Source organism: Argopecten irradians, chromosome 12 (assembly GCF_041381155.1).
Source record: "Argopecten irradians isolate NY chromosome 12, Ai_NY, whole genome shotgun sequence".
Taxonomy (NCBI): Eukaryota; Metazoa; Mollusca; class Bivalvia; order Pectinida; family Pectinidae; genus Argopecten; species Argopecten irradians.
In genome coordinates, this window is record NC_091145.1 from 22,087,463 (window position 1) to 22,375,820 (window position 288,358).

General features: G+C 34.9%; 11 protein-coding genes across 17 annotated transcripts; 5 read left to right on the forward strand and 6 right to left on the reverse strand.

Moving 5' to 3' along the window:
- Positions 1-38,896: 38,896 nt before the first annotated feature.
- LOC138336214 (cholecystokinin receptor type A-like) lies at positions 38,897-40,944 on the forward strand. The gene has a single exon (XM_069285595.1). The coding sequence runs from the start codon at positions 39,034-39,036 to the stop codon at positions 40,309-40,311; it is 1,278 nt and encodes a 425-aa protein (XP_069141696.1). The 5' UTR covers positions 38,897-39,033; the 3' UTR covers positions 40,312-40,944.
- A 1,562-nt stretch (positions 40,945-42,506) lies between these two features.
- On the reverse strand, positions 42,507-47,414 carry LOC138336215 (intestine-specific homeobox-like). Its single transcript, XM_069285596.1, has 4 exons — positions 47,016-47,414; positions 44,379-44,745; positions 43,748-44,121; positions 42,507-43,309 (listed from the first exon to the last, which is right to left on the reverse strand). Exons 1-4 carry the CDS (start codon positions 47,025-47,027, stop codon positions 42,947-42,949), a joined length of 1,116 nt encoding a protein of 371 aa, XP_069141697.1. The 5' UTR covers positions 47,028-47,414; the 3' UTR covers positions 42,507-42,946.
- A 2,847-nt stretch (positions 47,415-50,261) lies between these two features.
- Positions 50,262-91,657, forward strand: LOC138336216 (deoxyribonuclease-1-like). 4 transcript variants are annotated; one of them, XM_069285598.1, is made up of 10 exons: positions 50,482-50,619; positions 85,766-85,879; positions 86,693-86,842; positions 87,216-87,298; positions 87,697-87,786; positions 88,092-88,192; positions 88,466-88,578; positions 89,917-90,074; positions 90,454-90,547; positions 91,516-91,657. In XM_069285598.1, exons 3-10 carry the CDS (start codon positions 86,693-86,695, stop codon positions 91,564-91,566), a joined length of 840 nt encoding a protein of 279 aa, XP_069141699.1. In that variant the 5' UTR covers positions 50,482-50,619; positions 85,766-85,879; the 3' UTR covers positions 91,567-91,657. The 4 variants fall into 4 exon arrangements, with proteins under 4 accessions (XP_069141701.1, XP_069141698.1, XP_069141700.1 ...); XM_069285599.1 differs by lacking the exons at positions 85,766-85,879; positions 86,693-86,842; positions 87,216-87,298; ... (4 more) ...; positions 90,454-90,547; positions 91,516-91,657 and adding exons at positions 69,696-69,775; positions 70,170-70,370; positions 70,821-70,895; ... (3 more) ...; positions 75,220-75,303; positions 75,767-77,301 and having other exon boundaries at positions 50,478-50,619; XM_069285597.1 differs by lacking the exons at positions 85,766-85,879; positions 86,693-86,842; positions 87,216-87,298; ... (4 more) ...; positions 90,454-90,547; positions 91,516-91,657 and adding exons at positions 70,170-70,370; positions 70,821-70,895; positions 71,035-71,133; ... (2 more) ...; positions 75,220-75,303; positions 75,767-77,301 and having other exon boundaries at positions 50,274-50,619.
- A 12,679-nt stretch (positions 91,658-104,336) lies between these two features.
- LOC138336220 (NKAP family protein CG6066-like) lies at positions 104,337-116,595 on the reverse strand. The gene is made up of 9 exons (XM_069285614.1): positions 116,469-116,595; positions 110,817-111,800; positions 108,667-108,775; positions 107,496-107,561; positions 106,951-106,995; positions 106,467-106,518; positions 105,927-106,061; positions 105,466-105,537; positions 104,337-104,523 (listed from the first exon to the last, which is right to left on the reverse strand). Exons 2-9 carry the CDS (start codon positions 111,779-111,781, stop codon positions 104,465-104,467), a joined length of 1,503 nt encoding a protein of 500 aa, XP_069141715.1. The 5' UTR covers positions 111,782-111,800; positions 116,469-116,595; the 3' UTR covers positions 104,337-104,464.
- A 2,450-nt stretch (positions 116,596-119,045) lies between these two features.
- Positions 119,046-127,712, reverse strand: LOC138336221 (B-cell receptor-associated protein 31-like). The gene is made up of 8 exons (XM_069285615.1): positions 127,608-127,712; positions 124,744-124,851; positions 124,445-124,545; positions 123,975-124,122; positions 123,168-123,306; positions 122,653-122,737; positions 122,088-122,188; positions 119,046-121,712 (listed from the first exon to the last, which is right to left on the reverse strand). Exons 2-8 carry the CDS (start codon positions 124,833-124,835, stop codon positions 121,674-121,676), a joined length of 705 nt encoding a protein of 234 aa, XP_069141716.1. The 5' UTR covers positions 124,836-124,851; positions 127,608-127,712; the 3' UTR covers positions 119,046-121,673.
- LOC138336219 (dynein regulatory complex protein 11-like) lies at positions 127,680-137,973 on the forward strand. The gene is made up of 18 exons (XM_069285613.1): positions 127,680-127,800; positions 129,416-129,506; positions 129,794-130,030; positions 130,375-130,494; positions 130,689-130,880; positions 131,204-131,275; positions 131,573-131,781; positions 132,023-132,131; positions 132,532-132,651; positions 132,965-133,040; positions 133,465-133,613; positions 133,927-134,051; positions 134,412-134,602; positions 134,873-135,072; positions 135,462-135,545; positions 135,765-135,942; positions 136,690-136,928; positions 137,349-137,973. Exons 1-18 carry the CDS (start codon positions 127,790-127,792, stop codon positions 137,490-137,492), a joined length of 2,547 nt encoding a protein of 848 aa, XP_069141714.1. The 5' UTR covers positions 127,680-127,789; the 3' UTR covers positions 137,493-137,973.
- Positions 137,974-143,271: 5,298 nt separating this feature from the next.
- Positions 143,272-165,386, reverse strand: LOC138336229 (transmembrane protein 121B-like). 3 transcript variants are annotated; one of them, XM_069285625.1, is made up of 4 exons: positions 165,281-165,386; positions 157,783-157,859; positions 145,044-145,170; positions 143,272-144,729 (listed from the first exon to the last, which is right to left on the reverse strand). In XM_069285625.1, the coding sequence occupies exon 4, from the start codon at positions 144,710-144,712 to the stop codon at positions 143,774-143,776; it is 939 nt and encodes a 312-aa protein (XP_069141726.1). In that variant the 5' UTR covers positions 144,713-144,729; positions 145,044-145,170; positions 157,783-157,859; positions 165,281-165,386; the 3' UTR covers positions 143,272-143,773. The 3 variants fall into 3 exon arrangements, with proteins under 3 accessions (XP_069141726.1, XP_069141727.1, XP_069141728.1); XM_069285626.1 differs by lacking the exon at positions 165,281-165,386 and adding an exon at positions 162,111-162,199; XM_069285627.1 differs by lacking the exon at positions 165,281-165,386 and adding an exon at positions 159,425-159,610.
- Positions 165,340-180,251, forward strand: LOC138336227 (probable E3 ubiquitin-protein ligase makorin-1). The gene is made up of 7 exons (XM_069285623.1): positions 165,340-165,488; positions 169,250-169,375; positions 169,870-170,111; positions 171,682-171,917; positions 172,494-172,708; positions 176,390-176,500; positions 178,086-180,251. The coding sequence occupies exons 1-7, from the start codon at positions 165,427-165,429 to the stop codon at positions 178,384-178,386; spliced, it is 1,293 nt and encodes a 430-aa protein (XP_069141724.1). The 5' UTR covers positions 165,340-165,426; the 3' UTR covers positions 178,387-180,251.
- A 1,976-nt stretch (positions 180,252-182,227) lies between these two features.
- LOC138336228 (protein SEC13 homolog) lies at positions 182,228-190,995 on the reverse strand. Its single transcript, XM_069285624.1, has 10 exons — positions 190,850-190,995; positions 189,227-189,271; positions 188,599-188,714; positions 188,061-188,212; positions 187,615-187,704; positions 186,527-186,570; positions 185,867-185,994; positions 184,957-185,077; positions 184,446-184,589; positions 182,228-183,969 (listed from the first exon to the last, which is right to left on the reverse strand). The coding sequence occupies exons 1-10, from the start codon at positions 190,850-190,852 to the stop codon at positions 183,865-183,867; spliced, it is 948 nt and encodes a 315-aa protein (XP_069141725.1). The 5' UTR covers positions 190,853-190,995; the 3' UTR covers positions 182,228-183,864.
- Positions 190,996-198,009: 7,014 nt separating this feature from the next.
- LOC138336231 (inactive histone-lysine N-methyltransferase 2E-like) lies at positions 198,010-220,218 on the reverse strand. 2 transcript variants are annotated; one of them, XM_069285629.1, is made up of 29 exons: positions 219,876-220,218; positions 215,094-215,255; positions 214,875-214,956; positions 214,339-214,577; positions 213,754-213,896; positions 213,288-213,517; positions 212,936-212,983; positions 212,613-212,683; positions 212,164-212,254; positions 211,713-211,790; positions 211,468-211,571; positions 211,157-211,274; positions 210,287-210,396; positions 209,826-209,909; positions 209,428-209,626; positions 208,944-209,117; positions 208,496-208,639; positions 207,617-207,771; positions 207,442-207,471; positions 206,872-207,304; positions 206,430-206,642; positions 206,017-206,167; positions 205,557-205,753; positions 203,599-205,200; positions 203,101-203,413; positions 202,311-202,442; positions 201,609-201,767; positions 200,522-201,085; positions 198,010-199,957 (listed from the first exon to the last, which is right to left on the reverse strand). In XM_069285629.1, exons 2-29 carry the CDS (start codon positions 215,159-215,161, stop codon positions 199,452-199,454), a joined length of 6,438 nt encoding a protein of 2,145 aa, XP_069141730.1. In that variant the 5' UTR covers positions 215,162-215,255; positions 219,876-220,218; the 3' UTR covers positions 198,010-199,451. The 2 variants fall into 2 exon arrangements, with proteins under 2 accessions (XP_069141730.1, XP_069141731.1); XM_069285630.1 differs by lacking the exon at positions 201,609-201,767.
- A 219-nt stretch (positions 220,219-220,437) lies between these two features.
- Positions 220,438-285,688, forward strand: LOC138336266 (calcium-dependent secretion activator 1-like). The gene is made up of 16 exons (XM_069285681.1): positions 220,438-221,335; positions 246,304-246,384; positions 250,558-250,715; positions 266,127-266,220; positions 266,573-266,694; positions 267,875-267,986; positions 269,089-269,225; positions 269,678-269,744; positions 270,916-271,029; positions 271,411-271,600; positions 272,818-272,954; positions 276,574-276,761; positions 277,124-277,225; positions 277,523-277,586; positions 277,965-278,088; positions 284,302-285,688. The coding sequence occupies exons 1-16, from the start codon at positions 220,529-220,531 to the stop codon at positions 284,466-284,468; spliced, it is 2,664 nt and encodes an 887-aa protein (XP_069141782.1). The 5' UTR covers positions 220,438-220,528; the 3' UTR covers positions 284,469-285,688.
- The last annotated feature ends 2,670 nt before the right edge of the window (positions 285,689-288,358 follow it).

The following is a 288,358-nucleotide window of genomic DNA, read 5'->3' on the forward strand; positions in this document are numbered from 1 at the left end:
TACTCACACACGTCATTCACACGATGTTATTATATGGACAAATATACAATGCGGACATTCACGAGTAATATTTATGAACACTTTCATACTGATACATACCAGGGCATGAACTGGTTCTATAAAGGGATGGCGTGGTACGGGTGGCTCGACATGTCCGTCCGTACCTGTCAATAGGTGAGGTGAGAGTTCGGTAGGGAGAGACCGGTGGTAGTGTGGACGGATGGTCCATGCGACACATTCACTACACATACATATAAACAAGTGAACGGTGCGATGTTTCAAATGATGGGAACAACACCTGGCTACATATTTATAAATCTAAAAGTGACTTGATTGGCGACAATACACATTTCATCACACATTGAGATAGCTCTCATACATTCGTTTCTCACCCACAGGTTTGGAAGCAACAGACAAAATATGAAAGATAACTCGCCACCAATCGCATCCCATCCACAAGTATAAAGCTTAAAAACAAGTATGAAAGATTATACTCTTACCATCGCTTCACATCCAAAGTTGTATAACTAACTAACGAAACATGAACGATAACTCACCTATCATTGCTTCTCATCAACAAGTGTAGAACTAACATAGCAACGATACTTCCTACTATCACTTCTCATCCACACAAGTATAGAATTAAAACAAAACACGATAGATAACTCGCCTACCATTGCTTCTCCTCCACACAAGTGTTGAACTAACACTAAACATCAGATATACCTCGCTTCTCATTCAAAAGTGTTGAACTAACACTCAAAATATGAAAGATAATTTACCTACAATCGCTTCTCGTCCACAAATGTGGAACCAACACAAAACATGAATGATAACTCTCTTATCATCACTTCTCATCCATGAGTGTAGAACTAATATATAACATGAAAGATAACTCAACTACCATCGCTTCTCATCCACAAGTTTAGAATTAACACAAAACATAAATGATAACTCGCCTACCATCACTTCTCATCCACACAAGTGTTGAACTAACACTAAACATCAGAGATACCTCGCTTCTCATCCAAAAGTGTTGAACTAACACTCAAAATATGAAAGATAATTTACCTACAATCGCTTCTCATCCACAAATGTGGAACCAACACAAAACATGAATGATAACTCTCTTATCATCCCTTCTCATCCATGAGTGTAGAACTAATATATAACATGAAAGATAACTCAACTACCATCGCTTCTCATCCACAAGTTTAGAATTAACACAAAACAACAAAGATAACTCGACTAACATCGCTTCTCATCCACAAGTGTAGAACTAACACAAAACATCAAAGATACTTCCTAACATCACTTCTCATCCACACAAGTATAGCATTAATACAAAACACGATAGATAACTCGCCTACCATTGCTTCTCATTCACACAAATGTAGAACTAACACTCAAATTATGAAAGATAAGTTACGTACAATCGCTTCTAATCCTGAAGTGTAGAACTAACACAAAACAGCAAAGATACTTCCTACCATCACTTCTCATCCACACAAATATAGAACTAACACAAAACATCAGATACTTCCTACCATCACTTCTCATCCACACAAATATAGAATTAACACTAAACATAAAAGATACCTTGACTATCATCACTTTCCATCCACAAGTGTAGAACTAACACTCAAATAATGACGGATAATTTACCTAGAATCGATTCTCATCTACAAGTGTGGAACTAACACAAAACATGAATGATAACTCTCTTATCATCACTTTTCATCCATGAGTGTAAAACTTATATATAACATGAAAAATAACTTGTATATCGCTTCACATCCCAACAAGTGTAAAACTAACACAACACATGAAAGATACCTCGTGTACCAACACTTCTCATTCACAAGTGTAGAACTCTTACTTTCCACTAAACATGCAAACCACAGTACATTAATCTACCTTACATCGCCTTCTATAATCTTTTTTCTGATTGAAACAAAACAAATCGTCAACAACATTTTCTATTATCAATCTAACACTAGTTTTGAATAAAATGGCAAATTGTACACGTAAAATGTACACCAATGGTTTTTTTAATATAATACATATGCATGACATCTCTTCTCATCTACAAGTGTAGAAATAACACAAAACATGAAAGATAACTCACCTACCATCGCTTCTCATCCACAAGTGTAGAACTAACACAAACATCAAAGATAACTCGACTACCATCGCTTCTCATCCACACGAATGTAGAACTCACACAAACAAAGCATCAGAGATACCTAGCTTCTCATCCACACAAGTAAAGAACTAAAACTCAAAATATGAAAGATAATTTACCTACAATCGCTTCCCATCCACCAGTGTAGAACTAACACAAATCATGAAAGATAACTCGACTACCATCGTTTCTCATCAACATCTGTAGAACTAACAAAAACATAAAAGATAATTCGACTACCATCGCTCCTCATCCACAGGTTTCGAACTAACAAAAAATGAAAGATATCTCACCTACCATTGCTTCTCATCCACAAGTGTAGAACTAAAACAAAACATGAAAGATAACTCGAATTCCATCGTTTCTCATCCACACAAGTATAGAATTAACACATAACATGACAGATAACTCAACTACCATCGTTTCTCATCCACATGTGTAGAAATAACTCAAAACATGAAAGACAATTCGCCTACAATCGCTTCCCATCCACCAGTGTAGAACTAACACAAATCATGAAAGATAACTCGACTACCATCGTTTCTCATCAACATCTGTAGAACTAACAAAAACATAAAAGATAATTCGACTACCATCGCTCCTCATCAACAGGTTTCGAACTAACAAAAAAAATGAAAGATATCTCACCTACCATTGCTTCTCATCCACAAGTGTAGAACTAAAACAAAACATGAAAGATAACTCGACTTCCATCGTTTCTCATCCACACAAGTATAGAATTAACACATAACATGACAGATAACTCAACTACCATCGTTTCTCATCCACATGTGTAGAAATAACACAAAACATGAAAGACAATTCGCCTACCATCACTTTCCGTCCACAAGTGTAGAACTAACACTCATAATATGAAAGATAATTTACCTATAATCGCTTCTCATCTACAAGTGTGGAACCAACACAAAACATGAATGATAACTCTCTTATCATCACTTCCCATCATTGAGTGTAGAACTAATAAATAACATGAAAGATAACTCGTATACTATCGCTTCTCATCCACAAATTTAGAACTAACAGAAACATCAAAGATAACTCGTATATTATCGCTTCACATCCACAGTGTAGAACTAACACAAAACATGAAAGATAACTCGTGTACTAACACTTCTCATTAATAAGTGTAGAATTCTTACTCTCCACTACACATGCAAACCAAAGTAGATTAATCCACCTTACATCGCCTCCTATCGTCTTTTTTCCAATTGAACTAAAATAAATAAATTGTGAACAATATTTTCTATTATCAATCTAACACAATGTCAAATCGTACATGTAAAATGTACACCAATGGGTTTTTCTAATACATTAATAATACATATGAAGTGAAGTTGGAGATAGAAAGGAATAAATGAATTAATTAAAATACATATCATTCAGTTGTATATATACATATAAAAAGATGAAAACAATATTTACAAAATTATTTACAGAAACAATACGTGCTAATATAATCAAACTACTTAATAAATCTTTGTTTTACAGTCCGCAATTGATATTCAAAAATTTTCTCGAAGTTATGATTTTAATGAAAAATTTAAAACATCAGTCGTACAGTTGTACGTTCATGAAAACACAAAATGTTTTTGCCATGTCGACCAAACATTTATTTTTATTCATTTATATATTATAAAGATTCAATAGATCTAATATAACTATCCAAACTACTAATAAGATTTAAATAAATAACAATTGAAAATAGCGAAATGCTGAAGATGTTTTAAGTATTATTGCTGAGGCAAAACAGATAAAGAAAAAGAAATAAAATGTTATGTATATATATATATAATGTCAAGGGATGGTTAACATAAACATTACTTCAATAAAAACCCTATCTCTTGAAAGGAAAGCCATAACCATATAACCACGAAGCAAACTTGCAAATTTAACGGCATTAATTGATATCATAGAAATTCCTAGTTGTACAGCTATACAATTATGTATGCTATCTGGGCCGGATTCCCGTAATAAACACACATGCACCAAATAGTAACCTAATACTAATAGTAGATAACTGTCCTTTTAATGAGATCAAATGAATTTTCAGACACAACTATGCAACTGCAATGATAATACATCTAAACAATACTTCCGTTAGTATGTCCAGGTTGAGGCTATTAGACGTAGCTTTTCCAATGTTTATTGTGAATTCGAAGCAACAATTCACATCTAACAGACAGACTAGGGTCCTCAGGAATTTGAATAACCATATACTTACTCTCTTTAGTTCCTTTGTTCGAGCACTTAGCCGTAATGTGTCCAATTCTTTTTTCTCTAGAAGGATTACTATTCTGTTGAATGCTGTTATTATTGTATGTAGAGTTGCCGGTTTACTGAAGGAAGAATATTCAACCATAACGTCTGGTTGTCCCCCTAGCCTCAATAAACTGGTCTATACCAGATAAGAAAGTTCTTTTCTGTATTTCTTTCCTTCAGTAATACAGCAAATTCCTTCTTACACAACAAAAGCAACGTTTCACAAATCAACAAATCCTTTAACACTCGGGAAATGTCCTATACCTACTCTTGCGATTTTTTTCCCGATGTTCCGCAAACTGCTTAAATGGCGCGATAGACAAGAAATTCTCTGGTTTCAGTCTTTAGAGAAATACCAAAGACTTCCCCCTTAAGTAGATGCTTAGCGCCAATCGTAGGTAGGAGTCTAAATCATCTTTTGCTTCATCAAGGGGAGATAATTTGGGCTTAAATAGACCAACCTTTAGCGCCGTCTCTCCACTTTGTTTGGTTTCAGTTTGAAGTTCGGTCTTCTTAATATCTTAACATCTGTCTTCCTGAGTTTAATATCTTTCTCTCCTGAATTTTGCGGAGTTCTTTTCTAAGCAGCCGCTTTGTCATCGCGTTCGCAATTCAGCTGATCAGTGACATCCACTTGGTCCAACCGTTATCAGTCCAACATTGCATTTGTTCCATGTCGTGCTATGAACTTTCACTATAATACTCAATACAACAGTTCATCTAATCATATAAGTAAGAGGACCTAACCAGGACAACAACATAAGTAACTCCCTATAAGAAATTAGGATTAGCGACTAATACTAACTCTATATGAAAGTAGAAAGAAAGGGGTGAAATAATATCATGAGGACGTTTCTTTAAATTATACCCTGAAATAATGAACCAATTTAATTAGATTATAATTAAAATTCACTGAGCAAAATTTAGTTAACATAAATACAGGATCATTGTGCCAAAATGAATTCCACAATCAGCAATCAACAACAGTGGTCTTACATATATTTATATATATATATATATCTGAAATGCCAAATCCCTTTGAACACTAAAACACAAACACATGTCGATCCCACCGCTGTCACCAACTTTAGAGTTGACCGACAATCTGGTGCTAATCAATGTAAGGAATACTAGAACTCAGAAACAAAGTGTAAGCAACAATTCATTTAAGCATTGAACGTCTTTCAGTTGGCATTCATAGCCAATATGAATGCCAACTGGACAGAGACAAATTCCATGAAGCGTGCTAGCGTTTCATGTTGGATTCGCCTCTGTCCAGTTGGCATTCATATTGACTATCAATGCCTACTGAAAGACGTTCAATGCTTATATTTACATTTGGTTACAATTTTTTCGTTGACATACCGAGGGATTTTGCATCTGTAATAAATTAATCATTCGCTATTGTCAAGGATGGAACAGACATTTCAACAGTCGTTTTCCGTGATCGCTGGCACGACAATTGTGACGTTATAATGATAATGACGTCATAATAAGCAATTGAAGTTCATAGTCTCTATGCATATGACTGCCAACTGCGCTTGGTAAGGTTTCATACAAATGAAGTGGGATTGCAGCGAAAATGTATAAAAAATATATACACATAAACAAAGTCCACAGGCCAGATAAGAAAAATAACAATACTAGCTACTGTGGGTTCAGATTATTACCATACATGTACATTTAATACAACTTAATAAATTCTTTGTAAACTTCTTTAGGTTGCAATCTTCTATATTCTATTCGAATATATATAAAGAGCCACAATACACCGTCAATGTAGAGTCGACCGAAATGTAAGGTAATGCACTGTTAATACATTTTTCTGTTGCAAGGTTCAGTTCAGAATATCAGGGCCACTGCAGAGTATTAACGTATCACTGTAACCCAGCTGTATCGCCGTTTGCATCGCTTATGAGCTGCTGGGAAAAGTTCGTCTGGTCAGCAATACCACGGCACCACAGGTCGTCATCCAAGGATAATCACATACTGGCTATATCAGATGTCCTGGTCATTGTTCTACCCACACGTATCGTCATCCTACTGCCTGCCAGAACAAAATTATTCATGTTAATATTGACATATTTATACAAGCTTCTGGTGGCACACGAACTAAAAGGAAACCTCTGTGACCTTTCGTTTTGCATTCGTTATACTGTTTATGTAAATTTACCGTAACGGCTATCTAACGGTATTTACTAGTCTTTCAAGAACTAATTGATTATTTTTTCTTCGTTTTTTATACAAATACTTCGAAAACATTCGAAAATGGTGCAAACCGTCGACGTTATCATTAATTATTAATATTTTATTTTATCAAAGTAGTCTGAAAAAATGCATGGATGTCAGTATGCATTTTATTAAAATAAATTAGAAATTTTGTTTGCAACACGGATTCACACAGTTTGCAACTTACATTTCTTTCATACCCTTATGGAATAAAGATAATGATATCAATGCTTAATTTAACATTATATTACATAGCTAAACACTTGTAGTAAGTCCTTTCACCTTAAAGGATATCACTACGTCCTCAATTAACACTACACATAAACTGCCATACAATTCTTACATTATATATCAATTGAACATAGTGCAGCCTTCATATCCCAAGTATGAATATAACGACAGTGATAGGATCCCGTTAAGTATCGCACATGTTTTTCTGGGTAGGTAACAATAATACCAACTATTCCAACTTTCATTGAACCGGTTTATTTCCAATATACAGTTCCAAATTGACGGAGCGCCGCACGGGACTTTGCATGCTACTATGTTTTCTCCGCCATTGTGTATGTGACATGGAGAGTGCTACATTATGTATTTTGTGACATTGGTTAATATTTTAATTCAGTATTATTTAATTTGATTTCCACAAACTTTCGTAACTTTATTTTCGTCTTGTGGCATGATATAATTTAGAGCTACATTTTGTACATGTATCTATTCACGTCTCTTTCAGTTAATTACTCTATATATGACAGATGGCTATTTGTAATTTATTCATTGTGTTTTTATAACTCATCTACCCTTAGAAGTTAATTATCCAAACTGGTCTTACTAGTACTATGACACTTACGACTCGGAAATTATCTCACCTGTCCGAGTACCATAATAGCCATAATAAAGTCATATATATGCCAGGTGTCATTCATGTATCAATTGTACTGTACTATTTTTCTATATTTTCTATTGTGTTTTTGTACTGTACTATTTTTCTATATTTTCTATTGTGTTTTTCTACATTCTGTAGTATTTGTCTATACATCCTTATTTAGTGCTTTTCTATAGTGCATCTATCTGTTGACAGCTGGTAATTAGATGGGGGACACGCTGGACCCTTAATCCGTGAAGTAATTAATTATCTACGGCCGTGGCACTTATCGTCTGCGGGGCTCCCTCAATTTTATTGCCCCCCTATTTGAGAGGTATTAATCGCCTCCCATCCCCATTATCTATAACAAATGGCTACATCGGTCTGGAAAATCTGCCAGTGTCCACATCTATATTACACACGGTCAACATTTACTTGTGGCTAATCGTTTTTCTAAGTGTTATGTTTTAGTGTTATTGTCAATTTTGGTAACCAGAGCCCACCGCTCCTGCAAAGGAGCGGGTTGCTCCTGCAGCGCTCCTGCGCTCCTGCAGGGCTCCTGCATGTTTGGTATAAAAGGGGCACGAAACTGAAGCTCGAGGAGTTCAGGTGTTAGCTGGGTTAAATGACGGAGTTCAGTTGTTAGCTGGTTTGAATGACGGAGTTCATGTGTTAGCTGGGTTAAATAACGGAGTTCAGGTGTTAGCTGGTTTGAATGACGGAGTTCAGGTGTTAGCTGGGTTAAATGACGGAGTTCAAGTGTTAGCTAGTTTGGATTATTGTTCAAGTGCACGTTTCTATGCTAGAGAGAGCGGAGTGGTTATCCTGTGAACTGTAACTGTATCCTGTAAATGCTATTGTTGTTGAATACACGTGGAACTTTATTACGGCGTTGAATTGTGTTTTACTCGACGACCCACTCTATCTTAATCAAAACTCGGGTATTGTGGCGGGTGCCTGACGTTACCCTAGAAGGCATTTACCGAGGGCTGCGGGCTTGGAATATACGTTTACACGTAACTCCCGCAGTTTTTCGCTACAATTGGTGGCAGCGCTTTGGGATTAGTCTGAGATTATTCACGTCAATTTGTTATGGAGCAGGATAAATCACCTCTAGTGGATTCAGGACTCGACGTATCGCCGTTTAGTCCGCGTGACACCAGCACACCCAGATGTAGGATGGCGGCTAGAACTCCCCTAAACAGGAGCCGTCAAAATGAAAGATTCAACGTCCTTCACAGATCCGATCCAGAAAACGCGACAAGATTATGTTGTTCGCTGTTGATGTGAACATTGTCCTTAATAATTGTGCAATCTGGATTAGCTATTTTGTTGATGTACTGGAGCCATGATAACGTCCCCAGTGACATACAACGATATACAAAGCTAGGACTGATCTGTGGACTCTTTGTTTTATTCCTACTCATCATGACAGTGTGGAATACTTTTAAATTCAACAGGAGTAAGGACCATGCCAATGCAAGTGAGGCAAATGTGTGCCGAAATTGCAATAACTTTCCGTTCCAAACACCAGGTCAGTTTGAATACAAAATACAAAGAACTTTCAGTGGAAAACGCACAGATATATGGCCAGAGTTCATCGATTATTTTGAAAACATTGCTGACCTTAATTTGTGGAACGAGGAAAAGAAAAGACGAGTGTTATTAACCACTCTACGCGGCCAGGCTTCAACATATGTATATGGTCTACAACCGTTATACAAAGGCAGCTTTAATCATTTGCTGCGGAAAATGGACGAACGATTTGGATTCAAAACCATGAGAGAAACCTATGTAAAAGAAGCCAGATTACGACGACGGAACAAAGGAGAGCCACTAAGAGATTTTGCCCAAGCCTTGGATGATTTGTACAGGCGTGCATATCAGGACAAACCTGATTTAGCAAGAGAACATTCCCTTCAGGCATTTCTGAATAAGTGTGGCGATACTGAGGATTTTCGTCTCGCGGTAAAGAGAACGAAACCGAGGAACATTTTAGAGGCAGTGTCCAATGCTATTCATGAAGAATATTTACGCATTGGAGAACGAGAACTACAGAGAGAAAACACGTCAAATATGAGACGGGGTTTTCGAAGTTTTAATGCAGAGAGAAGATATATGAACAAGGTTCAAAGAAGAAACCGTGTGTGTAAGGGAGACACATATAATAACATGTCTCATCAGAGTAATCGGAGCGCTGAAAAGAAACCGACAACAGAAGTGAGCTATCATCGCCCAAGTCATGTAAGTGAACCAACTCAACGTGACAATCGGGCAAACACGACTAAGGGGATAGGGGATAAACGGGTAACCGATTGTACCAGGGAAAATCACCGAGCCTCTTGTCGGGAAACGGGATATGACCTCAGGTACAAAAGGTCGACCAGAACACTCCATAAACACCCAAGTCGTGAAAAACTCGTAGTCAATGACAGGCCCCTTACTTCCGACGATCGGAACCTGTGTCAGAAGCCATATAAGGCTCGGAACAATATTGGAAGTGGTGAACCAGAAGTGTCAACTACAGCCGATAGTGAGCATCAAAAGTCAATAGAAGACTTCACTTCACATTGTATGCAATCATACAAGGAAGTTGACGAAGAAACTTATTCCGCTGGGATAAGTGTAAAACCTGTATCGGAGGATCCAGAGTCAGGAAGTGAAAGTGGTTATGAAACACTGACAAGCGTGAAACGAGAAATGAGAAAGAAACTATCCAAACGTAAAATTACCCACGCGATTAAAAGAGAAAAGGACTGAAACGGTGAACTGTGACATTCTTGTGGATCATTACTAAAGCTGAACTGTGAACTTGTTTTGGATTATTACTAAAGCTGAACTGTGACATTCTTTTTGGATTATTATAAATATCAAGTTGTGGCTATGATTTTGGATTATATATTAACGTGGAACTGTAAATTCTATTTGGATTATTATCACAGTAAGGCAGTGGCATTAATTTTGATCAATTTTAATACTAAACGTTTTGAACGTCCTCCTCGTCAGATTACGTTGCCTCTATTATATAATTATTATATTATGATTGATTATGTAAAATTGAACTTCCGGTCGACGAGTTTACTATTTGTTTCACGAGTTGCTATTTGTTTCATGAGTTTGTTTTATGAGTTTTTACAAGTAGAGTTGATAACTCCCGATTATTCAGGCCGATTAATTAGATGATCATGAGTTAACATTGTTAACGTAGACGGGTAATTCCGGTATAGTATTGGTATTGCTACAGTAGTGTACATGGAACAAATGATCGTAGTTAACATTTGATTTTACTGGTATCAGTAATATCCAAGTGTAATGTTAGTTTAGTAGGGACAAGGTAATGTCTCCGTAGTTTTTGGGAGATCGATGATTATCATGCTTGATAGATGTGAGATGTTGTTAGATGCTATTTAGATGTAGTTTAGTTTTGGTATGTGATGTAAATAATGTTTTCTTTATGTATTCATGCTCATAATCACGTTAACGTCTTTATAGGGATAAGGAGTTTTAAGACGGCGTTTAGCTGAACAGTGGAAGTTCAGTGTTTCAAAGGAGGGGGAAGTGTACTATTTTTCTATATTTTCTATTGTGTTTTTCTACATTCTGTAGTATTTGTCTATACATCCTTATTTAGTGCTTTTCTATAGTGCATCTATCTGTTGACAGCTGGTAATTAGATGGGGGACACGCTGGACCCTTAATCCGTGAAGTAATTAATTATCTACGGCCGTGGCACTTATCGTCTGCGGGGCTCCCTCAATTTTATTGCCCCCCTATTTGAGAGGTATTAATCGCCTCCCATCCCCATTATCTATAACAAATGGCTACATCGGTCTGGAAAATCTGCCAGTGTCCACATCTATATTACACACGGTCAACATTTACTTGTGGCTAATCGTTTTTCTAAGTGTTATGTTTTAGTGTTATTGTCAATTTTGGTAACCAGAGCCCACCGCTCCTGCAAAGGAGCGGGTTGCTCCTGCAGCGCTCCTGCGCTCCTGCAGGGCTCCTGCAGGGCTCCTGCATGTTTGGTATAAAAGGGGCACGAAACTGAAGCTCGAGGAGTTCAGGTGTTAGCTGGGTTAAATGACGGAGTTCAGTTGTTAGCTGGTTTGAATGACGGAGTTCATGTGTTAGCTGGGTTAAATAACGGAGTTCAGGTGTTAGCTGGTTTGAATGACGGAGTTCAGGTGTTAGCTGGGTTAAATGACGGAGTTCAAGTGTTAGCTAGTTTGGATTATTGTTCAAGTGCACGTTTCTATGCTAGAGAGAGCGGAGTGGTTATCCTGTGAACTGTAACTGTATCCTGTAAATGCTATTGTTGTTGAATACACGTGGAACTTTATTACGGCGTTGAATTGTGTTTTACTCGACGACCCACTCTATCTTAATCAAAACTCGGGTATTGTGGCGGGTGCCTGACGTTACCCTAGAAGGCATCTACCGAGGGCTGCGGGCTTGGAATATACGTTTACACGTAACTCCCGCAGTTTTTCGCTACAGTACATTTAATTGCATGTCTCATATTTTGTAGTCAGTTAGGATCTAGAGCTCGGTCTCTACAAGTCGATTTAAGACACTCCGGAAATCGCCTTCAGACTCATAGAAAAGGGATTTAATAAGTTCGTATTTGAACAACTATTCAACGTCTTTGGATTTTATACTGTGACAAGGAAAGTACTACAACTACCGGGAATTCCGTTGTGATATATGCCACACAATGTCGGAGCAAACATTTCATTTCAGAATATTTTTATTGTAGTATTACAATTGGGATTGGGCAACAGGCTATGACTCTATTAGTCATCTCCCGGTAGCTACATGTATAACAGTACAATACATAAAATCCATAAATAGAAAATAGAAATAGTATCTCGTTAACAGAAATGACAAAATAATTTAGGAGAGTCTCATAAGCTCAAAATAAAGCATAAGAAATTATTTCATATAAGTATCACAATTTTAACAATATGTTGAAGATGCTCCACCACCGACAAGAAATAAATGAATCTCATTATTTGAATAATAATTAGCGTTTACTCATGGAAATATTTATCTATTGAAGAAAAAAATAATGATTTAAAGTAATTTACAATAAATTTGGTGAATGTGTTCCATACAGGGCACAGTGGTATGGATTTCTCGGGATGTTATAAATCATTTCATTTTTTTTTAAATTTTGAAGTAGATAAGAAGTTCAGACTTTCTGTAGAAATGATGGAGAGAAAATAACATGTAGAAATGATGGAGAGAAAATAACATTAGTTGGTGGAAAAACATATTTAATAAATGTTCACAATATCTTAATGAATAGAGTTAAAATGCTCTCAGTGTCAATGACATCTCATACAAAACGTCTGGTATCTCTAAAGTATTCATGTACAATTTTCAATAATTTATCATTTGAATTGAAATTAAAATAGTGACGATTATATCCATAGAGGTAAGTGTCGATAGAATGAGAAATACTGATATCTAGTGCAAGAATAGAGTTATACAGGCGAGTTCTTTGATTATTATAGAGAGGACAAGAACGGAAATAATGATAGGAATCTTCAATTGGAAAACCACACAGGGAGGCAGGTCTATCGGTTAAATGAGAGTTAAATAAATGGAAACCACACAGAGAGGCAAGGACTATCGGTTAAATGAGAGTTAAATAAATCAGAGTTTAGATTACTAGCGGAATTTCTTAATTGGCAAACTGTAATATTTGTTTGCCTCTCGCCAAAATATTTAAATGCTTCCGAACATACTGGAAAATTATCGATAATACCAGATTGTAAACATTCCTTTCTTATTGGACGTATGGATGACATAGAGGGATACGGACAGGACGGAGAGTTCCATTCTGACATTAAAGACGGAAAAAAGATATTATTGTATAATTGAGTTCTGGATGTTGGAATATTAAACAATCTAGTATAACGAAAAGTATAGGCAGTACTGGGGTTAATGAATGGTAGTAGTCGGTCTTTTATATGGTTGGGGCAGTTATTGTTGAAAATATTATAAAAAGTGATATTTTGATGTAGATGTCTTCTCTTAATGAGAGGTACAATACCAGTTTCATTATATAATGTATTATGAATAGTCCCCTTTCTTAAACCTGTAATTATACGTATTGCTTCAAGCTGGATTGTCGGAGCAAACATCGTAGCATACTGCTACATACTGTCAGTAACAATATTCCTTTAAGTGGCCATGGACGCGTTAGAATGATAATGATTCTATTCATTCGTTTGGAGTTTGAAAAACTAATTAGAAAAGATATTTTCCGTGGCTTTCGCTCCACGAATCACGTAACCAGTCATTGTTTTTGCATAATCAATAGGAAAGTATTGAGTATCTTAATTGTATTTTAATGAAATTGAAATTGATATCAAAAGAATGCTTACCTCACAAAAATTGAGTGGTATTGTAACCGGATCCTCTCTTATCATTACGTCTGTATGGTAATAACATGTATAAGATCCAGGGCCATTTCTAATGACCGTTGTCTGTTGATTAAATAGAGAGATTAATAGTTAAAATAAAGGTTGTTGATGTCGTACATGTATACATAACGGAAAAGTATAGGAGAAACACCGAAAACTTTAGAATAGTCAAGATAATGAATTGTTCGAGGCCCGTAAGGGCCGAGAACTATTCATGATCTTGACTATTCCACAGTTTGAGGAGTTTCACATACTTAAAACATGGCAGCGAATGTCACTGGTACTCTCCACTATTTTACAGGGTATTGTTTAACTATTCCACAGCTCCAGGTAAACCCTTACTACCTATTCAAACCTAGAGACATATTCATGATTCCATTCATTCCCTCATTCGGAGAACAAGAATCATGATTTGCATGAAACTTTATTAAAGATCCATGCAAAGGTACTATATGGTACTTACTGAAACATTTACTCAGTTTAGTTTTCACTGTTCAACATGGAGGACCATTTATATGTAGCTCTGTATGCAGATTGGAACACAGTTATGATGACTTTTGGATATAAATTTGAAGTTTTTTGGCAAAAGTCTTTTCTCATGCAGCATATGCCTTAGAAGGAGCTATCAACATTTAGAGAGAGAAAACAACAAAATGTTCCCCAATATTTTGGATCATAACCTCATTGTATCACGTGACTGGAGACGTGACGTCACTTATCCTTTTCTATCAAGCTGATGACCTGGCTGGCTGCCGTTCCATTGTTGGAAGGTAAATATATGTTTTATGCCAAGAGGGCAAAAATATTGAGAGTTTTATTACCATGTAATTTCGGTCAAGAGGACCGGTTTTGTATCCCAGGGGGATGTGTTATGTCGGATGATGATGGATTGAATGAGCCAATCGTATGGATGGCAGGAGGCCATGCCGCCATTTTGTAGCCGGGTGCATATTTTTGAAATAAGATGAGGGCGTTTATTCCGTTAAGAGTGTGGAAATAAATTATCAGCTTATCAACTTATGTACCTTTAATTTAATGCTGTCGGTCATCTTAAATTTCAGATTGGCGGCCATTATGAAAACTAGATAAGAATCGAATTATTTTGTATATAAGGCGACAAAATATGAATACTCACCGTATTTGCAGGTGTTTTATTTGCTTAAAGTCGGCTTAGCCAATCATTATATTTTTATATATAGATATAGGCACATGTAGTAAATTCGGCGGCCATATTGGAATGCAAAATGTTGGTCTTTTTACATGAAGTTTCCACACCACAAGAATGGTCCTTAGTATCAATAATAATACGTACCAATAATATGGGTGTAGGCGTTTAAAAATGTTAATTTGATTTTTGCTCGATAATTTACGGAGTGAAATAAGGAAACAACTTTTATTTAAACGGTCATCTTGGATTTCATGTTGAAATTAGAAGAAGAATTAAATTATTTATGTAGCAAACACTACACAAATGTAAGTTCTATCACTATATTTGCTTAAAGTCAGCTTATCCATTTAAATGCATACTACATAAATATAAGTACTATCACTATATTTGCTTAAAGTCAGCTTATCCATTTAAATGCATTATGTATAAAGATATAGCTCGCAAAGTTGGCGGCCGTCTTGAAATACAAAATGGCGGTCCTTCTACATGAAGTTTAGCACTACCAGATTGTTCCTAAGTACATGTATCAATAATATGGGTTTAGAAGTTTAAAGTTTGGATTTAGCTGGTATAGAACGGGGTCCATTTTTTTTCCTGAAACCTTGTGTCCTGAAGAAGCCATATGCTTTCTTCAAACTTTGAACGATTTTCATGCTTAGACGCTCTACTAGTAAATCTGGCGGCAACAAAGCAGACTAGGTAATTAAGTCCTTTGATGTACATCAAAAGAATATGACAGTAAACTGTGGTTGACTGTGTGGCTTTAAAATTAGGCGTCGCTTTCTCTGTAATCTTAAAGAAAGTCTTTGCAGCTTTGTGATTGATCTGATATTTTCTTCTGCACTGCTGCAGTTTCACTATGAAAGGGTTTTGGGTTTAGTTTTTTAGCTTAACATTCAATTAACAGCCAGTGTCATGAAAGGACGTGCTAGGCTTGTTGGTGGAGGAAAGCCGGAATACCCGGAGAAAAACCACCGTCCAGCGGCCATTACCTAGCAACTGTCCCACGTGGGATCCGAACTTGGGACCTAGAACTGGAGGGCTTGTGGTAATATAATGTATCGAGACATCTTAACCACTCGACCACCGAGGCCGGAATGAGATAGTCCAGGGGTGGATATAACATCGTTAATAATAGCCCCTGTAGTATCAACGAAGGAAGGATCAAGGCCAAACCGTCAAATTGTGGACAATATAAATATATGTCTTACCCCCTAAATTGTTTTGTGGAAAATCTCAATCTATGGGCTACCCTTAAGTTGGTTTGCGGACTATTTTAATCTATGGGATACCTCTTAAATTAGTTTACGTACTAAATAAATATATGGGCTACCCCTTAAATTGTTTTGCGGATTATCTAAATCCATGCGACCCCTTAAATTTGATTGCGTACTATCTAAATCTATGGGCCACCTAGTTGGTGGACAATCTAAGTATACGCGCTACCCTTTAAATTGGTATGTGGACAATCTTAATCTATTTGTAAATTGGTTTGTGGACAATCTAAATCTATGCGCAATCCCTTAAATTAATTTGCGTACTATTTAAATATATGGGCTACCCCTTTACTTGATTTGCGGACCTTCTAAATCTATGGCTACCCCTAAAATTCGTTTGCGGATATTTAAATCTAAAGGCTTCCAGTTAAATTGGTTTGTGGACAATCTAAATCTATGCGCAACCCCTGAAATCAGTTTGCGTACTATGTAGATAAATGGGCTTCCCCTTTACTTGATTTGCGGACTATCTAAATCTATGGGATACCTAGTTGGTGAATAATCTAAATCTATGCGCTACCCCTTTAATTGGTTTGTGGACAATCTTGATATATGGGCTACCCTTAAATTGGTTTGCGGACACTCTAAATCTATGGCTACCCCTTTAACTGATTTGGGACTATCTAAATCTATGGCCAATATTTCAAATTGGTTTGTTGACAATCTGAATATATGGGTACCCCTTATATGTGTTGCGGACTATCTAAATATATGGGCTACCTAGTTTGTTGAACCGAAATTTAGCCTCATCTGCGAATCTTGCTGGGTACGTGGCATGTTTATTAAACCTGTTACTTATTTAAAAAATACCCATTAATATTAAACCTGTTACTTATTTAAAAAAAAACCATTAATAACCTCAGAAAATATATACCTATGGCCTAAGATAAGGTTGCAACACCAAACATATGCAGATTCCCTGCTTAATGTACCGTCTGGCGCAGTGATAGTCAACTACCGCGCAGTATTTAGGACGACGGTGGGTAACTCGAGACGACCCGCGTTATGAAAATCAACATTTATTTCATTTTAATCTAATTGTTAAGAAAGTTATATTAAGTGAAGTATTAACGTTTAGTTAATAACTTTTGCCACTCTACAAAATTATCAATCTCGTTTTACTTTCCCTTTTTAAAAATCAAAAACCGTTTCGGAAGGGTAATGGGCCTTTAAGAAATTATTCTATGTACTAATTCAATATATTTTCATTGTCAACTTATCTACTTTTGTGCTGATGTATACGTACAGCATGCAATAGTAAGCCTGGATCCTTTCCGGTGTTGTCATGACCGATAACAACACTTGATATGAAACCGACATCAAGATATCTTCCCTGCGTAGGAAACGTAATGAAGACATGATAACAGAACCATAATCAAAGTTCGAAGTCGACTGTAGTACGTAACAATTAAGATATATCTACCATCCAATAACACGTTTTTTTTTTTACTTAATACATACATGACGTAATGTTTTTACTACAACATTTCTAGAAAACGCAATTTAGCCATAGTTCATTTTTGACAAATTCCTTCATCAATTTAATGATATATTATGAATAGATGATATATTTGACAAACTACCTCGCATTTAGACAACGTTAACGTAACCAGTGGCTGATATAGTACTAGTCAGAACTATTTTTTTCCGGAAAAACAAAACAGTGAAGCAAAGACGACAGCGTCAATTCTTGTTAACAATACTAACTGTTATAGAGATAAGCTTGTTTTCTAGTCCTAATAGAAAATAGGTATACATAAATTCACAGTTTTACTTTACCTGAAATATTATTGAGCTTCCAGGTGTGTCAAAAGTTTGAGAAGATGGAATGTCTATCGATGCACTTCCATCGGGACCGTTTATACGCATGTACACGTTTGCGTCAGTTCCTGAAGTACTGCCCTGGTCGATTCCAATGATAAACGTATATTGTGCAGTAGCTGAGCCTTTAAAGAGAAATAATTCGGTAAGATACTTATATACAAATGCAATTAATGTAAATTATCCTAGCAAAAGTTTTAGCCCGTTTTCAACAAAGTCCACCTGACCATTTTGGTCCCAGAACACAGGTTACAGTGTGTACCGATCCTCCCGTGTTGATGAAGTATGCATTACAATAATATGTAGCTATCCCTCCCACCTCAAGTGAAATAACACTAGCGTGTCCACAGGGAATTGGCGTACCTTGAATGATATTATTTACATATATATAAGTACACCGTATTAAAATATAAAAAGTACGTAAGTCGATCAACCTAGAATTTTCAAAAACCATGCGCAATTCACTAATGTTTTACCGGAGAAAACTCACGTGATCGGGTAGGTGACCCCTGACCTTTTCACGTCCGTACATTCCTTTTACAATATATAAACAAACTGTTATTTGCTAAAGATAAGTAATAACAACAATTTAGCTTTAAGAAATTGACTCTCAAACTAATTTACTAATGAAGCATTCGATAGAACCAAATGTTAACATAAATCATGAAATTTCTGTAGTAGATCAACATAAAGCACAAACATATATTACCGACAAGAAAGGCCAAGTTACTTTTAAAGGAGTTAAGAAAAAGTGGAGAAAACTAATACACATTTTTGGTTAAGACATAACTATTTATTGTATTATTTATTTTCCGCAATCATCTGTTTAGTAATTGTTTTTCAATACGTTTTTTTTTAGTTTAAACATATTTTATTGTCAATACAGAAGACAAAATGATCAGACGAAAGTTATAACACCTTATAAATGCCTTCACCTAATATACAATGACGAGACAAAAGACAATAGACCGAAACAATATTAATAACATTAAATACAAAATTTACATTTCTATAAATTTTAAATCTTTTGCTGGACATTATAAATTGATGCACATGTCTGAAAAACATACGAATTTACATAATCAATTCAAGTTTCTTCAGTTAATTTAAAATGAATTCCGTCATTCACATCCTTATTACATTGGAAGAAAAAATGATAGGCACTCTCACACTTGTGACCACAGACACAATTTGGACTGGTGGTGAGTATGTATACATAGACCTGTAGTTTTGGTTTACTATATTGACATGAGGTATATATACTATATATTGACATGAGGTGTGTATACATAGACAAATAGTTTGTATACTATATATTGACATGAGGTGTGTATACATAGACAAATAGTTTGTATACTATATATTGACATGAGGTATGTATACATAGACAAATAGTTTGTATACTATATATTGACATGAGGTGTGTATACATAGACAAATAGTTTGTATACTATATATTGACATGAGGTGTGTATACATAGACAAATAGTTTGTATACTATATATTGACATGAGGTGTGTATACATAGACAAATAGTTTGTATACTATATATTGACATGAGGTGTGTATACATAGACATATAGTTTGTATACTATATATTGACATGAGGTATGTATACATAGACAAATAGTTTGTATACTATATATTGACATGAGGTGTGTATACATAGACAAATAGTTTGTATACTATATATTGACATGAGGTGTGTTATACATAGACAAATAGTTTGTATACTCTATATTGACATGAGGTGTGTATACATAGACAAATAGTTTGTATACTATATATTGACATGAGGTGTGTATACATAGACAAATAGTTTGTATACTATATATTGACATGAGGTGTGTATACATAGACAAATAGTTTGTATACTATATATTGACATGAGGTGTGTATACATAGACAGGTAGTTTGTATACTATATATTGACATGAGGTATGTATACATAGACAAATAGTTTGTATACTCTATATTGACATGAGGTGTGTATACATAGACAAATAGTTTGTATACTATATATTGACATGAGGTGTGTATACATAGACAAATAGTTTGTATACTATATATTGACATGAGGTGTGTATACATAGACAAATAGTTTGTATACTATATATTGACATGAGGTGTGTATACATAGACAAATAGTTTGTATACTATATATTGACATGAGGTGTGTATACATAGACAAATAGTTTGTATACTATATATTGACATGAGGTGTGTATACATAGACAAATAGTTTGTATACTATATATATAGACATGAAGTGTGTATACGTAGACAAATAGTTTGTATACTATATATTGACATGAGGTGTGTATACATAGACAGGTAGTTTGTATACTATATATTGACATGAGGTGTGTATACATAGACAAATAGTTTGTATACTATATATTGACATGAGGTGTGTATACATAGACAAATAGTTTGTATACTATATATTGACATGAGGTGTGTATACATAGACAAATAGTTTGTATACTATATATTGACATGAGGTGTGTATACATAGACAAATAGTTTGTATACTATATATTGACATGAGGTGTGTATACATATAGTTTGTATACTATATATTGACATGAGTTGTATACATAGAATAGTTTGTATACTATATATTGACATGAGGTGTGTATACATAGACAGGTAGTTTGTATACTATATATTGACATGAGGTGTGTATACATAGACAAATAGTTTGTATACTATATATTGACATGAGGTGTGTATACATAGACAAATAGTTTGTATACTATATATTGACATGAGGTGTGTATACATAGACAAATAGTTTGTATACTATATATTGACATGAGGTGTGTATACATAGACAAATAGTTTGTATACTATATATTGACATGAGGTGTGTATACATAGACAAATAGTTTGTATACTATATATTGACATGAGGTGTGTATACATAGACAAATAGTTTGTATACTATATATTGACATGAGGTGTGTATACATAGACAAATAGTTTGTATACTATATATTGACATGAGGTGTGTATACATAGACAGGTAGTTTGTATACTATATATTGACATGAGGTATGTATACATAGACAAATAGTTTGTATACTATATATTGACATGAGGTGTGTATACATAGACAGGTAGTTTGTATACTATATATTGACATGAGGTGTGTATACATAGACAAATAGTTTGTATACTATATATTGACATGAGGTGTGTATACATAGACAAATAGTTTGTATACTATATATTGACATGAGGTGTGTATACATAGACAAATAGTTTGTATACTATATATTGACATGAGGTATGTATACATAGACAAATAGTTTGTATACTATATATTGACATGAGGTGTGTATACATAGACAGGTAGTTTGTATACTATATATTGACATGAGGTGTGTATACATAGACAAATAGTTTGTATACTATATATTGACATGAGGTGTGTATACATAGACAAATAGTTTGTATACTATATATTGACATGAGGTATGTATACATAGACAAATAGTTTGTATACTATATATTGACATGAGGTGTGTATACATAGACAAATAGTTTGTATACTATATATTGACATGAGGTGTGTATACATAGACAGGTAGTTTGTATACTATATATTGACATGAGGTGTGTATACATAGACAAATAGTTTGTATACTATATATTGACATGAGGTGTGTATACATAGACAAATAGTTTGTATACTATATATTGACATGAGGTATGTATACATAGACAGGTAGTTTGTATACTATATATTGACATGAGGTGTGTATACATAGACAGGTAGTTTGTATACTATATATTGACATGAGGTGTGTATACATAGACAGGTAGTTTGTATACTATATATTGACATGAGGTGTGTATACATAGACAAATAGTTTGTATACTATATATTGACATGAGGTGTGTATACATAGACAGGTAGTTTGTATACTCTATATTGACATGAGGTATGTATACATAGACAAATAGTTTGTATACTATATATTGACATGAGGTGTGTATACATAGACAGGTAGTTTGTATACTATATATTGACATGAGGTGTGTATACATAGACAGGTAGTTTGTATACTATATATTGACATGAGGTGTGTATACATAGACAGGTAGTTTGTATACTATATATTGACATGAGGTATGTATACATAGACAAATAGTTTGTATACTATATATTGACATGAGTGTGTATATACATAGACAGGTAGTTTGTATACTATATATTGACATGAGGTGTGTATACATAGACAAATAGTTTGTATACTATATATTGACATGAGGTTGTATACATAGACAAATAGTTTTGTATACTATATATTGACATGAGGTGTGTATACATAGACAGGTAGTTTGTATACTATATATTGACATGAGGTGTGTATACATAGACAAATAGTTTGTATACTCTATATTGACATGAGGTATGTATACATAGACAATAGTTTGTATACTATATATTGACATGAGGTGTGTATACATAGACAGTAGTTTGTATACTATATATTGACATGAGGTGTGTATACATAGACAAATAGTTTGTATACTATATATTGACATGAGGTGTGTATACATAGACAAATAGTTTGTATACTATATATTGACATGAGGTGTGTATACATAGACAATAGTTTGTATATATTATATTGACATGAGGTATGTATACATAGACAAATAGTTTGTATACTATATATTGACATGAGGTGTGTATACATAGACAAATAGTTTGTATACTATATATTGACATGAGGTGTGTATACATAGACAAATAGTTTGTATACTATATATTGACATGAGGTGTGTATACATAGACAGGTAGTTTGTATACTATATATTGACATGAGGTGTGTATACATAGACAAATAGTTTGTATACTATATATTGACATGAGGTGTGTATACATAGACAAATAGTTTGTATACTATATATTGACATGAGGTGTGTATACATAGACAAATAGTTTGTATACTATATATTGACATGAGGTGTGTATACATAGACAAATAGTTTGTATACTATATATTGACATGAGGTGTGTGTATACATAGACAAATAGTTTGTATACTATATATTGACATGAGGTGTGTATACATAGACAAATAGTTTGTATACTATATATTGACATGAGGTGTGTATACATAGACAAATAGTTTGTATACTACTATATATTGACATGAGGTGTGTATACATAGACAGTAGTTTGTATACTATATATTGACATGAGGTGTGTATACATAGACAAATAGTTTGTATATACTATATATTGACATGAGGTGTGTATACATAGACAAATAGTTTGTATACTATATATTGACAGAGGTGTGTATACATAGACAAATAGTTTGTATACTATATATTGACATGAGGTGTGTATACATAGACAAATAGTTTGTATATACTATATATTGACATGAGGTGTGTATACATAGACAGGTAGTTTGTATACTATATATTGACATGAGGTGTGTATACATAGACAAATAGTTTGTATACTATATATTGACATGAGGTGTGTATACATAGACAAATAGTTTGTATACTATATATTGACATGAGGTGTGTATACATAGACAGGTAGTTTGTATACTATATATTGACATGAGGTGTGTATACATAGACAAATAGTTTGTATACTATATATTGACATGAGGTGTGTATACATAGACAAATAGTTTGTATACTATATATTGACATGAGGTGTGTATACATAGACAAATAGTTTGTATACTATATATTGACATGAGGTGTGTATACATAGACAGGTAGTGTGTATACTATATATTGACATGAGGTGTGTATACATAGACAAATAGTTTGTATACTATATATTGACATGAGGTGTGTATACATAGACAAATAGTTTGTATACTATATATTGACATGAGGTGTGTATACATAGACAAATAGTTTGTATACTATATATTGACATGAGGTGTGTATACATAGACAGGTAGTTTGTATATACTATATATTGACATGAGGTGTGTATACATAGACAAATAGTTTGTATACTATATATTGACATGAGGTGTGTATACATAGACAAATAGTTTGTATACTATATATTGACATGAGGTGTGTATACATAGACAGGTAGTTTGTATACTATATATTGACATGAGGTGTGTATACATAGACAAATAGTTTGTATACTATATATTGACATGAGGTGTGTATACATAGACAAATAGTTTGTATACTATATATTGACATGAGGTGTGTATACATAGACAGGTAGTTTGTATACTATATATTGACATGAGGTGTGTATACATAGACAAATAGTTTGTATACTATATATTGACATGAGGTGTGTATACATAGACAAATAGTTTGTATACTCTATATTGACATGAGGTATGTATACATAGACAATAGTTTGTATACTATATATTGACATGAGGTGTGTATACATAGACAAATAGTTTGTATACTATATATTGACATGAGGTGTGTATACATAGACAGGTAGTTTGTATACTATATATTGACATGAGGTGTGTATACATAGACAAATAGTTTGTATACTATATATTGACATGAGGTGTGTATACATAGACAAATAGTTTGTATACTATATATTGACATGAGGTGTGTATACATAGACAAATAGTTTGTATACTATATATTGACATGAGGTGTGTATACATAGACAAATAGTTTGTATACTATATATTGACATGAGGTGTGTATACATAGACAAATAGTTTGTATACTATATATTGACATGAGGTGTGTATACATAGACAAATAGTTTGTATACTATATATTGACATGAGGTATGTATACATAGACAAATAGTTTGTATACTATATATTGACATGAGGTGTGTATACATAGACAAATAGTTTGTATATACTATATATTGACATGAGGTGTGTATACATAGACAAATAGTTTGTGTACTACTATATATTGACATGAGGTGTGTATACATAGACAAATAGTTTGTATACTATATATTGACATGAGGTGTGTATACATAGACAGGTAGTTTGTATACTATATATTGACATGAGGTGTGTATACATAGACAAATAGTTTGTATACTATATATTGACATGAGGTGTGTATACATAGACAAATAGTTTGTATACTATATATTGACATGAGGTGTGTATACATAGACAAATAGTTTGTATACTATATATTGACATGAGGTGTGTATACATAGACAGGTAGTTTGGTATACTATAGTTTGTATACTATATATTGACATGAGGTGTGTATACATAGACAGGTAGTTTGTATACTATATATTGACATGAGGTGTGTATACATAGACAAATAGTTTGTATACTATATATTGACATGAGGTATGTATACATAGACAGGTAGTTTGTATACTATATATTGACATGAGGTGTGTATACATAGACAAATAGTTTGTATACTATATATTGACATGAGGTGTGTATACATAGACAAATAGTTTGTATACTATATATTGACATGAGGTGTGTATACATAGACAAATAGTTTGTATACTATATATTGACATGAGGTGTGTATACATAGACAGGTAGTTTGTATACTATATATTGACATGAGGTGTGTATACATAGACAAATAGTTTGTATACTATATATTGACATTGAGGGTGTGTATACATAGACAGTAGTTTGTATATACTATATATTGACATGAGGTGTGTATACATAGACAAAGGTAGTTTGTATACTATATATTGACATGAGGTGTGTATACATAGACAGGTAGTTTGTATACTATATATTGACATGAGGTGTGTATACATAGACAAATAGTTTGTATACTATATATTGACATGAGGTGTGTATACATAGACAAATAGTTTGTATACTATATATTGACATGAGGTGTGTATACATAGACAGGTAGTTTGTATACTATATATTGACATGAGGTGTGTATACATAGACAGGTAGTTTGTATACTATATATTGACATGAGGTGTGTATACATAGACAAATAGTTTGTATACTATATATTGACATGAGGTGTGTATACATAGACAGGTAGTTTGTATACTATATATTGACATGAGGTGTGTATACATAGACAAATAGTTTGTATACTATATATTGACATGAGGTGTGTATACATAGACAAATAGTTTGTATACTATATATTGACATGAGGTGTGTATACATAGACAGGTAGTTTGTATACTATATATTGACATGAGGTGTGTATACATAGACAAATAGTTTGTATACTATATATTGACATGAGGTGTGTATACATAGACAAATAGTTTGTATACTATATATTGACATGAGGTGTGTATACATAGACAAATAGTTTGTATACTATATATTGACATGAGGTGTGTATACATAGACAAATAGTTTGTATACTATATATTGACATGAGGTGTGTATACATAGACAGGTAGTTTGTATACTATATATTGACATGAGGTGTGTATACATAGACCTGTAGTTTGTATACTATATATTGACATGAGGTGTGTATACATAGACAAATAGTTTGTATACTATATATTGACATGAGGTGTGTATACATAGACCTGTAGTTTGTATACTATATATTGACATGAGGTGTGTATACATAGACAAATAGTTTGTATACTATATATTGACATGAGGTGTGTATACATAGACAAATAGTTTGTATACTATATATTGACATGAGGTGTGTATACATAGACAGGTAGTTTGTATACTATATATTGACATGAGGTGTGTATACATAGACAAATAGTTTGTATACTATATATTGACATGAGGTGTGTATACATAGACAAATAGTTTGTATACTATATATTGACATGAGGTGTGTATACATAGACAAATAGTTTGTATACTATATATTGACATGAGGTGTGTATACATAGACAAATAGTTTGTATACTATATATTGACATGAGGTGTGTATACATAGACAAATAGTTTGTATACTCTATATTGACATGAGGTGTGTATACATAGACAAATAGTTTGTATACTATATATTGACATGAGGTGTGTATACATAGACAAATAGTTTGTATACTATATATTGACATGAGGTGTGTATACATAGACAAATAGTTTGTATACTATATATTGACATGAGGTGTGTATACATAGACAAATAGTTTGTATACTATATATTGACATGAGGTGTGTATACATAGACAAATAGTTTGTATACTATATTATTGACATGAGGTGTGTATACATAGACAAATAGTTTGTATACTATATATTGACATGAGGTGTGTATACATAGACAGGTAGTTTGTATACTATATATTGACATGAGGTGTGTATACATAGACAAATAGTTTGTATACTATATATTGACATGAGGTGTGTATACATAGACAAATAGTTTGTATACTATATATTGACATGAGGTGTGTATACATAGACAAATAGTTTGTATACTATATATTGACATGAGGTGTGTATACATAGACAAATAGTTTGTATACTATATATTGACATGAGGTGTGTATACATAGACAGGTAGTTTGTATACTATATATTGACATGAGGTGTGTATACATAGACAAATAGTTTGTATACTATATATTGACATGAGGTGTGTATACATAGACAAATAGTTTGTATACTATATATTGACATGAGGTGTGTATACATAGACAAATAGTTTGTATACTATATATTGACATGAGGTGTGTATACATAGACAAATAGTTTGTATACTATATATTGACATGAGGTGTGTATACATAGACAAATAGTTTGTATACTATATATTGACATGAGGTGTGTATACATAGACAGGTAGTTTTGTATACTATATATTGACATGAGGTGTGTATACATAGACAAATAGTTTGTATAACTAATATTGACATGAGGTGTGTATACATAGACAATAGTTTGTATACTATATATTGACATGAGGTGTGTATACATAGACAAATAGTTTGTATACTATATATTGACATGAGGTGTGTATACATAGACAATAGTTTGTATACTATATATTGACATGAGGTGTGTATACATAGACAAATAGTTTGTATACTATATATTGACATGAGGTGTGTATACATAGACAAATAGTTTGTATACTATATATTGACATGAGTGTGTATGTGATACATAGAAATAGTTTGTATACTATATATTGACATGAGGTGTGTATACATAGACAAATAGTTTGTATACTATATATTGACATGAGGTTGTTGTATACATAGACAGGTAGTTTGTATATCTATATATTGACATGAGGTGTGTATACATAGACAAATAGTTTGTATACTATATATTGACATGAGGTGTGTATACATAGACAAATAGTTTGTATACTATATATTGACATGAGGTGTGTATACATAGACAAATAGTTTGTATACTATATATTGACATGAGGTATGTATACATAGACAGGTAGTTTGTATACTATATATTGACATGAGGTGTGTATACATAGACAAATAGTTTGTATACTATATATTGACATGAGGTGTGTATACATAGACAAATAGTTTGTATACTATATATTGACATGAGGTGTGTATACATAGACAGGTAGTTTGTATACTATATATTGACATGAGGTGTGTATACATAGACAAATAGTTTGTATACTATATATTGACATGAGGTATGTATACATAGACAAATAGTTTGTATACTATATATTGACATGAGGTGTGTATACATAGACAGGTAGTTTGTATACTATATATTGACATGAGGTGTGTATACATAGACAAATAGTTTGTATACTATATATTGACATGAGGTGTGTATACATAGACAAATAGTTTGTATACTATATATTGACATGAGGTGTGTATACATAGACAAATAGTTTGTATACTATATATTGACATGAGGTATGTATACATAGACAAATAGTTTGTATACTCTATATTGACATGAGGTGTGTATACATAGACAAATAGTTTGTATACTATATATTGACATGAGGTATGTATACATAGACAGGTAGTTTGTATACTATATATTGACATGAGGTGTGTATACATAGACAAATAGTTTGTATACTATATATTGACATGAGGTGTGTATACATAGACAAATAGTTTGTATACTATATATTGACATGAGGTATGTATACATAGACAAGGTAGTTTGTATACTATATATTGACATGAGGTGTGTATACATAGACAAATAGTTTGTATACTATATATTGACATGAGGTGTGTATACATAGACAAATAGTTTGTATACTATATATTGACATGAGGTATGTATACATAGACAAATAGTTTGTATACTATATATTGACATGAGGTGTGTATACATAGACAAATAGTTTGTATACTATATATTGACATGAGGTATGTATACATAGACAGGTAGTTTGTATACTATATATTGACATGAGGTATGTATACATAGACAAATAGTTTGTATACTATATATTGACATGAGGTGTGTATACATAGACAAATAGTTTGTATACTATATATTGACATGAGGTGTGTATACATAGACAAATAGTTTGTATACTATATATTGACATGAGGTGTGTATACATAGACAGGTAGTTTGTATACTATATATTGACATGAGGTGTGTATACATAGACAAAATAGTTTGTATACTATATATTGACATGAGGTGTGTATACATAGACAAATAGTTTGTATACTATATATTGACATGATGTGTGTGTATACATAGACAAATAGTTTGTATATACTATATATTGACATGAGGTGTGTATACATAGACAAATAGTTATGTATACTCTATTGACATGAGGTGTGTATACATAGACAAATAGTTTGTATACTATATATTGACATGAGGTATGTATACATAGACAAATAGTTTGTATACTATATATTGACATGAGGTGTGTATACATAGACAAATAGTTTGTATACTATATATTGACATGAGGTGTGTATACATAGACAAATAGTTTGTATACTATATATTGACATGAGGTATGTATACATAGGTTTGTATACTATACATAGACAAATAGTTTGTATACTATATATTGACATGAGGTGTTGTATACATAGACAAATAGTTTGTATATACTATATATTGACATGAGGTGTGTATACATAGACAAATAGTTTGTATACTATATATTGACATGAGGTGTGTATACATAGACAGGTAGTTTGTATACTATATATTGACATGAGGTATGTATACATAGACAAATAGTTTGTATACTATATATTGACATGAGGTGTGTATACATAGACAAATAGTTTGTATACTATATATTGACATGAGGTGTGTATACATAGACAGGTAGTTTGTATACTATATATTGACATGAGGTATGTATACATAGACAAATAGTTTGTATACTATATATTGACATGAGGTGTGTATACATAGACAGGTAGTTTGTATACTACATATTGACATGAAGTGTGTATACATAGACAAATAGTTTGTATACTATATATTGACATGAGGTATGTATACATAGACAAATAGTTTGTATACTATATATTGACATGAGGTGATGTGTATACATAGACAAATAGTTTGTATACTATATATTGACATGAGGTGTGTATACATAGACAAATAGTTTGTATACTATATATTGACATGAGGTGTGTATACATAGACAAATAGTTTGTATACTATATATTGACATGAGGTGTGTATACATAGACAAATAGTTTGTATACTATATATTGACATGAGGTGTGTATACATAGACAAATAGTTTGTATACTATATATTGACATGAGGTGTGTATACATAGACAAATAGTTTGTATACTATATATTGACATGAGGTGTGTATACATAGACAAATAGTTTGTATACTATATTATTGACATGAGGTGTGTATATACATAGACAAATAGTTTGTATACTATATATTGACATGAGGTGTGTATACATAGACAAATAGTTTGTATACTATATATTGACATGAGGTGTGTATACATAGAAATCACTCTATTTGGAAGTAAAACACACACTCATGTGATCACTAGTTACCCACTAATACAATTCCATATTTATTTCGGCCAATGGCATGAATGAGGTATAATCACGTGACTTGTTTTACTACGTGTTACTACAAAGAACGCGTGTTTTGTACAATTACGGGGAAAATCCTCCGCGGATCGTGGTTTCATTTCCACCATTTGAAATTGTTAGCAATACTATCATATCATAGTTTATTTTCCATATTATTTCCAAACAAATAGTTATAAGCTTAGTTATATAAGCATAGTTTATATAGGAGACACATTTATTTGTTTGTTTAAAAGCAAAACATTATTCATAACTGTGCATATCGGAATTCAGGTGACTGTTAGACATTCTCAACTCTCATCCATTTGTAAAAAATTCAAATTTTAACAAACTTCTTCTCCACAACACGGTTTTTTCTCATTTTACAGCAAGTACAAAAACAACAACAAATTTCAAATTACAATCATGAATATTTTGTATTGATATTATTTTTTTTTTTTGCAAATTTTCAGCAAAACAAACATGTTTCAAATTAAATTAATACACATATTTGATTAATATATTTGATCTGCATTCATTATTGAATTTAAAAAAAAAAATAAAAAAAAAATTATAACATAGCAAAGGTACATGGTTTGTCATTTTAATCAAGGGAGATAAATCCGATTTGAAGGATTTTCCACAAAGTGGAAAAGTTAAAGCCGCATAATCCGTATCTTTCAAGGTCCGTAAATCAACAAAAGAAAATTAGGGTACATATATTATAAAAAGTTATCAACTTTCCCCTAATTACACACCCAAAAAGTCCGAGTTCAAAAGAAATTAATGATTAAAAATTCGATATCCAGAGTGTTTGAATAATTCACTTTCCATGCATTATTCAACCAAAATTTAGACTGGTACATTTCCTGGTCAACATCAATTATAATTTCAACACAAATTTATTAGATGATGTTTCAAGTAATTGTCGAGTATATATACATGAACTTTGACATCTGCCATGGCACAACATGTAATCTTCAATTTATCAATGTTTCACAATCAAAGTCTACTCTAAGCCTTCTGTTTCAAATGGTGGAAATGAAACCACGATCCGCGGGGGATTTTCCCAATAATGGCACAAAACACGCGTTCTTTGTAGTCAAACGTAGTAAAACAAGTCACGTGATTATACCTCATTCATGCCATTGGCCGAAATAAATATGGAATTGTATTAGTGGGTAACTAGTGGTCACATGAGTGTGTGTTTACTTCCAAATAGAGTGATTTCTCTGACCTGGTATTTATACATAATTAGGCCTTTTGAAGAAGATCTTATTTTCTCTGTGTTTATATGTATATGTATATGTTCTGAAACCTAAAGCAGGTAATAATATATATAAATATAAATTTAGAATTCTACGAATTTAGCCGGGAGTAGCCGATCTTCGCTGATCCTAGATTAGACGGTTAGACCTATTGAATTGGTCAATTCGCATTATATCATTTATTTACAAAACGTGAAAATGACAGTTTTATAACACATTTCAGATCATTATTTATAGTAAAATAATACATATGTGCAAGTCAAAATGATATGCATGCAATATTAATAAGATTTTGGAGTCTAAATATTTTCAAATAAATCAATTTCTCCGAAGAAATGGCAAGCAAACTATCACCATATTTGGAAGTAAACACACAATCACGTGATTACTAGTTACCCATAATACAATTGTATATTCCGGCCAATGGCATGAATGAGGTATAAGCACGTGACATTTTTTACTACGTTTTTACTACAAAAAATAGATGCAGATATATCCCGAGTTTGGAGCTAAAACCGCGTCCCGCGGGAGGATTTTTAGCCCAAAGGTTGAATCTGGCCATTAAGACCGTAACAAAAATTCGTTGTGACTTTATATAAGTGTATCGAGGGATGTAAATATTTATGTGTATATATGGACAGGGCAAGCCAATTAAGTAAAGCTGGTTTCCAAATGGGTATTGCGTATCTTATGGTGGCATATTTCTGCCACCGTGTTATTTTAGGTTGAGTTACGTAACGTAACTTTGTCGAGATAATTGACTTGTTGAGATATCTATGTCGGCAAGTCGACTTACATCACGGAAAGTCGACTTACTTCCTGGAAAATTGACTTGCCTTATTACAACAAGATCCACGATAGTCAGTCGCGATAGAATAACTCGACTTTCCAATATGATTATGTGGATTTGTCGTGTTAAAGCTCATCTTACCGACATACATATCTCAACAAGTCATGTTATAACTCGACTGGCTGACAAAACTATCTGGTAAAAGTCGAGTTACCATAAGTCGACCTGAATTAACTCGATGGCAGAAATATGCCACCATACATATGTTACCTTTTACGATGCTTGTAACTTCGAACATACCAAATACCTTCAGACTCAGCCAGGGTTCTTCGAACATACCAAATACCTTCGTCTTCATTATTAGCTTGTGTAAGCTACGGAAAGGTAAAAGTTATTATACGAGCAAAAACTAGCAATTCAAAAGGTTAAAAATCGAATTTGACGAAAACGTCCCTTGATGAGGCACTGAGATAACTTTGACAAATTCTAGTAATATGTATGACGTGTGTACATCCACTTGTAACTCCTGATATTATGATACTTGTTATTTACATTATCTGATACAGTTTGATATTATGATTGTGGTTTATACAGTCTGGTATCGTGATGTTTTTTTACATCCACTGATTAATTCCTGTACCACAGTAGTGGTTTAATGATAGATATCCACCTGTGTTACATTATGCATGAGATACTAATATACTGTGCGTGATAATCATTGACAATCGGTCGCTGTCACTTCACTGTGTACAGTTTGTTACATTAGTATTGATAAATAGTTGATGCTGTCTCATTTAGAACAAAATACACAAAGATTGTTTTATGATTTCATATACTTTTTCCTTGCTTAGCAATCATTATAAATTTTAATGTACGGATATCTCACAAGCCAATTACCATAACTGACCAGAGACCATTGAATTAAAGTCCCTTGTGTGTCTGTGACCTATAAGAAACCCTGCTTGTATTCCACTAAACTACAATACGCCTGTGACCTACGTTATCAGCCATGGGGCATGGCCTTTGGTTTTTAAAAGCAAAAAGAGCCGACATTTCGAAAGTCCCGATTATAAGGTTACCTCCTTATATAATTGATGCCAAAAAACTACTGGCCGTCTGACCTAAGTTAATTTCCAGAAAATTAAGTCTATCTTTGTTATTATTTCACATGCTTTGGCCCTGCCAACAGAGTTACCCAGATCCTAGTCACTGTAAAAACATCCCGGCTTTCTTTTTCTTTACATTTAATTAATTTTATTGAGGAGAAACATTGTCCACTGACAGTGATGGAAACTCTCTGAATGAAAGTAGCAAATGAAGCTAAAGAAATTTACAAAAATGTAGCTCTTGGTGCGATACACCTCAAACACATGCAACCTTGCCAAACGTACACAAATAGCTTCAAACTGTAAACTCGTCATAAGGATATACGTATTCAAAAATAATAAAAACATGTCGTCGGTAGATACCTGTTTAAGACCCCGCATTTATTATAGGGAATAATATTACCACAAGGTATTGAATGGTTCTCTCCTCAGTTACCTCCCTTGCATGCTCGTCACAGAGCAGAGCGAAGCTTGGCGGAGAATAGAGAATTGAGGGAAGGGAACCAGTCTACGACCAGGTACAGATGGTTTCCAATCTATGAAGAATGATAACATGAGGGGTTTTCTTTCCTTTTTTTCAAAAAGCATATCTAGTTAAAAACCTGAAAGTTGTATTATAATTATTTTTAAGTGCTGTCAATTGATTTGCAAGTAACATTATGCAATGTTATAATGTTTTGTATATTTTACTGTTTTAATGCACATCGGAATGTGAAACTCTTGTACAAAATTCTACATTTGATACAGAAGACTTTCGACCTTCTGGTAACATCACCTTCATTTTTTTTTTTTTTTTACGCTATTGTTTCCTTACCGTTTAAATTTAAGAACTCGAAACTCTGGAGTTGTAAATAAGAATAAAGGTTGTTCTCATTAATTTATGTTAAGCATAAATAGCACATTATAAAAGACGACGATGAAACGTCACATTAAAGACGGACGCCGGAGACGATGATCATGGTCTCGTCACATTATAATAGACGACAAAGACGCCGGAGACGATGATCATGGTCTCGTCACATTATAATAGACGACAAAGACGCCGGAGACGATGATCATGGTCTCGTCACATTATGATAGACGACAAAGACGCCGGAGACGATGATCATGGTCTCGTCACATTATAATAGACGACAAAGACGCCGGAGACGATGATCATGGTCTCGTCACATTATGATAGACGACAAAGACGCCGGAGACGATGATCATTGGTCTCGTCACATTATAATAGACGACAAAGACGCCGGAGACGTCGATCATGGTCTCGTCACATTATGATAGACGACAAAGACGCCGGAGACGATGATCATTGTCTCGTCACATTATGATAGACGACAAAGACGCCGGAGACGACGATCATTGTCTCGTCACATTATGATAGACGACAAAGACGCCGGAGACGACGATCATGGTCTCGTCACATTATAAAAGACGACAAAGACGCCGGAGACGATGATCATGGTCTCGTCACATTATAATAGACGACAAAGACGCCGGAGACGATGATCATGGTCTCGTCACATTATAATAGACGACAAAGACGCCGGAGACGATGATCATGGTCTCGTCACATTATAATAGACGACAAAGACGCCGGAGACGATGATCATGGTCTCGTCACATTATGATAGACGACAAAGACGCCGGAGACGATGATCATGGTCTCGTCACATTATGATAGACGACAAAGACGCCGGAGACGATGATCATGGTCTCGTCACATTATAATAGACGACAAAGACGCCGGAGACGACGATCATGGTCTCGTCACATTATAATAGACGACAAAGACGCCGGAGACGATGATCATGGTCTCGTCACATTATAATAGACGACAAAGACGCCGGAGACGATGATCATGGTCTCGTCACATTATAATAGACGACAAAGACGCCGGAGACGATGATCATGGTCTCGTCACATTATAATAGACGACAAAGACGCCGGAGACGATGATCATGGTCTCGTCACATTATAATAGACGACAAAGACGCCGGAGACGATGATCATGGTCTCGTCACATTATAATAGACGACAAAGACGCCGGAGACGATGATCATGGTCTCGTCACATTTAATAGACGACAAAGACGCCGGAGACGATGATCATGGTCTCGTCACATTATAATAGACGACAAAGACGCCGGAGACGATGATCATGGTCTCGTCACATTATAATAGACGACAAAGACGCCGGAGACGATGATCATGGTCTCGTCACATTATAATAGACGACAAAGACGCCGGAGACGATGATCATGGTCTCGTCACATTATAATAGACGACAAAGACGCCGGAGACGATGATCATGGTCTCGTCACATTATGATAGACGACAAAGACGCCGGAGACGATGATCATGGTCTCGTCACATTATAATAGACGACAAAGACGCCGGAGACGATGACTCATGGTCTCGTCACATTATAATAGACGACAAAGACGCCGGAGACGATGATCATGGTCTCGTCACATTATAATAGACGACAAAGACGCCGGAGACGATGATCATGGTCTCGTCACATTATAATAGACGACAAAGACGCCGGAGACGATGATCATGGTCTCGTCACATTATAATAGACGACAAAGACGCCGGAGACGATGATCATGGTCTCGTCACATTATAATAGACGACAAAGACGCCGGAGACGATGATCATGGTCTCGTCACATTATAATAGACGACAAAGACGCCGGAGACGATGATCATGGTCTCGTCACATTATAATAGACGACGAAGACGCCGGAGACGATGATCATGGTCTCGTTAATCGTATTGCTAGTACTATAGATTTTCAATCTTACCCCTAACACAATACACTAAATAAACCACGACGGTAGCGGTTTGTGACTGCTTATAGTATACTCAAATTTTTGTGCAATATCTTAATATCATAAACAATTCTATTCAAATGAATCCTTATACGTGTAATGCAATCTTCTATAGATAGTCTCTCCAGAATTCAAATTTATTGAGGGACTATGAAATTATTAGGTCATTGTATCTGTCAGACATGAGCGACGTTACAAACGTAACGACATTATCAGTTTGTCCTTTATGGCTGGTAAGTATTTTTTAAACAAATGAAAATTCTCGTAACATGTAAGATTTCGTTACAGTTTCTGTTTTCCAAGGCGTATTTTAATAGACAGCATGTTTTTCAGCAGCATTGCCATCACTTTAGGACAGGGGTTACTATCAATACTGTTACATCAATCACCGGAAATGACATAGAAATACAAAAGACACTTCAGAAGACAAGACCTGGCCAATCACAGGTCTGCAAAGAAAATTGCGCTAAGGAGCGATGTAAAACTTCATAGTAAAAACAAAACTTGATCAGCCGAAGATATGATGTGCATAAAAGGTACCCAGTCTCATATTATACACACGTTATCTTCAGGTTTTCTATGCTAAAATCCAGGGATGACATAACCAATCTAATTAAACTTAGACTTGTAATTCCGCTTTAATGTGATGTTCTATGAAACGGTCCAACACAGATCTAACAACTCTTTGTTCGCTGTCACCTCATCAATATGGTCCCTGCCCAAGATTCGGAACATCTTGGTGTCATAGGCGACACGCTGATTGGCTAATCATAGGGGTCAGAATGAGGTGACCCCGAACAGGAAGACTTGTTCAATTTTTTATCGGAGCTAGCCAAGGACATCGTAGTGAATCGACATTAATTTTAATAAGATTAGAATATAACGAGAGTGATCAGTTGATATTAACCCCAGGAGTTTTGAGGATAAATTATCTATGTCTAAGATGAACTGATGTATGAGGGAAACATTAATGTTAATTGGCTGTGCTATGGTTAAATCCTGTCAATTCTCTTTCCTATTGTGAACATGATTTTATTTCTCTTAATGATTCGTATCGATGTGCTCTAAAAAGCTAAATAAAATATCGTATATGCTGGAAGAATAGGGGAAAATGCCATTGTTAAAATTACCGTATATACGCCTTAATTTTCATACCGACGAATATGCTTTTAAAATTTATTCACCACTAAAAGTAACCAACATTTTAGAATAACAATACTCACAATGCATGGCTTTTTATTTGACACAGATATGTACTGTTGACATTGTATAAATGTTGGCTCTCTGATGTATGTACTGTTGACATTGTATAAATGTTGGCTCTCTGATGTATTTACTGTTGACATTGTATAAATGTTGGCTCTCTGATGTATTTACTGTTGACATTGTATAAATGTCGGCTCTCTGATGTATGTACTGTTGATGGTGTGTAGGGGAGAGGGTGTGTGTGTAATTGAACAGACAGTTATCACCACATAATGTGGTCTATTTCGACGGCTACTGTTATTGTTAACAGAGTCATACCGAGATGGGCGTTTTGATCGAAAGGAAACTTTAGACCAGAGATCCCTTTTAGGTTGTAAACAAACATCTGTGCCTCGCCGTGCCGAATACAATAATAACATGTCATTTGTAATGCATTACATGTGTGGGTTTTTGTTATAGTGTAAACACCTTAGTGCCTAGCTATTGATATTACGTGAACATCCGTATTCATCTCCCGGTTTAATGTTATACATCAGGATATGCTTCCTTTTTAATGGAAGATGACGTAATATGAATCCCCAACACCAGGAAGAAGCGTTCTAAACCACCACAATGCTTGTTAACTCTTGTAACTAATGACGGGACGTACACCTTGGACGATGGCTAATGGTACCAATGCTTCAGTAATGGCGGACCGACTTGACGACTGGAATGACACTTTATCCATACATCTCATCCCAGTCTCCGTCATCTTGATGCTCTATTTGGTCCTCGGCATCTTAGGGAATTCCGTCGTCATCTATATACATATTTTCCGGCTCAAAACCAACTGGAAGGAGCGGTTTTTTATACCGATACTGGCCGTGGTGGATTTGGTGACGTGTGTTGTGAGCACATCATTTAGCTTCTCTATCAACATGCTCCCAGTGAAATACAGTAATGATAGTGGGTGTAAAGTGGTGTACTTCCTCAACATGACCTGCACGTTAATGTCGGCATTCATGCTTGTCGTCATAGCAGCCAACAGGTATATGAAAATTTGTAAGCCATTTAGTAAGCAAATGGACATGTTCTGGAAGAAAATCGCCATTGCCTGCGTCATAGGGGCCGCCTTGGTGATGTCATGGCCATGTTTCTTTTTCTATGGCTCCAGGGAGGTTTATAATGATAATACTCAAATACTTGGATATCGCTGTACTAGTGTGAGAGGTCCATGGTCAGCCGTTCAACCTCTGGTATTCAAGGCGACATTGGTGTTGTTGATGGTCTTCGTTGTAGTGTTACTTGTGGTGTTTTACATATTGATAGGCAGAGTTGTGTTCAGACAAATGCTCCTCAACAAAAAGAAGAGTTCCCATTATGGTCCGTCTGGTGACTGCTCGCAGCAGGGTAAATCGCCCAATTCCAATTCGACACAATCGTCATACACCACGGAAGTTCCTTACATAAACAATGACTCTGTGACCGACAATAAATCTCAGTTCGATTCTGGGATCGTATCACCAATAGAAACAAATGAGGGACCGGCCACAGTCGATTATGTGTGTCATCAAAAGTCGACAACTAACGAACCAAAGCAGGACCAATCGCTGACATATAGCAATGTCATGAAGATGAGTCGAACGAAAACCGGAAATAAGAGTCCAGGGGCACCCGGGACGCGCCTCGCTCTGATCTTTATGCTGATAACGATTGTGTTCATTGTCTGTTATGTACCCAAGGTCGGCATGATGATTTACGAATCTCAAAACGAGAAGTTTTGGATCGAGCTTTCTGCTTCGGAACTATCTGGTTTTCGGTTCATTTATACGGCTTTTATCATCAACAATATTGTCAACCCCATCATATATGGATTCCTGGACCGACGATTCCGTGGCGAGGTTTACCGCGTGTTTCGTTGTGGAAAGAAATAAGTCATTCATTTGAATATCCGTGTCTTTTTATACTTTGACAACACAACTTCAAAGTGGATTGGTAGTGATTGAAATGCTCATTAAGCAAAGTAATTATAACCGTCAAGATGTTAAAACTCTAACATTTGTAACAGTTTTGATTTGATTTGATTGTTTTATGTGATATAGAACGGGAGTGCACGGAGGAAAATCACCACCCTACCACCAAGCGTCTGGCAGACAGGCGCTTGAAATTTAAAAAGTTGATTAAAAATTTATCGAATAGTGGTCTTCCATTCCATTCCTTTTTTACTTTAATGCACATTTAGATCCTTTCATTCATTCTTTACTTCCTCTAAAAGAGATACAATAAATGTTCAATATGTTCAAAAGAGAGTGGAAAAAAAGATCAACACATTACGTTATCGCGAAAAAAAAATAACAATTTACAATCATTTCAGTTAGAACTTGTCCTCAGCCGCCAGGAATGTGTGGGACGCTGCTCTGATGAAGCGTGTGGCCATCAATTCAAAGTCTTTGTTAGGATCTGTGTTTGGGCTGTGTCTTCCGAAGATAATATGGACAAATTTTTCGTCTGAGGCATTATCTGCTGTTAAAAATGTATCAATAGCACAAATATCAAGTACTTGTGTGGTCAACACATTACGTTATCGCGAAAAAATACATACGGTGACGTCACAATGTGTGACGTAATGGCGGATGAGATCTGTGATTTGGTATCATTTGTTTGTTATGAGGACGTTGATAAAAAAGTCACACGTGCAATTTCGACTTTAAGATTTAAGTGTAATCATTAGCAGCATTTTCATAAACTATTGTGTCTTGGTAAGATATCAATACATAATGGGTCTATACATGTTTAAAGTTTCAGGTTTTTGTTGTAAATCACGTTGAATATGTCTATTTCTAATGTACTAACACAATACAAACAAAGTATATACATGTATTTGTTTGACATTTTATCTCCATAACGTACATGTACGTGAATTTAATTATTTCCCTGTAATTGTTGATTAAAATTCTCTATTGTTTGAAAGGTAGCTCGATCAATGTTCAAACCCAGTTTTGTTAAATTATGAGATTCAACTGATTAAATTGGTGATGACAGATATAAATGAAGTAGTTAGGTAATATGCTCGTTATATAAACGACTCGCTAGGCCTAAGGAAAGAACTCGCTAGGCCTGCGTTCTAACTTCACCAACCTTATTAAATTTATCTGTATGTGGCTTTACTATAGAACTACGTCTGAATATAACCACTAAAACCATGGACAGGTGATCTTAATCAGACACTTTCACAAACCTGTTTTCATTTTTAATGCTCTTTTATTTATAGCCTTTAAATGTAAATACAGGTTTACTTACCTGTATAATTAAGTCGTGCAATATATGCGTTTAACTACCTGTTTTGGTTCTACAAAACGCTTTTATGCCGAGTTTGAACGCATTTTTCTGTGAGGCCGTGACATACCTCATAATGTATGTTTCTAATTTCGAAGCGGCTATGAATGGCAGAAGCTACATGTAGGTCTATCGTAATACAAGTGATTTCATGGGATGGGATTGTGACGTGACGCCTGAATTCGAGTACGTCGTTACAAAAATGCAGCATCCGCTTATGTTTTTACTTTGAGATTCATCAAAATGAGAAGGCTGTTGCAGTTATGTGACAAAAGTATTCCTTTGTGTTAATTTCACGTGAGATTATATGAAACGAGTAAAGTTTTTTTTAATTTTTTTTTTTTATATCTTTGAGACGAATTTCATATTATTTCTTATGAAATGAATATAGACTCATCAAGAAATATAACTAGAGTAGTATATTTCGCAAAACCGTATGCATCATACCTGGAATTTGGTTCTGATCATGAGGAAACATGGAAACATAAAATATTTGGAATAAAATACATTGTAGGTCGTATAACGGGTTTTATTGTGTTATGAATACGACACGTGTGTCTAACGTCTTACACTTGTATTCTAAAATATGACAGTTAAAATAGATGTTATGTATCTGTCTCGTCTGGAAAAGCGTGTGATGAAACACCCCTTAGTTCACAATCCGTTAATACTGATCTGACGGAGTGAATCAGAGCTTATTATGTATCCAGCGTGCGAGCAATTGACCAACTTGGTACTTTAAACATCATGAGCATAGCAGTTCTTATACATGTACATGACAAATTACTACTGAGTGTGGAAAGTATGATAATCAGTATGATGATCAATCACCAAAACCAGGTTCAATCCTTCAGTGTGTACCGATGACTGCAACGTGTATTTCATTTCTAAATATTATCAAAATAAACTTCAACCAATTAATTTGAATATTTTTATTGTTTAATTGCCATATATATGGACATACGGCTTAAATACACCATTACACTGTATGTACATGTCTTTTTACAAATTCTTTCATATCATCATCATTGGAGTATTTTCTTATTAACAGTAATACATGTATGTACATTTTGTACAATTTACAGTGGAGATAATAATTTGCACTTGATTCAACGTTTTAACAAACATAACAATTTAACAAAAGTTCTGAGCACACGTCCATTTTTACACAACATCCTTTATCTGGCCTAGTCACACTCACTATATAACAACAGGATGACAAAGTAGTCTCCCCTAACTACAAAAATATGGTGGGTACATTCCGTATGGGAACGAGTAGAAATAAGCTGGCAGCTGTGGGCGTTGTTGGAAAGGTGGCGTCAATGACGATGGTTGTTTTTGATTGGCTAGCGGCGAGTTTGGTGACGTGGATGGTCTCGGGAAAGGCATCATGGGACCGGGCACAACCTGTGAAGGTGAGGAAGGTGATCCGAGAATTGGACTCCCGGGTAGGAATCCGTAAGAAGCGACAGGTGACATGACTGGAGACAGCGGTGACATGAAGGGTGATGGAAAGGCCCGGTGATCGAAAGGCATCATCCTTTTGTCGTCCTGTACCCTCTTACGCCAGCGAGCCCTCTTGTTTTGGAACCATACCTAAAGAAGATCAGAAAACATATGTCAAAATAATAATAAAATCAAGGTCCGCGTTTGTTTACAACAAGAGTAAAAGATTGGGGGACACGAAATCAAAAACTTTATTTTATTGATTCGCTCTTTGAGCAGCTCCGATCATTGTGCGCTTGAGCATCTCGTAGTAATTAAGAAACCAAGAAATTAAAAGAGGTTAAATGCCGAAAGTCATAGAAGAGCAAAGGTCGAAACTCGACATTCAAAAACGACACATTGAAGTAATACTAATTTGTCATTGTATAGGAATTGGTAATGCATCGAGTTTGAAGATACACAAAGTATCAAACCTACCACAATGCTGTCTTGAATCTTGAAACATGATTCATCGGTATGGTATTTTGGAAAAATACGGAATAATATATTGGCTATAATTGATTTCATTTATTTGAAAAAAAAACGTACCTTGATCTTAGATTCCGCGATTCCGAGGTCACGTGACATTTCTTCCATGCGTTCAGAATCAGGATAAGGATTTTCATGGAACACTTTCTCCAACGCCTGGACTTGACTGGGTGAGTAGTTGGTCCTTTTCTTTGTTTTGGCGCTTTGTGTTGACTCCGGGGTCACTACAGCGGGCGGTTCCGGTGATGACGTTGTAAGACTTCCGGCGGATGGAGATTGCTCCGACAATGAACTCTGGGTAGACATTGAAATGTCTTTGCACGAAACGTCAGTAGAACCAGATGCTCCAAGAGAGTCATTTTCTAAGGAAGTTCCGAATGAATCGCTTCCTATAGAAGTTCCGAGTGAGTCATTGACTACATCAATCAGTTCCTCTGTAAAATAAGACAGCATTTTTCACATTTTAAATGAACACGTCTAGAATACGAATACCAATCGTAATGTCGTTAATATAACATGAGATGAAGAGAAAAACACGTTAAAGTTATTGTCAAATCGTAAGTTAACGAAAAATAATTCATTTGAATAATTGTAGTACATAAATGTTGCATTTTTCTGAATACTATTTGCGATTAAAGGGAGCATTTAACATTGCATTAGATATGGATACACCAATGTTATGTATACACACCTTCCTCGCAGGATCTGTCCGACACCCCGTCAGAGGAGACAGAGGGCGGAGTCGTCGTTAGGGGAAGCAACGCAGCAGAGGAGGTCGGGTAAGATGGGATCTTCTCTGGTGTGAAGAAAGTGTTGTCAGCGAAGCTTGTAAGCTGCTTTGTGACGTCATATGTGGAGTCGGCGATGTAGTTGTTGTTGATGGACTCGTGAAGAGGTCCCGTTCCATAGGTCGAACTGCAGTTTGAGACACATGGTTCGAAAGACGACGTCTGTGAATAGATCGGGTGATGGCTCTGTGCTACTTCCGGTTGGTGATTGTGGACTTGTGTCACTTCCGGTGGAAGTTGGCTATCGAGCTGATGATTCAATGAGTTCGCCTGTAATATAATGTTAATTATTAGAGTACTTAAAGTCGCGTATTATTAAATTCCAAAATACACATACATTTTTCATATTTCGATAACTTATTTAACCATTACAGTCAGTGGTTGCTATGACATTTTGGATGGTGCTCTAAAAAATTGGACAGTATTCCACAAATGATTCCCCATACCTCTTGTGAATCATTTTAAATGGGATTTTCATACAAACGGTAAGTCAGAACATTTGTACGTTTAAGAATTTTAAAGTATGCTTGTATTGTATCGAGTATAACGTTATGTTTAAAACAACTAACATTTAGGTTGTAGTGTGTAATTTCATGCAAATAAAGTCATTTATATGGTCTTAAAACTACAGATATCATAACTGCGTCAATAATAGGGGTTATTAATTGGTTTTGTAGATCCAACAAGCGATACATTGTACTCTAGATATATTACACTTGTACAGTTAGAATAACTACATTCTGCGCACGAAAGAAATGTATACCTACAAAATTGAAAATTAAATTATTGACAATGATTTTTCTACTCTGAAATTGGTATTGTTTTTAATTAATATAAATCTTCAAAAAATAAAAACTCTTTAATTTTGGAAAGTTGTTTACTAAAGGTACATTACTCGAGCTACTTATGAAAAATCAGAGTTGTCGCTCTTAGCCTCCAAATTTTGCATGACTTATCGTTACCCTTTTGATATCTTTTGTTCAAAAATAATAAAGTATTTTTCAAATGAGTATTATAAACAAGATATTACGGAAACATACCTCAGCGTATCAGTGTGTACGATATAAAATTAAAAAAAAATGAATAATTAAATCAGAAAATCAGGGATCTAAAGGTATCTTATCGAATTCTTAGAGGCAATGATACAAAATAAACACCAAGTATTTCCGACTACTTTTTGTAGCTCCGTTGATATTAGAAAATAATATATAGAACTTCAAAAAGACATTAAAACTGAAATCACTCGTAACTTGTACATGTGTATACTGCTATCGATAACTGCTAGTCTATGCTAAATTTTTGAAAATAATGTTCGTTTGTATAATTATCAGAATACAGCCAGGAGAGTAAGTTTTATTTTATACATAATAAAACAGGGCCCAGTTTCACAATCATTCCTTATAATTTCTCTACTTCCACATAGGAAACCAATACAGATGCTAAAAAGAAAGTCTTCCTTAAAATGATTTTCTAAGGAGATTTTAAAGATGCTCCATCGCGTACAAATGGTATATTTTCACTATCAAAAAGGAGAGCTGCCGATTTAGTACTTTTCTTCAGTAACAAAAGTTACCTACATTACACCATTATCACCATCGAAATGTTTTAGCTTCTAACTTTACTTCAAGTTAAAAAAATGAAAATAATTAATCGTATCCCGAAAAAAATCCGTGAAAAATATCCTACATGTATATGGAATGAAGTACTGATTGCTCTTGCATCAAAGACAAAATAAATTACTTTTTATCATTTTTTTGTGTTAATTAGACATACATATACACGATTTATTATTGTTCAAATAATGAATATCATTTATGCTCTGTCGGTGGTGGAACATCTTTAGGAAATGTTTGTGAAACTGAGCGCTGGAAACTAATCGGAAAACACAAGTCAATGTCCGTGTCTTTGAATTATCATCATGTTCATATTGGTAAAACTCTGCTATTTGAAATAAAAAGTCAAATTTTCACAACATTATGGTTATTTAACATATCAACATAGTATCTTTGACAGTAAATTGTAGATTGAAAATCGGAATTCGTGACGACTGGACATTTTCGGAAATAAGCAATTTAAGATGAGTTGGAGCTGCCCTTCCGGCACTATCAGTCCACCACGGTAACTGATCTCAGAAATAAGTTAATTATAACAGTGGTTGTAGATTCCAGCTACCGTTATCTCACTTGTGATTACTATAGTTCATCACCATACCACAAGGCAATAGAATTTATATTATGTCATCATCAAAGCAATATCGCGGAATATATATATATATAGAGAGAGAGAGAGAGAGAGAGAGAGGAGGTACAACGGATGCATTATCAACGATTGAAGCACTTAATCTGAAGAATAATTGCCCTGGCATACACCGCATACTCTTTAGATAGTCGTTCTTGTACACAAAACTTTTTTAAAAAAAAGTTCAATAATACTACTACAGATATCAACTAGATAATATGTTATATTCCTGTTAATGTAAGTGTAGTTTATAAATTATACAATTTTTAATAAATAAAGGTTAGTTGTTCAGTAATACTTACCTTGATCTGCATGATGTAAACGCTACTGATATACCGCTGAGTTGTGTGTGGTGGCGATAACGAGTTATCAAAATAGATTAATAATCAGAAAATAAACCCCAATTCTTTTATACACCTGGGGTAGCTAATACCTGGCACTGGAGGTGAGCTATTCATTGGACCAATCAGAGGACAGGATTGTGACGACCCTAAGTGACAACTGCTCACCTTTCCTCGGTCTTACCTATCCAGTCGGCCCTTGACGAAGGTAACACTTTTCTGGGTCGTGAACATAATTAGTTGATTGGTAAACAAAACAAGTTGATTGAGTTAATCCAATTAACAGTTAAATGATCGTCAAAACAAAGTGATTAATCACTCGAGTTGCCACACGTTCTTAGTGACCACCGGTCAAGCACGTGCGGCCAATAATGGTTTGATGGGTTTCACTCCAGCTCATCAAGATAACTCAATATTTCAAAATAAAAAATGACATATTTCCTAATGTGGAAAAATAAACAAATACTTTTTTTTTAAATAATAACTTTATGAAAAATCAATTTTCGGTCTTATTCTTCATTTTCTTCATCATTAGTTGGTCTTCAAATTAGAATAAAAATGATTTAGTTTATTTTTTTATATATTTTATCTCATACTTTCACTAATTTACATAGTCATATCCTACATGTCTCCACCTATCGATGACTAAAGTCTATTTGTTGGACATTTTTTTTTAAATTGGAGACTAATTTTACAATAATTTTTCCTCTCTTATTACAATGTTATTTATTTCTGTAAACCTTACGGTTAATCCGAAAAGGTGCAGAGTTATATACAGTGCAAAGTGCAACAAAACGTATTGTACAATATAATGAATGTTAATTTCTGAAACATTTTTTAAATGAACGCCTAAGGAGAAAAACGCGGTCCGACAACTTATTACTCCAATCAAAAATGAATATAAGTACGGAGTCAATGTGACCGACTTTACAATTACAAATGCGTGTATTTCTCACTTTAGATTCAGTTTAATTCAATTTAAAGTTGCACTTCATGTAATTTTCACTCTAAAAACTGTTGTGAAACATACAATGTGTGAATATGGATGCATATATACTGTATGACGTTTCAGATTTATAAAAGCATCAATATACGATTCAGATAGAGGGAAGGAATGTCATGCATTTTAAAAGCGTCCACAGATCAACGACATACGTAAAAGTTTCGGAAAGTATCGGACATAGGTAATAACCAGTTGGTGTTAGCATTAAAATTCAAATACTGGAAATGTTTCGCCAAAATGCACCATAAACGGTGTAAAATTATGACATGCCTTCTATGTTATTATTAAGATGTTCAATAATCTATTCCAAAACTCAAGTAAGTGTAAAACTTTAGTGAAAATATTACAATTTTATTAACAAGATCTTTTCAAAACAACTATAACTTCTGTAACAAAACTGTTGGCCATAATTTTGTAGTTGAGACAGACAGATATAGAAACGTTGTATGTGTAGAAATGGTGAACTCTCAATATTGGAAGATGAATACAATTTTTGATTATTTTGTCTAATATTTTCAGATATCATGAAAAAAACTATTTTGGATAAAGCTATGTGTTTTCAATGTTATTAAACTGCTAATTACACATCTTTAATGAGACAAACAAAAAGAGTCGTACACCAAAGTATATTTTAAATGTACGTAAGGGTCGGAGGCTTATATATGTGAGATCCCCATTTAAGTTTAAAGTATTGTACTGAATCTTGATGATGTTTTCATGTTGGTGGCATATAGTTCATTATTCTAATATAAGTAAATAAAGAATTGTGAAAGGTTTATGCAGCAATACCTACAGGAAATATAGTCTCTATATCTTAAAATCTAGGAAATACAGTAACTATCAACTTTGCTAGCCAAGGGTATTCAGTACGATACTCCCCCTGTTTCAGTAACTATGTGTACTCTTTAAATATTATATTTCTGTATTTTACATAATCTGTGTTATGAACGTTTAATACACAGGGTAAATGCAATTATTTTGTGATGGAATTCAGATGTAACACATGTATAGACTACAGTTATTATATAGAGTTCCGCCAATTTATATTTGAAGAAGAAAACCATATATACATATGTATACTTCCATCGACATTTACCATCTTTCAAGTTTCAGCATTTCATTTTAAGTTTCGCAACACAAAAAGTCTGCTACTCTTTTTTTTCAAATTAAGTGAAATTTGAGTGATTATGTCCAAGAATGTCTGTTTCTAATCAACTTGACCCATTAATCGTCTGAAAGTGACATATGGATGCTAGGATAGATTCAAATGAATATAAATTGTAGTTACTTCCTAGCTCCTTGTGGATGTTGCCGTGATTGTATAAAACTTTGGGAAGGGAGATAACCCAACAAACCTTATTCGATTCTATGCCATTTAAGCAAGCCTAAGTTGCTACTTTTTATGTTGATGGGTAAACTAATTATACCTATAACATTACATATGTGGTATATGGTTCGTGAAACGACGACTAACTTACTGGAAATAATTGAAACAAGAACAAAAATGTTTTGCTTTGCAGTAGTAACGAACCACAACTGTTCCGTTCAGGTGTGAAATTGCTCCACTGATTAACCTCTCCGAGTTGTTTTGGAGCAGACATTTATCAGCCCACTTTGTCAGACTGGAAACGTTTATGATTTATCACCGTAGTAGGTTTACCTACAGACGATATAACAACATTCCCACTAACTCCTGTATTTTTCTCTTTGTGTTACTAATATATATTTTGTCATTGAGACAAACAAATTAGATTGATTTTTTGTAGCCCTTATTATATCATTAAATGATACAAGTTTTTTTTTTTTAATTGACAAATTGTGTGAACCTGCCAGAAAAATATATATAATACGCCTAAAAAAACTCAAATGACAAAACGGTTGGGAAGGTGATTGATGCATTAAATTAGAATTTTAAATTGACGATATCGAGATTTTCAGGTTATCTATTTGAAAGAGTTAGTTTCTCCCTGATTTCTTACGAATATGCAAGTCCCTGTGCTACGTAGCTGTCTGCGGGATAAATTACAAAAAATATACAATTATCGAGACCTTTACATTCTCAATGCAGCGAGCCTCTTTAGATAAGGATATTCATATACATAAATAATACACTCACAGTAACAATCCCAGTGTCAAATCTACCAAACGACCGGTGATAAATTACCAAAGCTCGCTCCCTCTAATCAGCGTGATATTTAGCCTGGACCCCACGCCAGCTAAACCTGCCGTATTTCCCTAACAGCTGTACACTGCATCTCTATGGCGCACATCGGCCCAACTTTGTTACATTTGGCGTTGTCATGGTAACTGATGACGATAGTGAAGACTTTTTATCGCTTTTGAGAGTTGGATACATTAAGCCTCCACTTGGGTTCCTATAGCGAACTAGCTACGCTCGCGTGCGGCTGCGGATCGTGGATGAGTGACTTTATCACTCACGTGTGTAGTTTACCACGTGTGTCACACTGTAGGCGACACACATACATCATCCCATTCGGACCTTTGGATATATACCGGGTAGTTGAAAGTGACGACCAGAAAATTTTATACCGTGGACTCTCGGTAAGTATGGTTCAGAGTTAGTATTCTTCGTCCTATTTACAAGTAGATATAATGATGCCTAAAACTATACCACATCTCCACATGTGGTCCCTCAGAAATTTACTTCCGGCAGTATATTTACTTCACTTAGCCCTTACACCTCTTTTAAAAATTGTTACTATAGCTGGTAATGCAATAGAAGGATTTAAATCTCATATATTACAAGGGTCCGTTCTTTTCCGCAGCTTGAGTATATAGCGGGGTCTGGTTCCAACGTTACATAAATGACCTTGTGTTCCCTTATATACTTATCCTTTCATTGTATAATATACACTGTACTTATCCTCGAGCTTTATGAAACCAATAAATGAGACTTATTTTTTTCCAAAGTTACAAAAACACTTTCTTTACAGGTGTTTTACTAACTTTTGAAGTAAAACAAATACGAGAACGAAGTGTAGTATCATAGCTATGCACAGCCTAACTTTACTACAACAAAACGCCATATCAAGAATTAATGTTAGCTCGTGTTTGGATGTGAAAATAAACACCGTGTGTTACAGAAACATAGATGGTACCATACATGTTGTCTATCTGCAGTTTAATTGGTTGTTAATCAATGACGATTACGTCACATTCTTCTCAGCCAATGAAACTGCATATAAATCGCTGTCCTCATATGGAAACCAATCAATGGCGATTGTGTATCGGTTTTGTTTTAGCGAGGTTGCTAACGCCATAAGGACAAACGCTGTGTAGGACGTTGTCAAACTGAGACACGTATGACCTGTTTAACAGCATATAACTATTTCTACATATAGATTGACAGTTTATTTTTATGAAAAAAAAACATGTATAGCATAGTTAGGACGATTGTTTTCATTACGACGAGGTTTTTTTTTACCTTCGTCGTATAAATAACATATCGAGCCAAAACCTGTTTCTAAACGTGATATTCCAGTATGATAACACTTCAATAGTCGACTCTCGAATCAGGAACATGACATGTTCAGAAGAAAACCACAAATAAAGCTTCTAGAAGTGAAATTTTACAGTGCTATTTAAGAGTTGTGACTTTCAACTAGACTACCAACACTCTCTAGAATATTATTCGTCGCTAGACTTTGAAAACAAGGGTTGCATATGTAGTTAAGTACAAAGACACCTTATAGCCACTTGACAGACCTTCCGCCCTGTACAATAATTATAACAATCACGTGACAGTAACTGTACACCCTGGTCGGTAACGTGCGAGACATTTTACTGTGTTATAGATTTCTATCTTTTAATGACAAATGGAATCGTTTATCGGTCACATGGTAAATGTTATGGAGATTTTATATCGGTTTATTCACACAAATCCTCTAGTCGTGATTAGGATGCGAACCAAGTGTTAGATTTATACCACACCACCTTTATAAAGACTACTCCTTTGTCACTGAAATGATTGTTCAGATATGTTCCAACCTAATCACGTCTATGCAATAGATATAACTATGATATCTGGCCATGAATATGGACAGAACTGGGTAACGACGTTAATTGCAAGCTTGGATAAAAGGTAACTAAAAGTGAACGCATATCATCGCCATGGTTTTGTTAGTATCGGAGAATTCACATCTGTTTCTAAAGGGCTCAGTCTATTTGTCCTGCTTATGTCACCATTCTGTGTTATAATTAAGTTGTAAAACATATTGTAAAACTATGCTATAAGTTCATCAAATTCCATCGACTGCACGAAAACTTATAACTTTGTTATAATTTCATACAATCGCTTGAACAAGAAAATATTTAAACTATTCTTTAAATTCATTGAATCCCAAAAACATTTTAAACTATTTTACAAAACTGACTGCTCAATCAGACGCGTGTACAACTATTTCGTCAAATCATCAACATGTAAAGCCATTCGATCAAATCCCACCGACTGCATCAGAACTATGTCGTAATTTCATCAAATCCCACCAACTGCATGAAAACATTGCTGTTATTTCATCAAATCCAACCGACTGCATGAAAACTATGTTGTAATTTCATCAAATCCCACCGACTGCATGAAAACATTGCTGTAATTTCATCAAATCCAACCGACTGCATGAAAACTATGTTGTAACTTCATCAAATCCCACCAACTGCATGAAAATCATGTTTTTACTTCACCAAATCCCAGCAACTGCATGAAAACTATGTTGTAACTTAATCAAAACCCACCGACTGCATGAAAACCATGTTGTAATTTCATCAAATCCCACCAACTGCATGAAAACTATGTTGTAATTTCATCAAATCCCACCGACTGCATGAAAACTATGTTGTAATTTCATCAAATCCCACCGACTGCATGAAAACTATGTTGTAACTTCATAAAATCCCATCGACTGCATGAAAACTATGTTGTAATTTCCTCAAATCCCAACAGCTGTATGAAAACTATATTTTAATTTCATCAAATTCCACCAACTGCATGAAAACTATGTCGTAATTTCATCAAATCCCACCAACTCCATGGGAACTATGGTATCATTTCATTCAATACCACCAACTGCATGAAAACCTATATGGTAATTCTACCAATTTCCACCAACTGCATGAAAACTATGTTGTAATTTCATCAAATCCCAACAGCTGTATGAAGACTTAGCTGTTATTACATCAAACCCCACCAACTGCATGAAAACTATGTTGTAATTTAATCAAATTCCACCGACTGCATTAAAGGGACATGAACCTAAATAAACCATGTAAATTATTTAAGATGTGTCAGATACCTTACTAAGTAATATATATCAGTTATTGTGCAAATCTGTCAAATAAAATAATTATAATGGAAATTCCATCTTTCTGTATTTTGAACCGGCCCGGTCAAATTTTGTAACGATAGTATAGTAGTATTGAACTTTAGTGACCTCCCACAATGCACTGCACAAATTAAATGAATGTTAAACAAAATGGTGTGTCAAAAACATGGGTGAAGCGAACACGAACGAATTCCGATATGAAACAGTGTACGTCAAGAGTCAGTAACGTGCGTGATTGGAAAAGTAGGTGAATATAAATGGATAGCTAAAATGCAAGAGAAGGTAGCAACTCCCCACTTTATACTTGCGTGATGTACATATGTGCAATAAGTCAGGAACCTCCCTTCGCGGTGCCCTGTCGAATGAAAAGTCTCGTTTGACTTTTGACTTACCATACTTACGCTAAATACAAATTGTTTTATAACAAATATGGCTTAAACTTCATTTGTCAACCATCGTAAATTAGGAAATAACCTTAAAATGTGGAAAACTAATATACCTTGTCATGTCATCAAGTTTGTTGTTCATTATAACCTCGCTTTCGGCCAGCTTTCGTTTCGTGTTCCAAATATAGAATATGACTGTCTATTTTTATCATTTGTGAGGTAGGTATTCCCCACGTTTTCCTGTCGTTTAAGATAACCAATCATTGTAATAAAATATTCAATAAACATCTGAAAACCATATCTAAGCATACAGAACAAATTATTTAAGGTTCATGTCCCTTTAAAACTATGTTGTAACTTAATCAAAACCCATCGACTGCATGAAAACTATGTTGTAATTTCATCAAATCCCAACAGCTGTATGAAAACTATATTTTCATTTCATGAAATTCCACCAACTGCATGAAAACTATGTTGTAATTTCATCAAATCCCACCAACTCCATGGGAACTATGGTATCATTTCATTCAATCCCACCAACTGCATGAAAACCTATATGGTAATTCTACCAATTTCCACCAACTGCATGAAAACTATGTTGTAATTTCATCAAATCCCACCAACTCCATGGGAACTATGGTATCATTTCATTCAATCCCACCAACTGCATGAAAACCTATATGGTAATTCTACCAATTTCCACCAACTGCATGAAAACTATGTTGTAATTTCATCAAATCCCACCAACTCCATGGGAACTATGGTATCATTTCATTCAATCCCACCAACTGCATGAAAACCTATATGGTAATTCTACCAATTTCTACCAACTGCATGAAAACTATGTTGTAATTTCATCAAATCCCAACATCTGTATGAAAACTATGTTGTAACTTAATCAAAACCCACCGACTGCATGAAAACTATGTTGTAACTTCATCAAATCCGAACAGCTGTATGAAAACTATTTTTTAATTTCATCAAATCCCACCAACTGCATGAAAACTATATTGTAATTTCATCAAATCCCACCAACTGCATGAAAACTATGTTGTAACCTCATCAAATCCCACCGGCTGCATGGAAACTATGTTGTTATTTCATCAAATCCCAGCAACTGCATGAAAACTATAGTGCCATTTCAATTAATTCCATCAACTGCATGAAATCTATGTTGTAACTTCACCAAATCTCAGCAACTGCATGAACACTATGTTGTAATTTCATCAAATTCCACCAACTCCATGGGAACTATGGTATAATTTCATTCAATCAAACGCATTGCATGAAAACTATATGGTAATTCTACCAATTTCCGCCAACTGCTTGAAAACCTAGGTTATTTATTATAATAATTTCATCAAATGCCATCAACTGCATGAAAAGTTATAAACTTTGTTGTAATTTCATACAACCGCTTGAACAAGAAAATATTTAAACTATTCTTTAAATTCATTGAATCCCAAAAAACATTTTAAACCATTTTACAAAACTGACTGCTCAATCAGACGCGTGTACAACTATTTCGTCAAATCATCAACATGTAAAACCATTCGATCAAATACTAAATCGATAAACGTGTAAAATTATTATTTAATCTAGACTCGGCACATGAAAATCAGCGATACGTGTCTACCAGCCGAAGGTAAAACAATGCTTTCATCTATAACGAAAAACAATACATTCATTCCACGAATTTATTAAACTTACTTTGTCAACTTTTAAGAACTGTATACAACATAATTTCGTAATATCTTTACCGTCGTAAATGATATGGGATGGAGGTATTTGTGTGTGTTAGTTGTTGATAGTTAATTGGGCTTATTGTCCTAATAACATCTAAGATCATTTTAGGTCTCCCCCTGTATACTATATGGTGTGCGTGTGAGTTTGTGTAGTTTGGTACCACTGGGACTCTTTCCCATTTTGTAGTGCTATCACTAAAACATGTTTGTCACACATAGTGAGGCGCACACCCTACACAGTCACATTATACTGACAAAGATACAGAACAGCACACCCCACTGGTCACATTATACTGACAAAGACACTGAACAGCACACCCCACTCAGTCACATTATACTGACAAAGATACAGAACAGCACACCCCACTCAGTCACATTATACTGACAAAGACACTGAACAGCACACCCCACTCAGTCACATTATACTGACAACAGGCCTCCCAAATACATAGGAACAGAACACCCCACTCAGTCACATTATACTAACAACAGGCCTCTCAAATACACAGGAACAGCACACCCCACTCAGTCACATTAGTCTGACAACAGGTCTCCCCAACACATAGGAACAGAACACACCACTCAGTTATATTAGTCTGACAACAGACCTCCCAAATACATAGGAACAGAACACCCACCCAGTCACATTTTACTGACAAAGACACAGAACAGCACTACCCACTCAGTCACACTACACTGATGAAGATACCGAATAGAACACCCCACTCAGTCACATTGCACTGATAAAGATACCGAATAGAACACCCCACTCAGTCACATTTTACTGACAAAGACACAGAACAGCACTACCCACTCAGTCACATTACACTGATAAAGATAATGGAACACCCCATTCATTCACACTATACTGACAAAGATACCGAACAGCACACCCCACTCAGTCACATTATACTGACAACAGGCCTCCCAAATACATAGGAACAGAACACCCCACTCAGTCACATTATACTAACAACAGGCCTCCCAAATACATAGGAACAGAACACCCCACTCAGTCACATTGTACTAACAACAGGCCTCCCAAATACATAAAAACAACACACCCCACTAAGTCACATTATACTTACAAAGATACCGAACAAAACACCCCACTCAGTCACATTATACTGACAAAGATATCGAACAGCACACCCCACTCAGTCACATTATACTGACAACAGGCCGCTCCAACACATAGGAATAGAACAACCCACTCAGTCACATTAGTCGGACAGCAGGCCTCCCAATACAAAGGAATAGCACACCCAACTTAGTCACATTATTCTGAAAACAGGCCTCCCAAACACATAGGAACAGAACACCCCACTCAGTCACATTGCACTGATAAAGATACCGAATAGAACACCCCACTCAGTCACATTGCACTGATAAAGATACCGAATAGAACACCCCACTCAGTCACATTGCACTGATAAAGATACCGAACAGAACACCCCACTCAGCCACATTGCACTGATAAAGATACCGAATAGAACACCCCACTCAGTCACATTGCACTGATAAAGATACCGAATAGAACACCTCACTCAGTCACATTACACTGATAAAGATAATGGAACACCCCATTCATTCACACTATACTGACAAAGATACCGAACAGCACACCCCACTTAGTCACATTATACTGACAACAGGCCTCCCAAATACATAGGAACAGAACAACCCACTCAGTCACATTGCACTGATAAAGATACCGAATAGAACACCCCACTCAGTCACATTGCACTGATAAAGATACCGAACAGAACACCCCACTCAGTCACATTGCACTGATAAAGATACCGAATAGAACACCCCACTTAGTCACATTGCACTGATAAAGATACCGAACAGAACACCCCACTCAGCCACATTGCACTGATAAAGATACCGAATAGAACACCCCCACTCAGTCACATTGCACTGATAAAGATACAGAATAGAACACCCCACTCAGTCACATTACACTGATAAAGATAATGGAACACCCCATTCATTCACACTATACTGACAAAGATACCGAACAGCACACCCCACTCAGTCACATTATACTGACAACAGGCCTCCCAAATACATAGGAACAGAACACCCCCCATCAGTCACATTATACTAACAACAGGCCTCCCAAATACATAGGAACAGAACACCCCACTCAGTCACATTATACTAACAACAGGCCTCCCAAATACATAAAAACAACACCTCCCACTAAGTCACATTATACTTACAAAGATACCGAACAGCACACCCCACTCAGTCACATTAAACTGACAACAGGCCTCCCAAAAATACATAGGAACAGAACACCCCCCCACTCAGTCACATTATACTAACAACAGGCCTCCCAAATACATAGGAACAGAACACCCCACTCAGTCACATTATACTGACAACAGGCCTCCCAAATACATAGGAACAGAACACCCCACTCAGTCACATTATACTAACAACAGGCCTCCCAAATACATAGGAACAGAACACCCCACTCAGTCACATTATACTAACAACAGACCTCCCAAATACATAAAAACAACACACCCCACTAAGTCACATTATACTTACAAAGATACCGAACAAAACACCCCACTCAGTCACATTATACTGACAAAGATATCGAACAGCACACCCCACTCAGTCACATTATACTGACAACAGGCCTCTCCAACACATAGGAATAGAACAACCCACTCAGTCACATTAGTCGGACAGCAGGCCTCCCAATACAAAGGAATAGCACACCCAACTTAGTCACATTATTCTGAAAACAGGCCTCCCAAACACATAGGAACAGAACACCCCACTCAGTCACATTGCACTGATAAAGATACCGAATAGAACACCCCACTCAGTCACATTGCACTGATAAAGATACCGAATAGAACACCCCACTCAGTCACATTGCACTGATAAAGATACCGAACAGAACACCCCACTCAGCCACATTGCACTGATAAAGATACCGAATAGAACACCCCACTCAGTCACATTGCACTGATAAAGATACCGAATAGAACACCTCACTCAGTCACATTACACTGATAAAGATAATGGAACACCCCATTCATTCACACTATACTGACAAAGATACCGAACAGCACACCCCACTTAGTCACATTATACTGACAACAGGCCTCCCAAATACATAGGAACAGAACAACCCACTCAGTCACATTGCACTGATAAAGATACCGAATAGAACACCCCACTCAGTCACATTGCACTGATAAAGATACCGAACAGAACACCCCACTCAGTCACATTGCACTGATAAAGATACCGAATAGAACACCCCACTTAGTCACATTGCACTGATAAAGATACCGAACAGAACACCCCACTCAGCCACATTGCACTGATAAAGATACCGAATAGAACACCCCACTCAGTCACATTGCACTGATAAAGATACAGAATAGAACACCCCACTCAGTCACATTACACTGATAAAGATAATGGAACACCCCATTCATTCACACTATACTGACAAAGATACCGAACAGCACACCCCACTCAGTCACATTATACTGACAACAGGCCTCCCAAATACATAGGAACAGAACACCCCACTCAGTCACATTATACTAACAACAGGCCTCCCAAATACATAGGAACAGAACACCCCACTCAGTCACATTATACTAACAACAGGCCTCCCAAATACATAAAAACAACACCTCCCACTAAGTCACATTATACTTACAAAGATACCGAACAGCACACCCCACTCAGTCACATTAAACTGACAACAGGCCTCCCAAATACATAGGAACAGAACACCCCACTCAGTCACATTATACTAACAACAGGCCTCCCAAATACATAGGAACAGAACACCCCACTCAGTCACATTATACTGACAACAGGCCTCCCAAATACATAGGAACAGAACACCCCACTCAGTCACATTATACTAACAACAGGCCTCCCAAATACATAGGAACAGAACACCCCACTCAGTCACATTATACTAACAACAGACCTCCCAAATACATAAAAACAACACACCCCACTAAGTCACATTATACTTACAAAGATACCGAACAAAACACCCCACTCAGTCACATTATACTGACAAAGATATCGAACAGCACACCCCACTCAGTCACATTATACTGACAACAGGCCTCTCCAACACATAGGAATAGAACAACCCACTCAGTCACATTAGTCGGACAGCAGGCCTCCCAATACAAAGGAATAGCACACCCCACTTAGTCACATTATTCTGACAACAGGCCTCCCAAACACATAGGAACAGAACAACCCACTCAGTCATATTAGTCTGACAACAGGCTTCCCCAACACAAGAACAGCACACCCCACTCAGTCACATTAGTCTGACAACAGGCCTCTCCAATACATAGGAACAGCACATCCCATCCAGTCACATTATACTAGCACTAAGTAAACCAATATATGTAATATATGTGATATTATAACTTGAACGTATAATGGAATTTGACTTAAGTTTTCAACTGATACAAAACCCTCTCCATCTGTACCAATGGTTAAGGCATGTGGTAATCAGAACCCATTGTCCTAATACAAATCATGTAGAATATTTTATACCAAAGCCATCTAAGATACAACCACAATAATTGCTTTACATTATTTAAATTTATTTTCATTCATTTGTTTATATACGATACACAACACAACATGAACAGAAGATACAAGAGAGACAAGTACAAGGATGTTCAACGCGAAAAAATTGTTTTGGTTTTACATGACTTCTAGGTTCATATTATAATCCTATCGTAATTATTTTTCTTTGGTGTCATAAGTTATATAAGTATAAGTATATCAAAACATGTCAAAGCCAGTTGTACATTATATAATTAGTTACACTAGGAAATTTTGCCTGTATAGATCATAGATCGATGTCATCTGTATATTTTTCTTATAGGCATATTTATATGACCTCGTCCCACGATCTAGGCCTAGTTTATAATGACATCACTAACCATTGAATTCTAATTCGAACTTTTACTCCACAACAAAGGTTCTTTTGTCTGTTTTTGCTGATTAGTTTGCCCCGGTTTTTTAAACTGATAATTTACCGTTACACTGTTGTTTTAACTGTCTATTGATCGTGAGCTGCTTATCATACTTGTGGTATTAGTTACCTTCCCCAAACTATCACAAAACTCATAAAAGAAATGCATCCTTCCACATGTTTGTTCCGTAATTACGCCTCTGTAGTTACAACACGTATATCCGAGATTTTAAAACCGCAGTCTGTAATTTGTTAAAACGAATTCGTTTATTGCACCATTTCGGTTTAATCATTTTACGTCGTGTTTTGTTCTTGTAAAATGCAATAATTTCTCCATGGAATTTGTTTTAAGTGGCAACAAGTGTTATCGTCAGTTAAGGCTGTTCCAGCGTGTAATCATTTACACCAAACAAGCGACTTTCTCCCTTCTTTCAGGCTATACTTCATCTTCGCCCTATTTATCAGCGCTGTACACAGGCACATAGGCAAATGTTTGTTTCAGTCATACAGCATGTTACGTAATAATGAAACCTACACAACTGGCAGCAAAAAAGGTCGTGAGAAATTGACATTAAACCATTGAGGAAGCTGAATCGTGACCTGCCGCCTCTTGGCCTCTGACGTACAGAACCAACTGTTGTCAGGAAGCGTTTCTACAATTTAACCGATCACACATTTACTAATACTGAATTATTTAGCAACTGAACTCTTATGGAAGAATGGCATAACCTTGCACAAACGGACAGTGAGTGGTAGAGTTATCAAAAGTCATTGTAGAAACGGAATTCATGCTCTCACAAACATTCAAAATGCATTAAGTCTTTTGAACAAAATCGATTTTGGCCTCCTACGCGATTTCGTTTTGAAATACATATCCATGCCTATGGTTTCAAATATATCATTTCTAGATTGTCAGGGTTTAGAATTGTCTAAGCGCATGATTGATATCAAAATTGTTTGGTGTAATATATCGTGCGCCCAACTACCAACTAAATTGAGAAAAAGTCGCACGATTTTCCGCTTTCACCAAAACGTGTCAAAACTGCAACCAATTTGAATCAATTTTCTTCTGCACTAAGAACTTGGCTTAGTTCAACGAACAATAAACTAAAACATAATTTTCTGTTATTTCCCTGCTGTGACTTGGTCGAAACATATTGTTCATCAGAATTCTATTGGAACCCACATGATTTTTGTGGGTAAAAATCGTCTAAATGCCACCGGCATGCATATATATTGATTCATATATACAATGTATCTATTTAACACAAAAAGAGAGGGTTTAATAAAGTTGGAAAGCTTGTGACCAAACCTATTGTATATAAAATATTACAACAAACTATGTTTAAATTAAATTTAACACAATGTGAAACAACACTAACGATGTCTAATGTATAAGTTCATTCAATTAAGCATTGATGTCACTATTTTTTAATTTCTTCGGGGTATGAAAGAAATTTTGTTTGCAAACTGTGTGAATCCGCGTAGCGGATTCTTACAAAAGTTTGCAAACAAAATTTATTTCATAACCCGATGAAATTAAAAAATAGTGACTTCAACGCTTATAATTAATTTTTCAGGCTACTTTATAAAATGAAATACGTTTACACGTACTATTCCATTTATTTTTTCCGAGGAATTATTTTTTTCCAAATCAATACGCAACGTCAATGTTTCTATTGTGACGTCACGATAACGTCGGGTTTCCGCGCCATTCTCTGAATTTTTTTCCATCGTGGAATGAAAAAAATGAATAGGCCAATCAGAAAGCCAGAAACAAAGAGAAAATTAATTATATGGAAATATGTTTAAGAAGCACTTAAAATTTTGTATAAATTGAGAATGAAGGCTGAATTGGCTGAACTTTACAATAGATGTGTAAACAGACAATGCTGTCAAAATTCATTGTTTGCGATCTTTGTCTTTGTACTTCTTGATTTGTCAGTAACTTTAACTGTTTTCTTAAACTTTGTAACGAGTTCGAATGCATTAAAAGCTAAACCGAATTGGAATATCAATTTTTAGAAAGAAAACTTTGAAAGCATTCATTTTCTTTCATTATGCTTAGTACTTCAACTTCTATATTTCCATGTAGCAGTTGTCTCTCTATTAATGGACATACCCCGTAATACCAAAGAGGTCAGCTGTTTTGAAGACAGAGATTCATTATTTGGCAGAATTGTGATCCCCTGATTACCATAATGCTGTTTATCTTTCGCCATGCATGTGAACCTTAAACCTGTGAAACGAACATGGTCAGTGGCCGCCTTCACGTCGTATTTTGTATTTTACATGTCTTTGGTATACTTTATTATCTGTTGTTTTTTTCAATATCAACTATTATCTTATCAACAAACCCAAACCTCTATATTTATCAATAAAAAACGGAGCATAAAAATCCTACGGACTTCTGTGGTTGTATTGGTTAAAGTAAAATGTGTATGAACAATGAACATAAACTACATTAATATCTTGCTTCTAAAGTCGGGGTGAAAGGTTCTGTCAATCTTCAGATGTCTATACACAGTGTATAAGATGTCCGCTGACAATGTTTCTCTCCAGCAGATATGCTCGATACCGAATATCAACGTATAGAAGTTTTGCCTGGGTAATTACTGTTTCAGACTATCAGTAGATTAACTTGTCTATTGCACTCCAAGCCCTGGACTCCAGCATCGTTAGTGACGAACAAAAGTTCTAACTATAGGGAACAATTAAAGCTTATACCGGAAATGAACGGAAAATACGTCAGCTGACCGACACGAGTTATGTAATGGACGTGTGCCGCCGAAGTTATTGTTGCAATATATTATCGAATGCGTTCTAATTTTAGACTTTGCCCCTGCTGTATAATGGGTGGTTTGTCTGGTGGAGTCATTGCGTTCGAAGGCCCCCAGGTCTACTGATGATGAACGAGTCGTTACCGTAGCGTGATGCGCAGTGAGGCTGTGAAATAATGGAGTGGCTTCTCCATACAAACATTTATGATTGGAGCATTATAGAGATAAACATGAAAGGTCAACAGTCTCAGTTTGGCAGCTTGGCACAGGAGATTAGAGATGATATGATAGGTTAGATTGACGCTTGTTGTACGTTCATCACTAGATATCTAGTTGTATTAGGCAGAAAAAATTAGGCCACTCTCTTTTCGCGGATAATTTTTATTCAACAGTTGATTGATTTGCGCAAATTACAGGATGTCCCATAAATTATGTCACACTTTTCAAAGTTAAAGTTCTTCTTATATTCAAAACATTCCGTGCTAGGATTTTAAAATGCTAGAAATAAAAACAACTGTACTAAACTTTTTCGTAAACTTGGCAACCATATTCCTGTTTTGCAAAATAAGGTCAAATGACCCCATCCTTGCCATGGTAACAGTAATGCTTATAATTAATTTTCCAGACGTCTTGATAAAAAAATACATCGGTATGAAAGAAATGTGTGTAATTTGTGTGAATCCGCTTCGCAGATTCTCACAAAAGTTTGCAAACAAAATGTATTGTGACATCATTGCTTATAAGTAATTTCCAAGCCTACTTGATAACATAAAATACATTTACACGTACGATTCCAAATTGTCCAAGGGAATATTTTTTTCCGAATCATTACGCAACGTTAATGTTTCTATTGTGCCGTCACGATAACGTCGGGTTTTTGTGCTATTCACGGATTTGAAAAAAATAGCCAATCAGAAAGCTAGATTTATTATGAAAACAACGAAAAAATAATTATAACTATAACATGACCAGTATAAAATATTCCATAGAACCTGTTACCTGTATATCAGTGATCCTTACCTACTGTAATTTTCATTTCTTCCTTTTTAAGATTAAATAAATAGAGAAAAAACAGGAATCGAAGAAAGAATTAACAAAATGATGCATATATGAATGGAGAAAAACCTAATATAGGACGGAGTTACATTTCGAGATACACATCTTCATGATACCATATGTCGAGTCTTTACTATATCAGGAATTAAATCACGATGTCTGTCATTATTCTCCATAAAAAGTTGGAATAATCTGACGAGAATCGGTAGTATGATATGGTACATAGTATATGTTTAAGAGTCAAGAAAACGAATTGTTACTAAAATGTTGACATTCCAAAACAATAATCACATACGTTAGGACATGTTTTATGCACAGGTTGAACTTCATCGTGAGGTTAAGGTGACAGGTATTTGATCCATCATCAAAAACTCAAACTGGTTAGGGCATAGATTAGTGAGGGGCTTTCTGACAAGCCCAGTTGACTGTATCATTATTGGAAAGTGATTGTATCTATTTATCTTTCGATCAACTTTAATTCTGTTCTTGTTGTAAACCAATGTTCTGTATAGATATCAGAGTTAACTACTGCTGCTCAACATTGACAAAATCTGCCCTGCAGGTAAGGCGTTCCTAATGCCGCCTAAATATAGAATATTATCTTTTCTCAGTCCTGCAGGTAGGACGTTAGAATTGTACCTGCTCTCCCTATTGCGTGATTGTAAAAAGACACTTAAACTAGAATATTATCTTTTCTCAGTCCTACAGGTAGGACGTTAGAATTGTACCTGCTCTCCCTATTGCGTGATTGTAAAAAGACACTTAAACTAGAATATTATCTTTTCTCAGTCCTACAGGTAGGACGTTAGAATTGTACCTGCTCTCCCTATTGCGTGATTGTAAAAAGACACTTAAATTATAATATTATCTTTTCTCAGTCCTACAGGTAGGACGTTAGAATTGTACCTGCTCTCCCTATTGCGTGATTGTAAAAAGACACTTAAACTAGAATATTATCTTTTCTCAGTCCTACAGGTAGGACGTTAGAATTGTACCTGCTCTCCCTATTGCGTGATTGTAAAAAGACACTTAAATTATAATATTATCTTTTCTCAGTCCTACAGGTAGGACGTTAGAATTGTACCTGCTCTCCCTATTGCGTGATTGTAAAAAGACACTTAAACTAGAATATTATCTTTCCTCTACTTCCTAGCTAAAACTTAACATTAACTTGACACCTCCTCTCTTTTGGCCTTGGGCCTTGAATTGAGCACTCGCCACGGTAAGGAAACCTCTAGGTGCTATACTCGGGTTTGGGACGACTGGTTAGTCCATTAGTAAGAAAGAATAAGAATTCTACTGAATAAAGTGTCTCTTACCGAATCCCATTCGCCATTTAAGTGCCAAACTACATGACAAAATGGTTTCAGATAACCATTACTGTAATATTGATAATAGGCCACCTTTGTCGAACTACTGGTCCGTCTTAGCAAAGTGCTTGTATACAGGTCAATATTGATGAAGATTTGGTCCGTATTGCCGAATTTGAGCCTCGGACTGACTCCCAGGCTTTACATCCTGACCTTGTCTTTAATAACCGTACAATAGTGAATGTAACTAACCACAAACATCTTGGTATCTTCTTTAATTCTATGGCTAATTGGTCGAATCATGTCAATTTCATTCATGAAAAAGCATATAAAAAGATAAATTTACCCAGAATGTTAAAATACAAAATAGATGGAAAGTCTTTAACAACTGTATATACTTCTTTTATCCGACCAATTCTTGAATATGCTAGTATCGTGTGGTCAAATTGTACCCAGGCAGAATGTGACCTCTTGGAGTCAATCCAGCTTGAAGCAATACGTATAATTACAGGTTTAAGAAAGGGGACTAGTCATAATATATTATATAATGAAATTGGTAATGTACCTTAAGAGAAGACATCTTCATCAAAATATCACTTTTTATAATATCTTCAACAATAACTGTCCCAACCATATAAAAGACAGACTACAACCTTTCATTAACACCAGTACTGCCTATACTTTTCGCAATACTAGATTGTTTAATATTCCAACCACCAGAACTCAAATATACAATAATATCTTTTTTCCGTCTTTAATGTCAGAATGGAACTCTCCGTCCTGTCCGTTTCCCTCTATGTCATCCATACGTGCAATAAGAAAGGAATGTTTACAATCTGGTATTATCGATAATTTTCCAATATGTTCGGAAGCATTTAAATATTCTGGCGAGAGGCAAACAAATATTACATTGTGCCAATTAAGAAATTCCGCTAGTAATCTAAACTCTGATTTATTTAACTATCATTTAACCGACAGTCCTGCCTGCCTGTGTGGTTTTCCAATTGAAGATTCCTATCATTATTTCCTTAATTGCCCTCTCTATAATAATCAAAGAACTCACTTGTGTAATTCTATTCTTGCACTAGATATCAACATTCCTCATTCTATCGACACTTACCTCTATGGATATAATCGCCATTATTTTAATTCAAATGATAAACTATTGAAAATTGTACATGAATACAATAGAGATACCAGACGTTTTGTATGAGATGTCATTGACACTGAGAGCATTTAATTTTATTCATTAAGATATTGTGAACATTTATTAAATATGCTTTTTCACCAACGAATGCTATTTTCTCTCCATCAAATACATGAGCAAACGAATTGATGTTTTCTACAGAAAGTCTTAACTTCTTGTCTACTTCTAAATAAAAATATGAAATAGTTTATTACATCCCGAGAAATGTCCATGTCACTGTGCCCTATATGGAACACATTCATTCACCAAATGTATTGTAAATTACTTCAATAGATATATATTAACATGATTAAATGTTAATTATTGCTCAAATAATGAAATTCAAGTATTCCTTGTTGGTGGTGGAGCATCTTTAACATATTGTAAAAAATTGTGATACTTATCTGAGAATAATTTCTTATGCTTTATTTTAAGCTTATGAGATTCTCCTAAATTATTTGTAATTTCTGTTAACGAGATGCTATTTCTATTGATGGATTTTATGTATTGTACTGTTATTCACGTAGCTACCGGGGAGAGGGCTAATATAGTCGTAGCCTGTTGCCCAATCCCAATTGTAATACTACAATAAAAATATTCTGAAATGAAATGAAAATTTGAGCCTCGTATAATCAAACTATTGGATAAAAGACTGATCATCTGAATACTGGCAGCTCGAACTTCTATTGAATTCCGATCAACGTTACCGAACTACTGAATCATTTCGTCCACTAAGGGGCAGCATTTGGAGGAAATGGCCATGTGCATGCATCCTTTATTTACGATAAAAAGGTTATAACAACTAAAGATCTCTGTGGTGACATAGGAGTTCCATAAATTCACATTTATTTACCAATATTAATAATTAAACAACCCATTCTGCTGATCATAACCTCTTTGACCCTGGTCGTAAGCACTACGCATGCCCAAATCTGGTAAATTCGCCGGTTGTTAGGGTAGAAACCTTTACGTTGCTCGGTCACCATCACATGTACTCTCCCTACACAACCCAATGAATGTCAGTTATGCTAGTCGCTTAAAACCCATAAAATAAGTAGTAAACCTTCAGCCATTCTCAGTAAATGGCCATTAAATAGCTCTCAAAGTACGTATGCTATCTTCCTCAGAAATCCACTTGTTTAGAAGTGGATGAGACTGTTGTTGAGTTTCAGAATTCATGAACAACCCTATTTTCAATTTAACTCGAGCAGTTGCCAACTAAATTGCAAGTATAGGTTTGGATAACATACCAAACAAAATCTTGGTATAATGCTGTACACATATTTGTAAATTGCGTTTCCGAGATAGCAAGAATCTCATTCATTTTCTGGCAAGTGGCTGATATATTTTCTACCTCTAAAGAATTTGACATTAATGATTGTTACTGGGATTTAAGGGCAAACCATCTTCATGGCAATGTACAAACACAAATATAATATACTTAATGTGGTATTAACTGTCTGTGATCATTGCACCTGACATAACTTATATATACCTCTGTAACCACTGTCATTAATATCGCAGAATTTATTCATGATCAAAAAAGATTCGTACATAAAGACTTAACCAAAGGAACGATGCAACGTGTACTGGAATGTGATCTAAAACGACACTAACTGTGGCTTTATCTGCTCATTTTACCAACAAGTACTTTCTTTTTATCATTCCATCTCAAAATGCCTCTTTGACTCTATGCCACTTTTTATCAAAGAACAAAGATTGACCTGGTATCCACCAGCACAGAAGTTTGGTGTGGCATTCTGTGTCTTACTTAGCATACTACGGTAAGGCAACTATATATAATTAGGAGAGGGCTTATATAGGCTTAGCCTGCTGTCCAATCCTATTGATTATTATCAATACAATTGGTTCGCTTACGTCTCAATTAAGAAGAAAACCAATCATTTAATCAAGAACAGTAAGGAAGGCATTTGAGAATTAAATCAATAGAAGTAGGTAGGGATGGCTTTAGATACAAAATAAGGTAGATCTTTTACAATCATGTAATTGGGGCAGCAGACACCATTTTACGCCATGTCTGCATGGTAACAGTAATACTGATAGTAAAGTGTAAATACAGCTCGTTTGTGCGAAAATTCGAAACAAAAGATCACTTGGCAGCATGGGTAATACGTAACACTTGTTTCTTGAAAGATAAAGTTTATATTTATTTCGACGCATGCACATGCATTGTTACGCATAGATTTCCATTATACAAAGCATGTATCTCCAGGGCGATACACAAGAATATCCAATGACGGCTTTGTGTTTACATTGTATTTAGCTCGCATGCATCTGCTGAACTCTAAATGCAAACCAGACACATCGTAAACACCTGCAAGTAGGTTTCTATATGTATTGTATTAACAGGCCCTTTACATGTTAGGCCGAGAAAATGGGATTATGATGCTTTCTGATATGAAATGTCGTTTTATTGAGTCAGATATTCTTATGCCTTTGGACCGATAGATGTAAATATAGTACAGAAAATATACCAGCAGTAGGGCAACACGCATAGGCTGGGTTTGACTGAGCACAGGAAACCATGATGTTTAGCTTGCTGTTGTTGATCACTTATAAACATAAGAACTTCATGAAGTAAAATTTATTTTTTAAATACAATGCGGATAACTTAAGCTCCAACTTTGCACAGATTCCTGCCTCCTGAGTAATAGTAAATCATTTTGTTTTGACGAATTTAAAACATGTTGTATTTTGTGATATGATATGTTTTGCCAGGCCCTTCCAAAGTGGATTTTCTAAGTACACTCTTATCAAAGTATGATTGCCTCTTCACAAAGAACAAAATGTTTACATATAATCTGACGTATCTTTCCCAGCGTTCCCTGTAATCATGGCGGTGGACGGTTGTGGGAAGTTCCTAAAGTATTCCATGTTTTTGTTTAACATCGTAATTGTAGTAAGTATAAAATAAACGGTAGTTTTAATTTAAATGACAGATTTTTAACGTACAACAATTCCATTACCTAGTATTGTCATGATTGCATCTTGCTTTGGTCGATTTCTTGAAATGATGAATTGAGCTGCTCTTGAAACAGATTCATTAACTGCGAAGCATTAAAATGAGAAAACCTCACTGTTGACTATTTCTGATAAAAACAACACTTAAAGGTGTCCAAAATATCATTTCTAATGTCCCGTTTGCTTTGTTTTGAAAACGTTCAAAAGGCAATTTATATTTTCATCTGATGTTATACTTCAGTTAAACCAAAATCTACTTGAATATTTGAAACGTTTGTAAACATTGTAAAGGTCAAATGTAGCACGTTACATGTGTGTTTCGTTCCCTACAGATCGCAGGTTGCTGTCTAGTAGGATTTGGTGTATATACAAAGACAAACCATGTGGGGATATCTCAAGTATCGTCAGTTCTCGGCGGAAACTTAATCGTAACACTTTCACTTGTCCTCATTATCGCCGGGGCCATCGTCATCCTCCTCTCCTTTCTCGGCTGTTGTGGTGCTATCAAAGAGGTCCGATGCATGCTTGTTACCGTAAGTATGACGTGAGTGCCTGCAAGTGACAGACTCGTTATTATATAGCGTCTAAATCTTCTTATCTTAGACATGACGTCATCATTGTGGAAGCTAGCATCAGTATCGTTTTAGTTTGTTTAGTGTAGATATGACGTCATTCTTGACAATGAAAACCTTGCTATCATGTCTGAGTATTTGGAGCACTTGAAGGCGTTTCTTTGGCTGGCATTAATGTTACATATACATAGTGTGGGTGCGGGTCATCTGATTTGTGACTAAATATCACTAAATTGGTAGGGTTCATGCTTCGTGCATCTGATGTCATGTAGCATAGGGGAAATCACCTGAGATTAATTCTGAAAGGTTAGAAATCAATCATTTATATAATTACGTATCTAAATTCCAAAATACCTAGATGATTTGCAGGAAATTGCTTGTCTCTGTATACAGACATTTCTTTTTTTTCAGTTTTTCGTACTGCTATTTGTGATGTTCGTCGGTTTCGTGGTTAGCGCAGTATTGGTTTATGCATTCCGGGGAAAGGTACGTGTGAGATTTGTACCATTGAACGCCATTTCTCTTGATTGAAGTGCTAACTCTATATCAATGTGAAGATATATAAAAAATGATATAAAATAAAAATGTACGTCAGCCTTGATCTAGACATATAATGTCGTTTCAGATTGAGGAATATACTCTCAACCACCTTAAAGGTTCATTACAAAACGACTATGGTTTCGAACCCCAGGTCACGGAGGCTTGGGATTCAATGCAGCAAGTCGTAAGTATGGTATACTAAAACATGGAGTCAAGGGTCATACATACTAAAGGTAAAATAATAAACTTGTTTTGCGAGTGAATACTATATATATGGAAGACTCAGGTCTGGCAGAATACGACGTTGCACGCTCTTTATTGAAGTATTGCATTAAAGTCTTGAATGACAAGGATTACGACTTGTGAACGCTATTCCTCAAATTCTGTATTTGCATATAACAGAGTAAGCGTCCTTGTGGATAGGGTTCCATTGTGATGTCATCATTTTGAGTGCGCGATTCACGTCAATTTCTCCGAAAAGTATGACGTTACGCTCGTAAACACATGCCGTCACAATCAATACCTACACGCAAGGGTAGATAAGCCAGCAATATGCAAATACATATTAGTGTAATCGAGTTCTAGGACAAAGATTATAACTTTCATTAACAATTCACGAAATTGATAATTGCAAATTGAGAAAATCGTATGCAATCCTGAACACTCTGGCCACAGGTTTTTATTTGCGTATTGATATTAGATATTACTCGTACAGCACCACACACTATTAAACTTTGTGTAACAAACTACACTGTATAACTATAATGTTCGTGTGTACATTCTCAGTTTGTAGCTGTGACATGTTTCGTACGTAGAAATTTTCATGTGTGTCTTTGAAACTATTAATATATCAAACAGATGTCGTTGCTTTTTATAAAAAAGAATATTTATACAAAGCGAAAACTTCATGTTATACCGCATTTTTGTGTTGGAAACACATGACGTTTAAGGCCGCTCTGCATTCTTTTTAACATAAACACATGGATATTTGTTTTAATAACAGCACACGACGCGATGCCGTTTCTATGTGTATTACGTAACACACACCCTTTTTGTTTACAGTTCAAATGCTGTGGTGTAGAGGGTGACGTCAACTCGTCTAGCTCCTGGGCCTTCTATAAAAGGCATTCAGCGTGGTTCGTAAACCAGACAGGTAAGAACACACTCACAAGATTCCTCTGATACCAAAACACCAGGACAAAATATCATTACTCACTCTCTCGACTTCCTTAATACGAGGAAGATTGGTTTTTGGTTGGTTAATTAAACTTAACGTCCTTTTAACAGTCAATGTCATTTAAGGGCGTCATTCCCTGTATGTAATGTGATGTGTGTGTTTATTTGACAGCGGTAAATTAATGTTGTGTCTCCTTTTATAGTGCTATCTTACTATGCCGTGGCAACAAAGACACCGAACACGCAACGCAGATCGCATTATACTGATAACAGGCAAATGAGTTGTTCCAAACTCTTTATGCCGAGCGCTAAACAAGAGCAAGAAAGACTATTTATAAGCTTCGATGTATCTCGGTATTGAACATAATCCAGAACCTTCTTCAAAGGGGCGAGAGCTCAACTTCAGGCCCAAAGATCTTATGAAGAAGAAAGTTAAGAAGAAAATAAAAGATACTTAATTAAGTCGCCTTTTATTGCAATGTGAACAACAAATACAATTCGCCTTACCTGAATGACAGAACTCGAGAAAGAAATAATAGAAGATATTCCATGATAGAGACTTTATTTTCATTTTCAATTGGTATTTTAGTACAGTATATACTTGCTATCAAAGGTTCGAAGAAATATAAGGACCGATGAAGGTCCTCGCTGTGCTTTTTGTTAGTGAACAAGCTGCAGAAATATGTACTGACTGTATCTGTATAGTATATGTACTGACTGTATCTGTATAGTATATGTACTGACTGTATCTGTATAATATATGTACTGACTGTATCTGTATAATATATGGACTGACTGTATCTGTATAGTATATGTACTGACTATCTGTATAGTATATGTACTGACTGTATCTGTATAGTATATGTACTGACTGTATCTGTATAATATATGTACTGACTGTATCTGTATAGTATATGTACTGACTGTATCTGTATAATATATGTACTGACTGTATCTGTATAATATATGGACTGACTGTATCTGTATAGTATATGTACTGACTATCTGTATAGTATATGTACTGACTGTATCTGTATAGTATATGTACTGACTGTATCTGTATAATATATGTACTGACTGTATCTGTATAATATATGTACTGACTGTATCTGTATAATATATGTACTGACTGTATCTGTAAATTATATGTACTGACTGTATCTGTATAATATATGTACTGACTGTATCTGTATAATATATGTACTGACTGTATCTGTATAGTATATGCACTGACTGTATCTGTATAGTATATGTACTGACTATCTGTATAGTATATGTACTGACTGTATCTGTATAGTATATGTACTGACTATCTGTATAGTATATGTACTGACGGTATCTGTATAGTATATGTACTGACTATCTGTATAGTATATGTACTGAATATCTGTATAGTATATGTACTGACTATCTGTATAGTATATGTACTCACTGTATCTGTATAGTATATGTAATGACCGTATCTGTATAGTATATGTACTGACTGCATCTGTATAGTATATGTACTGACTGTATCTGTATAGTATATGTACTGACTGTATCTGTATAGTATATATGTACTGAAACCTGTATCTGTATCTGTATAGTATATGTACTGACTGTATCTGTATAGTATATGTACTGACTATCTGTATAGTATATGTACTGACTATCTGTATAGTATATGTACTGACTATCTGTATAGTATATGTACTGACTATCTGTATAGTATATGTACTGACTGTATCTGTATAGTATATGTACTGACTATCTGTATAGTATATGTACTGACTATCTGTATAGTATATGTACTGACTGTATCTGTATAGTATATGTAATGACCGTATCTGTATAGTATATGTACTGACTGTATCTGTATAATATATGTACTGACTGTATCTGTAAATTATATGTACTGACTGTATCTGTATAGTATATGTACTGACTGTATCTGTATAGTATATGTACTGACTATCTGTATAGTATATGTAATGACCGTATCTGTATAATATATGTACTGACTGTATCTGTATAGTATATACACTGACTGTATCTGTATAGTATATGTACTGACTGTATCTGTATAGTATATGTACTGAATGTATCTGTATAATATATGTACTGACTGTATCTGTATAGTATATGTAATGACCGTATCTGTATAATATATGTACTGACTGTATCTGTATAATATATGTACTGACTGTATCTGTATAGTATATGTACTGACTATCTGTATAGTATATGTACTGACTATCTGTATAGTATATGTACTGACTGTATCTGTATAGTATATGTAATGACCGTATCTGTATAGTATATGTACTGACTGCATCTGTATATTGAATCATCACAGATACTCAGCTTGTTACGGTTACATAAAGTTTCACAAAGGTCGAATTAATGAAGGCATCACAATTTCAGTTTAAAATAATGTTGATTTATGTATGGATCTCCAAGCTCCTAGCTAATCGTTGTCGTTTTGTGTGATCAAGGTCATATATTGTGCTTCCTAGATACATTAAGTTTTGTCGGCTATTTTGCGAAAATCACTTTTTTTTATCTTGGAATATAATACTTTAAATATCGTTGTCATAAATCATCTTGAATCATTAAAAAATGTTCAACGCCTGTATATTCCATTTCAATATCAACTAATATTATTGCAAAAAGCAAATGGATTTGGCATCAGACAAAGCTTATTAAGCCATCTCTCCATCTATGTGCCTTCCATTACCAGCTCCTATACAGTATGTGCCGGACAGCTGTTGTGCTGACCCTGACAGTACCCCCAACAGGACCATGTGTGTAGGCCAAGCCTTGTCCAATATCGCCCCGAGATTGGGACCACCTGTTCCTCCGGAAAAGACCAATAACCAACTACATGGAAAGGTTATTTTTGTGCTTTTGTACGACTTATCATTTTTTTATTGTTCCGGGTCTAAAACACTTAAAAAATCATTATCTCCATCTTGCAATATTTCTGTTCCCTAATTTGAACTATTATTCAACAGCAAACTATATATTTTATAGACATTTTCGGCAGTAAATTATGATATAAAATAACATCGGTATTTGAACTTTACTGATGCAGATTTACTTTTTTCTGTATTAGGGATGTTACACACAACTGGAACAGTTTTTAACAGGAAATATAAAAATTCTGCTTGGTGTCCTGTCGGGGATAGCCTTTGTTATGGTATGTATTTATACAGTGGAAATGTTATTGAAATATCAAATAGTTTCAAACCAAATAATTGATCAAGCATTGAAAGGTTCCCCAAACACGTTGATTCTTTATCTTATATAACAGTCAGTCGTTGGATACCTTGATTTTATTTTTGATATTTTTTTTCATTGTGAAACGTGCATAGTTATTTTGATTGGAATTCTGGTCCAAAGATTATGTAGCAATCATATTTCTGAAGCATTAATTTAAGAAATATCCATTCCCAGCACAGGTTACGTTACAAAAGCTGACGTCATCTTTTTATTAGATTAAAAACCCGTAAGTCTAGAGAATATTTCATGTTTTGGTACATCTTGCTACCAAGTAATCCCTGAATCATTTTGGACTAGGTCTTCTTCTTATAATTTTTATTTGACTTTAGTAATATATAGTGAATATTTAGAAATATTAAACTTTTCTTTATTGATTTTAGATTCTCGGAATGGTGTTCTCCATTTGTCTATGTAGACGAATACAACCCACGGACTTTTACTGCGACTAAGTGTTGGTCCATTGCATGAACAATGGAAAAACTCAGAAAACATTTAGCCCATTACAACTCATTAAAAGCCGAAATAAGATATAAGCGGCAAAACAGTTTTCGTCCTTCCAACCAAAAAACGGCTTATTTTCACTACGTCGATTGTGGTCGGTTTAGCTCAAACTGAGATGATTTAGACTTTCGTGATCCTAGGATTGTTCGTGGGTATTATGGGTATTGATATCATGTTCTTCATTCTCGTTCCTATGGTCGCGCTATCTTCACCTGGGATGGAGAACGACTGTGGCTTAACGGTCATGATCAATAAAAAACAATCTCGAGTGATTAACAAGCGTGTAAATGGTGGAAACTAGACTTTCTTCAGTCGTACAAAATGTTAAAAGTAGAAATGTACAAAGTATGTGCCTCTAACATTTTATTTAAATGTTGCAAATTCAAGAATACTGTAAATCCGTATAGGTGTTTTACATCCTTTTTACCATTGAAATTAGTGGGGGATAGCAGGGGGTAATCGGACCGGTCTCTCCTGTCGTGGCTATGTGATTAAGCAATGCACTGGACCCCAATTCTCTAATTGGCATGAGATAGAACAACCTTAATGGGTTTTTCTTTCTAACACACATTGTGCATGAAGGGAGACAACTTCATACATTACATAGATGCAACTTATTTTATGTCATCAATGAAAGTATGCAACTTTGAGATTGTGACACTAAGCATGATTTCAGTTTTAACGGAATTCTGTAAATTTCTCTCCAGAAACCACAGCTGATGTATCTAAATAAAGAATGATAAGTGTACGTAAAAACAACAACGAATTGTTCAAAATCAGATATGTTTTCAAAATGAAATTATTGCCGTTCGTCTATAATTAATCATAAGTCAAGGGTAGTGAAGAGAGAATTTGTGGTATTATTTCATCTGCTCTTACGGTTATGGTTTTTACGTCGCCTGAACATCTGAATGTGACGTTATATATTGTGGGGTAGTAATGAAGCCCAGAACGGAGGGGTCTAAGCTGCGATGATGAAAGTTTATAGCAGAATTCCGTTAATGGTTCTATATTGTTCAGCAATATGTAAATTTATACATGCATATTATTATACCTGTAATAAGCGATATTGTTATCTCCCTTTCTCGTTTCTTGCCACAATGATTTCTAGTCGGTTATCTGCTAATCTGTTGCCTTGATAGTTTTAGACTAAGACAATGTAAATGTTTCTATACTGTAGTTATCAAATATTATAAATCTGATTATACATTAGTTTTTTTCCTGATAGAAATGATATTTAGTATATTCAATGCAATGTATCAATTAAAATGTGATATTAATTTATTAATATGATTATATTTGTGTATTGAAAAGCGCGTGTCCTGTATGTAATTGAGTGCCTTTTGATTTGTACAATATCTTGTGGCGAAACAAGTTGTGTGATGTCATTAAAATGGTTGTATTATCATCTAAACATGCGTTTATTCTTTGTCAAAAGTTACCATTTTCATAATCTTAGTAAGCATTATCTAACGCTTCAGTGTTTTTTTTCCAGTAGAGATGCTAAAAAGAAGCACGGCGTTGTAGAGCGACCTATATCTAAGATAATGTACAGCGACCTATATCTAAGATCATGTACAGCGACAAATATCTAAGATAATGTAGAGCGACCTATATCAAAGATAATGTACAGCGACAAATACCTAAGATAATGTACAGCGACATACACCTAAGATAATGTACAGCGACCTATACCTAAGATTATGTACAGCGACCTATATCTAAGATAGTGTAGAACGACCTATAGCTAAAATAATGTATAGCGACCTATACTTAGGATAATGTAGAGCGACCTATATCTAAGATAATGAAGAGCGACCTATATCTAAGATAGTGTAGAACGACCTATATCTAAGTTAGTGTAGAACGACCTATATCTAAAATAATGTAGAGCTACCTATATCCAAGATAGTGTAGAGCAACCTATATCTAAGATAATGTAGTGTGACCTATATCTAAGATAATGCGACCTATATCTAAGATAATGTAATGCTCCATTGTGCTGTAAAGTTTAATATTTGTCTACTTTGTCCCGCATTACTGTTCGTATCCTATTATGTAATCGTGTTCGTATTATTTGTCTTGATAAAGGGGCAGATCGCCTCGAAAATTTGACAATTTTGTTTTGTCCACACGATTGGAATTACTTCCTTGTCACATAAGATTATGTACAGAGACCTATATCTAAGATAATGTACAGCGACCTATACCTAAGATAAATTAAAAAAAGACTTACTTTCGCGCGCGGTTATTGGTTATTTTTTTGTATACAGGTATATCGCGGGTGAAATGAAATAAAGAAAATGAATCTACGTGAAACGTTTCGATCATAAATTAAGTAAAACTTTATTTTTTAGATCGCGAAATAATTTTCCATGAAAAAAATCGGCATGACAACACGAAATTATGTCGCCGCGACAATATGTTGGTTTACCGTTGACTGCTATACTCTTAGTAGCTCGTTACAGTTTACACTCCAATTCTTCATTTTAAAAATGTGATTCGATGATCATAATTGTACGGAAGCCGTGAGGGGACATTCTGACTTTTGATTTCTTACTTCCAACTTCTTACTTCTCACTTACTACTTCTTACTTATTATTGCTGTATTAAATATACGCGGGAAAGAAGCCATTTTTCTTCTAGAGGTGAGAGCAACAGCTAGTGGTGAGAGAAACAGTAAGGTGAGTTTGTTTTAATTCCTTTGTTAATCGTTCTTATACGTTCGCAGCATGTTATTTAACTCAATTTTGACGTCGTTTTAATGACGATAGTAACCATGATCAGTGGCGTAGGAAGATGAAACGTAATGGGGGGGGGGCAAAGGTCCTCAATATTTTGTAACCCCCCCCCCCCCCCCCCCGCCGCCGCACCTACAGGAGGAGATTGATTCAACTCCCAACCATATATGTTTTATGTATATTTTTCATATATCAGTAAATTTAATCCTTGTACACATTTATAGACAGTGGGGTCGCTATAAAAGGATATTAACGAATACGCAAATTGGCCAGATTAGCGTGTGAGCGCCGAAGGTGCGAGATTTTAGTGTTTTAGGTGTCTCAGGGTGACCCCCGGAAAAAAATATAGTAATTTAGAATGGCTGAGATTAGTTTTACAATGTATTTTGATAATTTTGCGAGCGCCCGAAAGCGCGGGATTTTGGTGTTTGTGGGGTCCGGGGCCTCCTCTAGGAAAAATATTTAGAATAGCTTAAATGTGTTTGGGGGGTCCGGGGCATCCTCTAGGAAAAATATTTAGAATAGCTTAAATGAGTTTTGATGAATTTGCGAGCGCCCGAAAGCGCGTGATTTTGGTGTTTGGGGGGTCCGGGTGTCTACCCTGGAAAAAAATTACGGTTTAGAATGGCTGAGATGAGTTTTACGATGTATTTTAATGATTATAAAGCGTTCTTAACATAGTAATTTTTCTATTTAAAGCTGCTTGCATTTAGAAATGATAATTGTGTCGTCAAAACATTATGCAACCCTACTCGATCTGAATACACCGGCTTCACACCATCGGCACATGGTTGTGTAACATAAAAAAAAGAATTAATATTGTCTTGCTAAGACATAAACAAATTGATCTTTTAAGAGAATTTTTTAGGTAGTACATAAAATCCCTTGATGGACATTTTTAGTCTAGTTCTGTGTATTGAATTTTGACTAGGCCTATTTAAGGTTTGACATTATGTGCTTGAACGTTTTAGGAAATACGCCGCGCAGCGGAAAATTTTCTAGAATGAAGTACGAAAAATGTGCAGGAGGACCCTTTTTTCTTTCAAATAAACATTTTTAGAAAATTTCAGTCGGCGAAAATGGGAGGGGGGGCAAAAAGACATGTTTGCCCCAACGTCCTGGCTGCCCCCTTGCCTCCCCCCCCCCGCTTCCTACGCCCCTGATGAAATGGTCACCAGAAAGAACATCAGTAGTCTCCCAACATTCATATTTGCTTTACAATAGACAGGACGAAGATGTAGATGTAGGTCCTCTGAATTATTCAACAAGTAAAGTCTGCAGAACAGTACCAATTACCGTGACTTCTGCTAGTGGTAGTGCTAGTGACATGGAATTTTTTCGGGATGCAATTAATTATTTTTAAAAGTTTAATTTTGAATTAAAATTAGTAGCTCAAATTTTTCAATGGTTGATCGACGTATGAGGTTTATTTAATGACGATAAAACAAAGTAAAGAACTGAAACAAACCGAAAGAATTACTCTACATCATTTTCCCGGAATTTTTTTTATTTTATATCCTTTTTTGTGTTAATTAGGGTTAATATATATTTACACGATTTAACATCAATTATTGTTCAAATAATGAGTATCGTTTATGCTCTGTCGGCGGTGGAACATCTTTAAGGCGTACATTCAAAATATATATTAAAAATGCGCTTTTAAAAACATGCTTATTGCACCAAAACTTAGTATGTGTTTCAATAAAGTGACAAACATCTATTTGATATCTTTTAATGAAATAATATAATCGTAATGTATGGTTAGATTTCAAGCTATCCCCCGCTGTGACTGAATGTTAAAAAATTTGATTTCAAAAGGATTTCGGTTGCAAATGAACATTTTTTTGTTGAATAAACACTTCATGGCTACCGTAATTTAGCTGTTCAAAAAATTTCAAAATATTGTGCGGGAGATTGAGCGTGCGCAGAAATAACGGTAATTGGTACTGTAATGTAGACTTTACTTGTTGAATAATTCAACAAGTAAGATCTACTGTTGACTTCTGACTTCTTGCTGTCGACTTCAGACTGTTGACTTCTGACTTCTTGCTGACGACTTCAGACTGTTGACTTCTGACTTCTTGCTGTCGACTTCAGACTGTTGACTTCTGACTTCTTGCTGACGACTTCAGCTGTTGACTTCTGACTTCTTGCTGGCGACTTCAGACTGTTGACTTCTGACTTCTTGCTGTCGACTTTGGACTGTTGACTTCTGACTTCTTGCTGTAGACTTCAGACTGCTGACTTCTGACATCTTACTTTTGACTTAATATGTATGTTGATTCTAATTCACCTTTGTCTGTGTTTTTGTTTTCTTTTTAACTTCAATAAAGCCAGTCATCTTCTTTTCAGATATTACAGCTACCTTGGATGCTAGTCAAGTAGTCATGCTACCATGGATGAAGAGGAAATGGTAAGATCACAAAAAATTGAACGTCTGTGTTATGTAAAATTCTACTGCTGAGGCAAAGTAGTTTTTTTTTGTAGATGCAAATCTGTCCATATCTAGTTTGTCCAATTTCTTAAAATGACCATAAATTTGTAAAAATATTTTTGTCACAAGCATATACCTGTCATGCATTATAGAATATAATAAACGATAGGTGAGTCGAGTTTACGATGTTAAGCAATACACGTACAAGTGTACTGGGATCGGATATATATATATATATACATATGTATATATTAAGAACAATAAGAAATCATGTCCAGGAAAGCTCACAGCTCAAAATTTCTAACCCGCCTACCTTTAGCGGCTGTAAAAACACATTTCTAGTACATCGTCATAAAAACGGTTACTAACTTTAAGACTAACTTTAAGGGAGGGATTCCTACAGAATCCGACGTAAAGCCTATATATGATCCTTAAATTCCAGAAATTAAAAAAAAGTCCCAAAAAAGGACATGTACATCATGGTACCTTGACCCAATCCACAAGTTTAAAGCATGTGTTCCAGGTCACGTGAAATGTAAACAGGTAGTTCTAAATATAAACACAACCAGTTGAGCATAACTGCATGTACTAGTATAGTACTGACCACTGAGAAAAATAGCAAATTCGAAATTCAATTACATTTGTATATCTAAGAGAAGAACAACGTTTAATGCTAAGTTCACGAATCTACAAATAAAATTAGTCTCGTGTAAACCAGTTTCCTTATATTGATCAACTCTTACATGTCACGTGACCAAATTCTTATCTAAAATTAACACTGACTTTTTTTCAAACTTTTAGGTCAAAGCTACAGGCTGATGAAGACACATTATATACAAGATCCGCATTGGCTGGCAGAATTATTCAAAAGGTGGTTACCATCTTGTAACATCGAAGAAGGGAGGAGGTGTTCGAACTATTGAATACAACAAGGATGACCCCCAGAGTGTTACAACGTTAACAAATCTGGGGAAGAAGCTTTTCTTTCCAGGTGCAATAAGTAGTCTGGACAATTTAGCAGAGTTCGATGTTACACTGGCTAATTACAAAGGTGATCCTATAAAAGAATTCCAAGACCTTGATAGTAAACTATCCAGTTTTCAGGAATATTTGAAAGCACACATTTTATACTCTTCAAAATACAATGTTTATTTGGTGACCAGAGTTAAGGTACCATCCGAAGACTCTTCTGTTGTCGCCGGAAACCGCCAAGGATCTGAATCCCATCGAATATGGTTCTGAAGTATTCCAAATAAAAGTCTTCTCTGTACAGCAGCAATACTATAAGCAACTGCTTCAAGGACTGTTTTATGATGTCTGGACTGCCAGATGTAATGGAGTCTGAATATAACCCCATCGACGATGGTTTCAATGTGTCGTCCATTGCAATAAATGGTAAAAAATATCTAACAAAGACCATTGACGGACAATACCAGTTTTCCGAGAGTCGTCAAGCTGTCTCAAATGACACAGTAATAATACATGGGCCTAGTGAAATATTTGGAGTGGAGCAAGAAGTACTTTTGTGTTAATTAGACGCAAATACAGTATACATGATCAGACATCAGTTATTGTTCAAATGATCTGTGTCGTTTATACTCTGTCGGCGGTGGAGTAAAAGATGAATACTCTCAGATGGACAAAAATATAATTTATGTTACTTGAACATAGTCACAGGTGATTGAATGGGTATATACGTATAGCATAAAACAATAGAAATTATGTAGAAGGTTGAAACGAAAAAGCGTTTGTTACCCATTCGTTCGTCCGTCCACACATTTTCTGCAATAACTCCAACAACTGTAGTCGGATTTTCGTCAAACTTTGTGGGATGCAGCATTATGTGAACCTTCTCGGGGATGTGAATACATTCGAACAATACATGTATATTTGATAGTTGTGTGTCAGTTTAATTGCAAAATAATGGAATTCCGTACAAAAAGCTACAATTTTGTTTGTTTTTGTTTTATATAATTTTTGATATAACGTATTCCTTTCTGTATGATGTTTATCAAATTGCAAGTTTTCATGTTACTTTCCAACTTTTTGCAGAATTAGGGTTATGACACTTTAATACCTACATTGTACATTCTTCTTTACTTTTTTTATTTTTTTCTTATACGCGCAACTAGTCCCACAGTATTATACGCAATGTTTTAAGCAATTCACCATGGGTTATGAGGTATCATATGAAAATGTGTATATCGTAATGTGAAGTTTATACCGAAGAAGTATGGTCCTTTGATTTTGTAATATGAATTCTGACAGAAAGTGCAAGGACTTTACATTATTCGATTCTTGCCACAAGAGTGCAACTAATCATTTGATAAAGTATAAACATGTTTTCCATATCTCCTTAATTTCATTTAAATATGATTGCTGGATTGCAAACAAAGGTTTTCTCCATCATGGACTGATTTGAATACATCAGGAGACATGATCGTATGGGCAAGTGATAACTGCGTGCCCATCGTGGTCATTATTATATTCACTGTGGTCAGTTCATACTCATATGCTTATTTTATACCAAGTTTGGTACTTTCATATCTTAGTTAATTATTGTTTTAATTATTTTCTCCTCCAGGCAGATCAAGGGATATTGAGCATATGAAAGTAACACCACTTTTGGTCTTGAATAAAGAATTGGTTTCCTGTTTATGTTTTTCTGTTTTATTTAACAATTGAATTTTTTGAAAATACGCTTCATGACTTTGATGATTCAATCTGCTTCATAACGGTAGCTAATAAAGAATGTCTTATAAGTTTCAATTTTAGTTTCAAATGTACATCGTTCTACATCGTGCCAAGATTCTTACTGAGCTCGAAGATCCGAAGTCATTCTGAATGGATCAAATCATATATATTCTCATATATCAGGGGAAATGACGTTACAGACACCTTAAGATTTGCTGATCATAATATACAAACTGTAAGGCCACGCTAAAGTTGCCATTGAAACGAAATGGAGGCCACTGATTAGTCGAAATTTACATATAGGCCGATTACAGGGGACATTGGTATAGAGGAATTGAGGGATGTCGAGGGGCAAGTTGCCATGGAAACAAATTGGTGTCCTCTTACTGGTCAATTTTTTAATATAGCCCGATTTTGCTCAAATTCGTTACGTAGAGGTATTACCGTGCATGTTTTGTTATAGGGACGACCCTCGTTCATAACTTCAACCACATGTTGTCGGTCAACATGGTTGCAACTTTTGGGATTGGCACTTTCTTTGGGTGAGTTGTAAGCGCTGTCAGAACTGCATTACAATTATAACTAGTAGTTCTTAACTTGAAGAACAAGTTCAACTTCAGGACGGTCATAACATGTGGGGAAAGGGAATACGACTGAATAGCATATTTGTTCTATACTTCCATACTCGCTAATAATCCCAGTAATTAAATTAAATCTATTTGAGAACTGAATAGGTTTTATACATAGATATACAAAACTTTATCAATTTAATGTAATTTTCATGCAGTGTGTTTGGCTTGGGGGAGTGAGGCCTATAGCTAGCGTTTAGGATCATTTGTTTCACTTTCAGAGTGTCTAGCGTTCTGCAAATTAAACCTTGCTGGTAGCATACAGCAACATAGTTTCATTTGTTCAAAAGATAAACAAAATAATATATACCAACTTGTTATGCAATCTCTATATATACATCAGTTCGCAATATGTCTACCAATGAAATAAATTGACAATAACGTGGAATATAAGTAAATTGGTGACCAGCTCTCCCAACCTACCTGTCAATATTATCGCAGCAGTTTAAACTAAAACGACGTCAAAATTACGTTGAAATAACATGTACTTCAAGAAACCCAAGCTCCGTTCATCTCGCCTAAAGAAGAAAGATTGCTTCTTTCCCGCCTAATTTCTATAACAAAAGTAATAAGTAAGAAGTTGGAAGTAAGAAGGTAGAAGTGAGAAGTAAGAAGTTAGAAGTAAGAAATCAAAAGTCAGAATGTCCCCTCACGGCTTCCGTATAATTGACTTTGTAACGTTTGTCAGAGTGTTCTTGCTGGCACAAAAAGATATCAAAACAAACTTACCGTACAGTTCCAACCTCTCGCAATGAAAATTTCTACATATAAAAAATAATAGAAATGTTTTAAAATGCATTGAACAAAGAGATCACAAAGAGAAAAGGACCAAATGTAGGTCAAGTCAATAACGTCTGAAAATCGGAGGGTAGTAGATTAGTTGTTTTTTTTTCATCTGTCTTGCTCTAGTTATGTAGAGTTTGTATTTTACATTTTAGTTTGTACATTTATCTAATTTCTCCATTGATTTATGGTACTTATGATCTGACTCGTTATTTCACCTTTCTTCAGACTCCTTGTGGCATTATAGATATGGAGTGAGGACGATCATGAACACCAACTTTTATACTGCGTATCGGAATGAATTTGTTCTACAAAAGAAAACAGATAATATAAATGTACCCAAATTGACACCCTAATTGAGAAAACAGCTGGAAGTTTTATTGTGGATACAGTTTACCTCATTTCTCAGTGATCAGAAATATGAATACCACACATTTTACGAAATATGTTGGGTGCTGAATTTCACGTACATTGTACATACGAAATTGTCGTACTAGATATAATTCCAAGTCTGTTCTAGTTTCCTGAAACCACCAGACAAAATGAAATGTTTCCCTTATCTTTATGATCGTGCGTGTGGACTAAATTATTTTCCAGATATCAGGATGGGCCGTTACTAGATCTTGGTACTCTGACCCACGACCTGAAGAGATAAGCTTTCTGGATCTTAGGCGTTCAACGGCCGCAAACGTCTGGTCATAATTAGTAAACGTAAGTTTTATTCATGTCATCTGTCTGTGAACATGTGAATTCAGTTTCCGATATAATATCATTGATGTACCTAATAACAAGGCCGTCGTGCTGTATAACACACATAATGTACCCACATTTGGTTGTCGCGTTGTCCTATAACAGGACCAATAGAAAGTATAATACAATGTACAATGGAACTTCGATAGCGCCTGCATCTTGATCGTTAATAGAAAGTTGTCTATGTCCCTTTATCTTCCAGGTTTATGAGATAGGTTTTACTAAGGAACAAGATCATTCTTAGTCGTCATGTAACACATCTGAATATTACTCTTAGACATCGCCTATTCTGTACATATCTTACTAGAAAGACAATATATAAAATTATATTTTCTTGTGATATATTCAATAAGAACAAACAATTGTTTAGTGTATTTGTTTAATTACTTATCGTCTTCATCATCATCTTTTCTTTAAGCATGCGCCGAATAGAGCAAGCTTATCTCTGTTAGGGGTAGGTCAGTTCCAGGATCATCGATCTAGGCCCTAGAGTATCGATAAACAAGAAAGACAAAGTGTATTTAATCGTGGAGTGTGAACGAAAGCATGACAAGATTACTGAAAGCCTTGTATAAACCTTATGACAATAAGGTCATTATTTTGAAAATATGTTTTTGCAGGTATTACTTGTAAGTTATTTCTGTATATCGAAATTAAACCGCTTGCAGGTTCTCTAGAATAAACAAAATAAAGTAAAGAAGTGCCGTTTATGTAAGGATAATGTAGCCATTATTATCTTTTACTTCACGTCACTATTGGTTTTTTTTACGATAGATGAAGCAGACGACGATGGGTTTCCGGCTTGTCCTCTTAGTTTCCATGGCTACTGTTGTGATGTGTAACCTAAAGATTGCCTCATTCAACATTAAGTGGCTGAGTGTCAACAAAGTTGCCAATAACAACACCATAACTATTATCAAAAGGGCACGTTTTATATTTCCTTCTTCCTGCATAACTAAATATACCGGGATCCATTAAATGTGTTTTAGGCATACCCCGTATTTTTTATCCATGTTTGTCATTTTTTCATTGTTTCAATTTTTCTTGAAATGCTGTGGGAAGATTTTTCCTTCACGTGTGTATAGTGTTCGTTTTAGAAATAATTTTAATTAAAGGATAGGTGCTGATTAAGAGTTATCTCGTACCCCATACTCAATCTTTATCACTTAATCGCTTTATGTTAAGAGGAAAACGTTTTTAACCTTGATGTCGTTAAAAGAATAATAATTGTTGTTGAATTATACTATAATATGCATTCTCTGGAGTTTTTTTAATTACTAAATGTGTATAACATCAGGTGTTGCAGAGATATGATATCATCTCCCTGATCGAAGTGAGAGAAGATCACGCCATCCACAACCTCGTACAATCCCTAAATATGTGAGTCCATACTGGAAATAATAACCGTTCCACGACTACCACTCATTGACAAGGGTAGATGAGGTCCGAGGTCCCAAGTAGTCATGGGACTGGTCAAAGGACAATCATTTTCATCTGACAATCAATTTTGTAATCTTTGACTACACCTACCCTCTGTCTTCAATACATTTATTCCAGATTACAATAAGGCAAAATCGATGAGGTAGTCATCGGAAGTCTAGACCTATCTAAATCATTTAATGTAAGCATTGTCTGAACGTTATATCAAATGACAAAATATTTTCTCAAACCCACTTTTGACAAAGACATGTTCGAATATATCACTGATTTCACTGGGAAAACACCACTTTGCTTTGGTTGAACAACCCCATCTTACTCGATACAACATTTTCCATTAGGGACAATAAAGACAACCCATATGGAGTACTGGTAAGCAAGAAATTAGGACGCAGTGTCCACTACACAGAATCCTACGCTGTACTCTACCGGTATGCATACAAATTCCATTCATATTTACGTCATGAAAATATATGCCATTGTTGGTATCAGGTTATCCAAGTGATAATGGATAAAAAGAAATATTATATCACATAAAATGTTTTTTGTTTTTGTTTACAAACGTTCGTTGTTTTTGCAGTTGCTGTGAAACCATAAATATAAAAACAACGATATTTTTATAGTATGGCCATTTTTGCTCCATCGACTAACCACGAACTTTTCACGAGATCATATCATGTTATACAGTACTGTACTCATCAAAGTCTTTGTAGCAGTGATGTCTTTTCCCGTTTAGAATGAATAGCGTGTTTGTACAGGAGGTATACCAACATCCAGATCACGCTGACGTATTTGCCCGGGAACCATATACTGTTTTGTTTCATTCTCTTGATTCACGTAAGTATGAGAAGGCGATCTCGAAGTCATGGCATCTCCTCAGCAAAGTTCAATAAAAAAACTTATTAACCTGACTTATCGACAGTGATATAGTTCAATAAGCAAAGCTTAAGAAACGAAATCGTCTGTCCATGCACTTATTTCTTCATCATGCCGTTCTCATCTGATGACCCAATTCCCATCATCGTCTGATAAAATGGCAACTAATTAATCGTTTCCGTAAAATCTTTTGCTAAATGATAACAAATATATACATGTAATCTATCAACACAGGTCCCGCTAACTTCCTGTACATAGTGTTACATACACAGCCTACCGACACTCCCGCCGAGCTGGACCACATGGTATCTGCTTATGATAACATTACCAACGAGATGGGCATCCAGGTAGGATTCGTTCCTCAAGTTCCCATAAAAAATACTTATTTCAAATCATTACATGGGTTACTTATAGTAGTACATAAAAAGGTGGTGTAAATGTATGAAAATCCCTTTTTAAATTTAGTACATGGGGATTACCGCAATTTTTCGCCTTCTGTCTGCATCACTAACTAGGCTTTGGGTTCTGTCCCCTGGCCGAGACTCACTATAGTCTGTAAAAGTGGTAGTTTCTGCTCTTTCTTAATGCTCAGCAATAATGGAGGGGGACGACTGGTTCGTCCGTTGTCAGTGTAATCATGATAGTGTGAGCGGTTGGAGTGTGTTGCTTGGTGTCATCGGCAGCATGTTTCAGTGATATAGCACTACTAAAAGGACAACTTGTCCACTATTATACAAATATTTCATGGGTTACTGTGCTCTAGTTCATAATATTTAACCCGAGGTGATGGTAATCAACAAATGTTATATTGCACGAGGCCAAAGGCCGAGTGCAATATAACATTTGTTGATTACCATCACCGAGGGGTAAATATTATGAACTAGAGCACAGTAACCATGGAATATTTGTTTTATTACATAATCACCAGTTTTTCAGTTGAGTATTTTTTTATTAAACGAATACGACAATCACTTAACAAAATTATCAACACCGTACCGGAAAAACACTTAATATCCTATTGAAGATTGACGTATAGCACACGTACGGAACTCCGGTTTGGATGTCTTATTGTCTGTTTTCACAGTATTAGACCTGCTTGCAGCCTTTTGATCTAATACATTCATCGTGTCCGTTCTTTACTCGGTACAGTTAACGTCTACATGACGTGCTTGATTCGATTTCTATAAATCCAGCGCGAAATTGAGCGTGAACCTTTGTGACGTCATAATAACGTAATTCACTGTAACTCGCAATTCCTTGGAAGTTTTCTACAAAACTAGACAAAAACAGCGAGGTGTTTCTAAAGCCGTGCAATATAACATCTCGAACCGTGCAATATAACGTTTCCATGGAAGCGTGCAATATAACTTCGAACCGTGCAATATAACAAGGTTTTATTGATCTGTCGGTGTAATAGTTGAAAATATTATATTTCTTCATATATAGATTGGTGTAAACAAATTATGTAATAAACAAGAATACACAACACAAATATACCAGTATGCCAAAAACACGCACTGTACACTATATACACGCCACACACTGCATACATAAGAAGCCATCCTTAAATGACCCTGGCTGTTAATAGAAAATTAATTAATCAAACAAACTAATTATTAAAGTGTACTGATTGTCTATCGAGTATATTTTATTCATTTTTGTTATATCGTTTTATATTCCCATAGAATGCCATTATAGCTGGTGACCTTAACGCAGACTGTCGTTACCTGTCCCACACCCGTCACGACCACAGCCTCCTGTTCACCGACAGCCGATTTACCTGGCTTATCGACAGCGACGTCGATACCACTGTATCCACCTCCTCCGACTGCGCCTACGACAGGTATGAAGCTATACCATACATAACTCTTTAGAAAAAATGGCCGATATACAGGGGGAGGGGTGTCTACAAAGTGTTTGAAAGGTGAATATTTCAACATGGCTGTTGCATTGGCAGCTTTAACTATAAATATGTAATATCTTCACTTGCCTTCAACTCAATTCAACAGCATGAAAACAGTTCCAAACTAGATTTTATTATTTACAAATTGACAATATTCAACGGTTAAACATTTTAGTTGCCTAATTTCAGGGGTGGAAATTATTCTATGTTTTTATTCTTGTTGCGTTACATTTCACATTTTCGTCACAAAAATTTACAATTGAAAACCTTTTTCAACTGACATAGTAATTATTATTTATTACATTATTATTCGTTACAGATTCATTGTGGCTGGAGATGTGAAGAATAGTGTGGTGCCCAATAGCGCACGTGTATATAACTTTCAACTGGATATGAACCTCACCTATAATGAAGTAAGTAATTCTGACAGAGAGTCCGCGAAATGTTTTAATGAACCCAAAATATCCTCGGCCATGTTAATTTCCAACTGGATATGAACCTCACCTATAATGAGGTAAGTAACTTGATAGAGAATCTGTGAAATGTTTTAATTAACCCAAAATATCGTCGGCCATGTTAATTTCCAACTGGATATGAACCTCACCTATAATGAGGTAAGTAACTTGATAGAGAATCTGTGAAATGTTTTAATTAACCCAAAATATCGTCGGCCATGTTAATTTCCAACTGGATATGAACCTCACCTATAATGAGGTAAGTAACTTGATAGAGAATCTGTGAAATGTTTTAATTAACCCAATATATCGTCGGCCATGTTATTGTACAGAGGTGTACGGGAAAGGCTCACTGATAAACTGGATATTGTAAATTAAATTGTTGATATAGTAATTATGAAATGTATAAGATACAAAAAGCATCGTAACTGTTTCTTAAATCTTATCAAATATGCACCAATGATGTAAATTTTAACACCATTCACATAGACAGATGTGAAATAATGGACAACAAAAAATATAGCAACATTTTTCATTCTGTATTTAAATTATTTCTCAGTTACTGTACTAACATATATTACAATCGATCATAAAAAGTCCATGGTAACTTTTATGGTTTGGTTTAAACAATATTTTATTAAATGGAGATACAGTACAACAAATAGGGTATGTAATAAAAGTTTTAATTCATAATTTATTTGTATTCGTTTATTGTAAATTTATATATTCATCTATTTATGTTTTAACACGCAAAACTCTAACTTGGTATAGCATATACTGGAAAACTTCCGGATGGAATACAGAAACTATTAGAAGTTTTCAGACGAAATTCGCAATTTCATCCATGAATCTGTATAAATTCTGAAAGGTATCAATAAATGATTTATTACGATATCGATTAATATCAACATTTGTTCTTTTTCTAGACAATAGCCGTGAGTGACCATTTCCCCATAGAGATGGAGCTAAGTAGTTAAAGACCACCATTTAACGTAATATAGGTTCTAAATATGGTGATTTGGTAGATTTTTATGGCAAATGGAAAATAAAGCGATTTTGTATTACAAACGCAGTCTTACGATTTTGTCTTTATTTTTATCATACAATCATCTTATCTTAAGTAATTGTCATACAACTAAATTAATTTTTTTTTTATTTTCAAAAATTTTCATTTAGAGTTTTTTTGTAAATGTCTTTGGGAAAACGCAATAAAATAAAAGCATAGCGATCACTGCTCAACTTATTTAAAATATTGAATTGTACATAGTTTCGTGTTTCAGGAGGCATATTTGTATGGTCATATTTCTATTCTTTCTTTGTGCCGACCCGCTGAGATAATTCAGTGATAAATAACAACTGTAGTAGGGACTGAAGTAATGGTTTCTATTGCTCCGGGATTAGGTGTAAAATAAGCTAATATAAGGAGATTCCGTCGAACAACATTATATAAAGGCCCGGTCCCACTGAAGAGCGGATTAATTACGGATGAATTTAGTTTATAAATTTTGGCCGTTCGTTGTCATCTGCAACAAAATTGGCTTAAAATAACAAATTTTCAAGTATAAATTACGGATATGTTAATAACATTCTGCGAATTTATTACGAACAAATGCGGATATTTCACGAATAAAAACGAATACGATAACGGATGCTCTCCCGTGAGGGGTACAATCGGTATGATTATCCAACAATGCGGATACGTAGCAAACAATTACGAATATATAACGCATAAGTTGAGGAAACAGATCGGAAGTATTGCGATTGTTACGGAAATATTACGAATCTATTAATAATGCATTGCGTAGATGTAGCGGAAAGAACGGTTGTATTGCGCATGTTGGGCATCTGAATTACGGTAGGAAAAGAAGCGCACTCGGGCCTTTGGATATCGCTTTTCACAACAACACGACTGCTACAAAGATAAGCAAGCTGCAACTTTCATCCTACCTTCTCTAGATACAAAGAAGGTCCAGTGTGTTTCAAATTCAAATCAAAGCAAAACACTTTTTCTTTTATGTCTTTGAATTAATTTCATGACTTGAACAATTTGATTGATATGTTGTTGATACCATTGTTATGTTGCATTGGTATTATTGCCGAGGACCCATTATTACACCTGTACTTCTCGACGGACTGGAAATGATAAGATAAATATGTCAATTTTTGCCATATTTATACAGTAGTTTTGGTTTACGCAACACGTTTGTTATACATTCGCAAATTATTCTCAAATCAAATGCAAAACAGACGCAATACAAACTCTGAACTCAATATACATTCGCTATCAATTATTTTGATTCGTGATGTCAACGTGATGGGTACGCTATATATTCGTTTTACACACTGTCCCAGTTCGCTATAAAGCCGCAAAACCCTGTCAGTTGCGGATATCAACGAATAACAGCGGATATACATCGCATATAATAAGCATGTATTGAGTATATATTACGAGCGAATAGCGTATCTAATGCGAATGATTTCCGCAATCAAAATTTTGTGCAGTTCAAAAATCCTGGGAACGGAAAAACACGCCTTTGTGGATAATTACGGACGTGTGCGGATGTTGGGCGACAGATACAAGTACGTTTTACGAATACTGCGTATGCTCAGCGAATATCAGCCAATTTTGTGCGCAATGCATTCGCAAATCTTCCTAAACGCCAGTGGGACCGGGCCTTAAAATGTGCAGGTGTATCTAGAAACGATAACACTTGATTACACTACGTAATAATCCTACAAGCCGACTAAATTATACCTGGTTAAGGTATAACCCACGTTTATGCGATTTACATATCCCTAGTTGATCAAAAGAAAATTTACTTTGATAAAACGGATGCCTTGGTTTTATTGGCACTACGGTTCCATTGGAGGTTTCAAACCCTATATCGGAGAACCCTGATTAGAAGGTGGACCAAAGTGGTGATCGGTCACTGTGCTCCAACGGTTGGCTTCAAGGTGCTGTCTTCTTTTTCCTCCATACCCAACGACGGACGGAATATTTCTGACAGATGGTCGTCGTCAGAGCTACGAGTCCGTTAGCGGAGATGACGTAGCTCTGAACGACGGAATATTTCTGACAGATGGTCGTCGTCAGAGCTACAAGTCCGTCCCATTGACCGAAGTGTTGCGAAACATCCAGCGGTGAAAATGTTACATTTCAAGTGTGTCATGTAATTTTGTAATTAAAATCAACAATATCAAACATATTTATCATAAAATGATTATATATTTACCAACCTCCATGTCTAAACTATGTTTTTAAGCACTCTTAAATGGCTCATATCTCCGACACGGCTCACTTGGCCGCCATGATGCTTCTCGTTAGAAAGTCTCACGCTCTAAATATGGCAACTAGTACTATATTTGGAATGATCTACAAATTTTCACTACAAAAGAAATATAATGTCACAAAGTTTTTAAAATGAACTTATAAAATTCTTTTTCGCTAAATTCTAAATAATACTAACATTTGTTCAGTTTCATCATGTTTATTCTTAGTTTGATGGATTTTAAAACTTTTAAGCATATTTTACCCATTGAGTATTTCCTTTCGTCACGGTTTCCGGTAAATCAACCATGGCGGCGTATGTATGCATGTATGTATAAACGTATATTCCTCCAGCATCGGAGCACCCGCCTATATGACGTTACAACGAAGTCAGATGCACTCCACAAAGGATTACTGGGTTTAGTATTTGAACCGAATTATGCGTGTGTTGTGTTTGCCTTGGATTTACCACTCATAGCTTATGAAACATTGTAATCGAAATGTTTCTATCAGTCTCAAAGTGATAAAATGATAATGTTATAACAGCAACAGCAGAATACTGGTGAAGGGGGAAAGAAACCTAGACCCATGTTAGTAACCCTAGAAAACGGTGAGATCAAGAAAGAACTCTCCAAAAACATAGGAGAAGCAAAGAAAACTAGGAAGTATAAAAATGTGAGAATCAGTAATAATTTGACAAAGGCAGAAAGGGATCAAGAGACAAAGTTGTGGGATGAAGCCAAAGCAAAATATCAACAGAATCGATCGGGGGAACATGTGTACAAAGTAAGAGGACCACCCTGGGCAAGGAGAATAACCAAAGTCCAAAAAAGTGTCGAACAAGAATTTCGGGCAGAACCAAAACAATGTAAAGAGTGGAGAAAGAGTTGTTATGTTTGTTGAAAAATTTAAGTGCTGCTATACAAATGCAGACTATAGTCCGGTGGCTTATGTAATTCCGTAGGCTTTTCGTGATGAAGTTTGACACCATATATCAAAATGTTCAGTAGGCTACCCTCTTTCCAAAAAAATGATGGTGTTAATTTTTTTGACCATGTGGAGGGGTCAAGGTCCAGGGTCAATGTCAAATGGTTTATTAGCTGAAAAATGCCTAAAAAACTGGCGGGAGTGAGATTATATTTTGACTTTTAGAGCGCCTAGCTTGATTTTCTTCTTCAATACATGCCCTATGTTTGATTTATTTACTAAAGACTTTTGTGCAAGTTCATACTTGGAATTTTTTGAAAAAGGTCAGACGGAGTTAAGGTCAAAGTTCATAATAGCTAGTTTCTTTCATACCCAAATGAAATTAAAACATAGTGACACCAATGCTGACATATATTACGGCAAAGTATTGAAAATTAAGTGCCAAATGTGCAAATATATATAACATATGAATGATAACCCTATTACAGACGGGTTTTTTAAAGAAAAATTTCAAAATTAAACCAACCTAACAACCGATTTTATACCCTAGCAACTGAAAACCAATCTTCATTTCGACCACAAAAAATAGACTTTTTCAACATTAAATTTCTTGGAAACGCAACCATAGCTGGTATTGAACATCATATCCAATGTTATGGTATATATCTGAGCTAAATATCTCAAAATTAAAATCCGTAGTCAGGCATCCATTTTTTGTCAAATTAGCAATCAAATTATACTGTTTTCATAACTTTTCTAAACGTATTTTAGCATGTTTATTTCCTATATTTCATATATATTACGTCAAAATATTAAAAATTAGGTGCCAAATTTTCAAATATATATTACATATGGATGATAGCCCCATGCAACTGATTTTATACCCTAGCAACCAAAGACCAATCTTCATTTCGACTACAAAAAACAGACTTTTCAAAAGTAAATTTCTTGGAAACGCAACCATATATCAGCACTAAAAATGGTAGCAATGGTAGCATCCTTATAGAGTCGGGATTCAAAATTGTACAAATAAATTACTTCCTATCTGAAACTATGTATTGGAAAGCACTCATATTCGTATGGTATCTATAGCATTATTATATGGTTGGAATTCAAAATTAAACAAATCGTGGGGTCAATGTTGCTGGGTTTTTTTTTTATCTAATTGTAAGAGTCTTTGTGATAATTACTAAAAAAATCACAAGTGAGCGATACAAGCCCTCTGTGCTTCTTGTTTAAATTATCAATCAAAATATGCTGTTTTTCATTACTTTCAAGAAAAGGATTTTAGCATGTTTTACGATATTTCACATATATTATGCCAAAATATTGAAAATTAGGTGCCAAATTTACAAAAAATATATTACATATGTTTAATAGCCCCAATACAAGTGATTTGTTCAGAAGTTTGTCAAAATTAAACCTCCCTAGTAACTGAGTTTATACCTTATTAAACCCTGAATGTATCGCACCCGTCAACAATGGATGGAAAATGACAGAAAATGGAACTATAGTCTGGGGATAACATTGTGTGCCGCTTCACCTGACGGATATATGCATATTTAGTTTGTTCCCATTATGATAATGTGCAAAAATTACGTAACTGGCATGTCGATTTTCTAAAATATAGTTTCAAATATTTGACAGATGGGAAAAATAGGACACAAATCATAGTTCCAGTTTCCCGTAAAGTGACCCAAAATTATCCTGAGAAAAATGTTTATGAACTCATCCTCTGAACATATATTGAAACATTCTCTTACAAGCTTATTTGTGCCGATGTGAAAGAATAAAGGGTATTTTACTTTTAAACTGTAGTTTCTGGTTACCAAAGCCCCATTATTGCATATTTGACCATGAGAACTTTGACCCCTAATCATGATCCTTCCACATGACCGAACAAATGACGCTCCATTTACAAATATTGTTAAATATTATTTACCAGTGAAAACGAATTGAAACCATGCCAACCAAATGTTCCTCCATTGTTTATGTGTCCATGGTTATCGCTATTGAATGATGTGATATGTCATATTATAGACATATATAAGTTACAATAATTGACAAAGTTTAAACATACTGACCATTTTATAAAACTTGTGTATAGTGACCAGGTTACCATGGCAACCATTCTTTCAACAAATGGAAACCTTCTTGATCATCTGCACATGCTCTTTAGCATTGCTGTGAAGGTAAACTGATATTGGCCCAGTATTTCAAGAGTTGTCCGGACATAAGACATTTTTGATAATTCTGAAGTTTGCTCAATGTATCTGAACTTACATAAAAACATTTATGAAACCATTTTGGGGAAAAGACCGATTTAATACTATTTATCAACTATTTATGTGTATAGCTAAGATCATGACTGTTATTTAACTTGTTCTTAGTTTCCCCTTAAATTACCAAAATCGATTTTTTTTGGTGATATTTTCACAAAATTTTGATCTGAAAGTATAATAAAACATTCCACTATACATAATTAGCATACTTGATGTTAAAGATATAAGGAATTAAAAGGTGATCTACCTTTTAACTTGAAGTTCTGGCTGCCGAAGGAGGTATTATTGCATATTTGACCATATGACTTTTGACCCTGACTTTGACCTCACCACTTGGTTAAAAAAATTGACACCATCACTTTTCCTAAAGAAGACCTGAACATTTTGGTATATGGTGTCAAACTTCATAAAGAAGTGCCCACGGAACCCCCAAAACCCGACATAACCCGCCGGACTACCAGTTTGTAAATAAAATTGAGGAGTTTGAAGTCCGCACTAGGGATATAGAACCACATATTATTAGAATAACAAAATTCAAGTGAAAAAAACAGAAACAAAATGAATCAGTCCGAGTTAAATACTCGCAGCGGTTCAAAATACAATATGTTTACAAAAAATCTTGACAATGACACGGGAAGAGGTATGATACTATATGTCCACAATTCACTTTCGGTAACAGAAGTGTATACAAACACCAAATTTCAGGAACACATATATATGTACAAGTAAATGGTAAGGATGAACTGCTCATTGAACTCAAATAAAGGTCACCTACTGACACTGGTATAGATATAAATAACGAAATTATGTGCAAACTCATTACAGAGGTAAGCAGTATGAAGTTTTCACATTACCAACTGATAAGAAATTTCATTTACCCGGCTATAGACTGGATCAACTGGAATACAAGAGGGGATAACACAAATTCTAGAGAATACAAGTTTATAGAATGCCTCCAAGAAAACAACCTATATATGGCGGCACATCAACAAGCCTACTAGATGGAGAGGAGCAGACAATCCGAACGTACTAGATTTGGTAATAACAAATGAAGAGCACATGATTAGAGACCTTGAAATCCAAATTCTCCTGGGTAAAAGTTACCACAGTTTTATTGTCTTTGTCTTTCCATGCTACACTAAGGCATATGGGTATATAAAACATCGGAAAGCTTATGAAAAAGCAGATTTTCTGAAAATCAACCAAGAAATCGAGGAAATTAATTGGGAAGATTAACTACCAGAATCTGAAGATATTGAACATAACTGGAACAGATTTGTGTCAAAAATAAAGGAGCTCGAAGATAGATACGTTGCTGTCAAGAAAGTACATCTAGGTGACCCCAGGAAACCCAAGTTCCCACTAGACAAAACAATCATACAGAAAATAAAAATAGAAACTTACCTAAACAGAAAATTTATCCGAACGAAAGATGAGAATGTAAGGAAAGAGTACAATAGAGTGAGAAGCCAAGTTGTTAAGGCTACACGTAAAGCTAGAAAAAAAAATATTTCAAAAAACACTAAATCTAATCCTAAAGCAATCTAGCTGTATGTCAACTCAAAAAGTAAGACCAAGGCTGGGACTAGAGATCTATGCAAAGACCCTGCGGATCCAAAATCAGAAAAAAACACGGAAAAGGCTAATATTTTACAGGAGTAGTTCAGTAGTGTGTTAACATTTAGAACCAGAAGAGGAAATACCATGTATTGAATCAAGAAACATCCAAACACCACTCAGCAGTATAGAAACAAATGAAGTTGAAGTTAAGAAGTTGCCGAAAGGTTTAAATCCAGAAAAATCTCAAGGTCCTGATTGAATACACCCTCGGCTAATCAAGGAAACAGCAGACACTGTAAAGATCCCAATTAAAAGATTTTTCAGACAATCATTAAAAAAGGAAACTCCCAAAAGTATGGCGGACGGCAAACATTAGTGCTATACATAAGAAAGGAAGTGTCTCAATTGCAGGAAATTACAGACCTATAAGCCTCACTTCAATACTATGTAAAACCATGGAAAAGATCATTCGAGAACATATTACCAAACACATGTCAGCCAATTCACTTTTTACAAACAAACAGTATGAATTTATGTCAGGACGGTCAACAGCATTACAAATCCTTAATGTTCGAGAAGAATGGACAGAAGCCCTGGATATAGAATGTACATACCTAGACTTCTTAAAGGCATTCGACACCGTCTCCCATTATCGTCTGATGACAAAATGCAAGTGACATGGGGAATACCAAAGAGTTCGGTGTTCGGGCCGCTGCTGTTTGTCATTTATATAAATGACCTGCCCGAGATGATTAAGTCAACTGACACAAAACTATTCCAGATTATTAACTCACAAGAAAGCAAAAAGTCAAAACAAAAACATTTGCTGCAACTCTCACATTGGAGTGAGACTTGGCTAGTCAAATTCAACGAGGACAAGTGTAAGTCATTACACGTCGGAAAGCACACTGGAGAGAACACTGGATATGAGCTTACTAATACAACATTAGAAGAAGAGGAAGAAGAAAAGGACCTTGGGGTCATATTTGATGAAGAGCTTACATTTGACAAACACATAAGCGAAAAGGTGCAAAAAGCAACTTCAATTTTCGGTATGATCAGAAGAACATTTAAGTTCCTAGATTCTAAACTATTTATTCAACTTTACAAATCTTTGGTAAGAACCCATCTGAAATATGCAAGTGTTGTCTGGAGACCATATAAAATGAAACACGTTGAACAGTTAGAAGGAGTACAAAGAAAGGCGACTAAACAACTACCCGAAATGGATAACTTATCTTATCCTGAGAGGCTTAAGAAGTTAAAACTTCCAACCCTGAGCTACAGACGTGTACGAGGCGACATGATAGAAACATACAAGGCAGTAACAGGGAGATATGACAAAGGAGCAACTCAGTTCATAAGGATGTGGTCCGACACATCAGAGAGAGATCTAGCACTAGGACAAAATCGCTGAAAATATTCCCCCAGCATACTAAAACATCGATCAGGAAGAACTCATTCTCGGTTAGGTTAGGATTGCTACAATTTGACCTACCAGACCATGCCGTTCCAATTAAGGCATTGGATACTTTCAAAAACAGATTGGATTGCAACACTGTCGGCAACGGGGTGGAATTCATACCCTACCGGGAACGGAGTAGAGGCAGTATTTGTTCTACTAGCCCCCATGCGAGGAAATTGTTGACTGGTGAAGGTAGGAAATCGTAGACTGATCGCAACAGATATTTCAGTTTGGCTGGTGGATATTTCCAAATATCTTTATTACATACCTCCCCTGAGCTATCATCTCACCCTACTTTTGGGCTCTTCTCTCTCTCTGTTGTTCGCCGTTTCCTTTGTTGTTTGTGCATTGCTCATCGTCGCTGTCTGTGCTGACATAGTCCCAACTATGTCTTCCCGGCATTTGACTCGTAATCCGTTGCGCAGCCATGTGCGAGTTGAAATATGCGATATGCAAAATATGTTTACACATTTAGCTTCAGTATAGTTCCTACCTAACTTGCGAGTCATACAGTGAATGTACACACGGATCTATGGAGATTGGAAGGTCTTATATGTAGGGGAGCTGAACAAGTGTATCTTAATGCCTTGAATTACAGGGTTTTGCAAAAGTAGCAAACATTTTATATCAAAGCTTTTTTTTTCAATAACTTATATTTCCAAACGATCCCTTGGCATCATATCAATTTGGACCGTTGACTTATACGTTCGCTACTGTGAAAACACCAATCTGATATACCATATTTTTAACAATGATGCCATTTTGCATCCGGCCCAAACGTAGACTACATCCGTAAATTCAATTATCGAAGTTAAGATTATAGCTGATCATGAACTGATCAATTTCCCCACCATCTTGGATTTTGGATCGACCCGAACAATTACAACACATGTCAGGACCATGTCATGATCATTTCATGCAAGTTTCAGCTTAATCGCACCGGTAGAACTTGAGAAGAAATTCAAAATGTGTTTTCAAGATGGTTACTGTGTTGGTCATCTTGAATTTCGAATCGACCCAAAAAATAACAACACTTCGTTGGGACCATGTCATGATCATTTCATGCAAGTTTCAGCTACATTACACTGGTAAAACTCTTGAAGAAGTTCAAAATGTGTTTTCAAGATGGCGGATGTGGCAGCCATCTCCAGGATTTAAGATTGAACCGGGAAAAAAGTCCACTTGGTTGGGACATGTCAGGATCATTTCATGCAAGTTTCAGCTAATTTACACTGGTAGAACTTGAGAAGTAGTTCAAAATGTGAAAAGTTAACGCACGGCAGACGTCGACGGAAGAAACATGACTACTATAGGCCATCCAGATTTTTTTACCCCCTTAGCAGAATACATCCTTAAAGATCGTTTGGATAACCAAGTATCTAAAGTACAGGACAGAGGAGTTGGAAGCATGGATCACCAATAGGCTGTATAAGCTAACCAGTCATCGAAGTAGATGTGGTGTTTTAGGTGAATAATAGTACATACAGCTAGTCAAGTGGTTATTTATGGATGGCTAGGGTATTTCCAGTCACTAGCAGTACCGAAAGACATTACGCCAACATTCGATGATCTTTTCAGTAGCAGATACCAGTAAATGAATCAGACGAAATGATCAAAGGCAGCAAGATTACTATCACGCTCATTATGACAATGCTTTTAGAATCTTCTTTCTAAGCATACACCGTCAAATATTTTCCAGAACATCATTATTGATGTGTTGTCTTGTTGATATGATCAAGCCCACATACAGAGTATCTACACGTTAAACAGGCATTCTATTTACTTAACCTAAGCAGTTTATGAGACATTGAAACAAGAGATCTCAAAGGGATCTTGGCCCACCAAAGAATGATCATTGTCTGACAAACGAAAGAGGGATCTTTTCTCTGCTTTTCAAATTTTTACTACATAATACTACATATGAAAGTTGAGAAAGATCCTTTGAGTAATTTCTGAGATATATAACAGTAACAAACCTCAATTATCAAAATCCAAGATGGCTATCAGTCGGCCATCTTGTTCACCGATCGGTCCCCAAATGCTAAATGCACAACTAGACCCCTAGGGGAACCTGCACATGCAATTTGAGACAGATCCCTTCAGTACATTCTGAGAAATAGCGGTAACAAACTAGATGGCGTCATGTCGGCCATCTTCTTCACCAATCGGTCCCAAAATGCAATTTGCATAACCAGGGACCTAGGGGATCCTACACATGAAATATGAGACAGATCCCTTCGGTACATTCTGAGAAAAAGTGGTAACAATCTTCAATTGTCAAATCCAAGATGGCGTCCTGTCGGCCATCTTAATCATCAAACGGTCCCAAAATGCAACATGCACAACTAGACCCCTAGGGGAACCTGCACATGCAATTTGAGACAGATCCCTCCAGAACTTTCTGAGAAATAACAGTAACAAACTTCAATTGTCAAAATACAAGATGGCATCATGTCGGCCATCTTGTTCACAAATCAGTCCCAAAATGCAATTTGCACAACTAGGGCCCTAAGGGAAGCTGTACATGAAATTTGAGAAGAATCACTTTGGTACTATCTGAGAAATAGCAGTAACAACTTTTAACTATCAAAATCAAAGATGGCGGCCTGTCGGCCATCTTGTTGACAGATTGGTCCCAAAATGCAATATGTACAACTAGACCCCTTTGGGAACCAACATGTGAAATTTGAGAGAGATCCCTTCAGTACTTTCTGAGAAATAGCGGTAACAAACTTTAACTGTCAAAATCCAAGATGGCTGCCTGGCGGCCATTTTGTTGACCGATTGGTCCCAAAATGCAATATGCACAACTAGGGCCCTTGGGGAAACTACATATGAAATTTGAGTAAGATCTCTTCAGTACTTTCTGAGAAATAACGGTAACAAGGATTGTTAACGGATGGAAGTCTTAAGGATGGACGGAAGGATGGACCACGGACCACGGACAAAAAACGATTTGAATAGCCCTCAATCCTCAGATGGGGCAGATAAGTAATAGGGATTTGACTCTTTTTAAACTTTCGTCTGTAGGAAGAAGGACAAAAAGCAGAGGAAAGATCCTTCAGCTGTTCCATTGGCCTACATAGATCATCCAATGGTTAGCCCCAAGATCTCCCTGGTGTCTTATTTTTCCCTTTTTTTATTTTACAATCTATAAACAGCCATTTAGGTACCAATATGATTGCAATATACAACATATTTAAGCAAGCAGGGACTTAGTGCTGGTATAATGTCAATGAAGGACTTTGAGCTAAGGAGCTTTAATATGATGAAACTTGCACTGTGCAAAGTCTCCTTTCAAAGGGAAAATTCAGTCTAAGAGTACATTGAAATTCGAACATATATCAGAAACAAACCAGTTCTTATAGAAATTAGGATAATGGGTTTTACTGTGATTTACTAGAAAAGCTTACCGTAGTGAAATGTATGCACTGTTCAAACTCGCTTACTGTCCGCCATTACACATAGTTGTTGGATGTTTTGTATGCCGAACCCTGGCCCTTGCTAGTGTAGTAAAGAATTTTTTGTCTAGAAGTACTCAAATCGCTCTTACAGTAGTGTGTTTACCTTATAGATACATGTTCATGTCTAAAAATAGTTGCATCAACTCCTCAGTGGTTATATTATGTATTGCATTTGTTTAACTTTGGCTTGGGTATGGGTACAGCGTTCATGTTGTACCTGCTTAATCATATTGATCAACGATTTGGAATTTCAACGGTTGTAATAAAAACACTTAAAGATGCTCCACCGCCGACAGAGCATAAATGATATTCCTCATTTGAACAATAATTTGTGTTTAATCGCGTGTACATATGTCTAATTAACACAAAAAATAATGTTAAATAATTTATTTTGCCTTTGGTGCATGCGCAATCAGTACTTCATTACATGTAAGATATAGTGCCACGGAATTTTTTCGGGATGCAATTAATTATTTTTAATATTTTTAACTTGAAGTAAAATTAGAATCTCAAATTTTTCAATGATGGTAATGGTGTGAAGTAAGTAACTTTTGTAACTGAAGAAATTGATAGTGAAAAAATACCATTTGTCAGCGGTGGAGCATCTTTAACAATGTCATGGAATTTGTCAATATTTCTTGTTATATGTTTCATAAGGAATGTAGAAGAATACATTTATGCCATATTTTGCTTCGTGGTTATGTAACAGAAGAAGCCTCACTGAATTGTCCCTTTAAAGATGAAACAAAAAATAAATCAGTTTGAATGAGAATACAAATAATAAAAGCTTCCATTAACATTTATTTCTGTGTTTAGATGAATAACAATAAGAGTAACAGACATTTATGATTATCATATAATAGCTGTAATGTATTAACACTTCAAACAAACAGAAGGACACTGACTCCATCAATGCTTTTGTTTCTTCTTTTTCTTCTTATGCTTTACTGGCGTGGCATCTGTTTCATCTGAAAATAAAATAAAAGATGTTTGACCAAATATTAAAGATCTATGTCCTTTCTAGAATGCACTTTGAAACACAGACACTCAACTCAGAATAACAAACATATATCAAAATATGACAAGTGTCAGAACTCTGACGTGTTAAATCCATCATGAGTTGTGGGACATGCATGGAACATGTTACTTTTAAAGGACCACCATGTTACATTTCCGAAACAAAGAATGAAAAGTTGATTAATAACAATTGCAACAACAGAATGTCTATTGATAGCCTAAGATGTAAACAGCAATTAAATGGTAAGTTCTCTGTGTAAACCTATGTTACAGTGAAGGTTATGTTGCTACTTTGCTGTGTTGTGTGTGGCGTAGAAGTAGTGAACTACTACACAGTATCTAGGACAATGCCTGGAAAATGTTCAGGAAGTGTTGTTTTAACGGTAATGTTAATGACACTACAAAATCGTCAAATTTATTTTACAGTTAAAATTCTAAAACTAAATTTTTTTTTGGCTTTTAAAGGATATCTACTATACCTGTACTTGCAGTTACTAGGCCTATTTTATTCTTCAAACTAGATAACAATATCAAAAGCCTTGAGGACTCAGCAAAGTTTAAAAAGCACTTTTGGCAGACAGGATTTGGTGGAAATGTACTTCTTGATTAACTACAAATTTGATATTCTGCTGTTAATATACAATTCCTTTATTAAGTACTAACTGATCTACCTGATTATTTATCACAGAATTAAACCTCTAAAGAGTGACATCACTTGGTGGTCTGATGATTAAAGTACATGTCATTATCATATTACTCGTAAATATCTGTTCTACAAATTCATTTGTTTGAAATCAAAGTCTGTATGTATTCAACCCTCAAAATGTATTCTATATATATATATATATATGAGCATTTGACATTATACACGTATATATATACTACAAACATACCTAAAGAATGCTTGCGTTTCTTTGCTTTCTTATGTTTCTCTCGAGTTTCTGAACACATATATTCAGGGATATCTACAAAGGGAAAAGCAGAAGCAGAAAAGTAATGTTCATTTACATATTCATCTGAAATACTGTCACAGGTTCTATATTTATGACATATGTAGACAGCTAATTCATTTACAGATCAACACTCTACTTGGAATTTGAACAAGGTAAGTCTATGTATTGCACACGTAATTATTTTCCTGTACTTGTACAAGATAACAACACAATTATCAGGAACAAATCTGCTTATTGATTACAGTAGATGGACTTTTGCAGCTGAAACAATGACAATCCAGAGGGGTTGATCTCAGGATGCAGGTATCAGGACTATTGAGGGTCCATTGTATGTCAGCTATGTATACTTATATAGTTAGTGCTATAGAGATATGAGATAAGGATTGTCGCGTGTTACTTACCAGCTCCAAAAGGAACATAGCGAGGCCTCAAGTTCTCCGGGGTAGCAATGTGTTTAGGAGATGGAGCTTTCACTTTAGGGAGAGTAGGCACTTCCATACTAGTCATAACATGCAGCTGACCACGAAAGTCTGTCCCTTTACACAAATAAAAGACATGTTGTTGAAAATAAAATCAAAGGTACTGATCCCTTTGTAATGTGCAAAAAGTATCAAGAATCTGAGCCACAACTGATTGCAGTTTTTTTTTTAAGTGTTTCACATGTTTTGATAATGTGTTTGTATTACTTGTTACTAGATTAAGTTTGGAAACAAGCCCTCAACCCCTCTCATAGCCAAACAACATATCTAACTTAAATACTATGCATCTGATTACTGAAAATGACTGAGTACGCAGGTATGTTTTAATTCTGCAGAGGAATTTAGTTGCGGTAAAGCATAACTACAATGTAATCAAAACTGAGAACAGCTGGGAAATATTTTAATGGACAGAATCACTTTATAAAGAGTAAATAAAGTAGTAAAATGAGATATACAACTCACCTACAGACATCTGTTTTGACTTTTTACTTGATAATATAGGACATAGGGAAACCTGTAATGAATACCAAATACCAGGTAAATATTTCAACTACCCATAAGTATGTAATACTAAGAAAGGTCTTGTCAAAATAATATGAACTAAAAAAGTATTTTACATGGAAGCTCTAGTTATTTTTGTTATTACAAGTTCTGAATTTTTGGTTCTTAAGTTTCAGTTTTTGATAAAAAAATAAATAAAACTATTAATAAAGATATGCAATTAAATGTCTAAATTCTACTTCTGTAGTTCTGTTTTAATTATTAGCCTGGGTATTATTTGTTTTATCAATAACATGCATGAAAGTTGGAAGTTTTCTCAAAACATCTAAAATCGTAAAAGGAGTGTGTAAATACCCAACAGCTGTAAATAAGAGAAGATAACGCTGTAGAGAATATAATAGAATCTCAAATTATTTAACTACGATTCAGATTATGAATTACATACCCCAGTTATGTCCCCTGGCACTGGGAAAGTATCCATAGTAACATCCTACAAAACAAAATTAGAAACTGTTAGGGCTTGTGTGATGTTATCAATATATAGATATGGAAGTACTACTGTTTCACAAGAATTTTTGTTGTGTAGATATCTTCAATGTTTTCAGGGTTTTTATGGAACCATTAAAACTAAGAATCGTGATTTACACAGTGTATATTTTTGTTCTTGTTTTTCTATCACCTAACCACAAAATGATTTGACAGCTCTAAACCACAAAAGAAATAATCCATATAATAAAAATATATAAATATTTCATGTTATAGCGTACATGATAATATAAGTAACACTCAAGTCTGACTATGGAACAAAGCTAGCCAAAGAAATTTTAAATGATGTTTATGAGAATAGGTCTGAAATAAATGTGCAGTAATTATGTAAAAGAATGGGTCGGTGTGGCATGTAGTGTTACAGAAATGGTGTCTATTACTCTGTTGACTTGATGGACCATGCTTATTTTACATATCAATCACAGAAATAAACCACTACTGTACCTCAGAGGCAAGATGACTTAATTTATCCAGTGATACTTCTTGTCCATTCAGTCTGCTCACATCAAACTGGAAATTGATAAAAAAGACAGCAATTTGCTTACATCAAAGTAAGTAGCATGATTCATATTCTGTCACTTAATTCAGAATGAAACTAGATCCGTCGTCCAGGAGGCCAACTTATACCATCCCCAAGACCCCTAAAATATTTCAGATTTACTCATTCCAAAAAAATACACTCATCTTCACTGTATAAGGATTAATTCTACTAAGTTTTGTTGAAATCCCTCCAGTAGTTTAGGAGGGGTAGCCATTTTGTGATTGTATGGTAACAAGGGGGCCGAGGTATAGTGTAAAAAGGAGTAGTCAGTTGATATTGGTGTCGACAGACGGACAACCTGAACCCAGAATAGGTTTACCAAAAGGGGGAAAATGTAGTCTTGTAGGCTAAGATAGTACTTTCTCTTAACCTTGGATAGAGATGTCCACACTTCTAGTGAGGTTAAAATATCTTTATCTCTACCTTACTCCGGTCTTGTACAGTATATGTAAACGATATCATTACAATAACACCATGACATTACAACAATACTGTGTTGACATCTTGCCAATAGCATTCCAATACATCAAGTCGATGTTGTCATGTATTTGTACAATGTTAAAGATGCTCCACCGCTGACAAATGGTATTTTTTTCGCTATCAAAAACAGGAGCAGACGTTTTAGTATTTTTTTCAGTTGCAAAAGTTACTTAGTTTACACCATTACCACCGTTGAAAAATTTGAGCTTCTAATTTTACTTTAAGTTAAAAATATGAAAAATAATTAATTGCATCCCGAAAAAATTCTGTGTCACTATATCCTATATGGAATGAAGTACTAATTGCGCATGCACCAATGGCGAAGTAAATTATTTTATATTATTTTTTGTGTTAATTAGACATATATATAGATGATTAAACACCAATTATTGTTCAAATGATGAGTATCATTTATGCTCTGTAGGCGGTGGAGCATCTTTAACAGTAAATACATCAAAAAGTGAACAGGTAAGGAGAAAAGTTCTGACATTCGGACACAGAAAAAATTCAACTCTTCCTTGGATTCATAAGATTGAGATTTTTCTTGTCTCACCATCGAGGAGGTGAAAGATTTTGTTAATCTGGTCTACTTACATCACTTGGAACCTTTATCAACCAGAGTTCTTTCCCCTTTATTTCCTCAGTAGTTAGAAATGATTCTGTGGCATGGTCACTCGGAGTGAAGTCCTCTGGCACTTGAAATCTGTAAATAACAGCACAATAGCAAGAGGTCCATTGACCTAAACGGTCAGTTTGGATAAGTAATGAAACAAAGACATATAAACACTATATAAATGCCCATCAGGTTCTTGAAATCAGTCAATGATTATCATCAATTTGACCTTTTAATCTTTTAAAAGTATTTGACTCCATTACATCTATCACATTTCCTATGAAAACTGAGCAAATAATACTCATAAATGTGTTTTCTCTATATAAACTCTAGTAAATTTGACCCCCTCCCCAGGGAAAAATCTGAGACCCCAGGGCCACAAATATTGTAGAGGGTCTCGAGACCTTTTAATATATGAAGAGCATTTGGTTCCATCATATCTTCAGAAGATTTTTTAAATTTTAGCCAATTTGACCCCTTTCGGCCCCGCCCCTCTGGTCCCTGGGAGTCAGCCAGGGAGCTATATGGATGTGATGTTAAAATACTATATATCAGGCTAATAATTCTAACCAAGTTTTACTCATTTCTTATCAAAATTGAGCAAGTTATATTTATAAATGTGTTATCCCTATATACACTATAGTAAATTTGACCCCCTCCCAAGGGGAAAATCCCCAGGGCCTTGAAATTCACAATTTTTGTAGAGGGCCTTAAGACCTTCCAATATATGAAGAGTATTTATTCTAGTAAGTGGAATGACTGGGATCCCAGTTTTATCCGAAGGCGGACTGCAGACTAACCAGTCACTCACATACATTGAGTATTTGATTCTACTACAGCTGCGAGTGGAGAAGAAGATTTTTGAAATTTTAGTCAATTTTACCCCTTTTGGCCCCTCCCACAGCCTCCTGAGGGGTGGGGGCTATATAATTTACAATTTTGATTGGCCTTGTGCCTTAGAAGGTTTGTACAAAATTTCATTTAATTGGCTTCAGCAGTTTTGGAGAAATCAAAAATGTAAATTGTTTACAACATAACGATGCACGACGGAGGACGCATGACGATGGACAAAAGGCGATTAGAATAGGTCACCTGAGACAAAGTCTCAAGTGACCTAAATAGTGCAAAAGATAACTTTTTAATCACTAAAATTCCTGTTTTATATTATCAGTCCATGAACTTTACAGCTTAGAGAATCGATACACATATGTACTGTATAGCTAGTTATTTTTGTGGGGATGATATTTTCACGATTTCGCGGCACATTGCTATTATCATGAAAATTTTATGCGCGAAATAATGAGAAATGATTGAATGATATCTACATTCAAAATCCATATTGCGAAAATTTAAAATCGCTGACATATCATTTTCTTGTTTTTAGATCAAATCAAAAAAAAATTTTATCTGCGAAATTAACCGGCAAAAATACGGTATCTCCAACGGAAACTAACTCAAGCGGATTCAAAAAGATAAAGAATGCATTAATATAATAACATATAATAAAGTAAGGAATCAAACTGACATCAAACTTTCATAAAAGATAAGAGAATTTTTTTAAATGATACATAATTAGTGCTGCCTAGCGCTAGCATTGAAGCCTGAAATAATTATATTAATGCATGTGTAACAAAAAATAAATATATAGATTACTATTTTCTGTAGAACAATTTGCAATATTTTTACAGATTTCATGTTGGAAATTAAAGTGAATAGTCGGGCAAAGAAAACCAGTCTAAATGCGTTCATTGGCCTTCCAAAAGTTCTCGCATATTAATATAATGGTCAAGTTCTGCTTACATTTCCCAGTTCTGACCATTGAAATAAAGAAAAGTTGAAATCACTGAAAGCGAGGCTGCGTGGAAATGTAACCACGGACATAGTCAGCCAGGAGGACGTTTTAGCATTGGTATACTTTAAAATAATTTCTACGTACGCAGACAGATTTTGACGAGAAAGTTTATTTTTCTATTCCATAAGAAATTATACTGGATACATGCACACCATTTTTACCGACTTTAGCCATCCTTGCCCGACTGTTCACTTTAATTCACATAAACAAGAGTAACTTGAAACCAAATACACAAAAGGTAAACAAGTATGATAGTATTACTAGTAAAAGTATACTTACTTCACTATTTTATTAATCAGCACATTATCATTAGATTCATTGTCTTCACTGTCATCATCAGAAACATCATTAATTGAGTTGTCAATTTGATGTTCCGTTATCACATTTAGCGCCCTTTTCTTGGGTGACACAGACACATCTGATTGTTTCTGAGGAGACTTTTCAGCTCCTTTCTTTGGAGATTTGACTCCCTTCTTTGGAGATTTGTCTTTTTTCACTGCTGACTTGTCCACTTGCTTCAATGGTGACTGATTTGTCTGTTTTTGTGCCGACACATCTGTGTTCTTTAATAGTGATGATTTCTCAGGAGAATTAATAATACCACTTTTATCAAGATCATCTTGCTCCATGAACGATTCATTCACATTGATAGAGTCATCCTTATGTTTCTTATGTTTTTTGTGTTTTTTATGAGATTTATGTTTTTTCTTTGACGAACTTTTGTCCATGGTGTTATCAAGACCAGATAAAATACTTGGTGATCCACACACTTTATCCTCAAAATTTACACTGTCCAAAACCTTACCTTTATCATTATCACTATCACTCATTTCATGCGGTTTCTCTTTTCTGTGTTTCTTTGGAGATTTTTCTTGCATGTTGCTGGTTTGCGAGTCAGATTGGCTACTAGTGAGCTGTATGTTAGGTTCTATAGAGACACTACTGTAAACTTCACCGGCTAATCTAGCATTGAGGCGTTTATTCCTCTCAGGCGTGATATCAATATCTACCGGCAGGTCAGAGCTCCGAAACTCAAATTTGTCTTTCTTAGGTCTTGACAATTTCCCGGATACTTTAGATGCCAGCTTCAGAATATCCTTATTTATATCAGACTCATTGTCCGATTTTTCAGGTTGACTTACATTTTCCTTGTGTCTGGTCTTTTTATGTTTTTGTTTCACAAACTTGAGAACATCTGGAGTACGAAGGGGGCTGAATCCTTTGAAATTTTCCAGATGGCTCATCAAGATCAATTTTCAAATACTGGAATAAAAATTTCAAAGAGTTAAAAAACTACAGTTTCATTTTGTATGGTACATCAAACATTATTATCTATTTATTTATTTAAACTCAATATCAAAGAAACAAAACCTAACCACCCATCTGAAGTTGCAGTATTCAGGAATTGCAAATTACTGTTATGCAAAAATATTCCAATAAGATAATGGAACTCAAAAAATATTATTTTGTAAGCAATATTGCTTTATTTAATATTGAAAATTTATCTCAAGTGTAAAACATGTATTTTTGAAGCAAGTCATATATATATATATAAATATATATAATAAATATATATATATAGTTCTTTTGAAACTTTGATATACATATCCAAGGGCTTAAACTCTAGAAAACAATAATTAATGCCATCAACCAGGCATCCTTGATACTCCAGGGTTACTATCACTGTTGTTATCCACCCCTGGACTGTGTACCTCTGGACTGTGTCATAGCAGAACTGAAGGGTCTGTATGTAACAACAAATGAGGCAGGTAGTTTCGACTCTTGATGTACATCAAATGATCAAACAATTTTATAGATATACTGTTGTTGACTGTAAGGTTTTGAAATTATGCTTTCTCTACATTGTAGGTCTGTGATTGTGTAAGTTTTTCTCCTGAAATGCCTTTAGATAATAGTTTTACTGTGACATTATCCAGGAGTAGATATTGTGACAGTGCATGATAGTATCCCCTAGAGTATAGAGGATGAGGACCAGGTAGCTAAATAGGTAGAGCAGTCTGGCAAGTGTTGGAAGGGTAATCGGTTCAAAACCTTGTCTGAAGTCGATGATTAGGTGGTTTTCTGAAGGGAACACAGGAGTGTAAAGGGGCTATTTACAGCACAGGTGCATGAAGTTTTTATTTACAGCACAGAGGTGTGAAGAAGTTATTTACAGCACAGGGGCATGAAGGATTTATTTACAGCACATTGATGTGAAGGAGTTATAAACAGCACAGAGGCATGAAGCAAAATTTACAGCACAGGGGTGTAAAGCAGTTATTTACAGCACAGGGGTGTAAAGAGGCTATTTACAGCTCGAGTGCGTGTAAGTTTTTATTTACAGCATAGAGTTGTGAAGGAGTTATTTACAGCACAGGGGCAAGAAGTGGTTATTTACGGCACAGAGATGTGGAGCAGTTATTTACAGCACATGAGTGTAAAGGATTTGGTAACAGCACAGTGGCATGAAGTGGTTATTTACAGCACATGGGTGTAAAGGAGATATTTACAACACTAAGGTGTGAAGGAGTTATTTACAGCACAGGGACATGAAGCAGTTATTTACAGCACAGGGGTGTAAAGGAGTTGTTTACAACACATGGGGTATGAAGTGATTATTTCCAGCACATGGGCTTAAAAGGGGTATTAACAGCAAAATTTGATTGATTAAATTAACGTCCTTTTAACAGCCAGGGTCATGTAAGGACGGCCTCCCATGTATGCGGTGTGTTGCGTGTATGAAGTGAGTGGTGCATGTTTTGGGAGACTGCAGTATATCTGTGTTGTGCCTTTATAGTGGAACTGTTGCCTAAAGACACCAAGCAACACACCCCACCCCGTCACATTATACTGACAACATGCGAACCAGTCGTCCCACTCCCTGCATGCCTAGCACTAAGCAGGAGAAGAAACTACCACTTTTATACTTTGGTGTGACTCAGCAAGGGGACTGAACCCAGAGCATACCTCACAAGGGCGAGCGCTCAACAGAAGGCCAAAAGTGAGGTAGTGTCAAGGGAGACATTGGGAAGAACAAAGTTAGTTAGGAACAGAAAGATAAGATCCTAAATTTAGTCACCTTTCACGATCATGCAATAGGGCCAGAAGGTACAATTCTTACAGCTTACCTGCAAGGCCATTTACACCACAGAGGTGTGAAGTAGTTGGCTACAGATGGGGTATGAAGCAGTTATTAACACCGGATACCTAGAGCACATACAGGGGTGTGAAGGAGTTATTTACAGCACAGGTGTGTGAAGCGGTTTTTACAGCATAGGGGTATGAAGGGGTTCCCATGTCAAACTGAACTGCTAATATAAGCAGTTATTAGGCAGTTTTGTAGCAGTCCCACAATTTTTAGGCAGTTATTAGGCAGTTCTCAGCAGTCCAGTTTTAAGCAGTCACTGAAAACTGCTAATATTTCACCATACAAGATTTAAAACTGCTTGTTGAACTTCTAACTATATTTGTAAGCAGTCAATGACTGCTTATCACAGACTGAAACTGCCTGTCATTGACTGCTTATAGACCTTAGCAGTTTACCAGAGCAGTTCACATACCAAATGGACAGAGGCAAGAAAATTGCATGGCAAAATAAAACTTCCATAGTGAAGTAGTCTTGCAACTTGTTATTAAATGCAAATGGGAACATGAATTTAGATACATCAATAAATTGTAAATTTAAAATTTTAAAACTTTTTTTTTTCAATTTTACACACCATAAACCATTTAAATTATGCAATTCAAAACTAAATAAAGGTCAGTTTAATCAACATTATTCAATACATGTATTCATAAAATATCAAAGTCCTATTATAATTTCTCATATTATTGAATTTATGTGCCAATAATACTATTTTGTACATATATATACAGTCCCTTATCTCTAACACCCTGGGGAGGCAGCTACAGCCATGGGTCATCATACACAGTGATGGTGACCCCCACATGTAGTGTTGCTGTGTGTACACATGTGGTGACCTTTGAACCTGTATAGTCTCCCTCCAAATTCTAGCAGTCAGTTTGAACAGTTTGGTGTGAGGAAGCATGTGCACAAATTATCTTCTACATAATTTGGACCATTTTGGGAATATTTTGGACATCTAAATAAGTGAGGTGTAGTTTTCAACATGCAGTTTTACATAGTTAAGTGTAAGTGTATAGCCAGGTTTGGATGTATGCATTCTCATGTTTAACTGGATTATAACCCTATAATTTTGCTGTAAACCCTCAAAGTACAAGGTAAGATGCATGAGCTTGCAATTTATGTGCATATATATATAGCTGCATGGGAACCATGCTTTTAAATTTGGAAACTTTGAATTAGAAGTTAACTGTTTATATTTTTTTTTATTGATAAAGTTCAAATTCATTTTCCATTTTACTCTTATACACCCCCAGTATAATATAATGATGCATTTTCTTTTTAAAGTAATTTGTATGACACAAAATAAACATTATGATTTATGTGTATATATCTTGGATTGGTTAATTCAATTTTTTATTTTCTACATTTCTGAAAAATGAATACCGGTAAATGCATAATGAAAGGCAATTTTTTTTTAAAAACCGCAAACTTTATCTTAGAGTTAGTGTAATTATATATAACTTGTCTATGTATATTTTCCACCTTATAGTATTTTCATTTTTTTCCCATATAATTGGAAATTTGTGTTAACAGTTTCTTGAACTTACATTTATAAGTATTAAGCAATTTTGAATCATAAATATAAGCAGTCGCATGCTCCATATTTGGATTGTTTTTAGCAGTTTTGTGAGCTATTTATAGATATTAGGCAGTTTTGATTCGTACATTAAGCAGTCGCTTGCGCCATATTTGGACATTTTAGGCAGTTCATTTGAAATAGACTGCCTAAGAACTGCCTAAAGTAAGCAGTCGCATGCGCCATATATGGACATTTTAGGCAGTTCATTTTAAAACGGACTGCCTAAAAACTGCCTAATAACTGCCTAAAAACTGCTAAGGAACTGCTAACCGACTGCTAGTGGACTGTGAAGGTTAAGGGACTGCCAATTTTTCCAATGGATTGCTAAGGGTTAACAGTCCCAGCCAGTTGCATTATGAAGGCTAAAGAACTGCTAAAAGAACTGCTTATACAGTAAACTGTGAAGGCTTAAAAACTGCTAAAGAACTGCCTTCCACTTTGACATGGGTTATTACTTCAAAAAAGATTAAATTACAGTAATATATGTGTTACAGTACCGTAGTGATAATGAACACACAGTGGCACATGTGAACTTCAGAACGTCAAGCTCTTGTGAACTTATTTTTTTATCGGACGTAACATTACTTTGCTGACTGTCGACACAACGTAATGTTTCAAAAGTGTCTCGTCATGCTATACCTCTAACATTATTGGAGTACTGTGAACCCAGATTGGCACATTTTTTTCTAATGTTTAAACATCTACCATATTTGTAAAATTGCAATAAAATTCTATTTTTTCATTTATCCTTTGTACAATTGTCTGTTGGTTTATACTATTCTGTACTCTATGCTGTAGTCCTGACTAACCTTAGCTACTGTTGTAAAGAAAAAGATGTCACCTTCTGACTGACTTTTCCAGAAGGTATATCTTTTCCGCTACAACAGTACTGTAGCTAGACTATGCTTATATTTTACTGTCAATAATATCATTAGACTGGTCATGGCAATTTGCCTACTCAGTGGCGAGGAGCATAATGTCCCATACTCCTACACGTGTATGAGGCCTTATTCCACCTGATTATATTGGGTGGACGCAATGTTAAAAAGTATCTCGTCGTGTTAACCTCTAACATTGTTGGAGTAAATGTCCCATAGACTGGTGGCATCTACTTATCACAGATAACGTTAAATTTCATGTCTATATGTAAATTTGTTGTGTGCATATCAGTAAAATTTCATCTCTACGACAATATTGTGATTACCTCGACGAGCAAATTGTAACTTCACCACGTGCCAATGGTGCCAATGCCTACTCATTACAAGCGCCTCGCTGCATTTGATAGCTAAACTTCGTGAGGAGGACGGTAAAGACGATTCCGGAGAGATGGAAACTAAACTTAGTATGGAAGACGGTAAAGATAATTCCGGAAAGAACATAAAAGTAATTTCAATGAATAAAAACTCATTGAAAATATTGTCCCATTACATTATTTATTTACATATCCCATTCAAAGTGGTCGCTCATGGCATTCTGTAATGTTTTTATTGCATTGCCAGAAACACATAAAATTTTTGACAACAATGTGCCATGTATCGTTACAAAAAAAAAATTATAATAATTATTTAATTGAATAGATAAATAAATAAAAATGAACTCACACAGCACTCTATCTGCCGCTCATTAAACTTTATAAGACAAAAGAACCTTATCATTACGTTTCGGTCTTACATCCAGAAACATATTATACAAATATCTCATGGGTAAGTACTGTGCTCTAGTTCATAATATTTACCCCGAGGTGGTGGTAATCAACAAATGTGCACGAGGCCGAAGGCCGAGTGCAATATAATATTTGTTGATTACCACCACCGAGGGGCAAATATTATGAACTAGAGCACAGTAACCCATGAAATATTTGTTTTATTACATAATCACCAGTTTTTTAGTTGAATATTTTTATAAAACGAATACGACAATCACTTAACAAAATCATCAGCACCGTACCGTACGGAAAAGCTTCAAGTCATATTGAAGATTGACGTATAACCCACGTACGTCACGTTGTAACTTCGGTTTGGATGTCTTATTGTCTTCTTTAACATTATTAGACCTGCATGCAGACTTTTAATCTAATACATTCGCCGTGTCCGTCCTCTACTCGATAAACGTCTACATGACGTGCCTGATTCGAGATTCATAAAAATAGTGCGAAATTGAGCATGAACCTTTGTGACGTCATAATAATTAACGTAACTCACTGTTATGCGCGATTCCTCGGAAGTTTTTTACAAAACTAGACAACAACAGCGAGGTGTTCCTAAAGCCGTGCAATATAACATCTCGAACCGTGCAATATAACGTTTCCATGGAAGCGTGCAATATAACTTCGAACTGTGCAATATAACAAGGTTTTATTGAACAGTCGGAATAATAGTTAAAAATATTGTATTTCCTCATATATAGATTAGTGTAAACCAATTATGTAATAAAATGTAATAAAAACGTTGATATAGTACAATTTACCGTCTATTAGACCCACCTTTATGCTGATTGTGACATCTCTTTTAGCATAGATGTTGTAAAGTCATAATCACATGAAAGTGGGATTATTAATCAACAGTAATTAATTGAATAAGTTTTAAGGTAATTTATTTGGAAAAAATTGATAGCTCTTTGATCCAGCAGGAACCTCATATTCCGTCTTTGCATTTTACAGAGTTAGCTAACTTGCAAGTAGGTATCGATTGTGACGTCATTATTTTGTGAGCGCAATTCACATCATTTTCTCCGAAACGTACGACGTTACGCTCACAAACACATGACGTCACAATCAATACCTACCCGCAATTAAGTGCAGATAACTGTAATGTGCAATTTCGGAATAGGGCTTTCTTGATTTGTCTCCTGTATAATAACGTATTTTGCTTTTGGTGCATGCACAATCATTACTTCATTCCATGTGACACAGAAATTGTTTGGGATGCAATTAATTATTTAATATTTTTACCATGAAGTAAAATTAGAAGTTCAAAATTTTCAATGGTGGTAATGGTGTAAAGTAAGTTACTTTTATAACTGAAGAAAACTACTAAATCGTCTGCTCCTTTGTTGGATAGATAAAAAATACCATTTGTCAGTGGTGGAGCATCTTTAAAACTTTCTAAGATCTGTACAATTCCAATTTTAAGATGATTTCTTTTCTTAGCTGGACAACTAATAAGATGACTGGAAGGTAGCCATCTTGAACTTAGATAGTAGGAGTTTCTTACTTCTTTTTCTTAAAAAAAAACCTAAATAGATTTCTCTGAAGATCAATTTAAGGTTTGTGTACTTTTTTTTTAAAAGTTACTTAAAAATGTTTAATCACTGTTGACCCACATGGCTTTACACAATACATGTAAATATAATGTTGATGTCTTCAACTTCATCTGTCAGCTCTCATGCACAGAAAATAAACCAGATATGAAATAGCCCTACATACTGGAAAGCTCCATGTGGCCAAGTGGTTAAGATGTACATCCCAATTAACATTATACCCAAAGTCTTCCACCTCTGGGTCCCATGTTTGAAAGCTATGTATGGCAGTTGCCAGATATTGACCACAGGTCAATGATTTTTCTCCAGGTACTCTGACTTTACTCCATCCAATAATTTGCAAGACCTTAAATGACCCTGACTATTAATGGGATATTCTAAGCTTATAATGAACCAAATACATGTATCGGGTAAAGTTGATTTGAGAACAATCCATTGCAATGGAAAAATAATTGACAGACAACACTTAATAAGCTGACTTGCTTAAAAGGAAAAAAGTTGAAAAAACAAGATAACACAATGAACTTATAACAGTAGTTATCTTTATCTAATAGTGCGAATATAGAGCCCACATCTGTCCTTCTTCATTCACAATAATTGCATAATCCATATCATTACATCACAGAAAAACTACTTCAGACAAAATTCCACTATCTTTATCATTCAAACTTACTAAAGCTCACGAAGTACAAATATAAAGCTTGACAATATATGAAATTATCTTAATCTTAAAAAGATAAAAGAACAAATATGAGCAAAAATTTGAAATGGGTTAAAAACAGTATATTACAGTGTTATATAAGATATCTACTGTAACTGTGAATTCCATTTCCATTCATTTTAACTAAAGGCTTTCCCAATTCAGCAATACATATGTATATTTATATATATATATATATGGCAGTTCCCTTTTGCCTTTCTATTATCTCTTCAACTACAACCATTTTCAATGCTGAAATGGAATTTCTGATAAATTACAAGTTTTTGTTTCTCCATCTCTCCCTTTTTCAATTTCTTTCTCTCTAAACATGTGAAATTATCCCTCCCCCTCTCCCTCTAAGCTCTTTTTGAAAATCATAATTTCATTAATTTTGGAAAAATGTATACATCTTGAATTGACAGTGGTACTGTGTATCACACCGAAAAAGCATTATTCAATTGCACTCTATGAACAGAAAAAAATTGTAACTTTATTCAAATCATAAACATTCCAATTCTGTATAGAAAAACTCCATGCAGACCCCCCAATCTGTGGAAGTATAACACACATTTTGTAACAATGTCTCTTGGATTAACTTAGACAGTAACATTTCCAACACAATGGTAACCTCATACAAAAGTTTGGTAAAAGAAATCTCATATGTTATGATGTATTACTGTTTCATCGGTAATAATAGACTTTGTAACATAGAGATCAGTAAATATGACTATTTATTATCAAGAGAGGTACAAGTCGAAAATTGAGAAAACAAAATTTAACTGTAATGAAGATAACGAAAGTCAGTCTAATTTATTTCAATCTGTTTAAAATGTGTTCTATATTGCACATTCTCAACTTTTTTAACACCAGGATATATATACTCATACAAAAGTTTGGTAAAAGAAATCTCATATGTTATGATGTATTACTGTTTCATCGGTAATATCAGACTTTGAAACGTAGAGATCAGTAAATATGACCATTTATTATCAAGAGAGGTACAAGTCGAAAATTGAGAAAACAAAATTTAACTGTAATGAAGATAACGAAAGTCAGTCTAATTTATTTCAATCTGTTTAAAATGTGTTCTATATTGCACATTCTCAACTTTTTTAACACCAGGATATATATACTCATACAAAAGTTTGGTAAAAGAAATCTCATATGTTATGATGTATTACTGTTTCATCGGTAATATCAGACTTTGAAACGTAGAGATCAGTAAATATGACCATTTATTATCAAGAGAGGTACAAGTCGAAAATTGAGAAAACAAAATTTAACTGTAATGAAGATAACCAAAGTCAGTCTAATTTATTTCAATCTGTTTAAAATGTGTTCTATATTGCACATTCTCAACTTTTTTAACACCAGGATATATATACTCACACAGGAATAAAAAAAATAAAAAGTCATCACTTGCTCTTATAATTGGTTCCTTACCTAACTACTTATAAATCTCTAAATAATATCAATAAGATACAATCTACACAGATGAATAAATAAGTATAAACAACACACAAGGTCACAAAGATATGTAAGAGTAAACAGAAAATAACTTCATCAACTGTCATACCATATACACTAAGTGGTTTTTGCAGGCCAGCAAATTAAGGATTTTACTTCAAAAGAAATAGAATAATTACATTGTACCTTAACTCAGTAAAAGATAATGTTTGCGTTTGATTGCGTCGGATTCATCACACATGTACATGGTTCAACAACTTCTAGGCTTCTTTCTACTTTACATCAGTTAATCCAAATTTCTTGAATTAATGGTATGAGAATGGTGACCACTGATCTATAATGGGAACATCTTGTGATGTCCTAGCAGCCATTTATACTTCCGAGAGAATCGACCACAAAGAAGATTCCATAGGCTAAATACTGATTGGCTAACCTTAGGGGTCATGTTGAGGTGACCTCCAAACAGAGAGTTGTTAGATCTTTTATTGGACTGTATCATAGAGCATTACAGTGGAGCGGAGGTGAATTACAAGTTTAATTTCAATTAGATTGTGATCAGACGGCATTAATAAATACTTGCTATCCCTAATTATAAGTTTGAGTCCTAATTATCTCAAATGTCTGTCATACCATGTAACCTCATTTATATTTATAATAGGTTGTTAGCAAACCTTCAGTCATTTGTGTAATTTTTACACGATTCCTAACACTAATATTGACACTAATATAAACAAATCCAGAAACAGTTGTTTAAACCTAGGATATTTTTGATTGAAACAAAATCTAGTTTCAGTACATTAATCAGCACAGAGGAAGCAGTTTTAAAGTACATCAAGCTTGACAAAAATAATTCCCTAATTCCAGTTGATGCTTCTTATCACATTGAACTCCTTCCTCTGTTCAAACCAATACATGATAGACTTGTATATTGTACATATAAAGGGAAAATAGATGAAATGAAAAAAATAAATCGCCAAGTTAGGCCTAGTTGTCTTTCTTTGTTCCTTCATCATCAAATTTTTTCTGAAAGAAAAAGAAAATCACAATTAATATAATGCATAGTATAATGAAACTAAATCTACACTTCCAAAAGTCAACTACATGTACATGATAAAATTCTATTGTCTAGTTCATGAATTTTAATTTGCCAAGTTTCAAAATACATTATACGACAGGTTGCATGATAACATTGAAACTATTTAAATATTTCTACTCCACCTTCTAACTTCATTGAGGATTTCAAATTCTACAATCTGGTTTGTGATATACAGTTTGTCATATATATGTTGAAAAGCTTATGATATTGCATGAAATGGAACAATCTAAGAACATCAAGATTATGATAATCTTCAAATCTCCTTGAGATTTTGGACCATTATTTTGTCTGTGAACATCTACCTGGAGATCAGAGTATTCCTTGAGCAGACGGTCATACTCTTTGTTTGTTCCCTCTGCTTGACTGCGTAGTGCATCTAAATCAAGCTTCACTTTCTTGTAGTCTACAACAAAGTATCAAAGTTTTGGTAATATTGAACCAGAAGAACTGATACCCAATGCCTTGATGGCAACATTGGAAATCATGCTTCTCAGTTGTAAACTTTTGGCTTTTTTCTGTCCAGATTTATGCTGGCATGAAATAATCAACCTCATTTTTTTTTCTCTGTTTAAATGAAATGTAAAAACATGTACATGTATAAGTATTGGTTATCATATTTTGACATGCACTGTTGTGTTACATATGTATATCCTACAAATACCTACATCTTCATAATGGTGCAATAGCATGCACCATTGCGCATAGGTAGCCCAACGAATGTTAAACATAACAACATGGTCACATGTCAAAAATATGACAACCAATCATTTACTGGATTCAAAGAAGAGTAATGTACAATTGCTCATACTGAGTTAATGAATTTAGTAACTCAGTTGATTTAAATCACTAGGTTATGTATGTTCTCACCTTGTTTGAACTTGATCAACTCCTCCTTGGTCTTGTCCAACTCCTGAGCCAAACTTTTCTCCTCTGCTGTGTCATCCTCAGCTGCCTGTAATTACACAAACATTTAACACACAAAAATATAATATAGGTAGGCAATATTATCTGAATTTTGATTGGGGAAAAATTAAGTAAAATATAATATAGGCAATATTATCTGAATTTTGATTGGGGAAAAATTAAGTAAAATATAATATAGGCAATATTATCTGAATTTTGATATAGGAAAAAATTAACTAAAATTTAATATAGGAAATAAAATTTACAACATTTATATAGGCAATATTATCTAAAATATTGGCAACATCAACGTGAAACATAATTTAATGATGCCTGTAACTTAACAAGTGAAAACATACTTGATTGAATTCTGTCTACAGCATGTTCATACATATGCATTGTAAATGTATGCTATAGTGCGTATATAATAGCCATGTATGTGGCTGTGCTATGTTTGACATCTATAGGACTGTGCATACCTTGTTGCGTTTATTGTCCTGATCCTCCATTAGACGCTTTGCCACTTCATTAGCTGACTTAGCCTGTTTCTGGCTAGCCTCACACTCAGCACTTAACCTTGACTGTTCTGCTGTGAGTGTTACCAGGCGACGAATGATGCTGAAGATACAAGAACAATTATTGTAGTGTGGTCCAATAACTCAACTATTATTAAATTATTATTACTCAATTATTGTAGTGTGGTACAATAACTGAACCTATATTATCCTTTACTAACTATAATTTGATAAGGTCACTGTGACATAATTTTGGTGCATTAAACCACCATTCCAACACTGCCCATACATGACATTCTAATCATAAATGCTAAGCTGTGATAAGGGTAAAGTTAAAACAACCTGGGGGCCTACTGACAGACAAAAGGAAAGACAGGCACACAGAACAAAATTGAAATCTCAGGAAATGTTGTGAAAAATGAAATAAATGCTGGATTTCATTATCAATAAACCAATTTGTTTAGCCAATAGGATTCAGCAATTTCTCAAAGGTTGATATCTTGTATTTTTATGTACATCTAACATATCTTTATAGAATGTACAATTTACAGCAAAACCTGCCTTAGTGACCACCTCTATATAAAGCCCACCTGCTTCTTAAGACCACTTCAATTTGTTGTCCCAAATGTTTAAAACCTTTAATTACAAAGACCACTTTCATCTTGTCTTTATAGACAGTTTGACTTTATTACAAAAACATCTTCTTATTGCAATTTTTTATTTAAAAGCCATTTGTGTCTCTTTTCTGAAATTCAACAAAAAGTCACTTACAACCACAAAAAGAGGGCAAATCCAGTTATGTAAAAGTTCCTCTGTGCTCGAAACAGTTTCATGAGTGCAAGGTTTTCTGAGTCAAGATTATGCTTAAGGTCAACTTCAGCAACAGGTACCGAGTATTTGTTGACTTCTCTGATGGAATCTGTAACGAAAACGGAAAAGTTACCAAACTACATGGATATTACAGGTTTAAAAACAGGAAATAGGACTACAGGACATGTTCAGTTAAATCCAAAATTTGCATTCAAAATAACTTTAGGATTATGCTTTCTTTATTAGAAGCAATTTACATCACCTTAGTTCACCTAATGTAGGTTTAATTTCCATATAGAGCCTAAAACATTCTAGTGCATCAACTTTCAAGAATGTTTTGTCTACAAGAACTTTGATGGATTTACATTCTTTATGAACAAGGTGTCTGATAATGTGATTTGCCAAGTTTTAGAGTGAATATTATGACTTACCTATGAACAGCAACAGTAGAATGGCAATGAACACATTGAAGTATATATAGGAGTAGGCCGATGCAGTACTGACAATGTTGGAGCGGAAAATCTTCTGCCATCTGTTATAAAGAGACAATGGCACTATGTTAATACGTTGAATATATCAAGTTCTACTTCATTGATATCCCTAACTTACCATCTAGCTAGTTATTTACGCAGATCAAAGTTTTCTTAATTTAAATGCATCTAGTGCAATAAATGTTTTTCTGTTAAAACATATTACACCATTTTATTTCACCTATTTATTACTAACTAACCTTGACGGTGATACAAATGGCAGCAGCAGCAGGATGACAACACCGATCTCAAAATACAGGAAGGTAGCAATGAAGGTCCACTGTAGAGCCATCTTCACAGGTTTACCTCTAAATAGAAATAATTGTCTCTACTATAAGACAGATCTTTGGTGATAGACTGTAATTCCTTTAAATTTCTGACAGAAACATATATTAAACAGGGATTAACAAAACTCCATTTTTTTCCCTTTTCACCATGTTTGATAAAAAGTGCCATTCGGGATTTCAGGATTTGGTGATTTCAAAATAAACTATAGAGATCAGTTGAAAACCATGTGGTACTAAATAGGCCTACTAACAAGTTGAATGAAACCATAAACATCCTGTTTTTGAGGCTTTTTTTCATGAAAGACATGTAGGAGGTGAAAAATCAACAATGTATATAGTAGCCTGGTGTATGTTATAGTGTCATATTTTGAAAATAACAAAGGGCCAATGTAAGCTAGGATTCAAACTTTAATCCCAGACACCTTAATCACTCTGCCACCCTCAACTCCATGTGTAATAAAGTATATACATGTATAAGTAAACAAGATCATTCTTTCTCACATACTTCACACTTATCAGTCCTGTAGTGGCTAAGAAAAGATAAACGTATTATCTCGCATCAAGACTATTTAAGGTTTGTAAACAAATACAGCTGACACGGCCCATATTTTGTATCATGTAGGATTCTATAAAATGACCAGTCATGTGACATGTGCTTTAACAGACACTTAGTAGAATTTATAGGCTTATAATTCGTTGCAGAAAAAACATTTTACTGGTAACTGAAATGTTGTATTGTCACAGTAGTCGAAAAAGGTTTAGGTAGATAATCAGGGATCAAATTGTAGAATGTATTTTAGACATGGAGTTTTTGCAAATGAAAGATAATAGAATTGATCAGCAAGGGCTATAATTAGAATAATTATTTTCATTTTTCAATGCTAATTATAACTATCAAACTATTATGAAATGTTTTTTAGTTAAAATACCTTGATCAATGAATCTAACTCAATCATAACAATGAAAATCTATTATAGTATACTATTTCTTGTAATGCTATTCCTCTAAATTATTCTAAGGATGATATATAAAATATGAACATACACCAATACACACATTTTTACAACAATACTTTTATTGGAAATGTAATTTTCACTAATCAAGGGAATATGAATGGGCATTAAAATCACTACATTTTCTCTCTTCCTATAACAAAATTAGAGGACTACCAAGATACCATCTAAGTTGGGTTGGAAGTGGTTGTATTTTCAAATTGCATAAAAATTAGACGAATTGACGAATCAATTAATAAAGTAAAATACTGGATGATCTTATAATGTTATAAGCATTAGACAGTCACAAAATTTCTTATCTCAACTCTTTTCAACTGTATAAAAATATGTTGTCCAACTAACAAGGGCTCTAACCTAATATAATAAGAAAGTTCAGGGATTATCCTACAGTAGAATTCCGGGCCGAATAAGGGACCCATTCCCCTCAGAAAATTTAGCTAAAATTCCAAATTTGTAGCTAAAAATTCCCAATCGGAATCTAAAATTGAAAGTCTGAGTAATGTCATTCTTGGTATGAAATTGTCATGATATGTTGAATACTAAAAACCAAATAAAAGTCGACTACAATGATTGAATGAACACTACAGTCAACTTGAAATATTTCAGATGTACAATAAATAAACAGTTAATTCATAAAAATAGTGTTTTTCTTTTTTTAGTCATTTTTCCCAATTTCATGTTATGCCGCGTAAAATTTCCCAATTCGATGGACCCTGGACCCTGTAAAAAAAAACTGTAGGAAAATCCCTGAAGTTTTGGGAGGTTGAATTAAACAGTTTTAAAAGTATAGCCAGGAAAGGAAACAGTAATTTTATGAGGTTTTTTTAACATCTATGGTTCCATGTTAACCCCATCATTTCTTTCATTTGTACAGTTTTAATTTGAATCCCCATAAAGATGCCACCAATGAAATATGAGTAAAATGTGTTGCTTAATTGAATAAATTCAACACTAAATGAAGCCTTTGTATCTGTTTCAACAACCAGGTAGCTCAATAATTAGAGCATCTGGGTTGTGATCAGATGTAATAGGTTTGAGTCCTGGTCGTGTCGCTACAATATCTTCTCTCCTGTGTAATTACACCATGGCAACAGAAAAATATATCAAAAATAAAATACCGATGAAAAAGTAGAGCATTAAATCCTAATATGTGCAGAAAGTTTTGTGAAGTTGAGTCAAACAGTTTTGTAGCATGCTAAGAAAAGCATCCCCAGGCAGATGGACAATATCGAATTCAATATCCACTGCAAATGCATAGTGCAAGGAATAAATTACCATTTTACCGGGATCAGGAAATAAAAGACAGACTCCTCATGGGAAATAAAAAGGACAAATTACCCTATATGTCATTATTCTACTTACTTAATTATTGGTCTTTGCGAAATAAATGTTACAATCTTACAATAACAGTTGTCCCAATCTCCAGGAATGTGGTAATGACAAGAGCACACATTGAAGTTCACTAATATTTGCCGAAATTGCACAATAGAGTGAACAAACACAGATATCAAATACGTGTAACCATTCTTACGCTGACACGAATGTCATTTCTATCAATAGTAATTAGCCGTTTGGTCAAACACCGAAAAGACAGAATTAGCCTATTGAACACACACACGTAATTCTAATGTAATAGCTGTGTCATCACACAGGAGTGACCCAACATCACCAAGTTAACCATCGGCAATACATTTGAATGCAAGTATACCTTACAACGAGATAAATTTACAACAGCAAAACGCAGAAAGTGCACCCTTTACTCACCGATCCAAAACGTCACTTAGCACTTGTCAAGAGCAAAACCGGATATCGACGTATCAAGCACTCAATGGACACAGACTTTTGTGTTCGCGAAGAAATCTCATCAAGGTGCGAGATTTGAACGTTGCTAGGTACTATAAAAACAACATGGTGGACGGATAGAGGATTTGTGTACATTTTTAAAGATGTCACACAGGTAAGTTTAGAGCTTTGATATAAATGTTGAGATTATGTATAAGACTCATTGAATTAGTAATTCCATTGCATAGCAACAAAATACGCACTATTTTGAGGTTCGAGACATTAGAAGAAGTTAAAAACTAAAGCTTTGAAACAACAAAATCATAATCTGACAGTAATATCCATTTCCAGTGACATTTAATCTTATATTTCACCTTACTGAATGGTATCATTTTTTGCATGTATAACAATTTACATTTAATTGGAATACGTACATTTATATGTATAGACTATGCAATGTGCATCCAGTTATGCTAAAATATAGAAACAGTAACATACAGTCAGTGGTCTTAATACAATACCGAGGTTTACGCAGTGTGTTCCGTGTCTGGGGTCTTCCTAAGATAAAATGGGATCCCCTAATGTAATTGAAATGGATTTTCAGAAAAAAATGGGGTTCTTTTGATTTTTTATGCTTTAATAAAAAGGATATGGGAACACTCCGACAGCGTAAACGGCGCAAAACCAAAATACTTAAGTTTTTTACCGGGGAGGTAGATCTACTTTGTATTCTTATTGATTTTACATTATTCAAAACGGTAAAATATTCAAAGTTGATAAAATAAATGCTACAATGTTAACAGCTAGATTTCACATTACTCCAACAATGTTAGAGGTATAGCACGACGAGACACTTTTGGAACATTACGTCGTGTCTAACCTCTAACTTCCGATAGGCCATTTACCCGATGCTGAGGGTAACATTTTCAAAGTTTGGATTGTGACAATATAAAATGTTTAAATCATATTTAAATCGTCATCAATGTCAAATACCTACCTCTTTTTCATAAATCAACAAGTTTTTTTACAAAATCAGCTGTAAAATCCATCTAAAACAAATATTTACATCTCCTAATGTAAACTTTCATGACCCAGACAAAGCTTCATGATGAAAGCGATCCACCTGCCTTTACTTTTACTTATAGCATTCTGCCCGCTTGAATTCACGTTCCGTTTTTTGTAGTAACCAGTCGCCATATTTAAAACTAGGTCAAAATGTTACGAAATGGATTCATCATATCTAATCCGCTAAAATACTATTTTATGAGGCCCCAAGTTATGGGTTTCCCAGATAAATGGGATAATTAATACCTAAACTGTAAGTACACATCAATGTTATCACTGTTAGAGCAAGAAATATTGATATTATTGCACTTTTCATTCCGCCTTCATCTGACGTCGGAAGCTGCATCAAAGAAATGACCCTTCGGAAATGAGAGTCAACAGTCAGCAAAATAACGTCCGATAAAAAAAACGGCTGACCAGTCGACTCTCATGTTATGGGAGTAGATTTCACATATGCGACATTTATAATATTTACTGCTTTTTCCCCTGATATTATTTGATCATGATATCTAACATAGCCTGTTGGCAAATATAATTATCCACCAAATTGAAACAACCGGTATATATACACATGTAACATTGGTTGTTTGTCTTATGTAACATGTTCTGATAACTTTATTAGGACTATAAACTATCTATAGAGTCAATAAATGAGGAAACTTTTACTTCAATTAATACTATTAATAGTTAATGATAATTATTAAAGTTCAATCTTTGTGTTTTAGCACTTACAACAAACAATGGGCGGAGGCAGAGTCTGCCCTGGTGGATCTTCTCCAGCAGGAGTTGCCACCAGAACCTCCCAAACCAGAGAAGGTCAGTATTGTGATGTTTAATGTCATGTTTATGAATGTCATTTGAATGTCATTTCAAATACTAGATTGTAAATTTAGACATATATATTACTTTGGATATTTATGATTAAAGCAGATTTCATACATTATTCTTAAATTTATTGCAACTTTGAATCAATAAAAGAAACAACCAATTTCAATTTATCAATTAAATAGGTAATTTGTCCAACTATATAGAGTTCTATACCTTAGATCTGAGATTTTTGTCCTTAATGTACTGTTTTATCAGTCTTTTTGTCTTAATCACAGGATCGACTGGCTGCCTTTCAACTTCTGGCAACCATGTATATAAAATACATTCAAATCTTCCGCAAGCTTGAACAATCTTATGATCAGATAGTACACCCACAAAAGCGCAGAGTGCTACGTCATGTGCTTGATGGAGCTATGGGTAGGATTCTGGAAATCAAACATGAGATGGTGAACCTGGAGTTCTCTGAGTACCATTATTTTGACGATGTCTTGTCAGATCTGAAGCTTACTCCTGTAAGTATAAGTGATCAGTATGGTAGATAATAAAACTGGAAAAGTGTTGAGATTGCACTGGTGAGAAATATTACAATTCTGTTAAAACTAAAACAACATAATTCTTAAACAAGTTTATTTGAAAGATTTTTATTTTTGAATTTCTTTTAAATCAATGATTTACTGGTTCATACATTGTCATCATTTTCATTTTGTTTTACTCTTTTTTTTTTCATTTTTTTTTTTTTTTTTTTTTTGACACAAAATCAATTTTAGAATTCGAAACTAGTATGTTTTCAAAATTTAACAAGATGAAAGTTTTCTGTATTGTTTTTAGCTTATTCTTATCTCTTGAACATTTTCAGAATGATGTTGAAATTCCTATACCCAAATACTTCATAAATGAAAAAATGGAAATTTTGAAAGAAAGAGAAAAATTGCTTGGACAGATTTTGACAAAAGTTGGACCACAAGACAAAGAAGATGTAAGTATTTTGATCACTGTAGTCTTGTGTATATATGTATTTCTATTATATGATATAGAAAGGTTATTCATAGTTGTAAAATCTGCCTAGGCACCTTTGAGTATGAATTTGGAGCTCTATTATTTAAACTCTGTGCTAAATAATCAGTTTTACTTATTTTAAAATGTTATATTATAAAATTTGTAATTTTTCAGCACAAAGAGGAAGTTAAGATGTCTCTGGAAGATGCAATTAGAATTATCCAGATCCATGAGCGTGCCAGACAAGGACGTCTCAGGGCAAAGTTCATGAAGGAAATTCGAGAGCAGGAGGAGCGAGAAATAAAAGCTCAAACACGTGGCGCCCCCACCCTAGATCATGATGTGGCGGCAGTTAGGATCCAGAAGGTAGGTCACCTAAAGACACTAAAGACAGTGTGCAAACATGATCAATGTGTAATAAAACATCTAAAGTAATAAAATATCCAGTGTAAATAAAACATCCAAAGTATCCTTCACTTCAAGTCTGTTATATTTAAGCAATTTCAAAGCGCTAGATTGATATAAAAGTTTTAAGAATCACACTGAATACAATTCCTCATGTTTTTTGTTTGTTTTTTTTTTTTTTTTTTTTTGCTCATTGAAAACAATGCTGTATAAATGTGAAAGACTGTCTGATTTGGCTACTGAAGTATTGTACATATGATTCACAACATATCTTTACCTTTCAGGTGTGGAAAGGGTTTGCCCAGAGGAGGAGGACGAAAAAAGATCGAGATGAGGAAATGGTGTTTATTGGCATGGTAGGTAAAATGTCCACTTTTGTCCTGATTACTAAAACTGCCATTTGGTCTTTTTGTACGTCTGTCTTTTCATTGATTTGGTTGTATTGACTAATCAATTTAGCTTATGTCAATTTCAAGAGTCAAATTGTCTATAAAATTGTTCAAAAGGCAAGGTATATAATATGGAAATTATGTATGGGTGTAAAGCCAAATAAGATGTAATGGTTTTTTCTGAAAATAAAGTTAGAAGAAAAGTACATTGTAGGTGTGAGAAAATGATGTTTGGATATTTAAAGTGTTTTCTGATATATGCAGGCCCCACCTCCAATGCCAACAAGCTTGAAGAATACACCTCAGGCCTTGGCACTGAAGACAGAAGCCCAGCGTCGACAAACTCAGGGCACATACGAACACGAATTTCAACAGTCACTTGTTACCATCAAGGAGAAGATTCAGGAGACAGAGGGACCTGACATTAAGGAAACCATGATGGATCAGATCAGACAATGGTTCATAGAATGCAGGTAAACAGAATTTAACATACAACATACAGACTTAATCCTTTATAAAAACAGCAGTTGTCAATTCATCCTTGCATTTAGGGGAAGAATGAAAGTTGTACAAGGCTTTCTTATGTTTTGAGAATATTTTGTTCACTTCAGGATGATTGGTAAAACTAGGACCATCTTCAATTAATTCATTCATAGGTTATAATTAAAGGATATGTATTCAAAATGCATGTAAACAGATAATTAAATTTTTCAGAGATTCCACTGGGAAATTCCCTGAATACCCAGATGAGGATGATGGTGGGTCTGCTGCTATCTTCAAACAGAAGACCCCTGAGGAGTTGGAGGCTGAGATGAGGGAGAAGGTATGAGTAGCGGAATAAGATGTTTTACGAACATTCAGAAGAAAGAGCTGGTTGAATTTTTTTTCAAATCCCCTTAAATGCAGTGTATCTGAGTATCAAAATTTTGGTTTCTATAGATAAACTTTGACCTGATAATAAATGTCTTTTTCCAACTTTTCAAATACAAATTATTTTGTTCTTTCGTTTCCGTTTCATTTTTCATAAATTTTGTTTTTTCGAGAATAGTCTCATTATCGAAAAAAATATATATTGATTGAAACTAATATCAATTTCATTTGAATATACATACATTTCAAATTAGATTTTTTTCATTCTGTTAAATAAGAATGACATTTGTTTACCTCTCTTTTATTCCTTTTAATTATTTTGATAATTATCTATACTTATTTCAATCTACCAGGAAGAAGGTGGCGGTAAGAAAAAAGACAAAAAAGGAAAGAAAAAAGACAAGAAAGATAAAAAGGACAAAAAAGACAAGAAAGGCAAGAAGGGAAAGAAAGGAAAAGGAGGGGATGATGAGGTTTGTGCCACTTAAGTGTCCATAAAAAGTTTTAAAGTTAAAAAATACCACAAAATAGCAACATTTGACTTCATTTTTATCAATCAACAGGCGTATCTAGTATCATTATTGCATGCCTGAGAATCTAGTTTTCACAATAAATTTAAAAGTTTAACAGGTGATCATAATGTACGTTTATTGTTTCTTAGTTCACTTATAAAATGTTTTGATGAATAACTGGTTATTGTGTAGGTTTGCATGTTGTGAATTTATAAGATTGTAAATTATATCTAAAGCTTATAAACACAATTTTAGTTTTTTATCTTTATTTCAGGAAGAGGAAGAAGGCTGGAAGATGGCTCCCTCAAGTTTTGTGCCTGCTATTAATGAGGGCACTGATGATTACAAAGGTAATTAGCTAATGCATGTATAGTGTGTCTGAGATTACTGATTGCCTTAGATATATTGATCTATATATTATATATAAAAAGTTAACATAACAAAAGATAAACTTACCTACTGAGAAATAATCTAAAAACAAAATTGGATTGAGAAAATATTATTAGGTTCAAAGTTGAGGTCCTGAAACTAAAGGATTTTAGCTAAGCAATCTAAAATGATGTTACTTTTGGTGACATCATCTGTGATTGATTAAGTGTAAATTAAGACAGCTTCAGACTTAAGTTAATCTTGGGGCTTTTTTTATTTTCAATGAGCAATTCTTTATCTTTTTGATATTTTGTTTACAAAAACACTTAATGAAATATTTTTTCACTATTATGTTTGAGGTGATTAGGTTTCCACTGGTGAACTCTTTGATTCTTGTCTTACTAGGTGTCTGGCAAACGAGGGACGAGAAAGATAATTTCTCACAGAAACATGACTCAGAACTCATCAAAGAGGAGAAGAGAAAGGAAGTAGAAGAAGAGATTCGTCTTCAGGTGGATGAGCTCATGAGGACAGAGCTGAAAAACTTGAAAGCTGTAAGTTATGTCAATCTTTCAATCTAGTACAATATATATACCTGAAAGAAGTTATGATGTTTTTGGCAATTTTCTAATTTTTTTTCTTAATTTTATAGGAAGTATAGAATAGAAGCTACCATGATAATTAATTTGATCTGATTTGAAATAGATTCTTTAAAATATAATTGTTGTAATTTAGATACATTGATTAAATTGATAATTGGATATCTAACAAGATAGGCTATACCAAACTTGCTTTCAATGCAAAAAGAAAGAAATTTATAAGATACCTTTTGCAATCTTTTTATCCAAACTTTTTTATGGCTACTAGGCTGTAGACAGAGATAAGGGAAAGAAAAAGGGTAAGAAATCTGGCAAGAAGAAGAAGAAGAAGGGCAAGAAGAGTGGAAAGAAGGGAAAGAAGAAGAAGAAGGAAAAGGATTTAACTCCAGACAGGTAGACATTGATATAATAAGGAACACCAGCTATAAATAAAAAAAACCCTTTTTTTTTGAAAACAGGAAAATTCTGTTCATGACCTCCTGCACTTACCGGTATACAGCTGATTTGCTGGTATTGAATATGGTTTTATTGGGGTTTTTTTCATCTTGTTCTATCCTTATTCAATTTGACCTGCAGATTATTGCAATATGTTAGGGAAAACCATCTGATTTTTAGACATTTCTTATTCAATAAAGAATATTTTACTTTTGGTGTTTAAGAGATATTTCAAGACTTCATTGACAGTTTTGGTTTACTTGACATAAATGAAATGCTTGTTTTTATATTAAAGTTCAAAACAATTTTATGTATCAGAACCATCGAATCACTTTACGAGGAGTTGGTAATGAACGGCATTATTGTGAGGACCCCAGGTATAAAGCTGATGGACTATGAGGGCGAGTACAGCTACCTTGGTACAACACTCCGACAGGCCAACATAGAACCCATGCCTTCTCTCAGTGATGTCAGGAGACTCGTCACAGAGTTTGGCATCCTCCCTCTAGGTATGTGTTATAAAGAATTGAATAAGGAGTAAGGAGGAAAAAAAAAAAACAAAAAAAAACCCGAAAAATAGATAGAAATAGATAGTATGACAAACATTGTAAACACTATTTCAGCCAAAATATCCTCAAATAAAAAGGAAATAATAACAAGAAAGAGAAAAGTACTATGTCTTACTGTTAGAAATTAACAAATCATTAAAACAATTGTAAGGTAGCAATATTGAGATTACATCTGAATGAAAAATAATTTGGATTTATTTCTTGCCACAGGTTCCCCAGCAGTCCATGAGAAAGCTCCACTCACAAAATCCATACTTTTGGCGGGTCCAAGAGGGACTGGCAAAAAAATGTTGGTTCATGCCATTTGTAATGAGACAGGAGCCAACATGTTTGATTTATCTCCTGCCAACATAGTAGGCAAATATCCCGGCAAGGATGGACTGAAGATGTTAATGCATTTAGTGTTTAAGGTATATTCTAATTTACATTAGTGAAAATGAAAGAAGAAGATGTTTCATCAACATGTCCTTAACTTATAGAAACTGTCAGACATCATCAAGAAACCCGATCACAATGATTTCACCAATAATACCGGTATACCTGGGCATATCAAATTTCAGATTATTAATATGTCACTGTTCTTAGAACTTTACCTCATAAAACACAGTTAATAAAAAAAGTTATCTTTAGAAACGAAATTCAATCATCTAAAACAGAAAAAAAGACAAAGTTGATTTCCTGATTTTTACAAAATGACTGTTGACTTGTATGCATGTGCAAAGGATTATTGAACTGTGGTTTACTGACAGTAATAAGATATCAATGTAATTATTCTGGTTTTGTATTTTTGTCTTTCAAGGTTGGAAGAGAACTTCAGCCCAGTGTAATATATATTGGCGATTGTGAAAGAATGTTTAAAAAGAAAGTCCCGAAGACAGATCCAGTACGTACAGATTGTTATTCTCAATAAGTGTAAAAATATATTGGAAATTATTATTTCCCATGGGTTACCATATTTTAATTGTAATACATTTTGTTTTTTAAAAAGATCTTTCATATTCTATCTGACAGACATTTGGGATGAAAATTTCTGATTTCATTAAAATATAAATATAAATGTATTACATGCAGTATTTCAATAACTACAATTTTATTATTTCAGACGGATCCTAAAAGGTTAAAGAAGGAGCTTCCTAAAGCTCTAAAAACAATAAAAAGTGATGACCGCCTGTTACTTGTGGGAACATCTCGCTGTCCATTTGATGGAGAGATGAAGCCATTGACAAGTTGTTACCAGAGAATTATCCTCATTCCTCGACCTGACTATGCTTCACGGCATTGTAAGTATATATACTGTATAAAAAGAAAATAAGCTTGCCCTACATGATATTAATGATTAAGGACTTAAGGATTAATTTAATCCATAAAAACAAATAAGCCCTTGTCTAAGCACAAATAAGTTTTTTTCTATGATGAGTCATTGGCAATGCACAAATAGGATCTCCTTATAGTAGCATTTGTCCATGCACAAACAAGCTCTCTCTATGATAAGCTGTTGTCCATGCAAAAAATGCATCTAATGATAGCATTTGTCTATTTGAAAATAATTAAACTTTCTCTATGATAAGCCTCCGTCCATGAACAAATAAGCTCTCTATGATAATTGCTTGTCCATGAACAAATAAGCTCTCTCTGTCAATGCAAAATCACTCTCTATTGATAAGCTCTTCTCTTCACAAAATAAGGTCTTTCTATAATAAGCCCTTGTCCATATACAAATAAGCACCCTTTCTCGTAAGCCCTTGTAAATACACAAAGAAGCTCTTTCTTTGATAAGCTCTTCTACATCCACAAATAAGCTATTTCTATGATAAGCTCTTTCCCATGCACAAAGATGCACCAACCTATGATATGTCCATTCTTAAAGTTAGCAGAATAATAAATCTTAAAATTGCAAGCTTTTAAGTTTAAGGTATTGAAAATCTTATGGAACATAAAATTCATATACCATTATATGAATGTTTGTGTCTATTGATCTACTCTATCAGAATTTCCTTTAAGCGTCCTCGTTTATTGTATATTATTAGTGCTGTGGCGAAGAATCATATTGAAGAACAATGGAGTGTTGACAGCCCATCTCGACATCAGTTCCTTATCGAAGGTCACGGATGGCTACACCCCAGGTCACATGGCTACAGCTGTACAGCAGGTTCTTACAGAGAGACGGATACAAACTCTGTCTAAAAAACCTCTCCAGGCTGTTGAGTTCATCGCCCCACTGGCTAGAATCGATCCTATTTATAAAGAGGAGGAGGAATCTTTTAAGGTTAGATATCTTTATGTTGTTGTATTTTTTTATACATGCAGTCAATTAATATCAACACACTCTATTGAAAAATTCAGATAGATGTGATATTAACAGATAATCAACAAAATGTTGTCATATTGCCACTTCTTTTAACAGGGATGACATTAAATTGTAGTGAATATCTGTTCCAAGAAAAATTAAGAAATGGATGATTTATATACCTATAGTAATACTCGTGTGGCCAGTTTGCAAATAAACTTTTTTTTGCTAAAATTTTGTATTATTATTTGAAGTCAAAGTTACAAAAAAAAAAAAAAAATTCAGCTATGCTGTTGTATATCATTTTTGAAATTGTAGTCTTCTGAGTAAGACTCGGATATTCCCCATACCATAGAACTATTGAAGATTTGTCTTTAATAAGTGTTCTGTTTTCTACAGTCATGGTATGCAAAGACTCCTCTCGGTAAGAAGAGAGCGAAGGCAGCGGCTGCTGATGACGATGACGGAGGCGGTGGCAAGGGAGGAAAGAAGGGCAAAAAGGGAGGCAAAAAGAAGGGAGGAAAAAAGAAGAAGAAGAAGTAGATGTGAATTTGGCAATCTAAATTGATTCTTGAACTGTGATAACAAACTCTTACTGACATTGATATCCGCTTTTTTTTCTGAAAGATATACACGAAAAAAATTGTTTTTCAAAGAATTCCTTTTCTCTTTGGCAATATTTGTATCAGTAATTCATCAGTGGATCAACTGTTGGTGAACATGCACGTCGTGGACCAAATGGTTATATTGACGAAGTTATTGATGATTCCTGTGTTTACATTGCCAACAGATTTGTACAGGACTATTTGATACAGATCTTTACAGGTGAAGATATTTACCATATTGTTGTGATATACATGTAAGTTCTTGTGTACTCTAAACTAGTACATAAATAATCATGTTATTTTTACTGAGCGGGAGTCATTTCCTGTGAATTAATTTATATATTTTCTTGTTCTTACTGATCAAGTCAAAAATTACCAGATATTTCCTGGTGGTGTAATAAAATATGTGATTTGTATAAGCACCTTGTTGTGTTGTGTTTAGGAATAAGTTAACCAGGACCCAGTTTCATGAAGATTCCTTACCTTTAAGGAATTCCTTATCCTTGTCTTATCTCAAAGTTTTAGAGATAAGATAAGAAATTCCTTTAGGTAAATTTTAGGAATGTTTGTGAAACTCAACGTTACCCATGTTAATCAGCCTACGGTATAAACGGAGCGTAGTGGAGTTTATAGAGGTTTCCGAAGGTGGTGAAACTGGGCCCTGCCCAGAAATAATAATGAAATTCCAAATCTGAATCCTCCACAGGATGTCCCTATGGTATATATATCCTCCCCATTCCCAGATCAGGAGAATTAACCACCACGTCATGCCTGTAATGTCCATCTAATAAGGTCATGTAAGTAATGCTAAACTTGACTACAGGCATGACACTCCACCTATTGTATTTTATGAATTATAAGTCATATACGTGTATAAGCTGCAAACACCTTTTTTTAAGATGGTAGATGGACATAACTTTTACTACTGTTATCTCCCCTTAGTTATGATAAGTTAGATGACATATTAACTTCTCCAGGAATCGGGGGTTATTTCCCTTTATTTATCTTGCAGCGAAATCCGAGTAGATTATAATAGGAGATTTCAGAAAAGATGGCGATGACGTCACACAAAGGTACATCCGGGCGCTCAAAGGTACAACTCTGTATATCTGTAAACATTAACATGGTGGGAACACAGCCGCTTCGATTTTTGTTTACATTTTATTGTAATAAATAGTACGACCATCCGAGAATTGTTACTTTATCTTATTTCCAAAAGGTGTAAATAAAAATATGTAACAATAATATACAGATATAAATATATGGTATTCATATATTTTACGATGTTTATACTCCATTTTCGGCCGCCACGAGGAAAAACACGGTCGCCATTATGTGTAAACATTGACAGAATATTGCAAATATCAGCTTGAAATTACAAATTAAATTCCAAGTTCCGCAAATATAGTACTGAAATTTTAATAAGCGATCACTGTTTTCTTAGTCTTACTTTGTAAAACACCTTAAGATGTGTGATTGTCACCAAATTAAAGTTTGCTTTCGTAGATCACCCCAAGCGCACGGCAGCCATTACGTACAGTACTGCCGAGATCCCGAATTTCGCCCTTTTTTAGAGTCACAAAATTACACAACTTTTTCACGACAAGGATTTCTACCTGTGAAGAAAAAACGGGTACTGTGACGGCCCGACACCGCTTGGCAAGCTGGCTTCAACATTCTATCTACACAAATTAATATATTCAGCAATAAACAATTGTAAATACAAACATATAAATGTCTGTAACCTCTGAAACAATAAGAAACAATTTTAAAATCGGAATTTGCAAGTATGAATGTGTATACTTTTGTCAAAGTATCGATTGTGTAGCAGCGATGTACGTATCTGTTATTGTTTTTATTAGTCGCCATACTGTGTTTGTACCTTTGAGGACCCGGATGTAAACTTTCTGTGACGTCACGCCATCTTTTCTGAAATCTCCTATATGGAGCCTTTCTTCATTTTAAGGGATGTATTAAAAACAAACATTACTTGATAAAAAACAATGTAGCAGCTGTAGGGTTAATGGAACTAAGTGGCTAATATAAAGTATCTGATTGTCAGCTAGTGTCTTAGGCTTGGTTATAAAAGGAGGATGTTAAGCTCCATCAATGATTTCCTCGGCTATATGACATGTATACAACTGTGTCAGACTTACACTTAGTTGGTATACCTTAGTTTCCTTCAGACAGAATGTACATGTTTAACATAATACGTACTTCAAAGGAACAACAGAAAAATAAAGCGAAATCATAGTATATATTCTAATCTCTGTTTAATTGGCTGACTACCAAGTTCTTGACAACATACTTATTTGAAAGCTACAAAACCACAAAAGAAATATCTTGTGGTGCAAAGCGATATATAATATTTCTTTGAAAATTCAAAAACAATCACATATTTCATACTATAAAAACAATTTAATGGTTTGTAACACGGGAAACTTGATCTAATAATGATTCATACAACATTATATGGACCATATGCAGGAGTTGGAAAGTATTACAACCTGGTCTTTGTGGTCTATTACAAACACACAGCACCATATCAAGTACAAAAATAAAGGTTTTAGGTATCGTATTGCTACTAAAATAAAACTATCGTTCAAAGGTAAATACAATAGAGATTTATAATTACAAGTTATTTACTATAATGGGTTGGGGTAAAAGCGTTACAGGTAAATAACAGATTCAGGTAAAATAAGTATTGCTTGTAAAAGATAATTTGTTTCTGGTAAAAGTATTGCACTTCAGATATTCATATACAATGTACATCAAGATTAAAACAAACAGGTTTTCTCTACTATTTATAATATCATGCAAATTAACCAAAAAATAATACAATTAAGTTATAGGTGAATGCATTTGAATGTAAATAAACCCTATGAGGACCGATGATTGTTTATCATTCAAAAACTAATTTGGTCCCTTTCAGAAAAATAAACACACAAACAGTCAATGTGCTTCATCAATTTTCACCAGTATAACAAAGAAAACATCTCTAAATATAAATATTCACTATAATACACATAATCAAACATTATATAAACTTATAGTGTCACATTTTGAAGCATAATAAGAAATTCAAATCTGTAATTCTTTGTCATAAATGCATACAGTCATACCTGTCTATAATGACCTCTCCAGGGACATTGAAAAAAGTGTTCTCTATAGCCAAGTGGTCTTTATACACAGGTCAAATTGTGTTATAAATGGCCATTTGGGACACAAAGAAAGTGGTCTTATGAAGGAGGTGGTCTTTACACAGAGGTGGTCGCCAAGGCAGGTTTTACTGTATAAGACTAACACAACAGCACATAAATATACATTCACAACTTGTAGCTTACATTAAAATTTTTGTAATTTTATTTTCAAACATATCTTGTGGTTCAGATTGTGTCATCAGGCATCCTTATACTGTAAATCAACTTGTTTTCGTGTGCAATTTATTTTCGCAAATTACACGATCACAGTAAATTCGCAAATGTTTATCTCCGTAAATGCATACGAACCTCGCTTATACTGAAATTTTGCTAAAGTTAATCTTTGAAATTAAAATTGCAAAATTTAGAAGCCGTGAAAGAAAGTTGGTGTACAGTAAACAGTAATGCCCTATTTAGACTGCTAAAGTCAGTTCACAGTCCATGCTTGGTATCAAACCCAGAAACTCCAAAGTATTACTGGCACACTTAAACATTAAAGATGCTCCACCGCTGACAGATCATAAATGACACTCATCATTTGAACAACAATTGGTGTTTAATCATGTATATATATATATCTAATTAACACAAAAAAGAATATAAAACAATTCATTTTGCTTTTGGTGCATGCGCAGTCAGAACTTCATTCTATATAGAACATAGTGCCATGGAATTTTTTCGGGATGCAATTGATTATTTCTAATATTTTAATCTTGAAGTAAAACTAGAAGCTCAAACTTTCCAATGGTGGAAAGTTAGTAACTTTTGTAACTAAAGAAAAATACCAAATCGTCTGATCCTGTTTTTGATGTGAAACAATAACAATTGTCAGTGGTGGAGCATCTTTAACTACCTTATAAAAAAGATCTCTTAAGCCTAACAGTTATAAGATGAGAGAAGAACTATCAGGGTGAGTCTCAAACAGAAGATCTAAGTTGTGCTGTATAACATGTTTGTTGTGAAGAAACTATTGTTGGTGTTGTGGATGCTGTGAAATCATGAATATAAATATAACAAATTTTGTTTTTTAGATTTCTGTCACTAATGCTCTATTGGCTAACCACAAATAATACTATCCACAAAATTACATCTAATGTCCAAACCACAAAAGACTGTTCTACAGTATATATAGTTGTGTTCAAGAGCTTTCTCTACAGACAAGTCATTTATGAGAGAATTGTTATTGTTCTCTTTTCAAACAGTTAATGAATTTTTTTTCTGGCTGAGAGAGAAATGAGAGGTCTCTAGCCACACATTTTTTTTCTCTCTCTTTTTTTTTAAGTATCCATGGAGCCATCTTATGTCAATAATCATTTACAAAAAAAATATGCAAATGTTTAAAACATAAAATAAATCTAAATGAATTTTAACAACTTGCATATAAAAAAAAAAGAAAGAAAAATAAAAAGTTTTATTAAAGAACATGATTTATCAAGCCATGTATTGCACCATGAAAATTCATATTATATGTTACCTACATAATGTTAGACACTTTAATATCTGAAAATAAAGGAATAAATATCTTAACAGATTTAGTTTGAGATTCAATAAGAATAAAAAATAACAAAAACAATCAATAGAAAACTCGAACCATTAGCAAATGGCTAACTAATAACTCAGACCATGGCAACCAAACAACTTTTGTTGAAAATAAGATAATATTTAATTCCCATCCCTCAAATGCAATAACATGCTAACTGATACTTTAAGACCATACACGATTTCTTAATTTTATGGCTTTTCAGTTGGTAACCAAGGCAACTAAATAATTTGATGTTTTGAAAACAAATATCAGGCATCAATTAGTTAAATCAACTGAAAAAGTTTGATAAAAACTGATCCAATTGCAAGGATAAATGATTTATATATGGCCATTTCACAAAACCAGCTACATATACCCAAGGCCAAGTTTCATGAAAATTCCTTAACATGAAATTCTCCATAAAAAAGCATTACAAAAGTTAAGGACAAAATCTAAAGTTAAGGAGACTTCCTTAAAATCTGTAATGCTTTCCTATGGAGAATTTAAAGTCAAAGAATTCCTTAAAGTTAAGGAATGTTCATGAAACTGGGCCCAGTAGTAATGTGGTTATCTATGAAAGTCATAATTTTAAGAAAAAAAAATCCCTCTTGCATATCTTCATGACTATGTTCCATCATTCATATGTGAAGTTTCATCAAAATTGCTTCAGAAAAGCTGTCCGTGTAAATTTTGAGAATAACAAATACCAAGACAGAGTGCCCTCATTGTTGCTTCAAACCAAATATCCCAGATTTCCAGTTTAATAAATGCAACATTTTACTTGAATTTCATCACAACCAAAAGATTACAGGGTATTCTGGTTAATCTATTGTAAGATGAGCATATTCTACTACACGAAGTATCTTCCAACATTTGATAAAGGATAATAGATGAATGAAATACCCGCCAACACCCTATCAAGCATTCATCACAGTCAAAATGGCTTTACTCTCCTGAATAGAATACCCGCCAACTCCCTATCTAACATTCTCCCTATCTAACATTCTCCACAGTAAACATGGCTTTATTCTCCTGAATGGAATACCCGCCAACTCCCTATCTAACATTCTCCACAGTAAACATGGCTTTACTCTCCTGAATGGAATACCCGCCAACTCCCTATCTAACATTCTCCACAGTAAACATGGCTTTACTCTCCTGAATGGAATACCCGCCAACTCCCTATCTAACATTCTCCACAGTAAACATGGCTTTACTCTCCTGAATGGAATACCCGCCAACTCCCTATCTAACATTCTCCACAGTAAACATGGCTTTACTCTCCTGAATGGAATACCCGCCAACTCCCTATCTAACATTCTCCACAGTAAACATGGCTTTACTCTCCTGAATGGAATACCCGCCAACTCCCTATCTAACATTCTCCACAGTAAACATGGCTTTACTCTCCTGAATGGAATACCCGCCAACTCCCTATCTAACATTCTCCACAGTAAACATGGCTTTACTCTCCTGAATGGAATACCCGCCAACTCCCTATCTAACATTCTCCACAGTAAACATGGCTTTACTCTCCTCATGTTCCTCTATACAACTGCTGTCTTTTTTCTCCCCGTCATCAACATCCGCTCTCCGCCTGTCATAAAGGTCATGGAACACCAGAAATATCATGACGACATTCTTCATAGGAAATATGGATATATCACTATTGTGGATGTGCCACAGAAGCATTCGGATGATAAACAAAGGCAGATTCACAAGAAACACAACCATGAGTTTGTGTAACACTATCAGACCTTGGTGACGATCTTTGTGGCCGAAGTGCAAACGATTTAACACCATCAATGATATAACTGGTACAAGGAAGTTCAAGGAGGCAACAATGAGAATAGATAGCACCAGTTCTTCTGGTAATTTGTCAATTTGTGATTTATAAAAAAAAATGTTTAAGACATCAATTGAATCCAGAATGTCAATTATAACAGTTCCTGAAAGTTCCTCAATTTTGTATTTTCTGTTTGTTCCTGGAATGGCATCGTGGTGAGTCAACAGTAACAGTATAAAAATAAAACTTGTGCTGGACACTGTGACTTTCAGAGTGTTAGGACCGAACACATTCTCTTCATTTAATGTTCCAGCGATATCTTTATATATGATAAAGACTCGCGCTCCAATGAAAACTGAGTATACAAACCATGCAAAATAACACAGGGGGAGACTACCAGCCTGAACCATCGAGTTTGAATCACGAGAACGATGGATGATACTGAGATGTCTATACGATATTAAGAAGGTCATTATGAAGACGAGTCCCAGGGCCACGTCAGCCGCCAGCCAGCCATACCAGTAGATGCTTTTGTTGTTGATGAGGTAGTAATCGAGAATTCCTCCCTGTACCATAACCAATAGGAAGCACAGCACCCGTGTTGGAATTTGGTACATGGCATTGCAGCAGGTCAAACAACAATTCGCCATTCTGGTAGATGTCAAATCTAAAGCATACAATAATAAGGTTTGTTTATAGTTAAGGCACTGCAAACAATGATGGTATTCTTTTGATTTGATTACATGGGTATTTTGTTAAGATATCAAGACTTGAGTCCCCTACAGAATCAGTCACAAAAGTCTCCATTAATGTCTGGACAGATAACCATAATGTTCTTTACAAACAGTGGGCAATCCAACGTCCATTTGAAATATTAGTTTTTCTTTGATGCCTCAAACTTGACGACTTTATCAAGGAAAACAATAGCTACACAGATAAAAGTCTGAATAACCCACAAAATGATGTCATAGTCGTCCTTACCATTTCATTATGATCTTTGTTTGAAATCATTGGTGAGATTGTCCATAATGTACGTCTGCATTATCTAGTAGTGCTGCATGGTATCTCAAGCCATTTAATTTTCAGTCTTGTGTTAAACTGTGTTCTCCTGGGAAAGACAAAACAGCATTAAAATGTATTGTTAGATGAAGTAAACAACTAAACACACATACCGCATAAGAAAAGGTGGAGAGTCAATTTAAGTATTTTTCAAGTATCATGAAATATTCCATTTACCTTGTTGGTAAAGTCTTTTGTATCAGGAAATATTCCATTTACCTTATTGTTAAAATAATCTGTAACAAGAAGTGTTCCATTTACCGTATTTTCCCCAAACAACAAATATGTTTTTTACTGTCTCTGATCCTTGATGCTCCAGGGGTTACTATCACTGATGTTATATCCATCCCTGGACTATATCATTGCAAAACTGAAGACTGTTTGACAATAAATGAGACAGGTAGTTTGATGTACATCAAAAGAATCAAATAACTGTAAATTGTATGACTTTGAAGTTGGGATTCACTCTCCATAATCTTAAAAGGAAGTGTCTGTACAGGTCTGTAATTGATTTTTTCCCCTACTGAACTGTCTCTAGTTTCACTATGACATTGTCCAGGGGTGGATATAACAACAGTGATAGAAACCCCTGGAATATTGAGGATGACAGTTTTCTCACCATTCCAATTTTTCCTACGCACACTCTCTTTATCAGATAAATGATCATACAAGTTTAACAGGGGAGGAGAAAATGTAGCAGCCATGTTGGATTTGGCGTATGGTTCATTGCTAACATCATTTTTTAACTCTAACTCTTTGTTGGTTCAATAATAATGATCCATCACATTATCACTGAGGTGTACCCGATCTCGAGTGGACACTTCAACATGGCAACCAGTTCCGAACGAAAAAGGTAGGTGTCGATTACAAAGAGAGGTTTCTGCAGAAATAAGGAGTTGATTTTTCCATAGCATGGCTAGATTTTGAGAGAATTTGGCAAGGAACATGCACATCCATTCCTCTAGATCCATATTTACATTTTATGGTTGTATCACTGCTCAGAAGCTATCTTGAAGTGTCCACTCCAGATCGGGTACACCACAGTGATAACCATATAGCTGGATATTTCACAGGTCATTTTTACGCAAAAAAAGAAAAAAAAAAAAATACTAGAAAATAAAATTTTCATGATCTGTCTTTAACAGTATTTAGCAGATGATTTTCGTAAATATAGCATTGTTGTCCCGCAACATCACGAAAATATCATCACCCCAAAAATAACCAGCTAGGCCTATACAGTATATATCCTATGGTGCTATTATTGGGTCAAATACAGTATAACCAGTATCATTTCCATAAGGAAATAAACAGAATAGAATTGATACAGGGAAGAAAAGAATGAATGGACCGTGTGTAAAAACCTATAGTATTTTTACAAGGAAACAACTCCTAAAAGCCACAATAAAATATTTATGTTGCTTTAACATTATAAGCAGGAAGGAAGCATTAAAGTTTAAGTTTTCCCTCAGAACCAATGATTACCCTTGCAGGAAGCTTATTGATATGAACCAACACACTGACCCAAGGTTATAATTATAACAAATTCAAATCAAGAAACTATGCCTTACATATCCATCACTGTACCATCAGTTACATCATTATTTACACATCAAACTTTTCCATATGATATAAAATAACCTTAATTATATCTAGACTCACAAATTATCAGGTACCTGTCAAAAGATAAAGTCCACCAAAATCTAGCCGGTCAATAGACAATGAAATTGTCACAAATCATAAGGTCCCTGTTTACATACTCATATAAAATCTTAGGTCTCAGATGACTTAGTGTATTACAGCCATAACCCTGAGACCTAACTGCACTGCCCTGTGTCTTTAAGAAAATCCCTTAATTATATCTCACCATAATCAACAGAATGATGACAATATGTATGATACTACTAGAGGGGGGGGGGTTGTTAAGTACACATTAGTACACATACCTTGTTATAAGCTTGTTGGGGTAATTAATACCTTTTCTGATACCGGTGCACCTAGTCAATAACATATTACAACAGATAGTTCTTATCTACAAACCCCGTAATGATCAACCTTTAAAGATACCAACTGATAGAGTCACTGAATTAGCAACTAACAATATATTTGTACTATGGGCAGCCTAATGAGACTTATACAAACTCAATTTTTGAATTGTCTCTCAGTTAATATGTTAATATGATTATCATATTCCTTCTTTTCTTGTGTTATTTTAAAATCATCAAATATTTAAGTAAGGTAACTCCTAAGAAACTAATTATGGGTAAACACTAGTAATTACAAATAAAGTTGTAACTCCACAAATCAAATATATGTGTATTTTGTGAGATTGGTTCTTGACGCCCATCAGTGGATGGCTAATTGTGTTAAACACATGTGGACTTTATAGCCTGTATATGTTGTGGCGAAGAGGACCAATATCACAAAATATGCATACTATCAAACATAGTTAGAATTATGTGATAATATTTGGTTATTATATAAAAAAAATGAAAATTAACTGTTAATTTATAGAGTTACAATAAATATGATCAAAAATTATGTCATTCCTCATCTAGGAGTTACCTCCCCTTATTTTCATAAACCTCACCATGTATATGTGACGGCGACTGACAAAATGGGCCCAGATGCGGCGATTATGACGTCGGAATAAATGACGTTATAAAGTTACGCAAATTTTTTGTCGACGTCACCACGTTTATTTGCGGAAACTCTCAATAAACTACGTTTCATAAAACCCGCATTTTATGTATAAATTTAACTACCTGTACAGTATCAATACATAATATGAAGGGTAGACTGGTGAGTATCAGGTGATAAGTATATACATGTAAGTACTTTCTAACGAAAATATAAATAAATGAATAAATATAGCTGCGAACAGCACATTAGAAAAAAAATATTGAGATTGTTTTTCTCTTCGTTAGTAGAGATAGCAATTAATATATTCATGGAAATCAATCAAAGATAAGAGTGAAACAAATCCTGATTGATCTCAATCAGTTGTTAATGCAGTTATTCGACTGAAATTCCAATATGCCACATGTCAGGGGATCCGGACAAAAATATTTATAAATAAATTTAATCCAGTTAAACATTTTTTAATCTTATCTAGCAATATTGTTTCTCCACGGATATTCTGAAAATTCCACACGCTTTGCTCTTTCACAAGTTAATATCATTTTGCAATATGTCGTAACATATTTGAAATAAAATATCGAAAATCAAAGTCGTAAAAGTCTCTAAATTATACCGAAATACATTGATATACATGTAACAAACATATCACGAGCCCGGAAACTTATAATGCAAACCACAGGTGTTTGACTCTGTATACATATGTAATTCTAGAGAGAGAGAGAGAGAGAGAGAGAGAGAGAGAGAGAGTATCTATAGAGCCAAACACCTGTGGATGATCTTTAATTTTGTATGAAAATTTAAAGTTAAGTTTCTGATCAGTGCACAAGATGCCTATTTTCTTGTGGAACTATGCGACGATGATAACAATGAATGCGGTATTTATGGTGGACGTCCGTATAGTTCAGTACTTATGCTTTGGTCACAACCCCTTCCGATTATGATGTACTCCCGGCATGAATTTTAGCCATTTTGCCTGGTTTCCGGTCGGACACCAGACATCGCCGGCCGGTGTCCGGGGCTCTTAGACAGCATCGGGGGACGTCCCTCAAGAATTTTAATTCGAAGTTAAAATATCTCCGGTGTCCCGTAGAATTTCATAATCGGCAACATATACTTCACATATCGTTTCAACATCGTCCGATGTCCGGCCGGGAACATGCTCGATACTCCAGGGGTTCCAATTACTTATGATCTCTACACATCCTCGATACTCCAGGGGTTCCGATCACTTACGATCTCTTCATCCCTGGACTATTTCATAGCGAAATTGAAGGCAGCTCAGCGAAAAACATTTGACCAATCACACGCCAGCAAAGATTTCCTTTGAAGACTACAGAGAGGGCGACGCCTAACATAAAAGCCACATAGTCGACCACAGTGTATCATTATGCTGCTCTTTTGATGTACATCAAACGACTTAATTACCTGTTCTGTTCTGTTGCCTCCAGTTTTACTATGAGATAGCTAGTCCAGGGGTGTAGAGATCGTATGTGATCGCAACCCCTGGAGTATCGAGGATGGGCCGGGAATCGAGCGGCAATCACATGTACATCGCGCCCGACATTTCGCCGGGCCTTGTACAGGTGTCCTTCGTTGTCCGTAATCTACTAAGGCGGTATTCGTACGATGTCCAGTGAATAGGCCGGTTATCGCCCGGACATCATATGATAATCGGCCGATTAGCATTAGATATGTTAGGTCGATATTCACTGCCTCACCGGCACCCAAAAAATCTCTTAGGAAACAGACGCCGTACGATTACCACACGGCCTCCTTTTTATGTATATTATGTCTGACATATTTTTGACCGGTGTTGTCCGATGTCGGAAAATGGCCCAAACTCCCGATTACCCCCGGATACCGACCGATCATTGTGACCAAAGCATTAATTTTGATGATATTATAAAATTATGCAGTACGTGGTGCAGGGAGTTGTCAAGGGACGAAGATGATTTATACACATTTGTACAGTTTTGTGAGAATCCCGCACTTCAACCCCACCCGGTCTAGTAAAATCACTAATCAAGGCTGAAATCTTAGTGTGAAACATTATTTTTCAGTTTATCTACACCATCTAGAAAGAGCTTTATGTAGAAAAACTATTTTAGAAACCACAGGGTCTGAGAATTAGTTACAATTTATATCAATTTGTTTGCTATAAAAAGTGTATATATATTGGTTTTAGAGTTTTAATTCTCAGAACCGTTTTTTATCCGAAATATCTATAAAGTAGAACCCTAACAATGAGGTTTAGTTCTTGGGTTGCCTAGCAGATATATTGAAAGGAAAGAGTCTGAACTGTAAATGCGATCAATCGTTCGTTTCTTAAATTCGATCACTCCATTCACAAGTTTTTTGTTTTATGTGCCATATTGGGTCAGTATACTAAATTTAGTAGTATATCTACATGATATAAAATAAAAAATGTGCGTATCGGAGAACTATGAGCACTTCCTGATTCACAATTTAAGAAATGTAAATATTCCATTCAAAACACACATTTAACAGAAAAAAAAGACATACATCGTTTTAGTATTTTAAATGTTGATTTGATAAAGAAACACAACAGTTATTAAACTGAATTGCCTTTGTTTACCATAACAACCTCCTTTCCCTCCACCATTTCCTGAGTGCTATGTATTGTGACCTTTTTGCTCGATCCGAGTGCAACTATGAACTGTCCACATCATATCGTCTAAACATTAAACAAACCAGGACACTACAATCAGAATAAGAATCACTGATAAAAAAACAAGATGGATCTTGAATAATTGTATGCTGTATTGTGGATGAGATAGAACATTATTCCGGTCATAAGGAAAGAAACATAGGGAATTGAAAATATATATTACTGGTCACCCATGTAATCAGCCTACACGACGGGTGTTTAGACATGCATGTACACGGTGGTGCCCGAGGGTGATCGCAAAGAGATCGGAGGGTTCCATTCTCATCCATCAGAGTTACTTCCCTTCCTTTCACTCTGTCAGTACGTTGGTATTAGCGATAGCTTGACAGCCGATGGGGGCCGAGAATGGAGGGTTCGGGCTCGATTCACTAGTATACTTTGAAAACCTTATCTGACCCGAATACGATATTCCATGCATTAGTCTTTTTTATTTGGTCTTTTGATCTACATTCAATTTAGTTTTGACGGTTTTGTTTACATCATCTATTCGGTTTTCGTCAAATCTTAGCACATGATCATGAGCACATACGCATGCATGTTAATGTAGCTTAACTCTGTTCATGCATACATGTAATATTATTTGACTTCTTCGTTACGTACATTTTGTATCTCATCGGTCGCCCCATTAATGCTATTCGTATACCAACATTCTAGCTAAAAGAATCTTGAAGCAAAAACACTTAAATGTTTTCGTGAAATTTTGAATACGAACATAAAAATTAATATCATTGCATGATTTTTTTCTCGAGAAGTTGTTCTATTGGCGGTTGCTGTGGAACCATGAATATATATATGAACATATTTGATGTATTAATGGTATCATTGGCGAACCATAAATACAGTATCGACCCACGAAAACATTTTAAAATTCCAAACCACGAAATTAAATTACACGCGAATATTTTTGTTACACACAGTACGCAGTGTTTCACCCCGTCACATCGTAGAATTAGATTGTTACATGTATATCTACATGTACGTGTCACAGATTATCTTGTATTTTGATAGAACGGACAATGATGTAGTTTGTACATGTAACACTGATCGATCTAAGGGAAAACTCTTTAAATAAATTACAGGTGTTAAAGACCAGTCCAAAGCATAGTCATATGCACTTGTATGTTTTTTATGTAACATCATTGGCAGCCTTGTGACATGACGTCAATGTTCATGACGTATGATTTGACGTCGCTAATTTTGTCGTTAATGAATGTAAATGTTGCCTCATTCAAAGTCGCATATCTCTTAAATGGTTTAACCTACGGCTTTAATATTTTGTAAACGTGATCTACACACCATAAAGTAAATAAAAATGTGAAAAAATGAAAATGTGATTTTTCCTCATCTGGGCCCATTTTGTCAGTCGCCGTCACATATATGTTTTATATAATTATTTGTTTGTACCACCAATATCAGGAGAAGACTAAGATAGGCTACGCCTGATGTCTAATCCAATTGACACTAACATCTTTTTGTCAATAAAATATTTGGAAATTGCACCCCGTGATGATCAACCTTTAAAGATACCAACTGATAGAGTCCTCTGTAAGTAATTAAGGTCGTTGAGTAAATACTCAGATCTTTGGTTTAGATTATGTTTGATGACCTACCGTTATTAACAATGAGGGTCATCAAGGATTTTGTTTGATGACCTATCGTTATTAACAGTGAGGGTCAATAAGGATTTTGTTTGATGACCTACCGTTATTAACAGTGAGGGTCAATAAGGATTTTGTTTGATGACCTATCGTTATTAACAGTGAGGGTCATTAAGAATTTTCTTTGATGACCTACCGTTATCAACAGTGAGGGTCAGCAAGGATTTTGTTTGATGACCTATCGTTATTAACAGTGAGGGTCATTAAGGATTTTGTTTGATGACCTACCGTTATTAACAGTGAGGGTCATTAAGGATTTTGTTTGATGACCTACCGTTATTAACAGTGAGGGTCATTAAGGATTTTGTTTGATGACCTACCGTTATTAAAAGTGAGGGTCATTAAGGATTTTGTTTGATGACCTACCGTTATTAACAGTGAGGGTCATTAAGGATTTTGATTGATGACCTACCATTATTAACAGTGAGGGTCATTAAGGATTTTATTTGATGACCTACCGTTATCAACAGTGAGGGTCATCAAGGATTTTGTTTGATGACCTACCTTTATTAACAGTGAGGGTCATTAAGGATTTTGATTGATGACCTATCGTTATTAACAGTGAGGGTCATTAAGGATTTTGTTTGATGACCTATCGTTATTAACAGTGAGGGTCATTAAGGATTTTGTTTGATGACCTACCGTTATTAACAGTGAGGGTCATTAAGGATTTTGTTTGATGACCTACCGTTATTAACAGTGAGGGTCATTAAGGATTTTGTTTGATGACCTACCGTTATTAACAGTGAGGGTCATTAAGGATTTTGTTTGATGACCTACCGTTATTAACAGTGAGGGTCATTAAGGATTTTGTTTGATGACCTACCGTTATTAACAGTGAGGGTCATTAAGGATTTTGTTTGATGACCTACCGTTATTAACAGTGAGGGTCATTAAGGATTTTGTTTGATGACCTATCGTTATTAACAGTGAGGGTCATTAAGGATTTTGTTTGATGACCTATCATTATTAACAGTGAGGGTCATTAAGGATTTTGTTTGATGACCTACCGTTATTAACAGTGAGGGTCATTAAGGATTTTGTTTGATGACCTACCGTTATTAACAGTGAGGGTCATTAAGGATTTTGTTTGATGACCTACCGTTATTAACAGTGAGGGTCATTAAGGATTTTGTTTGATGACCTATCGTTATTAACAGTGAGGGTCATTAAGGATTTTGTTTGATGACCTATCGTTATTAACAGTGAGGGTCATTAAGGATTTTGTTTGATGACCTATCATTATTAACAGTGAGGGTCATTAAGGATTTTGTTTGATGACCTACCGTTATTAACAGTGAGGGTCATTAAGGATGTGTCATTAGATGATAAAGAAAAACACCAACCTACAATCAGTGTCTTGCAACTACTATAGTTGTACTTCAAACTTTCAAAACGCGAAGTGGAGGGTCGAATTACACAGTCCGCTTGCAACCATAGAGTTATGCAGATCATTATGGCGGTCTATGAATAGGATTAAAAATTGGAACTAAATCATTTCAGACTGTCTTGACAAAAATTGGCATTGATGTAACTGTCACTGTATTAACATTTAGCCATTTCACGGAGTTCATCAGCAAATCTCCATAGATGGGACCTTGCAGAAACACCAGACTGCCCTCTGTGTGGACAGAGAGGAACTCTCCAACATATACTCACCTCCTGCTATGTGGCCTTAGCACAGGGAAGATATACATGGCGCAAAAAAGTCGCCTAGGGGACTAAGGGAGCTTGCAGATATTTTAGAGAAAGAACACAAGAACACAGGTCCAATCAACCAAGGCCCATTCATACACAGATTAGGTTTGTGAGGGAAGGGGAAAGAAGAACGTCAAGATCTGAGAAATCAACCGGAATCATCAGCCAGGCAGGGGACTGGAGACTGGCTGTAGATCTCAACCAGAGATTAAAGTTTCCGGATGTTGTTCCTACCAACCTCAGACCGGATATGGTTCTTTGGTCACCAGGATCGAAGAAAATCATCACCATTGAGCTTACAGTTCCATGGGAGGAAAGGTGCAGTGAAGCCCACGAAAGAAAGAGAACAAAGTATGAGGCACTGCTGTTGGAATGTAGGGAACAGGGCTGGCAGATATGGAACTACCCTGTTGAGGTCGGTTGCAGAGGCTTCCCTGCACAGTCTGTGTGGAGAATATGCTATCTGCACTAGGGTTGGCGGGCAGGACAAGAAGGGCAGCTTCATGCTGGGTGTGGATGAGGAAAGACACCAGTAGCCGGACACCCACCACCGACGCGCAGTGATTGATCACCACTGTGGACCCCCCATTCTGAGAGTGTACCGAGTAAGGGGTCGAAACACACGATGAGGAATGGCCTCGGCTGAGGACGTCGGCGGTTCTGCAGTGTAACACCATAGCTATATATATAGGTAATGAGATTAAAATCTGATAAAATTTATATTATACAGGTACATATTTCTGTATCAGCTGTATAACATGTTTTTATCAAACACCGTACCCATGCGGATGACCCAATGGCCATGGCTACATTACATTTGTTCAAACCTGTAAGGTGGTTTGGCTATAATCACAGTTCAAGAACAATTCTTTAAATCAAGATACCAGAACTATATCTATATGTATTTGCCCATTTTAGAGAAGATGCTACCACACGTTTTGCAGCAAATAAGAAGAAAAATTTTCCATAATCATGTGATTAAGCTTATCACTTTTTGTACATGTACAACCTACCTTGATGATCAAACCCTTCAGAAACGTCCATCCAATGTCAACATTAAAGACATACTTTCATGCCTTATACACATCTTTTTAACACTATAAAAGTAACCAAGCCACTATACAGTACACTGCACTGAATGCTCTTGGTATATCTATGTTCCAAGTGTCCCTGTACATAATTCAAATATTTTCTTACCTGGCGAGTTATCAGCCCAGCAGCAATATCATAAATTCTTAATTACAAATGGAAGGTAAAACCATCAGGTATCTGTTTAAACGTAAACTGTGCTACCTGTTTAAATATCAGAAACTCAACCTGAAGCTATTATAGGTAGCTTGCATGTAAAAGGTAAAATCACATGGCCGATATCTTATTATTGTAATTTATAATTTATGTTTGATTAACATGTCAATGAAAAAGAAAATGATCACGTTCCACTTCAGTAATTCTGTTTAAACATGAATGGCTACAGAATAATATTGACCAAATCAAATGCCCTAAAAAGGCCATTGCTAGTATTGCCCCAAGCTTTTATATTCTTATCTGAATGTAAATTAAATACCACTAAGCCTGGTAAATGGGATGTTTGTTTTTCCAAACCGTTCTATGTTAGGGAGAATCTTGAAAGTGTAAGTGAAAGATCCAAACCTATGCTTAATTACAGAATCATAAAACACCTGTTGATCTGTTGCCATCCTGTATCATGATAACAAGGTTAATCAGGGGTCACCGTGTGTAAAACATCTCCTGCTATAGTCTTCAGTTAGGCTAGAAGCCTGGATGTGCCACATATCTATACATACACTATGTATTTTTTTAATGATGTGTAATTGATAGACACAGAGCAAAATCTGCATGGCTGTACTATAATGTAATAGCTTGGCGTTTGAACAAAGCTGCCTCTGACCCTTACACCTGACATTTGCTATGATGATGCAAAAAGCCTCTGTTCACCAAAACAAATCCATTCACTTTAAACTTTGAAATCAAACTTTTTACATTACAGTCACTATATATATATATGATATCTGAAACAGATAAAACCTTGTTCAATATCCAGATTAAAATTTCTATATGAAAAAAACCCACATGACTACCTTGAGTATTTGATGAGATATAGGTTTATGGTTTTTTCAAAGCACAATTCACTCAAATACAATGAGTTTTGAATGCAGCTAAAAGCATTACAATTATTTAATGGCAAGTTCTAATTTTGCAAACTAGTCTACCATAATATGATTGTCAAACAGACACAGCTAGATTTCATGGGGGAATTGTATTGAATTCTAAAATTTGCTTTACCTTATGATTTCACAAATCCTATTTGTCATATCTCCCTAAGATTAACTGGTTATACTTGTACTGTATCCCCTATAATCTTACTGAGCCTAGTTTTATGAACATTCCATACATTTAAGGAATCCCTTAATTCAAAATTCACTACAGGAGAATTAGAGATTTAAAGGAGGGCTCCTTAACTTAACTAAAGATTTTTTCCTTTACTTTTGTAATGCTTTTCTATGGGGAAATTCAAATTAAAGGCCCACTACCTATCCAATTCTTAAAAACATTATCAACATATGGTAATACCTATCGATGGCCTAAGATTTGGTTACAATACCAAACATATGCAAGATTTCCTGCGTAAACTTTGTTCACATTGAAGATTTATTTCGCTGTTTTGGCATCTGGCATAGTGAAAGTCTGCTAACACTCAGTAATTAAGACGACGGCAGGAAACATAATACATCCAGCGTTATGAAAATTAACAAATAATTTATTTCAATTTAATTGTTCAGAAGGTGATGACAGGTGAAGTAGTAATGGTAAGCTAAAAACTTTTGCGACTCTACACAATTGTCAACTTGTTTTACATTCCATCTTGAAAAATTAAAAGCCATTTCTGAAAGGTAGTGAGCCTTTAAGGAATTCCTTATAATTAGATTTAAGGAATGCTCATGAAACTTGGCCCTGTTGTCATACTACATGATGTAAGTGGATATATCGGCAGTGATAGTAACCCATGGAATTTTGAGAGAGTACTACTGAATATTGATTGCAATCAATTTTCATGCATGCATGGTTCGGTCAAAACAAACAGGCAGGCAATGTAAATGGAAGAATTGATCTGTAGTTGTCCAGGAAAATCTATTTTAAAGGCCTTATCTGGCTGATATTGACTAAATAGTCCTGTTACATAATTTTCTGATAAACATGTGGAATTTTAAATTGAAATGGAATCAATAAAATTGGTCAATCCCTTTCCCTTTGTATACTTATTACATAAGTCTAGCTAGGTCACTGCCACCAGTAGGCAGTGTAGGATGATGGTATATATTTGGAGGTTTAATGTGCTGTAACAATGTGGCAACTAAAAATGAAGAATCAATATATGATAACTAGCCGCACTAATAATGGCTTAATTCATATCATGTTGAAAACTCGAGATGAATGAGGATAAATATTAACATCATTTAAGTAAAGCAAATATTTACTACTTATCACTCTCATTAAATATAGATTTTCCCCAAAATTACTCAAGTACTGATTCTTTTGGATCTTTTGGTAATTGTTCTGGTTTTTGCATGATACTAAGCTTGCATTCCCTTATGCTTACATGTGTAGCAGTATTGGTCTGGGTTGATCATCCATGACCTGAAGTAGCTCAGTGGTAGAGCATTCGGCTAGTGTTCGGAGGTTCCAGGTTTGAATTCTGGTCTGGCTGCTACATTTTCTCCTCTCCTGTTACACATGCAGTTGTTGCAGTGCACTGCCTTATCCAGTTCACTGGGACCTTGTCACCTTGATCTTAATACAGGTTTTTAATTTCTCTGATAATTAATTCATTGTAACATTACATTTTAATGTCATCAAAAGTATAATAACAATAAGATTTGAAATGAAGGCAGTCTCTATGAAGATAACTATAGTACAGTACACTATGATAAAAATGATATATAAAAACACGTATACATACCCTAGCTATAGGTTGACATCAGGATACATGTACAGTCCAGCTAACATGTTGTTCCAGTGACATCCTCTCAAATCCTTCTGGATAAAAACACAAATTTTGAAATATTTACTGAGTAAATCATCAGCCCTTCACCATTTGTTTGCATGGTTGATAGTACATCTCTCCTGTACAGTCCTGACTGGGTAGAGAGATGATCAATCAATAAACAGAATTCTCCATCTATTTATAGATGTAAAGCTAACCCTACATTGACTCTCATTTTACCTGATATACACCTATATATACTGGTATTAACCATGCGTATACATATGGATAAATTCATCAAGTTTATTTCTACTTCTATATATATATATCACAAAAATAATTACCTGAAGATTGATAGTGAATTAAGGCATGAAACAAAATACCTGTAATAGGTGAAATAGTAATCCATCTGATGTTTACCTTAGCCAGCAGGTTATATCTGTCAAAATATTGGGGAGGAAATCTATACCTTAATCTTTTTTTATTCAGGAAATTTTCAATAAGCTAGCAGTAAAAATATACCGTGGTAATTTGCATTTTATATCATAAGGTATACATGTATATTGAAAATTGTCATCAGGAGACAATTCATAGTATTTTTTAATTTGAGATAGATAGATAGACGAGTGATTCCATTATCTAACATCCACTCCTCCCCCTCCCTCACTTTGTTTCAGGGGTAAAATAAATCAAAGGCAACACCAAAAATATATGTTCTATAAATAAAAAATGAAAAATGTAAGCACAAAGAGTCTTCATAGCATATTAAGAAACCCTTATTGAGATTATTGTAAAATATGATATTCAAACCTGTACATGCGCTCAGTTAGACTATAATCAAACGTCCAATGATGTCCCATTTTGTTTAACATGATATTATGGGCTTATTGTTGAAAATGATATTCACATCAATAGACATTCTACAGCCTTGTTGTCAAATATTACATTCACATAAACTGGTATTTCATTGGCTTATTGTCAAATATTACATTCACGTCAACTGGCATTTCATGGGCTTATTGTCAAATATTATATTCACATCAACTGGATGGCATATTATGGACTTATTGTTGAATATGACATCCATATCAACAGACATTTCATGGATTTAGTGCTGAACATTATATTCAAATCATCAGGCATCCCAACGGGTTATTGTTGAATATGAAATTCACATCAACAGGCATTCCATGTGATATTCAATTCTTGAAATTCAATTGTTGAATATGATAATTACGCTTTATATTAAATAGACACTGATAAATCAGATTCTCACTTATAGGCTTATTACCAGATATTTGATGGGCTTATTGAATTGTTGAAAGTAATATCCACACCAATATAGCCATAGATAAGTATATCCACACCAATATATAGACATGGATAAGTAATACCAATTAGCCAGATATGGACACTTAATGACATTGTTCTCGACTGGTATTTAGCTCTCAATTATAGTTGGAATCTAGTTTCTCCAAATTGTTTTAATGATAGCTAAATATGATACTTAATATCAGTAAAGTAGAAATTGCTTATTGTCATGGCAACTTACAATGTTGTCAGAAAACATACCATACCTGGTATATTGTAATACAACAAAGTGATATATATACAGTACCTTATCTGCTTCCTCAGAAAACATCCATTTCCCTAATTTGCTTCTGTAGAAGCCTTTGAGACCTGAGAACGTGATTATCAGTGACAGAGAGTGGTTTTATTTCCTGTTGGCCCTTTATCATACAAAACTCTATACTACAAACAGTATAACATTAAAGTGTGTTTTGTTTCCTGCATGACCCTTGAAGCCCCATTACATTTTACGAGTAATTATGTCGCCTATCGTACTGGATTGCGAGTGATTGTTTGAGTCCTTTTTACCAAATACAAACAGCACAAATATTTTTCATTGAAATTAATCATATATATGGAATGATTGTAGCAAGAACTTGACTACCTGGTAATTGCAAGTCTCGGGAGAATAAGAGACAGTAGACTCTAATGCAATTTCTTTTCGCAGGTTTTTACACCCATAATACTGGAACATGGTAAAACATTTCCCTTAATTTGTCATTGTCAATGTGTTTTGTAATTAATTATATTGTCAAAACTTTAACACTGATTCTCTAAATCTGTCAAATTTTTCAACTTTACTAGAACATACTAATTTTGTTTTCAGTCTTTGAATAAGTGTTTTGACTAATGCAAAAAGTACCAACATATCGAGTTATTGTGGACTTTCATGCATATGTTGAAAATGATGGATGCCGACTTTGCCATTCTGAATGCATATACAAACAGGGTATTTTAGGCACACAGATCGATTCATTATATTCCAAAATGTTTTCCTTGCATTACTGTCTTTTTTTTTTTTTTTTTTTTTTTCACAAAACTGCCTTTTTTATGAAGCAGCGAGAAGATAAATTCACTAAGGATGAGACAAGCTTTAGCTTTCAGAACTTTCAAAGATGAAGTAAAAAATGTAATGGTTCTATAATCATATTAAATAGAGGATCTAGCTAACACAACAGTATGTACATTGTATTTTGTTTGATGCCTCTATAGTTCCATTCCAAAGCTTCAATCCAATCCTATTAAGTTTATCATCAGTCAGATGTTTCCTGAAGATCAGTTAGAATGCACTTACTGACTCTATCACATTCGTCCAGTTAACAACATGCTTCCAGTCAAATAACAAGTACTGTGTTAGGCCCAATAAGTGCCCCAGGAGACTTTGTTAAAGTATTAAATGAATTTATAATGAACAATACATATCATATCTTGACCTTTTAAGAAATGAGGTTATAAGTGTCTTTAAGTTGTCTTATATAGACCAAAATACATGTTAGGTATGAAGAGTATTCAACATTGAAAATGTTCTTTTTCAAATGTTTGATATATACCTGGTATGGGTCTATTAAGTTTTTTTAAATGCAATTCTCCTTCATCCTGACACAACATAGATTTTAATAGTAAAATTGTTTATCACTTCATTGATCTGCTGTATGTGCACTTTTGTATGATGAATAAAACAATGGTATAAAAATTGTACATGTTTTCAGAAGAGAACTAGTCCCTTCAGTAAGAATATTACTACACATCAAATAAGTCCCCTTAGTAAGCACTTCCATGTTTGAACTTTGTGATAATAATGTAAGAGAAAGGAATAAATCATAAGTTAATTATTTTTATCTAGAATTTTTCAAATGCATCAGATATAACAGAGATAGAGTTTAATTTTTAAAGTCACTATCCATTTTGGGCATGTTGTTAAAATTTCAACTCGCCAAAATAGTAAAAATTAAGATCAGAATTAAAAGCAATCAAATTCATTGACATTTATTATAGTTTATTTTCAGAATGCGGCATTTTATGCAAATGAAAACTAGTTAAATATGATTAAAGTGTCGCGTCCGATTCTCTGACTGTCTATATATTGAGATATAAAGTCACACTAAGTATATTTAGTCGGTGAGTGGTAGATTCGTGGAACTCCTTTCCAAACTTCGTAGTAGAAGCCCCTACTCTAAACTCGTTTAAAAACTGACTTAACACTCACTGGAATTCAGTACCATGCAAGTTTTACCCCAGTTTTTATATGGCACAACCGGACAACAACAATCTAGTAAATGAACAAAACGTGCCACAACTAGCTGGAACCAGCTAACTACGGTGTCTAAGAAGAGGTAACAGGTAACCGAATAACAACTTATGCATATGCTTGCCAAAAATTGCAAGTACAATATTTTTCTACTCGCCAAATCAAAAATCAACTCAGATTTGGCCAGTTGGCGATTGTCAATTTCGATACCCTGTATAAATGTAGATATATTTGATGAAATGTTTGATTATGCATATAAATTCATACCTACTTCATAGATGTCAAATTTTTTTTGACGAAAATAACTTCGGGAAAATTGGCGGGAGACGTGAAGTAAAAAAAATTCTATTGTCAAATGATCGGAGGTCAAAATGAATTAACAGCTGCTACAATTTTAATCATACATACCAGTGTAAAGAATGTACTTCCAAAACAATAAATATTGATTCCTGTGTACAGTAAAACATGATTGAAATGAACCTTTGGGGACAAACAAAACCATTTCGTTATAAGTATAGTTTGTTATACATATAATGCAGATATTATTATGTTTTAACCATGAATTTGCTATAGGCATGTTCATTATAAACATATGTTTTACTTTATGTTTTCCATGTGAAATAACTCAAAATTAGTAAAGTTATTCATCAATTTAAAAAAAACAAACACCCAGAAAATCCCTAAGTTGTGAAGTATTTGTACTCACCAGATTACAACATGCACATGTATGTATACCATGTGGAGTGTTCAGCCTCCCCAGCTGTGTATAAAGTGGTGCTGTCTGTCTGTACACCACAGTATTAACTGTTGTTATGATGCTGTCTGACTCGTACACTTAGCTAAGTAATGTTGTACAACTTGTATACAAACATTGATGTATACACTGGGTATATTGAACAATAAGAACAAGCTATAGATAACAGAAGTTAATTATATGTTACTATTGATGAAGCTTGTATCCAATTCTACTACTTGTCACTAGTACTGACTACTACATACTCCCATACAGTCCACCATACACCTGGTAGTTGCACGAACCCTTCAATACTGCTTGATTGTCTCCCCTTAAAATAAGGTTGAATAGGTCGCTGCATCTTAAAATGCAACTGAGCTTTCAAAGACCTTAAAATCAACATTTAAAACTTACATAACAATTGACTTAAAAGTAATTACACATGCATTGATATGCTAATGTTTTTTCTTTAAAATGATTTCTAATGAGGTACATGTAGAGCAGAGCTGTACTGCAGCTACTAAAAATTATTATCTGGTAAGTTTTCACATCGATATTACAAGTTATAGAGAGTTATTTTTGCAGGCCAATATTTTCGTGATTTGGACCTAAAGCTTAAAACATTAATTTTAGCAAATACCAATTCGGCAATTGTTTTGAAGTGTTTATTTAATTCTTGAAGTGTTTATTTAATTCAACAGATATTCACTATTTTGTGACATATTAAGTTGATGGCCTACAAAATGGAAAAAAATATCCCCCTTGTTAAAACAACCTGCCATACAGTTTCATCTTAATTCACTGTAACATTTATTGTATTGAAACAAATATAAAATGACTGGTCCTGTTCCAGACAACTATAGCTGATCGTTTATAAAACAAATGTCAAGTAATCATATTGGAAATAAACTGAATGACCTTCCCACATTGACAAGCATTTTCCTCATGACATTACTATTTGCCATCATAGTCAGCTAGATTTTAATATCTACATCATCTGTAAATTACTGTGTATACACCAACTAACTTAATGTCAGCACCATGCTGATCTATTGGTGCTTTCCTTCTAAAACTATCTTAAAATTTAACTGCCTGAAATGATACCGAGATAATTCTCACTAAAAGCATGTAGTTATTTGTTAGGTTGTGGTCCAATATATAGTTGTCACAGCCGTCAACTTGAAAAAACACAATTTAAATTTCTTCAACAGTTTCACTGGTGCCACTCAGCAGAGTTAAAAAGTGGTATGTAAATGTAGGACAAAGTATAGAGTATTGTTATTTAGTGATGTCATGGCAGCTATACAGCTAGCTGTGTTTGTGTATTCACAGATTATTTATATATAAGACTGTGTAACAGCTTGTTTTGTATTGATAAAACATGTCTGGGAGAGAAATGGCACCATATGGCTATATAGGTGTCAATCAGGATAACTATAAAAGTTTTAAATCATATCTATCTTATGTCTCAGCTGTATTATCGATTTGGTCTAACAAAATCAGATTGTTCAACAGTTATTGATTATAGGTCCTACTGATGTGATCAACAACTATTAAACACAAACATGCTGATTAAACCTATCTTCTAGAATTATGAATCATAATCTTATCTATAATATGTTTATCTATTTGACCCCTGTGACCTTGAATTATGGTTGCAGTCATTTATTTTAACATTATTGGTAGCCTTTTATCCGAGCAGGCTACAGGCTCACTATCAGGTCTCTTATTATTGATTTTAGCTTATTTGATTCCTGTGACCTTGAATGAAGGTAAAGGTTTTTCATTTGAACAAACTAAATCCCAGTCTATCAATTATGGTAGGCTTAATATCAGGTCTTTGGGCCTTAAAGATATTGACAAGAAATCATTTCAAAATTTTAAAGGTGAACACAAGGTCATTTATTTGAACAAAACTTAATTGGTAGCCCTTCTTCTCAATATACAATTACTGCAAGCTCAAATATGGCAGATTTATATAATGGTATATTGTAATTCCCTTCAATGACCTCAAGATTACAAGATTGTTTTATTCACTCAGACAGTAACTGTGTGACAAGAGGTCCAATGTATAATACAGTTTTAGTGCATGACAGGCACATGCATATAGAGATATAAACCTTTAAAGAAGGACAAGGGATCCTGGAGGATTTCTTTCAAATACTTTAGGAGTCAATTAAAACATTTGACCTGAAGTTAATGCCCAACAAAATCTATGTCATTCCCGTTAACTCTCTAGAACAAAGGCATAGGCCTATATTAGGTTTCTCTAAACAGGTTTTTTCAATTGCTAAACATTCTATCTTTATTAACATTATATATAACCCTGAATAAATTTTAAGGGCAATGTTATTTATTCTAGCATTCATTTAAAGCATGCTAAAGTAATATAATGAGGTCTTTGGGCTTCTTAAATTGTTACCGCTTTTTGCCTTTTGACCTCTATGACCTTGAGTAAACATCAGCTTATGTTAAATAAAGGCCCAACAATATCAGACAAGATATCTGCATGTGCATTTTGATTATTGGGAAGTCCTTTATCTCTATTATTAACAAAAAAATTTTCACAAAGATTTTAACCTATTTGAACCCTGTGACATCAAATTAAGGTCAAGGTCATTCATTTGAATAAACTTGGCAACCAAAAAACTAAATGGAAGCCCTTTATTTAAATATGCTATGCTAAGTACAACAATGTCATAACACAACCACATGGCCAGACTGTGGAGCTGCATGGCCAGACATAAACAGGGAAGATTCAAGAAACATCAGGCCTGACACATCCATGAATCTGGCATCACCATCCACCCCACCTGAGTATCAGCCAGCAGCTGGAGGTGAATTAACAATCTGCCCATGTGGCATTATCGGATAAATAACATACATTTTAAATATCATTCAATAAAAGTTTCTTCAGTCAATTATATTTATTATCATATGAGAAATCACAGATTGAGTCTGATAATAACATACCTGAGGGGAGGTAACTCATTGTTATAATCAAATAGTATACATGTCTTTTTCTTAATATAATCAACTAACAGTTTATTCACCGTGCTATCGTGTTCATACAGAGATTTAAAATCCATAAATGAATGATTAACACTTTTGCAGATAAATGAGAATATCAATGAATTACTTACAAACTGTATTCTTCATCCAGCTGTCATCACTTCATGTGGACGTAATCAAATGTGCCGCTTCTTATTTTTACCGGAAGTCAATCACCACGAAATACCGGAACTCACCTTTCGCACGACAAAACGGTGGTTGCATCAACAATGTGACGATGGCAGAAGGGGGTAAACATACTGCTATTCAGTCCAGCTGGAACTCGTCGATTTTGTGCAGGTATAACGGCGTAAATGGGTTTTATAAAAAAAACTTTGTCTATTAGTGTCGTCTCTTTTTAACCGTCTGCAGATCCAGTCTCCCTAACTTGTTACAGATATAAATTGGATAGCCTAACATGTGAACACTGCTCAGCTCGACAGTCAATCTAGTACAGTTTTGAATTATTGAGATCTTTGTAATGTCATCATATCTGCATTAACATGGTCCGATGTAAAATACAAAAGTAATCTATTTTGTATAGATAGTAACATAATATGTATTTAAGGCAAAGCCTCAGAACAAGGATTTATAAGTGAGAAGGATTCGTGACTGTGTCTTTACATTACTAAACACCACGCGAGACGCCTATGAACTGGGAATAAAAACCGTTTTTCTCAACAAATACTTGTCTTATCGAGTCAAACGAAACACCATTGTAAAGTTTATTAAATTTCACGACGTTTATAACTTGCTTGAAAGACGGAATGTTTAGGGGATATGTCTTAAATTTTCGTTAAAAAATCAACAGCTCATGAAATGACAGCACCGCTTCAGAAAGTAAGACGGTAACCCTCGCACCCGCAAGTTACATCAAAGGCTGCGCCGGCGGATATCAAAGGAAAATCAGTCGTCGCCCAACGTCACGGTCAGTGCACAAACACAAAAGCGCCTGCCTTGGACTTCCCCAAAACCCAGTGTGACTTATCCTTCTCATATACGTCCTTGCTCAGAAGAGCGCAGCTACGTGTAAAAATATGAATTTATTTAGGATGATAACCTCAGAACGACATTAAAACTGTTTAAACTTGTAGTCTGATCATTGAATTTTATTAAATGCTATTCTTCAACACTATTGATGGATGTTTTGTGTCTAGCAATATAGAATCTATATTGATAGTCGTCATTTACACTACAGGTCAGAAAGATATATTCCACTGGAATCTCTCAAAGGCGGAAAACTTGGCAACATGCCATGTATCAAAAATACGTGGGAATATGTGCCGTCATCTTTGGCACCAAGCTTTCTGATGTCACAATTGGGTTATTTAGGTGGGGGCCTATTCTGTAACAGGAGAGGAGAAAATGTAGCGGCCAGACCTGGATTCGAACCCAGAACCCTCCGAACACTAGCCGAGTGCTCGACCTACTGAGCTACCTGTTCATCGATGCATGGAAAAGAGAGAAGCTCTGCTTATGTTTTTAATTCTATTTCAAGAATACTTAAAACTTTCTACATTAGTAAAATGGCAAGTCCGACATACCAGACAGTTCCTTGACAAAACGACAATTGCATGGTTAACGTTTGATCAAATAATTGTTTGGCATACTAAAACATACCTCCATGCATTATGACAATAAAACATTTATTTCAAACAAAACTCAAAGATTCATTAGTTAAATATATTTCTGCTTTCTGTTACTGCGGAAAGCAGTGTCGTAGCAATGCAAAACCGGAAAAAGCAAAAAATTTAGCCATACATGCATGCAGGTTACATACATGTGTAATCCGGACACTTACAGTACAACAGTACAAGGACTCCACACGACGTCAAAACACTACGAACACCTCCTGAACCGCAGTCCAGGTCTACACCGCGTATGTCACTCGCACGCGTAGTACAGTTAGCATCCATCTCTGGACACTGGACACTGGACACTTACCCGCAGGTAAGTATAAGTAAAACCAGCGCTGACTGCTCATATGAGCTACTATTTCTCATCACCTGGCGACAATGCCAGAACGTCAATTCAGTATTCACGACGCTTATCACTTCGACGTATAGGTACGTATATGTATGTGGATGACAGTGACGTCCAGTTGTGGCACCTTGACCTGCCTGTATATTCCCTCCAACTTCCTGTGGCTGACCGACGTTTCTACATCGTCCCGTTGCCGAAGCTGGGGTCGCAATGTCCTGATGGTCCACAACGGAACTCCACTCCGTCGTAGAAAGCTTTAAAATACACATAACAAAAATTACGTGACAACTCCAAACCAAACATTCATACTCACAACTTAAATACAAAGATATGCTAACAATTTAATTAACCAAATTAGCCATTTATATTTTACGACCTTAAACTACCGCACAAGATATGCATAAATACAATGTATTACTAACAATCCTTATAATAACACAATCCAACACATGTCGGTCCATACTAACACCTACAAGGATTCATACCATGATGTGTATATATGGCCACTACGGGCTTCCGTACATTTTTACACCGGCGAACTCGATGACCTAATTTACCTGTATATGTACAAACAGTTCAATAACGATTCATATACAATTATTCACCGGCAAATGTTCCCTACGACCATTTGACATAATCCAACTGCAGGTCATTCACAGCCATTACTCACGGCATACTCTCCCTGTAGTGAAGCTTGCTCACCTTTCTCACGTGCTCTTCCGGACAGTAGCCATACTTCCATTCGTGCCATACAAAACCGTGCACACGACATACAAATCAAACAACATAAAACATACATATATAACAATAAAGACTAATGCGATCATGACACCGTAACAGAGCTTCAATTTTACGCTCTTATTAGCAACTGTCGTAGGCTGAAAAGATCAGAAGCCAAATTCAGTTACAAAGAAAAATAGAAAAGATGTATGGTCCTAAAATTTGTCGCCTTTTATGATCATTTAATGAGGACAGTAAGTACAATTCTAATGCACTACCTGTAGGGGACCTCTTAGATTAACATTGTCAGTTGGGAAAGACATTACAAATAAATATTTTACATCTTCAACTGCTATTTCTACGTGTGTGACAAAGCATCAAATTGTCCAGTTAATAAAAAGAAACAGATTTAAACATCTAAAATAAAATGCTTACTATATAATCACTTTACTATTACAAGTTTGTCTTCTGTTCGTTTGATACACAGACTAATGTTTACAGTCAAATCTGCCTTTAAATATAATCTAAAGGAAAGAAGGGGGGAAATGTCTTTATAGACAGGGGGTCTTTATACACAGGTTGAGTTGTGTTGAAATCAGCCATTAAGGACCCTAGAAAAGAGATCTTATACTAAGCAGGTGGTCTTCATACAGATGTGGTCACTAAAGCAGGTTTTACTGTAGGTATAAATTTCCTGATGTAACATGTAGATGCTGGATACATTTGTGTGTGAAATACATATGCAGTGGCTTACATGCAATTTACATATGTTTAATTGGGATTTATGATATATGTACTTTATCTGTAAGCACATACAATCATATAGCAAAATAATTTGAAAAATAAGAAATGGACACACATAAAGCAAAATAATGTCCGACCTGAATATCTTTTCATGTTATGGGAGTACTTGAACTTACGGGTTTTTTCTGTGGGACTTAACAGAATTCTGATAACCCAATACACAGTGTATTTCTTTTTACTAGAACTCACCAAAATTTAAAACTTAATGCTCTGTACTTGCTTTAAAAAATAATTGATAAATGTCTGCTAAGTTCTTGTTCTATTATGGAGCTGATCTTAATCCTTAGTGAATTTAGCTCTGGGAAACACAGAATGTTTGTTCATTAAGTAAAATTGTTATTGTGGTTAATTAGTGGAGAATTGAGGCCAAAATTCATTAAAAAATTTAAGAAAAATGACAACTTTAGATTGAAACCCAAGACTAAACCTTGAATCAACATGCTGTGTATGTGTTTATAAAAAAACAAGTGCTACTAAATAACTTATTTCAATTGTTTAAAGTTGTTTTAAACTTAATGGTGAATTTTGAACTGTACTTCTTCACTCTGTTGTAGATATTTCGTACATGGTGTATGCAGACAAGGAGATAAGTGTAATTATTCACACGACCGCCAAGACAAGCCATCGACTGTCTGCAGGTTTTACTTGAAGGGAGCCTGTACATATGGGGATGGTTGTAGGTGAGTCTGTCTAAGGATTCACTTAGATCTTAAGTAATTGTGTAGGTCAGCTGTTCAAGTGCTAACAGGTTATCAGATTGATTGATAAGCTTTGTTTGTTGAAGTGGCCAGTACCAAAAGAAGGCCTTAAATTTTGACCCCTAGGTGAAAGGCCGCTAGTAAAATATTAGGCACAATAACCACTCCACACTTCCATATGTAGTCTACAACATGTTAATATGAGGGAAATGGACAGTTCAGTCATGCAATAATTTTTAAAAATTTCTAAATTTTATTTTTTCGGGCCACAATTGAATTAAATTGAAGAGATGTCTATATAGAAAAAAAAAACCTCACAGGAATTGTTATACCATTTTGGTAATACAGTTAGAAATACATGGCATGTTAGTAAAAAAATCCTATGACTGCAGTGTTTCTTTACCTAAACAGCACAACTGTTGACATTCCTGATTTAAGCAGATTGATGTAAATCAAATGATTTAATTCTATTGCAGGTATGACCATGTTAAACCAAAGTCTACTTCGATGAGTGCTACTCTCAATGAAAATATGAGGAAAATTTCTGCAAACAAACCCCCACCTCTGAATTACGAGCAAAAACCTTTTGGGAATATGGTCTCTCTAAAGAAATCAAAAGGTGACGTTGAGGTAATACCATCTCTTTCTCCTAGGCCTCCAGAGGAATGGGTGAAAGCAACTGAATTTGTTCCTGGCCAACCATATCTGTGTTCTTCAGGTATTGGAAACTTTCAAATTGTATCTCAACTTATACATTGAGCATGTATTTATCAATGAATTTCGCCTAAATATATTTATACTTTGAAGCATTCTTGAAAGAACAGGAATACAGGGGTTTCGATATCCAAAACAATGTGGGAAAAGTACAAATTTCCATCAATCTGTCCCACCTTCTGATGATTATGACGTCAAAATTGTACTTTACGCATGTTGTTTTGGGATCTCAAAACACCTTTATTAATTTCATACAAAGCATTTTTTAATTTTCTATGAAAAATATCCAAAACCAAAGTACATATGGTGAATATGATGCCTCACTCTTGCCAACTCTGCTGTTAAATTAAAGTACTGTATTCGACCCAATAAGCCCCCATGTCCCTATAAGCACCCCTCCCCATTTTTGAGGCAACGATTTCAATAGCCCGGGCATAAATAAAGACCAAAACTACACAAAACTGTATAGATTTGCAATAATTTTGTCTTATTAGCACCTTTTCATTTTTTAAAATTTTTTAAACACCCTGGGCCCTTATTGGGTCAAATACAGTATGTGAAGAAGGCCAATGTATATACCTGTAGTCATTTAAAAAGTGTATAGTTTGGCACACAGGGCAACTCAGCTATAGATAATTACAGTACTGCTCCAGCTTCTTAAAAGTGAATAATGTAGAGTACATACTATCATCTGGCTGTAACTCTTTGGTCACGTTGCTCCAGCATAATTAGTACAAGTTATGAAAAAGACTGGCTGTAACTCTTTAGTCACATTGCTCCAGCATAATTATTTAGTACTTATAATGTTATGAAAAAGGCTGGCTGTAACTCTTTGGTCACATTGCTTCAGCATGAATAATTTTGGAGAGATTTTCATGAAAGATAATATTAAAACATATATGAATAAAATGATATTTCTGAATGAAATAAATGCCCCTATAATTCTATATGCTTCATCAAATTTGATGTGAAAACCTGTTAGAATGCATTAAATGTATTCCCTTATAATAATTATATAGTGACCATCATGTAATAACAAATAACTTCTCTAAAGAATTGGAGTGGTAGTGGTTAACGTATAGACTTCTGAGAAAGCTTCTGATGCTGCTGGAACTGGAAAAGTGACGCTATTAGATTTATTCTTGACCAAACAGATGACTGCCCCTGTCATGTGACCGGTCACTCTATACACTGACCCAGGACTCCTCCAATGTTTGGCACATGGGGCAACTCAGCTATAGATAATTACAGTACCGCTGGCTGTAACACTGGTCACATTGCTCCAGCCCTACTTATAACATACATCTGTAACACAATGAAGCGTACATGTACGCTGGCTGTAACACTGGTCACATTGCTCCAGCCCTACTTATAACATACATCTGTAACACAATGAAGTGTACATGTACGCTGGCTGTAACACTTAGGTCACATTGCTCCAGCTTCTTAAAAGTGAATTATTCATAGATTTAATCAATTTTGTATCCTAGAAACTAATATTAAATTTTGTATTTAAATTATCTTGTATAACACAACAATAGTTTTTTTGAAATAATTTTTTTTTTCTCTTGAAGTTCCTTTCTCCTACTCTAACGCTGTGGAAACTAACAGTGACAACCACAAAGCCCTCATCATACAGGAAGGAATGGATCCCAATGGTGACCTGTCCAAACTTGTGTGCCCTTTCTTCGCCCAAGGTCACTGTCCTTATGATGAGGAATGTGTGTATATCCATGGTGATATCTGTGAAATCTGTGGCATGCCTGTTCTACATCCCTCGGACCAGGAACAACGCGAAAAACATAACAGAGTAAGTAATATATTGTCACTCGTCACCTTTATATAACAGCCAGCATTGGGACCCAGGCTTCATCTTCTAACAAGTATATATGTCTACATACCTTTTAGACAAGAGCCCATACAAAAGCACACATTTTAGTTTAATTTTGTTGCTTGTAGTAATTTTTATTACTGTAAATACTAGAGTTATTTAGTGAGAATGTGTCTTGTGTTGAAGTTGAAGAACGCCAAGGTTTCTATAGCAAATCATAAACCTATAGACAGTTATTTGCAACCGCCTTGCATGGGTTTCAAAGTGGGAACATGAGTTGGTTGAATGTTATGGTACCTCAAACACTCAGCCACTGTGATCCTGTATTGAAAACTCTTTCTATATAGCTAATATAACTATGCTATTGTTTGACAATATTTTGTCCACACTGTTCGAATGACTTCTTTGCCCTATATTTACTACGGTAAACAAAAACATTGTACAAATTAAGGTGAAATCCGGTACAGTTATTGTATAAAAGATTTGTGGTATGTCATGCTCCAATAACAAATGCATATATTAAACAGAAAACAAATAAAACTTTTATTTTTACAGGAATGTCTAAGACAGCTTGAGAATGATATGGAGTTATCTTTTGCTATCGCCCAAAGTAAAGACAAGGTTTGTGGTATTTGTATGGACAACATACTAGAGAAGGAACCACCAACTGAACAGCGATTTGGGATACTCTCCAACTGTAACCATACTTTCTGTCTTAGCTGTATTCGCAAGTGGAGAGGAGCTCGGCAGTTTGAAAATAAAATTGTCAGGTATTGATAATTAAATCATTCTTGGGTCAACTGGAGGTCGTACCCATTTCAATTGTACAGATTTTGACTAGATCCAAGCCCCTCTGGTCATCCGTTAGAATGTAAACATCCAGGAATTAATGTAGTTTTTGATTGCTTATATACAAATATGTCATCTGCTGACGTAGTAATATTGTTATACATTACCACTGTATCTGTTTGCTTCTAGATTGCATCGGGAGCGACTTTCATCTTATATATGTTAGGTGTAGTAGATGACAAAATTTGTTTGTATATTATTATGATACACAGCTGTAGAGAATGAAGTTTATAGTTAACAACATAATCTCTGTGGTAGCATAGAGTGATGCCTTTTATTAGTAACCTCATTAGTCTACCATATTAAAGACAATTTATGAAAGGCAAGTCCAAAATTGTTTCTATTAAGCGCTCCCAGAGTTGCTTCAAAGGACCTGGGCGCTCTTTCACGAACAATGGAAATTTGCCCACGAACCAATTTTATTAAAACTAAATGTTACATGTAGCAACATTAAAGCAAACCCTTGAAATACGCTTAAAAAATTCAAAAGGTCCCAGGGGCCTGTGCTGTGGCCAAATTAATGTTGTCCAGTAGAGGTGTATGACAGGGTTCCCTTTTTGATCCAAAAAGTTATCAAAATAATGTTTTATGTCATAAAACTGTATTATTTTCTGAAGAGTATAAATAATTACATATTATGATCACAAATATGTAGACAAAATGGGACAAATAAAATTTTGGCTAAATTTTAAAGATCGAAAATATCGAAATTTTGGGTATTATTTTCGGCCATGTCAATTATTAACAATGGTGATTCACCAACTTCCAGTTTGAGTGCACCAAAAATATTTTCTAAAAAGTTGGCTCATTACCTGAAGTAAATATTGTGAAAATTTCAGAAAAATTGTGGACCGGTAAATTTGTCGTTTAAAGGTCTTAATGAGGCAAGGTCTATTTTTAGCAGTATTACACCGTGGTTGCACCACGGCCCTTTTCAATCATAAAATTGAGAAAACAAAGAAACTAATTTCTTAATCTTATTTAATACTCATTATTACATTAAATTTAAATTAATATATGATTTTATAACCTATATATTGTAGAATAATCAAAATATTGAATCACAATAACAAAGTATTTCGGAACATTTAGGGCATTATCATTCACTTTTCAAGCTAGATGATGATTGCAACTGCATTCTCAGAAGTATTATTTTTATTTACAGCTGAAAGGCATATAAAGTAAAATAATAACAAAATCTAGAAAAAAATGGGTGGGAGTAGATTATTATGTAAGAGAATTAAGTTTTTACCAATTTTCACACATCCCGTATATTAGTGCATATATGTATAATGTTTTTGTTTTTCAAAATATTGTGCTTTCAAAGTGTTGGCAATGGCATCAAATCACACCATTACAAGTTTTTGTTTAAAAAAACAAAGACAAATTGATATATGATTTTTTTCGTTCAAAAATGTATTAATTTTACTATATAAGTATTTCTTAGCAGTTTAATATTTAGATTGTTCAGAACATTTGTGTTCAATCAACTGAAGTTTGATTTCGAGGTGTTTTTTTTTTAAATTTTCTTTAGAATTTTCATGAATTCCATAAAAGTTAACTAAGATTTTTTTTTCAGTTAAAAAAATAACAGCATCTTTTATGGTTAATGAAACAGTCAAAAGTTTTTGAGGTCCACAGTTTTATTTTTCATAATTAGCTTTGTGTATCGTAAACACATCATACTATCAATCAAAATGGCATAAGGTTTATCATTTCAGGTAAAAAAAATGATTTTATAAGAAATTTGGTTATCACAACATGAATTATACATGTCAGGGGGATCCAAATAAATAAATTTATACGTGACACAAAGCTAAGTAACATAAAGTATATGCAATACACTGCATTTAAATGATTTCCAGTTTGATCAGACACTCTCAATTCCTGTTTGACGGTTTCTCCATTATCTCTGTACGATTAATACCATATCCGCCAATCAAGATGTTTAGAGATGTTTTTGTCCATACGGATTACTTTACAATTACTTATAAAACTCATATAATTCTAAACTCAAAGTCAGTTTATATAGTATTGAATAAAACGGTTTCATCGCCACACACTCTTTACCACGGGGATATACACCATGTTCATGTACTGTGATCGAAGCCTTTCTTTTGTGTCTATTACTCAGTAAAGCTGTTTAATTTTCTAATTATATAATAATACTAACATGGAATTCAAATATGATTATTGACAATAAAGATAAATCAAGTTTTGATGATCTACTTACAGGTAATGTCTATTTTCATTATTAAAACTGCTACATTCAGTTAGTTATTTTGCAAGATTAAAGAAGTATTTGCCATTAATGTATCTAAATCTGAAATGATACATCAATGAGTTTCCCGAAAAAAATAAACTTAAAATCTAAAACGATATGTTAAAGTGATGAGATTTACATTTTTTAGCATGAATCAACATAAATGTTAATCAGAAGTGTTAGCCCTGCAAATAATTGAACTACTGTAGGTTTGTAACATGACCCGTGTAACCTGGTAACTCTTCCCTCTCAAACCACACAGTTACAGAATCCCATTTTAATCACTCTCTTCACTGTAAATATGCTCTATAATTACAAAATAAATCATTAGAACAGGACATATTAGTGAAGCTACTTCAAATGCAAAAACAGCTTATTGTGGTCATAAAACACCCAAATGTTTTGTAATTTTGATTATGTAAAACTTAATTTTTCTACAAAGTATCACTAAATAAATCAATTTGAAATCATATCAAGCGTTACAGATGAGTATTGGATTATACATTAATGTTGACACCATTAGATTCGTGATTAATGATTCAAAATAAGCATATTCTTAACATTATGTAACGTTACTAAAAATAGACCATGCTATTTTTTAACCTTTAAACGACAAATTTACCGGTCCACAATTTTTCTGAAATTTTCACAATATTTACTTCAGGTAATGAGCCAACTTTTTAGAAAATATTTTTGGTGCACTCAAACTGGAAGTGGGTGAATCACCATTGATAATAATTGACATGGCCGAAAATAACACCCAAAATTTCGATATTTTCTGTCTTTAAAATGTAGCCAAAATTTTATTTGTCCCATTTTGCCTACATATTTGTGATCATTATATGTAATTATTTATACTCTTCAGAAAATAATACAGTTTTATGACATAAAACATTATTTTTATACCATTTTGGATCAAAAAGGGAACCCTGTCATACACCTCTACTGGGCAACATTAATTTGGCCATAGCACAGGCCCCTGGGACCTTTTGAATTTTTTAAGCGTATTTCAAGGGTTTGCATTTATATTGCTACATATCACATTTAATTTCAATAAAATTGGTTCGTGGGCAAAATTCCATTGTTCTTGAAAGAGGTCCTTTTAAGTGCCATGGGCGCTTATTGGGTTGAATACAGTAACTCTGCGTTCTGACAATCATGTACTTTAAGTTTGGTAGATTGAGGGTCAAACATTAAGACCAGTCAGGAATAAACTTCTTTGAGGGAATATGTGTTGCATTGCTCTTGTTCTTTCTAGGTTATGATAAATGCATTGCAGTAAAGCTTTGACTATTTCCAATGACAGATTGCTGATAAATATTTCCTTTATATATTTCAGAGCTTGTCCAGAATGTCGTGTAACATCTGACTTTGTCACGCCAAGTAAATATTGGGTTGAAAGTGAAGAGGAAAAGAAGAAATTAATTCAAGGCTATAAAAAGGCTTTAAGGTAATTAAACTAACTGTTTTTAGCTCACCTGGCCCGAAGGGCCGGTGAGCTTATGTCATGGAGCGGCTTCCGTCGTCCGTCCGTCCGTCTGTCCGTCAACATTTCCTTTAAATCACTACTAGTCATAGAGTTCTGCATGGATTGTAACCAAATTTGGCCAGAAACATCCTTGGGGGAAGGGGAACAGACTTGTATAAATTTTGGCTCTGACCCCCCCGGGGCAGGAGGGGACGGGGCCTAATAGGGGAAATAGAGGTAAATCCTATAAATCACTACTTGTCCTAGAGTTCTGCATGGATTGTAACCAAATTTGGCCAGAAACATCCTTGGGGGAAGGGGAACAGAACTTGTATAAATTTTGGCTCTGAGCCCCCGGGGGCAGGAGGGGCGGGGCCTAATAGGGGAAATAGAGGTAAATCCTATAAATCACTACTTGTCCTAGAGTTCTGCATGGATTGTAACCAAATTTGGCCAGAAACATCCTTGGGGGAAGGGGAACAGAACTTGTATAAAAATTGGCTCTGAGCCCCCGGGGGCAGGAGGGATGGGGCCTAATAGGGGAAATAGAGGTAAATCCTATAAATTGCTACTTGTCCTAGAGTTCTGCATGGATTGTAACCAAATATGGCCAGAAACATCCTTAAGGGGAGAGGAACAGAACTTGTATAAATTTTGGCTCTAACCCCCCGGGGGCAGGAGGGGCGGGGCCCAATAAGGGAAATAAATGTCAATCCTATAAATCGCTACTTGTCCTAGAGTTCTGCATGGATTGTAACCAAATTTGGCCCGAAACATCCTTGGGGGAAGGGGAACAGAACTTGTATAAATTTTGGCTCTGACCCCCCGGGGGCAGGAGGGGCGGGGCCCAATAGGGAAATTGTTCAAATTCAAATATTCAAATTTCTTCAGAAAAGAAACAATGAACCTGTATTCAGAACATTACTAGGCATTACAAACCAGGTGAGCGATACAGGCACTCTGGGCCTCTTGTTACCTTCCAAATTCAGACATATAATCTCATTGAGTCCACATCATCCTACTTTAAAAAATTTGGCTACCACTAGTACGATTATTTAGAGTTTAGTTAAGTGTAAGTGTAAAATAAGCCATTGTACAAGATGACAGGATCATTTTTTATCTAAATTTCTATGATGGTATATTTGTTATATATGAAGTTTTCTGTAATCATTGATTACCTTAATTAATTATAGTAATAAATGCCCCAATTATAACTATAATTATATGCAAGTTAATCAATGATTTACAGGATCGATTTAAACTAGATTCAGAACAAAATAACTCCACCTTTTTCAGTTATTCCCCTTTGTTACAAAACGATCAAACAACTACCCATCCTAAACCAATGGAAATCGGTGGCAATAATCTTCTGTAACGCTTTCTTAAGGAGAATATAAGTGAAGGAATGTTATAGAACTGGGCCCTGGTTACCAGGTTATAAACAAAACACATGACCAAACACAATTTACAGGTGATGTATATATTAATGTTCAGGATCAACATTTGTATACCTTTGTTTTCCAATCAGCAAGCTGTATTTACTAATGTTCCTTTTTAATTGTTTCAGTGCTAAACACTGTATGTATTTCAAGAAAGGAGACGGAGAGTGCCCATTCAATGATAAGTGCTTTTACCTACATGCAAATCCAGACGGTTCTATAGCAACACCAAAACCAAAACAACGACGGAGAAGGCATAATGCAGAAGGAGATATAGACTTAATTTCTCAAATTAGCTTATGGGATTTCTTCGAAGAAAGGGAAAACAGGGTACTCCTACTGGAACTGGAAGCGGAGTTAGATAATTTGCTATTGAATCTACGACTAGGTGATATAGATAGTGACAGTGATTTTGATGAATTTTGGTGATATAATTTTGTGATAGATTCTGGTTACCCATTGGACTGTGTATTCCTTTTTTTCTACCTTCACTGAAATTTTGTATTTATTAACAGACTTATTTGTTTGTTCATTGTCTGAAAAATGAAATATGCATGTTACTTGTGATATATACTGTACACCAAATTCCTTTCCCGGCTACTAAATTTTGCGATTATCTTTTTAAAAAAAAAATCGCAGAGATTAACTTTTGAGAATTTAAAGTTGAATGGAAATATCTTTGAATTTAATTATGCAAGAATTTAGGAAGATATCAAATTCGCAGATAGAAACTTTTGCAAGTTTACTTTCATTGTGAAGTTCTCTTTGTATCTCCAATAGCTCATTAAAGAGCTGACCAAGCCTTCTTGATCTCAATAAAATGATTATAAAAGAGTTTAATACTATCCATACAATTGATGTCTACATATAAGTAGTCATTTGTCTGAAAATGGTGATATATTGTACATAGAGTGTTAGCCATTGAAGCATCACATAAAATTATTGGTTGTGTGATGTCATATGAACTTACCAAGAAATGTGAAATAGTAATGTAGTATACCACCTTAATACATTGTGGTATTTCAAAAAAATGTCAATGACTGCATTATTTTCAAGGCAGCCATGTCCCGTTGTTCAGAAAATCAAATTAAACAAGTGTTATCGCTTTAAATCTCTACCATGTTACTTCAGATTTATGTAGTGTAAAACAGATTACCGTGCCTGTTACCTGTTGTCGAGATCTAACTTGTAGTACTGAGGCCTCTCTGACCCATCACTTGGTTTGTCCTTTCAAGTAGTGCCAGCTGACTTGGGATGTAGCAACTTAGGGAGATTTTTTCTTTCTTTCCTTTGCAGACGCGTTTGTTCAATCTGATTTCTTTCCTTTTCAGACGCGTTTGTTCAAAGTGATAAAAAACAACACCTTGTGCCAATACTTGTAAACATTTATCAGGATTAATGTCGTACAGTGTATAAAGAAGGACTATTTTTTTTCATCTATCACAGAGAAGTCTGAAGCTTGATATCACTGACACAGAATTGAATGTACAGTAAAGAGACAATGAAAAGGTAGATTTGTGATACATCTGATTGAAAAATTATAGCATTGAAAATAATTGATTTGTTTTTATTAGTACTCTGTGATTGTTAAAATTTATGTATTATCAATTGTGAGCCTTATTTTTTATTTACTGTTACATCTGAAATGACTATAATACATTTTGCCCCAGTTTAATATGACTAGAGATATACTGTAGACATATTTCTGTAAGGTATTTACCCTCTGGATTAAAATAGGTATCCCTTATCAGTTAGCCATGATCTTTTCACCTCATACTTCCATATGCAGCTGCTTCATCAATCACAAAACAATACAAGGGTAGTTTTCAGAGAAGCACTGCCTCCACATAATATGTACCAGGTAGATCATATCAACATCGACACACAATGTCATTCAGACAAAATAATATGTTCTGAATTAAAGTGCAGAATGTTTTTCTTACATACCTCATATTTTGAATTGCAAATAGCTTTTTGATCGAGGCAGGAGCAGGTGGAACATGTTTCAAAAGCAAATATTCACATTTGATTCATTAATTATAACTGATGTCTTAGTCAGTATTTATCTGTTTAGGAGGTAACAAGTTAGTCCGCTAAACCTGCCTATATTATTAGGCTTTTTTGATATTTTTGTTTTGCCTAATATATATTAGGCAAAAATTGTGAATTAAAAAAAATATGAAAAATTGAACTCATACCCTGTAATTGGTGTCATGTTAATTAAGTGTAGAGGCACAGGACTGAAAAATACAGTTGATTCTGTACAATAAAATAAATCTTGTTATGCAAATTGATACACGTGTCACGTTTTGCTTATTATTTAGTCAGATGATTACAAATGAACAGGAAAATAGAAGTATAAGATCATATTTGACATGAGACCATAAATCAAGATCATACATTTTAACAAAGGAGAAGGTACGTTAAGACTCGAATATGGCCTCAAAATTAATTCTCCAGTAAAGAACAACATATTTTGCCATATAACTGTTGAATACATTTGCTAACTCATTACATCCCGAAAATATCCCGCATGTGCCAATTATGTTCTCTATGACGTCATCAACATGCAGTTTCCCGCCATTTTTCACAAAAATCCTTATAAAATCATACTTTTTGAGTGGTTTTCTCTAATAATGAATGTGGCCTTCGTGGAGCAGAAAGAGATTTTCACACGTTGTGTATCGTGTATTTACGCATATCCATGCAAAATATAAAGTTGCTCCAAGGTGGCGGCCAAATCCATTTCAAGCCTTTTCTAACCTAAAGATGATGAATTTCTATCATAATTTGGCAAGAAGAGGAAAATCGTCAATTTGATGACGTCATAGGTGGAGCACATCGTGTACATGGTTATAAAAAGTTATGTTTTGATGAATGGCAAGTATGAGAGTATTTATTGATGTGAAATTGATGTGGATCAGAGTCAATATTTTTCGGCCTGAAAAATTAAGGCCAAATACTGCTCCTATTATATCTACTCCTTTGGTAGCCTCCTTACTCCAGCATACTACAGACCTAATATCATGTATCTAGGCCTCAGTTATCGACAGGAAGTTGTTTAAAGACCCTTGAGACCTTGACCTTCATTCAAGGTTGTGATCTTGAATGAAGGTCATGGTCATTTATTTGGTAGCCAATCATGCCTTCATGCCAGCATGCCACTGGTCCAATATGACATTTGTAGGCATCTTAAATATTGGCAAGAAAATGTTTGCCTACCGTATTTGACATCTGTGACATTGAATAAAGGTCATGGTCATTAATTTGAACAACCTTGGTAAGCCTTTATCCCAGCATGCCATTAAGGCTCAATGTTGGATCTCTAGGCCTTCTTATAGGGAAGAAGTTGTTCAAAGAAAAGTTGATGACGAACACCCAAGAATAAGCTCACTTTCCCTTCCTAAATAGTGTCTTTTTCATGGAACAGAGATAAAGTCTTTTAAAGATTCAAGTCATTGTACTCTAGCTACAATAAGGTAGACTTACAGAGATGTTTTATAACATGCATTATAATTGCATTTTTAGATGGTTACCTGTCTTTGATCGCTGTGGCACTAGTCACTGAGATGTTGTTCATGATTTTAACGGTTTAACTCCAGGGACCTTGAAAAAAGGTCATAGTTACTGAAAAACCACAGAGGTCATGCTGAGGTGACCCCGAACAGGGAGTTGTTAGAGCTTGTATTGGAGCGTAACGTAGAGCATCATAGTGGAGCGGAATTACAAGTCTAATTTCAATTAGATTGGCTTCATTGGAAACATCAGGTCTCTTGAGTCTTGGTAATGATTACCGATTTATTAGAATAACTTAAACCGTTTGTTAACTTGTAATATATAAATAACAATTAACACTCACAATGATGTAAATATCTTGAGTAGAAATGGATTTGGTCATATGTCTGTTCATTGTTTACTCTGACATTACGTGATATAAGCCTACTTATGTGTATGAATCCACGCTTACTCTTGCTCATATTTCAGTATGCCTTTAAAATACTTTCTTTAGTATGCATAGGAGCGTACTTTAGATCAATCTTGATATTTTTCGTGTATTAAATATATTGTTGTGTAAAGGGTTACTGCATTATCAAGACTCGCATCCTAATCTTAACTCGACTTCGTTTAGAGTGTTCTATATCAACTAGGCCATGATAATTCTTGAGACTAAATTGTTTAAATGGAAAGTTAATACCTGTTAGATGGACATATGATGACCAAAGTCTAGTTTTCCTTAGAGCAAGTCAGTTTAAAAAACAAACACAATATGTATCGGTCATTCAAAAATTATATTTACACAGATTTCCACATGATATACCATATGACACGTTTAACATTGTTCATTCACACATAATACACTCAGATCCATTCAGAATGTATAACATACACTGTAACCACTGTCTGAAGATTTATGCCGAAACAGGTGGAGATGTTCAATTACCAAAGACATACAATTTTACATGTAAATCTCTTTCTTTAAAGTTTCCATAGTGAATTTACTCACAACATACAGCGTCTCAACAATTTTCAAAGTCAGAACAGAACTTAACTGTTAAAACTTAACAGAAAATTTTGGCAGGAAGTCAATTAAATTTGATTGAATTTTTGACTCCCATAATGACATGGTAGTAGAAAGACTAATTAAACTCAATCAACATATATTTTAGACTGCTCTGATCCTGCAAATTATATAGTAATGATCCAACATCATAATATGATGGTACATGCCCTTTCAATTTTATGTTTTAAATGTTATTTTTTCATAAAGGAACTTGAAGCAGCCCTTGTTTTTTATCCAGAAAATTGTAAACTCTGTCAATTCAAAACAGGACTGCTTGAGATATCACCACACTCACATTTAAACACCTTACTCCATAAACAACCATTCACTTACACATTTAAATGAAATGTTATACATTATAAGTATAATGCATTACAATCATGGCACTTTGTTTCCTATTGCTTTACTTTTTAGATACAAAAACTCTGCAAAAATTATATGATACATGTAAAGGTGGTACAGTCAAACCTGTCTTAGCAACCACCTCTGTATAAAGACCAACTGCTTCAGAACACTTTCTCATGGTTCCAAAATCCCCTGTGGTTAAAGACCACTTTAATTGGCTATAGAAAGGTTTGACTGTATATACCAGTACAATGTATCAAGTAACCCAAGATACATTAACAAGATCCTTGTATCTAGAAAGTATAATCCATAGAAACCTAAGTGTTACAACATGTACATACTCTATCATATAATTCAGAGCTACAGCTTGGGTTATCAGTAATAATTTACTAATAAAAAATTCTCTTAAAACAATACATTCCGTAGAGTAATAAATTCCTTCAGTAACACAACTTCACAAATAATAGAACAGCGAAGAAATCCTGTGAAATAGAGACAGTATAATCTAATGCACTCTAAGCCTTAAAAAATATGAAAAATTTCCTTTTTTTTAAAATCAAATACATGTATCTGAACTGATTTTTTTTCAAGAATGAAATAATGGTTGCTTTCACAAGCCCTTAAAGCAAATGTAGAACAGACTAGTAATGGTATGTGAAAATATCCTTCACTCACAGGTATGCTGCAAAGATTGGGCAGTCTTTGCAATGTGTAACACTATAAATATTTGCCTTGGCACCTTTACATCTGTTTGTGCATACATCAAGGATTGATAGATTCCATACATTCACACAACTGCTCTGTAAGACTCAGTTTATTTAACCAAACCTGCCAATTTAAAATCAACAGGTTTATTCTGAGTTCATCAGTGTGAAGCTTGGAGACAGCAGTCTGTTTGGCATTCGTACCAGTCTGTTGATAAGTTTTTAAACAGACACACCACATGTAGCCCCTGACACAGTCCTGTCTGATGTTATTACTAAGTTGCTATGGTTACACTATCAACTTGAGGATCCCTTCTGACTGTCCACAACTTGACCTTGACCTTTTGTAACATCACTTATACACACCCACTGTCCTTCTAGGGTCTCTTTCCATAAGCTCACCTGAAATCAATACAATGTTAAAATTATAGTATTACGTTTAAATATAATTTGCAGGATTTTCTAATTACATCATTAAGAAAATGAACCAAAGGTTCTGTGGTCTAATATATTCTGAAGCACTGTACACATTTTTGTGATAAAAGTTTTCAAATCTTAACTTCAGATCATACCACCTTAAATGTGACTAAAAATGCCAGTAAGAAATATCATAAGCATAGTTTATATAATCGCAATGTATTTTTCAAAGTGTCGACTTCAGATAGAGGTAAACTTAATTAAAGGATTTAGCAAACCATGAAACATAATCAACCTTGCTGATGGCTTCAAATTCTAGAGTTATTAATCCTGTTGTCAATCACATACAAAGTCAACAAAATTGTATAACTGAACTCATTCATCCCTGTGGAAACATTTGGATTATTCAAGTTCAAAGGCAGGACTAGTCAATCATGAAGTTTCTGGGGTTGTGTACCTACCTTATTGTCTCCCCCTGATACCGCCAGAATGTTCCCTGTAATGGACCAACTCAGATGCCACACGACATCGTTGAACTTATTTAGTGTTTTTGATGTCCAATCATTACTTGTCCCGTCGTTAGTCCAAATAAGTACACGGAAATCCTGTCAGTGCAAAAAAGTGAATTAGCATCAAACATGATTTTGTATCAAAGAAAAAGTAGATGTCTTTTTAGGAAAATGGATGAACCAATTAAGATTAATACATTTTTAAGTTATTTCAGGTATTCATGACTAAATATTTGTTTATTTCATAATGATTTAACTAGTTTCAGCTAAATACATGAAGTGAAAAAAATCATGTCTGTACAAGAAACTATCAAATATCAAATGTGTATTAAGTAGCATTTTGTGGTCAAAAGGTCTTCACCATGATAACTATAGATATAAAACTATTAATACAGATTTACACCATGGGTGCCTAAGTGACAGTAGTATTCTATTCACTGTAATATGCATTCATGCTACTCACCTGAGAACAACTGGCCAGGATACTTTTAGGTAGACCTATAGAAGGTGCCCAGGCGACGTCCCTCACCCAGTCACTGTGTCCCTCTAACTTCTGATCCTCCTTCCATTGGCCATCCTCTTCCCTACACAATATTTCAATATATTTCTCACATGTTCAAGCATGAAGAGGAACACAAAAGTTTTAAAGTTTGTTGTATTTATCAGGCTAAGGGCATTTCTTCTGAGCAACAACTGTATTTGCCTTTCATTTTAACAAGAGATCCCAAAGGGATCTTGGCGCCCACCAATGAATGATCTACGTCTGACAATGGAAAGAGGGATCTTTTCTCTCCTTTTCAAACTTTTACTACATAATACTACATATGAAATTTGAGAAAGATTTTTTCATTACTTTCTGAGATATATAACAAACTTCAATTATTATAATTGAAGATGGCTGCCTGTCAGCCATCTTGTTGACCGATCGATCTGAAAATGCAATATGCACAACAAAGGTCCTAGGGGAACCTACATGTAAAATTTGAAACAGATCGCTTCAGTACTTTCTAAGCAATAGCGATAACAAACTTCAATTATCAAAATCCAAGATGCTGGCCTTTCGGCCACTTTGTGGACCGATTGATCCCAAAATATAATATGCATAACTAGGGACCTAAGGCAACCTACACATGATATTTAACGATCCCTTCAGTGCTTTCTGAGAAATAGCGGTAACAAACTTTAACTTTCAAAATACAAGATGGCGGTCTGACAGCCATCTTGTTGGCCGATCAGTCCCAAAATGCAATATGCACAACTAGGGCCCTTCAGAATGGGATGTACTTTTATTTTTAAATCTTTGATAATCTCTTATATCTTTTGCCTATTTCAATTTTATTGTTTTATTATGGGAAGTGAAATAAACAGGTTACCTCCAAATCTTGACGAGGTTGTCACATCCCCCAGATGCTAGACGTTTGACGGCTTGCTGACGTACAGACTGGTCCAGTAGTGCTCCAGGAGATATAGAGGGTGCCCAACTCACAGCATTACAACCAATCTGTGTGACAAACCATATACTGATCAGGTACATAGTATCCATGGTAATCCTCCAATCAAACTTGTGATATCAATCCAAAGGCTTTCAAATTGCTTAGAATTGTGTTATAATACTCAAACAGAAAATACTGTTTCTACATTCAACCCCGAGCATTTTTAGAAGTGCTAATAGACAGTTGTTGATGAATCTCATTCTCAATACAATTGAATCGTAACATCATTCTTATACACACAATATAATGTTGATATTAATTCTATTATCAACACATAATAAAAACTTCATTGCCAAACATTAAATCTTCCATGTACAATGTAAAATACACATTTGAACCTCGTTAATTCAAACTTATATATATTAACTTCAATAACTTGTTTGATTCCAAATATGTTGGTCTGAATTAAACTTTTAATTTTAAATTTAAGTAAACATAATGTGAATACTCCGAAAACTCGTGTTGACTTAAAAGTTTAATATAATAATGAGGTTTGCCTGTAATACAAGCATACACCTCCTCCAGGAAAGCTTTACTTACAGAGTGGGCATTGTTTATTTTCTTGGCGTCCCAGGCTCCATCACCTGAAACAGCATACAAATCTTGGTTATTCATTCATAATTATCTTACAGTTATGAATAGGATTCCATTTAAGATGAATGATCATTAACATGACAATCAGATACCATTCATGAAAAACAGAAATGGGTAATTCATTTTGTACTTCCAGGATGAAGAATTTAAATGATTATAGAGCGTAACTTAATTTTGCTATTTCAAAATGCTTCTTCAAGCAAAAATCATAAACACTGTAGATCATATTAGTCATAAGACCAACCGTGGCTCTTCATCGATGAACAAATATACATTTTAAATTTACAACTCTTTATGTAACGTTGTCATATATAGAAGACAGAAAAATGTGCCGTCTCATCCCTCATGTCATATTCAGATGACAGAAAAACATTACGTCTCATTCCCGTTGTTGTATACAGACGACAAGGTACTTGGTGTTACCTGATCTATGTTAAGTTGTGTCCAGCAGACAAAATATAAGTTACATAAGTAAATTTTACGTAAAAACTAGGTTTATAACAAACATTTTGATAGGATAAAAGTACACATTTTCTGTCATGTGATGCAGATTGCTTGAATATTTCCTGTGATGTGCTCCGATTGTCATTACCTCTGTAAACAACAAGGCGACGATCCCAATCATTCTACTGTCAGTAAAATACAAACCCCGTAAAATAAAGATATCTATGTTATGAAACAAATTTGTGAATGTCACAAATATTGGTTCTTGATTTTCTACATTATCTAATTCGGCATAATTCCAACCTCATCAGAACAAGCAATAAACACGTGGCTATATTGCTCAAATGTCTGGGAAGGAACCCAATAATGACTTCCGGTCTGGAATTAAGGTACGGAAAGAGTTAACAGGACAATCAGGTACCGTTATTGAGAAAACAGAAAACAGTAATATTCTGTGTTATACTGTACTTCCTACAGTTAGAATGGTACAGATCAGTGGTATTTTTAAAAGCTTCTTCATTTCAAACACTATGAACACTTAAGATCATATTAGTCATAAGACAAAGAGAAGTCCCTAACAACTAACTCACCAGCACTGGATATTATGGAGATAGATCCGTCGGAGCTACCACATGCCAGAATGAGTCCAAATTCATGAGGAGCAAACTGTACTGAATTCACTGAAAAACAAAAACACCATATAGTCCTCCCTAAATTACAAGCTGGAATCTTAAAGTTGTTTGGCTTCTAGTCCTCGGGCAAAATTTTAGTTCTGGATTATACATAATGAATGGTGGACTAGACCAGGTACTAATTATAAAGCAATGATGTTTGTTTGTTTGATTGATTAACGTCCTACTAACAGCCAGGGTCATGAGGTTCTGAATTAGAAACAGTTTTATGTTACCAGGTGCTAACAAACATGACAAAACCTAAAGGAATTAAGAAAATATTTCAAAATCAAATGAGATCCAGAGTAATATTCACTTATAATAAGATATTTCCTCCATTTGATATACAGTACTAATAATGATACCTGATGAGTCATGATTTGGGTATTCGTAGAGTTTCCCCCAGGTTCCATTGCTTTCTTTCCATATAATTACTTTCTTGTCATAACCACATGAAGCCAGCAGGTTTCCAAACATAGGGTGTGCCCAGGCCAGCTGCCAAACTGGACCATCATGACTGGAAAACAAAATTGAATCAATCAAATAAGAATCAACGCATCATGATTATCAGACTTAACTTTCATATTTTTAGGGATTTTCTTTGGAAATAAATAACATGTTTGTCTATATTAAAGTGTAAGAATTTTCATTTTATAAACTTTAACAGGAACAACGAGCATTTTTTTTATCTTATTCATATATTGTTATTTGTGAATTAAGTTCTTAATGAATACTTTTAATAGAAGTAAGTCTTTTAATTTTTTTTTAAATTCATGGTTATTTATTTGAGAAAGGGGAGACAATGCCCTTGTTAGCTTGCACACTCGATATAACTGCTCCACCCATCAGTAATAACTGATCAAGCAGGAATTGGACACCAACAAGGTTTTGTGTGATACTAACCCTCTCAATTCTGATACTAGAGTCTGTTGTCCACTCTTCACATCAAATATTTTTATTGTACGGTCTGATGAACAGGTGGCTAATTTTGTTCCGTAGTAGTCTAATTGGGCATCATGCTGTATTGGGAAAAATAGATATAGCATTCACAATGTATGCATATCCTTCAAAATCAAATGAGGATATGTCATGATTGGAAACCAAAACCCTATTGTACTCCTTCCCTATATCTGTTAGTGTAAGCTGAAATGAGGCAGTGAGTAACTGTTTCAATCCAGTAATGAGGTTAACAATATACAATTGAATTACATAAAGCAGATCATGTAATGTATATATGTATCAACACTGATGCACTGAATTCTGATAAATGTTCATTAAACTCAGAAGCAGATCCTACCCAAAATTCACAGAAATTAAAATCAGGATGGTTTCAATACTAAAAATGAATGTTTGTATAGTGTTCTTCAGCATTTCAACTGATTTAGATTACATATTAAATAAGGTACGACTGAAACCATTTTATATCAACTCTCAAATCTCACATCTCAACCTACAATATATGTTTTTTAGTTCATATACTATAGGTCAGATGCATATGGTTGTGTTTTCCATTCAAGAATCTTGTACTTACAATCATATCTTCATGAGCTGTATCAACTGAATTTATAACAGACACCTGGAAGAAAAAAATATAATTATACTCTTTAGTACTAGTCTTTGCAGTAATTACTATCAAGTTGTGTTTACCATGATCATAAACAATGAAGAACATTTTTCTCTTGAATTGTACTTCAACACAAAACAATTACTCCTCTACCGCTACAGTACTACTGTATGGATTGGTGGTGAAGGTGTCAGATATTTTATAAGTTAGGTCACAATTCAGAAACCAAATTGCAACTGAGACACTTTGGTGGTTGCAAGGTATTGGTCATCCTTGACAATCTAGAGGTTATTATCACTGTCGTAATATTCACCCCTGAAATACCATAGCAAAACTATAAATAGGTTTGGTCCTTTGATGTACACCAGAAGAATCGATTAACATACAGTACACTGTGGTTGACTATATCACAGTATGACTATGAAGGTGGGTATCACTATCTATAATCCTCAGAGCTGATTGGTCACATTTTTTCTCCCTAACTTCCTTCAGTTTAATTATGATATACATAAGTATTCCATGGATGGGTATAACGACAGTGATAATGTTGAGGGTGAATACCAGAAGATAGGCTAGTGGCCTTTTTTCAAGGGACTTCAGCTTTCCTCAACCACCTAAAACTGAAATGTCTTTAATTGCCCATACATGTAGCTGTTTGATACTTAACTTAAAACAACAACAACCAACATTTAAACTGTCATCAAAATAGTGTTTGTTGTGTATTTTAAGAACCGACAATAAAATATTATGCATCATCATGTTAAACTGGTCAGGTTCGGCACATGTAAATTTATTGCTATTATAGCGATATATAGCTATACAAAACTGACGTTAAACAACATTTAAACAAAAGATAAAAATGCTTCCACTCAAAACCAACTCCTGAAACTTGCAGTGGTTGTTTATTACGATCATTCAAACATATTGAAAGCAGTTTTTATGAGGTATAATTAAGCTAATTAAGTTAATTATTGCTCTATTGTTTCGAACGAAAAGTGGTTGCATAGTGGTCAAATAATCCCCATACAGATTCCTTGCAAGTTTCAGGAGTCGGTTTTTTGAGCGCAAGCATTCTTATCTCCTGAAATGTTGTTTTTCACTAGTTTTGTAAAGCTATAAATAACTATCATGGCTATAGATCGTTATAATAGCAATACATTTACATGTGCCCAACCTGCTGGTAGTCTGGTACAGTAGGAGTTTGACAATCTGTCAGTAATATTTATGATATATCATCAATAGAAAGTCAAACTCCTATCATTAAGCGTGTGATCTAATTTTTTGTGAAGTCACTGATCCCCAGTGGCTGCATATTTCTCCTTCTTTAGCTGTTTTATTAATTTTAATGAACAAAGACAGTTATGATTCACAAACAACCTGGGGATATAACAACGATATCTTATATTCTTCAAAACCCGCTCACCAACGGCATTTTAAGGTACTATTGAGATAATGTTGGACGAGCAATGAAAATGATAATGAAACAAGGAGTCTGAACCATCTGGATAAAACGACACCGGTAAACTTCGTTTGGCATGCTGGGTATCGATAGGAGATACAACCATGACTAACTATCATATCGGTACTTACCATGGTGGATAAATGTTTGAATATGTACTCCGCTGTATAGTTGGTGTGTACTTATAACTTTAATTCAATGCTTTATAAACGTAATAGCTAACACATCACGAAACCGGTCACTAAAACGGACGTGGCATTCACTTCCGGTTAAAGCGCCACCTCTCGACATATTTTATTGATTACCTCCCCTGAATTGATATTTTTGGTGTGCAAGCACCTGCATTAGGCACAAGTACTTGGAGTTTCGTATTTAAAATATCTATATTGATATTATATGAAAAAAAAAGTTTTCATATGACGTAGGTCTAAACTTCAACTAAATGAATATGGGCATTATTACTTTGATGTAATATAGTATATTTATGGCTATCAGTAATGTACATTTGTAGCAATTAAGTTATTTATTTTCTACGATATTAGATAATATTGCGATTATAGGCTAATGTTTTCCATGCATTGCCTACACTGTAAAATAGATCAAAACAAAAAGTTCAAAAAAGGCAAAATAATTATAAATAAATAATTCGCGTACCTACATAATATCAGAAACTATATCAGACTATACAATTTACATACTCTCTACTATAACATATTTCGAATGAATATAACCGGTGTGGCATTTTCATTTGTGACTGCTCACTCTTGAAAACGGTCACAAATGAAAATGCCACACCGGCCTCAGTCAACCGAAAACACAACGGATAAGGATTTTGTTAATTGGACCAGATCTTATAGCTTGGCAACCCCTGTATGTGCGTATCATTTTATTATTAGTATATTTTTTTTAATATTCTTCTTAGTTAAATCCAAGAGCATAGCTTCGATATGTTATAGAAGTTCAGTGATATTCGGATGGTGTGGGTATCATTTGGGGAGAAAAAAAGTGATATATATGCATAGAAAAAAATATACTTCCTTTTTTTTTAATGCGTGATTTGTGTGTGAAATACTTTAAATTGCTTATTTTCAGTTTGCAAATATATTTCATCTTATTCGAAAAAAAATATCATATCAAGCCATGATATACATATCTAATGTTTAAACTTTACATTTAATATGCAAAAATAACATGTTTAAACTAATATAATTTTAGTTAGCCAAGGGATCGATACTCCAGGGGTGTCTTTGGACGACAACTTTTTTTTTAATCCGAGGGTAGAGCGAGAACATGTTCTCTTGAATTCTCGCCCAAACAACGTGAACATAACATTTAAGAACGTACAAATGTGGCGATGGCCGGAGTAAGGAATTAGAAAACATTAGGAATTTATCAATTTATAGATGATCTTCTAAACATTGAAGATGAAACCGAAGACACCAATTTGTATAACAATCCTGAAAAAAGCCACGCCTTTTGATATTGAACGTTAATTGTTTAAATAATGTTTCAGATTCAATAAAATAGATTTCACTTACACAATCAGAAGCATATATACATAGAGATTGGCAACTCGATCGGCAGATGTACCTCTGTATGAGCTTAGGGGTTTTTAGATAAACTTTTGAATAGTTAAATACAGCAGAATAACTTTGAAATGTTAAAAACGTTCAGTAATTTTCAGATGGTTTGAGTACGATTTGGGAAAGAAAAAAATATATTTTAACTTATATATTAATAAAACAAAATACACTTTCGGTTTTGAATGTCTGATTTTCGAAAAACCAGGTAAAATTGCTGATTTTCATGCTTTCAAAAATCATATTAAATAACATCAATTGGGAAAACTGATCACATCAAACCATGATATAATGTTTAAACTTTGTGTTGATGCAAAAACATCATGTTTAAAAGAATACACTTAAATGTAGTTAGCCAAGGGAAAATGCCTATAAACCGGAGGTCCCTCTGCCTGTCAACAAAGACAAAGAAGGAGTTTCCAATCTCTATATGTTTCTGATACAATCTAATCTGATCAGTCTATATATAAATTACCATGTCTCTGCTAATACATACGTGACACTCGTGCAAGCAATTTTTAAGTGGCGTGTACGGTAAAGTTACGTCAATATAAAGAAGTCATTGGATATTCGTCAATAAACAAACTTCACGGCATTTTACGACCTGTTCATACTTAAAAATATATAAATTCACACTTACATTAGTATTTTTAATCTTATAATCACACTTCACGGCCACAGACCAGAAAGTCAAACTGAAGCGAAATGCTAACCATTGTGAAATTTGGCGCCATTTTTGTTCTTGTTAGTTCTTCATGCTCCTGCTTTAGAGGTGGTGTGAGATTTTGTTCAGAGAATAATGTTCTCGTTTCATGTTCATTGCATTTGTGCGAAATTATCCCCGGAGAACAGTGTTCTTGTATCAAGAACATGTCGCCCAAGGACGACCCAGGGGTTCCGATCACTTACGATCTCTACACCCCTGGACTATTTCACAGTAAAACTGGAGGCAACGGAATAGAACGGGTAATTTAGTCATTTGATTTACATCAAAGGAGCCGTATAACAGTACACTGTGGTTGACTGTGTGGCTTTGATGTAAGGCGTCGCTCTCTCTCTGAAGTCTTCAAAGGAAATATTTGCTAGCCTGTGATTGGTCAAATGTTTTCCGCTGAGCTGCCTTCAATTTCACTACGAGATAGTCCAGGGGTGTAGAGATTGTGAGTGATCGAAATTAATAAATTTCAAGTCGTCTTTGTCCCGTTAAGTCTCTTTCTACTGCTCTCCAAGTTGTCTTCAAATACAGAAAGAACCTTATTGCGCCAGGTGTGCCGTCCATCATCTAGGGCCACCGAGCAAGAAGAAAGGGTATGATCCAAATTTTCTGGACTGCCACAAAATTTACAGACTAGGTCGTCTCTCATTCCCCACGTTATCAAGTTAGAAAGAGTCAGTAATACGTCGTAGACAGACTTTTGTTGGAAGCGCAGCCCTTGCACCAAATGTCATTCCTTGACAACCTCTTTTGGGGAGCTTCCCGATTCAAACAACTTCATTGTTTCTTCATACCAGTTCTAACCCTTTGTGGATGTTCTTCCATTGCTGGAACTTACCTCTGAATGAGATGTCTCTTCCTCCTGGTTTGATATCCTCCATTTTTTACCCGTTGTGACTCCAAGTCCCTGAAATATTGCATTTAAACATTTACTGATCTTTCAAGGCTGGTGAGCTAATGGACTGTGTTCCTTCAGGACATAAGGTAGTGAATATTGATCTTATGGGGTTGCTACACCAATGAACATTGATCTTTGAGGAATAACAAGCTAATGAAAATTGATCTTTGAGGAATAACAAGCTAATGAACATTGATCTTTGAGGAATAACAAGCTAATGAACATTGATCTTTGAGGAATAACAAGCTAATGAACATTGATCTTTGAGGAATAACAAGCTAATGAACATTGATCTTTGAGGAATAACAAGCTAATGAACATTGATCTTTGAGGAATAACAAGCTAATGAACATTGATCTTTGAGGAATAACAAGCTAATAACATTGATCTTTGAGGAATAACAAGCTAATGAACATTGATCTTTGAGGAATAACAAGCTATATGAAAATTGATCTTTGAGGAATAACAAGCTAATGAACATTGATCTTTGAGGAATAACAAGCTAATAAACATTGATCTTTGAGGAATAACAAGCTAATGAACATTGATCTTTGAGGAATAACGAGCTAATGAAAATTGATCTTTGAGGAATAACAAGCTAATAAACATTGATCTTCGAGGAATAACAACATAGCTAATGAACATTGATCTTTGAGGAATAACAAGCTAATGAACATTGATCTTTGAGGAATAACAAGCTAATGAACATTGATCTTTGAGGAATAACAAGCTAATGAAACATTGATCTTTGAGGAATAAAACTAATAAAAGCTAATGAACATTGATCTTTGAGGAATAACAAGCTAATGAACATTGATCTTTGAGGAATAACAAGCTAATGAACATTGATCTTTGAGGAATAACAAGCTAATGAAACATTGATCTTTGAGGAATAACAAGCTAATAAACATTGATCTTCGAGGAATAACAATAATGAAATTGATCCTGTATTGAAACATTTACTAAATCTTATTTTTGATTGACTGATTGACTGGTTGAGCAAATGAACTGATCTTCCAAGGTTGATGAGCTAATGAACTGTGTTCCTTCAGGACACGAGCTAGTGGATCTTGATCTTATAGGTTTGCTTAGCCAATGAACGTTGATCTTAGAGGAATGACGAGCTAAGGAAAACTGATCTGTGATAATGTGGAGCTAATGAACTACAGAATTTCAGGGCTGGTGAACAGATGAACCTTGGTATCTCAGGACTTTCGAGCTAATGGACCTTGATCTTATATGGCTGGTAACCCAATTAATCGTGGTCTTTCATGACAGGTGAGCTTACTGATAATAATCTTGTAGTGTTGCTAAGTCAATGAACCTTGACCTTGATCTTTCAGGATTAGTGAGCTTACGAGCATCGATTTTCCAGGATTGTTTAGCTAATGAACCTTGATATACCAGGGCCGGTGAGCTATAATGAACTTTGATCTAATACCGATGGTAACCAACCAAATAGACATTGATCTTTCATGAATGGTGACCTCATCAACCCTGATCTTTCAGAATTGGTGAGTTGATGAACCTTCATCTTATAGGGTTGCTAAGTCAATGGACCTTGATCTTTTACGGCTGGTAACCTAATAAATCTTGATCGTTCAGAACAGGTGAGCTAATGGACTATGATCTTTTAGTGTTGCGACCATTGATCTTTCAGAACTTTTCATCTAAAGAGTCTTGGGGTTTTCATGACTAGTGAGCTTCTGATCCTTGATTTTTCAGAACTGGTGAGCTATCAGCATTGCATCCTCGATACTCCAGGGGTTCCGATCACTTTCGATCTCTACACCCCTGGACTATCGCATAGTAAAACTGGAGGCAACAGAATAGAACAGGTAATTTAGTCATTTGATGTACATCAAAAGAGCCGTATAACGGTACACTGTGGTTGACTGTGTGGCTTAGATGTTAGGCGTCGCTCTCTCTGTAGTCTTCAAAGGAAATCTTTGCTAGCCTGTGATTGGTCAAATGTTTTCCGCTGAGCTGCCTTCAATTTCACTATGAGATAGTCCAGGGGTGTAGAGATCGTAAGTGATCGGAAGCCCTGGAGTATCGAGGATGTCAGCATTGTTGAGCTAATGGTCATTGGTATATCAGAGCCAGTGAGTTAACGAACCTTGATCTTACAGAGATGCTAGCCAATGAACATTGATCTTTCAGAGCTAGTGAGCTAATGAACTTTGATCTTTGGTCAATAAGCCAATGGACAGTGGTCTTTCAGGATTGGTGAGCCAATGAACTTTTATCTTTTACGGTTGGTAACCAAATTAACCTCAATCTTTCAGGACTGAGCTAATTATCTTTCATGAATGAACCGCGCTCTTCAACTTATGAAACTTGATCTTTCAGGACTGATGAACCACTGAACCTTGATCTTTCAGGGCTGGTGAGCTAAGAAACCTTGATTTTGTTTTGGAGCCAATGAACACTGATCTTTCGGAGCTTGTGAGTTAATGAACCTTGACCTTTCAGGGTTGGTGATCTAACGAATCTTGATCTTCCTTGGCAGTTGAACTAACGAAACTTAGTCCCTCGATTTTAAGGATTGTCTTTGAACTGGTAAGGTAATTATTTGGACTCAGCATAAGTTCTCTTTTTATTTATATTTGTTAAGTTTACATGTAAATTGGTCTCTTAACTTCAGCTTTAATGACTGATCATTGAAATGCAATCAAAGATGACGTGTACGCGTATATATTAAGTTATTTCAGATACATGTATCAAAGCTGTATTGTCCTAATTTCAGCTATCCTCGATACTCCAGGGGTTCCGATCACTTACGATCTCTACATCCATTGACTACCTCTTAGTAAAACATTTCTTTGAATACTACTGAGACAGCGACGTCCAACTTCTAAGCCACACAGTCAACCACAGTGTACCGTAACACGGCTCTTTGATGTACACCAAAAGACTAAATTACCTGTTCTGTTGCCTCCAGTTTTACTATGAGAGAGTCCAGGGGTGTAGAGATCGTATGTGATCAGAACCCCTGGAGAATCGAGGATGACTTTCAACTAACCTGCACACATTTTAAATATATTTATTTTGAAAACAAAATACCGCATCTTATTTTCAAAAGTCGAAATAAAGCTAGAGAAGTGAATTATTGTCTAGTTAATATGTTTGCTGGGATTTGATTTTCGTTAATGTCATAATAAAAGATTAACTCATGATTCTTTAAATCCACAAATGATCGATTTCCAAAACAATAGTCAAACCTGGCTTAGCGACAAACTCTGTATAGACTACTATCCTCGATTCTACAGTTTTACTGTGAGATAGTCCAGGGGTTTATTTAGATCGCAAGTGATCAGAACCCCTGGTATATCGAGGATGAATGACTACCTGTCATTTAGACAATTTTCTCTGTGTCCCAAATGGTCAATTAACTCCACTTGGCTATGAAGACCATTTTTTCTTGGTCCTTTGACTGTTTTTCTTAGAAAGATTTAGATTTGACTGTAATCAATTTTACTCATAGCTCTTTCACTATGAAACAACATACAGTAGGCCTACATGTACTGTACATCACAAAATATATTTTGTGGTTTAGAGCTTTTAAAGTATTTCTTTGTAAAAACATTTGTGGTCAATGAAACTTCATATTCGTGGTTACCTACATCGTCAGAGACCCACAAGTGATCGCACTACACTACCTACACATATCACGGGGTGATAAGTGTAGCGTAGTGCAATCACCCATGGGTCTACGACAATGGGTTTCCTATAGCAAGTGATTTTTACAAAGAATATTTCTTGTTCTATTGTAGGCCATATCTAAAAGTGTGGAGTATATGTTCACTTCCTCAGGAACTTTCCATTAATGTATCTAATTGACACCTTGACTAAGAAGCTAGGAGTAGGTCGTCGTCTTTTCAGCTACAATAATGCAGCTAGTGGTTACGGTGTTCCAACATATTACACTAGCTCCACGCTGAGTTATGAGTTTGAATCCAAAGTTTCCAGTGTCTGGGTACTCCGACTTTCACCAACTCTTAAAGTTGACAAATCCTTCAATGACCAATCAATGAATTACTGAGATTTTCAAAGAAAATCAACAATATGTAAATAAAAGAAAAACAACACAAGTCATATTTTCATAAAATGAGTTACTTTACTTCTATCCACTAGTGGTGAATTATCCCATAAGTAAGATACAAAGCTGATCAGAATATCGGACAAAACAAGCCCATACCAACATTTAGTCTTGCTCAGACTGTCCACATAAGGCAGAAAGATAGAGAGAGAAGAGAGAGATAGAGAGAAGACAACACACTTCTGGGATCCACTAGTGCTGGAAGCATGTTAGTTTATTATATAGCAGCGACCAAACCATCGGTCAATTGCCAAAATAGCAACTGAGAGCAATATGTCACTGCCCCCATTTTGTAATATACCTGAAATCTGTACAGGTATGAAAATAATGTTAAATTCGCTGTGTACATGAAGCCTTCATAAACTAGTCTTTTTTTTTTCTATTTCATTAAACACAAAATTTACCCCCTTTAAAATCGAGTTTGGTTTACATATGCTACACAAAATAAACCTCTGTACAGTCAAGACTAAATGGGTGATAAGTTTGAATGAAAATGGAACTGTCAAAATGTTAATACAGGTTCAAAATGTCATATATCACGAAAAATTGAGTCAGAATGAGAATAGATGGATAATATTTACAATGAAAAAATGCAGTTATGTACAGTCACAGCAAAACGATTCTCTTCCAAACACTCTCACTTACAAAACCCGAAATTGAAACAGATGAAGGGATGCAATGAAAATAAATACAACTCCCAAACGCTTGGTTTCTGACCAATCAGCTTATCAATAGGTTTAATATTTACACAAAATGGCCCTATTGCGACTTACTAAAGCAGACAAACTTCCAATGCATGTAATACAGTCATTCAACATAATTTAAATGCCTTGATTCAAAGATTCATTCAGTTACTTTAAATGCCATAAATGTAAACAAAAATTAAAAAAAAAAATAAAGAAAAACATACTTCATACCACAACATGGAAGTCTTTAATAAAGAAAATAGTTAGTCAAAATGGCAGTGTTATCAGTTTTCATGGTATCTCTATTGTACTGTTACATTTCTGTAAGACTTATCTGAAACCCTTCTGTCATGTGAGCACAGTGAAAACACTACCATTCAAATTGAAACTATATTAACAATACTATATACGTATGTGGTTAGAAGTTTGAGGACAACAATCTTTCCTTACTGGGCTTTTAAGAATATCACATTGGTTGAGAAAATCTTCAAATGTAAGGATACCAAATTATCTGGGACTAGCAAAGAAAAAAAAATCTGTCAATGTGAACATTATTTCCAAACCTCCAAGAAACACCCAAATACATATTTCCAATAAAACAACAGATAAGAAAAGATTAACCTCAATTATCATATACTTAAGAACGTGAATTAAAGACAGTCAAAAAAGAAAACAAAAATAGATCATTTTCGCTTCTTTTGACACATTTCAACCCATGCACACAAAAATGATAAGCTCATTCCACGGCGGTCTCAATAGAGGCCACCCGAGTCGGGGTAAACTTGTTGTTGATGATTATGTCCCTTTTTCCTTTTCTTCCCGAAGAATTTTGATTTTCGTTGCACTTGCCCCTGAGAGTGGTACTGTGACGGGGATTGCTGATAGTGCTGTTTGTGGTCATTGTTTGACATTCCATTGTAACCATGATTGTACTCATGAACAACAGGCGGTCCATTCACTGCAGGCTGTTGTTGCACAGGCTGCATTATGTTAAAGTTTGAGTTTCCATTGATGGTTGAATTGAAACCTGTTTGGCTCGAACCCTGTGGACCATTTATGTTAGAGCTGAATCCTGGCTGGTTAGGTCCCTGGGGGCCGTTGATTGCGGAGTTATACCCTGACTGACTTGGCCCCTGGGGGGATTGCTGGTAGCCAGTTGTATGATTGGCAGTGTGGGGATGTTGTTGCTGCTGCAGCGTTTGTTGACTAAAGGAGGCCGCCTCATTATTCAGCATGCTATGTTGAGCAATTCCAAGCCCTGAAATTGACAATCATTAATTTAAAAATTCTGTTTAATGTTTACATTGTTTTGGGGACAAATCTTGTGATTATTAATTTTTCAATTTGAATATTGTGAAAACAGAGCAATTATAAAAATAACTTTAGTTTGCACAAAAAAGTAAATTTCATAAATGTTGAATTTCCAGTGGCAAAATTCTGGTATATTGACCCTTAGCTGCAGCAAATGACCCCTAACACTCTTAAAAAGTATTTTTCAATTGAAATCTTCATTTTTTTTTGTTTTTTTTTTGATTAAATTTGAACCGCGGCCTATTTCAAAACTAGAACAATGACACCAATTTTTACTAAAATCAGATGATTTTTAAATTTTGACCCCTCTATGGACATAGTGGTCATGTTGGATTTTTCGAAAAATATCAATCTCCTATTAATAATCTACACACTATCAGCTATTACCATGTGCAATGTCAAAACAATCTGCCTTGTGGTTTATGAGGAAATCTCCTGAATAGGGGGCCCTAAATAACGTCTCTCCTGACAACCCATCCCTTTACAAGTGCTCTATGGAACTAAAACTGACCTTGGTCGGTGCCCTGCTGAAGGTGTTGTCCCGGAAAGACCTGTGGCTGTGGTGAATGAGATGCGGATGGCCCGTTATTGTTGACAGCAGGCTGAAGCTCCCTAGATGGGAATGTCTGTATGGACATCAGGGATGGTATTTTACCTCCTTGTCTTTGGGAGGGTGGACCACCAGGGGGAGCTGGTCCTGGCCCATTCTGTATAGGTGGTGGCGCCTGTACCCCAGTCATGTGAGAGTGTGGTGGTAACATCCCAGAAGTCTGACCTAGTCCTTGACCATTAGGTACAGGCGAGGGTATGTGTCCTGGTCCCACCATGGTGTGAGGAGGCATCAGGCCTGGTGCTGGTCCATTGAGCATGGCCGAGTTTTGTCCCATTATATGGGAAGACTGGGTGGGATGCGAGCCCCCATGCATTGCCATTTCTGGCTGAAGTGGTGGGTGTAGAGGTGGCTGGCCCCCATGTGACTGGGGATGGTACATTGGCTGTTGGTAGCCAGGATGATGTGAAGAAGGAGCTATCACTGGCTGCTGCTGCTGAGCTTCCTGTCCTTGGTCCGCATACTCTGTAAACATCCAGATTTATTATCATTTCAAGGTAGATGGTTATCTGTCTAAGGATATCAAAAGTATGTTACAACTAAGAATTACTGAAAACTTCTCAATGACATCATTGACCAAAGACCTGCGTGCTCAAATAAAACTTTTTTAGTTTTGTTTATAAAGAGAATAAAACCCACCATCCACTATTAACAACCCACCACTTGATGATAAGGTTTTCATTCCATTAGAATTAACCAAACATTAGTCAAATGAAAACTGCCCATGATATTGGACAACTATGTGCGATATAATAGATATAATAGTGACCATATTTTAGCTGTCAAAGCAAAGTTTTTGTTTTGTTTTTGTTTTTTCAATTTTAAATCTGGAAAAATCTTACCAATTGAAATTTTTTGACATAAGGCATGGATAGAAATTGTAAGCTGAACCTAAACATGATTTAGTGATTCCAGCACTGCTCAAGATGTAAGGCTGTTGTCATACAGCAGCAAGGCGGCACAAGATCCGCTGTGCTGTAGAACTCACCCTGACTGCTGGTTAGGCCCTTAGGACGAGGCTGAGAGGTTGTGCTGGGATGAGGAGGAGGAGGAGGGGGAGGGGGTGTAGTGAAAGATGATGATGCTGATGAAGTTGTTCTGGTCGTGCTAGCAATGGAGGTGGCGATGATGTGGCGATTATTTCCATCTAGAAAGTAGCAATTTATCACATATCTCACATCTTATCACAATTTTGATTAAAACATTGCAATGGAAATCATTCTCATAGATTTTTTTATTACATAAACCAATAATCTGCCGTCTAATTGAAATAGCCATTATTTTCATGTTTTAGTAGCTTCAAATAATTTCAAACAATTTTAACAAATTCTATTACCTGAACATGATTTCATCCATGTCTGCACAGTAATCAGGATTATCAAGAAAATAACATGAAATTTGATAACAAATCACCTTAATACAATTATTCATTTTTTAATATTATTAAAATTTTTACCCTGTAATATCATCAACTGGCTATAATGGGAATAATGAATATGACATTTTCAGAGTCAGGTTCAGGTGATAAAAAAAATGCCTGGCTATGTGGTATGATAAAAAAGAAAAGATGTTGTGTAAATATGGAATGCAGATATTCTAAGAAAACAAGCCAATCCTATGACATATTAATAGTGGTCTACCTCCACAAAGTTTTAAAGCAGACCTGTTTATCATACATTTGCAGACTTACCATTCTTTTCTTTTTGTGCTTCCTCCTCTGAATCATCAAATCCAAATTCTTGTTTTAACCTTTCTGTCAAACTCAATGGTTTAGCCGGTTTTTTCACTTCAGTCGACTTTCTTCTAACAATGTCAGAAGAACCTAGAACAGAAAATTGGTCATCACAACATAAATACATTACACAAAGACTAGTTAAGGCATGAAGACATATAAATATTGATTTACCATAGAGTATACAGGTTACATAGCTCAGATTTTTCAAAAGTTGTTCATTAAAGGGACAATTCATTCTACGAGAACATTAAAATTTGTATATATATCGGAAAACCCCCAGTTCTAATGGGAATTAGATCAGTCGGTTTTACATCACCTCCACAGTGGTTATGTAGTTCATTTGTTTAACGTGCGTGACTTTGGCTCGGATATTGGTACAGCGTACATATTGTACCTGCTCAATCGTATTGATCAACGATTTGTAATTACAACAGTATCAATTAAAATACTAAACAATGATGTGGAATTTGTCAATATCTTATAGTATATGTTTCATGAGAAATGTAGAACAATACATTTATGCCATATTTTGCTTCTTGGTTATGTAAAAGAATTAGCGTGAGTGAATTGTCCCTTTAAAACTGTACAGACAAAATATGGCTCTGCTTATTTACTTGTATTAAATTTTCTTCTTCAATATATGTTTATCATGAACTTCACAGGGAAAAAGTGTTTCAACACGTAAAATTTATCATTATGACATAATCTGGTACTGAATATTATTTAGACAAATTGACCAACTTACTTTTGAAGTGATATCGAGAAGAGTCTTTTGGCGGTGAAGAATCAAACAAGGGTAGTGATGGTAGAGATGGAAGTCGCCTGTTGTTGTTATGGGAAGATGAGCCACGTGATGTTGTTGATGATGATGGCTTGTTGTATGATGATGGCATAGATGGTGATGGCATGAATGATGGTGAGAGAGATGATGGTGATGTACTGGGATAAGATGTGTATGATGATGTAGCTTGTGATGAGGACGATGATGATGACAATGGACAGCTGCCATTTGGTGTGCTCTTCTCCTTCAGTCTTTTCCTATACTCCAATAGACTGACCTACAATACAGGACATCTCTCCTTTCAGTTTAAACCATATCATCAGACTTTATATCTTGAAACTTGATCATCTTCATTTAAATATTGCCAGTATCAATCTTTTGGTATTTTGTTTTCAATATCATAATATCGCTGCTTTTTATTTGTATTCAGTTTCCACAGCTGTACAAATTTTAACATCTTACCTTTTTCTTTGTGGGTGTTGGCAGTGGAGGGGGATCTGATGGTATAGATGATGAAGCTAAATGCGAGTCTTCTGAAATGCTTGATGACGATGAAGCTTCACCAGTATTTCCTACTTCATCCGAAAGACCAAACTCATCTATTGATGGTGTGTCCGCCTCAAATGTATTAGGTAAACACATAGAGCCTGTCACACTAGGCAGACTGTCTTCTGAGTAAATCTCACTTTTGTCCATTTTTGACGAGACAGCAGCCTCTGAACTGTCAGCAGAATCACTATTGCCTACAGTGTTACTATTAGATGTGGCATCTGATGCAAAAGGCTCCGTAGACGATACACCCACATTATCACATGACTGTGATGACACTACTGGCGATACATTGTTTGGTATCAATGACGATACAATAGATGAAGCAGAGTCTGATGATGCCAAGTTTCTTCTAAAATCATCAACTGTTTGTGAGGACACTACAGATTGCACTGAATCCGAAGAAGCTAAATTCCTCCTTTCACTACTACTGCTAACATCTGATAAACAGCTGTGTGTCTTTTCATCACTACTGCTGCCTACCTTCTCTCTTGACGTGTCCAAGGACACCACTGACGAGGAAGAAGAATGCCTTAGAGGCTCGGAGAAATCACTCACAGATTCCACTAGTGACTCCTCTGATTGGTGACTTGGTTCCACCTCCTGGTTACTAGAATTTAATAAATCTGTCCTAGATGAGCCATAGTCACTGTCCGTTGACTGGTCAGCCAACAGTACGGCCACCCTGTCAGAGTCACTGGACCTCCTACCAATGGACTGGTCAGTGTCAGTACTACTGTCCACAACAGCCGACTCTTTCACTTCACAAGTTAAAACAGAGTGGGCGACCACAACATTACTGCTGCTACCACTGTCTGCCTGGACGGTCTCCAGCACACGTGATCGCAGTCCTTTGTTCTCATCCACTTTGGATGTACTATCACACAAAGCAAGTTTATTATCTTGAGCAGTTTTCCCTCCCCCCACTATAGCACTATCTTCTGTACTGTCCACCTGCATGGACTCCTCGATGGAATCATCGTTGATCTCGCCTTCCTCGAGTTCCGACTCTACCTCCTGTTGTCGTAACTCCATATCACTATCAGCGAGATTCCTCTGTTCCTGAATACTGTCACACTCCATAGGGCCCACACCTTTCACCCCTACAGATTTGTCATTCTCCATACTGGTACTAGCACTATTCTCACTTGCATTATTACAAGTCACAGGTAAATCGGCCACAGCCGAGTCTATAGATTTACTACCACAACTGATGTTCTCCAATTCAATTCTGTCCCCAGAACTATCACCATTTGGTTGAATATTTGATCCTACTGTATCATCTTCTGATTTAGAACACTTTTCACTTTCTTCTGTGTCTATATGTTCTACTTCAGAGGATTTTTCATGTAAAACTGCTTCAGGTGATTTTTCAAGCCCTGAATCTTCGAGATCATTTGTTTTCGTACTAGTAGTCAAATTAACTATATCACTAGTAACACTATCTATAGAGTCCCTGCCTCTTGTATTTTTGTCCACATCCATATTGTCCACTTCCTTTGGCACAGCCACATTCTGCAGAAAGAAGTCCATACATTTTTTTCCTATTTTTGTGTAAGAGACCTGTACCTGGTTTCAATACCATTCCTAAGATTTTTCTTTTAGCTTCTGTAATGTTTGTCTATGGAGAATTTGAAGTTTAGGATTGGTTTAACTTTAAGGAAAGTTGATGAAATTGGGCCTTTTAATTATTACTAGTCTGTATTACACAATAAAACTTCAATATACTTTTTTAAAATAGATCTCTATAAAATTTTGAGTATGCATTTTTTTTTTTTATTCCTTGATAAGTTTTACAGATTCTTATAGCTGTAGAGAATTAACCCCTAGCAGTACAGCGATACGTTTTACTGTGATGTTTTGAAGTGTACCTCATCTTCCTCCTCCTCCTCTATGGCAGCTGGAGTGGGATGATAGTCAGGTTTGCCACTCTCGTCTACCTCGGCCAGCATACTGTAGTCCACACCCAGTGAAGAAAAGTTGGCTGGTGTGGACGGAGTTTGTGGAGTAGGCTGGTCACAGGACTCCCGTGCAAACCGCCTCTTCTTCAATGGTGTCACAAAATCTACTGTAAATACAAAATGGATAGCTTGCACATATGATTTTGATTTTTGTTGTTGTTTTGTTTTATGGTAAGTGTCTAACAATGAATCAAACTCTGAGACAATATATGCTTTTTGTTGTTGTTTTGTTTTATGGTAAAATTTGAACATTGAAATGAACTCTGAGAGAAATACTATATCACATGACTATTAGGCCAGTAAAAAAAACGTATGACCATCTCTGCATGATTCTTGAACAAACATGAAATAAAATTTGGAGTAAACTTACCTCCAGGAGGTGAGGCTCCAGGACTTGGAATACTGGGCATGTTGGTTGTGTTGATGGCAGGGTTCGGGCTGGCACCTCCATTGATTGCCACAGGGGACATAGAACCACTGTCAGGACCGGGCTTGTCCCACATAGCCTGTCTCAACCATCGCTAAAATATACCATGGCCAAATGAGAACTGACATAAAACAAGAATTTTTCTTTCTTGATATCGCTGAAAGTATGATTGTGCAATTCTCTCTTTTCACAGAAAACCATAAACCAACAAATTTATTATTTCAAAATTGCAAAAAGGACCATTATATACTTGAACAACTAGGGTATATATTTAGATGCTACATCTTCAATTTATAATTAATTTTGAGACACTACAAAATCCTAATGAACATGTTGTATAGCCATTAGAAATTTACCTTTTTAGCAGATCCTATACTGTTTTCTACGCCTGCCCGAGCACTTCCAGAACTGTGACTGTTGCGGCGCAGGTGGTCCATGCTATTTCGAGGACTGGGTAAGCATGTCACAAACATAGCATTGTCTTCTACTGCCACCTCCAAAGGTTCAGTCTTCAGTCCTAACGGGTTTGTATCATGGGTTTTCTCACTCAACCACTCGCTCATCAAGTGCTATAAAATAAGTTAATAATCATGCATCATTATCTCCATCATTTCAATTTGAAGCATTATAAATATTGTCTCCAGAAGTCTACTTGATTTTTTAGGTGTTTTGTTTGTCTATAATTGAGTTATAATTATATTTCACAAATACACAAAAAGAAATGCCACCAAAACAGTTAAGTTTTCAAATTATTCAACCATATTTCAACAGGAATAAACATTAACAAACTTTAATCACCTTTTTGGTCTTCATGAACTTGAAAGATGGAGGTGTGGTTAGATCTGCTGTTTGAGCTGGTGTTGACGGACAGCTAGGCAGCAGACTACTGCTCTCATCCTGTGACGTAGCATCAGAGCTACAGCTACTACTCATTCTACTCCGCCTCTGATGGAGACTGTTTGTGATGGACATAGAGACTGGCTGTGGGGTCACACTCTCTGTACTTGTGCTACAGTTGCTGCTAAACCGGCGCTTCCGGGACGGTAGGGTGTTGGTCGCTATGGAGCTGGCCACAGGATGTTGTTGGGTGGCTTCTAAGGTACAGCTGCTTGTTCTGCTCTTCCTTGTGTGTGTCACTGCAGGACTCTGTACTGGCAGGGTCGGTGTCACAGGGGCCGACAAGGTCTCTACTTCTGATCCTCGTGAACTACTGGTGTTTGCTCTACTTTTTCTGAAAGAGTCACAAATGCTTTCTTTACAAATAGTGCCTTTGATTTTAGATATCCGACTATGTAAGAGGAATAACTGCATCACTATAAACTAAAATGGATCCTTAAAAATAACTGAACCTAATGAATGAATATTTACCTTCTAGCAGAAGCTTTCTTTGCTTTTCTTCTGTAAAACAAATAAATAATAATTAGTTATCATATTGAGATTTTGGCAGAGAAAAAACATGCATTACCAAAAATTATTGAAAAAGTGAAATTGAATGTCCTGAATCAAACTGAAGGTTTGTAATGTAATAAGTTGGTCTGCTTACGTTTTTGGTTTACTTTCTCTCTTTCCTCCTTCTACTTTGTCAGTGTCATCAGTCTCCTTTTCTGAGACGCTGTCTCTGGAAGGCTCCTTAGTTTCCTTTTTAGTATCCTGCTCCGATTTATTGGGTTTCTCTTCCTTCTTTTCCTCAATAGTGTTCTGTAAAGACACCAAAATATAATATGTGTAAGTGATGTTATCTTGACCGATGCTTTTCTAAAGGACGTTCAATTTCATACTTAAAATGAAGATTTTCGAAATTAAAGATGCTCCACTGCTGACAAATGGTAATTCTTCACTATCAAAAACAGGAGCAGACAATTTAGTATTTTTCTTCAATTGTGAAGTTGTAATTTACACCATTACCACCATTGAAAAGTTTGAGCTTCTAATTTTACTTCAAGTTAAAAATATGAAAAATAATTAATTGCATTCCGGAAAAATTCTGTGGCACTATATCCTATATGGAATGAAGTTCTGATTGCGCATGCACCAAAGGCAAAACAAATTATTTTATGTTATATTTTGTGTTAATAAGACATGTATATACACGATTAAACAGCATTATTGTTCAAATAATATCATTTATGCTTTGTCGGCGGTGGAGCATCTTTAACTATTTTGCAAGCCAGTAAATGAAACTAGTGGCATATCTTATCTGACCAACCATAAATTATCGAAGCCTTCAGTGAGCAGGCTCATTCAGGCTGTATAGGAAGGCATGTATGTGAGTGTCCAGTATAGGATAAACCCATATTTCCATGAGAGATGATTAAGATTATATACTTCTCCACTTAACACAATTTATTAAGCATGTGATGCACTGAATGCTGAACAATCAAATGTGAAGTTGTAATTAGACTAGCTTGTTGAAACCTCATACCTCTGTTGAGGTATTAACACCTTCTGTGCCGGAATCGTGCTTATGATGCTCAAGCCGTGCTAATGCTTCTTTTCTGCGTTCTTCCCTTTTTTCCAACTTCTCAAAAGCTTTCATAATGGCTTCCATCTTCCTTTCTTCTCTTGTCTGTACATTAAAAAAAATACATCATTAATGAGTAGGTACACATCAAAAGGACTGAATAAATAAGTAATAGATAAGACAGATAGGTTACAAGGTAGATACAGTACACCTGATTTAAAAAGCCAATTTTTCTACAGTCCTCAATGACCAATTGCAACAAAATTCAACCTGTCTATAAAGACCATTTTACCCTGTATCATTTATCATTAAAGTGATCTTGCTATAATTGATAGACAGGTTTGTCTGTATTCTATCCGCCAATGAAGGGATTAATTGGGGAAACTATCAGGTATTATGTATTTTGTACCTTAGATATTTTGTTTCGTTTCTCAGCTGAAGCCCCTGAAGACACATCCTCCGAGTCACTGCCTATGTCTGATGACAAGGGAGGAGGAGCCGAGACAACACTGCTCTCCTGTTCCTGTTTCTCCTCCTCTTCATTCACAAAAGGTTCTTTTACCTTAGGCTCTACCACCACTTCCTGTAAATCACACAAAAAATGGAACATTGCAGAGCAGTACAAAACGAGACAAAATGTATCTAGATGACACTTTTTAAGGTCATATTTAAATCAGTATCTACAGATATACATTTTCCACATATGTCTCAAACAATATTGTTTACTTTTAGCTTATAAAATACCAGAATAAAGAAGATCACAGAGGCACTTGTCAGTACTTACACAAATATGAGATATTCAGCCAGTGACCTCTACAATTTTTTTATGTATTGAAGATGTCTATCTATTAGTTGGTAATTTACGTTAATTAAATGTTTGATGATAATAATACCTTTTTCACTTCCACTGGTGGAGATGGAAGGGTCTCTGTTGTTGAAATAGTAGGAGCTGGTTCTTCAACAGCTACCTCCTTCTTGACCACCACATCCATCATCTTCTTGATGGAGGACTTAAGTGGCGATTTGGTTGGAGACTTTACTGGAGATTTAGCTATAGGCTTTACAGGTGTTTTAGGCAAGGATTTGTCTTTTCTGTAACAAAGATTCAATATCTCAAACATTGTCACTTAATTTACATAAGATGCTATCAATATGATTGGTCCAAATTCATCACTATTACACTGTTTTGTGAATACCTTCAACTGGAGAACTCGGTTGGTTTTTATAATTTCTACAAAACTTATTTGAAGACAAGAAATGGTGGGCTAAAAATATAGTAAAATAGACTTACTTGTTTTGAGCATTTTGTTTTCGTTTGAAATACTTTGCAACAGGACAGTTGTTTCTAAGGCAGGCACATTCAACACAGTAGGAGCTGTAAAGATAAAACAACACCATAAAAGTTAAAAGGAAAGTCTGGGCACTGTCCTCACTCCAGCTCAACATCACATAGTGATGTCAACACATGTTCAACATATTCTAAGTATCAATCCAACAACAGTTTCAAAATTTTTGTGTGAAGTTACTGAAAAATTTATGCCAAATTAAAACCTACAGCAAGCACAAAAGGGAAACTAGAAATGTCCCACAGACATATATGTCCTTGCCTCCAAGTGAGATCTGAACAGGATGTAACAGTACAGGGTGCACTAGAAAGACATGAGTAACATTATATCTTCTACCCTCTTCTATGGTCAGGCATAAAAATGCTATAAGAATCAAAAGAGTTTGTGCTTACAGATGAACACTTACCAATCCTTATAATTGTAATCATAAGGTATAGTGATCTCAGAGCCTCTTGGTATGACTTTAGCCGAGTAGATGAAGAAATTCACAACTCCTTTCTCCATTACATGCCGAACCTGGAAAACAAAGATGAAAACATTTTAAGACAGGGTTTTTGCCAGCTGTTTTGGGAAAAGGACCCCAAGCAAAAATTGGGAAAATATCCTCGGTGTTTTTCAAAAATTGGGAAAATATGATCAGCATTATTTTGTTAAAATTTTCATCACAATTTTGTTGAAATAATATCAAAATGGGGATATTACTTAACAAAGAAGGTTTAGCTGTTTCTTTAAATGATATTATAATATTCCTCAACTTCTACATTAAATTTTACTGGTGTCATATGTATAGTATAAGACATCATATTTGGGGTTTTAATTTAATTTTACTGCATTTGGGAAAATAAAATGCTATTTTTCAATTGGGAATGGGTCCTTTTACCAGACCCTATAAAGGCCTGGCAAAAACCCTGTAAGACTCAATTATCATAATGTAATTAAAACTCACATCAATCTCTTTTTGAAGATTGTATAGTTTCTTTTTAAAAGCAATTTAACACAGACAAGTTTTAAACAATATATGTTTTCTATTCAATTTTAACAAAAGCAATATTGAGGTCTGAAAATTAGAATCCTGTACTAGAATAATTAATATGTGTGTATTCTCATCAATATACTTCAAACACTGTGTGCTTAGGTACAATTAACACTGCACTGGTTTGAAAAATCCCTTGTGAAAGTACTCTTAACATATAAATCATTACATCATAAGACATTTGGAGAAAACATAATCATAATAATTTGATTTAATTAAATCCTAAACATGTTTCTTCCTCACCTCTGCATTAGCCTTGCAGGATCGCCTGATAAACCTGGCAGTACTTCCATAGGAGGTGGCATCTACACACAGCTCAATGTTGTCGTACTTGTTATAAAATAACGCAAATGGATTGAACCTGAAATTATATATTGTTAAATTGATACAACATAACAGTTTCAACTGATGTTTTGGTCAAATCAAATCAAGAAATTTCATTATGTCTGTGTGCATGTTTTTTTTTTTTTTTGCTCTCTACTATTTCAGCTGAAAAAAAACTGCTTATTATGTCGAATTTTTTCCAGGTCAAATTGAGATCATACACTACTTACTGCCTGAAGAAATTATCTTTGTCAAACTGTTGTTTTAGAGTAACTTTCCCAGTGTATTCAATAATTGGTTCTCCTTCCCCTATTGTCTCGGAAGCCTCTAAACCCTGAAAATTAAAAGAAAGCACTTTAAGCAGTAGCAAAAACCATATAATTTCATCACACAAATATTTACCAGTGCTCTTATGATGAAATTAACCTTTTATTAATTGATGATGAAACAAAAAGACTATGAATAAAACTATTACCTTTCTGTTTTTGCTGACTTCGGTAACATGACAAAGCTGAGCTTGCATCCTTCCATTCAATGGGTGAGGATCATCAGTCTAGAAAACATTCAGTAAAGCATTTATTACATGCAAAATGTACATCATAGCAACTTTGTATCAAATGAAATCCTTATGTGTGCTTGCTGAATGGAGATATACTTCTATTTTGTATAAAATGAATAAATTTATTTTGCATTAAATGTATCACTTGTTTCATATGTACATGGTAGTGAGTATTGCCGCACAAAATAACAAAACCAGTTCTCAAACTTTTTCATTTATTAGTCTTTCTTTTTAACACATACTTTTTCATTAACTTTTTTCTTCCCTTTTAAATTTTTGTTCTTGTTTTTCTTTTTCTTTGATGGAAACATACAATCATAAAATGGAATATAAACTAAAATAGTTGTAGTAAATGTTCACAATTTACCTGTTGACCATTTACACGTATAGCCATAAGCGCTTGGATGTCTGGACTGTATTGATTTTCTCTTGCCTCTTCGTATTTGTCCACCCAGGGACTAAAAATCAAAGCAATACATCATTGAAACATCTACAGTTGTCAATCCAAGGCAGAAAGGATTTTTATTTACAGAGTTTTCAAAGTTCTGTTTTATGAACATTACCAAAATACTTACAAGTCATCATTTAAACTAAAAAAATTTTTTTTTTACATAACATTACATACGCACCAGTTAATGCAATAAACTCTGGGATTTCATACTTCTTATTTTTTTAATTAAACAAAAAAACACTTGTTAAAATATGTGTTTAAGCTTTAATATCTTTCATCCTTTTTTTTTTTATATGTATCATTTCATGAAGGGAGAACTTGTATGTTTAGCCCATTGTTGACATGCATAATCCCTGAAGTCTTACCTATAACTACTGTCCCATGGATCTTGGGCATTTTCGTTCATTACAAGAGTCAAACCCGGCTTTTTGTTCAACTTAAATCAGAAAGTAACAAAATATTTCATATTGATTTCACAATAAAATTCTTAATAAAAGTGCTTAGAAAACAAATTAATAATAATTCCAATAAGATGCTATTCTTTGAAAAATAAACAATCATCTTTTCTTTTTAAACAAATTCTATAGTAAATCACCAGTCTAAAGCTATATCATAGGTGACATAAATTTCTAAAGAAGATCCAAGAAGTAGACAAACTGTGTTACTCAACATCTCTGAAAAGGCTTACTTTTGATTTGTTGATCTTCTTGCTAATGGCTTCCTTAATGGCAGTTTGCTGCAGAAGAAGAAGCACCATTTTAAAGTAAAATTTCTTCCAGAATCATGTTCACTGAATATTCCTCATTGTGTGTTGATTTTTTTAAGAAGTTTTAACCAGCACATAACTGAAATGTGTACATACCTAGTCCTAATTGCTACTATTTAAGCGGGTCAATCTTTTTAGATGGTAAAAACAAGCTCTCATTGTATACTAGTTGTGTTATACTAACCCTACTTGATTTCATTAAATTGTATTTATATGTTTATTTCCTATATAACCTACCTATTCAATTTCATAATTATGTATGGGAAAAACAAACCTTCTGTTTTTTATCTGCTTCTTTATTCTCCTTTTCTTTTTTTATGTTATCCTTCTTTTCTTTCTTTGGTCTTCTCAACTTGACATCATTTTTATTTGGAGTAGTGGGATTGTTCCTATCACTGCGTACCCTCGTCTTTTTCCTGTTTTTGCCTTTTTTAGTGTTGGAGAGCTGTTGAGACATCTGTCTATTCATTGCTTCTTCAGGGTCAGTATCAGTAGCACTAGAGTCTGAAGAGGAAAACATTTTCTGTAATTTGTTGCAATGACAAAACCACTGGAGCAATTTAATACACAACAGCCAAGAATTCCATCCATGTAAAGACAAGATGTTTGGGTCTGCAAACTGTTTACAGGTTGTGAATCATTTATTATATTAAACTAGTTTTAAAATATGATGATAGTCTTCAAACATTTCTAAAATGATTTTCTAAAAGAAGGTTAGTTTGTGACAGAAAGCCCTTTACCATTGATCAGAAGTTCTTTCCTCTTAGTCTGCAGCTGTCGAGCTCTTTCTCTGTCCAGTACACGGGGCTCGCATATCTCACAGAAATAGGATTCTGGTATGTTGCTTCTGTCAACTCCCATACAGTCTATATGTTGCCAGACACTACAAAAAAAAAAAATGAGATATGGTTGCAAACAACTTTAATACAGTTATTAATATGACATATTGTAATTGAGAAAACAAGTGATAGAGAGCATTTTGTAATACTGCATGATGTATTCCAATGGAATTTCACATTTATGCTTCTCAAGCAGTAGATTTTATCAAAATATACTTATTTAATTTTTATCAACACAAAATATCCAAAACATGGTACCCATCTAAATGTCTGAATGAATGAGTAACTCATAAACTTCAATGCATGTACATGTGGTCATATTATGATAACTTTTTAAATTTTAATGAGGTAAAAACGGTGTAAAGCTAGTATATTAATAATCCGAAATAAAAGCCCAAAATAAATTCAAAGTAAAATAAAAGATCTTGTGGTTTCTAATTTTTTTTTTCTTTCTTAAAGTCAATTTATATGGGATTCATCTCCTACCTGCATTTGTCACAACATATCATGTAGCCATCATCATGTGTGTAGTCACAGATACATCTGGTAATGCTATCATCCTCCACCGAGATCTCGCGGGCCACTTCTGTGGCAGCCACAGCTGGCACCATGACCACATCTTCCACCTCCAGTGGCAGACCCTTGTCCACCTGTGGCGGAGATGGTGGTTGTGGGGGTGGCGATGGGGGAGGAGTTGGGGGAGGGGGAGCACCATAATTGTGATCCTGCAAACACAAATAAGATTTTTAGTTTAATATTGAAAAGTCAAATCCATGTTTTTCAAATGGCTCTCAGCTTTTAATCTAAATGTATAACTTACCTTCAAAATTATTTAACTGAACAGAACATTGCATAACAATTTTTCTTTCAGTCCAATATAGGCACTGATCAAAGTGATCACGATGATGAAAACACATTCAATGGTATTATTAAACTTATCGCAAAGAAATTGCAAATTGAAAAGACGGCAACCCAAACACCTGGAGCCTACCAGACAATTAAGAATTTTTTTATATAATTACTTGATAAGGCAATCCAAAACATCCTGGGTAGGTCTGGGGTATCATGTAATAGTCTCCTGTGGGACAGTCCACCACATCAGTGCTGTAACATAGAACACAATGTTCAAATATGATAACATTGTTGTATAACATTACTCATAAAATCACAAGAAATCATGTTGAAGTATTTAATACTTGTTAAAAAAAATCATTATTCACATAATATTCAATGAAACTTACTCATTAGCCGCATCTTTTTGTCCGCCATCATTTGTATGGACTACCCCTAGCCTCAGGACCACGCTCATAGTGAAGATTCTACATTTGGCCTAATTGTGGCAGTGGACTTGAAAATGTATATCAACAGTTTCCTCCATTCCCAATAAAGCATCAGAGCACTACCTGTAATTAAGGAACAAATATGCCAATCTATTCTGGATAACATGTACAACACACTTCTTAATTATCTTATAGTTGTGAGCGATTTTCAAAAGAAAGACCAATGATTTAATGTTTTATGTGCCGATCCGTTTTTTCTTCAGTGACATTATGAAAATCTATATAAGTTTTGATGAGGTAACTGTAAAAATCATTCAAAGGCACAGAAAAACTTGTATGATACTAAAATATTAATTATTGCAACAACACAGAACTAATTCACTGCAATAGAAAGAGGAATCATTTCTCTGCTTTTCAAACTTTTACTACATATTTCTACATATGAAATTTGAGAAAGATCTTTTCACTGCTTTCTGAGATATATGATAGCAACAAACTTAAACTATCAAAATCCAATCAGCCCCAAAATGTAATAGGCACAACTAGGGCCCTAGGGATACCTACATATACAATTTGCGACAGATTGCGTCTGTACTTTTGGAGAAACTTTAACAGTCAAAATCCAAGATGGCTGCCTGTCGGCCATCTTGTTGACCGATCGGTCCAAAAATGCAATATGCACAACTAGGGCCCAAGGGGAACCTACATATGAAATTTGAGAGAGATCCCTTACACTGTAAGTACTCTTTGAGAAATAGCAGTAACAAACTTTAACTATCAAAATCCAAGATGGCTGCCTGATGACTAATCCAACAATATTAGAGGTTAACACGGCAAGATACTTTTTAACATTGTGTCATGTGACCTCTAACGAGCACGACAATTGATTCATTTTGCTGGGCCACAGCTGACCAAATGATGTAAAATTTATCAAAAGTCACATTTTATAGGTTGTCACGGACACCTAACTTTTTGGATTTATATATCATAAATACTTAATTATATTTGCGAGACATTTCCAACAAATTAGTCCAAGAAGCTATGATAAATGCATTTCTTATAACATTCATCATATTTTTACTTGTATTGGACAGCCATTTTTAATCTGAATAGGAATATTAAGGTTTTATGAAATTTAGGAGTTATCTAAATGTGTACGCAAAACAAGCGGAACGAAGTAATCCTCATTTCCATTATGCGTTTCACTAAATTTAAATTTTGTGTTTTGTATTAACATACCAGCCATAACGTTTCAGTGACAGTAGAATTGAGCACATCAACTTGCATATGATTTATCATGGATTTCACAATATATGGGTGGTGTCATACAAAATTATTGGCAGGAATGGATTATTATATAATCAACAAGTAAGTTTATCAGTAATCGTTTATATATCTTGCCATTTAAATGATCTTATTTAAACCCAGTGACAAATAACCGGGCGCTGCCAGCAACATGGCGGACATACGGATCTCGTATGAGGTCGCATATCCACCCAATGTAATCAGTAGGAATAAGACCTCCCTCATACATGTGTAGGAGTACCAGGGGACCATCTTGTTGTCCGATCGGTCCAAAAATGCAATATTTAGAACAAGGGCCCTAGCTATATATATAGGGAAACCAACATGTTAAATTTGAAAGAGATCCCTTCAGTACTTTCTGAGAAATAGCGGTAACAAACTTTAACTATCAAAATTCAAGATGTCTGCCTGTCAGCCATATTGTTGACTGATCAGTCCCAAAATGCAATATGCACAACTAGGCCCAAGGGGAACCTACATGTGATATTTGAGAGAGATCGATCCTTCTGTACCTTCTGAGAAATAGACTAGTGGTTACAAACTTTAACTATCAAAATCTAAGATGGCTTGCCTGTCGGCCGCTTCAATCCTCTTTTCATATTTGCCACCAAAAACAAATATTTTACACTCAAGACTCCCACGCTGACGCTGACGGTTTATGGGTAATGTATATATGTAGGGTTATTCAAGTAAACAACAAAATGGCTACTGCAGCATGTATCAAACTAGGCCTATCTACGATCTCAACTCTGTTGTATATATACCTGATTGCAAGTTATGTAACATTAATTCTACGTGCGTCAAAATAAATTTTGCTGCGTCAATGACCCCAAGTCTTGGTTTAATGGATGCCCTGACAAGGGAAATAATCATTATAAAAATAGTCCATAGGTATCGCCTCACAATTGTTATAACCATGTTTCTGATGAAATTCATGTAGTGCTAGAACGGGTAACCAGAAAACTGGTTTACGGTTCGGTTAAGCTTGTACCTATACTACCCGGTTAGGATTTTAGCTGTACATATGATAACCGCCATAAACATTAACATTTCATACGGCAAAAATACTCTTCAAAGTAATGAAATTCCTGTACTAACGACCATCTTCAACTATAGTCTAGAGTATATATGCTTTCAGAAGCGAAATTTTGTAATGAAATTAAAAGTGTTAAAAAGCTATGGTTATCCAGTTACGGTTTGGTTAAATCTGATCCGGTTAACCGGTTGGCAATTTTTACTATCCATTCTAGCACTAAGAAACAAGATCTAAGTGATTTAAAAAAAAAATAAATATTGAAATAAAAACACCATTATGGATTATTTTGTTTATTTGAAACACAATCTAAAATTCAAGGATGTTAAAAAAATATAATAAATTATAATATTATTTGATTTTACTGACTTTCAAGGAGTCATAGGCTCATACAAAATTTTAGGAGGACCTTTGCAAACCTTGTTAATTATTTCACATTAACCTTAAGCTTTGAATCAGGTGGTTATATATATAAAGTCTTATATTCTCACCGTTTCATATGAAACAAGAGCAAGAATTGTTTTTTATTCAAATCTTAAATTCCCTTTTTTAAGCCATACAAACCAGTCAATGCTTATTATATACATAAATGGTCATTTAATACCGAATTTGAGGTGACATTTGTGAATGAATTCTAAGATAGGACGGTATATGTGCAAAACATAAGTGTATTTAGTATTTATTATTTTTATCCTATTCTGGGTAATACATTACTAAGAATAGGATAAAAATAATTAAAATCCATACATTTCTTTTTCATTAACATAATCTGAATTTATTAGACCATATTCTGATACCATGACACTGATGGAATAAAATTCTGATTGAAACAAGTTCAAGTGAAAGAAATAATAGAACGCAAGAAATTCAACAGATTTTACAAAGTACCTTTTGACAAATTTGTTTGTTTTCCAATATCTAAAGAACCAACTAAATCAAGAAGTCTTGTTTTTTGACATAAATTATTTCAGAATTAACTAAATGATGCAAGTTTCAACAGTATTGCATTAACTCAGGTCTTGCATATACAGCTGAACAACTTTTTACCTTATACGATCAAACATTTCTAATACTTTCACAAACATGATATTATTAGCTCCTGGTCTAGAAAATCAACTTTATTCTTTGACTTTATACATGATAAAGCTGATTTAGTCCAAGGTCAACGCAAAAAAAAAAAACCCAACCCAACATTTATGCAGTAGATCTATTCAAATGACAAAACAGACATTTGTCTATTTATCACCTTGTAATTTTAGATACAAATTGCCAAGTAAGATATTGGTTAGTTTGAAATGAACATCAAGTCTTACTGCAGCTAGATGTTCTATGTAAATATCTACAGTAATGAATTAGTGAGTCAATCAGACTGAATCAGTATATATATATAGTTTTCCAACATGACTGATTACATATTATATTTCATAATAAAATCCGAACTAAAGCATGCATAAAATAAACATATTTAGTAGACAATGTTTATCTAGTCTAATTATGAATGGCAATATAGAGTGGAAGACTGTTCTAAACGTTGTTTACTAAAAAACCTGAAGAATTTTTTTCAGGAGATTTAACAGATCAGTGTTTGTAGCAGGTTTAATAGATAATTATATATTAATCAAATATTTGATGAAAAATATTCACACATGGGAAAAGATGGCATTTCTAACTATGGGGAATTTTAAAATTTCAGGGAGTGAGAGAGAATTTTTTAGCATTTTTGCTAAAAAATGCATTCTTTCAACAAATAGCAGAACTAAACTTATTCTGTAACCTCAAAAGGATTTCTTCAGTCCATTAGTGACTTTACAGCTCAGTAACACTCAACAAAACTGTCTGTAATGAAGAAACCTTACAATGCAACCAGACAGAATGATTCACCGACCGACATTCAGTCGATATTACTCTATGGAAACCAACCAGACAGCTTATGCACAGCAAACATAAATTTCTTGACAACCAATGATAGTGGTTTAATGTCAAGTAATAAGTTTATATGTGTGCTTGGTGTTGTTCATACGAATGGGTAATACAAACGTCAAACAAATAATAATATCTGTAAATTAAAAATGGAGTTTTGACCCTGCAGTAACATGTTCACCGAATTCATTAACATAACAATTGCACGGCCATCAACATCAAATTTTACTTCGAATTGTAGCTTGGTGGATACAAATTTATATCTTTCTGAAAATAAAATAAAACAAAAAACATTCAGCTTAATAAATGCGTCATCTGCAACATCAAGAAAATTAATTTAGAGGATAAAACGTACTAAAATTCAAAACCTCCCGGCGCCATTTTGACTATGGCGTTCCAAAACGTTCGATAAAATTATTTTTTTCGAACATTGCATTTCTCCACATTGAATAATGCTAAAAACATTCCAATTATTGCATACTCACCAGTAAATTATCCTTTGCTTGCAAAACACAATTGCAAGACAAAATGAAGATCCAAAATAAAACCTTAATAGTGACAATCTAACTGTCAAAATCGTAAGAATGTTTAGTACTGACGATCTTGTTTACATATCAATGTTCACAAAACGCAGCAAATAAAACGTAATGGTGTCTTGCCCTACGTTCCAAATGACAATGATATGAAGCTATGCACTTTGTACGATAATGTAGTATCCATGTCTGTCATTGAAAATGCCTGACAGCAGTCCAAATAGGTTGGTTTCAGTCAAAATTTGACTTATTTCTTTTTCCGACGGCCGCCATTACAATTTGTTATTCTGCGGGTCTGACGCTAGAGTGGAAGGGAGGGCCAACGTCCGGTGATGTCATTTATTTTAAAATGCAAAAGATTTTAATATAATTGTAACAGTTCTTGATTTTTAACAATTTAATGATTTAAAGTTTGTTTAGTTTTTCAATTTCTTAAATTTATATTTTCACAATTTTATTCTCCGGCAAAATTCGTTAATGTTCGTTCCGTAATCAGTACGCATGCGTGGTAATTTGGCAGGAAAGAGCACTTGGCCGAATGTAAATAAACTGTCAACGGGATGATGCATGCAGGCAGAGAGGTTTCACCACTTTAAAGTGCTAAGATGATGTACCAGTCCTCTAGTGAAGAGGATTCAGAAAATGAAACGAACGAAGATGAAATCACAGACGTTCTTAATCCCCAAAACAATAGTGCAGAACAGCAGAGCCTGTCTACGAGCGGACAGAGTGGGGATAATTTACCAAGTCTCTTGCCTCATGGCCGGTCCAACAGTATCCGACCGTCAAGTCCAAGTCCGTCCCTTCATAGTGACAGAACAGAAAAGGGGGCTGATGACACGGAGAAATTGGAAAGGGAAGAGGAAGAGAGAAAGAAAAGACTTCAGTTATATGTTTTTGTGATGAGGTGTATAGCGTATCCTTTTAATGCTAAACAGCCCACAGATATGGCCAGACGACAAACTAAAGTAACTAAACAACAGCTGCAAACAATTAAGGATAGATTTAATGCATTTCTTAATGGTGAAACTAGTATTGTTGCTGATGAAGCATTTACAAACGCAGTGCAAAGTTATCATGAAGTTTTTCTAAAGAGTGACCGTGTAGCAAATATGGTTAAAAGTGGAGGTTGTTCTGCAAATGATTTTAGAGAAGTATTTAAAAATAATATTGAAAAAAGGGTAAGAAGTTTACCTGAAATTGATGGATTAAGCAAAGAAACAGTTTTAAGTTCATGGATGACAAAGTTTGATGCAATATTTAGGGGGGAAGAGGATCCTAGGAAACAGCCTCAACGGATGACAACTGCAGCATCTGAACTGATTTTAAGCAAGGAACAACTTTACGAAATGTTTCAAAATATCCTCAATGTCAAAAAATATGAGCATCAAATTTTATACAACGCTTGTCAGGTAGGTACTTTAATCAATAATTTTAATTAGATTCTATTGATTAAACATTTTCATTAAAACACTTTTAAGAAAAAATGATATATTGCATGGACTCATTGTTTTGAGCTCTTGGCTAGCTATGTCTTTGTTTAAGGACATAGATGACTTATTACCATATGGGTTAATGATTTAATAATTTAAAAAAAAAATAAAACATCATAACCTGTCTAAACTGGATGTCACAGGGGCCCAGCATGTTTGTTCAATATAGCCGATTTCGAGGTCATACAGGTTTTAATTGCTGAAATGAAATACTGGAGTGTTCATGATCAGGGATCTGAATTAGACAAGGACCTGTTTTGACAAGTTGTGCTGTACTCTAACCATTCTCTCAAGACTATGAATAAGTTGTCGGTAAAATACCATATTTATGTTTAAGTAGATTTTGATTAGTGTAAAGTATGAACTGGATTCAATTACCATTTTGTCAATACCGAATATAAATGTACTGTACACACGATAGATATTGATCACAGATCTCACTGACTCTCGATATAGATACATCTTTAACCACATGTGATTTAACACACTACAATGTATCATATTGAACAGATTCTATTCGAAGTATAGTGGAAATGCCAACATGCTGTGTCTCCAGCCTGCATCGATACATGGGATGGTGTACAGTATCTGTGTATAGGGTACATACACTATACAGCAATATACATACAAATGTGTATATGTTGCTGTATTGGACAGATATAAAAAAAAATTGATAAAATCAGATACATATTTTAATTTGAATAATCTTGTGATAATGACGTGAAAGGCCGAACAGCTACCAACTAGGGCTTATTAGACCCAGTATACATGTGTTAGTCTCAATGTAATATTTACCTGACAGGCCCCAGTATACAGGTGTTAGTCTCACTGACACATTTACCTGACATGCCACAGTATACAGGTGTTAGTCTCACTGTCACATTTACCTGACATGCCACAGTATACAGGTGTTAGTCTCACTGTCACATTTACCTGACATGCCACAGTATACAGGTGTTAGTCTCACTGTCACATTTACCTGACAGGCCACAGTATACAGGTGTTAGTCTCACTGTCACATTTACCTGACAGGCCACTGTATACAGGTGTTAGTCTAACTGCCATTTACCTGACAGGACAGACCCGAGTATAGGTGTTAATCTCACTGTCACATTTACCTAACAGGCCACAGTAAACAGGCATTAGTCTCACTGTCACATTTACCTGACAAGACAGACCCCAGTATACAGGTGTTAGTCTTACTGTCACATTTACCTAACAGGCCACTGTATACAAGACAGACCCCAGTATACAGGACTCTCACTGTCTTATTTACTTGAAAGGATGAGCCCAAGTATACAGGTGTTTGTCTCACTGTTACATTTACCTGGTAGGACTGGCCCCAGTATACAGGTGTTTGTCTCACTGTCACATTTACCTGACAGGCGTTAGTCTCATTGTCATATTTACCTGACAGACCCCAATATACAGATGTTAATTCACTGTCACATTTACCTGACAGGACAGGCCCCAGTATACAGGTATTAGTCTCACTGTCACATTTACCTGACGGGTCCCAGTATACAGGTGTTATTCCATTGTCTCATTTACCTGACAGACCCAAGTTTACAGGTGTTAGTCTCATTGTCACATTTACCTGACAGAACAGGCCCCAGTATACAGGTATTAGTCTCACTGTCACATTTAAGTGACGGGCCCCAGTATACAGGTGTTATTCTCATTGTCACATTTACCTGAAAGACCCCAGTATACATATGTGTTAGTCTCATTGTCACATTTACCTGACAGACCCCAGTATACATGTGTTAGCTAGATAGTCTCATTGTCACATTTACCTGACAGACCCAAGTATACAGGCATTAGTCTCACTGTCACATTTACCTGAGAGAACAGGCCCCAGTATACAGGTATATGTCCCACTGTCACATTTACCTGACAGGACAGATCACAGTATACATGTGTTAGTCTTAATATCATATTTACCTGACAGACCCAAGTATACAGGCATTAGTCTCACTGTCACATTTACCTGAGAGAACAGGCCCCAGTATACAGGTATATGTCCCACTGTCACATTTACCTGACAGGACAGATCACAGTATACATGTGTTAGTCTTAATATCATATTTACCTGACACGGATGTGATTCCTTTTACCAGAGATATAGCTCTAGATAGGTTACTGATGTGTTATTATTTTCTTTCATTTATTTGTCATGCTGAAATTTGTATTCAATATTGTATGATTGATAGCTATAGGCCAAAAGGCCAAAAGTAAGAAAAAAGTTGAATTCAAATTAGGTAAAAGCCCTGTGTACTCTTTCAGTTAATTACCTATATATAGCTAGCAGAAACTTTTGATATCTCCCTTGTATTACTTGTATTACATACATGTACCAGTGTTGATATTAATAAATCTGTTCAAGTACACTAATTATATATAATGCATTCCTAGCACAATGAGGGTGTATGCTGATAGAGAAAAAAAAAAAAATCTCAAATAGCAGAATAAAGGTGTATTCTGATAGAAAAAAAATTCTCCTCAATTAGCAGAATAAATTTGTACTCTGATAGAGAAAAAATTCTACCCAAATAAGAAAGGGAATCTATAAAATATAAATGTTTCTTTAAAGAAATATTATTTTCCTTATTCAAAAGGTACAGGCTCCTTTAAGATGCTCCACCGCTGACAAATGGTATTTTTTCATTATCAAAAACAGGAACAGACGATTTAGTATTTTTCTTCAATTACAAAAGTTACTTACTTTACATCATTACCACTATTGAAAAGTTTGAGCTTCTAATTTTACTTCAGAATAAAATTTAAAAAATAATTAATTGCATCCCGTAAAAATTTCGTGGCACTATATCATATATGGAATGAAGTAATGATTGCGCATGCACCAAAGGCAAAATAAACTATTTTATATTATTTTTGTGTTAATGAGGCATATATATACACGATTAAACACAAGTTATTGTTCAAATGATAAATATCATTTATGCTCTGTCGGAGGTGGGGCATCTTTAAATCATCAAGCAGGGAAATCACTGAGTTTTATATACTGAATCATAAGTAAGCCTATTTGATGATACATACAGAATGATATTGTCGTCCAATCATTGGATGATTCTATTTGAGGATGTTTGGGATTGATTTATTGATTGTAATGTGTGGCTCTTATTGACCTTATCCAATATGAATATTTTGGTCTGTCCTACCAAGACAAAAAGGGAAAAGGGCCATGTCAGGGCATGACTTAGATTCTGACAGCAAAAATCAATCAATGGATTTTAGACAGCAAGCTCTAGAAATACTCTGTAACTTATTTAAATTATAGCATGCAAGCCCAGTCTTTATTAGCTCACCTGACTGCTGTATGTGGCCTGCCTCTGAGCTTTCTTTTAATTAAAATACTACTTGTACTGAATATCTAAAGGGGTTTTGACCAAATTAAGCATGCATATATATGGATCATCTCTTGCCCAAGGGAAAAATGCTGTAGGATACATGGAAGGTATTGCCATGTGGGAGAGAGTCTGAGGGCCAAAACTGAGAGAAATTGATTAAGCATTATCTAACTCCTTTGATGAAGCTAATTTGACTTCATTTAGCATTGAACATCCAGGTGAGAAAGTCAGTATTTGCAGGTTAACAGAAGCATGCTTTTGACTATTGTTTAGTTGCGTAAGTCTCCAAATGACAAATAAAAGTATGAAAAATATGTTGAGGAAGTGTTTCAAGAGAATGTATTGGATTTCCATTGTTGTCATATGAAAGAATGTGATTTATTCAATGACGTTATTTCAAGTTATTTGGTATTTGTCAAATTTATGTGGCAGAATAAATGGTCCAGATATATGGTTTGTAGGAAATGGTGGCAGCGCTGTGCATGTATAAAACACCATGACATTTCCATTACAGCTGAAACAAACCAGTGGAAATTTGGTGTGATATTTAAAATTGCATGATGTTTCATGGTAATCAATACTTCAGTTAATGCCTAAAATATTATGTTTATTTACAATATTATATTGATGTTTCTGGTAATTTGGCAGAAATTTGAAAATGATAATTTGGAATAATCTTAAATTTGGAAGTGTTATAAAGTTCATGTCTGCCAGTGGGAGCGGCTGGTCATGATCAGTGCTGTGGGATTGCCTAAAAGCTTTCCTAAAATACACCACATTATATACATACATAGCAAGTATGTGCTATAGTATATATATTCCCTGGTGTTATGCGCTATGCCGGTATACGTATAGTCTGGCACAAAATAAATATTGCTATATCAAATAATGACTAACTTTTGAACTTTTATATATATACATATGCCGCATATATTGGTAGTATACTGATTAAAAATGCTTTAGAAAAATTCACTTGTATACATATGTGTATTCAGAATTTAGCTTATACTACTATGTACCATATGTTAGAAACTTAAAGGGGTTGCTTTAAATTAGTTAGTAATAAATTAAAGATGTACAATAGCACTCAAATTTTTTGTTTTGATTTCGAATCCAACATGACTACATGTACATGAGACAGCAATCAAGTTCTGACTGCATCTCTGAAATTTTTTCAGCATCTTGAAATTAAACCTGGATAGTCATTATAGAATGACAATAGTTTTAAGGATGTTAGTCATTCATTTTGTGAGTCTGGCAGTGATTTTAAGCTCCTGCATGTACAAAAGTCCTCATTGCCAAAATTTGAGAATGTTTTATTATTTATCTTTACTTTTAGTACCATTGTTCAATGACTTTATTTATAGCACTCAAATTTTTTGTTTTGATTTCGAATCCAACATGATACATGTACATGGCAGCATCGTGTACATGAGACAGCAATCAAGTTCTGACTGCATCTCTGAAATTTTTTTCAGCATTTTGAAATTAAACCTGGAAAGTCATTATAGAATGACAATAGTTTTAAGGATGTTAGTCATTCAAAGTTAATGGAATCTTGCATTTTGTGAGTCTGGCAGTGATTTTAAGCTCCTGCATGTACAAAAGTCCTCATTGCCAAAATTTTGAGAATGTTTTATTATTTATCTTTACTATTAGTACCATTGTTCAATGACTTTATTTATAATTTTGGAAATGAATAGACAATCAGAGAAAATTGAGCACCATACAAAATTGGAAAATTATACAAAATTGAGCACCACACAAAATTTTGGAAATAAGTATATCTAAAACTATCATAAGAAATTGGCTAAGCCAGGATTTGTTGGAGCCGTAAATCAACAGTTTTTGCGGTTATTTAATATATATGGATTGGGAAATCAATAGCCATGCTAACGTCACCAGTCTTGGCGATCAAGTGGTGCCATCGAGATTGGATTTTCCTTATAGTCAGCTGAATCCACAATTGGTAGTAATTGGTTATAATGCTTGACACTGCGATTCCCAATTCTAGGTATATTGTGTACAAATTGAATTAAGAATGGAAGCATTTTTCCTGCTTTGTGTGAATGTATATATATATGTACTGTATATATATATTTGCTTAGACAAACATATATATATAGTTCTATTGAAATATGGTAATTAATTAATACTGTCATGATATGAGAGGTCAGCTGTATGAGTGGTCAAAGATATATTTGTAAATTTATGTAAGTGGTGATATATTTACACAAGTCAATTCAAGTGCTACAGAATTACCATTTGAAAGCTGTAGCAATTCAGATAGATCATAGAAACTAACTCTTGATATGTATGGCTAGACAAAATATAATCTATATATATAAAGACAATATGTATGTTTTATTTAGATACTTCTAATATGTGTTTTCTTTATGGGTTTAATTATATTTTGAAGACTGGTATTTTCATGTGGAAATCTTTCTTACCTCTTCCTGGTTTAAGCTCTTAATGATATGAGCTTAGGTTTGTGTAGTGCAGTGCTTCGAGTAGTTTCGAGATCCCAAAATGATGCAGGTAAAACAAAATTTACCATCAAGTAGCTATATATAGATAATCCCAACTTACAGTACCTTTGGATCTGGTACCGTAGTGAGTTCACTCACAATGTGATTATCGTAAGCCAACGTATCTGCTATTCGATTGCTCTTTAAAGTTTGTTAATAATCTGAAATACACTAATTACTTGTTGTCACAATTTAAAGTAACTACATTATAATCTTTTCAAATATTTATGATAACTATTCTATGATAAGAAATTGACATGTGCACGGAGTACGGCGAACCGCCGATGTTTTGGACATCTACAAGACAGTTTCAGGTTACGATGGCCAATAAAAGAAAACAAACAATGCAATTTTAATATATATTTTCTTACAAATACAACACTTGATTGTGCAAGTTGTCAAGCATTTAATGGGAATATTTTGCATTGAAATTGCCATTTTTATACATCATTTTTGTGGGTCCCTGGACATTGTTTCCCTCAAAAAAATTTGATGCACAAAATATACAGATACTAGAGTTTTTTCAGCATTTTCAGCCCCAAAAAGTATCGGGCAAAATACACTGGTGCGCAAGTTACATGAGTTTTTACGGTAATTCTAACATTTAATCACAAATATCACATGAATATGTGACGTCACAATCACCGAAAGGTGGGACTTATCAACAGCAAATTGTACACACTCTACCTGCCTTGAAACCCCAGTATTCTTTTCATGGTTTGAGCTCAAGCTTATTCTTCAGGCTTATTCAGTGCTTTTCTTCTATTCCTGGCAGAGCTCAGGCATGTTCAATTTTGATATTTGATGTGGTTCTATTCCCACTACCTGATCTTGTTCTGACCCAGATTTGACTTAGGATTGTATGATTGGTGTTGCATTATAAAGCCTCATTTGTTTGTTTAAATAACAATCAGGGTCATTTAAAGATGCTCCACCGCCGAAAAATATTCATCATTTAAACAATAATTGGTGTTTAATACTAATAGTGTATATGTCTAATTAACACCAAAAAAAAAAAAAATTATTTTGCCTTTGGTGCATGCGCAATCAGTACTTCATTCCATATAAGACTGTGCCACAGATTTTTTTCGGGATGCAATTGCAGTCAAACTTCGATGATTCGAACTCTGATGAATCAAATTTCTCGCTGTATCAAACTTTTTGTCCGGTCCCGAATTTCTTCACTATATAACATTACTAACTAACCTATGTATGAATCGAAGTTTTATGAATCGAAGTTCTCGATGTATCAAACTTTTTTCATGGACTATTTGTTATAGAATCATAGGTAACTGACACTCGATGATTCAAATAAAAAATTACCTGTACAGATCAGGTGTTCGCCGATACCCCGCAGCATGCTGTCACGCCTAGCTGTCTCGCGACGGCACTTTGCTGGACAATAAGGATTATGACAGCTTGTGTTGCTTGCTCGCTATCATGAAGATAATTAATATCACTGATCAGGCCGATAACCGAGTGTTTTGTCTTTACAAGCTGAGTTATTAAATCATTAGTACGGCAAAGATACAGTTAGTCGTTTTTGATGTTCGCCGCCGCCATTGATAGCGGTTTGTAGAATTTACGAAACGGTAAAAACGAGCCACATTATTAGTAACTCGTACTCAAAACTGTTACATTGCAAAACTTTGGCATAAATACTGGAGCAAATTGATCATTCTAAATCAAAGTATTTTGTAGGTGTTGTAGCGCTTTCGGTTCCTCCTTTTTAGTTTCGTCTTTGCAACATGTTTTCGTTTTGATATTCATTCCGCAATATTAACTATTGCTTAAATAGTCACCAAACGAACACATGTACATGGTTTAGGCCTAGTACATGTAAGTCTTGTTTATAATATACAATACATGTGGTTAATTGCATACTTCGTTTTTATTTTGTTTTGTTTGTGGTAAATACAATGATTATAAAGTTTACGGAACGGAGACGACATGTACTACCGTAGTTGGCCATGGTGGAAAAAAAATCGGTCTAATTTCAACCGAGAATAATTCTTCGAAGTCTCGATGTTTCGAAGTTTTTCTGACGGTCCCTGAACTTTGATACATCGAGGTTTGACTGTAATAATTTTTCATATTTTTAACTTGAGGCAAAATAAGAAGCGAAAACTTTTCAATGGTGGTAATGGTGTAAAGTAAGTAACTTTTGTAACTGAAGAAAAATACTAAATCGTCTGCTGCTGTTTATGATAGTGAAAAATACCATTTGTCAGCGGTGGAGCATCTTTATATGTATCAGGTGAAGGAGGTGAATGATAGTCTGAATACCAAGAGAAAAATCACCGACATGCAGCTAGCACTTGTCAGCTGCCTCACACCTAGGATTTAAATTTGTGTTCTAGAGGTACCGGTGGAGGGCGTGTTATAATATCGTTTAAGCCAGATCTTTTCATGGTTTTCTTGGATACATGTAACTATATGTATTGCTATAGTTGCGAAAATTGATCCATGAAAAATTGTTTAATTAGTTATTTGAGAGTCTGCACAAATCTATTACTTTAATTAGAATGAATATTTTCCCTTTTTTAGGTTAATTAGTTTTTTCATCCCATAAGTTTGTCATCATTTTGTGAGAAGAAGCATTTTGTTACATTTAATTTAAACATGCATGATTCTTTTAACAGTAAAATAGAAAAAAAAATATGGCTCCTACGCCTTTGAATTAATTGGAGAATATAAACTGCCACCCTTAAAGTAACTCAGAACAAGCTTTTACACAAATTAAATTTTGCTTCAGTTCACTTTTATCTCAATTTTCCTGCAGAGGAGTCCCAATTTAGATTAGTAGTGTTGCTGGATGGAACTTTGTAGAAAGATATTGATAATTGTAAAATTTGCTGATGTTTGCTTAAATGAATTGAAAGCCAATACCAAACATTTATGAGAGACCTGAGGATGCGCCTTGTAAGTTTCATCACTGAAAGATGAGCGGAACCACTAGTTAGACACTTTGATGTCCCTGTAGTGCCTAGCTTTCTCAAAGAGGAGATACATATTGCATTCCATGACTGGGAGACTAGGTGTCCCTAATCAAATATGACATTGCATTATTGATTTGACTCAAAACTGAAGTAAGTAAAACTGGTTATAATCCCATTGGTGTTCTGTTCCTACCCAAGAAGCCGAGGCTGGCTTGCATATCCAGTTTTCCCATGATATGATCTTTGATCTATTTCAGTCCATTTACTTGAGAAGGGAAACCTTTGTATTTACATTCTGTACTCTCTTCACTGTCCATGATTACAGATATGAATTTTAACCTATAGGCATTGGTTTTGTACCAGATGTACACCATTATGGATTCTAAACTAGCCATGAGTTTTAGTTTTATGCCAAAATCAGGTTTTACCTAGCTATATAAATTAGTTTTGAACCAGTTGTATGCTAAGTTTTATATCACTTGTATGCTACTATGAGTTGTTACCAAAGCATTAGTTGTAAGGTGATACAAGTTACAAGGCAGGTTAGTTGGGCTTCACATCTTACTTTATAATTATGAGTCCATTATACTGTTGTACCAGTTGTTATCTTATATACAAGTTTTAACCAGGCATTAGTTTTGTGCCACAATATGTGCTTCTATATTGTACCAGTTGTCTGCCCCTATGAGGTCCAACCTAGGCAAAAAGCCATATTAGGAATATTGGGATTACCAGTGTACCTAATAATATCGTATGGAAAATTTTAAAATATAGAATAAAACACTTTGATTGAAGTGATGGCTTAACTAATTGAAAGACATTTTTTGATTGGTTTCAGTGTTCAGTCATTAAAACTCTTTGACAAGTTACGTTACTGCTACATTATTGACCCAATATCATTTTGTATTTCATGTTTGGTTTGTGCTGCTGTCTAATGTAAGGCTGCTGATGGTTATAATTATAAGACTTAAGGTCTCTTGAGTCTATTTGCGTAGATCAATTGACAGTCCTGTGGTCTTAAATGGGTCGTAAATGGCTCCACATTGCTGCAGTCATGAAAAGCCTACCAAACATTAAACCATTAAGAGATAGCTGTCAGTTATTATTGCCACAAAAAGGAACTGATGAAATGTTTGCTTGACTATGATGCTTTTTATATATCCAATGTAGGTCAGTAATATATCTTGACCTGGTTTCTGTGTGGAAGAAATATTGACCTAAATTCAAGCTTTTTAGGTTGAAAGAAACATCATAACATCTGCATGCTTAAAAAGCATCAAGTTGATATGTTGCTTGAAGTTTTAGCAAGACTTTGGTTTTACCTCTTCAATGCTGTTTCAGAATTAGCATGTGTTGAGATAAAATGTTTTCATGAATTTTAAGTTCCTTGACATTGTTTTCAATTGCTTTGTAGTAATGCTCCGGCCATCCGTCTTACTCTCTTTCATAATCCTTTGTGAACTGCATTTCAGGGGAATATTGAATTGGGTTTTGTCTGTGTTCTGTGTGAGTGAATGAATCTGAAATGCTTTTCCAGGCTATAACTCTGAAACCATTGAACATAGCTCCTTGCAACTCTCTATATACACTGTAACGGGTTAAAACCGGCCCTTGCCTAAGTTTGGCCAATTTTGTGAATGTGTATGAAATTTTCCTTCTTAACCGGAAACCTGGCTATAGCGGCCTAATGAACTGGTCTCCCTTGACACTGTCTCTTTTTTGGCTTTCAGTAGAGCGCTAGCCCTTATGAGGAAGGTTCTGCATTCTGTCCTCTGGCCAAGACACACCATAGTCTATAAAAATGGTAGTTTCTTCTTCTGTTTGGCACTCGGCATCAAGGGAGTGGGACAACTGGTTTGCCCATTTTCAGTATAATATGACCGAGTGGGATGTGCATGTTACAGAATTAATATTACTAGTAAAGCACAGCAATAACTTAATCTGCATGATCATATATAAACCTAAAAGAATGTATATTGTACACTAAATCATTTCTAGGACTAATTAAGGTATTGTTTCTGGCTAATAAAATAGGATACTGTCTTTTACATAGAATTACATGTATCTACAGGAAGGTCAGAGTTTTCCTTTTCCCAGGCAAACAGCTCTTCCTTAATTGTACATTATCTGTTATCAATTCATAGATCTTTTATTGATTTCCCAGAATGCACTGACTGGAACCTAAGTCTTATATATTCCCCATAAAGTGGAATAACATTGCACCTATCCAAAAATAACATTCAGCATTTATCTTTTATTTGGTAAAAAAGTTTCCAGGGATTTGAAGAAATATATAGAAGGGTTTTGGACCATATGGCATCATGCAGTTGTGTGAAATTGACTGAATAGTTGCTATTTTGAAGGTTTTGTTGGTGTTCTTCTATGCAATTATTGATTTGCGTTAAAGCTAACACTACTTTAATCATGTCGGCTCAAAACTGTTTACTGATTCTGTTTGATTGGTGAGATTTATGTTTTATTGCCCATAGTAGATGTACAAGGAAATTCACGATTATTTTTAGTCAAGTTCCTGTGGCCTTTCTCTATAGAGCTTTCACAATTGAGTATCGCATACATTTATTCAACATTGTGTACTTTTACACGAATTAGAATTCATATTTTATCCAGATGTTGTAAAAATTTAATATTTGAAGTAATTTACATATTTAAAGCCTGTCTTTTCCATATGTTGCAAAATTTGAATATTTGAATGAATTTGCAGTATCTATTTAGAATCCCTGATTTCTCATCAAGCAAAAATGGAAATGTTTACATGGTTATATCAGATTTCAAATATCAGGACTTTTTTGACTCTCAGAATATCTTCTCTGCTGGAGATTTATCTAAAGCAGGCAGCATTGGATTAAACAAAAATCGGTCAGCTCTGAGATTTAGGAAAAGAAAAACAACTTATTAACAGATTATAGCAGCAATACTAGACGTGCTTAGACTGATTATATGAGTGAATGGAAATGATCTTTTCCTTTATAGTACATAACTGACTGTATTGGCAGCTATGACCTTGATGAATATTGGCAAGGTTGACTGTGACTAGGTATCTGTCGGAAATGCTTTACAAGACAATAGTCGGAGCTTCAATGGAGATTTTAATTATGTTGTGTTTGTTTGCCTATATAAATACGTGTTTGCATTAGGTGTTCGTGTAAAGAGATGCTAAAATCATGATTAATGGATAAAATGAAGGGATGGCAGCGGTGCCTAACACACAAAGAGTTTGTATTGAACCCTAGCTTGTGCCTAGCCGCCACCACCACAAATGGTTCAATATCGTGTCGCTATGACTACAGCTATTGATCGGAGGACATGAAGAGAGTCATTCATCGGTGCTCTTACTCTACCAGAGCTGATTTCTTTCTCCCAGCTCACAGCAGGACTAATGTTATTGTCAAACCTGGCAGTACTACCCTAGACTGGTCATATGTCACTGCTCCATCGTTACGTCTCAACCAGTCCATTAGTTTAAAAACACAACCATTTATTCCTGTTGTTTTTGTACCAGCACCTAGAGCACAAGTCACGTTTCTTCAACGCAACATACAAAACACATTCCAGGTTGTATTGGTGGTGCAAGGTAGCGATTACTCTTGACTGTTTCTGTTATCGTAATTTTGGTGAACCTTTTTGACATTTTAGAATCAACGGACAAGAATTAGACAGGAAACTTGTATCTCTAGCATGTGCTTTACTTATGTAGTCCCATTGTTTTTAGCATATTATCACCTAAAGACTGTAAGGTCATTTAACGAGGGTCCACCCAGTATGTGAAATACAGTTGTATACCTGGAATGAAAAGACCAACTGGGTATTTTTGCTGTAAATAGGAAACATTGATTAGTTATTACAGAAGTCTTTAACCTTTAAGTCATATATGTGCCATATTTTTCATACTCACGAATCAAGATGAGCTTTTATTATGTTATTCATTGCCAAAAGTTACCAAAACTTTGAGAATAACAGTACTTTTGATGCATATGTTTAAATTTTACAAGGTTAAATAAGAGCTGAAAATGATTTTTGGCAGCCCTGCCACTGTACTGCCTAAAATCATTATATTTACATCGATAGTGGAGTGGAATTTGTACATACGGTCAAACCATGATGCCAAATTGTGGTCCACAACCTCATTTGACATTTTTACTATATTATTAGAAATTGTAATATGACTTCTCCATGTATATTTCCCCCTAAACATACATACGACATAAAAACAAAAATTTTTATAGCACATAATTTAGTGGTGTTTGATTAATCAAGTTCGTCGAGTATTGTTGGTTTGATGTGTTTGATCAATTAATCGAGTAAGAAATCGAGTTTGTCGGAATTTTTCGACACCTTGATAAAAGAAAGTATAAGGTTAGCTGATCACTAAAACATGCCAAAAAATCATAGCCAACTTGTTCAAATCATTCCCTTGTGTAACATTTTCACAGATGTCATTTCAAATTTTAAGCGTCTAGACGAATTGAAGAGCGCATAAGCACTATGTAGTAATGTAAACGTTCAAATGAGCATGATTTGTGATGAAAATAAGCAACATGAAAACATGACAGCACAGAGAGGACTCGCGATCGTAAGCCTTTGAAGGAAAGTTTTACATGAGACTTGTTTATACATCAAGGAAAAAAATAATCAATTTTAATTGACCATTGATTGGTTAAATAAAACTGATGATCGACCATGAAATTTCAACCGATTCCCAACACTAACATAATTTCTGTATTGTATCTAAGATTTATAAGGCATCTGAAGTCATTTTAATGATTTTTACAGCTTAATCCATCAAAACTTATGGTATTCAATAGGTTAATGACAAAAAAATAACATCTCAGAATTTTTGCCCAGTTACGATACATATAACTTTAAACATATTGAACATGTAACTGTTCATGAATAAGTTTAGAAATATCATATATCAGACTTACCGTATTAATCAATTAATTTATAGATAACTGCTTTAAAAAAATACAGTTCTATTCTGAGTCATACTTAAAGTGAATAGTCGGGCAAAGAAAACCAGTCTAAATGCGTTCATTGGCCTTCCAAAAGTTCTCACATATTAATACGAAGGTCAAGTTCTGCTTAGTTTCCCAGTTCTGACCATTAAAGTAAAGAAAAGTTAAAAGCATTGAAAGCAAGGCTGCGTGGAAATGTAACCACGGACATAGTAAGCCGGGAGGACGTTTTAGAATTTCCATACTTTAAATTAATTTCTTCGTACGCAGACATATTTTGACGAGATAATTTATTTTTCCATTTCATAAGAAATTATACTGGATACATTCACACCATTTTTACCGACTTTAGCCATCCTTGCCCGACTGTTCACTTTAAAAACCTGTTAAATAAATAGATAATAAGTGATAAGTACATGTATTGGTTTAAAAAATCCAATTTGTATCATTTTTTGTTGAAAATTTTAAATACTTGGACATTTATGGTACTATACATTTTACCCAATGAATAAGACTCAAGTATGATTCTTCAATTAGAAAAAGAGATAGCCTGGAGTTTGGTTTTATTACTTTGGTGTCCTAAGGGTCATTTAAGGATGCGCCAGGTTTATTGATGGAGGAAAGCTGGAGTACCGGAAGAAAAACCACTGACCAGCTGTCAGCTATGACATGGCAACTGCCTCACATAGGATAGTCTGTAAAAGATTCTTGATGACCTTTTTAAAAAGAAAGGTAAATAAAAATAGGACAAGAATGAGGGGCGTTTAAAAGTGGACAAGAAAGAGGGGCGTTTATAAGGTTGAATACCATACACATTTTAGATATGTAGTGTACATGTTTACCTGCAAATTATGAATGGCTGTGTCAAGCTCTGCTGATTTTACCATTAGTTTCCACATCAAGAATTCGGTCACTTTCATTTTCTACTTTAGTATGTGTATTCACAGATATTGAATTTACGATACTTAAGTCGTAGGCATACATACATATTAGATGTTTGAATTATTTATTATGATTGATTTGTATCCAGAACTAAGCTCAATTGGTCTTGTCAGTTTTGATCGCTATGAGAGTAACACTTTAGAATTACTCATTTGAATTTAAAAGACAAAGCAAGTTAAAAGTTTTATACTCAGAATAGATGTCCTCATCCTTTATGAATTTGACATTTCTTCCTAATTTAATGTTGATTGATAAGATACTGGCCTGTTCAAATGTTTATGTTCGCATTGTTAAGCTGACAGTACTTCACTGGTGACAAAACCCAGCCGCGAGTTCTACTATACAACTCTGATGATTGCCTGTAGTGGGTACATGTTTCATTCATGTTAGCAATAAATTATCATAACAATACTGCAGAAAATTATTTATAAGAAAAAATAATCAATTAATCATCTTTATTTGCCATTCTTTTAATTAATTACTATAGATATTGTGTGTTATTGTTTTTCATTTCATTAGCATTGTTATTGTTACTAATTATAGCATGCACAATGGTAAAGTTGCAGTATACAAGATGTCTTGCCTGACCTTATACCAACCATGTAATCACCTCTTCTCAGTGTTAATGATCACCCATCAAAATAAATATTCAATTTCAACTTCTCAAAACCCCAAATGTCCATGATCATGACATAACTGGCTAATATAATATTGAATTTGTAACTAATTTGTTTAAATGAATGACGCCTTAGGTTAAAAATGTCCACACCACACCGGTTAAATAGTTCAATTGATTCATAATCCGAACACTTTCGTCCCCAACCCAAATAATCAGGAATACAAGCTAAGTTTTAATTTCCAGACTGCTAGATTCTGTTCATTCTCTTGAGGGGCCGTAGTGGCCGAGTGATTAAGATGTCTGGACATATTATCACAAGCCCTCCGCCCTCCACTTCTGGGTTGCCAGGTACTGACCACTGGTTGGTGATTTTTCTCCGGGTACTCCCGACTTTCCTCCCCCAACAAATCTGGCACATCCTTACATGACCCTGTCTGGTATACTAATATAGGACGTTAAACTAATAAAACCCAAACTTATTCCTTGATATTATCCATTGGAATTGTGAGTTTTCCGGACTATCAGTCATGTCCAGATTATCGTGAATCCACTGTATTTATTTTGTATGTTTGAATTGTTCAGAGATTGAATATTACTTTCGTATCATTGGTAGTAGGGATGGGTTTTGATGACACAACATAAGTGTAGGATGTTTTTGATCAATGTTAAATCTTTTGGCATTTGATCGAGGAGAGAAACTTTGGTTCGAAATATCACTGTGAAACTTTCTAAGTTTAAGTATATAGGTGGGGGAGGCAATGGTACCTTAAGGGATAAAACAGTATTGTTACACCTGTCACTGGATTACCACCGTCAGTTGATGGGCAGATGGTGGGAGAGGCAGGTAATTAGTAAAAGCCTAAGTGTCAGCAGGGATTAGGCTAAACTCATTAAGGGGACATATTCTGAGCTACCAGTCGATATTGGTGGGAGTTAAAATGTCACCAAGATGTTTGTAAAATTGATGGAAGTTGTGAAATTAGGTGTTAGTTGTTGGTGTCAATTGATTTGGAAGAAGGAATATAAATCTGTGTTATATATATAATCCTTCACTGATTACTGATTCTACTCCTGGTCCATGGTCCGCTAGAAGGAATATTACTTTCTTAAATGAACTTCATGTACCTAATTCCCATAGGGCCCTAGTTGTGCATATTGTGATTTGGGACCGATTGGTCAACAAGATGGCCGCCAAGGAGTCATCTTGGATTTTGATAGTTGAAGTTTGTTACCGCTATTTCTCAAAAGGTACTGAAGCGATCTGTCTCAAATTTTATATGTACCGTAGTATGTTTGAAAAAGTTTAAAAAGTAGAGAAAAGATCCATCTTTCCTTTGTCAGATATAGATCATTCTTTGGTGGGCGCCAAGATCCCTCTGGGATCTCTTGTACATATTAAGTACCTCCCTAATTTAATTGTATTGAGTTTTCTAATTTTGCAGCTGTGGTTGTCATGGTGACCACTTCAAATATGCATAGGTTATGAAAATGTAGACATTTTGACAATTTTGGCCATTTTGATTAAGTTTTTAGCTCACCTGGCCCTGTTTTCTCAAAACAAACCTAAGTCAAAAACTGACTTAAGTCATAAATTTTCTTAAAGTTACATAAGGAGAAAAACTTAAGTTTTGACTTAAGTTTGCAGTTTTGTTTTGAGAAATCGGGGCCAGGCCAAAATGTCAAGTGGGCTTATGTCGTAGCGCGGCGTCCGTAGTCAGTCCGTCAACATTTCCTTTAAAAGCTACTAGTCATAGAATTCTACATGGATGGTAACCAAATTTGGCCAGAAACATCCTTTGGGGAAGGTAAATAGAGATTGTATAAATTTTGGCTCTGACCCTTCGGGAGCAGGAAGGCGGGGCCCAATAGGGAAAATAGAGGTAAATCCTTTAAATGGCTACTAGTCATCCGAGTTCTGCTTGGATTCTAAGCAAATTTGGCCAGAAACATCCTTGGCGGAGTGGGGGACAGAGTTTGTATAAGTTTTGGCTCTGACCCCATGGGGGCAGGAGGGGTGGGGCAAAAAATAGGGGAAAAAGAGGTAAATCCTTTAAATGGCTACTAGTCATAGAGCACCGCACAGATTCTAACCGAATTTGGCCAGAAACAACCAGAGGGGAAGGGGAACAGAGTTTGTATAAATATTGGCTCTGACTCGAGCTCCCCCGGGGCAGGAGGTGTGGGGCCCCAATAGGGGAAATAGAGGCAAATCCTTTAAATCGCTACTAGTCATAGAGTTCTGTGTAGATTCTAACCAAATTTAGCCAGATAATCCTTGGGGGAAGAGGAACAGGGTTTGCATAAATTTTGGCTCTGACTCCCTGGGGGCAGGAGGGGCAGGGCCCAATAGGTGAAACATAGGTAAATCCTTTAAATTGCTACTTGTCATAGAGTTCTGCATGGATTGTAACCAAATTTGGCCAGAAACATCATTGGGGGAATGCAATCTATATGTTAATGTAAAACAACAGAGTTTAATGCAGCTATTGATGTAATACGTTCTAAGTAAATTAGTATTGTTCCAAAATAAACTTAGAATGGTAAAACATGATAGTTTATATGGACAATATAATTCAATAACAAATGACAAATACACAAAACCAATATCTTCATTGTGTATGCATATGAATAGTGTGCAAAGATTTCATGTTGATAAAGAAATGCAGGAATGAAATAATCCTTTCACTAATTTGGCAAAACTTACAATTTAAGACAAATAATGTTTCCCAGCAGACACAACCGCCATTTTGGATCATCATTTTAACAATAACTGGTGTTTTATCATGTGTATATATGTCTAATTAACACAAAAAATAATATAAAATAATTCATTTTGCTTTTGGTTCATGAACAATCAGTACTTCATTCCATATAGGACATATTGTAATACAATATATTTTTATCTTGAAGTAAAATTAGAAGCTCAAACTTTTCAATGGTGGTAATGGTGTAAAGTAAGTACATTTTGTAATTGAAAAAAATACTAAATTGTCTCCTCCTGTTTTTGATAGTGAAAAAAATACTATTTGTCAGCAGTGGAGCATCTTTAATATTTTTAATAGCAATTTATACTTAATTCAATAAATAAATAAATCAAATTTCAAAGAAATCTTTTTTTCTAACAGATTAAGATACATTTTGGCTACTACTGTGACAGATTTAAAAATATCTTTGTAATTAGTAAGTGCTTCTGTTGTGATGAAAATTAAGTACATTCAAAATTTTGAAACATTGAAAACTAAGTTATTTAAGCTCTAATTAATGCAATATTTCATAGTACATGTTATACATATATATACATATATATAATATGGTGTCGCGATCCTCTGGTAACCTGTGTTTATTAACTTATTAAGACACCTGTCTAATAAGACACATTTCTGTGTGTCCCTTGGGGTGTCTCATTATACAGGTTTGTATGTAATGGTGTCCATTACAATGAGTAGTTTGTTATTGCTATTTTTCAAAAAATTTTGAAGGGATCTGTCTCAAATTTCATATGTAGGTTAATGCCCCTGGGGCCCTTGTTGTGCATATTGCATTTTGGGACCGATCGGTCATCAGGATGGCCGATAGTCCCCCATTTTGTAATTAGTTATTATATTCTTTAGAGAACCAAGGTTTTTTGAGGGATGAGGATGACATGTTGTAATTAGTTATTATATTCTTTAGAGAACCAAGGTTTTTTTGAGGGATGAGGATGACAAAATGTTTCCCATGTATTGAGTGGGATAAATGGTTGAAGAGTAGTTTATTTAGGGAGAGCGGAAGAAGGGGAGATAATTATTTAATGTTTTCTAATGGCTAGGTGGTATTGCTTATCTGGGATGCTATCTATATGATTACATAATTATGCTATTTGCTGTCTATTTGTCATGGGAAAACAATGGTTATTAATGTTAAAACTTCTTAAGATAATACAATCCAACCTGGTTATTATGAATTATTGTGGACCTTCGTACTAAGGTGGTTAACATTTGTACAATTTGTACATTTGAACAGAAATGAAACAAAGTGATACTTTGGACAGCAACATAATATTGTTTTATTGAAAACTGTCCATCCCATGAATGTGGATATCCACTATATGCTTAATTCTCTCTACTTGTTTATGACAAAACAAATTTTTGGTGAGAAAACAAATGAATTATCTTCTTCATTCATTCTCAAATGTACTCAATAAACAAAAACACTCCATATTTATCATTGTATTAATTAAGCAGGAGTAATTTTAAAGCCATAGTTTTGTGTGGATTTATTGCCTTTGGGTGACCAACTGATCCAGTAGTGTAGTGGTTAAGACGATTGACTTCAGAGCCGATGGTAAGTGTCAAGTATGTGGGTTCAAATCTCGACGAGAGTAAGGTTATATAAATCAAAAAGCTCGTTATAACTTTCATGTCACTTAACTGAGTGTTGTATGGATGTGACAAAGGAAAGTAGGTACCTGTATACAAATAATTTCTATTTTTTTTTTCTGGATTTTTAAAACTTGTTTGTTCTCATTTTAATCCCAAAAAGACCATACCCCAATTTTTATTGGTATCCCTTAAAAACAACCCTTTTCAGACACTTGACTAAAGCAAGAATAAATTATTTTTGGAGGGGGGGGGTTTCAAAAGGAACTCTTTCCCTGCTTTTGGCACTTTGCATTATGTGGGTTTAAAACAACAGAAAGAGTACCCAGGGGACTCAGAAATTGTTAGGTATTACCTGGGGCTTTGTATTATCCGATTTGTTCTAAATGGGTAATAAAAATACAATGATATTGAATGCAATTTGCAGGGGTTTCAATTTCATTCATATAAAATGTGATTTTGTATTATCCAAATTTATATTAAATGGGTTGCTTTGTATCCATCTCTAGCTGCCAACAGAAAAAAAGGACAAAACGAAGAAAGCAAAAATAAAAAAAATAAAAAGAAATAAAAGGAGAAAAAAAACTTAATTGAAAAGCATCATGATGCACTTCAATTTTCAATTGATCCATTTCTTTAAGATGACATTCTTTCAGCAGATTTCTCTTTATGTCGACTCAGTATCTTAATCAGTATCACTTTGAAGTCCTCACTCAATGGGTTTATTTCAGAACTGCGATTTATATTCAGGACCCTGTAGGATCATAATGTCAGCTTTTTATCAAAGGAACACTTTCAAAAGACTAACAAGAGAAATAAAGCTGTGTGTTTTGTAATACAGTCTATGGTTTTAGGATGAATTATGTAAAAGTCTCTCTGGATTCGTGTGTTTTAGTTGAATGATTTGCTCTATATATTCATTAACTTGGTGTTATGTTAGCACTGCACACACATTCAGATATCCCTTCACATGCCAACTGGCCATCAGTCATTTATCTGCCAGTCTATAGAACAGTATAATGATTCCAAAACGAACGATATATCTGGAACTTGTTGAGAATTGTAGATGCACATGTAGAATGTCTCAATTTTGCTCAAATCAATCATATTTGATAGGTTTTTATAGATTTAGCCGTAATGAATAAATCATGATACATGGTCTGGTCCATCTTAAAATAAACTGGATGCTTGGGGAAGTGATTTCTGTCCGTATGCTTGCTATTGATTGGCTGTTGGAGTTTTATTGTGATTTGCCCGAGTCAGGCAATGCAACACGAGCACATTAGTATTTAACGACTCATTTCATTACTTTTACATCATTACTACCTGTTGAACTGATGTTCTGGGCCAAAAAACACCAACCTTTCATAAACAATGTGGCAAACTTCACAGGTATACAAGTGTAAAGCTTTCATGATAAATCATTATCTGAGGGTTTAATTGTGTAACACAATTGTGTATGGATGTTTTTTTCTGCTTGCCAATTCATTATTAATTGTACAAGGAATGGAAATCTGGAGAACTTAACAGATAACTTAGTTTGAGTATTTATTTGTCTGACTCAATATGTCAATTTCTAGATGTCAAATCGATGTGGATAAAGTACTAGTTAACATCGATTAGTCCCACTTTCCAGCGATTATGACGTCATACTTTTGAGATAATTTTTGTGACATCATAATTATAGGAAGGTGGGCCAGTCACTGCAGATTGATGGTAAATCATACTTTTCTAAGTTTGTGTTGGTATCTAGAAAACCTGTATTCAACATGGATGAAGTGTTTTTTCTGCTCAAAAAATAAATAATGTATAGAATAACAATAGGAACTGATCATGAATCATCTAATGTGTTTTATTTTATTTGAATCCATTGCCATGTAGGCTAAAATTTACTTTGTGGTTATTCGAAATCTTCACTCATGGTCCAAGTGAGTTTGAGATACCAATGTTGGGCAATGTAAGAAGAGATGTTGTCTGAATGTTCAGTAAAATGTAAACATTTTAAAAGTAAGAAAGTGATATTTACAAAAGAATACCAAAAGGCATTCATAAATGTATAAAGATATTCTGTATTGTCTGTGGACAAAAGCCAGAACAACTAATACAGATGGTTTAATCAAATGTAGATAGCAGTTCACTTTCATTACCAGTTTGTTGCATAAAGATAAAGTGATGGGACACAGTCCTGTTTAGTATATCTGTTTAGGTCTGGACCACTGGGTTTTATAGCTAACAGAGCTCACCGTAAATGGTACTCAGATCGAGGCTCTAAGGACACCAACAGAGCAGCCAGCCATTCCATATATCAATGGATATCTATGTACAATATCAACAGTCCTATACAAGGGGTCCCTGTAGTGTCGTAGGGCAGGCTGAGGCAAGGTGCTCTTCAAATATTAATGAATATGGTAACATAGTGGAAAACGGTGTAGTTTACACCTCCATTAGCTTACTGGAGTAATTTGTTTTCTTTCCTTTGTTTAGATATGCAAGTTGTGAAATAATGTTAAAGGCTCGATTACTGCCTTTCTGAAATGACTTGATTTTTACTATGGGAATGTAAAATGAGATTGATAATTTTGTAGAGTCCAAAAAGTTAATAGCTTACCATTAATACTACACCTATCATCACTTTCTGAACAATTCAATTAAAATAAATCAAATGTTAATTTTCATAACATGGGTTGTATTATGTTGCCGCTGTTGTCCTAATTACCACGCGTTAGTTGACTTATAATCACTGAGCCAGACAGCAAAAACAGCGAAATGAATCTTCAATGTTAGCATAGATTACGCAGGGAACTTGCATCTGTTTGGTGTTACAACTTCATCTAAGGTTATTGATATACATTTTTAGGTCATCTGACCCGAAGGGTCAGGATGACCTATAGTCATCATGTTTCGTCCGTCGTCGTCCGCCGTCCGCCGTCCGCCGTGCGCCGTGCGCCGTCTGCCGTGCGTTAACTTTTCACATTTTCAACTTCTTCTCAAGTTCTACCAGTGCCATTTAGCTGAAACTTACATGAAATGATCCTGACATGGTCCCGACAAAGTGTTGTTATTTTTCGGGTCGATCCGAAATCCAAGATGGCCGCCACAGCCGCCATCTTGAAAACACATTTTGAACTTCTTCTCAAGTTCTACCGGTGCGATTTGGCTGAAACTTGCATGAAATGATCCTGACATGGTCCCGACAAAGTGTTGTTATTTTTTGGGTCGATCCGAAATCCAAGATGGCCGTCACAGCCGCCATCTTGAAAACACATTTTGAACTTCTTCTCAAGTTCTACCGGTGCGATTTGGCTGAAACTTGCATGAAATGATCCTGACATGGTCCCGACAAAGTGTTGTTATTTTTTGGGTCGATCCGAAATCCAAGATGGCCGTCACAGCCGCCATCTTGAAAACACATTTTGAACTTCTTCTCAAGTTCTACCGGTGCGATTTGGCTGAAACTTGCATGAAATGATCCTGACATGGTCCCGACAAAGTGTTGTTATTTTTCGGGCCGATCCGAAATCCAAGATGGCCGCCACAGCCGCCATCTTGAAAACACATTTTGAACTTCTTCTCAAGTTCTACCAGTGCGATTTGGCTGAAACTTGCATGAAATGATCCTGACATGGTCCCGACAAAGTGTTGTTATTTTTCAGGTCGATTCGAAATCCAAGATGGCCGCCACAGCCGCCATCTTGAAAACACATTTTGAACTTCTTCTCAAGTTCTACCGGTGCGATTTGGCTGAAACTTGCATGAAATGATCCTGACATGGTCCCGACAAAGTGTTGTTATTTTTCGGGTCGATCCGAAATCCAAGATGGCCGCCACAGCCGCCATCTTGAAAACACATTTTGAACTTCTTCTTAAGTTCTACCAGTGCGATTTGGCTGAAACTTGCATGAAATGATCCTGACATGGTCCCGACAAAGTGTTGTTATTTTTTGGGTCGATCCGAAATCCAAGATGGCCGTCACAGCCGCCATCTTGAAAACACATTTTGAACTTCTTCTCAAGTTCTACCGGTGCGATTTGGCTGAAACTTGCATGAAATGATCCTGACATGGTCCCGACAAAGTGTTGTTATTTTTCGGGTCGATCCGAAATCCAAGATGGCCGCCACAGCCGCTATCTTGAAAACACATTTTGAACTTCTTCTCAAGTTCTACCGGTGCGATTTGGCTGAAACTTGCATGAAATGATCCTGACATGGTCCCGACAAAGTGTTGCTATTTTTTGGGTCGATCCGAAATCCAAGATGGCTGCCACAGCCGCCATCTTGAAAACACATTTTGAACTTCTTCTCAAGTTCTACCGGTGCGATTTGGCTGAAACTTGCATGAAATGATCCTGACATGGTCCCGACAAAGTGTTGTTATTTTTCGGGTCGATCCGAAATCCAAGATGGCCGCCACAGCCGCTATCTTGAAAACACATTTTGAACTTCTTCTCAAGTTCTACCGGTGCGATTTGGCTGAAACTTGCATGAAATAATCCTGACATGGTCCCGACAAAGTGTTATTTTTTAGGTCGATCCGAAATCCAAGATGGCCGCTGCAGCCGCCATCTTGAAAACACATTTTGAACTTCTCAAGTTCTACTGATGCGATTTGGCTGAAACTTGCATGAAATGATCGCGACATGTTCGCGACAAAGTGTTGTTATTTTTTGGGTCAATCCAAAATCGAAGATGGCTACAATGACACTATATCTAATTAATTTCCTATATGTTAAGGCCCTTGGGCCTCTTGTTTGAAATAAAATTTGTTGAAAGAAATTGAAAATGATCCTGACATGGTCCTGACAAAGTGACACCATATATAATTAATTTAACTATTGCCAAGGTAGTCAGATGACCGTTAAGGCCCTTTGGGCCTCTTGTCTTATGTGAATTTTGTTTTTAAGAAACTTTTGATTTTTGTTTTGGATAGGTAATGGGCCTTTAAGATGAAATAATATTGACTGATGAAATTCTACATAAATTCGCTTAGATAAACATTCGCGAATTTACTGTGATTGTGAAATAGCAAAAGTAAATTGCACACGAAAAAAAGTTAGTTTACAGGAAATGAATTGAGTTTAAGCACAAGTAAAACTACAATGTTTATTGTGTGAATTACACGACAATTATTTTACATATGACATGTTTTGTATTTACAGTTGGACAGTGCAGATGAGCAAGCTTCCCAGGTACGTCGGGAACTGGACGGAAGACTTCATCAGGTCGAACAGATGTCCAGGGTTGGTATTTACAACAAAAATTACAAAAATATTCACAAAACTAGGATCCAAAGTTTAAAGTTGATTGAACGAAACAAAGCAACAAATTTACTTCATGTCGTAAATTTAAAGACAGCAGGGTTTACTTGTACATAAAACGACTCAAAGATGAGAAAAATCTGAAGAAAGAACCTGTTACAGATACATACCATTGAAAACAAAAGTTTCTAAATATAGACTTTGCAACAGTTTTCTTTAGATGACAACTTTACCAGTTTAAGATTTTATGAAATTCTCACCATCTTTAATTGACATTATAGTCCAAATAATTACAAAATATTTTTGGTGTACAAGACCCAGAAGTGGGTCGGTGTACCACTTTGTTGATAAAATTTCTTAAAAGGAAGGCGTGCACATTTGGCAAATTTTTGTCCCACGACTCAGTAAAAATTTTATTTAAATTATTTCAGCCACACATATTCAGTCAAAATTTTCAGAAATATATACTTTTGAGAATATATGATACTGTTTTACGAAATTGAACATCAATTTGATATATAGTTTTGGACAAAAAAAAAAAAAAAAAAAAAAAAATGGTATACACCTCAGGAGGGCAAAATTTTGAATTTTTTTAAAAGTTATATATATCTTTAGACTGTCTATCATAGTACTACAAAATGCAAATTGGTTTTGTTAAATTGGTTCATGGGCAAAATTCAATGGTAGCTGTAACAGGTTCCTTTATCATAAGAGAATTGAGGAAATCTTAATCCACAAGAAGTTGATGAAATTGAAAGCAGACGCCATGCTAATTATCTTGACTCAAATTTGGTTCACGTTCAATATTTGAATAAGAATTTGAAGGAGTTTTTACCCTTATGCATATCATTTTCTTTAATATAACTAATTGAAAATTTACTCGATCAACAAGGGAATTAATGTAATGTAAGTGTAAAACTGGGAAATAAAATTAAACCTGGTCAATCATGAAATTTCATAAAGAAGAATTGAATGAGAAGAATTCAAATATAACTTTAGTGTTTGATTAGTTTTAACCTCAAGCTCACTTTGTCAAAGCTGAAATTTGTGCACTTATGGATACCAGGAACATATTTTAGGATAAAGATATTGAATATAATATTTACATTTGTTGATATCTGTATAGTTTCTCTTACAAATAGACTAATGGATTAGGTAAACTTGAAACTGTACTGTGAAATAATCTGTGTTTGTATTATTGCTATACCCTATATCACATTGCAGCTGTGTAGTCGATAACACTGTGTGGGTGAAACCGATAACACTGTGTGGGTGAAACCGTGTGAGATTTAATTGATAAAGCAACAGGTGGTCAGCATCCCCAGTGGTCAATGTTGACCAGATTGGATGGAAGTATATATGTGCAGTGTTTTTATTGTTCACAATTTCACTATCCGACTATCTCATTAATCTAGTTGTTAACCTTTTCTATTGTGTTGAATACATTTGTATATATATTTTTGAGTGAAAAAATGTTATAATTATATGACTTACAATACCCATTATCAGTATAATATGTGACCCGGTGGTTAGAGATTAAATGGCTAGCAAAATAGTACAAATACATTTTCGTCAGACACAACAGAAATATACCACAGCCTCCCAAAACATATAGACATTCACACACAAAGCGCATTGCATATAGAACAGTCTGTCCTTAATTAACCCTAGCTGTTAAAGCCCAACCAACCAACCATCATTTGAGATTCATCAATTTAACATATTAGATACATAACAGTAATTTGATAGTTTCTGAGTATTCTTCTTAATGATCTCTAACTAAGTTTGTAAACTTATCAACTTATCAAAAAGGAATAAAATAATACACATGTTTATTACATTGATGTGGATTTAAGTGATGCTTTAAGTGAGGAATTGATCTCCAGTAATGTATGACCAGACATTTGGTAAGTCTGTTACAACTATCAAGCATGTCCAGTCTCCTGAGGCTGGTGACCAGCTGCATGAGTCAGCCTCGGGCGTTGGTCAAGCTTTTGGATACTGGATGGTCACCAGCTGGTTTGATCTAACTTGCTGGTCACTTCAGCCTGGTGACACAGCTGGACAGAGATCTAGACCTGTGTATTGATCAATCAATAAATATTCTATGGAGATTAGGTAGGTTCTCCTTTCAAAATTTTTCTGTATATTTAAAATATTTCCACATAAAGTTTCACATACTGAATAAAATATTTTATCAACGTTTATGGCCTTTTCTTACTCTTCATCCCTAAAGACATATTAAGACTCTTCTAAATCAAAGTTTAGACCAGTCCGTAATGAAATATCAGGGGTGAATGAATTAAAAACATATCTTTCTATAATATAAGGAAAGCATAGATAGATAGAAAGATTTCTGTTGATGTTGTTTTCTTTATTTTCCTTTTTTTAACATTGCAGCTTAATTGCTGATAGTAAGGCACTTTAAAGGCCCAATATTCATAACTTTCAGTTATTTTTGTAATCACAAACATATACAATGATCAAACATTTTCGGGAAATCAGGAGTTTTCGTGAACTTCTTCCTATCGTTTTGGTTTGTATTTATTGTGGGTCACATTAACTATCTTTATTTTTTTTAATATATTTTTTTCGAAACTTCACAGTTGGTCTATAAGTAATATCTTACCTGGCTTTAGTCAGTATTTTATGCAGAGAGAATGTGGTAATTTTCTTGTTAATGTTTGTGATTACAAAAAAAAACCCTGAAAAGTTAAGTATATTGTGCCTTTAACTGGACTTTTTGAAGGATTATCTCCCTTCTATTTAAATACAGGACTATTAATAATTTAATAATAAACACTTAACTAAGGTTATGATACTTTATTGGTGATTTGGATGATGTCATTTTCAACCAACAAATAAGGTATTCAAATAAAATCTAAATGATAAACTCAAGTTGACTACAAAATAAGACTGCAGAATGAAAAGTACATGAAAGCTCTCCGAAGTAGACAAGTCATCAAAAAGTGATGTGGTCAACAAACGGTCACTTGATCATGCCCAGAGGCATGGAACCTGTTAGGCATCGTACATGAATCTTCAGGATAGAAATCTTTCCTGTAAAAGCCTGTAAAAGCTTCTCATGTATTTTATAGAACGTAGATCAGACCTCAAATGAAGCGATATGATGGGGATGCTGTACTAGGGTTTACACCCCTGTCAAAAAATGTCCTAACGCTGATGAAAATCTCAGTCCCTGTCTAGACAGATGGGTAATTATGTGTCTACGGTGCAGGGTTATTCCCCTTGTATATATCAATGTCCTGATATCCCAGACAGTACTTGTTATATCGCATTCTTCAGTCTTCTTTACAGACTCCTTAGCAGAAAATGTTGTAAGCATTTAGCTTCCCTATTGTCTGGTGTAAGTATCATGTGAACTATAGCTTGACAGACAAATGGATTTGAAAGTGCACATTACTGGCGTAAGCTTTCAAAGAAAATTTGATTTTAAATGCTAACACATTTGGTAAAGTGACACCTTGTGTCTGATGATAATTGGGGTATCTTTAATAGCTAGATTCGTCCCAAAGCTAAGAAAAAAGGTTGACACCAAAATTATCACATATTACTGGAATATTGAAGATGATTTTGGATAAAATTTGCAAATGTTTATAAACAGGAAAAAACCACAGAAGGTTTGCAATGGCGTTATGTGGCAGAATCCATAGAGAGTTTTACTGATAGTATTACACTGACATATGGACATATTATTTAGTACAATACTATATAGCTCGATTATTTTGCAGATCTAATGTTTTCATGATTTTGACTAAAACAAGAAAGTGAAATTTGAACAATTTTGAAATTTTGTGATTTGTCTATAACAGTTATATGATTCACCCATGTCTTAATGTTCAGTGGGTCAAATTTTCACGAAAACCGCTATATCCCATAAATTCATGAAAAATTTATTTTCTCTGTGAAGGTAGCTGGCTGTATAGTATTCTGATTGTCACAGTTACTATTTTTGAGTGATGCTTTACACCAGTTTCAAACTATTTTGTTGTTCCTAAAAATCGCTTGCCATTGAAGGTTTACTAGCAAGAAAAATCCTTTGAATATCCCCTCTTCTATAAGAAATGTTTACAAATTAAGATACCTGCTCCTAAAACCCTCACAATTGATTTTTTCACTCTTTTATTTTCACAGCTGAGGAAGCACCCCAAATTTGTTGTAAAGGAGATGGAGAGCATGTATGTTGATGAACTCAAGTCAGCCATCAACTTGCTCATGGCAAACCTGGAGAGTCTGCCCGTCAGCAAAGGAAGTACAGACTCCCGTCTACAGAAACTCAAGCGCTACAACAGGTAAACTTGGTGATTTATTCCTTCCTATTCGTCTGTCAATCAGGAGAGAGAGGAAGGTCTTGTGTGCTATATATAATATAGTGTTACCATGTCCGTCCTGTCCCATCTGATCTCATTCTGTTGTCAGGAGTAATGATGTTTTGTGGACATTTCTACACCAATTTTTTCCATGTTGTTGTAGTTATTTACAAAATCAGAAAGAGGAAAATAAATTATGTAAAAAAGAAACAGTACATGATTTAAAGTGGTTTTTCGATTAATGAAAGAGTTGGTAAACTCTCGATAGTTTTGAAACTTACTCTTTCAATCATTTATTGTGGCATTGTATTATAAGTAGATTAGTGGACATATTTACTGCCTCATTATTTTTCTCCAACCTCATATTGTCATGGCATGGTAATCTATTCTTTTTATTTTCTATCCACCTGTATGTTTTCAAACAAAAATAATTTGAATGATAATATATATGGTTTAATGTTTTGAAACGGAAAAAACATTGTGGCAATAATACGCTTTTGTGTGATGTGAATATTGAAATCGCTGGATAAAACATCTGAAAGCTTGGGTGGATCACTTACTCTCAAGCTACAAAATAATTAAGACAACACAGATTAGTTTCATGTAAGCACAAAAACCTGGTACCGTTGATTAGCTATTGGTTAACCGCTGAAATCACTGAACACCAACTCTTTAAATCAAGAGAGAACATTTAAATGTTTAATGTTCAGTTAAGACATGACAGATCAAACGTTTGTCCTATGGCTTTGTTAACAGACATGACTTGGCTAAATTAAAAGTGTAATTATATATATTTTGAGACAAATAGGACAGATTCCTATTAAATTGATTCAATGCATATGTTTTACTTTGATATTTAGTGAAACTACCCATTATAATTACATCATATAGAATTGAAAATCTGTCTGTTGACAATCTTATAACATTTTACAATTAGACACAATTTACAACTATGAGATAGAGGCCATTATCTATTCATGGAGCATCTATTCCTATTCCGGCTTTGCATACATAACAGAGTTAGCTCTCTTGTGGGTAGGTATTAATTGTTACGTTAATTGTTAATTTGTGAATGCAATTTAGGTTGTTTTCACTGAAACGCATGATGTTATGCTCGTAAACACATGATGTCACCATCAATACCTACTCGCAAGTGCAGATAATTCTGTAATATGCAAATACAGAAAATTAGTCTAGTAGACTTATTATCTGATAATTGACATCAAAGTTATTTCTATATTAGAAGCTACAATGAAAGCCGTGACACTCATCTGAAATACCTTATTTTTACCGCCAAAAATTTTAGTATTTAAATTTGTAGGGACTTCGCTATATTACCAAGACCCATCTTAATAAAAGGAATAATATCCTAAACATTAAACTCTCATTGATTGCCTGTTTCCATGGTCATCTTTTCCCAGTACACTAATAAGAGTTTATATTTATGGCTATTTGACCTTGACCTTTTAAAGGTCAAATCTATGAAAAGTGTTTTGCATTGATACATTGACTATATACAGGCTAATAGAGCCATAAGTCCCATGATAACCATTCTTGTATTGTATTATGCTGAACTGTTTTAGTGTATATATAATCAGAATTAAATTAATGTTATTTTTAGTGTAACGATAGAACTGTGTTCTGCTGCTGTGGTCACAGTGATAACATTATCATGATAAACCTTTCTCAATGATGTTTATGAGATAAAATTAAGGCAATCTATTGACATCATGTTTAAAGGACTGATCTGATGAAATTCCAATCAATTGATTTTCTTAATGATACCTAGGCTAACAAAGTCCCTTCACTGATTTAATTGGGGAATGCAGGTTTTCAGAATTGAGTAAGCTAGCTGTGCTAGATTGAATATTCCATAACAAAGTTGAAGGCAGTAAACAGAGCATATCGACTATCAATATTTTTCAAGCTTGGAATTAGGACTAAAATAACTTAATTATCATCACACCTTAACAGTTTAATTAAAGTTTGGGTTGTAATATTACGGAACAGTAACTTGTTGATTTCAGGTATAGGCGTACATCCGTGCTGATAGATCTTTTGTGTTGTCCTTCTTTCAATGGTAAAATATTGTAAGTAAAGATTTCCTGTGTCTGCACGCTCCTCTCTGGATCCTCTATATCTGTATCCAAGCAACAGGTCAGCACATTTTGGGTATTGACCCTTCGGCCTATATCCATGCAAAGGGTCAGCACTTTTGGGTATTGACCCTTCGGCCTATATCCATGCAAAGGGTCAGCACTTTAGGGTATTGACCTTTGACTTGTCCTGCTGTCTCTAGCTTTGCTGGAGCCTTGGTCCAGCCTCCATATATAGTCTTTATTATCAGGAGTCAAACTAAGTGTAGTTCCCAGCACTAGTGTTCAATTCTCCAGCCACAGTATCATTTTTGTACCAATCTGCCTTTCGTAGAATCCTACAGAGTACAGTCAGTCAGTCTCTAAAATTTTACTAACACGTTAGTAGGTAAGAAACAAGTGATCAAACGCTTAGAAAATTATATTTTCCATGTTACTAAAAGATGTACAAGCAGATTTGTTGATAGGGATATTTTAGGGAAGATGCGAAAACAGATTTCTTTAAATGGATATTTTAGTGTCTTCATGTACAAACTCATAACTTGAAAATATGGAAAATTTCTCATGCTACGATGAGAAAAAGTATGCTGGAATAGACTTCTGTTAATTTCAATTCATAGAATGAATATGAAAATGAATTTCAGTCATAAAAATTTTCAAGTTATTGTTTTTCCATCAATATTGTTTATGATAAAATCTGTTGTGTGAAATTCATACTAGAATTCAATCAATAGATGCCAGTGTTTTGAAAACCAAAGGGCATTATACTGCGGTAATGAAATTTAGGGAGCAATTGACTAAAGTACTGTAGTCGTGCCATTACGTAACATGTTTAAAAAATAATGAAATTGATGTGATTTAAGTCGTCAATCTTGGTTTCTATATAGTTTTTATAGGAAAACCTGTTCTTTCTCAATTTTGAACACTGTTCTTGTGTGACCTCATTTGGTGAAGAAGATGCATAGCTGTAAGTGATTATTTTCTGTACAAACATATTTCTGCTTAGCAAACACAAATTGATTTTGATTTCTCAAATTGGAGCTAATAGATCATAAAAAAAAATGTACTGAATGTGACATGCTGAAATAAGCTTTTGATATTCAGTAATTTGAAGTCAGCAGTAGCAATATTTTAAACACACTAACTATTCAGTCACTATATATAAATTTCAGTTCTTGAAGACTAAAAAGTACCAGTAGCTATGCAGACTTTAAGAGGGCTTCCTTTTTTTCATCTTAAAACTTTTTGTTGTATTTGATATTTAAATTTATCATTGTTTCTATAAAAGTAAAAGCCATATTTCATAAGTATTCTGAAAATGAAAGAAATTCTTTAAATTTTGATGGCGTTGCTTGACAGAGTTTCTATATCCTTATACGCAAATGTTTATTATATGTTTTGATGCTGTGTATATTGGTGCATGTACGGGATATTTGATTGTGTTGGTTTGGCTTAATCTATAATACTGAGGTCAAAGTTCAAGGAATCTGATTTTGAGGTCAAGGTCACTATCACATTATACAGTGTATACTTTGATAGGTGAAGGTTGGATATATGCATGAATTGGTGGATCAATATGTTTTATCAGCCTTTGATTGGACAGAAGAGGATTACACATTGTAAAAATCTCGACTTTGACGGTGAGGATTTGATTCCCTTATCAGATATGGAGGTATGTGGTCACATTTAGACCATATTTTCCTGGAAGCTCATGAAAGTTTCCTCCTACTCCCAACAAGTGTGATTGATGTAAATTTATGTCTCATCATTGTTGCAAAATGAATAAAGTTTTATCTTTGATCTACCAGGTCGCCCTATACAGTTGATTTCTCAAAAGTACAATTCATATACACTATGAAGCTGTATTTAATTTGAAGTGATTCTATTTAATTTTACTGGAATAATTCAAAGTTTCACAATGTTTACTGACTTCAAAAGTTAAAAGGTGTGTCTTTGAAAACAAGATAAAGGTATGAGCCATACAACTTTGTCCAGCTGTGAACGGCATGTGACTTTCCATTTTGTATTGTGTATACTACAACATTTCCTCTGACATTGTATAAGTACATGTGTGTTTGTGAGCACGAGGTGTAGCTACATATCGCAAGGATCGGTCAATTGCTGCTCCTTCTATCATGTTTTGTCTTATCTTAAAGTAAAAAGTCAAAATTTCCTTTAAGTTTATGAAAAAAGAAATTAAAAAAATCAAAACCTAATTCTAAGACATGTGTGAAGAATATGAAGTAGTAAAATCATTTTTGTGAATTGAAGATGTATGTTTTTGTAAGGGATATGCTATTAGCACATATAGTCATGACACATAGAGGTTAAGTGTTTGTGTCACGATAGTATTCCCACTGAAGTTAAAAGCCTGCACACCAGATCGCATGCTGTTTTATGCACCAAGAGCTGTTTCTGATATTGAAATAGCAAATATTCCTGTCTCTCAGGCCTCAGTGTAAAAATGTCAAAATAAGGATGAAAATGGAATGTTTTAAAAAAAAAAAGGAAAGAAAAAAAAAGCTCTAGAAAGCAGGCAGATGAAATTCTTGGAGATCATGCAATATTTAGTTTTCTGTCTTCACACTGCAACACCAGCCACAGATGGATTGTATAATTTATTTAACATGACTTAACCAGACCCTTAATCTGGAGCTTGTGTCATGGAAATGGCCGGCTGTCATGGCTGAACATTTTGGTGTATACTTTCAACAGTGTTACCATATAGTATAATGGTCTACCTTGTGTTTTATGGTTCAAGTATCTTAAATGCCCTTTAACTCTCAGAGTCAGTTAAGAAGGTGTCAGGTTTAGGAGTTGGAAGAAAGCAGCAGTACCCAGAGAAAAAACATCAACCTACAGTCAGGACCTACTCTGACCTAGCAACTGCACCACATTGGTTTCAAACATACAAACCAAAGGTGGAGTGCTAGTGATAATGTATCGGAACTGCCTAACCTACCATTGACCAATACTGATCCAAGCTATCATATTATAACATTTATAGGTCACCTGACCATAGGTCATGGTGACCTATTGCATTAAACTTTTGTCCATTGTCATGTGTCGTGCTTCATGCGTCGTCCAAAATATTTTCATGTGAGCACAATAGCTTGAATAAATATGCACCAAGCGCAATGAAACTTTGTATCTTGACTAAGTTACTAACTTTGGAAGATCTCGAATGAGATCGAAAATGGCTTGATTTGATTTTAACTGCTGGAGTAATTGCCCTTTGCAATAATAATTACTATGGTATTGGACCTTGTGAATGGATAACTTGTGTAAATATTCACCAAGAATAATAAAACTTTATATGCAAACTAACATTATAAACTTCTGAAACGGGTTGAAAATCATTTTTACCAAAATTACAGAGTCATTGCCTTTTTCAAGAATAATTATTATCAGACTTTTCACCGAAATTAATGAAACAATTTTTACACAGACTAACATTAGAAAATTCTCAAACAAATTCGAAATTCATTTATTCTCTAGTAACTTTTAGATATATTGCCCCTTGCAATAATGATTATTTTTGAATCTTGATATGATAACTTGAGTAAATATTCACAGACCTTGATGAAATTTTGTATGCAGACTAAAATAAGAAAGACCTTTGTCAAGTTTGAAAATTAGCTTGATTTAATTGTAATTGATTGAGTAATTGCCCTTTGGAACTTTTAAACATGATAACTTTGGTTGGTATTCATAGAGCTAATGAAATTTTGTATGCAGTTTAACATCAGCATTACCTCGGACAAGTTACAAATTGTGGCTCATTTGACTCTTAATTACAGACTTATTGCCCTTTACAATAATAATAATAATTGGAACATGTGCAGTAAATTGGTAAATATTTACCAAGCCTAATGAAACTTTGAAAGCTATCTTACATTAGTAAGATCTTGGACGACTTTGAAATTTGGCTGATTTGATTAAAACTTGTGGAGATCTTGCGCTTTGTGATAATAAGCATTTTTGCACCTTGTGAACATATTGATAAATATGGTAATTTGTTATTAACTTTGTAGACATTACATGTCTGATTGTTACTTTTCTGTTCCTGACGCCAGATCTTTACTTCAGTAAAAAGTTAAACAGCTTAATTGAGAGATATGAGAACCTACGTTTCCACCTCCTGGAGGTTTTACTGGTAGATAGATACTGCTGTGGCACACCATCCATTTCTCTGATGCTAAAAATAGATATTGAATATTTGATCAATATCTCTATTTTGGTATTGTTAGATGTTTTAACACCTCCATTTTCTCTATAATACAAGACTGTACTACTCAAAGTTAAATGAGAGTCTTGGTAGGTTTTTAACCAGACTTCATACCCTTGGCAAAGTCATAGAGGTCAAATAATATGAATGATTATTATACTAATATAGTCAAAGTCCATATTCAGATCATGAGTCAAAAACTCTGGTTGGATAGTGAGTAGGGGTTTCAGTAGTTAAAGTTATGCTTTTATCTCTAAGTTTAACTTTTACACAGGATATCTTAATACAAAATATCCTACACCCGTATCTTTTCTACAGAAGGAATGGTTTTAATTTCTCAAATATTTTTCTTCAATGAATTTTAAGAATTCAGTATGAAATGTCAGACAGATACTTGTGATTTTTGACTGAATATTTGTTTTTATGAAACAAAAACTCTAAGCGCAGTAGAAATAAACCTGTCATTAAGCTATGCTGTATTAAAATATTTGATTAATAAATAAAGTTTCCTTGATTATCTAGTAATCCAAACTATTTGGTTGGAACCAACAAATTATATATATACTTATATATAATTACTTTGACTGTATTTCCTTTTGCATGATTTGCTGTGTTTTGTCTCTGGTTAGATGATTTAAAATTGACAAAATCAAATATAAGGTCGTTTGCTTTAATACTGATGCTCAGTTTCTGCTTTATCTTATCTGTTTTGCTGTCCTGAGGGATCTAAAGTCCCATCCCCTCCATTCTGGCAGAGATGTATCTCACTCCCCTGTCACAATGGCCCACACAACCTGCTATACACATGGTAATTGAAACCCTGGTGTCATAATAACTCTGTCTGCTCATACTTTATCTAAATATGTTGGGACAGCAGTTTTGCAGTTTTTCTGAGATTGTGGCCAAAGATGAACGGGATAGATGCCAAAAGTGAACAATTCAATTTGTTTATCATAAAAAAAATTGTGAAGTGCACAGACATGCAATGTTTCCCTAGGTGTACATTCATAATGATATAAATGAAAGTTCTGATTGTGCTTCTGAAGAATAACTGTGGTTGATTAATGAATACACTTATCAATCTATATAGATATGTGTACATTGAAAGTTTATCATAACTGAGAATCGGCTATAACCAGGTTACATCTCGTATCTCATCAAAGACATTTGACAAAGCGACATTTTTATGTCACTTTAGACAAAGTCTCATGTGACCTATTCTAATCGTCCGTCGTGCGACGTTAAACTATTTACATTTTCAACTTCTTCTCTAAAATTGCTGAAACAAGTTCAATGAAATTTTGCACAAACCTTCAAAGGCATTAGACCAACCAAAATTGTGTATAACATGGTCTCCACCCCGAAGGGGGCTGTGGGAGGGGCCGAAAATGTGTGAATATCGGCAATATCTGAATAGATCGGAATAGTTCGGATACTTCTGAGCTATTTCAAACATGTACACTTTAAAAATCAATATTTCAATTTAATTGTTTAATAATTTTGCTAATACGAACTTTACAAAAGTCGGTATATATCGAAAGTTTAAAACTTAGAGAGGCGGAGAAAATATGTAGAACACTCTAAATACTTTTTCTATGCCAAAAATACAAGTCACAAACCATACAACTTTAAACATTGCTTGGTTAAAAACCGCTACTTAAAATATTGCTTGATGTAACAAATTAGGTGAGCAATGCAGGCCCCTTGGACCTCTTGTTTTACATTCAATTGTCTGCCAAATTTATCTACGGATGTGATAAGTTTAGTTTAAGTTTAGTATGTGGAGGAAAGCCAGAGTACTTGGAGAAAAATAGATCTGTGAACAGTAATTGGCAATGCCCCCACATGGACATAATCAATAGGCCACTGAACATTTTGTAATCCTGTTATATATGAGTGTAGAAAGGACACTCTGACAAGGACACCAGTGGCATTGTAAACAATGGTATCAGTCGGTAGTGATAAGTACACACATTGACTGTAATTGACGGGAGTCAGGCCTAGTGCTGATTGTTTCCTGAATGTCGTAATTGGATGTTATGGAATGAAGAGAGCCAATGATATTGCAGCGTTTAAATGGCATTGTAATTAGCACATTGTTATGGAATGAAGAGAGCCAATGATATTGCAGCGTTTAAATGGCATTGTAATTAGCACATTGTTGGGAGATGACCAATGAAATCAATAACTTTGTCATTTCACTGTTTATATAACATACAGTGTTATTGCAAATATTGATCCTTTGGTATCCTTATCAGGACATGATGATGGTGATGATGATGATGTTTTGTTTATCACTGAAATTTAAAAAAAAAAAACTGAAGAAATAGCTAATCTGCCAAATGGGAGAGGGTGCTGTTTCTCATTTACTCCCATAAGAAAGTAGTTGTGACCTATATTACTTACATCCATTAAAACATGTCTTGGGCTCCATCACCTCCCTCCCAAAGTTATTTTGGTCATGTTAAAAAACTAGGGCATTGTGACTGACTTTTGAACTAAATCACATATGGTCTAAATTTCAAACTGATGGTGAAATTTGATTTGTCTTTATTCATGAAAGATACACTTCTTCATCTTTGATTTGTTGATAAATGATTTAGATTTATTAATTTTCTTCGATATGGACTCAAACCTATAAAAAAAAATCTTTATTTATTTTACATTGATTGTGAAACAAGTTATACAACTTATGCAAATCACTTTCGTTGGCTCGTATGTAAGGGTACGAGGGGTCTCAGAGTTGGATGAAACCGGAGTGCCCAGAGAAAACACAGATAGAGTTTCTACCATATAGCCAGTTATTTATGCAGGTCAAAAAGGAGATAGGTACGTTTAAAGGCTCGAATATGGTCCCAAATGTTAATTGCATCCCAAAAAGAAGAACCATTTATGCCATAAACAGTTGAATTAATTTGCAAACACGTTACATCTATCCCGAAAATATCCTCATAGTGCCAATTATGTTCATTTTATGACCGTCATCATCAACATGCAGTTTCCCCGCCATATTTCACAAAAATCCTTGAATAAATCATTACTTTAGATTTAGGATGGTTTTCTCTCAAAATGAAATGGTGCTCCGCCTTTGGTGGAACAGAAAGAGATTTTCACATGTTGTGCATTCATGTATTTACGCATGAACCATGCATAAAATAAAGTTGCTCTCCAAGGTGGCGGGCCCTAAATCCCTTTCCAATTCAAGCCTTTTCTAACCTAAGAATGATTGGAATTTCTAGCAAAATTTGGCGAGAAGCGGAAAATCATCAATTTGATGACATCATAGGTGGAGCACATCGTGTACATGGTTATAAAAAGTTATGTTTTGATGAATGGCAAGTATGAGATTTTTTATTGATGTGAAATTGATGTGGATCAGCGTCAATATTTTTCGGCCTGAAAATTAATTAAGGCCAAATACTGGTCCTATCATATCTACTCCTTTATTGCAAAGTTGATTTGAGAGATCTGTTACATATCATTTTGTGGATGAAATTTTCGCAATTATCAGCTATACAGTATTACAGACAGAGAATGCAGTCATAGGTAAAACTGCTACAACATAGCTAATACTTTATGTACATGTTTCATTTCATTGAGACTTTCCCTGTTGTCTTTCTACCAAATTTCCAAGTAAAAGTGATGTCATAGCTGTATAAATGCCAAACTCTAATGGGTGGTTAGGTAGTAGGATTTAAAGTGGACACTAGTGGGCTTCAAAAATAGATCAGGGAGTGGTGTGTTTACCGGAGCTGGCAAACCTGATGTAATTATTGTTCAGTTTCTTGTATTTCAGTATGGTGCTTAATGTGTTTTTAATTTCCTACTTTATTATATACTTGGTACTAGACTGACTTTATGGTTGTCGCAGTTCATGTCACTTTTTTTAATGCGTATATTGTATTGATTTTTGTTCTGCGGATTGTTAATATTTGAAGAGATAATAAATTGAATCTATGTTAGCTATTAGGAATGAGGTCCTTGTTTTCACAAAAAGACAATAAAATAAAACTGTCATGTTCTTGTCTGCATAATCCTAATAGAAACTCTCAACTGGGCCTGAACTAGGAAGACGACCCGATACTCACTTGGGAGGCAAAAATTGAAATCAATTTATTACATGGTATATACATGTAGCGATAAATTTCAGAATATGAGGTCCAAATTAAGTAAAGGACCTCTGAAAGCAGACTCAAAATTAATTCCCTTCTGTTACTTCCTATTTGTCTAAAGTTATCACTTCTGGCTTTACATATACCATGCATATGTAAAAGATGCTCTTCCAACGACAGAGCATAAACTATACTCATCATTTTAAGAATAATTGCTGTATATATCCTGTATATATATGTCTGATTAACACCAAGCATAATATATAATAATTTATTTTGCTTTTGGTGCATGCACAATCAGTACTTCATTCTATATAGCACATAGTGCCATGGAATTTTTTCGGGATGCAATTAATTATTTTTAAGTTAAGTAAGAAGCTCAAACTTTTCAATGGTAGTAATAGTGTAAAGTAAGTAACTTTTGTAACTGAAGAAAAATACTAAATCATCTGCTCCTGTGTTTGATAGTGAAAAAATACCATTTGTCAGCGATGGAGCATCTACATAGTGTTAAATACAGTCTATGTCACTCAGCTGATGGAGCATGCTTCTTTGAATCAGTTAGTAGAGTGGTAGGTTTAGATATCAAAGACCTGTGTAAGATTCCCACTCGGAACACTCGACTGGAATGTGTATTTTCCCTGATCTACACATTCATATATATTACAGAGTTATAGCCCTTTGATGCTTCATTTCAACTGTTTTTATAGAGCTATAGCTCTTGATTAATTTTGCCAGAGTTCTGATCATGTTCTCAGAGGTAGTGATTAGTTCATATTGGTAATTTATGAAATATTATTCTTGTGGATGAAATCGTCATTGATAAAGCTGGTCTAGCTTAAACAATGTTAATGCAGATACCCTAAAATGAGTTGATAATTTAAATATAAACATTAAACTATCTTCCTATGTCATCTTTGGTCTATATAGATGCCAAAGCTTTGCAGACAATTTTCATAATGCACGCTATATAGACCATAGATGCCATAGGAAGATAGTTTAATACTTAGTTATCCGTAGCTGCATTTCAAATGCAATAAAAATGTGTTAAAAGCCTACTTACAGAAATATTGAACAGAAGATCCTATTAAATCTGAAGTTAAATCAAGAAGGTGAAGCAAGGAATTAATATCAAAGCTTTTCTGGTTGAAGTGCAATATTTCTCACCATTTCAAAAAATTTCAATTGTTGTCAATATTTGATCAATATCTCTATTTTGGTATTGTTAGATGACACCTCCATTTTCTCTATAATACAAGACTGTACTTCTCAAAGTTAAATTTAAAAAAATTTCAAATGTTGTCAAAAATCGATAAATGGTCGAACATAAACTTGTAAGATAGCAGGCTGAACTGATAAGTGTTGTGTATTTTATTGCATACAGATTTGTGATAGAAATACTGGATATACATCTCTAAATCTGGTTTGCTAAATGGCAGTCTTGTTGTGAAATACAAGTATCATCTCCTGTGGATAATTAATCAAAAGTCCACATTTCTGGAACACATTAACCAACAGACTGTTTTCAAGTTTCCTATTAATTTTAAAATGCATTTACTGGCTCACAGTTTTCTGATTGCTTTTGAAGTTCCCCATGCAGATTGCATCGTAAAACTTGATAGTTTGAGAAAAGTTTTTGAATTAGAAATATTTTGAATCATTTCTGTTGCTTCTGCTGCCAGTTGTTGTGTGCAAATCCTAAAAGTTATGTGGATTTTATGATAAATCTCTGTCTGAATGCTGTTGTTGTGACTCGTGTGACGCCACAGTGTATCAGATAATGACTTATATACAGATTCATGTCTTCTGAACAGAAAGTCATCAACAGATAGAACTTGTTACTGACATATAGAACTTTGTCAATAGAAATCTAAAGGCTGTAGCAGTGCTTGTATTTTAGCATTTGTCTTTCTAGAATTTTTTATGTTCTGACATGATTATGCTAATTGCATTTTCTGAATGACATTAAAAAACTGTTATAAATATACAAAGTATACAAAACCAACTATGCTTCCAACATCATTATGCTGACAATATTTGGATAAGATGGCTGACACTGAATCATTACTTGGGAAGAAAGAAAGGAGGGGGGAGGGCATATAGTGTATATCATGTATTGTGTCGTTTTATGTTTTGATTTTAACAGAAGTTGGTGGTTGGGGGGGGGGGGGCAAATGTCTAAAAAGATTTCTTATTTGATCAGAAAATCAAATTTAATTTGTAATATGTCTTTATTTTGCTAACATTCACATCAACTTCAATGGCAGGCGCAATATCATTAGAATTATCATGCTTTTAGTTAAAGATGCTCCATTACTGACAAATAATATTTTTTCTCCATCAAAAACAGAAGTAGAAGAATTAGTGTTTTTCTTCAGTTACAAAAGTTGCTTACTTTATACCGTTACCACCATTGAAAAGTTTGAGCTTCTTATTTTACTTCAGGATAAAAATATTAAAAATGATAAATTGCATCCTGAAAAATCTGTGGCCTTATGTCTGATAGTGAATGAAGTGTGCATTGCTCATGCACTAAAAACAAAATATATTATTTCATATTATTTTTTTGTGTTAATTTTGTTAATTATAATTAGACATATATATATATACATGATTAAATACCAATTATTATTCAAATGATGAGTATCATTTATGCTCTGCATGCATCTTTAAGAGTATATACTGGTGTAATAGTCTGAAATACAGTTCCATTTATTCATTACATTTTCTCTGGTTGAGAAAAGATCATTATACCTTGTACACCAAGAATTACTGAACCATTAGTGAATAGTTAACTCTTAAACTATTTAAACACACATAGAATAGAAACTAATTTAGTTCATAAAGCAAAACTTATCATAAGTCTTTCCTTATAATTATCATATTAAAATTGAAAAATTTCTACATCTGATATTTTCTGTTTTTGATTAAAAAATCATTTGCCATAATTTTCCCTATGATGATAAAGTTATTTCATAAACTTGATCACAGGTATTACATGACCATGTAAAGTTGATCACAGGTAACCTATAACATGACCATGTAAAGTTGATCACAGGTAACCTTTTTACATGACCATGTAAAGTTAAATCACAGGTAACCTATTACATGACCATGTAAAGTTGATCACAGGTAACCTATAACATGACCATGTAAAGTTGATCACAGGAACCTATTACATGACCATGTAAAGTTATCACAGGTAACCTATAACATGACAATGTAAAGTTAATCACAGGTAACCTATAACATGACAATGTAAAGTTGATCACAGGTAACCTATAACATGACAATGTAAAGTTAACACAGGTAACCTATTACATGACCATGTAAAGTTGATCACAGGTAACCTATTACATGACAATGTAAAGTTGATCACAGGTAACCTATTACATGACCATGTAAAGTTAATCAATCATAACAATGTAAAGTTAATCACAGGTAACCTATTACATGACCATGTAAAGTTAATCACAGGTAACCTATAACATGACCATGTAAAGTTGATCACAGGTAACCTATTACATGACAATGTAAAGTTGATCACAGGTAACCTATAACATGACAATGTAAAGTTGATCACAGGTAACCTATTACATGACCATGTAAAGTTGATCACAGGTAACCTATAACATGACCATGTAAAGTTGATCACAGGTAACCTATTACATGACCATGTAAAGTTAATCACAGGTAACCTATAACATGACAATGTAAAGTTGATCACAGGTAACCTATAACATGACCATGTAAAGTTGATCACAGGTAACCTAGAACATGACCATGTAAATACCAGTAAACTTGAATCACAGGTAACCTGTTACATGACCATGTAAATTCATCACAGGTAACCTGTTACATGACCATGTAAAGTTGATCACAGGTAACCTATTACATGACCATGTAAAGTTGATCACAGGTAACCTGAACATGACCATGTAAAGTTAAATCACAGGTAACCTATTACATGACCATGTAAAGTTGATCACAGGTAACCTATTACATGACCATGTAAAGTTGATCACAGGTAACCTATAACATGACCATGTAAAGTTGATCACAGGTAACCTATTACATGACCATGTAAAGTTGATCACAGGTAACCTATTACATGACCATGTAAAGTTGAATCATGACCATGTAAAGTTCATCACAGGTAACCTATTACATGACCATGTAAACTTCATCACAGGTAACCTATTACATGACCATGTAAAGTTGATCACAGGTAACCTATTACATGACCATGTAAAGTTCATCACAGGTAACCTATTACATGACCATGTAAAGTTGATCACAGGTAACCTATTACATGACCATGTAAAGTTGATCACAGGTAACCTATTACATGACCATGTAAAGTTAAATCACAGGTAAACCTATTACATGACCATGTAAAGTTGATCACAGGACCTATACACACCATGTAAAGTTGATCACAGGTAACCTATAACATGACCATGTAAAGTTGATCACAGGTAACCTATAACATGACCATGTAAAGTTGATCACAGGTAACCTATTACATGACCATGTAAAGTTGATCACAGGTAACCTTTACATGACCATGTAAAGTTGATCACAGGTAACCTATAACATGACCATGTAAAGTTGATCACAGGTAACCTATTACATGACCATGTAAAGTTGATCACAGGTAACCTATTACATGACCATGTAAAGTTGATCACAGGTAACCTATTACATGACCATGTAAAGTTGATCTCAGGTTACCTATGGCATGGCCATGTAAACTTTATCACAGGTAACACAATACATGACAGTGTAAAGTAGTATATTCTTTATAATCTAATCAGATTGATTAACTCTATGTTGTCAGAATGCTGTTAAATTCATTGATTGCATAGTTTCATTTTTGTTTCCCATGGCACATGTAGAATTATACTCAAGGATTCTTGCTATCACCTGATATTGAAATATCTTGCTGTATTTTCAGGACACATCCATCATCGCTGTCCAAAATGGATATATCTGATGACACTGAGCCCGGACTCTCTAAATTAGATGTGGTCCTGTCTTTTACACTGGAGGTAAACACAATTACATGAACATTTTTTTGGTATGTGTTGTCAATTTTCTTCCAGACCAAATATTATTAATGCCAATTCATCTTTTTACTAGTGCATCAAAGTCCATAGATTAAGTTGACATGTATTAACTTGCTCTTTAATCTGTTACCTTTATTGATTGGGCCCTGATTTGGCTCCAAACCTCTCCAAGTTTCCTATATGGAAAAGCAGTTTAAGCTTTGACGTCAGTGTAGAGGTCAAAATATGTTATTGTAACATAAGTGTAGCTTACCTTACACAATAGTTTTTCTTATATAGGGGGTTATATGTTTTTTTACTCTGTAATTAATATGAAGGTATACCACTATTACAGGTGCATGTCGTAGAGGTCAAAGGTCTCCGCTCTCTTGCCAACAGTAAGATTGTGTACTGTACAATGGAGGTGGAAGGAGGAGAGAAACTACAGACTGACCAAGCAGAGGCTTCCAAACCAAGGTAAGGATTTAAGGTTATGGTAAAAATAGTAGTGGCTACTGACCCAAGGTAAGAGGTCAAGGTCATGGTAAAGGTAAAATAGTTGTTGATACTGACCCAAGTTAAGAGGTCAAGGTAATGGTAAAAATAGTTCTTACTACTGACTCAAGACAAGATTTTAAGGTCATGATAAAAATAGTTGTGGCTACTGACCCAAGTTGAGAGGTCAAGGTCATGGTAAAGATAGTCATGGCTACTGACCCAAGGTGAGAGGTCAAGGTCATGGTAAAGATAGTTATGGCTACTGACTCCAGGTGACAGGACAAGGTCATGGTTAAGATAGTCATGGCTACTGACTCCAGGTGACAGGTCAAGGTCATGGTAAAGATAGTCAAGGCTACTGACTCCAGGTGAGAGGTCAAGGGCATGGTAAAGATAGTCATGGCTACTGACTCCGGGTGACAGGTCAAGGTCATGGTAAAGATAGTCATGGCTACTGACTCCAGGTAAGAAGTCAACCTACTGACTGAAGACTAGAAGTCAAGGTTGTGGCAATAGATTGAAAATAGCTGTGGCTACTTGGGTCATTTCTATCATAACCAAATAAATTTTGTTGAAAGATTTCCAAGATTAAAACTGAAAAGATCATGTCTAAAGATGAAAGTTGAAAGTGCATTTGGAATGCTCCATTTCATTAACGTGTAATAATCTCAACTGTCAATATCTAAAACAAATTGAAGATAAAACTTGTAACCCTGAAACCATTGTCAATGTCATACAATTTTAACCACAAACCTAGAACTAGTTTGGGTCAAGGTCACACCTTTATATCGACACTAGAAAAGAAACAATCAAGTGCAAGGTCACCATAAAGTCAAGGATGAATCATTACACAAAGAACTAAAAATAATAAATTGACTAAAGACAAGATCACACAGATTGTACAGCAGTTCTGAAGCTAGCACAAATTAAGCGTCAAAATATGCAAATGTTAAATTAGCTTGTTGTCTTCAAATGCCGTTGTTCAATATTGATATTTGATGCCTACATATGTTCTGGTAATTAAAGCAGCAATAATTATAGAACCGATTTTCCAGTAAATCTGTAAAAGAAATATTCTTTTACATTTACATACAGTAGTGTTTAATATTGATTTATTCTACTGGACTTGTTTATATTAGCTGTTTATATTTTGCTCTAGCTGGGACACCCAGGGTGACTTTACGACAACCCATCCTTTACCTATTGTAAAAGTGAAGCTGTATACAGAGAGTTCAGGCATGCTTAGTCTGGAGGACAAGGAGCTCGGAAAGGTAGGCAGTAATTCACCTCCTGGGTGACTTACCGAAAGATAAGGCTGTTATTCACCTCACAGGTGACATACTGAAAGGTAGGCAGTAATTCACCTCCCGGGTGACTTACTGAAAGATAGGCTGTTATTCACCTCCCGGGTGACTTACCGAAAGATAAGGCTGTTATTCACCTCACAGGTGACTTACTGAAAGGTAGGCAGTAATTCACCTCCCGGGTGACTTACTGAAAGATAGGCTGTTATTCACCTCACAGGTGACATACTGAAAGGTAGGCAGTAATTCACCTCACCGGGTGACTTACTGAAAGATAGGCTGTTATCCACCTCCCGGGTGACTTACCGAAAGATAAGGCTATTATTCACCTCACAGGTGACATACTGAAAGGTAGGCAGTAATTCACCTCCCGGGTGACTTACTGAAAGATAGGCTGTTATTCACCTCCCGGGTGACTTACTGAAAGATAGGCTGTTATTCACCTCCCAGGTGACTTACCAAAAGGTAGACTGATATTCACCTCACAGGTGACTTACTGAAAGGTAGGCAGTAATTCACCTCCCGGGTGACTTACTGAAAGGTAGGCAGTAATTCACCTCCCGGGTGACTTACTGAAAGATAGGCTGTTATTCACCTCCCGAGTGACTTACTGAAAGATAGGCTGTTATTCACCTCACAGGTGACTTACTGAAAGTTAGGCAGTAATTCACCTCCCGGGTGACTTACCGAAAAGGTAGGCTATTATGATTTACCAACGGGGCTACACAGGGGGTGTGCTATTTATGATAAAACGATGGTGTCTACTTGCAACTTATAAATGCAAACCTAAGACAAAAACGAAAAATACATTTCTATTGATTTGAAAATCCCACCTTAATATTATATACCTGGGTATTTGTCATTGTTGAGACAAAACTTTTGCATCATATTTTCGTGATCATAGCCATGTCCTATCACTAAAGTATCGTCCCCACAAAAATAACTGGATTACGATATTATTTCTTGTACATGGATTTGTAACATATATTTTATGTCACAACTGAATATGCTATATTTTATGTCACAACTGAATATGCTATATCTTTAAAATAAACACTTTGATCTGTAGGTTGTTATTCGGCCGACTGCCAACAGTGGTCGAATGGCTGAGTGGTACCGCATGCAGACCAACAAAAACTGCCCTGATGATCTCAAGATCAAAATCGCCGTCAGAATGGACAAACCACAAAACATGAAGCATTGTGGGTAAGTTAGGCACTAGATGAAACAACAGTGAACATGGTTTTGTAGATTTACGAAATTAAGTGAAATGTAATAACACGATGTCTGGCTAGTAACATGGTGATCTAAATTGTAGTTTAGATTTACAGTGTAACCGGATGTCACCAGTACCATCATATTTGGTCAGTATAGCCTGGTTTCTGGATTATATATGTTTTATTACTATAAATTAAGAAGGAAAATGCCATACAGTTATGCTGGAATAGACAAGGATCTGGATTGGACAAAGGCCTATTTTGACAAGTTATTTTATAGAATGAATAGGCTCCTAAACAATAATAAAGTTAAGAAAGTAAATTGAGTGATTAATGATACTGGATGTTGCATCATTGTTGGGAGAAAGTAAAAGTTATTTAGGTCAAATTGATGTTAAAAAAAACCCATGGCATTGACTGATTTTGTATCTTATTTCTTAGGTACCTTTATGCTGTGGGAAAGACTGTTTGGAAGAAATGGAAGAAGAGATATTTCGTTCTGGTTCAGGTAAAGTTTAAGTATTACATTGTAATTCTAGTTCAGGTAAAGTTTACGCATTACATTGTTGTTCTAGTTCAGGTAAAGTTTACGCATTACATTGTTGTTCTAGTTCAGGAAAAATTGTATAGCAGAGTTGTTTATATTTGTGGGGGATTACATTTCATTTCATATTCAGAGTAAAGTTAATGTCTGCAAACTTTAGTTCCCACAAATAAAATTGAAAGAATGGCAAGTATAGTCTATGAATATGGTTAATAAAAAAGTTTCCTCTTCGTAGATAAATATCAAATACACATGTATGCCTCAAAATTTTCTTCTTGCGAACAACTTTACAGTAAAGTGTGACAGATTTGTATAGAGTAGGTTTCTGTGCTAACCTATAAGTCATCTTATAATTTCTTTCTATACAATTTAAGATGAATATGAGATCTTGGGACTACAAAGAGTAATGTAGGTACCTGTAATAATGCTTAAAAAACATAAATGCTGATACATATGACCCCTGATAACACAGACATCCCCAGTTTTAATTGTCAGGATAGCTGAATATCATTTACTCAGTTGATTAATAGAATCTTACATGGGCCTGTCAGGTGGACAGGGATATCTCAACCCAAGTGAAAGATTGTGACTGGTCAACCTGTGGCTTGCCGAGGATTGATGGTCAAAATTTTTCACTTGGGTTGAGATATCCCCATCCACCTGACAGGCCCATGTAAGATTCTTTTTCTCCCATACTTAACAAGAAATGGTGAAGAACGTCGCTGTGCGTAAAAATGGTTGCTGCATGTATTGATGACGTCACTGAATAGCGTGTGTGAGCTCTCTTTTCCCTACCCAGGTAAAAGACAGAGTTATCTTTTCCCTAGCAACCGCGGGATTACCCTGTCAGTTATTGGAGAAAATCAAATCTGTTCCCCAGAGACAGTTATCTTTTCCCTAGCAACCGCAGGATAAACCTGTCAATTATGGGAGAAAATCAAATCTGTTCATCAACATTTCTAAGGAAGTGTGACGTTACCGGACTTTCACCGTCTGGATTATTGAGGTTCCGCTGCGAAAAATCAAAATGAAAATCAAATGATAAGACCCCATCAGAGATAAATGTGTTTTGATAATGTATTAACAGTAATATCATCGCTGTCTAGATTTAAAAATTTTGTGTTTTTTCTCACAGGTGTCGCAGTACACGTTTGCGATGTGTAGTTACCGAGAGAAGAAGCCAGACCCCACAGAAATGATGCAGCTCGATGGATTTACTGTCGAGAATGTTAAGAGAAATTCAAAATTAACACACCTTTCTAAACGAAAGCAAAAACAGTAGAAAATGTATTTGAACATGTGATAATACTATATTGTATGTACAATCAATTGTGCATCAAAGCCATTTCCCTGAAAAAAAAAAAATTGTTTTATTTTCACGATTTCATATGAAATAATTTCTCAATTCAGAAAGTTCAGGCTGCTGATAGTATTGAAAATGAAAATTACATGTGAATAGAGAGTTGATAAAGTTTTAAAATTTGGTAAAACAGCATAGAACTAAATTTGAAACTGTCCAATAAACATGAATGACACACAAAATTTATTCTTGAACATCTTTAAAATACATTTCTTGTGATGAATTTTGATATTGCATAATGTCCAACTCTAACTTTGGTCCACAGATGTTGAAGGAGGAAGGTTTTTCTTCAACACAGTCAAAGAGGGTGATAATGTGACTTTTGCGGCGGAGGATGAGAACGAGCGCACCCTGTGGGTACAGGCTGTTTACCGTGCGACTGGACAGACCCACAAGCCGGTGCCACCCGTTGTGCAGACCAACAAGATCTCAAACACGCAAATTTCTCGTATGCAGGGGGGTTAGTCATCCAGCACCGGGAGGGGGATCTTTTTTCAATATTTCAAAAATTCACTGCTTCAATCCACAAAATTCTTTCGTTATTTTCTATTTTTCCTCCACTGAAAACTTAAGTAATGGTCATCCACCATGACTTTTGTTGTAAAATTTTTGTTATTTAACATCTTTTAAGAACTTCCAAATTGATTTCCTGTTATTTTCCTCTATGCAAATTACTGCTTAAATGTAAGAAATTTACAATTTGCTTCATTTTGCCAATATTTGTCTATTTCATTTTGGGAAATCAAAAGTACCCCTTTTTTGACAAGCTAATACCACAAGGAGTTAACCAACATTTGTTCTATTTGAAATTTTAAGCAAGACAACTATGGGAATATTTATAGGGTCTTACAGTGGAAGACATACTCCCATGTAAAGACTAGAAGGGGTGGCAGATATGATTTATATAACTCTTTTTGTCCAACATACTCCCATGTAAAGACTAGAAGGGGTGGCAGATATGATTTATATAACTCTTTTTGTCCCACATGAACCAAACCCTTTGTAATATAAAGCTGAAATATGTACAGTAATACATGGTTATAACACACTTACAGTGAAATAATAGTTATAATGTAGTACTTCTCATTCCCCGATGAAGTGCCATTAAGTTATTTGTAATAAATGTATACCAAACTATACCTATAATGAAGTCATTTCATTGATTCTCAAGAGATTAATTATAACCGTGTTTTACTGTACAGTTTATTATAAAATGTCCGGGGTTCGGGAATTAATAGCTTTTTATGAATTTGCTTTGACAATTTGCATGCTTATAGTTTACACCTTTGGAAAAAAATGTGTTTTGTTTTCCAAAATACAATAAACTGACTGCATTCTAGCTTGCTGCACTTACAGCTCTGCCTGTACATTATATTCATATACTCAGATCTCTTTCACGTCATTTATGCCAAGCACTTTATATAATGTGTATAAATATTGCATATAGAAGTGAATTATTAAAATGATTCTTTTGATATCAATTACATTCTTAATCATGATTTTATGGTCAAAATACATATTCAGAATGTCTTAAAATACTTTCTTGACATAGGAAAAACTTACAGAGTAAGCCTATTTGTAGGATGAAATACAATCAGTTTTACAGATATAAGGTGTGTTGTTATTCCTGTCATTCAGTGTTGACTACATGTCTGACATACGCCTTGACCATTACAGATGCTGACCGAGCCAGAAAACATGGTTTAGATGAGTTTGTACAGGCCAACCCATGTATCTTTGACCACCATGAGCTGTTCACTACACTACAGGTTCTAACCCTCGACTTCAGACTCAACGATGCATACACATGTCTGGTAAATGCACTCATTATCCAAGTGTTGTTGTCCATAGCTGTTTGGAGTCACACATTTTCACCCCTTTGAAGTTTATTTGAATTTTATTAGCCCACCATCAACAGATGGTGGGCTATTCAAATCGCTTTTTGTCCGTTGTCCGTGGTCCGTCCTTCCGTCCGTCCTTCCGTCCGTTAACAATTCTTGTTACCGCTATTTCTCAGAAAGTGCTGAAGGGATGTTTCTCAAATTTCATATGTAGGTTCCTCTAGGGCCCTAGTTGTGCATATTGTATTTTGGGACCAATCGGTCAACAAAATGGCCACCAGGCAGCCATCTTGGATTTTGACAAAACTGAAGTTTGTTACAGCTATTTCTCAGAAAGCATTGAAGGGATCTGTCTCAAATTGCATGTGCAGGTTCCCCTAGGGGCCTAGTTGTGCATATTGCATTTTCGGACAGGTCGTGTGAACAAGATGGCCGACAGGACGCCATCTTGGATTTTGATAGTTGAAGCTTGTTACCACTAATTCTTAGAAACTACTGAAGGGATCTGTCTCAAATTTCATGTGCAGGTTCCCCTAGGTCCCTGGTTATGCATATTGCATTTTGGTACCGATCGGTGAACAAGATGGCCGACAGGACGCCATCTTGGATTTTGACAATTGATGCAGTGGTTTTTTTTGGCCGAATCTACAGCCGAACTTCGGCTGTTTCCCCTAGCCAAAAAATGCCTTATTTTCCCAATTTTGAAGTCAAATTTCCCAATAAAAACTTATCAAATTCAATGACATTTGTGTTGATAATTTGAACCAGATTTTCATTCCTAAAATGTGTAAATATAGACTAGTCTACATTACTGAAAACAAAGAATTTGGGATTAGAAACGATTTTTATTTCACAAAATGAAATCAAAATCGAAATGAGCATAACTAGGTCGCTAGTTGCACCTTCAGTTCAGAGACATTTTACAGACATTCAAGCTAATAAAAACAATAGTTAATTGCTTTTAAGTAATATAACAATGTTTCCAGAGTTAACTTACATTATTAGTCGTCTAATTATTTGTTTTCGACATAAGCAAGGAGTTTTTTCTCTGTAAAATGATCTCTGTTCAAGGTAGGAAGTAGCACTTGGAATCTAATAATGGAGCCGGAATCCGGTTTCCGGAATTCAGGAATTTAGAAAAAAATTAATAGAGAAACAACAAAAAAAGTTTTAAAAATGCAAATAGTGTTGCAAATTAATTGTTTTATTTTTAGCTCACCTGGCCCGAAGGGCCGGTGAGCTTATGTCATGGCGCAGCGTCCGTCGTCCGTCGTCCGTCCGTCCGTCCGTCCGTCCGTCCGTCCGTCCGTCAACATTTCCTTTAAATCGCTACTAGTCATAGAGTTCTGCATGGATTGTAACCAAATTTGGCTACAATCATCCTTGGGGGAGGGCGAACAGAACTTGTACAAATTTTGGCTCTGACCCCCCTGGGGCAGGAGGGGCGGGGCCCAATAGGGGAAATAGAGGTAAATCCTATAAATCGCTACTTGTCCTAGAGTTCTGCATGGATTGTAACCAAATTTGGCCACAAACATCCTTGGGGGAGGGCGAACAGAACTTGTATAAATTTTGGCTCTGACCCCCCTGGGGCAGGAGGGGCGGGGCCCAATAGGGGAAATAGAGGTAAATCCTTTAAACCGCTACTAGTCATAGAGTTCTGCATGGATTGTAACCAAATTTGGCCAAAAGATCATTTTGGAAGGAGAACCAGAACTTGTATAAATTTTGGCCCTGACCCCCTGGGGGCAAGAGGGGCGGGGCCCAATAGGGGAAATAGAGGTAAATCCTTTATATCGCTACTAGTCATAGAGTTCTACATGGATTGTAACCAAATTTGCCACAAACATCCTTGGGGGAGGGCGAACAGAACTTGTATAAATTTTGGCTCTGACCCCCTGGGGGCAGGAGGGGCGGGGCCCAATAGGGGAAATAGAGGTAAATCCTTTAAATTGCTACTAGTCCTAGAGTTCTGCATGGATTGTAACCAAAATTAGCCACAAACATCCTTGGGGGAAGGCGAACAGAACTTGTATAAATTTTAGCTCTGATCCCCCAGGGGCAGGAGGGGCGGGGCCCAATAGGGGAAATAGAGGTAAATCCTTTAAATCGCTACTAGTCATAGAGTTCTACATGGATTGTAACCAAATTTGGCCACAAACATCCTTGGGGAAGGGGAATAGAACTTGTATAAATTTTGGCTCTGGCCCCCCCGGGGGCTGGAGGGGTGGGGCCCAATAGGGAAATAGAGATAAATTCTATAAATCGCTACTTGTCCTAGAGTTTTGCATGGTTTGTAACCAAATTTGGCCACAAACATCCTTGGGGGAAGGGGAACAGAACTTGAATAAATTTGGCTCTGATCCCCCGGGGGCAGGAGGGGCGGGGCCCAATAGGGGAAATAGAGGTAAATCCTATAAATCACTACTTGTCCTAGAGTTTTGCTTGGATTGTGACCAAATTTGGCCATAAACATCCTTGGGGGAAGGGGAACAGAACTTGTATAAATTTTGGCTCTGACCCCCTGGGGGCAGGAGGGGTGGGGCCCAATAGGGGATTTAGAGGTTAATATTAAAATTCCTTCAGAAAAGAAACAATGAACCTGTATTCAGAACATTACTTGGCATTACAAACCAGGTGAGCGATACAGGCCCTCTGGGCCTCTTGTTCTTCTAATAATAGAAAGAAAACATCTTGTGAAATAGAATTAGAAATGTTTATTAGATAATTCTAAAGTTTTTGATTTTCAATTTTCTAATAAGTACAGTACTGCGATAAGAAAAAATGGTATTTTTTGGGGGCAAGTGGAATTTAATTTTGGGCAATTGCAAGTGAATTATTGGGCTCTACTTGCCTGGGGCAAGTGATTTTGAATTTTTTTTACACTCCTGAAATTTTCCCCAATTTCTTCCAAATTCTGAGTTATTTTCCCAATTGAAAAGGCATGGGCTGTTGAAAATAGTAAGTGAAAAAAACACTGTGAAGTTTTTTCCGCTATGTCTAAGAATGTACTGAAGGGATCTGTCTCAAATTGTATGTGCAGGTTCTTCTAGGGGTCTAGTTGTGCATATTGCATTTTAGGACCGATCGGTGAATAAGATGGCCAACAGGTAGCCATCTTGGATTTTGATAATTGAAGTTTGTTACTGTTATATATCTCAGAAAGTAGTCAAAGGATCTTTCTCAAATTTCATGTGTAGTAATATGTAGTAAAAGCTTGAAAAGCAGAGAAAAGATCCCTCTTTCCTTTGTCAGACAAAGATCGTTCTTAGGTGGGCGCCAAGATCCCTCTGGGATCTCTTGTAACTTATTACACCATCAAATTTACATTTAAATCAAACAATCATTTAACAAAATTTCATGGTCTTCATATTTATTTAAAGTTAAAATCAGTAAGTACATTTACAATAGTATCATTGCTTGAATATAATGAATGATTTTTACCTATTAACTAAAGTATGCGCCTTATTTTTCTGAAATATGCAAATCTACTGTATTATCACTTCATGGAAGCAGAGACTTTTGAAATAATTCTGATTACCTGGTAAGCAACATTTCCATTCATTAAACTTTTATGACCTTTGACCTACAGGGCTGGTTTAGTCCGGGCCAGGTGTTTGTGTTAGACGAGTACTGTGCCCGGTATGGAGTGCGCGGCTGTCACCGACACCTGTGTTACCTTAGTGACCTACTGGAGAGGGCTGAACAAGGAGTGATGATTGATCCAACACTTATACACTACAGCTTTGCATTCTGTGCCTCACATGTCCATGGCAATAGGTTAAGGAGCTTTATGGTTTTTTAAAAAGTTTATTTTTCCCTAGATTTATTGATACAAATATTGGGTAATTATCATTGATGCTATTGTACTTACTCTGTCTCTGCATATTACAGAGTTATCTCCCTTAGAGGTTAGGTATCTATATAATTGTGATGTCGTTACGAAACTTTTTTCATTTTCTCTGAAAAAGATGATGATATTACACTCACAAAATATGACGTAGCAATCAGTATCAACCTGTAAGGGCAGATAAACCTGTACTTTGCAAATACAGAACAAAGCAACGAAAATTTCCTCCTTTGAAAACTCGACCTTAAACCGGTAGATACCAACAATTTGACGTTCATGTTTGTATTTTCAGACCTGACGGAATAGGCACTGTGTTGCTGAGAGAGAAATCCAAGTTTGATGAGATTAAAGAGAGGTTAAGAATACTGCTTGAAAACCAGATCACTCACTTTAGGTAACTAACAGCTAGATTTGTGTTGTTTCTATGTAAATATAAATGTAGGTATGGCTTTGTGTCAAGAATTTAGCATATTGATAAAATACGAAAACGCTTCTCAATACTGTAAAATATCTAAAAGTATGTTGTGTAAAAAACTTTGTTGTTTTTGTGGCCATTGAACCATGAACATAAAAATAACAAATTTGTTTATTGTAATTGTCCCTTCATTGAACCAGTCACCACAAATACAGAAAGATGAAGCATTTGAAAAGATATCTGCTTGATCAATAAATAACTTGCTTCCTATTTTAGGTACTGTTTTCCATTTGGCAGACCAGAAGGAGCCCTGAAGGCAACCCTATCTCTCCTTGAAAGGGTAAAGTATAGCTGTTTGTCAAAGGGACACAACTGTGTTTGATTTGGCACAATGAGTACCTAAAAACAAAAATCAATACAAAATTGTGAACTTTTGACTAGATTAGCTCATGGAACTTAAGAGAGGAGTGATTTTAGATGGGCTATTTCATCTTTGATTGTTACAGAATTATCTACCCTTGCAGTTGGGTATCAATTGTGATGTTACATATAATCTGTTAGAGCAAATTGTGTTGATTCCTCTGAGAGAATATGAAGTTACGCATGCAAATTATTCAAAGAAATTATACTAATACTGAAATGTCCTGTGTAATATGTAATATTTGGACTGTTCTGTTTTCTCTGTCATCAGTTCCTAATGAAAAAAACATGTTTCTAGGTCCTGATGAAAGATATTGTGACACCTGTTCCACCAGAAGAAGTCAGGAATGTCATCAAACTCTGCCTAGAGAATGCAGCCCTGGTAAACTATACCAGAATATCCGAATATGCAAAGATCGAAGGTATATAGAAAAGTATGACGAAAGTAAGAAGCAGGTTCTAATATTTCAATCAATTGGTATCATAATATGTACTCAAGAAATGTGGCTTAGGGCAAAGCTTGTGGGATGGCATGCACTTAACACATTTCAATCAGAATTGTATCTGTATTGAAAGTACATCTTCTCTGTTACTTCTAGAATTAAAGATATACCTGACATCGTTATTGGTATTATTATTGATGTACTAATTTTAAGTTTAACATAAGTGTCAGTGATAAGATTGCAGAGATGAAATGTGAATAACAATGACTATATACTCCTATTAAACTTGGAATGTTTATAGATCTTTCATCTTATTTAAATTTAAAATTAATTTTTTAGATAAAGATGTTATTGATTTGCTAGTGAATTGTACTTAATATTTCTGCTTATCAAATTAATGCTTGTTCAGGACGTAAAGGTGATGATACTTACATGAGTAGTTCTGTCTAAATGTCCTCACAATAGATATTTTACTAGCACTCTGTCTAAATGTCCTCACAATAGATATTTTACTAGCACTCTGTCTAAATGTCATCGCAATAGATATTTTACTAGCACTGGTTATATGTTGCATGTAGTTTGTCTCTACTAGACCGTTGTCACTCTATATGGAGAGCACACATTGTAGTTTTCTGTACACCAAATCTCTGTAGTTTTAGTTGTAGCGATATTTACCTTGGTAACTAGAGACCTGGAAACTTCTATCATGATGGTAATAATTAGAAGTTGTAGCGCTATTTACCTTGGTAACTAGAGACCTGGAAACTTGTATTGTTATGGTAATAGTTAGTTGTTGTAGCGATATTTACCTTGGTAACTAGAGATGGTTTAAATAGAAACATGAAAACACTATGATGTCTATGGAAACATTATTTCTATAGTGAACCACAGGTGATGTAGATGAATGAAGTAGTTGTCAATATACTTATCTTTTTTTCTTCTATTACTGGTTTAAGAGCATGCTAGATAGGAGAAATATTCAGTATTCAAAAGTTCTAGCATATTCTAACAATGAAGAAATTACAAACTGAATTTAAAGCAAGTTTTCAAAATCTACATTAGATATATTACGTATTTCACACATGTTTATTTTCTTTTTGCACATAATGATTTTATTTGATATTGCATTTAGGTAGAAAACACATTTAAGTATATATATAAAGGTGCAGTTGTTTAAAAATGTTATTAATAACTAGATTATTATTACTAGATCAGAATTTTTAAAAGAAATTTTTAAAATTTTCACAGATTATATTTGTCACTTGAACATGTTCAACTTTGTTAAATAAAAACTCATCTTCATGCTACAAAAGATGCTTTTGCTATAAAATATTGCAAGTGCTACTGAAATAATCTTTGCATGAAAGAAAGTGTGTAGAATTGGAAAAATTGGATATAAAATGATTTCTGAATTCTCAAAAAACTCTGCAATCTGACTTGCTTACCTCCTCTTTTCCTTTTTAACCGATACTGTTTGCTTTGAATATTATCTCACTCGCTAGGATCAGGTATGTACTACATTGCCTATCATTGCCTGTAGGTTATTTTTCATTGTTGTTGCTCATGCTGATTTATTATCACGCTGGCAGTAGTAAGCAATCCTTCCCATCTTACGTCAATAATAGTCACAGACGAATGGTATGATGTTAACAACGGTGAGTTATGGTAGTACAGAGTTGTCTGCTCTTTTCATCAGTACATTTTTTGTATCAACATTTCTGGTCATAACATTATTCTAACAAACTAATGATACAATCAATTATTATCTGATACTTGTTCACAAGAGCAGTTAACTCAATTTCTGCTAAGAGTGGCAAAGTTTGCAATTAGCATAATAAATATTTAAGTTTCCAATTCCTTTTTTATTCTGCGTTCACCCAGAGAAATTTGAATATAAAAAATACTTGAAATATAACTTTTTGCTGCCAAAATCTAGGTCACTGTTACTATGAATAGAAATTAACAGAAATTTGAACATCATCTTACAGTCTGCATATTCTTATTGCCCATCCGATACTTTTACACAAATATCATTGATGTATAGTGCTAATATAATGATACCTTGTCTTAAAATGATCTGACTAATTTTAAATCTCTAAAATACATAAAGTATACAAATTAACTGGTACCTATCATGAAATAGATGTTACTCATGTCTTTCTCATCCTGCTCCATCCCTGACACGCCCTGTTCTATCTGTCATCACTGATCTTGCAAACTTCATCCTTATTAAAAGATGTAGAGATTAGGATGCATCTTAGGATGCATCTTATTGGTTTTTTCTTTTTGTAGTTGAATTCTGTGGTTGCAGAAAAAGGGTCCGGCTTAGTTAAATTTATTCATTCATTTTGTTTCAATGAGATTCCATTTTTTTCTTCTATTGAAATCTTGATTTCCAGAAATTGTGCTTGAATTCATGATGTTATATTTAGCATGCATTCCCTTGCTTTTTTGGTAACAACACAACATATTGTCTTTAAATATGAATTCCTATAAAGTAGGAAATATTTGCTTGTAGAAAGTTTGAAATGCTAGCTATTTTTGTGCTTGTGATAATGATGCCTTGTAGATGTATTATGATATACATGTATTTGCGTGGCACCTGTCATTTAATATTTTTGTATTAATTTAAACATGATTTAGACCCTAACTAGAATCTTTGGTGGGTCAGAAGAAAATCTTACTCTATTAAAGATTCTGAATTTCTTACCTTTCTACCTAGTTAGGGTGTATGTAAGTGCCTTATTGTGTATTTGCATAATACAGAGTTATCTGCCCTTATGGGTAGGTATCGATTGTAACATAATGTGTTTGTGAACGTAACATCATACTTTTCTGAGAAAATAATGTGAATTCGCACCCACAAGATAATGACATGACAATGGATACTTACACGCAAAGGATTTAATTGTGTAATATGCAAATACGGAATAAGGGCATCCTTACATTTTTAGGTCACCTGACCATAGGTCATGGTGACCTATTGCGATAGCCTTTTGTCCGTCGTCGTCTGTCGTCTGTCGTCCGTCGTGCGTTAACTTTTTGTTGTGAACACGATAACTTGAGTAAATGTGAACCGAGATTGGTGAAACTTTGTATGTAGGTTAATAGTAACAAGATCTCGGACAAGTTCGAGTTTCAGGGTTGCTGGGTCAAGTTCAAGGTCACTGCTACTATCTTTAGAAAATCCCTATCAGCACTCTAGTGGCTTCATTCCTTGAGTGATTTTGATCACACTTCACACATAGACAAAGGATCATAATATCTCGGACAAGTATGAGTGTGAAGATTGCCAGACTAAGGTCAAGGTCACTTACTATTTTTAGATAATTTCTTTGTCAGCACTCTAGCGGCTTCATTCCTTGAGGTGCTCTAGCGGCTTCATTCCTTGAGTGATTTTTATCAAACTGCACACAAATTTAAAGGACTATAATATTTTCGACAAGATACAGTTTCAGGATTGCCAGGTCAAGGTCAAGGTCACTGTTACTATTTTTAGGTCACCTGACCATACATCATAGTGACCTACTGCAATAGCCTATTGTCCATCATGTTCATGTTCTTTGTAATAATGCTATTATTGGACCTTGTGTTCTAAAGATATTGTGGTGCTTTATCAGAATTGTGAATTTTATAACCCTTAGCCTCTTTGTCTGCCCCTGGGGAGGAGGCTAAGTTTGCTATAGTTTATATTGAATACTTCTTGGGTTTATATTGACCTTGTGTCAAAGGGAAACTACTTGCAAAAGCACCTCTCCCCCCTCAAATTTACACAAAGTTGTGATGGGTAACACCACAGACATTTTACCTGGACAGATGATAAATTGGTGGCCATATATACCAAATAGGTACAATTGCATGTTATATGATGTAAATTACATTGATAATGATATCAGGTAATCGTTATTCATATCAGTTGATACACTAAAAGTGTTAATATTATTATATATAGTGTTTTTAGGTCATCTGACCCGAAGGGTCAGGATGACCTATAGTCATCATGCTTCGCCGTGCGCCGTCCGCCGTCCGTAAACTTTTCACATTTCAATCTTCTTCTCAAGTTTGACTAGTGGGATTAAGCTGAAACTTACATGAAATGATCCTGACATGGTCCCGACAAAGTGTTGTTATTTTTCGGGTCGATCCGAAATCCAAGATGGCCGCCACAGCCGCCATCTTGAAAACATATTTTGAACTTCTTCTCAAGTTCTACCAGTGCGATTTGGCTGAGACTTGCATGAAATGATCCTGACATGGTCCCGACAAAGTGTTGTTATTTTTCGGGTCGATCCGAAATTCAAGATGGCCGCCACAGCCGCCATCTTGAAAACACATTTTGAACTTCTTCTCAAGTTCTACAAGTGCAGATTGGCTGAAACTTGCATAAAAATGATCCTGACATGGTCCCGACAAAGTGTTGTTATTTTTCAGGTCGATCCGAAATCCAAGATGGCCGCCACAGCCGCCATCTTGAAAACACATTTTGAACTTCTTCTCAAGTTATACCGGTGCGATTTGGCTGAAACTTGCATGAAATGATCCTGACATGGTCCAGACAAAGTGTTGTTATTTTTCGGGTCGATCCGAAATCCAAGATGGCCGCCACAGCCGTCATTTTGAAAACACATTTTGAACTTCTTCTCAAGTTCTACTAGTGCGATTTGGCTGAAACTTGCATGAAATGATCCTGACATGGTTCCGACAAAGTGTTGTTATTTTTCGGGTCGATCCGAAATCAAAGATGGCCGCCACAGCCGCCATCTTGAAAACACATTTTGAACTTCTTCTCAAGTTCTACCGGTGCGATTTGGCTGAGACTTGCATGAAATGATCCTGACATGGTCCCGACAAAGTGTTCTTATTTTTCGGGTCGATCCGAAATCCAAGAGGGCCGCCACAGCCACCATCTTGAAAACACATTTTGAACTTCTTCTCAAGTTCTACCAGTGCGATTTGGCTGAAACTTGCATGAAATGATCCTTACATGGTCCCGACAAAGTGTTGTTACATCTCTGGTTGATCCCCAATTGAAGATGGCAACCATGATGCATGACACTATATCTAATTAATTTCCTATATGATTATTGCCAAGGTACTCAGATGACCGTTAAGGCCCATGGGCCTCTTGTTTGTGATTTTTCAACATCAGATGGGTAGCATTTAAATAATGACCCACGTATATTAAATATCTTGACTGATTCATTTACACACTTTGGTGAAAATTATACAAAATTTGAATACAAGAATATTCTGAATATGATGATTTTGTTTCGGGATCCCAAACACTCATTTATTTCGTATACTGTTCACAGGGTCCATGGATGATAAAATTAGAAAGAAAAATAACAACCATATGTCAGTTATGATAAATTGTTCCAGTATGCAAATTCATCCAAGACCTCATTGCATACAGAGTTTCATCAACATCAGTTCATATTTACTTCAGCTTCTGTGTTGAATACAGGAGGGAAAAAATTAACACACCATGTGTTAAAGTCCCTCATAGCTATTGTGTTGGCCCTTAAATGACAAATTACTATTGGATGTCAGGTGACAGTTAAGGCCCATGGACCTTTTGTTTATGAAACTTCTTTGATTAAGGATGGGAGTATGATGTAAGAACTTACTGTTATGTCAAAGAAGTTTTGCTCCTTATCTGTTTCAGCTTTCTTTAGTAGAAATATTTGCTTTTATTATATTCACTCTATTGGTTACTTGTTTTGTTAAAATTTTTTCCATTGCAGTACTGAACAGTAGAATAATTACAATATGATGTGAAAAAGCTTCTTGTCATATTTCAAATCTGGCCACGGTGACCTAATAATAGGACATGTAAGGCAGAAAAAACATCTGCTAATGATTGATAGCACTTATTTTAGTTTCTATTGTATGTTCACCATTATTTAGAATGCTATTCTATTTATTTTTAGTGATATATTCAGATTTTAGTGTGACCGTGAACATCATGGCCAATCGACATCTTAAACTATTACATGATCACATCACAGTTTAGCATAAGCTCATGATCATTCTTCAGTCACAAGTCCTAGTTTAACTGTTTCAAACAAATGCTTGATGAGAAAAAATCTTACTGTATCAGATGTTTATTAAAGAAAGAAAAAATCAATTCGGGTTTGATCACAAAATTGATGAATCAATGTGAATCAAGGATTATATTGGTTTTATGTTCAGAATCGTACAGCGATGAGGTGACCCCCAAAAAGAGGCTGGATGATGTTTTACACTTGGCTGAGCTGTGTATTGAGGTTCTACAGCAGAACGAAGAACATCATGCCGAGGTGAGTCCTGGGATAGCACCGGTCAGTTTGTCCACACTTAGGGTCACTGTTGTTCATTAGTGCCGACATAAGTTGGTGTTAAAAATGATAATCTAATCAGAAAAACGAAAATTCTTGCTGAGATTCCAAGGTTCGTTCTGGGGTATTCATTCTAATACTCATATTGTACTCAGATAGATATCTTATCTTAGTGACCAGTTTTCCTGTTCAATTTGAACTTAACTATTTTTACCCGATAGACCCATACTTAAAATATAGCTAAACCTAAAAAGTTAAATCACATTCAGGATATATTATCAGTCTTAAAAATATAGATTTTATTTGTGGACACTAAAACAAATTTCATGCAGAATCCCACTTTGTCTTAAAATTGTATAGAATTACAACGGGTCTAGATCTTATCATGGAACAAGGATATCAGAAGATGTTTTCCTCAGAAATTCTGATAACTTGGTAATAGTAAGGTATCTGTATGATATGATAATATTACATACTAGATAATTTCTCAGATTTAGAATTGCTGCTTTCTCAACCATCTGAACATAGAGCTGCCCTTTTAAAATTCAAAATAAACATTTTCTGTTTACATTTGAACGCTTGTCTATACAAACTCTGCTGTAGTCATCAAGGCTTTCTGTATCTGGAGCAGTTAAGATCTCACAAAAAGTAAAGACTTAATGTATTAGTAACACTATATTTGTACACGGAAAGTTTCTATGCTTAATATTTTCATTTGTCTATCTTGATACTAAGTACAAAAATAACTTTAAATGATTTAATGTACCAAATAATTTTCTGATAAGATAGTCCTGAAAAATCTTTTTTTTAAATATAATTAATACCGTTAACCAACTTTCTTTCGTGTGTGATTTACTTTGCGATTAAAATAAGTTCACAAAATCTTTATATAGCTGTGATTTAGCCACCACCACCTACTACAGCTGGTGCTGGTGGACCTTTAATTAAGGCTGATATTCTATTGAGTTATTATTAAATATTATATCTCCAGCAAAAAAAAAAAAAAAAAAAAAATGAATAAATGAATAATGATGTCATGTAGAAAAGTGAAATAGATAGTGGCCTCACGACAAATATGTTGACTTCAATAGTAGACATAAATTTACAAACCTAAAAATGTTTTGACTAATGTATATATCACCGAATTAGATAGATTGGGCAGTATCGGGGTGGTTCTGTGTATAAATTCATTTCACCTGATTTACAGCCATGGACAGCTAGCATCCTTGACCTTGATTGATTCAGTAGCTGGTGGTAGGGTGAAGGTCACATTCAGACTTGTTCATATGTTAATTTACATGTATAAATTTATATATACAGTATATAATTTCTTGTATCTAATAACATTACTATTTTGAATCTTAGTTTGTTTGAATATTTGATATTACTGATTAAAAACAGATATGAGAAAAAATTTCAATGTAAGAGATAATTTTATAGCATATATTTTCAAATTCAATCAAAATTTGAATATTTCAAAATTCAGTTTAATAATATATTTTCAGCAATGTTTCCATGGTTACAGAAAAAAGTACAAAAGTGAAAACCTAAAAATAGCAAAAGGGCAACTACTAGACCATAAGACCAATGTGTCTAAGAAGTTTTGTGGAAATATCTCTTCTGCTTTTAAGAGTTATGCTCCGGAAACGAACCTGGTACAAAAATATGATATTTTCAGGCAATGTTTCAATGGTTACGGAAACAAGAGGCCCAGAGGGCCTGTATCGCTCACACTGGTTTGTAATGCCAAGTAATGTTCTGAATACAGGTTCATTGTTTCTTTTCTGAAGGAATTTTAATATTAACCTCTAAATCCCCTATTGGGGGCCCCACCCCTCCCGCCCCCAGGGATGTCAGAGCCAAAATTTATACAAGTTCTGTGCCCCTTCCCCCAAGGATTGTTTATGGCCAAATTTGGTCACAATCCAAGCAAAACTCTAGGACAAGAAGTGATTTATAGGATTTACCTCTATTTCCCCTATTGGGCCCCACCCGTCCTGCCCTCGGGGGGCCAGAGTCAAAATTTATACAAGTTCTGTTCCCCTTCCCCCAAGGATGTTTGTGGCCAAATTTGGTTACAATCCATGCAGAACTCTATGACTAGTAGCGATTTAAAGGATTTACCTCTATGTCCCCTATTGGGCCCCGCCCCTCCTGCCCCCGGGGGGTCAGAGCCAAAATTTATACAAGTTCTGTTCCCCTTCCCCCAAGGATGTTTGTGGCCAAATTTGGTTACATTTCATTCAGAACTCTATGACTAGTATCGATTTAAAGGATTTACCTCTATTTCCCCTATTGGGCCCCGCCCCTCCTGCCCCTGGGGATCAGAGCCAAAATTTATACAAGTTCTGTTCCCCTTCCCCCAAGGATGTTTGTGGCCAAATTTGGTTACAATTCATGTAGAGCTCTATAACTAGTAGAGATTTAAAGGATTTACCTCTATTTCCCCTATTTGGCCCCGCCCCTCCTGCCCTCGGGGGGTCAGAGCCAAAATTTATACAAGGTCTGTTCCCCCTCCCCCAAGGATGTTTGTGGCCAAATTTGGTTACATTCCATTCAGAACTCTATGACTAGTAGCGATTTAAAGGATTTACCTCTATTACCCCTATTGGGCCCCGCCCCTCCTGCCCCCCGGGGGACCAGAGCCAAAATTTATACAAGTTCTGTTCCCCTTCCCCCAAGGATGTTTGTGGCCAAATTTGGTTACATTCCATTCAGAACTCTATGACTAGTAGCGATTTAAAGGATTTACCTCTATTTCCCCTATTGGGCCCCGCCCCTCCTGCCCCCGGGGGACCAGAGTCAAAATTTACACAAGTTCTGTTCCCCTTCCCCCAAGGATGTTTGTGGCTAATTTTGGTTACAACCCATGCAGAACTCTAAGACAAGTAACGATTTAAAGGATTTACCTCTATTACCCCTATTGGGCCCCGCCCCTCCTGCCCCTGGGGGACCAGAGCCAAAATTTATACAAGTTCTGTTTCCCCTCCCCCAAGGATGTTTGTGGTCAAATTTGGTTACAATCCATGCAGAACTCTAGGACAAGTAGCGATTTATAGGATTTACCTCTATTTCCCCTATTGGGCCCCGCCCCTCCTGCCCCGGGGGGGACAGAGCCAAAATTTATACAAGTTCTGTTCCCCTTCCCCCAAGGATGTTTGTGGCCAAATTTGGTTACATTCCATTCAGAACTCTATGACTAGTAGCGATTTAAAGGATTTACCTCTATTTCCCCTATTGGGCCCCGCCCCTCCTGCCCCCGGGGGACCAGAGTCAAAATTTACACAAGTTCTGTTCCCCTTCCCCCAAGGATGTTTGTGGCCAAATTTGGTTACAATCCATGCAGAACTCTATGACTAGTAGCGATTTAAAGGAAATGTTGACGGACGGAGGCGGACGGACGGACGACGGACGGACGGACGGACGGACGACGGACGCCGCGCCATGACATAAGCTCACCGGCCCTTCGGGCCAGGTGAGCTAAAAATGCAAAAAATGAAAACCTAAAAATAGCAAAAGGCACTACTAGACCATAAGACCAATGTGTGTATGAAGTTTCGTGGAAATATCTCTACTGGTTTTAGAATTATGCTCCGGAAACCATTCGTAAGGATGGACGGACGGACGGATGGACAGACGGACAGAACACATTTGTATATTCCCCGCCAACTTCGTTGGGCGGGGGATAACTAGGGCTCTCTTGGAACCTACATATGGAATTTGAGAAACATCCCTCCAGTTCTTTCTGAGAAATAGTGGTAACAAACTTTAATTATCAAAATCCAAGATGGCTGCCGGTCGGCCATCTAGTTCACCGATTGGTCTCAAAATGCAATATGCACAACTAGGGTCCTAGGGAAATTTCTGCATGATATTCGAGAAAGATACCTTCAGAACTTTCTGAGAAATAGCGGTAAAAACTTAAACTATCA

Excerpts from the sequence above, each read along its gene's own strand:
- LOC138336214 (XM_069285595.1), top strand. The coding sequence starts at position 39,034 with ATGACGGGACGTACACCTTGGACGATGGCTAATGGTACCAATGCTTCA.
- LOC138336215 (XM_069285596.1), bottom strand. Across the intron at positions 44,122-44,378 it reads GGACAGATCCTGCGAGGAAG|AGGAACTGATTGATGTAGTC; the intron begins GTGTGTATACAT and ends CTTATTTTACAG. Across the intron at positions 43,310-43,747 it reads TCGCGGAATCTAAGATCAAG|GTATGGTTCCAAAACAAGAG; the intron begins GTACGTTTTTTT and ends GATCTTCTTTAG.
- LOC138336216 (XM_069285597.1), top strand. The coding sequence starts at position 50,476 with ATGAGTGACTTTATCACTCACGTGTGTAGTTTACCACGTGTGTCACAC. Across the intron at positions 71,134-72,011 it reads GGGATTCAATGCAGCAAGTC|TTCAAATGCTGTGGTGTAGA; the intron begins GTAAGTATGGTA and ends TTTTGTTTACAG. Across the intron at positions 72,103-74,844 it reads GTGGTTCGTAAACCAGACAG|CTCCTATACAGTATGTGCCG; the intron begins GTAAGAACACAC and ends TTCCATTACCAG.
- LOC138336220 (XM_069285614.1), bottom strand. The coding sequence starts at position 111,781 with ATGAGCCATCTGGAAAATTTCAAAGGATTCAGCCCCCTTCGTACTCCA. Across the intron at positions 106,996-107,495 it reads TAAGTCATCTTGCCTCTGAG|GATGTTACTATGGATACTTT; the intron begins GTACAGTAGTGG and ends TTTGTTTTGTAG. Across the intron at positions 105,538-105,926 it reads CTATGTTCCTTTTGGAGCTG|ATATCCCTGAATATATGTGT; the intron begins GTAAGTAACACG and ends TTCCCTTTGTAG.
- LOC138336221 (XM_069285615.1), bottom strand. The coding sequence starts at position 124,835 with ATGGCTCTACAGTGGACCTTCATTGCTACCTTCCTGTATTTTGAGATC. Across the intron at positions 122,189-122,652 it reads GTTGATCAAGTTCAAACAAG|ACTACAAGAAAGTGAAGCTT; the intron begins GTGAGAACATAC and ends ACTTTGTTGTAG. Across the intron at positions 121,713-122,087 it reads AGGAATACTCTGATCTCCAG|AAAAAATTTGATGATGAAGG; the intron begins GTAGATGTTCAC and ends TTTTTCTTTCAG.
- LOC138336219 (XM_069285613.1), top strand. Across the intron at positions 130,031-130,374 it reads CAGATCTGAAGCTTACTCCT|AATGATGTTGAAATTCCTAT; the intron begins GTAAGTATAAGT and ends GAACATTTTCAG. Across the intron at positions 133,041-133,464 it reads GGGCACTGATGATTACAAAG|GTGTCTGGCAAACGAGGGAC; the intron begins GTAATTAGCTAA and ends TTGTCTTACTAG.
- LOC138336229 (XM_069285625.1), bottom strand. The coding sequence starts at position 144,712 with ATGGCGAATTGTTGTTTGACCTGCTGCAATGCCATGTACCAAATTCCA.
- LOC138336227 (XM_069285623.1), top strand. The coding sequence starts at position 165,427 with ATGGCAGAAGGGGGTAAACATACTGCTATTCAGTCCAGCTGGAACTCG. Across the intron at positions 165,489-169,249 it reads AACTCGTCGATTTTGTGCAG|ATATTTCGTACATGGTGTAT; the intron begins GTATAACGGCGT and ends ACTCTGTTGTAG. Across the intron at positions 170,112-171,681 it reads ACCATATCTGTGTTCTTCAG|TTCCTTTCTCCTACTCTAAC; the intron begins GTATTGGAAACT and ends TTTCTCTTGAAG.
- LOC138336228 (XM_069285624.1), bottom strand. Across the intron at positions 185,078-185,866 it reads AACCTCGTCAAGATTTGGAG|GGAAGAGGATGGCCAATGGA; the intron begins GTAACCTGTTTA and ends AATATTGTGTAG. Across the intron at positions 184,590-184,956 it reads TCCTGGCCAGTTGTTCTCAG|GATTTCCGTGTACTTATTTG; the intron begins GTGAGTAGCATG and ends TTGCACTGACAG.
- LOC138336231 (XM_069285629.1), bottom strand. The coding sequence starts at position 215,161 with ATGAGCGTGGTCCTGAGGCTAGGGGTAGTCCATACAAATGATGGCGGA. Across the intron at positions 211,572-211,712 it reads AAGTCAGCAAAAACAGAAAG|GGTTTAGAGGCTTCCGAGAC; the intron begins GTAATAGTTTTA and ends TTTAATTTTCAG. Across the intron at positions 207,472-207,616 it reads AGAGAAAGTAAACCAAAAAC|AAGAAAAGCAAAGAAAGCTT; the intron begins GTAAGCAGACCA and ends TTTGTTTTACAG.
- LOC138336266 (XM_069285681.1), top strand. The coding sequence starts at position 220,529 with ATGATGTACCAGTCCTCTAGTGAAGAGGATTCAGAAAATGAAACGAAC. Across the intron at positions 246,385-250,557 it reads AGGTCGAACAGATGTCCAGG|CTGAGGAAGCACCCCAAATT; the intron begins GTTGGTATTTAC and ends TTATTTTCACAG. Across the intron at positions 277,226-277,522 it reads AACCAGATCACTCACTTTAG|GTACTGTTTTCCATTTGGCA; the intron begins GTAACTAACAGC and ends TTCCTATTTTAG.